This window comes from Talaromyces atroroseus (assembly GCF_001907595.1).
Source record: "Talaromyces atroroseus strain IBT 11181 chromosome Unknown scaffold_2, whole genome shotgun sequence".
NCBI lineage: Eukaryota > Fungi > Ascomycota > Eurotiomycetes > Eurotiales > Trichocomaceae > Talaromyces > Talaromyces atroroseus.
In genome coordinates, this window is record NW_017971434.1 from 307,356 (window position 1) to 577,815 (window position 270,460).

Genomic DNA, 270,460 nt, shown 5'->3' on the forward strand with positions numbered 1-270,460 from the left:
CTGCATAATAATATGCGACCTGTCTGGGTTTACTTCCTTTCACACTTGCAGGGATTCTCGAGACGAGCATGATTCCGGTTCGAGAGCCAATTATACATACGCAATCTATCTCCCCAGCCGATAATTGACACCCAGCGCTGATGATCTCTTGCCCAAGGCGCAGTAGGTATGATAGAGTATCTACGCAGTCTCGATACAATTTTCTCGAGACACTCACCTCGGTTTCGCCTTTCTAGTAACGTTTTTGGCTTGTCTTTGGTGGATCGAAGCAGCTTTGGCACTGGTCCCACAACCATTCCAAAGTCTGTTTGTTTGCCTTATCAACACGGTACTCAAACTCAATAGAATGCATGAGAAATGGTGCGACTCAAGGTCATGTTCCCGTGGCGGTGAGGTTGGCTAATGTGAAACTCTGTTTGACATTCGTTCTCGATCGCGCCATCAATCACCCGGCTGATTTTGATCCGTGCTAATGCGTACTGGGCCATCATCTGTCTGCTCAATATTCGCGGGTTTTGTAGTATGACCGACGGTTGAAAAAGCTGCAGTAATTAATTATGCAGCCAACGCCCGACAAAAGCGCCAACGCTACTAGCGAAACAGCCTTTCGTTCGTTTTCGAATCATAGCAACTAGACCACACACACATCCACACCAAAAATAGGTCTTTGGCTGTCAATTGATGACTGTAACTGACTGCATCCGACATGCGCGGGGCTCACGGAGAGCATCATTTCCTATGCGCATTGAAAAAAGAGCAAGCCTACCCCGGGGGTTCCAAAATTCCAAACAAGGTACTAAAAAGACTATCCCTTTAGCCTGAAGTTAAATTTCGTTCTTTTTTTGGGTCTTTTTCCAGCAAAAGCATTTTTGAGCGAGTTCCACGACTAGTGTATTGCAATCTTATGCTCTCGATAACGCTGCCTTCGGCTCAATCATTTAATTGCGTCCGTTATGCAGCAACGACAGGGATATCGCCACCAGTCGTAGAATACCTTCGACGCCATGTTCTGACGCTGGCTAATATCGTTATCTGCATTGTTAGGAGCTAGGGGCCTGGCACAGGAATCCGCTCGCTTGATTTGTCTGACGGGACGATAACGAAGTCGCTGAAAGCCTGTGTCACAGGAATTGGGATTATCATATCAAAAGACCACTAGTTACTTTGTGGCCACCGGATCTAGCACGCGCCGGCATCGTTTGAAGTTGCAAGGGTTCTGACGATTCACAATTTACCCGCTTTTTGGTCCCCAACTGCCAGTCACGAAAACTTTCAATGAGCTTTATCGAAACCAAGGGCTTGACCGCCATTCTCCTGGAGCGTTATCGGAATCCATTAGTCCATTCTTTCACATGTGATATCATTGTCGTCCATTGATGGTGCCGGTGGCGGATGGAGCCCGCGAAAAACGACGCCTGGTTCAGCAGACCGTCTTATTTTCTTCGAATTCGACGCAAGCTGCAGTGGCCTTAGTACAATGAACCAACTTGATGCAAGCTCAACACCCTTTGCTTACGCTGAACGTTTTCATTGGCCGCGGGGAGATGCTCGCTGGTAATCGTAAAGGAACTTGGGAGTTTCACAGATCCATGGCCATGGGTCCCATCGAGGGGGATTTATAGTCCCATGGGGACGTCACAAGACTTGTCCCAACTTTCATTTTCTTTTTTAAATTTTTATTTTTGCGCGGTAACCTCGCCAACTCTTTTTATTCAGAAAAGAAGTCCCGCACTGCCATACCTCCCTTTCGGGCAGACTACTTCTAAAGCAGCCAATAACATTTTCATACCATGTCTCAAACAGCCACGCTTACCAAGGCTGAAAAGCCCATAAGCTACGATATCAACATTCCTTACGTCAGTGTCTCTGATCACTCCAAGCGAAACGTCAAATATCCCGAGTATTTGCCCACCTGGGACAAGGTGTGGTTCGACCCGCTGCCTCCATTCGAGTATCAAGACCCCGCTCTCCGCGTGCAGGACAAGTCTAAGCCCAACTTGCTGTCGTCCGCCACGAAAGTATCGCATATTCAGCCCAGCATCGGCAGCATTGTTGAAGGCGTGCAACTAAACAAGCTTTCTGACACTGCCAAGGATGAGCTCGCGCTGCTCATATCCGAGCGCAAAGTGCTTGCGTTTCCCGATCAGGACCTTATTGATGCTGGACCGGAGGAACAGTATGCCTTCATGCGCCACTTCGGCAAGCCGAATTACCAGCCCATCTCCGGCTCGATGAAAGGATATCCAGGGTTTCATATCATTCACCGCGATGGCAATGTGGATGAGATCAACCGTTTCCTCGAGCAGCGAACCACCACAACGCTATGGCACCAAGATGTGAGCTACGAGATCCAGCCCCCAGCCTATGTCATGCTGGGCCTTCTCCAGGGCCCAGATGTGGGTGGAGACACTGTCTTTGCCGCCACAGACGCTGCGTATAAGTATGTTTGCTTGTTTGCTTTTTTCTCTTTTTTGCGGGGCATGATCGCCCCGAAGCCTGCAGACCAATCGAGCTAACAGGTATGAAACCTGACTAGGAGACTGTCTCCCACTTTCCAAGCCTTTATCGACGGTCTCAAGGCTGTGCATTCCTCCGCTAAAATGATTGCCCACGCCAGACTAACGGGTAGCTTGGTGCGTAAGGATCCGGTGGAGACTGTGCACCCGCTTGTGCGCGTGCATCCTGTGACGGGTGAAAAGTGCTTGTTCATCAATGGCGAATTCATCACCAGAATCCAGGGACTTAAGGAAGCTGAGTTCCGGGTGCTCCAGGACTTCCTCATGCAGCATCTTATCACAGGCCATGACTTCCAGGCCCGGGTGCGGTGGCAGCCCCGTACTATCGTTCTATTTGACAATCGGTCGACCATACGTGAGTTCCTCTGCCACATTACTCATTCCTTTTGCCTCTGCTAATGATGAATTTCCCAGACTCTGCCATTGTCGATTACATCGATGAGGAGCTTGGCGCAAAACCACGTCATATCTTCCGGCTTTGCGCGCTCGGTGAGAAGCCTTCCCCAGTAAGCCCTCAAACTGCGTCGACAGAATAAACGATAGGGTAGGAAAGAGAAGCAAAAACTCCTGTTCGAAAACTTTGCTTTGATTATAGACTGTAAAAATGGTGTTCGGCCCGTTGTTTTATTTGCGCTCCTCTCCACGGAATTTTTCTTTGCTTGACCTTGTGGAGTTGGCTGGATTCGGGTTATGGATATTCGTGGACCGTTATAGACTGGCTACTAGATGAGGTACTACTAGATTTGCTTGGCTACTGACCGTTCTTGGCTCTTTTTGTTTTTGCTTTTGTTTTCTACTTTCTCCTCCTTCCATTTTCATCCTTGACAAATCGTCGGACTCTCTCGTCGGACATGTGCGAAACCCTAATGTTTTGCAGCGACTTGTTATATCTCGATTCACTTCGATTATCTTTAATACGTATAATTATGTGACTCTTTCGGATATCCTTCTGTTTCTTCATCCTTATTTTTTGAGAATGCCGTACATTTTCACACCACTCAAATACAGGATAATGCCAGAAAACTAAATCCTAATACCTGACAAGTGTTCATATATATACTTATACTGATCCTGTCGAAAATCATCCGTGATAGTTGTGGCTTTGTGGGCGGCAAAATTCAACATCTCATTCGCAGTGCTCCATTGCGGCCATTCAGGGTAGCTTGAGTTTGCGTTGGGATCTAGATCATAAATGAATGAAATATAGTACGACTGAATAGCTGCAGAGGCATAATTTGGTAGAATGCCATAGAATACTTGCAGAATATCTGTCCCATGGCCTGTGCCGATGATAGGGGTACCGTAGTCGTAGGACGCAAGATAGGACCAACTCGGTATATCTGGATTCACGCTACTTGCAAGATCCAAGAATGCGCGCCGTGTCAGGGTAAATGTGGCGTCCCCAAGTATTGCGGCTAGTCGCTTGAATTGAGGATACCAATTGTTCAGAATGCCGGTGTTGAATGGCGAGCCGAATGTGATATCGTCTGGATAGACATTGACGAGACCTTCTGTAATGCTTTTGTTTGTACTGTATGGGAAGAAAACAGTCTCAAGGTACTCAATAACGTCTGCAGTAGTGCTGAGGTTAGATTGAAAGAGGGCAAACAGAGTTCCTTCGTCCTCTTGATCGCCTACAATGAAGGGAACCGGGGCATATTTCCCTTCTTGTATCAACACTTCCGGGCTATCTGATAGAACAGTGCCATCGGGTCTCGGCAAATATGATAAAGCAACCGAAGTATAACTAAGAATTCCCGGGACGGAGTTGGCGGCGTTGAGGTAGTCAGTGTAATCAAGTTCTCGAAGACATTCCAGAGTATCGGCAGCGGATGAGCATCCTGCGGCCTCGACGACCGAATCATAGATTGCTTGGCCAGCATCACCGTCAACTGGATTAGTTGGTATCACACTGCCGGAATCCATAATCGCGCCCCGAAACAAGGGCTGGCCGTTGTATGTATAGTTCCCATCGTACAGGATCATTTGATCTAGAACTGAGATAGACCCTGCCGATTCGCCCCATATAGTGACCTTTGAGGGATCTCCACCGAATTCCGCAATGTTATCAGCGACCCATTCGAGAGCAAGTCTCTGATCTAGCAGCCCCAAGTTGCTAGCGCCATCTGCTAGGATTTCTTTGCCGGCTAGAAACCCGAATCCGCCGACACGGTAGTTGACTTCAACGAAAATAAAAGGTTTCCCCATCGCAACACCATTTTTTACAAGGCTAGCACCGTTGTACATTGAAGTTCCACCAAGCTCAAATCCACCCCCAAAGATCCAGAAAAGAACAGGTAGATTAGATGTTGAGTCAGTTCCTGTTGGTCGAACAATGTTTAAGTTCAAGCAGTCCTCACCGGCATTTGTGATTTCCTGCAACAGTGGTGTGTTCAGTAGAGTTCCAAGGATTCCGGTCAAACTGCTCCAAGAATCTTGAAAATACATCTGAGGACACGACATAGCCGTGCCCGTGGCAGTCACAGTTCCCAAGTTAGTAGCCAAAGCCTGTGGAGGCTTGAGTCGAAGTGAGCCAGTAGGAGACTGGGCAAAGGGAATCCCATTGAAGATATCAAGGTTGCCAGAAGAAGATCCAACGACTGTAGCAGTCGGAGATGCAATGACGACTGTAGGCGAGCTGCTACGTTTTACCCTGTCCACTGGACCTGCCTCAGTGACAGCAGCCAGAAAAGCCAGAGGTAAAAGAGAAAACATCCTCATCATGAAAATTAAAGTGAAATGATATACTGTGCTCTAGTATTTGCGGAGGAGGATCGTCTGTGAAGTCCTGTGTAATATCGAAAACGGCTCAGGTTAGGCAACCACGGTGGTCTTCAGCTCGTTCCTGCTGGTGTTAGGGGATCCTGGATTCATCTACTTCATATAAACATCAAGTCCTCTATGTTCTTTACGCTGGTACTCCTGCTTGACACGTGTATCCTCGGTAGGTGGAATTTCTAATGTGGCTCATCCAGCTGACTCCGAGTCATTACTTGGTTCAATAATCTGGCTTGCAGTAGCAGGGTAAATGAAAGGGGTGGTACAGGTAATTAATTACAATCTTCTGCCCGAGGCAAGCAAGTGATGTATATAAGAGAGTGATAGGATAATTATTAGGCTCATACCATACGAAAATGTACGAAGCATGTACGATTGTGAGGAATGATTGGCGGGAGTGACGAGTCGTGACATTACTCAGTGCACCAATTGCAATGGAGAATAGCTATAAACATGTTTTCTTGCATATCTTACTTTCTGCGCTCGACCGGAATTTTTAGGGTCTGATAGAACTCTTAGCATAGCAATAGGTTGAAAAAAGACTATGCACCGGGGAACTCAAGGAATCGACAAAACGAACTACAAAAAGATGAGGTCAATACATAGACCAGTCGTAAACATTAATTACATTATCTTAATTTCCGAAATTTTGAAGAAACAAAACTGAAGCTGTATATTAAAGATGGTCCTAGAAAGTATATAGAGCTGCAAAATCAGGGCTGTTACCCGATAAGGCAGTCATAGTTCATGCACCGAAGAGGGGCACAGAGAGGCAATAAATGAGCAAGAAAAGCCTTAACTTGGACATTATAAGAAGGTTCATCATACAGTCTTGATGAAAAACAGAAATAAAGTACGGATAAACCCCGAATGAGCCTCGGAAGGGACTGGGGACAATGCGGGGTACATAGCATATGCTGTATATTAAAGTCATAGATACCTGAAATATGGTCCTATTGATTACCAATATCAAATCTAGATGAGACTGGTGCCTAGCTAATACTTCTTTTTCTTGCCCAGCCATCATGCCGAGAAGCTGATTGCAGCAGATGACCCTTTCTGGCTTGTCAGATGATTCGATGTTACATACCTAGCTACTATAGGGAGGTGGGATCATTCAACACTTCAAGGTTAACGATAGAAAAACATTAATCTCCGGATTATTCCATATTTTTCTTCTATACGGGTTTGCTCCACATTCTCCAAGTTTTGACTCAGATCGTACAAGACTAGGACAAAAGATAACAGAATCATGCTTTGTATTTGTAGATAAACAGATAGCCAATCGATGCATAACTGGTGGGTAGGTATGATTCATCAAAACGTTCCAACCTTTGTTCCCGGCGTTCTTATGGTTGAAGAATTTTGTTCCTGTGTCCTTCATTATATAGAACATGGTGCCAAGTACAATGCCTATACTCCTTATATCACTGCACAAATCTCACAAAGGACTTGAGATAAAGAGGTACTATTTCAACATGCATTGTGTTTGGCATAAATGACAACGCCATTAGGAAGCGAGTAGATTCGGCTGTTTAATGTGCCCTACATGTTTTTCTGGTACATTCCCAGCATATAATTCTTGTTAGCTGGCCATTATATCATAGAAAGATCCAATGGAATTCCCTCGTCAATAGGTGAAAAAGATATCTACACAAATCTATGGTTAACGGTTAACTTACATTGCGCGTCTTATTATATTGAATCTTCGAAGATTAGCGAAACAAATAATTTTATACTTATATCACCTCCTGCTTTGTTTACTACCGCCGAAAGTTACAAGCAGTTTTTATAGCTATCATATACCTGTGAACAATGAGACAGCGTGGCTAGTACTTGATCATATTCAAGTGAAACGTTTCAAGCCTTTCAGACCTAAAAAGAAAGGAACTTCAATGCCCTTGTTCTCCAACGATGTCACAAACAGAAAAAGGGTATTACCTGCCTGCTATTTGACCACGATTATTGCCTCTTAATCATATATAAACCTACCAGTATTCTTCGTTTCTAGAATCTAGAAACATCAGTATCCATCCAACGTCCAAGTTAGAGAATCATCTACTCCAACATTTCATTCTTCTTTTGCTTCCACCACTATACACGTCACAATGCGTATCTATACTAGGATGCTAGGAACAGATGACGGTCAATGGGCCAACCCAGCATTGCCCTGTTGCATATTATGTGGTACACGGATAGAATGTGACGAAAATGCTCGCGATTTCTTCTCGCAAGTCCCCGGTTTAGAACCAAACAGTGTGCGATACAAAATACTCCCGGAGGGTGAGCTTCATTCTATGCTTGCTGAAGGCAAATGTCAGTGGAAGTCCGCGTACAGAGCCAGTGAGTGTGCTACGAACCTGTGTTTTCTCCCCTTTATATACCATGTCTATCCTTTGATAATTCAAGATTCGAATTAACAAATAATAGTTGTGAAACCTTTGGATGGACCTCCAATCATATCGGGTGCCAGCTATCGTCACCGTAGCTTCGGAGTACGTGGAGGATACACCATGGCTGTCCCCCGCCGTCAAGACACAGTTATCCTTGCCAAGGGGATAATCCACCCCAGAGGAGAGTTTCTCTGGTTTAAAGAGCCAGAACAAGATCCAAGTCTTGTGGAAGGGGCGCAGATAGGCTGGCCCATACATGAGTCCTGTTGGATGATGGCCGATAAATGCTTTAGGCGCGAATTCATTGAGAATAACATCGAGTTGTTTATGCATGCACTCGATGAAGAACACCGTCGCAAACGCGCTGATCGTGGAATAAACGGTCCAATAGACAGAGAATCTGGAAATTGGGGCTTCCTCCAGAGAGACCCCATGTATATACCAGAACTCCGACAGCTCGCGCAAATGGGACTTGAAAAATATCAGTCCAGCACTGTCGCGCAAATGAACCAGTCCACCTACAAAGGTGCCATGACTGCTAGTGCATTCAGAATCTCACCGGGCAGTTTCAGCCGACTACCGCTTGACATTGCCATGGAAATTGCCGGCTATCTCAGTGGACCAGACCTGCGCCGTCTGATAATAGCAGCCCAATGGAAATTTCCAAGTATATACTGGAAGCGAAGAATTCCGGCAGTTATTTTTGAGCTTTATGAAGTGCTAGCACGCAGAGATATCGATTGGCAGCACGTTGGACTGGAATATGACAGGTTGATGGAACGAACGAATGGAATCCATCATCGCCTTCGCCTAGCAGACTATTTGTCGCGGATACATGCGTCCTGTCACAACAATCTAGGAGAGGTTTTTCTCGAAGAAGGTCAGTTTATTACCTATGTGGATCTTTAGAGCAGCCAACAGGCCTTGGGAGGCTACCGGCAAGGGTCCATAAGACGATTTGTATTAAGAGTTTGAATTCGATGCTTACTTGTAATCCTGTGTTCATAAAGGCCATCTAATAATTATAGCAATATGGTTTCCATTCAAAAGGAAATACACTCAACAATCGTTCTGTTTCATTGGACCTCAACTGATTGAATCAACTAACTAGCGCATGTCTTAGACACGACTAGCCACGCCACATCAGCCATTTCCGCTGACTAGTCTGATGTTTAATTGTGCATCGTGTTATGCAGCGAATACTACTCAATGGTTCCAGCTCAGAGTACGATTTACGAGTTCCTTTGACTGTACGGAGTGCATGTGTAGGATGCACCAACCGAAGTATACCATCCACTGGGATCGAGTCTGTAGACTTATATTCTTCGGTCAACATCAAGTATCGAGGTGGAAGCTAACAAACATTTTCACGTCTTAGGTAATGCATCTAATGCATCCAACTTTGAAGCTGGCTTGTCTCAGTCTTGCTCTCCTTATCAAGTAAGATCGACACCATCTGTCACCCCGCAAGCCGACATCCGATGGCTTAGAGTATAGAGTCATTAGATTCAATAGTTAGTTGTTAATTAACAGGTACTATGCAGTATGCACTCTCGCCTAAGCACTAGCAGGCCGACAGAGTTCCAACTATCCATGTATTTTCGTGCTGATCGTCAAATGATTCTTGCTGCTCCGAGTCATGACTTAATAGGTCTCAGCTCGTCTTGGCGGACTCGTGCTTTTCTCCTCCAGATATTCCCATCTAACGTGTCCATCAAATACGAGACCTCAGCCCAACGTCTATAAATAAACTAATACGGTTCTGTTTTTCTCCGTATCTTCAACCGGAAGAGGTAATGATGACGAAGATGGCCTTTCTTTCCGACTTTCAACTAAACTCATACTGGACATAGTGTGAATCATTCCAATGAGCGGTGGGCGTCAGGCCTTGATCTTGCGATGTATTTCTTTTTTGTCAATGCCTTTGGTTCGTCATGTCTTAGCATGATGGCAGTTAGCAATTAAGAGAAAGGCATACACGTCACGATGGTTTTCAGCTTCTTTTCGAGGCTGAGATGGTTCAGCTATCCACTCAAATGTCTCACAGTTCGAGGCCATAGAGACGAAGCAATCATGCAGTAGCTTTCGTAAAGTCTAGTGAGTACCTTTACGTACTTCCAAAATGCTAGTCGTGGCATTGTCACGGCTGGGTATAAAAAGGACGACCTTCCTCATCGACAGTTACTTCTATCAGTATCAAGCACATCAGCAAAAAGCATCAAAATTCGTTGACAAACTTAACACATCTCACATCTGAGACTATTATATCAAGATTATATCAAAGTTCAATAACTCTCTCAATCAAAATGCGTACCTCTATCGCCACCCTCGCTGCTATCAGCGGCCTCTCCTCTCTGGCCTCTGCAGTCGGCAACGCAGTCGTCCTCAACAACTGCCCATTTCCCGTTTACGCGTGGTCTGTTGACTCCACTGTCAGTCAAGAATACACCATCAATCAAGGACAAACATACTCGGAAGTACTCCATGGCGATTCCACAACTGGCGGTGTGGCAATTAAAATCACTACCGTTGAGGGTGGACTCTACAACTCTTCTCCCGAGACCATCTATGCCTACTCCTTGACAAACGGCGAGGTCTGGTACGACCTGTCCGACGTTTTCGGCGACCCTTTCTCCGGCAGTCCGCTCACAGTGACAGCCTCGGATGCTTCTTGTGGCTCAATCAGCTGGCCCGATGGAGTGTCGCCCACTGGCAGTCAAGTTAATGTGTGCGAAGATACCGCTGATATCACTTTGACCCTGTGTTAAAACGGTATCTTTTTCCTTTTGCTTCTCTTCTCTCAGGATTCTCGGTTATAATTTTGTTTCGCATTTGGAATTTTGGAAATCGTGTAGATGAGCTGGATGAGGGTTTGTTTTCTCACGTGCAAGGAATGAACGATGACGCGTCCATCGAGGCTGCTCTTAACGGATTTCCAATATGTCTTTGATTTTATGTATTTGAACTTAATCTGTTGTGTCAACATTGGTTAGTTCAATGCGCGATAAATAAGTTGTTTTTCAAAATATAGTTGTATATTCACAGACGCTAGTTTCTAAAACGAATGCACTTATTGCGCATTCAATCATAAGCCGCTAGCTCTCATTGCAAACTGCTAGGTGATATCCACCCCGATGTCCTGGAGACGAATTAGATTTAGATCAAGAAATCCACTCTCTGTTGTCTTTATTTCGATATAAACACTTCATTTGTCGAGAGGAAATGAACCGACAAAATTGAACCTGACGGGTATTCAGTACAAAACCTCCAAAAAATTTTCGCATCATGCGTATGCTACCAGGATCCTCATGGACTCACCAGTCAATTACGTAGCTAGAACTCAAGGAGAAAGCCCAGCATGGAGAGACAAACCACGGATGTGATTGTAAACTGCGATGTCAGTTTGAATTCCAATTTGTGTGTTTCCAAGGGCAATGATCATTGACAGATACAGGTACGTATATCGGCTCTGCAGTCACCTTCTCTAAATATTCTACAGAACCATACAACTATACAAAATCCTAACAGCACGCATACTACTATATATATGACAAGCCCGAATCAGTTCATTATATCAGAGTTGTAAAACAGCTAGCCTATCACAAAATGTCAATATAACAAAAGTGCGTGAATAGAAGAAAGAGCAAATCCCATTCTCCGTCACAAACAACCCCCTTTAAGTACGGCGGCTCTCCAAGTTTGATTAGCAATGTAGATGCGAAAGGAAAAAGGGAGCACCAGGAACGCAACGCCGATCGGTGAAAATGTTATTCTCCGAAGACCTGCGTGCGCTACTTCATTTTTTGATTGGCGTTCTCTACGACAGCCTATTCAGGAAGCCAGGTGTGTACTCCGTTTCTGGGGCGTTTTCGTATAGCCATCAGGCTTTCAGCCAATAGTTATATTGACTAGTTATTCAGCCATCAGCAAGCAATGCAATGCAATCTTTGAGATGTGACTTGTATCTACTAACTGCTGGAGATTCAAGAATAAGAAATTACGTAGACGTATTTATAGAAGCACTCTTTGATGTGTCCTACACCGCATGGGAGTTTAAACAAAGAAAATAGCACGCACTAGTGAAATATCGGAGTGCAGCATTGGCCAGGGAGACATGAAGGGCCAACTCGGATCATATCCGGTAGGGTTATTGCTTTTCTGGGGGCATAGTAGGCTCCCAGCCATCTCCCGGGGTGTTGGCGCTGTCGGGTAATTAGGATAATGTCAGTGTTATTCGTCGTATTTGCTCTGGATCCGGAGTAATCTTACCGTCAATAACTCTGCAATTTTCGGAGAATGTTATTTTAAATGTGCTATGGACTCCGTAGTACAAATTTTTGGAAAAGGGATTTTCAACACAGTTCCATTGGACCAGTCGTGCTTCTTATCGCTTGATCCTTGCGCAGACCATTTGCGCCTAATTCAAATCAAGCTGCAAACATGCAACCAGTCAACTTGGCAATCTTCGGCATTTGATTCGATGGTAGTGCCAAGGGCTCTCGTTCTACTTGTTTTTTCTCGAAGGAATATGGATCCGTTTCTGAATACCAAACGTTTACTCGTTTGAAGAGGCCGCGAGCGGACTGACTGCTTGCAGGAGAGAATCCGTGCAGATCTCTCGACTCAAATATCTGATAGTTTGAGAGATTGTCCGGCTAGCTACTGTACGTCCGTGTGGATCTACAGTATGCTTCTCCACAAGGCACAAGGCCAATGCATCAGCTAGCTCAAGCTCCAAGCCCTAAGGGGGCTGTCAGCCACCGCCGGACTGCTAAGTATCTCTCGTTATCTGCGTCGGAGCCACCAAAACAGTAATTACAATTACGGCCATTGTGCCTGTCGATCATAACCTATGAGTAAGTACGTAAAGTAAACATATCTGACGATTCGAGACTCAACGACCTACCCTTTTTCTTCCTCAATCCATTCAGCCTCGCTTGTAAGGTTGGCCAAATGGGCCGAGACACCTTTAGATACTTTGTTCATCCAGTGTCCTCGGTACGTGCGTAGTTGTCACTGTCTAAGCCCGCAAATCATGTCCGAAATCGATAGAAGAAAAAAGAAACAAAAAGCACATCATGCCGGAAGCCCGATTTGCTCGTGTGTAAATGAGTGCAACGAGAAAATGCATAGACCAGGGTATGCCAGCAGAGTGCTGCTGTCCGCTCGGAGTAACAGAAAAGCTTTCTGCGGTGCGTTGCCGATAATGGAAGCCCTCCTTCCAATAGTAGCTAATGAGGCTTAATAAATAATTGTGATCAGTCCGTCCGCTCACAACGGCGACCTGCAGTGTGTACCTGATCGTCCAAGTCACAGCTTGAATCTGCCCAGGCGTGGCGTGTCCACACAGGCAAGTCCAGACCATGCGCAGCAGATACGTGCGTGTCTCTTTTCTTTATCTGTCCAATCATTTAAATGCCATCGGTGAGGAAGCTGAAGATGTACTCCGTAATTTGGTTAACTAGGCAAACATACTAAAAACAAGGCATGGTCGAGTTCTTATCCAGCCCATTTAGCGTAACTTCTGACTCTTTGAGCCGAACACGCCAGCCCTAACCAAATAGTCTCTCCTTTACCGTTCCAGGGGCGCCGAGGCCTTTGCTTTGAAGATCCATTCTACTACAAAATACGATTCATTCCCTCGCCTTCTGTCAAGACTTCTTTCTTTTCCTTCCTCATCCAGATCTCTCTTAAGTCCAGTCACTCTTTTGGCCAAACAACGCCCCCTCGTTGGTACTAGCAATCACTCTTTTTGCGATATCCAACATCCACTCTCTAAATCTTGGATTAACCCCGAACAATAACTATATCCATATAATTAATCTTTATTTGTTAATATATCCGTTCACACGTTCACAATGAAGACTTCAGTTGTTCTATCCGGCCTTGCCCTTGCAGCCTCTGCTACTGCTCAACTCGACAGTCTGATCAGCATTCCTGTCGGCCTCTGTGCAGGAGTTTTGGGTAAAGCCAACTGCAATCAGACCGAATCAGCCGCTGGAGGTTTGATCAACGTTCCTCTGAACGCCTGCGTTGCTGCTCTCGGCGACACCAAGTGCCAGCAGGCTTCCACTGCCTCCGGCAACCAGGGTGCTTTGATTAGTGTGCCTCTCAACGTCTGCCTTGCGGTTCTCGGTGAGACCGAATGCAACCAGAAGGCCACTGCCCCCGGAGGTCTCATTGATATTCCCATCAACCTCTGCCTTGCCGTCTTGGGAGAGGCCCAATGCAAACAAAACAGCGGCAGCGGCGCTTCTGGCACCGCTTCCGCCACCCTTCCAGCTATCACTAGCATCATCGGATCCGTTACCCTTCCGGCCGTCCCCAGCATTGTCGAGCCTGTTACTTCCTCCGTCGTTGCTGCTTGGACTTCCGTTGTTGGTATTATCCCCTCTGCTTCAGTCGTTCCTGGCCCCCTCGGTGCCAGCTCCGTCAGCGCTGTTGCTCCAGCTCCTTCAGCTTCAGCTTCAGCTTCTTGGCCTGCAGTTTCTGCCGCCAGCCTTTCATCTACCGTGTACGCTGAACAGACCAGCACATCTACCTACTGCCCAGGCAATACCCCCTCCACCCTGGTGCCTGTTCCCAGCGGTCCTGTCATTGCCCCTACTGGCGTCGTTCCCAGCCCTTCCACCAAGTCATCCACGGGTGTGACACCTGCCTACACTGGCGCTGCTGGTCACTTGGAGATGTCTGGATTGACCGTTGCTCTCGGCGCCATGGCTATCATTGGTTTCCAGCTTTAATTTGATGATCTCGCTGGTCATTTTGTTATCATTGTATCAATACCCAGGCGTTTACATGTTTTGACGACTAGACGTCTTAATTGTTAATTGAAAACAATGTTTGGTGGACTCTTCTCTTTTCTCCACGGCTCGGATAGCCAAAGTAATGTCTTCTTCGTGGATATTTTTAATAATTTGTTTTTCTCTTTGCTATACCCTTTCCACGGCGCTGTCTCTGGCACTGAGCAAGGTATACATAATTGTTATTCTTTATGACAGTTAATTTCCACATCCAAAAGGAACATGCAGGTTTGTCATTCGTCCTGTATTGGCTGCATATTAGTGTCTCCAGTCTACCTTTTTTGGTTGTTGAACTGTGCTCCCACAATCAGACTTCTTTCCTTTCATGTCTTGATTCGTTATGTTTGAGCTAGCTAGTATTCTAAATGTCTTTGTCGATTAACGTGATGGCAGCACTTACGAATGATTCCGTTTTCCTTTCTTCTCCAGTCTTTCTACAATAATAATCTAAAACCATATGAGGGGAAAATGAGGTAGTTTTCTTTTTTTTTTCTTTGGGGAAGAAAAAAAATAATCCCTGGCTTAAAGGGACATAGTAATCTATAAGGGGGGAACCTCCAATATCATCGCCTGGTTCAAAGCACTTAATTTTCGCAAGCTCACAGTGCTGAATGGCTCTGATATAAAACACATCAATTGCCTAGTTACAACTTGGGGCCTAAAAATGCCTAGAATTATCAAGATGCAGATCACACCTAAGACAATATTCTACATTCAAGTGTCTTCTCGAGAGTCTGGCCCTGCAAGGTTACGAAGGTATACGAACTCATCCGCGCGATATATATAATTCTAATCACTGGACCTAGGTAGCCATTCGTCCAGCTTGCAACCCTGGAACCAGATAATCTAAGGTGCCAACCAGAAAACTGGGATCTCCAATAAATACCTTGACGATACTGCATTCAATCCAGGTCCTAGGCAGTAGTTTAGCTTTGAATCGCTTCATAAGAGAGAAGCCATGAGCACAGTCGCCTATACCGAATGTGGTTCAAGAACCGACTATACTAGCGGCATCCCCATCTGGCCCGTTGGCCCAATGGTAAGGCGTCCGCCTACGGAGCGGAAGATTGCAGTTTCGAGTACTGCACGGGTCACTCTCTTTTTGCAGCTTTTTGATATATTCGAGGTCTTTACTTTTTCCTCGTTGATTTTTTTTTTTCTTTGGCTAGCTACTATTCTATTATGTCTCCAGATTATAGTGAAACCACGTAAGCCGTCTACCACTTTCTATCTCTGATCATTCTAACGGCAGTAACTACGGATGTCCGGAGACTATAGTATGAGGCGCACAGGGCAGATCCACAGCACCACCTATCTCAAAAGGGGATTATACTCCAACGATTAATGCTAAAAAGAACATCCCAATTGAGTGAAATATTTCATATCAGGTGACTATCTTCTTTCCACCTGCAGACGCCTGTTCGGTGTGTTAACCTATTGATCCAATATGAGGCGTTTCCCTTGCAGGAATGTCTTAGGGCTAGTTTCCCAATCGGGTATGTTGTGTCAGGTACAGATCTTAGCGTACGTGATCAATCAGATATGAACCACCGCACTATCACAGGGATGGTGGTACCCACGTCCTTTTTTCTTTGGCATCTCATTGACCTGTCTGTTAAATAAGTTTAACCAAAAATAAAAGAAAATAAACAAAAAAAAAAAAAAAAAAAAAAAAAAAAAAAAAAAAAAAATACGGTAATCGAAGGGTCAAAAGGCGGAGTAAATGTGGAATTACAACTACCACACGAGTAATCAGTCACATAGACACAAAAAGAATAATGATGATTACTGCTGCAGTAAGTCACTAGTATCAGTATCTAACATTTAAATTTGATACTGTATGAGGCGTAAGGAAGGAAATCCTTCCAGGCTTACACAATTACCCACCTACAGAAAAAAGACTCTTCCATGCATCCAATTTTACGATGGTCCACAGCATCAAAAGTCATATGCCAGTCCAGCACACAGGAGTGTACTCCTTACTGCTACTTCCTGTAACCTTGATCGTACACATCTTGCATGTGGCGTCTACTACTGGATTCCCATTCTGAGCGCCTACCCCTGTCCTTGTCAGAGTGGTAGTAGTCTTGGTTTGCAAGGACATCTCTCCTTCGTCGAGAATTTGTATATAAGTGTGCCTCTTGCCGACCTCTAATCGACTTCTTTTTCTCCATTATCAACAATCCCAAAAATCAGAAAGCGAACTTCTCTCTTCTTCTTAGTTAATATTCACTCGTTGACCAACTCGAAACACTCGTTCAGTTACCATACATCAATTAATAATTCCAAACTACCCCAGTCAAAATGCATTTCAACTTTGCCTGTGCTACTGCCTGCATCTTTGCAGTTGCTGCTCTTGCAGTCCCCGTCGAGGTTGAGAGAAAGGTCGTTGTTGTCCGCGCTGAAGTTTGCCCTGCACCTGCACCTGAACCTACTGCTACCACAGCTCCCGCTCCTGTTCCCGCTCCTGAAGTTACATCTACGCCTGAATACCAACCTCCTCCACCCTCACCTGCACCTCCTGCTGCACCATCTGTCTCTAACGCTCCGGAGCCGCAGACCACTACTGTTGTCGACAACAACAAGCAATGCTCAGCTGGCACTTCGGTCCACTGCTGTGACACTGTTGACAGCACCGACAACTCCAATGTCCTGAACCAGCTCACCGCTGCCGGAATTGACCATCAGACTGCTCAGCAGAAGGGCCAGGTTGGCCTGACTTGTAAGCATTCTCCGTTCTGAAAACCTTAGTACTTGACTTCGTTGAACAATGTTAACTGAACATCTTATAGGCACTCCCATCACGACTTCCCTCGTTGATGCTCTTAACGGCAATGTCTGCCAGGGAGCCGTCACCGCCTGCTGCGAGAACACCAACCAGGTAAAGCTCACAGTCATCGATGCACAATAACGAATGCTAACATGCCGTCCTAGGTCGGCCTTGTCAACCTCAACCTTGGTTGCACCATCATTCCCGTCACTCTCTAAGGAGCGCTGATGGAGCCCGAGACACCAAAACACGAACGAACGTAACGATTCCAAGGATTCAGCTATAATTTTAACGTGTTTTCGTTTGTCTTCAACAAGCACAGGAGCTTTCAAAAATTGGACCGTGCATATGTTCTTTTTCTCTCTATCTTTCAAGTTTATTATACGGGCTCTGCATAGCGATATGTCAACCACTTTTTGCCTTCGATTCTGAGTTGTGTTCTACGACTTTTTTTGTACTCCATCGTACTTTATACCGTGACTAGTCCTTCTTGTTGTAACTAGTCAGACAGTTTCTTCAAACCATTTCCTTGTGACTCTTTGTGTATTCATTTGGTGGCGAGTAGTATTATTCCGTCAATACAGTCATTGCTATTGTCTACAATCATAATCTCAAAAATTTTAGGAATGTATAGCTATTTGCTTCTTAGTCATAGAACCATAGTGTCACAGTTTGTGCGAAATTGGCCGTAGCATCCTATTGCATCAGTATTTCTTTTGTACATCTGATATCAACAGCACCCCTCCTGCAGTTTTACTACATGCTATCTTTGCCGGACCGTCGCTGGCTCCCTGAAAGAGCGAGGAGCGTTGGACGAGACAGGCATTTCCACCGGTTTAGCCTATAGCTTGGCCAATTGCTTAGAGGGGGGTATTTACTGGACAGTAATTTGCAAAATTCTTGTGTGGTATTTCGAAGTTTTATTCAGTCTACGTGCTTGTGAGCGTCATCTTTGCTTATGCTTCGCTGGATAGTTATCCAACTACCTCACCATTCCACTATACAAATTAATTTATAATGATCCGAGATCTTCTTTAGCCAATCAAGGGAGCTGGGTCATTAAGAAAGTCTTGGGAAAGAGTTGGAAATAACCAGGACACTTTTAAATACAAAAGGAATACCCTGCAAGCGGAAGGATCTTACAATCGAAATGTGGATACATTTGCATATTATGGCACCAAAAGACCGCCAAGGACATCTTTCTTCATCGTAAGATACCGATCATAAACCGAACAGTCCAATTCTAGTGATTTGCAATCAGATTGGAATGATTGGTGCTTTGTGCCAGTTTAGCGTATCAAAAGGTTCTGTCGTGTCTCTGACGTGCGAATGACATCCGGACGAATGTGGTAACCTTACAATAATGGCTTCGCAGGTTGATAACGCCACTGGCTCGAATATAATGATTGCTTCTTAATTCATAAATACTTGGGCCAAATATTCTCCTCATTATCTCTGCTAACCAGTAACGAAAAGTAACATGCTTCTTCTGTCTCGCCTCATCCAGAGAGAAACATTTCAAGTATCAATAATATTTCGAACGCAACAACAGTATCGCTCCTTCAGCGCCACTATTCCAGCCATGACACTCATCTCGCAGGCTATCAAGCACGACCACCGCGAGCTCGAGGATGCGTACAACAAGATTCTTAGCGCCAGCTCGCCTGACGAGCAACGTCGATGGCAGAATCAGTTTACCTGGGAACTAGCCCGCCACTCTATCGGTGAAGAGTTGCTCGTCTATCCCGCATTCGAGAAGAATCTGCCCGATGGAAAGCAGATGGCCGATAAAGATCGTGCTGAACACCGGAAGGTTAGCCACGATACCGTATAAAAAATAGGTTGTACCACATTACTGAATAGGGGATAGGTCAAACAACTTCTTCACAAATTTCAAGGCCTCAAACCTAACGATCACGAATTCACCCCAACCCTTCAGTCCCTCTGGTCCGACCTGTCACAACACATAAAAGAAGAAGAAGAGCAAGACCTCGTGAAACTCGAAAAAGCCTTGCAGCAATCGGACTCAGAGTCACTGACCACAAAGTTCAATCGCACTAAGAAATTCATCCCAACTCGTAGTCATCCCAATGCACCAGATAAGCCGCCTTTTGAGACTGTGGCGGGTTTGTTGGCAGCCCCGATAGATCATCTGTCGGATATTTTCAGGAAGTTTCCGGCTGAGTCGAAGAGTGAAATGCCTCCTTGACCAATCGATCATACTCTTCATGCAGCCTGTATATTTACAGTCTGAAAGAACTGTTTGATTGCTTCGATACGGTTGACGGTGGTCGGGGGCGAATCTGAGGCTTAATCAAAGTCTTCTGTAGTACTCAGAAAACTGGAATTGGCGTGACGACTAAATAGTTATACCTATTACATTTCCGAGTATATATTGTTCACAAAAATTGCACAAATTAACACATCTTTCATTTGATCAGGCCGTATTGCTTTTGTATTATCGATGCCATCGATACTGATATCAAATGAGAACAACCATTCGTTTTGATATTTTGTATGATGTACATTGCATTATACACATAGTAGATAGAAACTATTTTAGCCTGAGAAGTTCGGTTCGTCAATACTAGGTTGGAGGTCGTAACAATCGAGAATTCCCCCTGTCAATCTGACCGATAGACCACTACTTTCCACTGGCTTTCCGCTTCTTACTTGCAGGTTTTTTTTCAAAACTCTCCGCATAGACCTTAAAAAATCCTGGGGGTTCCTGCGGGTGTACACCAGTAACATCGTGGAATGCGGTTGTGGAAATGTAGTTGGTTTTACCTTCTCGGACTAGAGAATAGTACTCGAGTAAATACTCTAGTTCCGCTTCGTCACTATCAGATTGTGCTTTGAGAACTTTTTTGGCTTGAAATCTGTGGCCCATCATTGTTTGTCAATAAGAATCAAGTATTGATATATTGATTATGGGGTTTACGGCCGGCACTTACGGCGAGATATCCTCAAACTTGAGTTTGGTATCGAGTGCTTGACTCGCTGCCGTTGCAAGTTCGTCACCGGTAGTGAGCATCGGTCCTTTACAAATCTCCGGGTTAGATATAGCACCTTACGATATGGCCAGGCAGACATACCGGTCACCACCATGAGCTGTCCTCGATGCTTATCAGCGAAACCGTGTTTTCCGGTCCCAGTCATGACATGGGCAGCAACTTGTGCGACATCCTTGCATAAGAGTTCAGCCATGGTACGTGAAAAACAGAAACCAAAAAAAAGAAAAGAAAAAACAGAGGAGCTAGATCGACATACTCCAAGAGCCACCGGGGCGAATTTATGATTCGTTCCGATCGGAAGGGGTAGTACGCCTTCCTCCTGGGCTTGCCTGGAGTAGAGGAGGAGATTTTCGGCGTAAAATCCGGCTCTGCAGGGACAACCTACATTAGTGGCACAAGAGACCAAGCTGGAAAAGAAAATTCACCGAATAATAACAGGCGAATGTCCCGTAGACGTAGATGGATCCCCTTTCGTCGCCATTACCTGCGCCTCAATATCTATAAACTCCCTCAAACGAGGTTGCTTGTCTCGTTCTGAAATATCACATCCAGCCGATGACAATAGACAGACATTCGGTACATTAGCCTGTTTCGCAACCTCAATTAATTCCAGTGATATATCAAGCTTATCCTTGTGAGCAGGCGGGATAAGGCAGATTGCGTCGATCTGAGCATCTTTCAAGGCTTTAACAGCTTGCTTGAAACCTTTACCGGGGTTGTAAGGGACTATCTTAACACCCAAATCCCTAAGATCATGGCAGTGCTGCGAATCTGTGTCGAGTGCTAGCCCGGTCACGGATGAGACTTTTCGTTTGAATGTGCCATCAGTTAAGATCAACTCGGCGATCAGGGAGCCTGTATGGCCGTCGACGGCGGTGATCGCGACGTTACGACTCATAATACACACCTTTTAACAAATAGCTGAGAGGTAAATGTAATGGTGCTGTGAAAAATTCGACTGGGACACGTAAGACTGAGAGACTACATATGTCTTTTTGTAGTGGCGAGTAGCATACGGAAGCATTACAGCATCAATCCCATCCTTGGTTTTAAAAGCCAATACTACCAAGATCTCCTTTGGTGGCGGCAGGGAACATTATGTCTGAGTTGCGTCAAAGTCACTTAATATTCCTGGACTAGATCATAGGCGACGATGATCTAAATACTTGGAAACAACATTCACTACAAGGCCTCTTGCGTTTTGGTTGCGGACATGCAGCTCCCCAATGTGCTATTAGAAGTGAAGCGCAGGTACCCAATTTCGCATAACAAATTTGTACGCTTTTTCCAGTAGAATAGAAATCCAAGTCTTGTCAGACATTACATGTATCTCTGGTTTCCTTTTTCCGTACCTTGCGGTTCGCATTCAGGGTGGTTTCCGACAAGGAAACACCCTTTCAACTTCAGAGAATATCTCAAGATAGCTCTCTGCTCTTTTGAGAATCTCCTATTGATTCTAGACAACATTCAAGGCTCAACTCAACTTTAATTAAACTTGAACTCCCTGACTCTGGGCGGTTCAATTTGTCATATAGTATAAACTAAATTCGATCAGCCGCTAGTAGTAAGCAAGATGTGAAACACCGTTGCTACAGTCAATCCCAGGTTCTCCAGTCATATACTCGTCGTGAACCGTCATTATCCCTGGATGCATAATTCTATCAGCAGGAAACTCAAATGTATGCAACGGCTGAGAGCCCTGTGTATCCTGCGCGTCGTATGATGAAGGATCCCTATGCGAAAACATAGCTACTCTTGCTGTGGACTCTGGCATGGATATAAGACACGTTAATTGGCAAAACGGGCGTTATCATGAGAACCCGAGCGTGAAGGTCTTTGCAGGTGGCCAGAGCTCTTTGCGCTGCCAAATCATTCAAAGATAAGGCGACTAGCCAGTCGAGTCCTTTAGAAATATGAAGCTCAATGCGGTTCAAATCAAGGAACTCGCGCTTGCGACAAAACTCCAATTCTATCAATAGAACGGCTAGGGCTTGTACGAGATAGTGTAGGATACACCACCAGGGCGAGACCTCAATCAGCCACAGGGCTTTCGGACTATCCGTAGAAGACCGAGCATCCCACAAGCGGAGTTTATACATATCTCCGCTATGCCCTGTGAGCCTGTGCCAGAGTCTCGTGCACGATCTGTAGGTCGATCGATCCGACAGGGCTCTCAGAGGGTCGACTTATGGTGATTCTGGTGCTGTAAAAGCGGAAAGCAAGACTCCAACGCTGCCGCACAAATGGCTGAGAAGCATTCTGCTAGAACTGAAATAACTCTGGGAGGGTTTCTAGCCACACATCAGTTTTAGCTAACAGGTCTGCCATCGTGATAGTAAGATAAGATCAAGTCTTCGCTGCACTTCCTGGAGAGTATAATAAATCAATACTTTGCCGCATGATTGACGTCAAGTTCACAAAAGATAAAAAATACGATGAAATATTAGGAGTACGCTTGAATACTGAAGTGCTTGTCTGTTTCTTTGCGAGCACATTACCTATGTCGTAAATGTCGGACTTTCTGCTCATGAAATCTTGCATATAGCTACTACGAGATTTGAAGCCAGATAGTATAGCCGAGGCCGGTAATAATTGAAATTGCTCCTCATCAGATCGGATAGGAAGTGGTGTGGCGGAAGATCCGCTTGCAGCGTTTGAAGGACGTCCGGTCATTATTGCTAATGTGTCTTCCAACGTGTGGAGAGACCACCAGACCCGGTATAGAATCTCTTTAGATGAATCAAGCCTATCTTTGCTCTCACTCCGCAGATTGATCCCCATCGCCACAGCAGAGCTTAAAGCCATACCACATGCTCTCCACGCTCTGTATACTGTCAGTCAGATATGCTAGGAGAGATAGCTTACTTTCCGTGAGACAGTGACATGAGGAAGAAAGAGGTGAGACCTTCTATCTGCACTTGCTGCAGGTCCGGGTGATCGAACAACAGCGTTTTCTTAAGACTGAATCTAACAGCCTGCAAGAAGAAATCTTCCGGTATATTTATGTTGGAGGCCCAAGGTTGCCTCGTAAGGCGAGCATATCTAGCCGCTATAGCGAAGACTAGATTCGGGATTGCGAGCCACTTATTGCCGGGCTGAACTCAATTCTTAGGGTAGTATACTTTGCATTGTTGCATGAACGGTTATTCTCCAATTGTGGGAAAAGTAGCATACACAACGTGAAAGTACACCTCTAGCAATTTGGCCGCGGTGGCAGCCAACGGCTGGCAATACCCTTGGCCGTCATGTAGCGTAAGATTTTGGTCATCCAGGAAGTAACATACTGACCGGAGAGTTGACGAGTTCTGCGCCGATACAGTCGGCGCTTATGCTTCTGGCGAAAGGGCATTAACCTCCATCTCCGTCATCAGATCACATATCCATGCTATCTCAGAATGCCCGCCAACGAAGCCGATAGGTTGCAACTTTTGGTCGTTATGAAAGTCTTCTTCAATACTATCTGTATGCCACGAGGGGTTTGACGTAGAAGTGATTGGGTGCGTATAACTCGCGAGCTCGGATGGAGAGACAGCAGCATTATTGTACTACGAAAGAAACAGTCAGCGACGTTGGATATTTCATGAGATTATGGAGTGCTTGCATCAACTAACAATCGTTCAGGCAATTTTCTTTCTGGTGAATGTACTGTGGACTGCAGATGCTGTAGTAAATCTCTATATGCAGCTTTTTGTTGTTCTGAATCCGCCAGTCGCCTTATTCGCCATACTCACAGTACTTATTAGTCCTTCCGCTCTGTCGCTTCGAATGATGTGCTACTACTGACTTTTGCATTGCCTCTCGTTTGGCATCGCCCGCCCAATTGTTGTCTATTATTCTATTCGCTATGAATCATGTACAAAATATTAACTAGTATTGGCGCCATCCTCTGAGTCAAAATTGCCAGAGTCATTCTTCGTTAGCGCCAAGTTCTTATTACGAAGTGAATCGTGAATGTGGACGTCAATCCAACCCAGACTTTATCATGAGTAGCCACGAACAGTGGACCCAGCTATGATGCCAATACGAGTCTTCTGGGGATTACCCATCTCCAGAACACAGAAGAGCTTGCTGTCAGGTACCTTGTCGTTGGTATTCCGACTCTTATTTTGGCATTGTGCGATTGATGGACTTTGCACTCTTTCCCTCCTTTTCAGAATCACGGCTGTTGAAAAGGAACGTAATCTAGAGTCGACCCATCCCTTGCATATAGTTAAAGATTTCCGTATTAGGTAATTCTGGCTAATCCGTACGACGCCAAACTATTCCAAATGAGGAAAGTGTACGTGCGGCTGGCGCCATTTATCTTTACTCCTTTTTGCTTTTTTGAAAAAAATACCTTAATGATGCGTCAGGTCAGCGAGTGTGATCGTTTCGGATAACTTATTAATCGACCGCCTTATGTATTTCGACGTCGTCGCAATAGATCTGTATACATATGTTTTTCGTCTCTCATGCTAGAAAGTACAATGTCTGCAACGTTATGGAAGTGACAAATATATATGTGTGTCTATGAAGAGGAAAAAAAGAATCAGTATGCATACATTGAATTCGGCAAGGTAATCTCAAACCTCAATGCCTCTACATCCATCCCCTCCAGCAAGTCGGGATACCTGTCAATAAACTCAGCCGTCAACCCCCAGCCACCCTCACTCATAAAAACCGTTTGAAAATCACTTCTCAGTTGTAACTTATCATCCGCATCACGCTCTAACATATCTTTACCCCATGGCCAGCGCACCTTTACACAACAACTTAGGTAATCAACCAACTCAATGAGGTCATATGTCTGCCATTTCAGTATGATATTCGACCTCAACTGCGGCCAGATAATCAGGTCTAATCCCGCCATATGGTCCTCTTCGAGTTGGACCTTATTTGGATGTTGAAAACTGGCTAAGCGCGCAAAGGTGGCTGGAGTCGGCGATGCGCGCCACTTGCTATAATTATATACGAGACAACCCAACGCAAGGCATTCGGCATCACGCATTGCACGCCCTCGGACTGATTTGTTAATCTTATTGGCCAGATAGTTGCGCCGTGTACCGTAAAGAAGGTCGAGCGGAGATGGTTGCACGGGGGAAGCAGCTATTAACTCTGGGTGATCAAACCACGCCTGCGCATTTTGCAGAGGGAAAACAAGGTTATTATTTTTGTCGAACTTGTTGAGAGGCACGCGACACCAAGCTGGCGCCCCAGGTTGCAATCCCACTGCCGAGGAGGGTAGATTAACAACTGCATGGGCAATGGGACAGACTTTAGGCGTTATAGTGCCCGTAGTGGTGGTGGGAAAAGGTGAGGGTGACAGTGCTCCACGAAATGGCATCTCGGTTGGTGTTGGTGTTGTGTGAATGCCATTCGTAACTATCACCATCTCGGAAGTTGCAGGTGAAGTAGTACTACATGTTTCCTGTTGTGTGTCTCTATTTGGCTCGCTATCCTTCTCCTCAGTCGCGTCCCATGAGACCACCATCTGGCGCAACCGCTGCTGGCGCTCACGTAACCGGTTATTCTCTATTCGCAGTCTCTCCAGAGTAGCGAGAAGCTCCTGAACGTATGCAGATTGAGCGCTGGCTTCAGAGCCATGGTTTCTCTCGCAAAACGCAACGCGGTCTTCCAGTGCCTGCATCCGATTTTGTCGCTTTTCTCTGAGAGTTGCCTGGGCTTTTCGGTCCCTCAGCCGCTTCTTCTCCGATGAAGAAAGGATAGCTGTGCTACGTTTGGCTGACATTTCTCTCTCTTCTTCCAGCTGTCGACAGATCTCTTCCTGGTTCAAGCATTCTCCAGGCCCTGGAATGTGGCTTTCCGCTTTATTCGCTGTCGGTTTTGCACTTTGCAAGCATTCAGTTATGAATAGACTGGCACTAGGCTGTACACGGTTAGGCGTTTCTGCAGCTGGCAAATCACATGTGCTAACTGTGCTTAGTCATCTGTGCATAAATAACAAACTAAGTTAGTTAACTGCATAAATGCCTTACTGGATATCGCCGTTCCGAAGCTTTGATGAAAGGGAAATTTCTGTGTATTAAATGAATGTTCGCCACTGAGAGGCTTACTATAACTACAAAAGGAATCTATGTGTCTAGTATATATCTATTACGTTCCCGCCACTCCGGAGCTTGAGTGCGTCCTTCCTCCTTAGTCCAGATTGACCGTGAATTTGGTCCTAATAGCCTTGCCATATCGGTTGAAAAAGATGGGAACCGGTACAAATGCCAATGCTATGAACCCAAGCAATGAGTTCCCCCATCCTAGTCCCAGAGTAGCAAACATCCGAGGTCCCGCCAGCGGCAACAGAGCACCAACTAGCGAGCGCGTCGCGGTCATGACGGCCACCGCGGAGGCCGCATAGGCCGGATAGCAATCAATGACATACGTCTGCGAAGGCAGGAAGAGGCCCATCATGCCAACACCAAAAGGGAACATGCCAATAATGGGCACTATCCATTGTACTTTCTTATCGGCCGACCAGCCGTACCAGAAGAAACTGATAGGTGTGATACAGGAGAAGATGATCATCATGACCAGCCGCATTTCAGGCTCAAACTTCCCCCCATTTCGGGCCGTCAGTCTCATGACAGTTCTGTCGTTTGTCAACGCAATGACAATGAGGCCGACAAAGAAGCCAACTCCAATTCCCAAGTAGGCAAGGCCCGCCAGACCAGTGGAGAAGCCGTATTGCGCTTGAAAGACATCGGTGATAGTCGTGAAGAAGAGGTATAGCATGCCATAAACCAATGACATGTATAAAGAGAGGAGAGCCACAATGGGCGACTTGAAGAGCAAAATCATGGGCCGCTTCAGTCCCTGTCTGAGGACCTGGCCTGTTGACACGTTGGCCTGCTGCCCGGCAGGATCATATCCACTGCGCAAATCATTCCGACCTAGCTCCTTTGCCAGACGGGCTGTCTTCCATCGAATGATAACGCGGGCATAGGTCTCGCGGTTCAGAACTTCAATCAATAGAGCCAAGGCGCCGCCCACAATCAGCAATATCCAAAACACCCAACGCCAGCCAATTGTTTCGCCAATGAAGCCACCTGCTATAGGGCCAGCAACTGGGCCGATCAATGGACCCATGCTCCAAATTGAAGTTGCCATTGCACGCTTCTCCACGGGAAACAGGTCGGCAATAACTCCGGCTCCGAGCGTGACGCAGCCAACACCGCCCATACCGGCAAACAAACGAAATACGATAAAGGATTGAACGTTCGGGGCGAGGGCACACCCAATCTGCCACACAATAAAGAACCAGTTGGCGCCGCTGAGCACAATTCGGCGGCCGTAGATTTCGCTGAGGGGTGCTAACACCAAAGGGCCAACCTAATCATGAGTGTTGTAAGTAATTATACCCCCTAGGAGCAGTTATCTCAAGTGCACTCACCGTATATCCCAGAAGGTAGATAGAGACAGAGAATGAAAGCAGAGTTTCATTTGTCACATTGAATTCCTCAGCCATGTATCCCACTGCGGGTGCAAACATACTCGAAGCGAGAGGCGATATGAACGTCATGGAACTCAGAAGCGCCAACAGGCCCCATTTCCGAGCTGGAAGGAAGTTTAGTGGATTAGCTGGGTCGTCCTTTCCATCCCAGCCGACAATGCCATTGTCAAGGTCTGTTTCCGGGTAGAGGGGAGGGGAGTCCTGCGCGCGGTCATCCTTGAGGCCGTCTTCACTCGTAGTTTCTCCTCGAGGAGGTAAAGGGTTTGATAGTTCCGCCGTCTTTTCTACCTCTGCGGCGGAGGAAGCTTGGCTCTCGAGATCAGTCATGGCTGAGAAATTGGCAATGTCTTTTGTCTCTCCCACGTTGACTGCAATGCCGTCGAGCACAACACAAGGAGTTTTACACGGAAAAGGTATAAAATTTGAGACTCGAGGCTGAATATATAGGGTAGCTCCAGTTTCCCCACAGAAGGAGCCATCTTCACGAGCCACATCAATGATTCAGCGCCGGGGATAAGTAACCAATCTCCACGTCCAAAAATATTTTTACTCATGACTCCACTGATGGGCTCTCTTCGTTCATTGGGGAGAATTCGATGAGTCTTCTCGTGTGCTGCGCAGGGCAGTTCGGGCCTGTATGCAATAAGGCGGAGGTCGAAACAAACAGCCAATCAGTGTTAAGCAGCTCGTCGGGAGCTGAATCAGTGTTTTAGAAGGCTCTGATTGGTGTCTATTATCGGCAAGACAGGTTGAAGACGCTGAATCATCGACATAGTCCAGGTGCTAGGTATCAACAACTGTCGTTCTAGATCTGCAATACACGTTTTATGCACACAGAGACGGGCCTGGCTGGTTCCGAGGCTGGAGTTGATCTTGATTGTAAATTATGCATAATTCGCCTGGGCTGGTGTGTAACTACACAGTGTACCCTCACTACCTAACTAATCAGAGGGCCGGCAGAAGCAGACCAAGATGACTATATATCTATATCTCACTGCCCCCTCGTTATAGAACGTAGAGTAGAGGGGTTCGGCAAAACCTCCGACCTCGCCGAGGCTCTCCGCAACGAATTCCCGAGATAAGAGACCTAAGAAAATCGGAGTCGCAGTATCTCCAACGCATTCTCTAGTCCAATTGATACGGCAATTTACAGATATTTCCGGAAGGATAAGCTGATATAAAAAAGCATATTTAGTTTGATTCATTTCTGATCTTGTTGTATTAGACAGAGAAACAAATTCATATCTTTTGTACCAGTTATATAAACTTAACCAAGAATAATTCTTCTATTTCATTCTTCTTATTATTTTCTCTGCAAAATAAAAGAAGATAAGCATGTCTCCAACGCGTGAGGAAATCGCAAAACTCGCCTCATCCCCCGCCCACGAGGCTCGTCTACTATGCCGTCACAACCTCGTAGACACAACATCAGGTCTGGCCGGCGACTACGTGCAAGCAAACCTGGTGATTCTACCATCCGCATACGCAGACGATTTCCGCATGCTCTGTGCCCGCAATCCGGTGCCATGTCCCATTCTTGGCGCGACGCCAGTCGGAAACCCTAAAAGGATCATACCAGACGCATGCATTTCATCAGACAAGGACGATTTCGATATTCGTACTGATTTTCCCTGCTACCATGTCTTTAGCACAATAGAGAGCGATGGCAAGAAAAAGGTCATTATTGAAAAGAAGACGAATCTTCTCAATGACTGGACAGACGACCACATAGGATTTCTGATTGGGTGTTCATTCTCGTTTGAGCAGGCGCTCAGCCAGCGAGGTCTGCGACTGTGTCATCAGGAAGACAACAAAGTGGTGGCTATGTACCAGACAAAAATTCCGCTACTCCCCGCTGGCATCTTTCATGGCAGCGGGTTTGTCGTCAGTATGCGCACGTTTCAGCCCGAGGAGGTCGAATTAGTTAGAGACATAACCAGGCCGTATCTAGCAGCTCACGGAGAGCCGGTGGCTTGGGGATGGGATGGAGCGCAAAGTATTGGTGTTGAAGATATTAACAAGGTGAACTATGGTGATGCGCAAACCATTCGAGAAGGAGAAATTCCGGTCTTTTGGGTACGTGCTAGATATTCTCCCGCCTCTAGGTCAAGTGTTAATTGTCTGTCTAACGGGAAAAACACGAGCAGGGCTGTGGAGTCACACCTCAATTTGCAGTCGAGAAAGCGCTTGAACGAGATGCGATCAAAGGTACAGTAATGTCGCATCAGCCGGGGCGTATGCTGGTCACGGATTGGAAGATTGTTGATTTTTTAAAGTACACTCAAGAGCAACTGGGGTTGAGTAGGTGAAAATCTGGAGAATGCATCGTATTCTGTGGGTTCGAAATTCAAGCGTCAATATGTATTTTGCGTGCATACAGTGGTTAAATTTGATCGGAACATGCATCGAAGTCCGTACTTCATGAAGAATAAATAATACATGCGTCCGTATCGGTACATACAGAAGCCACTGAACCATGGGCCGCTTCCGTGTGTGACCACATATTCTCACGCCATGAGTGGCCTGTCTGCCACCCTCCAAGCCTCAGGGGCCCACCCATTCCACATGCTGAAACACGCTGTTGCTCGACTAGATTTGCCTGATTGGGCTAGAGCCATACTCTAAGTCTCCAACATTCTCCGTAGAGCTGCGTGTAATAAATTACCGTATCAAACCTCGATTTCACGTGGCCTCGGATAGGCCCGCCAATCATCTCCTGCACCAATTGGATATATAATGTTGGACGATAGATACGGCGTCTTTACGTGCAGAGATCTCGGCGACTAAGCCAAACGTGGCTGCAGGTTATACTTTGTATCACCAACTATTGAAGTATGTACGATTGCGCATCATCAGAGGAGAGGATAGGAAGATAGAGACATGGGCAAACTAGGTTCAGCCGAGTCCCTAACTAAGGGTATTACTCACTGACTACGTGACTTAAGTGGTCCTAGTAGCAATTAGCAGGACTAGTTGCATGCAACGGAATTGGAAGTTTTTGGCCCCCGAGCCTTTTTTCTTTCCCTGCAGGGAGGATCACCCAAATTTTCAGTCACTGGATATTACCAGTCGTTCTATTGGGCTGGGCCTTCGTTCGATTCCTTCTTTAATAATCCTTTTCCCCATTGATGGCCCAATGCAGCATTGCATTGCATTGCATTGCGTGGTGTGAGAGAATTTTCTTCTTTTTTTTTTTTTGCTTTATATTGCCGTGCACGTAGCAATATGAAGTAGAGTAACTACTTTGAAGATCAGCAAGGAGTGCCTCCGTAGCCTATAAAATTGAGGGATTAGTACAGAGCTTAATACACGGAGCCAGGAGCAGTAGTTACCCGTGCTATATTATAATAATTATTACAACGCTATCCCATTCATGCCGAACCGTGGCAAATGCGAATAATACTTACTGAACGGCGAGTGTCAAAAGCATGGTTTTTGTTTGATTATCTAGCGATCGCCAGGAGGACGTTGAGTGGATCAATAGCGTATGTTGTATAACTATAAACTATACTAACAATAAGGCATGCTCCGTACTCCGAAAGCAACAGATTGGTAGCGAATACCTCGTCCAACTAGTTTCTGAAGTTCGTACGCCAAATCCTGCGGAGCCGATCTCCTACTACTTCGTATCCGAGGTGTGATGACTGATCAATCCGTTGGTCTTGTTATGATAGATAGTATGCAGCGCTCGCTGCCTATTCCAAATCTGAACGTGGCACAACACATTCCCGTGCGACAGCCATCTTCAGCGGGTTTTTCTTCCCAGTCTCCAGTTCAGAACAGAAAAAAAGAATAAAATACAACTCAATACGTTACTATTGCCTCGTGGACGGCCGCCAGGTGGATGCTTTTGCCGCGTGGTGGAGAGTCCGTGCAGAACAAGATACTAAACAGCAAACACCGAATAGTATCGTATCATTTGCTGGGAACGGACACTCCGTAGTGAAAAAGTCAAATACAGCGAGAGGGCATATTAATATACTATTACTATTATTAATGCTTATAATAATGCAACCCGCTCAACTACTATCCAGAAGGCTTGTCTTACGCGTGGATAATCATTAATGCTGCATTTTTGTCAGGTCCCACAGCAGCAGAAGCTAATACTAAACAATACTAAAAGAAAATAAAATACTTGTCCACCCCAGGCTGGGTGTTTCTTCTTGCTGCTGCACACTCCAACCACAGTCGCTACTGCTTGTCTACGATCCAGCCACAGGAGGACGGAAAGGAAAGGGGGAAAAAAAGGAAGAAACAAGGTAAGGAGAATCCAATCCGTCTTGCTGTCCTCTTTTTCTCCTCAAGGGGGCCGTTCCGGCGCACCCAATCAGCTGCTGCGCCTCTCGAGGAATGCCCTTTTTTTTAAGGGCCATATACCCTGCACGCTGGATGCATTGCTGCTGCATGGAAGGGGGAAGAGAATGTTAGAATGGAAAGACTTGCATATTAATGTAGTAGTATAATGGTGTACCATGGCTGGCTTCCCATCCCTTCCGTCCCATCTTCCGTGTTCAACCATTCAAATACTACGTATTACCAAAGTACATTGTCCCGAGCCGATGCTAATGTGAGGTCAACGACTCTGCAGGTTTCTTTCCACGCCTTCACACGGAAAGCTTCTTGAAGCGCATGCCCTAGTCGGTCGGGTTATATACTGTCCAACACACCTCCACGGAGTTGCCAATTATACACGCGACAGCTCCAACACATGTGTCGGAATTGGTTATACCGAAGATCCATCCATCCAACTCGGCCGGTGGCCAAGCCAGCAATCAATCGTCTTTGAGGTTGGTTTCCGTCTCGCTCTCCTGCCTCGTTCTGTCGACGCAAAACAAAACCGGAGCTGTCAGCCATGCGAAGTGCGTCTCTACATCTCTCTACAACAGACAGGCTGCTGCTTGGCTCAAAAGGCTTTTGCCGAAACTATCCGGGGGGGAAATCACATAAAGTGCAAGCGAAAATCGTCTAACATCACCAGCAGGAAGTCTCGCGTCAAAAATCGCCATCATGGGTTGTATGAGTTCCAAGGTCGAGCCGGAGGACAAGGAGGCCGCCAGGGTCACGGCCACAATCGACAAGCAGATTCGTTCCGACAAAAAGACTTATGATCGCACAGTCAAGATTCTCCTACTGGGTGTGTACTTGCTTCTGTCTTCCTAACGAACTTGGTACATTTTGCTCACGACGTGCCATGCCATGCTAGGAGCCGGAGAGTCGGGGAAGTCCACTATCATCAAGCAAATGCGTATAATCCACTCCGGCGGCTTTCCGGAAGACGAGCGTCGGCAAAATCGCGCTGTTATCTACTCCAACTTGGTGGTGGCATTCAAGGTTTTGCTGGAGATTATGCAGACACAGAAAATCGACTATGAAAAGGAGGAGAGCAAGGTAGGTAGCTCTCGTTAGGAGAGGAGAATACACATCAATAACTAATCCTGTGCCAGGCGCTTGGAGAAACGCTCTTGAAAACCGAACCCGACGTCGATACCGACGAGGCATTCTCCGACATCACTGTTCGAGACGCTATGCGAGATATATGGGGCGATGCTGGTGTTCAGCAAGCGGTTGCCCGAGGTCATGAATTCGCACTTCACGATAATTTGCATTAGTGAGGCTCAACCACGACCATCATTTCTCTGTAGGATGTCAGACAGCGACTAACCCAACCCGTTTTCAGTTTCTTTAACTCGCTCGACCGTCTATTTACACCGGGTTGGTTACCGGACAACCAAGACATGCTCCATTCTCGTCTTCGCACAACCGGTATCACCGAGACGCTCTTCGAATTAGGACAGCTTAACTTTCGCATGATGGACGTCGGTGGGCAGCGCTCTGAACGAAAGAAATGGATACACTGTTTTGAAGGAGTCCAATGTCTTCTCTTTATGGTCGCGCTGTCTGGGTATGATCAAAGTCTGCTCGAAGATCAAAACGCGGTATGCTTGAGGCTTTCCTCTGTAATTTCCATGCCAACATCTAACTTTTTTTTGGTGATATTAGAATCAAATGCACGAAGCCATGATGCTCTTCGAATCCCTAGCGAATGGCGAATGGTTCAAGAGAAAACCGATCATCCTCTTCCTAAATAAAATGGACCTTTTCAAGACCAAACTCCCACTATCGCCCATCATTAAGCACTTCCCCGACTATAGCGGATCTTCCACGGATTTTGACACGGCCGCCAAGTATTTCTCTGATCGATTCCGCAGCATCAACCGAATGCCGGATCGAGAAATCTACATTCACTACACCAATGCGACGGACACCACTCTCCTGAAAGCCACCATGGATTCGGTGCAAGATATGATTATTCAGAAAAATTTGCATACTTTGATACTATAACTTTGAGCGTTTTTACAAGCAAGCAAGTCAGCCACATCCGAAGCGTCCGTCCGTCCCTTTTGCCTAGCCCACTCTTTGCTATGAACGAATCTCGTCTCTTGGCTTCGCCAGCAGTTTCTTTTTTTCTTTTTCTCAACACTATAGACATGCATCATCGACAGCCTGTTATAAAAAAAGGCGATGCAAAATCAGTGACGTTCTCGCTCGTCTCTTGTTTCTTCTTCTTCCAAAACATTCCGTTGTGGAATTCTATGAGATACCTTGTCATGATTATCACGCCACTTATGCTCATCATAGCATGCGACTATTATCTCGTTATATGTTCTTTTTCACATCTACTTATTGACCAGGAGGTTCAGGCGTCAGATTCTTTGTCAAAATATTGTATATTTAATTACCAGTCCACACGGATGTCTTTTATCATTATTCAATATCTACCTATCATAATGTATTTGCACACAGTCTGGGATGGATACATGCAAGCTATATAGTTGTAACTAGAAAAAAGAATCATTGACATTAACCACTTGGCACTAGAACAAATGTATATAGGGTTAGGGTTAGAATAGGGTTATGTATCCATACTGCACCGCCTCACCGCCTTGTTCGGTCACACGCTCTCTGACTTCGCCTTCCGAACTCCTCCAAATCTCCTCATCCATTCCCCTCGACCAGAAGAGTGAACAGCCGGACACGCCTAGCAAGCCCGGTTGACTTCACCATGTTATCCTCCTCCATCCGACGTGCTGTCCGCACCACCTCGTCCACTGTTCCCTTCCCCAACGTCCTTCTGCCCACCACCGCGAACGTCGCTGGAGTCAAAAGCGGCCTTTTGCTGGGAGAGCACAACCGGCGAGCGCAACACCAACGCCGGTATTCGTCTTCTTCAAAGCCACCAGTGCCTCCAAACGATGGTTCGCGTCCAATCGATACTTCTTCTTCTTCTTCCCAAGCTCCCGCCAAAAATGGTGTGAGCAACAAATCTGCGGCACAGAAGCGTGAGGGTGGCAAGAATAGTAACAAAGAACATGGCCGAAAAGCCCCTTCAAAATCAAGACGAGCCTATTCCACTTTCTTGAATTTGCCCAGTGTGCCTTCAACTCAAGACATGCCCATGCAAGGTATGACTGCGCTGCTTGAAGAAAAAAAAAACTTTTTTTTTGTCTCATCAGCACCATCGCTAACAAAAACGCTTTTAGATGTACATCTTGCCTCGTTCTTCTCATTCCATCGGCCCATATCCGTCAGCAATTCAATTCCTCCGACAACAAATGATGACGCTTTCAATGCTATCTTCGAATCGAAATCCATGTCTAAAAAGGGACGAACCGACGTGATCAATACATTAGCTTCGGCGGTGCAGTCCATGGAGCATGCCTACCACGGCCAGGATGACTTGCGGCATGCGGTGACGCATGCATCGGTCAGCAATGCAGACCCAAGGATCATACACCTTGACGACGTCTCTGAAGAGGAGCTCCACACCTCCATTGCCGAGTTCGCCCGACGCCTCACCCCCTTCAACCCCCCAGCGGCACCCAAACCATACAACGCAGAAGAAATAGCCGCCGCGGAGGAGGGTCCTGTTGATGTTGTCGCTGAAGAAAATCCAAACGTTCGAACGTATTCCACCGTCCTCACCATCCGCGAAACAGCCTACGCAGATGGTCAACGGACCTTCCAGACGTACGTTGCACCATTAGTCCCGGAGGAACAACACGGAGATATAGAAGCACCAAGCGCCAACGAAACGGCACTCGACGAACCAAACAGACCAAACTCATCCTATATCGAGCGCACCGTTAACAATACCATGTACGCCATCTCCGTTCGACGACAACGGAAATTGAAGATGAAGAAGCACAAATTCAAGAAATTGCTACGAAAGACGCGAACCCTTCGTCGAAAGCTTGACAAAGCTTAATCTCTTGTTCTCTCTTTTTTGGTTTTCCCTATCATCTCCTTTTCCTTCCTCTTAGGCATATATCTCCTCCATATCTGTTGGCGTTAGCTCTTTTTTTCTTTTTTCTTTTTTTCCCCCCTATTTTCATTTATTTACCCATTACACACATGTTCAGAAATGTGTGTATGTTATTGTTATCATTTCTCCTTTCTATCTAGAATATAAACAATCATAACAATAACACTGGATATATACATACATATACACTTGTCTATCTGTGTCCTTCTACTCAATCCTATATCCGGAGGTTTTATTAAACAGATATTTGGATTCCTATCTATTCATAACATTCCAGGTTCAAAATTCTCTGGTCTGCTTAATATCCAGGCACCAAGACGAAGCAAAACAGCAAGCACACTTTAATATCATTCGGATCAGTATAGTACTCTACATAGTCCGTCGCCCATCTTTCCGCTAGAAAGCTACCTACCTACTCATCCTGTCCTATCCTTTCCTTGCTTCCTCCACTCGTTAAAACAAAAAGAGAACTCATGATGGTTGATGTATTCAAATATATAACATGCACGAATAACGGGGAGGAGCCCGGAAAAAGTAAGGAGAAAAGAGATCATGCTTTACATTTGAGATACACAAAAAAAAATAAAAAAGGGAAATTGTTGAGAATGGTACCAGACCGGATCATGTTAAGATCAGGCTAGACCATGAATGTGAGAAACGAATCGAATGATCAGAATCTGAATCAAGCAGACGCATGCATCTACCTTTTTTAATCGATCAGTTGATCATTCGATGCGAGCTTGTCTTGTTCGTTGGTGATGTTTGCGGGTACCTCGAATAGACCGATCGAGACATGTAAAGAGTTAAGAGAAGAATATCCCTATCACATGCACGTGACCCATCCATCACCATCACCGGCGTGTATTATTATGAGCTTAGGTAGCATTCGCCGCGTGAACGCGAGTTCATGAGAAGGGCGACGATAAGACCGTAGAGACCTGTATCACGGTAACAGTTAGTAAAGATAAAACGAATCGACCAAACAAGACAGAAAACAAACTTACCCAAGACTTCCGCAAAAATGAGAATAAGAATCATTCCGACATAGAGTCTGGGCTGTTGGGCAGATCCACGAACACCGGCATCACCGACAATACCAATAGCAAAACTATGTTCTTTGAGTCAGCACGATCGTAGACATGGCGATCTAGAAGAAAATAAACATACCCAGCGGCCAGACCAGCAAGACCGACAGCCAAACCGGCACCAAGTTGAATAAATCCAGTGTAGAGTGGCAGACGTTGATTCAAGTCATTGGCAATCAAGACCGACACGACCAATCCGTAAATAGCAATGATACCAGCCATGACAATGGGAACGATGTCTAGGGAGAAAAAAGACAGGAATTAGTACGAAGGCTCTGCATACCGAACACGCGGTGCAATTCCAAGGTGTATACATACTCCTAACAATCAGGTCAGGCCGAAGAACGGCCATACCACAAACACCAACACCAGCCTTGGCGGTTCCATAAGCAGCACCAAAACAGGTGAATACGATGGCCGAGGTGCAACCCAGGGCGCCAAAGAAGGGCTAAAAATGGTTATGTTAGCTGCCTGTTACCAAGATACAGAAGCCGTGACGCTTCAGCTGGACGATCCGAAAGTGGAACGCGATATTTGATTGGTACTCACCGCATAAACCGGACTAGAAGATTGAAAGAATTAGTACCGAGATGAAGCTATTCTTCCAACCACTTATATGGACAAGAGACGAATGGTCGAGATAACCCAGGCGGAATGAAAGCTGGAGGACAACTTACCAAAGATCGGTAGACATCTTGTTATAAAGAGCGACAGCTGGCTTCTTTCTCAACAAAAAAGCTAGTTGGAGCTTGGAGAGTACGGCCACCCGAGGTCGGAGAAGGTGTTGTCCTAAGGTGGTAAGGGTAAGTCGTAGGGGGAGACGTTGATGAGGCGGGCGAGGAATGAAGTTCTTGGTCCGAGTAAGCTCGCCCATCCGTGTCACGTGGAGGCTCTTGGCATGCCAGCTCCAACTTCTTTGCATATACACATTTCCTCTCTCTTTTGTAAGCAGATGTTTATGTTTACTTTTGACATGCAAGCGTATTTATGCAGTAGTGAGATATTCTACGAATATTCGACTGACTTTTCTGGCTGATCTGTATAGTAAGACCATTATAGAGATCTATACGGAGACAAGGACTGGGAATTGCACCGCTCCGGGGTACGGGCTATGAATTAGACCGCTGCTAGATATATATACACCCAAGACAGGGATATTTATATGTATTATGATGAAAACCAGTGAATACCGTGAATACCGTGGATACCGTGGATATCTCCAAATATGCCATCTAGAACAGTCCTGATAACCGGTTGCAGCGCAGGAGGCATTGGCTCTGCCCTTGCTGAAGAGTTCCACGCCAAAGGCTTCCGTGTCTTTGCTACTGCACGTGACCTGTCAAAAGTTGCACACTTGAAGGCCATGGGCATGGATGTTTTGGATCTCGACATTGAAAAATCCGCGTCCATCAAGACTGCGGTGGGCGCAATTACTGCCTTAACCGGAGGAACGCTCGATATTTTGGTCAATAACTCGGGTCTTGGTTCGTGATCCCAAGAATTTCATCGCTATCTAATAGCTCTTCAGCCTAACTGACTTTGCAATGTTTATAAAGGTCAAGCTGGGCCCATTATCGATTCTGATATAGAGTATTCCCGCAAGATGTTCGAAGTTAATTTCTTTGGCCGCATGGCTGTAACTCAAGCCTTTATGCCGCTCATTATCAAGTCTAAAGGGATAGTTCTCAATATTGGAAGCATTGCTGGAGTCTGCCCACAGCCATGGAAAGGCATGTACAATGCCAGTTGTGCTGCCGTGCACCACTGGAGCGATACCCTGCGGATTGAGATGGAGCCATTCGGTGTGCGGGTTATTTTGGTTCGTTGCCTTCCCCGGAATTTACTTTCTGCTGCAGCTCTGGCTAAAGCAGTTGATACTCTAGGTTGTCACTGGTGCGGTACGCACTAATTTTATAACCAATCAGCCAAGCGTTAAGCTTGTCGAGAATTCAATCTATTCGCCAGCGAGAGAAAGTATTGAGGCTGTCATGACTACCAAAGCGGTAGAAAAGAACTTTGTGGATGCAGATATATATGCGCAGCAGGTGGTGGCAAATGTGCTTCGATCGAGTCCAGAAAAGAGGCAGTGGGCAGGCGGAGTTGCAAAGTTGATTTGGCTTACTTCTGCTATTTTTTGGACTACTGCTTGGGTGAGTTAGATCATTGTTGGAAATACATGATATCTATTGACCTTGTCTACTAGGATTTTCTGCTAGCAGGCCAGTTTGCCATAAATGATCTGAGACGGAATTTAGTCTCGGTCTAAGCATACTTTGGTGGCTGAATGGCTCGGTTCCTTGTTTATTATGCTACTTTTTTGTGCCAGCCTATTTCTTTTTCATGCAGGGCAGTAGAATGTTAAAGAGAAAATTTAGTGTCTTATAAGATTAATGGCATTGCTTAATGCCTATCCTCCGAGTTTTTCTCTACAAAATGAACTTTCAATTGATATCACGATACATGAACAATCGCTTGCCCATGGAGTTGCCGGAAATAGTTTCAGTGTATCTACCTAGTAAGGGGCCAAAAGGCAACGGGTTTTGTTTGTTACTGTGACAAGCAGGGTAAAACATATCAGCAAGCCTAGCTTGAGTCCAGTTACCATATATAAGCAGGCTTGTAGCCTAGGGACTACCTATTCCTCCGCATATTGCCATGCCCATACCCTGTCTGCATATTCCTCCCAGTCACCCCCAGGAAAGTTGATATCCTGTTCTAGAGGTTCCTGTGGATCGCGGAGTAAGAGATCGTTGAATCCAATAATCAAAGGATTCTGATTTGTAGCTTTGGCTCCGTTTACGTCTTTCACTACCATGGTATGGTATTCTCGAGTTGGCCCCTGATCAAATATCCATTTCTCAATCGTCATTTCATTTTTTTTCGGATTTTTCGAAATGATAATCATGGTCCGTACATCACCGTTCGACTCGGACAACCACCATCGAGCATCCGTTTGCAATTTCCGTAAATCCTGACTAAATCCGACTTCTACTACCAAGGTAGGCCACTTTCGATTGGGATACCGAATCGGGAGATATGACGTGTCTGGTCGCTTTGTCCGGCCTTCTCCCTCTACATCGGCTTCACCTATTCTAAGGATCGCTTTATGAAGACGGCCCATGTGCATCAGCTTCTCATCCAGCATTGTGGCGAATTCCCGTTGGATTGCTTCATGTGTCCGAGTCGGCATTTTATATAGGATGATCTCGAGATTTGGAATGAAGGAATCGATGCCTAACTCTTCGTCGAGATCGTGATAGTAGATGTCCTTGGTAACGCCAGAAAAGACGATGTATTGGCTCTGATTCTTCTTCGACTTGAAGAGAAGTGTTGCCTCGTCTCGCACAGCAAGGAAGGTGCGTTTGTTCTTGTACGCATATTGAGGGATATTGGGGCTAAGCCCAAAGAGGTGGTCGACGTCGACTGCCATTTGGAGGATATCAATACTGAAGACTGTGATACTGTGATATTGTTGAGAATGAGATGCGTGGAGAGTGATATAAATGCTTATTGTAAATGACCAACGCATGGTGACGTTAGACTTCCACAACCCAGCCTGTGATTTTTGACTTGGTACAAATAACCCTTTTTACCAATATGTCAAACCCAATAGCGTCGATCAACAGTCAGTAGCTCCTTGTTTATTCCATCCTGTTTGGTACCATGCTTATCTCCTAACGGCTCTAGTACCCTTTAATCTAGCTTGTTGAATACTTCTACTACGTGAGCATATAAATATATCTACTGAAGATTAAAAGCAGTTGATAGATATATTAATTCAATTATTCCCTATCACGATGAAGAGTAAAATGCTGGTTTATAATAAACGTAGAGGTAACGTTACACAGGATATTAGTATTAAGATCTAAATATAGCAACGCGTTCTGGCCGCCCAAAAAGAGAAAGTAAACCAGTTCCAATATTCTGCATATATCACGTGATTCTGCTGACTTGGCAGTCTTGATTTGTTGTTTTAATCCTACATCAACTTTTATTTCTCGGAGAAATTGCCAGTAAATTAATGAGATCATGCGTCTTGTTCTCTAATTTTAGAGTGCTCTTCTCTTATGTTACCTAGGTACAGTGTTGTGTGTAGTAATGAACTGGGACCTTCACAACGCTTCATCCGTGAATGAACGAGGGCTTTTACGTATATCCACCGAGGTACTTCCTGGGCTAGAGTTGAGATGTACGATTATTTATAAGAGCGGCTATACCTTTGTACGGTTTTGGTGCAGTGTCGTCAAAGCTTTGGGATGACAAGGATATTCTAGGTTTCCTTCCGGAAATACGGTCCGATATATATATATATATCAGCGATATTTGCATACGCTCACCTATCCATGGATAACTTCAGTGGCGCTCTCCTAGCCGAGTACTGAACAAAACTTCATGTTTATCCTTGACAGTACCCGACTCGTTCTACGTGGGTGTATAACTAAGAACACAGCTTCCACGAGCCCAATGAAGCGCATGCACGGGCGTCCTTTGCACGGCGGACGAATTGAGTATTCTTCAGCGAGGGCGTCAATATCCATGCATATAAAATGCCTCTCCTCTCAGTCGCCAGTCTAGTACAAGGTTAGCAGAACAAAACCTGGCACGTAGTCCTTACAATGAGTCCTGCGCACCAATATCAACACCCGCTTCTTCCGCGCGGCTGAGCTGCTGTACTAGATGCTGCACGTTGCTCGGCCAGAGCAGATGTGGAAGGAGGTTGAATAATTACATGAACATATCGTGCAACAAAAATAAAAGAGAAAGCGACAAAAATATTGGACTTGCTGGGAATCGAACCCAGGACCACTCCCATGCTAAGGGAGTATTATACCACTAAACCACAAGCCCACTTGTTGCTGATGTGGCGGTGAATTCGATTTATCCACTCCGAGTTAAAGAGGCCGAGGATGATTCGTGATTGGCCGAGGACTCCCATATGAACAGAATTATTATGTATTAGATGTAGCATTTGTTATATATGACCTTGGCCAATAAATTATGATAAATCATGTTATACACACACACGTTATAAGTTGATTTTGTAGGTAGAACAAGTTATTCCTATCACTCAACTAGCAACTCTACACGCGATCCCGGTACCGATATCTTGGTCGAGATATTCTCGTGTGAATAGCTTATTGCTGACTCGGAAATGGCGCCAAAGTGATTGGGAATTATGGTTACATCCTCGCCCCTAGACGCAGCAGCACTCGATCCCACAGTCTCTGTTTCAAGGGGAGCTTCAACACCAAAAGAGTATGAAAGATTAGCCGCTGCTTGGTTCACAACCTCCGCACTGCCGAGCGAGTCCGAAGCCACAAAGAATTGAATATAATCCCCCGGCGATGCCACCTGCGATAGTGACGCCATGTTTTCCTCGAGTCCTTTGCCCTCAGAGGCATCACGATAAGCACTCATTTCTGCTAGACTAGCATTTGTAGTCTGAGCTTGGAATAGCTCACCCAATGAAACACTACGGGGTCTGCGGTGTTGACCCTCGAAAGTAATCTCCGGATCCAGTGATAGCAAGCCTTGCTTCTTGCCCCAGCCCCCGCCTCCACTGACTACACGATGGATCTTGCTTCCGGATAGAATCGATTCCTGAAAGTCGCGCCGAGTGCGGGCCTTTGTAGTTAAATCTGTTTTGGACGGTTCCACAAGTGCCCATACGGCTACTCGTTGATGCGGGATACCTAGTTCACTGACATAGCGGGGGAGCTCTTTCTCCAGTTCAGACGAGGCAGGAATACCCGTGTTCATGTCGTCTTCACCAATCGCGGACTTTGATACTTGTCGGAGTATATTGCCCATGCTTGAGACAACCCGTCGGCGCTGAGTCACAGGATATAAGGGAGTCTTGATGGAGCAGTGTGCTTTGGTAGCTAGAGGTGTGACAAAGCAAGTCGATAATTCTCGACACTCGTCAAGACTGTACGTGTTTGAGGATCTATCCCGAGTCCATCGCATGCCCAACAAAGTCTTATCCCTCCCATTGCGAAAGACGGTTTGGGCAAGGCGTAAACCGACCTCGTGAGACAGTTGCGAGTCAGTTCCATTCTTGAAAGCACTTTTTGCTTCCACGAAAAAAGATGGCTCCTCGGCAATGCTGCTTCGCAGACGTGTAGGCGGCGCAATCGAGGCAGTTACGCACGAGCTATCAGCGAGCAGCAGCGATATGCCTTCGGCGCCTAATAAAGTATTGTTCTTGCCCCGCGGTGTCGAGATTCTGTCGACCACCGCCGCAACTGTATGGACGACGTCGGGAGCATTGCTGGGATAGATCTTATTGAACAATGGAGTCGCCCATTCTGCAAGCAGCGGGCTTGCTGGCTCGATCCATGGCGTGAATTCAGGTGACGCGAAGAGGATAGGTACAACGGCTGACTGTTCTGATGGGGGACGAAGATGCGCGTAGGCTGCAATGATATCCTTAGGAGTCTATTACCATCAGACAACTAGCCAGCTAGAGTAACAAGAAGAGAGGGGATAAGTCTTTGCATACCACGCTATGAGGATCCCGGGCAACCCAAGTCAGCGCCTGGCATTGCTTGGCTCCATTGCGAGAGCTGAAATCGCGGACAGCCCGCCTCGGTAGGCACCGCAATGAACCGAATCCCACCACAGAGCCTGGGACACACCCGAGTGATTTGGTCATGGAAGCATTGGTGCCTGCGGCGCGGTCAAAGAAGGATTCGAGGCAGTGTCAAAGATCATAATTATCAGATGCGCGGCTGCCAAGCCGGTGGTGCTATGGGGGTGGGTCGGCCAGAGACTTATTAATAGCAGCAGCAGCAGCAGCAGCTTAGTTAAGGTAACAAAAGACACTGCAATTCACCGTCGTTGCAGAGTCTGAGGGTAGTTACATACTCTCATAAGCGCTAAATAGGTGGTCGCTCGCCAAGTAGAATGCTGGTCGAGCCACGATATCTGCACTGCTGTGACTGCACAGCCTGGAGATCAGGAATCAGCGCATTCAGCCAAGCCATGATAGTTACCTGTCATCTTCTGTAGCAAGATTCCAGCACGTGTTGCCAGGAAAACGTCGTCTTGACGCAAAAGGAAAGCAGCAGCAGCAGCAGCAAAAAGGGTTGGCCGGCCTTGGCAGCCAATCATGGCGCAGTTAGCTCGCGCCTCAAGTGTGGCGCCGATGACGTCTGGCCGTGACTTCCGCTACTACTTAAGCCAGCCTTCCTCGCTCCGTCTTCCCGTCCGTCGTCATACTACTTGCTTGCTTCGTTGATTCCTCCTGCACAGCTGCCACAGCTCAAGAAACACCCCAAAACAGGCCAAGTCGAGCACTGCTGAGATTTCTCCTACCTTCACCTTGCCAAAATGCCTTTCACTGCATCGTAAGTCCAGCCAATCCATCGATTTCGCTGCCGAGTTCCGGCAGGAGTACCCCCTTTTACATCACCACCACCGTCTCCATCAGCTGCGCCTGTGCCAGCGTCATCGCCATCGCCGTGACCATGCTAACCACAGCTCGCCTGTCGCAGTGATATCTGCAAGATCATCCTTGCCATCATCCTACCGCCTCTGGGTGTCTTCCTCGAGCGCGGATGCGGTGCTGACCTGCTCATCAACATCTGCTTGACAATCCTGGGTTACATTCCTGGTATCATCCACGCTCTGTATGTCGTCCCCACTCCGCTGCCACAAAAAACGTGGGGCTCTCGTGCTGACTCGCTGCGCTTTCCAGGTATATCATCTTCAAGTATTAAACGACCGAATGGCCCAAAAAAACAGTCCTGACTCCTGCCCAGGCGGGGGCGCCGCTCGCTGGCTGCCTGCCGCTGATTAATCAAAAATTAATGCGGGTGCAGGGCTCTCTCAACAAATTATTCAGTTCATAATTTACCACCACATCTGCCTAGCCGCCTCCGGCTAGCCTGACTCCCCGGGTCGTCTTGGCGTGATTTCGCGGCGATAAACCTGCTTTTCTTTTGTGTCTCTTCTCTTCTAGTCTTGATGATACCAGTTTTGTTTCATGTTCGCAATGAGCCTTCTGCCTCACGCTATTACTAGTGGATTTTGTTTTGTGGGTAGCCTTCTTGAGCCTCGGAGCTGGCCGTCTCTGGACTACATGGCCTTCAGCTATTGTTAGATTCCTATTTTTCCTCGAAAAGACTACAACAACTAGAACTGTCTGCAAGATTCTCTTCCACAATTCCGAAACGTCCTACGTATGTTCGAGTACGCAGCAGTAGATCCGTTTACATCATGTCGCAGATCATCCTTCTTCCATGCGCTTTCTCTGGTGTGTTTCGGATTGGCGCTGTGATCGGGCAGCTCCGGCTTTGCCATGCAATGGATACGGCAAATCTGATTCTGCGACTACCTCGTAGTAGTAGGCTTTTGGAAAAGCACAACGTAGTACGTTCACAGCGTCTAGAGACGCGAGCAAACCGCGGGCTGTGGTTGGCCAACGTTTGCATTTGGCGCTAGCCCCGCAGTCACATGACTATCCATCTCGCGCCTCCTATTGGGTCTCACGAAGCGCCGAGGGAGCGCCTGCCTTAGACCTCGTCGACGCTCTCTTTGCCTCACAACCAACCATCTCCTACGCGCCCGCCTCGCTGCGTGCCTGTATGGCTGCATCATGTCATACCGTTTCATGATGGAAGGCCTCGCTGTGTTTGACTCGCTCGGGTCACGGCCCCTGGCGCGTACCACTGGTCGCCGGGTATGTGCCCAATGGCAGCGACAACGGCAGTTTCTGATGAGAAGAAATCAAGGAGTCACATAGGTCATGCTGTTTCACGTCTCATGTTTGCTTTGGGGATTCCTTCTTTATCTTGCGCTTCATCCCGCTCATTTACTACTTCTCATTCTCTCATTTCATAGAGCTACAATATTAATACATGCATTTTTGTTTCTCACTGCTTTGACCTGGCTTTGTTTATCCTCCAGCGAGCTGTCGAGCGCAAGAGAGAATCCGATCTTTCTCTCCAACAGCTAGGGCTATACTACTATGTCTCATTCTATACTAATCTATTCCCTCGGGTAGCAGCTACTCCTCACCAGACCGAGCAGTGTGAGTCATTTCGAGTGTTTTCTTTCAGCTGGACAAGTTGATATTGACTTGCACCCGCCCATGTTTTATATTCCAGCAGTATGCTAGAATCATGCCAACAATGGAGAAGCAGTGTCTTCATCGTTGCTTCAATCTTCCTCGGACTCGCCCGATTCTCAGTTGCCGAGTGCGACTCGTCTTCAAGCGCTCGAAGCGTCAACGGTTCCGTTCCATCGTGTGCGCTGGATTGCGTTTGGCACTTCATCGACACGCAGTATACTAGCGGAGCTTGCTGTGATGGGACCAGTCTCAGTTGTCTGTGCCAAACAAACACCACCAGTGGACTGACTCTTGGTGAAGGGTCGTTAGGCTGCACCGTGGGGTCCTGCTCGTCTTCGATAATTACAGAAACTAGCACCGACGTGTACCAGATATGCAGTGGCATCTCCGGGGCACTCCCTGAAACGCACACGGCAATTACAGCCACGAGATTGTCAGTGGTTACGGAGACGTCCTACCCAGCTTCTGCTACGGCGTCTGTATCCAGTACCGTGGTGTCCATACTACCATCTAGTAATACTATTGGTGCTTCGCCGATCAGCAGTGCTACGCTCACCACCAGCACGGATGGTACAATTCTGTCTTCTACCGCAACGACTACAATCCCAGCAATCACTAGCATCCCCGCTACCATCACGACCTCTGCTGCTTCGACGGCGACCACATCTGCCGCATCGTCTTCGCATACCTCAGCTTCACTCAGCTCCTCCGACGTGATTGGCGTGTCTGTGGCTTCTGGTGTATCGGCCATATTCTTGGTTGGGGTTTCAATATTTTTCTGCACAAGGAGACTCAGACGTAGAAGACAGAATAAGGAAAGCAAGGAAATTTTCGAGATTGGAGGCCAGATGAGCGAACCTCCGGATTTCACTGCCGCAGCTTTACGTGGATCACTAGCAGGTGGGCCGAATGTCCCAGGCATCGGCTCTACCTTTAACCAATTCCCATCGCAACCAATGCCTCGTCAAGGGTCCACGGCAATTCTCACGCAGCCCGGGAAAATTGCCAAAACTCAAGAAATTGGACCATCACCGAAGACAGAATATGGTGGCTCTCCACAGAGTCAGGTCTCGCAGCATACGGTATCTCATCTGCTCCCCGCGGGCACAGCCAGCGGAATCGTCCCTGAACCATTAAGACTTAACCGTCAACCTCTTATACGCCCACAAAGTGAAGCGACAGTATTCGATGAAGAAGAGCAGCGCCCAGGGAGTATTTTTGGACCACCACTTGTCAAAGCACAGTCTCTTGATGCACGCAGCACGCCAGATAGTAAGCAGGATCAGGGAGGTCCTGTGCGAGGCATGGGGCTTCCGCCTGATCCTCGCCCTCGCCGACAAGATCAAATGTCATTTGGACCGTCAGGCTACCCATACAAGTGGGAAAAGAGCGCTGCTTCGATACCGACTGCATCTCAAAATGATAATTCAAATAATGGGCACCCTGCTCTTAGTAAGAGGCTGTCGCCTCAAGGAGCTTCCCGCACGTCGCCCGTGCAACCTGGCAATGGAAATACCACGTTGCAGAGAAATTTCTCCCGACTTGGAAGACAGACTAACACACCTCGCTCCGCTGAAGCATCAACGGATACCAGCCACAAAACCATCGAAGCAGAGGATGAGTGGACAGAAAAGAACAAACTTTCAATCCCACCACAGCTGACGACGGTTCAGGACAGGACGCCAGCGAATGAAGTTTCTGTGGCATCGCAATCATCACCCGTGCGATACCCGGCCATGCCTCGCTCTGCGGCGATTGTGCCGGCTTCAAAAGTTACACGCAGATCTCAAAAAGCCGAGCTCTATACTGAAAACACGCAGATCGACACGTCTATGGACGGACAAGCCGGTGTTTTGAACCGTACTGCTGCTGCCGCCGATGAGTCGCGCGTAGCGGAAACTCATGGCCGGAACACAACCTTCTTCATCGACTCGTCATCTAGGTCTCGGTCGAGCAGCCCAAGCAGTCTCCTAGCGAAGAGACGCGGCGAGACGGTGGCTGACGAGATGGAAAACCAGTTCCGCAGCGGAGTGCATCCAAAATACCCAGCAGTTTCTGGTGCAGACAAAGGACGAGAGAGAAGGAAGCCCGTTAGAGGTGCAGAAAGCTCTGAAGCCCTTGGCAAAACGCCTCGATCTGGGATTCCGTCCTCCCCGCACGCGCATAGCATTACGCCGACAAGACGAGGTGAAGATCTTTATTTGAGAGTTGATTAATAACCTGCCAGACAGCGCACCCCTTTTGTGTCTCTCTTTTTCTTTTCCTTTGCCATTCTTGTATAAATAGTAACTTTATCCCATCCCTGATCTGATTATGAATGATTGTACACAACAAGATTAACTATACGATATATGTATCTAGATTGTCGATCCTTTTGTTTTTTTCTTTCCTTTCCCCTGTCTGTACCAACAGTGGATGGTGTGATTGATACTGGAGTTTGGTTATACTGTACCTTTTCTTTTCTTTACTTGTTTTTTCTTTTCGCTCTATATTTCCCAGCTGTCTTATCAACAACTCTTATATATCAACCTGTCTATGGCAATAAACTCCTTTGATAATGTAAGTTATACCATAATTTGATCAAAAACTTCATCAGGACAGGAATCAAAGTAACACAGCTTGTTGTTAGTGGCCAGGCGCTCATCCGATACGTTTAGGATACGGACGCAACGCGGTCGAAAGCGCGGCATTGTACCGTGATACGAATTTTCACTACGCTTGACAGCTGATAAGGGAGATGTCATTGTACAATTGCAATTATTTCCCCCTCTGGAGGAGGCACGGAAAAATCTATATATACTTTTCTAATGCTCCGGAGTGAGAAGTTTCGCAAGAATCTTTTCACAGAAAGATGTCAACGAGGCAGCGTTCATGATGTCTAGAGTCGTTACAAGGCAGCCTAGCTCGGTCCTCACCCAGTTGCGGACTTCGACAGCGGCCAGCGAGTCGGTTCCGTACACACTAATCGGCCGCCCTGGATCCATGGGCTCAGAAAGGCGCAGTACACGCATGAAGCACCCATTAACCACGTCCACAGTTGCCTTCAGCCTGGCGGCTGGATCCGCAGATTCGGTGCGCAGCAAGAGGAAAAGAGCCTGCACGTCGGTGTTCGCATTGTCATCGCCGGCTGAACTAGACGCGAGTTCTTGGGATTCACGCTGGCCGGTGAACAGAGGCGAGAAGCGCGCATCCGTCTTCAGAACCGAGTCGTCAGGTTGCGGGGCGGTTAGACCTGTGATCATGGGGGAATGCTTGAGCTCGCGTGCGGCTGCAAGGCCCAATGTATTCTGCTTCTTTCGCTGCTGCAGTAGCGCGAAGTACAGAATCTTGCGTAACTGGCCCTCGTTCAGTCCCTTATACATGCGCGAATCGGTTGAATTCTGGAGTTTGGCGCTCTCGGCGATGACACCGGCGTCCTCGCTGATACCCAGGTCGATGGAACAAGCCGGCTGGCCACGAGACTGACGCCAGGCGGCAAAAGCGTCCAGGAAGACGTTACCGGCGGCGTAGTTGGCCTGAGCAACGTGGCCGATAATACCAGAGAGCGAAGACAAGAGTGTGAATGAATCGAGGTTTAGACCGAGAGACTCGGCGGCCTCGTGCAAGTTCCATGTTCCCCGAATCTTACATTGGAGAGCCTCATGGTACTCGGCAAGGGTCATCGATTCAAAGGGTCGATCCTACGAATACTTGCTCAGCAAGTTTATTCCACTGGAGGATGGCAGCGATTCTTTTCTGTGGTGATGGCAGTGGAAAAGGAAGGGAGAAACGATCCAAACTTACCCGAAGAACCATGGCACCCTGGATGATGCCAACTATGGGCACCGCTGTCTGTTGCATATCCTTTTTGACATCTGTCGCAATTGTCACATCCGCCGTAAGAAGGTCGATGTGAGCCCCGAGTGCGTTAATCTGCTTGATCACATACCTGGACTTTTCGTCCGCGTACCCACTGCGTGACATGACGGCGAGATGCTTCGCTCCTTGCTGGGCCAAGTAGATGGCCAGAGATCCGCAGAGACCACGGAGACTGCTGACTATGAGATAGCAGCCATCAGCGCGGAGACCGAGATTTTCCGGCGCTCGTCGAATCTACGAAGTCAGCCAAAAAAAAAGGAAAAATACTATATCGGGGTTTGTGGCAGGGCGAACTTACCGGCACCTCAACTTTTGGTTTCGGCCCATCTTGTGATAGCACAACCTTTCCAATGTGTGTTCCTGGCCGCAGGAAACGGAAAGCGGCAGGTATATCGGTCCACGAAAACTTGTGAATGGGCGTGATTGGTTTGATGAAACCGCCATTGATGAGCTCAAACAGCTTAGACATGAGGCGAGAAACAAGGGCATCGGACGCCTTCTCAGGAGATAGATCGACCGCTCTGAATGAGCTGTTGCGGTCAAATGGAGCCATTGGTAGATTGTTCCGGTCCAGGACGTCCCTTTTACCAAGCTCGACCATGATGCCACCATCGGCCAAGATGCGGAAAGACTCGTCAAGCATATCCCCAACCAGCGAATTGAGAACCACGTCCATGCCCTTGCCATTGGTAGCTGCCAAGACCTGGTCGCCAAATTCCGTGTTGCGTGAGTTGAAGATGCGGTCATCCGCAAGGCCAAAGGCTGATTTGAGGAACTCTCTCTTCTCGGGCGTTCCCACCGTGACAAACACTTCTGCACCGACATACTGGGCGAGCTGGATAGCGGCGATTCCCACGCCACCGGCGGCCGAGTGTATGAGGACGCTCTTTCCAGCCGACAAGTTGCCGTGGTCGAGAAGGGAGTGGATGCCTGTGAGGTAGACAATTGGCAGAGTGGCCGCTTCCTCGAAAGTCATGTCATCCGGGATGCGGTGTACACGTGCAGGCGTCGTCTGGGTTCGGTTTGCGAATGATCCTTTTCCAAATACAACGACACGCTCTCCAACCGATAGCCCCGATACACCTGGCGAAACCTTGGTGACCACCCCTGCCGCTTCGTGACCCAGTGCAGTCTCATCACCGGGAATGATGCCCACTATAGTATACGATATTAGACTTCTTCTACTTGAAAGAAACAAAAAAGAATGGAGCTGAACCTACTGGTAACGACTACATCCTTGTAGTTCAGTCCGGCTGCATAGATCTCAACCTCTACCATGCCATCAGACAGAGGGATAGGCTCTGCGTCCACCTCGCCAAAGTGCACGGCATCCAAGTTTCCCAACCGTTCGCAACGCAACTGCACGAGGGTCTCGCATGCATGCAAATCTGCCATCTCGGTCCTCCTGGCGCTTGGCTCATCATTTTGCCGCGTTGTCAAGTCCGAGTCAGTGTATACACGGCTGATGGAAATGACACCGCCACGCTCTACAAAGTCATAATCGGTGGCAGCGCGCGAATCAACGGCCTTTTTGGATATTATGTCCTGCACCTTTTTGAGGCAGGCCGAAATGGCGTCAATGGTGGCGTTTCCACTGGTGTTCTCAACGTCAAGCGTGAAAAGAGGGATCTGCTCCTCAGAGCGAATCGTGCTGAGGAATCCCACAATGGCGGCTCGTGTAGGATCAGATGTTCTGCTGGTGATCCAGAGGAGTGGGCATTGAGCCTTGATGAGATGCTTCAGAAGCTCCCATTGTCTGTCATTGAGACCGTCCATGATGGAGGAGAAGAGCTCGTCCAGGACAACTACGACTGATGCATTTGAGGAGATTTCTTGGAGGGGGTTGGGGTGAGCCTTGATGGGCCATTGCTTGGCTGCGAGAGCATCTAGAACCTCAGTCATCTCCTTAGAGCAGGATTCCTGAGAGGCCGTGTCAAGAAGACTGATGTGGGCGACGGGTGCTTGCGGTGTTCCATTGACTGCCTTGGTCTCCTTTTCCACTCGGCAGATGCACACATCACCGTTCAGTGCTATCATTTTTCCAAGTTGGCTTAGCGCAGTCTCAGAAAGCCCGCTGGCTACGATGAATCCACCCTCCTTCACCGAGGTAACGATGCTCTGAAGCGTAGCGTCTACTTCGACTGTTTCTTCCTTTCCGGCATTGACGATTGCGAGATCGATACTGTCGGGTTCGGCGACTACCGCTGGTTTAGATATATCCATGACTAGGTGGAACTGCGGACGGGGAACGCGCGAGCTCAGAAGTTCCTGGGCGCTGAGCAATGTTTTGGGATCACGGACGGCAAAGTGGTACTTTGAGCATCCGCTCCGGACGGGGTTTTCGACCTCACCCCCGCCCTGCGCCATCCAGAGATTTGAGCCATCGAGTGGGCTCAGGTTCATTTCCAAGACACTAAGTCCAGGCTTCTTGTGTGCTATTAGATCGATAACCTGCTGTGTGGTCTTGGAAGCCAACCAGCTGTTAACCAACGACGGTTCAGCCTGCATGAGCATATCCACATCGGCGTCCCAAGCAACGCGCATGAATTGATGAGGCCTTTTCTCCTCATCGCTCGTCTCCATTTCGGCCGATGCTAGGCCCTTCATCTGGAACAGCAAGGCGCCATCCTCAGGATCATATAGCTCCACATTTGTGGCATAATTGCGTGCGTTTTCGGCACTTCCAACACCTATGAAGTTTGCAGATGCATAGGCGATGCCCTCGGTAGGAACCCGCTTTTTTCGGACACTCCCAGACTCGATGACGATGCTGTCTATGGTCTTGGGCACCAGGACTGGATCCCCAGACTGCGGCAGATGACCCTTCCACAAGGATGGCGTTGCTGCTTGGAAGCATCCATCTATGACCGCGGGGTGCAATGGGTAGGAGGATTGGCCCTTGGGGTGGGACGGAGGAGGCTCGAGGTTGATGGCTGATCGACTCTGGCGTTGACCCATTGTAGACTCGACCATCAGGTGTTTCTGGAAGGATGGGCCGAAATTGTATCCCATCTCGGCCAAGGTCTTGTACCAGATGCGAGCGCTCGTGGCAAGTTCCAAGGGCGCCACGGTTTTGAACGTGTCTTGATAATCCGTCTCAACGCACACCAGCCCCGTGCTATGTACGAAGTCGACATCCACCCCGTCTTGAACCGAGCACATCTGGTACTCATACCAGGACCGGGTTGATCCTCCTTTGACCGGCGTGAGTGCTAACGTGACCCTAGTTTCCTTGTCTTCTGCCAGGACCAGGGCACGAAGCAGTCTCACATCGCGTAGTCGGAAGCGGTAGTGACTAGGCGCCTGTTTTTTCCATTTGGTAATCATGGCCGTCTGATATACGGCCTCTACAGCCATGGCCACATAACCAGCAGCCTTACCAAAGAACGTAGAGTTAGCAATTTCTTCCTTCGTATAAAAACAATATAGGAAAAGTCTCGTAGAAACCTACTGGGAATACCACATCGCTGCCCAGCTTGTGGTCTCGCAGCCACGGCAAATTGGCCAGCTTGAGGACGCTCTTGAAAATAGGGGCATGCCATCCTACGGAGCTCATCTTGGAACCGATCAGATCGTGGTTGATGAACTCTTTAAATCGCCAGTCCCTACTCGCGCGCGTCTCATGCCAGTAGCGTGTTGAATGGTTCCATGCATAGTTGGGCAGGTCGATTACGACCTTAGCACTCTGGCGATCTACGCGATTGACTCGTTCCAGACTGACCTGTTGATCGCCTGCTAGGAACAGTCGGCCTGCTGCTTCGTACATCGAGAGTGTTGGTTCGAGATTGCGTTTGAGTGCCGAAACATACTGGCTATCCTTCCCCAGGCTCTTCTGGATCTGTGCAATGGGACCAGACAGAGCATTGCTGGGGCCGAGCTCAATCAAAAACGTGGCCTTGGTGTGAGTAAGTACTTCTGATGTGGCAGATGCAAATTGTACTGGTGAGACCATGTTCTTTTTCCAGTACGCCGCGTCGAGACCTACATCTGGGTCTACGACTTTGCTCGTCACAGAGCTGAACATGCGCACTGCCTTTGTTTTCTCGGACTGGTTTGACTTGTTGGCCATGATGCCATCGCGCAGCAACATGTCCTCGTATATGTCACCAATCTCTGCCATGTAATCGGAGTGGTACGCAAGGTCTACAAGAAGCATTCTGGCGAAATGGCCGTCTTGCTTCAGCCGGACACACAGCTTCTCGAGCGCCGATACAGTGCCTGACATGGTCAAGCTGTCTGGACTATTGTAGCAGGCAATCTGAATCTTGCCCTCTTCATGTCTGAGATACTTGTCGATGGTCTGCGCACCGACACCCACAGCAAGCATGCCCAAGGGCTCGGCCGGTGCGGCCGCCTTTTGGGAAGCCTGGCCACGATAATAAGCTATCCTGATAGCATCAGACGAGGTGATGAGACCGGCAGCAAAAGCAGCCGCGATTTCACCCGATGAGTGGCCGACGACTGCCTCCGGACGGATACCCCAATCATCCAAGACCTGAAGGAGCGCAATCTGCAGAGCCGTCACTAGAGGCTGGGAGAATTCAGGCTGGCGCAGCGCCTCGGCACTGCGAGTAGCAGTCAATTCCTCCAGGAGGGACCACTTAGGTGGATCGTCTAGGCCCTGAAGGACACTGTCCAGATCTTGAATGGTGCTTTTGGCTAGCGGGAAGGTCTTGACCAAATCGGCGCCCATGGTAGACCACTGTGCACCCTGGCCGGTGAAGACGAAGGCGATGCGAGGAGCAGATGATGCCCGTTTGCCATGGATGAGTGTTTCCTGGTTGATAGTCTGGGAGCTCGAGCGCACCATGGCAAAGGCTCCGTAATAGTGCCTGCTCCTCCTTTCCGAGAGCGTGTAAGCCAGGTCACCGAGATCGATAGATACCATGGGATTCTGCAAGTGTGCGTTCAAGGCCTTGACGTAGTTCTGCAGTGAAGATTGATCGTTGGCCGAGAAAACTAGCAATGTCGGCGGAGTGTCTGCCTTTGTCTCTCCATTTTGATTATAATCTCCTTCTTCGTCGTCGTCCTCGTCGTCAAAAAAGTCCGTCGTCAACTGCTTGTAGGAAGAAACATGGCGTGATAGAGAACGAGCGTCGTTTTCCACTACAGCATGGGCATTGGCACCGCCAAACCCAAACGAATTCACACTCGCTCTTCGAACGTTGTCTGTGCCTGTCACCGGCCAGGGTAAGGAGATCCTGCTGGCTTTGACATTCAAGTTCTTCCAGTCGATGTTTGGGTTCGGGACAAAGAAGGTTGGTGTTCCGGGGATGACAGCCTTCTCTAGGGCCATGGTGGCTTTCAGGAGACCCGAGAGACCCGCCGCAGGCTCCGAATGCCCAATGTTGCTCTTGATAGATCCAATGATGAGTTCCTGGCCTGGCTTGCGGCCCTTGCCGAAGACAGACGCTGCGCCCTTGACCTCGATCGGGTCGCCGGCGAGCGTGCCTGTGCCGTGGCATTCGAGATACTGCGTCTTGACAAAGTCCTCTTCACCGATGCCTGCGTTCTTGAAAGCTTGCCTGGTAACGGCAGCCTGTGCGTCCTGACTGGGATTCGCGATACCGTTTGTGCGTCCTGACGCGTTGACGGCCGTGCCACGGATGATGGCACGAATTGGGTCGCCGTTGCGCACGGCATCGTCAAGCCTCTTGAGAAAGAAGCAGTTGACTCCTTCGGCCTTGACATATCCATCTGCCGATGCGTCAAAGCTCTTGGATTTCCCCGAGCCGGACTGCGTGACATGCATCATGCCCACCTCCTCGTTATGCTCTGGCGTAAGCCACAGGTTCGCTCCTCCAACGAGCATGGAGTCGGCTTGGAAGGTGTCGAGATAGCGGCAAGCTACGTCGAGCGAGACAAGGCCGGCCGAACATGCCGTGTCGACTGTCATACTCGGTCCATGCACGTTGAGGAAGTGACTGACTCGGTTGCTCAGCAGCGCGGTAGCCAGGCCGATGGTGATGGACTCGGCAGTGTCTTCTGGATCACGATGTTGTATGGCACCATAATCTGGAGTTGAAAATTAGCAACTGTAGTATAGTCTCTATTACGATGACTTTCGCCTACCTATGAAGTTTGTGCCGACGATGACGCCCGTGTTAGTGCCACTGAGGGCCTCAATGGGTATGCCGGCGTTTTCGAGACACTCGTAGGCCACCTCGAGCATCTGCCGCTGCTGCGGATCCATGGCGATACATTCAACGCGGCTGATATTGAAGAATTGACCGTCAAAGAGGGCCGGGTCCGTGTCTTCAATGAACATGCCACCGGGCGACTTCATGGTCCTTGGACGCCCCGGGTTTGCTTTGTCGTAGTGGCCGTCAAGAGAGAAGCGCGAGGGCGGCGGCTCGTTCCTGGCTACACCTCCTCGTTCGAGGAGATCCCAAAGCGCAGTGGGCGAGCTGCTGTGGCCTGGAAGCCGGCATCCCATGCCTACAACTGCGATGGGTGTCTGCTGGGGACGAAGAGGCTCGGGCTCGAATCTCTCATCACTAGAGCATTTTTCGCTGATGCTCGTCTCGAGAGGACTTGTATAGCTTCCCGACGAGGGGCTCGAACTGGAAAACATTGTTCGTCTAGGGGTCTATGTAAAAAGCCGGTCTCTGCTTGTATCAGATGGTGCGTACGTACGTGATACTCCTTGCCGTCTGTGGTTTGTCTATGGAAATTAGGTATTTAACAATGAAGCCGTGCATAAAGGTGCGTTCTTGCTGAAAAATAGGACTTCGCTGCCTTCCAGACTTGCCATAATATCGACATGTTTTATCTCGATATGCTTGAAGCTCAGCATATCCAAGCTGCGGCTTACGTGCATACGCATCGTACAGCTTACCTGCATAGCTGCATATTGACTTATGACTGACCGGCATCGCCCACTTGGTAACGACTTGATTACATGCATTCGGAGGGTCTATCATTTCGTGCTAATGGACATGCAAATAAGCCACAGGTTGGGGTCCTTCGTCCTGTGATTCAGTTGTACATCTACTAGGCATTCCGTCCAAGATGTGCTCACATACCCTACACCTACACCTACACGTACCAGAGCGGAGGGCACACCGGCAACAACCATGGCGAACAAGCAAGATGTCGAGTTCAAGACGATCGATGGGCTCACGCTCCGCGGATGGCTCTTCCCAGCGGCACAACGCGGTCCCGCCATCATCATGACCCCTGGGTTCAACCTCACCAAAGATATGATCATATTCGAGGCCGGACAGTACCTGAACGCAGCGGGCTTCACCGTCATGGGCTACGATCCAAGATGCGTTGGGACGAGCGACGGCACGCCGCGCAACGACATTCAGCCCATGAAGAACGTCGAGGACTACCACGATGCGCTCACCTTTCTCAAGGTGCACAAGGCAGACCTCGTCGACCCGACCCGTATCGCGTACTGGGGCTACTCATTCAGCGGCGCAGTGGCCCTTTGCGCGGCGGCGCTCGACAAGCGCGCCAAAGCCGTCGTGGCCGTGTCAACTCTCACCACCTGGGAGTTCTCCAAGTGGCGCCAGGTGCTGGCCAAGGCCATGAAAGACCGCGAGTCGCAGCTGGCGGGCAACCAGGGCATTTACCTGCCCATGCTGACCGAGGCTGGTGAGCAGCCCGCTGGCTTCGGCACTGGCTACGAGAAGGAGGACGTCCTCGGCATTATCAAGCGCCATGCCTCGATCGAGCCCAGCTTCGTGACGCGCACTACGCTGCAGACCTACTATAACATGGCCGCCTTCCGCCCGATGGCGCTCATGCCATTTGTGAATCCCACGCCGGCTTTGGTCATGACGGGCGAGAACGATGAAATCTCGCCGCCGGAGCTGCAGAAGAAGCTGATCTACGACGTGTTCCAGGGGCCCAAGGAGTTTGTGACCATACCCAATAGAGCGCATATGGACGTATTGACTGGAGATGGGTCGATGGAGACTTTCAGTATCCAGGCCGACTTTCTGCACCGCGCCATGGGTACAGCAGGGAAAGTAATTGCTACGTAGAGCGTCTCCATCTTCTTGAAAAGAATCTCACACAGTTGCCTGTTATTCTACTTTGATAATGTCTCAATCTAGTGCACTCCTCCTCGTGAGGCCTTATGGATGTAGATTAATGGCAACGTTGAGGGAAATCAAGTACCTGCGTACTATGGATGAACTTGAATTTTAAGATACATGTTCTCTATTTCGACCTCAGCACCTTACGAAATGCCTAGCCAAATTGTAACAACCTCTCTTCAGACACTTCGATCAGGATGATTCCCTCGTATTCTTCTTGCCTTCTTTTTGTGCGCGTTCCCAATCACTCTCGGTGCAACTTGTCGTAGTCGGATTTCTTGAGTGCGATTGCAGATTTAGGGTATTGAGCGTCCGGAAGTGACTGTTTCCACAGATGAATAGCATCCTTGCAAGTTTTCTTCATTTGGTCGGCGATTTCCTTACGCTGCCGACTGTGGTAACGACATCGAAGAGTCAAGTCGCCTAACTTGTTCGCAGATCCGATCACTTCCTGTGGCGCCTTGTGGACCAGAGACTTCCATTCGCTGGAACTCACGCCATATATGGCCTCAAATCCTTCTCTTGCAGCGCTGAGCATGTCGCTGTACCTGTCGTGGCGTCGTATCCAGTCCAGGGCCTTTAGATCCACCTTGATGTCTGCGCCGTGAATACGAGCATTTCTCTCCTCTCGCTTATCGTCGTGCTTAGAGGATTGTGGGCTTTCTTTCACGAGCTCATTGATGCGGTTTAGGAACCGTTCTCCCCCAAGACTTTCCACTCTGTGTTTCATGTCGTTCAACATCTGTAAGAGGATGATGCCTTCTTCGTTGCCGATCATTTTGTCATCCGCTGATACGTTCAAGTGTTGTTTTTCAACGATTCTCTTTGCTTGCTTTCTCATCTGATTTGTTGTTTGACCCTTCGGGCGATCCATGGCCGTAGCGTTGGTATTTATACCCGTTAATCAAGCTGTCCAAGTGTCCAAAATGCTTCAGGAATCTCCCTGTCTCGGAACATAAAACGTACCCTTGCCATCATTTCCTTGGTGTGCCGCACTCTGTTGGGCGAATGTCGTCGTCGTCAGACTCATCTCTTTCAAGCGTTGCGCTTTCTGCTTGTTTCTCTCCTTGATTTGGGTTGTGACGAGAATAGCCCTAAAGAATTAATCGATTTTAGGCCTGACAATTTGTTTCCGAAGCGCTCCAGGGGCAATGATGACCGGTTGAAGGTATTCAGATGTGTCTTGAGTGGCTTTATACACATAGCTCCCATACATAGGTACTCAGTAGCATTATGCAACACAAAGGTGATCTCTAAGAAAGCTCTTTCTTTCTGCAGAAGCCTTTCAGACTCTCTTGGTCCGCATCCATTGACTGCCTGAAACAGAAAGATGTTTGAGCCCTGGTTCTCTTTCGTCTCCGCATTTGTAGATGCATTGCTGGCCACGGCCCAATCCAAGTTGCAACCACACCAAAAGCATCTTCCAATAGTTCGACTCAACCCTGGACCAAGATATCTTCCAGCTCTGTACATTGCCGTAAGGCGTTATTGTGGTAAGAATGAGCCATCAAGGACCATATAGACGTCATGATGGGACACAGGAGATGGCAAAGGATGTCCGTATAGGCGAGGCCATTGACAATTCGCCCTAGTACATAGACAGTAGACATATTTGTTCAAGCTAGGATTTGAGGATTGGGAGCCCTGTCATTGCTATCCTGCCTGGTAGACGAGTGTACGTTTAGTTGAGTGACGAGGCGTTACAGTTCTTCTCCGCAAAATAGTCTTTTGTCTGCGACTACACTAAAGCTTTCTACGTCCTAGCGGTTGAAATTTGCAGTAAACCTTGAAGAATTGTAATTATAGCGCGATTCTTGAGGCTATTCTCACCGCCTTGTGCGGAGATATTACGCGGTCTAACTGCTGGTCAAACTCTACCAGAGATACTCTTCGCCGGTGATAATGTCAAGAAGCTTTCCAGACGTCTTCTCTCGAGTTGCCGAGTCAATGACCTCTAGGAGCTTGGTGGCGCTCTCCTCCGGCGTGGTGGGAGGCATATCCAACCCTATAGCATTTGCTGCCGCGATACCCATGTCTGTCGCAACAAAGCTATCGAGGGATTAGTATTCGCTGCGCTCGGACTGTACATCGTGAAAAAAAAAAAAAAAAAGAAAAATATTGACGTACCCCGGGTGAACGGCAAAGGCAACGAGAGACTCTACCGAGGTGTGGATAGCCCTAAAGATGCCCAGTCAGTCAAAGCGGCTTTCCTCCCCCATTTGAGTCATTCAATGGTCTTGACTTACGCCGTGAACCAGTTTTGAGCAGCTTTGGACATGCCATAGGGGCTGATGTTGTAGTAGAAATCGGCAGCCTGGCCAACGGAACCGGCGCGGCTTGTGACCGAAATCCACTTGGGCGTGCTCGACTTGCGAAGCAACGCGTTCACTGCCTGGAAGAGCACGACAGAGGCGACGGCGTTGACGCTGTAGGTATCAACCAGGACCTTGGGGTCGACAGCCTCGAAGGGCACGGGAGTTGGCGAAACGCCGGCACAGGAGATGACAATATCAATGTGGTCGATGCCCGCGGCTTCGATGTCCTCGACGGCCTTCTTCGGATCGGTCCAGGACGTGTTCTCGATGGTGACCAGCAGCAGTTGCGTGCCTTCTGCCGTGGGCAAGGCTTTCAGCGCCTGGGCCTGTGGAGCGCTGACATCGCGAACACTGCCGATAATGGTGTGGTTGGGCCGCGAGAGGTACGCAGCAGCTGCCGCATATCCAATGCCTGGCTGGAGCTGTCAGAATCTGCAATGAGCAAGCGCTTCGCACAAGGACGCACCTCTGCCAACGCCGGTGATGAGCACAACGGTCGACGACGCCATTGCACGTTGCGTGGTCTCTCTGTGTGTGAGTGTGTGAGTGTGAGTGTGAGTTTGTGTGGCTGGCTGACTGTGAGTATGCTGAGTATGGCTGAGTATGACGGGGCGTATGTAACTGCGAGGTTATACAAGTTTATAGCACGAGCGCAGTCACATGTCTGCCGCTGGATTTATAAGCAGCGTGGACAAAGAAAGAGCCAGCGTTGATGCCGCAGAATGCAGGCTGCACACCCGCCAATGAGTGTCTGCGCTGCACATAATCGTGCGCTGCTTACCTGCATGCGTCTGTGGCCAGTCGGTGATATGGAACTATCGCTCTCGGTGATCATCGCGACGCTGCCAGTCATGCATCTGCCAGTGAATCGAATTGTGGAACGAGGCAGGGCAGAGAAATACTCGGTCGTTCCCTGCCCTCGACAGCGCCGCACGGCGTGTTTGTTGTTCGCCTGCCACCTCATTGAGAGCAGATTTACAATACTACTAATTATAAATCCATTAAAACTCAGCCACAAGCCTACCTAGGTAGCATGGGTTCGATCTCTGCCACCCTGTGGGCGGCGGCGGTGCTGGCCGCGTCCATCTTATACGCCCTGGGCCTCGTTCTTCATCGCCTCTACCTCAGCCCCCTCGCCAAATTCCCAGGCCCCAAGCTGGCAGCTGCTACGCACTGGTATCAGAGGTATTTCGACCTTGTGGCCAAGCGGCACGGCGGCCAGTTTCTGTGGGAGATCAAGCGTATGCACGCGAAGTACGGCCCGATTGTGCGCATCACCCCTGACGAGCTGCACATCGACGACCCGGAGTACTGGCACGAGGTGTATTGCAACAGCACCTCGGCCGCGCCCATAGACAAGCAGGAAAAGCTGAGGTACCGCTTTGGCGTCCCCGATGCCATCTTCAGCACCCCGGCGGGCGAGCAGCACCGCCAGCGACGCCAGGCCATGGCCGTCTTCTTCTCCAAGCAACGCCTGCGCGCGGCCAACAGCCGGCTCAGCAGTCTCGTCGAGCACATCTCCCAGCGCCTGTCGACCGAATATGCCGGCACCGGCCGTGTGCTCAACGTTGGCGACATGTTCTCGTGCCTGGCCGTGGACATCGTCACGGAACTGGCCTTTCACCGTTGCACCAACTGCTCGGTCGCCCCCGATTTCAAGGCTCCCCTGGTAGGCGTCACTGCCAATACGCTCTGGGTGAGTCACTGGAATGTGCACTTTAGATTCTTGTTCCAGTGGATAGACTGGCTGCCAACCGGCGTAGTCACGGCCCTGATCCCGCTGTACAAGCCCATCTTGGAGCTCCGAGACAGCATCACTCAGCAGGTTGGCGAGATTCTCTCGGGTCTGGACAAGAGCGTGAAAGGTGCCGACTCCGTCATCTTCAACGACATCCTGTCATCGAATCTGCCACCCCACGAGCTCTCTTTCGATCGTCTGACCCAAGAAGCCATCGCCTTGACTACTGCGGGAATGGAGACTGTGAAATCCACCATGACGCTGGCTGTGTTCCACGTCCTGAATCAACCAGCGCTGCAAGCCCGTCTTGAAACCGAGCTCGCCGAGGCCATGCCGGACCCTAACGTGATACTCCCCTGGGTTGAGCTAGAAAAGCTTCCGTACCTGACAGCCGTGATTTACGAAAGTGAGTACTGCCTACACTGCAAGAGAGTCTATGTATGTATTTATGCTGACGAAACAGGCCTGCGACTTGCCTACGGGTCAGTCCAACGCAGCCCACGAATTAACCGCCTCCACGCCTGGCAATACGGCGACTGGGTGATCCCGCCCGGCACCGCAGTTGGCATGGACTCGTACCATATGCACTCCAACGCAGACATCTTCCCCGAACCATTCTCCTTCCGGCCGGAGCGGTGGCTCAACGATCCCAAGGGGCCAGACGGGCGTCAGCCTCTGACGAACTACCTTACTGCTTTTGGCGCGGGCTCGCGCATTTGCATCGCCATGCACCTGGCCTATATGGAGCTGTATGTAACTCTGGCTACCGTGTTTCGTCGCCACCGCTTTCAGTTGTTCGAGACGGATCAGAGCGATGTTGAGTTTGCGCTTGAGATGCTGGCGCCGATGCCGCACTGGGAGAGCAGGGGTGTCAGGGTGACGGTTGACAAGTGATACTACGTGTGAACTTGTAGATCAGTTCTCCGGGACTATCGATCTGAGAGTAATTATATCAGGTTAAAAAGGAACATAGTTGATTTTATTGCTTTCCTGCTCTGTCCTTGGACTTTATTGTGTTTTTACTGGATTCTGTTAAGGTAGTTGTCTCGATATCAAAGTATAGACGCCGACTGCGTGCAGGGGTGATATCGGCATATGTTTTTTGTCAAGAGATAGTGCTCCTCGATATGCTGTGATGGTATTTTGAGAGTTTGCAACATGTTGCAGGCCGAGAAGGGAATATAGCACTGTAGACCCACTTTCCAATCTGGGAAGAGTTTGCCCTAATTACCCCATGCAGGGCTTTTTAGCTATATATATTCCAGGCCCCATACTTGGGCGTGTATTTACATATACACTAAAATCCTAATTTTCCAGATCGCCGCTCATCGTATCTGGGAATATCAAGATCGTCCAGCTGAATGCTGGTCTTACCTTGGGGTGGCTTAACACGCTTGCTTGGAAATGTTACACCATAGCCGGCAACTCTTCAACCATATGCGCTGCAAAGATAAGCATCGCCCGGAGTGATGGACTGGCTGGGCTCGTAGGTAGGCAGTCGTCTAACAGAGTATGCACATCGTTGCAGAAACCCCCGCATATACATATTTCTTTTTTCTTTTTTTTTCCCACGACATCCGTGCCAATGATTTACCGGATCCTCAATAGCATCACACAATGCGGTGGGCCAATGAAGCAATTTCCGTGTTGATCGATAGAAGATGGAACTGAGAACAAAGGCGAGGGGGGCTTGTGTTGGGGGCTAGGATTTTGGTTCTTTTTTTGTCTTACTGTTGCCGGGGTCTTGCCCTATGATCGTTTGTTGGTATGTATGTATTATTATTAATCAATGCTCAACGACTGTAGGCATCTCGTTTATACACCGAGCATAAACCGGCACTTCCAAGGTTGTTCTTGCATAAGGGGCGAGAAAGCTATATATATCCAGTTCGTGTACGTATAGTTGCGAGATTAAGGGGAAAACACAAAGCCTCGTACCTAGGTAGCCTAGACCACTTTTTTCCTCGCTGATGGATTCCGAGCCGAGTTATCAAATGCAACCGGTACTTTCAACGCGCCGGAGGTTGCAAAACAGGGAGGCTCAGCGTAGATATCGAGGTGAGTACGAAGCTTCTACTTGACAGTTTATCTAAGTAAATGTGCTCACCATGTATCGTCTTTAGAGAAGGCTGCAAAGAAGAGGAAAAGCAGGGAAAACACGATGGATTGGACGTCCATGTCGCCTTGGGACCTGGGCTGGGATGATACAGTCATTGCGCCAGATTTGAACTGGGAGCAAGCTTGGACTATTGAGTCTTCTTCTCCTCATTCTTCCTCCTCTTCTTCTTTCTCTCCTCCAGATGCAACCCTGTCCAACAAAGATGCTCTGTTGATGCTGGATCTCGATATGATGAGCCCCCATGGTAGCACCACTGTACACACCCACACGCAGAACCAGCAGCACCTGGACATGCAGAATTCACCACCCTCTTCCTCACTCGTGGCTCTGTATCAGCCTTCCCTTACGAGGAACTTCTCCTATCATCATCACTCTGCGACTTCTGAGCAAGAACAACAAGCACCCTTAGAGCTAGCACAGACGCTGGAGCCATTGTTACATGTGGCCGTACGATCACGCAAAAGTACCATGGTATCCATGCTTCTCCAACACGGGGCGGCCGCAGTAGGTGATCAGAACAGCGACGGCGCCACCGCATTGCACGTTGCCACTGAGCTGGGAGACGAGGCTATTGTCTCCTTGTTACTGAGCTATGGGGCTGACAGCAGCGTACGCGATGTACGTGGCCAGGATGCTCTGCACCTTGCTGTTTCGGCTGGACATACGGCCATTGTCAAGCTAATGTTGGACAATTGTAAGATGACACACGAAGGGTCGTGTTGAACTATGTCTATATCTATATGAAGAGTAAATGTTATGTTGGTCAATGGTGTAATATTTACTTTCCTTTTTTTTTTTTTTTTTTTTTTTTTTTTTAATAAATCAAACACGGTACTATAAAGTGCTCTGTTTCTGTTAAATCAACCCTCGTTTCATTCACGGAGGATCTTTGATTATGCAACCGGTCGTGTTGTGCGACAAGTTTGTGCAGAAATTATACTCGATATATGACAGTAAAGATGTTCATGTAGTATCCCATTCTCGGCCTCGGAGGAGAAGATTCACCGAGAGACGATTTTGATCGCTCTGTAAGCCATATTGCGTATTCTGCGACCCTCGTGTGTGAATTCCATGACCAATGCATACCGTATACATACTCGCATGTGTTTGAAATCGAACGCATTTCGCCCCACGGAGTTTTTCTCGTGGGAAACTCGCATTATTTAGCGCTGGTGGCCTTGCAGCTGAGCCTGCTGGGGGCTGGACGTGGTTTACAAATCTTACAAATGGTAAAGCATATTTGTTTTCTGACAAGAGAATGAATAATAGCCGGCCTTCCGCATATATAAGTAGAATAAAACCATCAATTTTTGAGTAGACAAGTTCCAGGAAGGAATTAGAAGCAACAAATATTCTCTCCAATACAGCTCTGGATCGTCATCCACCAGAATGAGGGTTTCCAAATTCACGCTTGTCCTCGGCCTGGGAGGGCTCGTATTGACAGTTGAAGGCACTTACCAAAGTAGTACGGTATGTGTGTCCCAGCATATCGTCCCACCCCAAAGGTACCTACCTAATCGTTCATTAACATGCTGCATTCCAGTGTGCTGCTCTCGCAGCAGCCTTTCCAGGAGATGTGTTCTACCCCAACAGCACGGCCTACATCCAGGCCAACGACTACTGGTCGGTGCAACAAGAGGATGTGCATCCGCATTGCTTCGTGGCCCCCAGAGACACAGAAGGGGTATCAACAGCCATGAAGCTCCTGACATCGCGAAACGCATCCTTCACAGTCAAAAGCGGCGGCCACACTCCCTTTGCCGGTGGCTCCAACATTGCCAACGGCGTGACCATCGACCTAGTGCACCTGAACGGCATCAATATCTCGGATGATCGTCAGACCGTCTCCCTCGGCCCGGGCAACCGTTGGATAAACGTGACCGAAGTCCTCGACCCTCTCAATCTGGCCGTGGTGGGAGGACGCTCCGGCGCAGTTGGTGCAGCCGGGCTAATCCTCGGCGGTGGCATCTCATACTTCTCCGGTGAGAGGGGATGGGCCTGTGACAACGTGCGCAATTTCGAGGTCGTCGTCGCGTCGGGCGAGGTCGTCAATGCCTCACCCGAAGTAAACCCGGATTTGTACTGGGCACTGCGCGGTGGCGGCGGCTCGAATTTCGGCATCGTGACCCGTTTCGACCTGGAATCCTTCGAGCAGGGAGACCTCTGGTCGAATGAGTTGACCTTCCCAGGCGCGTTGAACGCGACCCTGCTCTCGCTTTTCCAGAATCTCACCATCAATGGCATGCCCAGCGATCCGGCAGCGCACTCGTACCTTTCCATATACTACGAAGCATCGCTGGGGGAATACATCGTGAATACGAGTTTCTATCATGCCGGGCCCCCTCCGCCAGCGGCAAGCATGCCTGCAGTCTTCGAGCCCTTCCAGTCCGTCCCAGATGCGATTTCCAACACGACGTTGGTAGCCAACATCTCGACGCATTTGGGCGATGTGCCCATCCCCTACGGCTTTCGGCAGACGTGGTGGAACACCGCCATCTCGGCTACGTCGCTGGATCTACTTACTGAAATCGTGTCTCTCTTCGAAGCCCGCAATGCGCCGTTGCTGGCAGCATCGAACGGGAGCTCGACTACCCCGTTCCTGCTCTTCCAGGCTCTGCCACTGAACATACTCACGCAGATGCAGAAGAATGGCGGGAACGCGCTGGGACTGAAGCCTTCGGATGGGCCGTTGCTGGTAGTGTCGATCCCCACGACATGGGAGGATCCGCGGCTGGATGCGCGTATCGAGAGTAGTTCGCGAGAGCTGATTGCTCAGATCGAGCGTCTGGCGAAACAGAGCAACCTGGATAATGGGTATGTGTACATGAACTATGCGAGTAGCACGCAGCAGGTGCAGAAGCAGTACGGCGAGGATAACCTGCGCAGACTGGAGGAGATTGCCAGGAAATGGGATCCGCAGGGAAAGCTGGCGCGGTTGTGGCCGGGCTATTTTAAGCTTGACGTGTAGAATTATATCTACTCAGGGTGTAGGATACGACGACGAGAGTAGGGGATGTTTTGATTTACACTGGAGCTAAGAAAGAGATGGTATAGCTATAGCATAGAGAATAGAGTCTTGTTCGTCTTAGTAACTGTTAGTTGTAGTATAACCTCATCCAACCAAGGACGAGCACTCCCAATCTTGGAAGCGCAGTGAGTTGGAGTACGTTTTCGTTTTCGTACTTCGGTGTATGGCCATGCAAGCTTCTGATTTGTATGTGATGGTGGACCTCGGGGCAGTGGAATATCCTAAACAATGACATCATAAGGGGCCTTGACTGGATTTATAAAATTAAGAATTGACTACCGCATAGATGTAAGACATACAACTAAGCCGCAAGCCACCTGCAACCACGGCCCTATTTACGATTTGTTTATCGAACTTCAAGCGTGTCTGTTTTGGTCAGTTAGGGCTAGACTGCCTATTTGGGCTGACCTCGACGGGTGGATGGCGGATGGCCATGCGAGCCTACTACCTAGGAACTCGGAACGACGGAGTCAAATACAATGACGTGTCTAATCAGAAGCAACTGCTGCTGCTAGGTTAATAGCTCAATAGTTCCGAATTAATAATGTGGGATAAGCACTAGTTAACTAACTAGGCATGCTTCCCTATGGCAGGCGTGAATGATGTCGATTCGAAACGTGTCCGGATATCCCGGTGGAGACGCATCGAGGACGGGACGGAGCATGGGATGCAACCGGGGAAGTGGAGCGGTGCATTGCGTACTTTTTGCCAGGAGAGGAGCACGTTTCGTTCCGTTTCGTTGAGTTAGGGTGGCGGTACAGTTCTAAGACTCGATGTCATAGAAAAAAGCGTGCCATCCCTGATTGGGCCCTGATTGCTGCCTGAGGCGGTGACGTCAGGCCTCCCGAGATGGCCCGAGCACTAGGCCCAGAACGGCGTAGCGCGCATGTGCCCTTCACAAAGTTCACATGCGCGGGCTGACATAAGCCGGCGCTCATTGGGCAGAGAAATACGGGGCTGAAGCATGCGGCGGGAATACCAAACGGAGTACACCGACGGTATATTATATTCACTATATTATTATACTGTTATCCTATTATAATATGTCTCTCTTGGTACTAAGCCGGTAGCATTTGCTATTCGATGTACGCATCTTATAGTGAGGGCATGTCTAGGTTGCTACCGTCGAGCACAGACACTCAGGTCCGTTCCATGTCTCCACAGGAGACTCCATACAACACGACCTAATCATCGACTACACCACACACAACTAGTATAGTATAGCATAGACAAAGACCCTTGGATGCATGCCTGTAAGAGCTCCACTCCGTCTGAGCGAAATGCATCATCCAGCCCACCGCGAGTGGAACCGTGCCATAGGATCCCCTCATTCCGGGGCAGCGACGTCGCCATATAAGATATCACCCTCTCGCTCGCGTTTGATCGGTATACCTGCATATCCCCCCCTTACCTAGGTAAAAGATCTCCACCTCTGCTCCCGACCAGACAAACAACCATGGCTGCTACCGGCAATCTCCTCGCGCCCGAGTCCCAGCAGACCGGGCCTCCTGCCAACACGGCAGACCTCTTCACAGGGCCAACCGTCGGGGTGCCGCCACACCATCTGATGGCGCGAAGCATTTCGTTCGAAACCGCTCGCTCGTTCCAGCTCGCCAAGGAGCACCTCGAAGAGCCTTCGTCGTCATCCTCGGAAGACACCAGTCCGGCCTCTGCATCTCCTGTGCTCAAGGCCATCCCCCACGACAAGACCGGGCGCGCCATCACGGACAGATATGCCTTTGCTTTTGATATCGACGGTGTCCTCATCCGTGGAGGCAGGGTCATTCCAGAAGCCATCGAGGCGATGAAGGTGCTCAATGGCGAGAATGAGCTTGGCATGAAAGTGTATGTTTACTTCCAATATGAAAAAAAAAAAAAAAAAAGAAAAAAAGAGAGAAAAGAAAAACAAAAACTGACTTCGTCCAGACCGTACATCTTCGTCACAAACGGAGGCGGCAAAACCGAAGAAGAACGCTGCAACGATCTCAGTCGCCAGCTAGAACTCCAAGTCTCCCCCGGACAGTTCATCTGCGGCCACACTCCCATGCGAGAAATGGCCGAGAAGTACAACACGGTGCTCGTGGTCGGCGGCGTCGGCGAGAAATGCCGCCAAGTCGCCGAGGGCTACGGATTCAAGGACGTCGTGACACCGGGCGACATCATCAAGACGAACAAGGATACCACGCCGTTCCGCAAGCTGACCGACGAGGAATGGGCCAACTCGCGCGTGCGCGACTTCAACACGCTCAAGATCGAAGCCATCTTCGTCTTCGCCGACAGCCGCGACTGGGCCGGCGACCAGCAAATTATCCTTGACCTGCTCATGTCCAAGAACGGGCTGATTGGCACGCGCTCCGCGACCTTCGACGAGGGGCCCCCCGTGTACTTCTCGCACAACGACATTGTCTGGTCCACCGCCCACGACCACACTCGCATCGGCATGGGCGCTCTGCGCGCGTCGCTCGAGGCGCTCTACAAAGCCGTCACGGGCAAGGAACTGACCACCATCGCCTTTGGCAAGCCTCAACGCGGCACCTTCGAATTCGCCACCCGTCTGCTTCGCCAGTGGCGTGAGGAGACTCACGGCATCAACAAAGCCTTGGACACCGTGTACTTTGTTGGCGACACCCCCGAGTCTGATATCCGCGGCACCAATGAATTCAATGACCACGCGGCGTCGGGCAGCGCTGAATGGTTCTCCATTCTCGTCAAGACAGGCGTGTTCCAAGAGGGCACGATCCCACGTTTCCCGCCCAAGAAAATCACGGCCAACGTGCTGGAGGCCGTCAAGTTTGGCATGCAGCGTGAACTCGCCAAGACGATTGAGTCCCCCTCGGATTCGGATCGAGTGACACTTGAGTAACCTTTTTTTTTTTCCCTTTTTTTTTTTTTTTTTTTTCCTAAATATTCGTCTTTAATGATTCCCTCAACCTTGATCAAACCCGCGGTCTCTAGCGACCTTGCAGGAATATTTTTCCCCCCCATCATATGCTCGGTTCATGGATATAGGCGTTTGGCTTTCTTCGATTAGTGGTTTATATGGCTAGTTTCTTAATCGTCTTCACATTGATTCATGATTTATGACCTACACATACATCTTCTTCCCTTCTATCTACCGTCATCTTCTGACCACGCCTTTGTCCGTCATGTATTTCCTGTCGATGAACGTTGCTTGCATCGATTTTGATTCTCTATACATATATCCCTGGAAACGGGATGTATACAAGGTAGAACAAAAAATAATGAAAGAACATTATGCTTCAAAAAATATCGCTAGATGATTTGTAAAGACATCGCCGCCCGCTCTATATACAACAAAAAACAGATCTATACACTGGTCGGAAGAGTAATTACAGATGAAACTCATTATCCAACCAATGCTTCACCACAATCTTGCCCTCCGAAAACGACGCCCGCGCCATCCGCACAATGATCGCCGCATGGCTGTGTCGCGCCTTGTGGATATAAACAGGATACTTGCGGAAGCCAATGGCATTGAGCGAATCGATAATCTCGAACTGAGCTGGCGTGAGCGCGAGAATGGGGAACTCGGACTCGGTCTGACCGGCGTCGAATTCAGTTTGCTGCAGGAGTGGTCTTTGCTCTTCTTCTACTTCTTCATTGTGTTTATCTTCAGTCGGTATTGATTTCCGTTGACTCATCCGTTTTTGGAGTTTGACCTGTTTGTGATACTCTGCGTCTTGCTCGGAGAGGTATTCGTTGGCCTGGGATGAGTTGAGATTCTCAAATACATCTTCTACCGCACCCCGCACGTCCTGCATGATCAAGGGAACTCTGTAACGGCCGGGCAGCAAGTCCGTCTTCCCCTGCTCGTAGAGCTTAATTCGCTGCTGGCTGAGGAAGTTCTGAACGACCGAATTCAGGAGAAAGAGCACAGAGCCGACGGGGATGAAAACCGAGAGAATCAGGGCAAACGACACCTTGTCGAAGAGCGTGTATAATCTGGTTAGAACGCTTTCCTTGTCTGCTTGAACCTGTTCCCGTGGCAGAACGTGCATGTCCGGGTCGATGATGACCGGCTCGTATCCTTTGACATAGTTGAAATGCGTGCCCTCCGGGTTTGGGAACGGGTCGACTTTCGAGATGGCCGTCGTGTAGAAGACGGTGGATTTATCATTGACAATGTTCGAGTAGACGGAACGGTTCTTGAACCTGGCCAGCCCCCGCATGAAAATGCTGTTTGGATCAGCCAGGATGCTAAGCAGTGGCTTGCCGGTGTCGCGGAAGTCGTCAATCATGAACAGCTGTCTCCCAGACATGGATATAGTCCGCGCACCCAGCACATTCCACATATGACTATGCAGGCCCTTGATAGGCGTACGCACGCCGACATGCGGAGACGCAAAAGTGGTGAAATTCACTGGCTCGACCTTGTCCAAATACCCGCTTGCCTCCAGCAGGCCAATGGCATACCTCGCAACCAGACCGCCGAGCGAGTAGCCCACTACACTCAGTTTCTTGATCTGGTAGCCCTGGCCGGCCAGTTGCTCCAGGGTATCTTCAATCTCGTGCGCGACTCGTTCGCCGCCCAACTCAATGCCGTCGTAGGTATACATCCCGGAGTTGCGCTGCGCCGCGAGGATATAGAGTCGGTCTTGACCATGGCGTTCCTTGAGCGCGGATATGAGGTAGTCTAGATGCGAGGGGTTACCCCAGAGGCTGTTTGTTTGTCTACTGGTTAGCTAGCTTTACTTTTTGACTTTTTGTTTTTTAACATTAGCTGGCTAACTATTCTTGCTGGTAGAAGCGCACTCGACTTACCCGTGAACGAGCACGCAAAGATGGTCGGCTTTGCCGTCGGTATCTGAGTTGTCGTTCATGTTGAGCTATCTGAATAATCGTGGAGGTCGAAGTGAGGATGAGATGAGGTAGAGTAGGCAGCCTCATTAATTATGAATGCGCCGGCGTACTACTCTTATCGGACCAATCAGAAAGCGGCGCTGTGTATGACATAATCTGGAAGTGCTTTCGCCGCCACAAAGAGAGAACAATGAATATCTGTTTAATATATTTATATATTCATATTGATGTGTATATACATACTTATAAATTATCACGACTTGCGGTCTAAGAGACAGAGTGAAAGATTAAAGTGATCTGGCGCGTGACTGCACGTGACGCGATAGCCCGGCGAATCAGGACAACATAAACTGAGGACGGCGCAAGGAATCAACTACTACAATATATACCTAGGGATAGTATACCTCCTCCCACTTAGGTTGATGGGCGAAGTGCAGCAGAGGCGAATGTGAAGAGCACGATTTTCGTGTCTTATCAACCTCTTATCTCGTACACCTACACGCTACGACTTGGATAGCGCCATCAATATGCATCATGTTTGCTCCGCTGGGACTATTCAAAAGCGTGGCCTGTCCTGAGGGACCGCACTGCAGACAATTGAACTGCATCTTTCTGCATTCAGAGACAGAAAATGAAGAGCAAAAGCCAGAAGCTCCGGGCTTGGATGTCGCGAAGGATGCTGTCAGGGAATCCGAACCAGCCAGCAAAAGGAGAAAGCTCGCACATGATGACCATCACACCGGCCAACCTGAGCAAAAGACAAAGCTGACACGTCACGATGCTAAGCCCACAGCACCTCGCGACATAAATGACCTTCCATCAGCACGTAGAAAGGTGTCTCCGCCACCACCTTCAAAGACACAGGAGACAGCGAAAGAAGATGCAAAGCAGAAACTACCAGCAGATCCTGCTGTATCGGCATCTGCAGCAGCAGCAGCAGGAGCAACAGCAAAGTCGGTCCCAGATGCTATGCCAGGCTCGACAAGGAGAAAAGCCCTGCCGAAGCAATACCTGAACCCGAGAATGCTCAAGAAAGCGCCTGCAACTCACGCAGTGCGAACATCCATCTTACTCAAACTCCACGGCGCAATGAAGGCTCTGAACGAGAAGGCGGCGAAACTCAGAAGCCCCGAAAGGCCATCACTCGTGCTCTCGCCCGACGAACTGATTGTAATGGCACTAGACGAAGAGCAGAAAACGGCGATTGACAACCCTCGGGTTTATGGGAATGTGATCAAGCTTCGAATTGTCCAACTTCAAAAAATGACTCTGGAAGTATGGGAAAAGGAAGTTACAGCATACCTCAACTCGCGGTACTACAAAATCAAACCGCCGCCCACCACAAAACCAACCCCCAAGGCCCAAAGGTTCACGACGGATCTGAAAGAAGATGAAGAAATCATTATTGCTCGCATGCTTCGGACAGAGCTCAAGGGCAAAGAGCAATTCGGTTATATCACCAGGGTCCCTACAGATACAGAAATTGCGGAAGCGAGGAAAGGCATGGAGGCTGCGCAGGGTTGGGAAAAGTGCGAACGATGCGCTGGGCGGTTTCAGGTATTTCCTGGCCGTCGAGAAGACGGGTCTCTCGCCTCGGGAGGCCGTTGTACCTATCATCCCGGCAAGATCGTGAGGCCAGCGAGGAAGGCTACGGATCATATAACGGGTCAGGCGGAGGCGTATTATCCCTGCTGCAATGAGACACTGGGGACATCAGCAGGATGCACAAAGGCAGAACATCATGCATTCAAAGTATCAGATCCCAAGCGATTAGCCGCTGTGCTACAATTCGAAGAAACCCCGACCCGAGAAAAGCCAACAACAGAGCCTCGGAAACCAGTGACTTTTGATTGTGAGATGGCCTATACAACTCTCGGTTTGGAACTGGTGCGATTGACGGCGCTGAGCTGGCCTCAGGGGGAATTACTACTTGATGTGTTGGTCAAGCCCATCGGGGAGATTTTGGATTTGAACTCGAGGTTTTCCGGCGTCTTTCCAGAGCATTTTGCGACTGCAGTGCCATATGGGACAATACCAAAAACTGCAATCACTGCCACTGCCGCTGCCGCTGACCTGGAGAATGGCGAAATCAAGCCTTCTTCTCCCATGCAAGTTGTGGACTCTCCTGCTGTCGCGCGGACACTGCTTTTTGAATTTCTCGACCCCGAAACGCCGCTCATTGGACATGCGATTGACAATGACCTGAACGCGGTGCGCATCATCCACCCGACTATTATTGATACTGTTCTGCTGTACCCGCATCCAAGGGGCCTACCGCTGCGATATGGTCTGAAGCATCTTGCCAAGTTATACCTTGACAGAGACATTCAAATGGGCGGAAACAGAGGGCACGACTCGAAGGAAGATGCTCTGGCGACCGGTGACCTGGTCCGGTTCAAGGTGGCTGAGAAAGCCAAGATTCTCAAAAGGGCTGGATGGACAATGAAGGCAGGAGGAGTCTTATAATTCAGACCTTTGGCCTTCTATAACATTTGTATGTTACGAATATCATACTGCATACAGCGTTTACTGAGGTGTAGAAAATTGGCATCAACGCGGAGCGTCATTTCCCATTTTTTGGACTTTTATTCTGTTTTATTTTGTTTTGTGCCATACTCATCACGTCATGAATAGGCATGATACCTAAACCCCACAAACCGGGGTATATGTGTATCGTAGCATTGTATCAGAACCGACCGAATCCGTCCATCGTGCCCGTATCATAAGACAAAAAGGTTTGAACCCGACCAACCCATCGCATCACAGAAGAAGAAGACATTTAGTCCTCGTCCTCATCAGCCTCCTCGTTGACAACGTTGTAGAAGCGGAGTTCGTAGACGCCCTTGGAGGTGGAAACGACGCGGAGCCAGTCACGGAGCTGCTGCTTTTTGAGGAACTTCTTGGTCCTGTGGATTGTGAGTAACATGATACACTTTTAACTGCCAGGATAATTTGTTGCCAACGTACAAGTACTTGAGGTAGCGACCAGAGAAAGGAATGTGAGTGACGACCTCGATCTTGCCATCGCCAGACTGGGAGATCTGGACGTTGTCGCCAAGGTTACCGACGCGGCCCTCGACCTTGATGCGGTCGTGCAGGAACTTCTCAAAAGCAGAGACGTCGAAGATCTTGTCGCTGGCGGGTTGAGAAGCGTTGATCACGAACTATTATTATTCGTCAATGACTTATACAAGATAATGAAAAAGAGGTCAGATAATTGAATTAGAACATACCTTCTTCGTGACCTTTTGAGGCTTCTTGGTACGAGCCTAATAGAAAAAAAAACCCCCCCAGAATCCATGATTAGCCTACTGTTCCAGTTCCTTCACGAAAAAAAAAAAAAGATAATGAATAATTTTTACTCCCCGGGGGAAATGCCCCGGGGATGGAACAGCAAAGCGATTCAACGTACAGCGGGAGCCATTGTGAATTGATAGTTTTTTTGGTCGTTTTTGTTCTGACGCAAAGAAGTGAATATCCTGCGCCTGGCGGAGATGGTCTGGATGGAGAAAGATCAAATTCTCGGGATGCACGCAAATTGCCCGTTGGTGCGGTAGGATAATTTCCCAATTGGGGGAAGGCTTAGGGCTAGGGCTGCGGGTATGTTTTTGTTTGCCTCGTTTGCCTGATTTGTAGCGTTTGCCCTGTTTGTCTCGATGTGGCTGCTGCTTGTCTACTCCGTAGAAGGGTGCTGCACGCTGATTGGCTCGCTTAGGCAGCATCTCTGCGCACGGACCACCGTCTTTTGTCTATAAAAGGCGCGGTTTCCCTCGTCTGCTTTGCTTGTTTTCTTTCCTTCTTTTCTTCAGCTCTCTTTGCCTTTTGGCTTAGATCAAGTGTAGTATCTGTTCTTTTCAGTTTAATCTCTGAAAGTGTTCTAAGGAACACAACATTGATTAATCTCATTTTTGGATCTCGCATGGGAGTCTCTGTGCTTGCACATGCTCCTGCGCACAGTGTCCTCGGTCTTACACTACCACCGAGCGATGCGAATCACTTTTTTCATCATTTCGTCGGCTTGCCGGCGGGCTGGAGAAGAGGTTTCACGTAGCATAGGTACTGTCATCTTGTCCGAGCTAGTTCTCTAGGTAGAATCATTGCTGTGCCGCGGCCCTATAGTCCTAGGTCATGGAGGACCCAGTGCCCTCAAGCGTAGAACCCTGCCAGTTCGAAATGCTATTAGCGGTACACGATTTTTGCAGCTCAGGACAACTTAAAAAGTAGTATCCTAGGCCCTGTTACTAGTAATCGAGTGAAAAATTAGCTGAACAGTGAGTGGCTCGTAGAGCAAGGCAGGCTTAGCGCATACAAGGTAGTTAAACTCTACGTGAGTTGGATCCCAAACCTCGTAACTTGTTCTTACTTCTGGCTTGCTTAAGCCTAAAATAGAGGTGTGAGTTCGGCACCACCTTACTCTTTGGGACGTTCGTTCGGCTTCACAACTTGGGCACCGGAAGGCAGTTTGACCCCTTGCTGAACACCTCTAATAATAGCTAGATATTCATTCAAAATCCCCCTCTAGCCACTCTTAGCTTCCCCCGCAGTCACTGAGGAGATAAACATCCGTTTCTGCCCAAGCTAGACTTACAAGTCAGCTTATAACCTCCATACGGGGCCGTTTCAGCGTTTGGAGGTACTCTCATTGTGACTTCTACAAGGTAACGTCTCCGATCTAGTACAATATTTTCTAAACATTTCGGTTAAATGGATCAATCGCAGTTTGAGAAATTCGATGACCACGAATTCGCACCTAGAATTCAACATGCATTTCCTGATCATGTAAATACCGAGTACGAGTATCAGCCAAGGCCGATGGACAACATTCCCCCGATTTCCGAACATGAATTCGAGAAACGTTTCTACGCTTGTCGCAAACCACGACCACTACTTCATCTACACCACAAGTGTAAAAGACTAGGAGCTCATTCTTCTGACATTCTGAATTTTCTCCCTAAGAAAAAGACCGTACTGGAAGAAGCAGGTGACAAACGAGAAGATTTCTGGGGGATATATGCTCGCGAAAGGGTCAGCCTAAGTGGGATCATCATCTACAATTTGGTCTGTGTCTTGCCTTTGTTAGTATTCTTCGTGGCATGGGTTACACCACGAGGGCATGTTACGGACTTGCAAGATCCATCGATCCCAGTCGGCATTATGGTTTCGATGCTTTCTCTTTTTTGGAGCGTATTTATCGGCAGCTTACAGTTCGCAAGGCCGCATTAAAGTAAGCACGTTGTAATTTCACGTAAGTTTAGATACACTGAAATGCTTATCGCCTCTTAGCATATGATATATCAAGTAAAATCTAGATAGATGGATAATACAAGACTTAATACCTAGTACCAGTATATAATGATATGTTTCAATAATCATACGCCTCGTCTCGAGCCGCATAAATAAGAGTAACAAAAACTCTACGCGAAACGGATGGTCATAGTAAACAGCAGGGTTACATGTAATTTACATAGGTATTAATGCCGCGACTGCGCAGTACCACTAGGGTTAGTCTGGATCTAGCTAGACATGTACCGGAAAATCTTCGCACTATTTTAATTTCAAGGGAGGAGATTTTCGAGTTGTTACTCTGATTTTGCAAACTAACTACTGTAGATATATCTCCAATTCCTTCGTCATGCGGCAAAGCTCTCCCCACCAATCCGCGGCTCTCCTTCCCCGCATAGAAAAATAATCACCACCGTCACCACCGACCGCATCGTACTTATTCAATTTTTGTCCACAACATAAGTGCCAGATCCTGACATTCGAAATGATCGACCCAGCCATTTTCGAGAACCTGCAGACCAAGATTGACGAGGAGACCTTTGTGCGTGATGTAAGCGTTATTCCTCACCTGCTTCTTGACAGCTTCACTCACCTTGTTATCACGACAGGAACTGCACGAAATAGTGCAGACACTTGCTAGAAAAGGTATATTCTCCCATCTATCACTACCACAGCATCGCACAGCTTTCCCTTTTAACTGGTGTACGTGTAGGACGAACGACACAAGCAATCCTCTCCCGAGCCCATTCAACCCCGACCAGAGACTGTAAGTCTCGCTCCCCTCTGAAGCCTTGAATCGTCGAACAAAACAAAATCCTCATTTTTCAAACAGTGAAATCCGTCCTAGACGACGCCGCAAACCAAATCCTCGCGCAAAAAGAAGACATTTCGCGATTGGCACAGTTGGCGAACAAGCACCCATTTTACAAATATAATGGCGTCTGGTCGCGCGAGTTACAGAACTTGGTATGCACAAAATAACGAAAGTGGAACCCCTTTCATTGATTGACTCGGTTGAAAGGTATACTACATCGAACTGTGTGCGTGGCTAGGCGGGTTATCCGAGTATAAGACTTCGTCCAAGGCTTCGTTCTTGACGATTGAAGAGATTGGAAGTTTCCTTGAAGGTTTGTCTATTTATTTCTAACTCATAAGAAGACAGAAGGAACACTGACTGTATCGAAATGTAGTCCCCGTCAATCTCAAAGACGAAGACAAATTCCACCTCACCATCGAAGAATACCTGCTCGCCCTGATTTCGATGGTTGAAGAGCTTTCGCGTCTGGCCGTGAACTCGGTCACCTTGGGCGATTATCATCGTCCTCTTGAGATTAATAATTTCATCAAGGATTTGTTCGCGGGCTTTCAGTTGCTCAACTTGAAGAATGATATACTGCGGAAGAGGAGCGATGGGATAAAGTACTCGGTATGTTCAGACAATGAAAATGAAAGGAAAGGGAAAAAAAAATAAAATAAAATAAATAAAGCTAATGTCACTGAAATATACAGGTTAAAAAGGTGGAGGATGTCGTGTACGATCTGTCGCTGAGAAATCTAATTCCAAAGGCGTGATGAAACTATTTATTATGCGTACTGAAAGACTGAACACGGTAATAATCATTATCAATAACAATAGAACCATCAATCAACTCATTCTTCTGAACGTACAAACTGCAATCTGGTATCAGAAAACTACTATGGCTACAAGAAAACGAAAAAAAGAAAAAGGTCGAATCAACTAAGTTGACTTGGGCTCGTCCTCGGCCTTTGCAGGGACAGCACTTGTCGTTTCAGTAGCAGCAGGGGCAGGAGCCTCCTTCTTAGCGTTCTCAATCTCCTGCACAATCGTCGACTCCAAACTCTCCGGCTTGGTTAAACTCCTCCATCTCCCGACCACTTCTCCCTTACTATTAATCAAAGCCTTCTCAAAGTTCCACAACACCCTTTTCACGCCAAACAGACCAGGCTTCTCACCCTTGATCCATTCAAACAAAGGGTCGGCCTTGCTCCCATTGACATCGATCTTTCCGAGCATAGGGAAAGTGACGCCGTAGTTCACCTGGCAAAAGCTCTGGATTTCATCGTTGCTTCCGGGATCCTGATTGCCGAATTGATTGCAGGGAAAGCCGAGAATGGTGAATGCGCCGGGGTGCTTTTCTTCGATGGTCTTGTACAGCTTTTCCAGCCCGGCAAACTGCGGGGTGAAGCCGCACTTGGACGCGGTGTTGACGACGAGCACGACTTTGCCGCGGTACGAGTCGAGCGGGTATGGGTTTCCCTTTTCTGGTGTGCGAAAGATATATCGTTAGTAGGTGCGTGCTTTGTTATATGCACGTTATAGCTGGGATGGAGAAACGTACTGTCGGGAGGAGAGAAGTCGTAGAAGGTGGTTGCGGATGCCATGGTGCTGTAGTTGATGCGACTGCGCAGGAGGGCAGTGGTCGGCTAGTTACTGATTAGTCTTTCGCTCTCTCTCTCTCGCTCTCTCTCTCTCTCTCTCACTCTCTAGGATAGCAAAACACACCGTCAAGCGCAGGTGGCAATAGCGTAAGAGCGCAATGATGGCGATGTCAGTTACCTTGGGGATTGAAGATGGCAAGAGGACGAGAAAGGAAGTTGACCATGGGATCTTATCGCGCCAAGGATCTAACTAGATCCGTGGATGGCGGGGTGCAATTTGTAAGCAAACCATGGTAACCTAGTTAACTAACTTAACTAAGTTAGTCACTTAAGGCCAAGCTACGTCGTTAAGTATCTGACTGAATCTGAAAGTTGGCCTTGTTACTACCACTAGGGAACGCAATGATGAGACGAATAAAATAAACTATCCAGACGTAGGCACCTTAGAAGTACTTCAGCAGAGTCCTTGGTTGTCTGCTGCAGCCGCTCTGAGCCAAAAGGCGGTGGCAGAATTACTGTGATAACCACGCCCAGGCGGCGGCCCAGCCAATCATATGCTTCATCCTCCATACCCAGCAGATAAGACTTCATGTCTAGAGATCCATCTTGGCTTCCTCACCATGGGCCGCCTAGGCCTACAGAGCAATGGCTGTACCAAGACGACGTCAGAATGGTGTACCACAAGCCTGCGAGCCATGTCGCAAGTCCAAAGTTCGCTGTGACCATGAGAGTCCCAGGTGTTCGCGCTGTACCATGCGCAACCTGAATTGTGTCTATCATCCTGCACCCATGACCAAGCGCCGCTCTCCTTTCACTTTTCATACTCCTCTGCGCTTCGATACTCCCATCGCTACCCGTGCTTCTTCCTTGTCCTCTGCTGCAGATCCGGACAGCGGGGGCTTCGACGTCGTAGAGCGGAACACACTGTTCCAGAAGGAAGTTGGCCGACACCAGACGACTCGGTTCTCCGCAGTCTTCTTCGAGAACCAAGAGAGTTTTGTCCCGGTCATCAATGATGCGACCAACTCCCATCGCGAGACAGGCCGGGAGCTTGATGTCAAGGACGGGCCTCGCATGGAATTGGCCATCAATACCCTCATGAATTTCCCCACACGTCGCACTTGTGACATGCTGGTGGCGGATCTCCATCACATTTACGATGTCTGGTTGTCCCCGACCATGATCCAGAAGTGCCTAGAGCAGGTATGGAGGGACTACGGTGATTGTCTGGGCGACCATCGGACACGCGAGTCAGTGTCTAGAATGGCAAATGATCTCTTCCATAATGACAAAAAGCTTCATCCGATGCCCCAGAGTGATTCCGACACCAGCTTCGATTGCTCCACTTGGGTGAATTGGTTTTCTGGAGCCTATCTGCGGTGGGAGATGCTGGGGATTCTGTTTGGCTGGGCTGGGATTGCTTTCAAACACAAGCAAGAATGGGACTCGGTGTTTGATCTGCCCGAACAGCAGAGGCGGGATCGCAACACTGCCGCAGACAAGATGAGAGAGTGCGCTAATGCCTGTGTGAGGCTCTGCGAAGACCATTTTGAAGTCAGTGATATCATGGTCATTTGCATGAAGAACAGTAGCAAACTGCAGAGTGTGATCATTAGCGACGAGAGCGATCGCATACGAGTAGACTTTGGCACTGTGTGCAGCGCTTTCATAACAGCAGGATTGCATCGCCAGCCGTCTCTTGACAAGGTCACGCCGTTTTCCCAATACCGAGCATCCATTGCGGCGTCCATATACTATCTCGATAAATGTGAGAGTTTGTTTAATGCGCGACCACCTATGCTAAGTCGTCGTTACTGTCAATACCCACTTCCCCTCGACCTGTGTGAGAAAGATGTCTACGGTGGCAGGGAAAGACTGGCAGCTGCCTTGGCGAGGCTCGACTCAAATGGCTGGAATACAGATGGTCGAATCTACACGACAACCTGGCTCCGAGCACTCGCCATGCTCAGCCCCATTAGAGAGGGAATATTGGAACTGTCCTTAAGCGTGAATCTGCAATTCACAAAATTAGAGGTAGAGTGAGTCAGTCTTCTAGGAGGGTACATTTTTATTCTCCCTTCTGACTTTGGACTATCTTTTTGCAGGAATCTCATTGTCCAGTTGAGGCAGATAGTTGCTTCCTATCCTCCACACATTCAGTATCGTCGTAGCTCGGAATGGCCGTCAGAGCCAGGCTCAGGCTTCTATTCGCAAAGCGCTCACGACATGTACATCATTACTCGTATACACCTCGATATATTACAATGTCACTTCCTCCTGCAGCGTCTTCTGGTCTCGCGGGAATTCTGCGGTGGTCAGGACTTGTTTGATATAGCCCAGGATATGATATCTATCATTCTCTCCCTTTGGCACAATCGAGATCAGTTACAGGACCTCAATTATGCTTTTGACTGGATTGTATGTCTAGCCATAGGTCTATGGATGCAACATTTACTTACGTCTGTATAGTCTGTATCATACGGAATGCCCAGCGCAGGGATTCTGTGTATTGAACTGCTCCGAGCTTGCAAACTTGCACCACCCTCACCAGCTGTTCACTCGTCTGTTCAGCTGTCGCGGTCCTCGGTCGTTCAAAACCTAACCATGTTCGGAGCCCTACTTGACTGGATACGGCCTACGGATAATAATGCACAGCTCAGTAGAAAGTTTAAGAAAGTTCTGCAGAGGATTATTGACGCTGTATTCGACTCTCTGGGACCGTTGCATGATAACACCGATGTCCGCCCAAGACCTAATAATGAGCATCAGCCTCGAAGACAGTATGGCCTACAAGATGAGCTGGAGCAGTCGCGAGGATATTCGTCTACCGCCATTGACAGCGAGCATGATTTCGATCTTGCGCAGGCCACCATCATTGATATGGATTGGCTGAACACTGTAGATTGGACACAGGGAGCTTGGCTTGAACAGAGTAACCAGCCTTTTTAGACCTAATATATGCTCAATTGGTCGATATTGAGTCCATCGGGGTGACTCTTGAGGAGAATTTAGCCAAGGTGACTCCTGTGCGTGGTATAAAAATGTCTACCCTGAACACCTTGGTAAGATGGAATCATTTAACGTCGTAGTTTACGGTGCCTAACTGGAATTCCATCTAATTATTTAGCCGAGACCAAGCCTACATGCGCAAGGACCCTCAAAAGACTGAAGATTGAGGATACAACCTTCTCGTCTTCGTGCTTGTGCAAATCAAAATCATGCAAGTCAGTAGACCCGTTCAACATCGACCTCAGGTTCGCGGAAGCATATCTGTCGTTCATATCACACGTCAGCTTCAGACTCCTTCCCCCTCTTATTTAGTGCTGCCTTCTGCCGATGATAGTTGGTTGAAGATAAGAATAGTCGGTTCCCCCGGAGCGTCGGAGTGGATCCGGAGTCCGAAGTTATACATGCTGTACAGAACTACGCTATACTATCTCCAACTCGCCAGACGACAACCTTAATCAAATACCGACTGTCCCTTATATTGTGCTCATGATGCTCAGAAATGCCCTCCAACCTCACATGAACACGGCAGTTGAACAGACCCAGTACCGGCAATGGATCCCGCTCGTTGCTTACCAGTTGAAAATCCGACGGTGCCATTTTGGCATAGAGACATTCATGAGCTGCATGATTACCGGACAACAGAAGACCTTCCGGCCTCCAGCGATGTGGTCATAATAGGCGCTGGCTACGCCGGAATCAGCACAGCTTACCATTTAGTCAAAGAAGAGGCCGGTGACAGCAAGACCAAGCTATCGGTCACCATCTTGGAGGCACGAGGCGTCTGCTCAGGCGCAACAGGACGCAATGGCGGCCACCTGCGACCCGACATGTACAGCCCCATGCCCAAATTCATCGATCGAGCTGGCATCGAACGCGCTGTCGAGGTGTCAGAATTCGAAGTCGCACACATTAAAGCCATAAAATCCTTGGTCGAAAGAGAAAAGATCGACTGCGACTTCACCCTTACCAGGTCCATTGATGTATGGTGTAACGAAGAAGATGCCCTCAAGGCCAAGGAAAAATACGACATGCTGGTCTCCCACAATCTGGAGTACATTAAAGATGTATTCTTCGTGCTTGGCAAGGATGCAGAGGGCATCTCCGGGGTCAAGGGAACTAGAGCTTGCGCCTCTTTCACTGCAGCTACTCTCTGGCCGTACAAGCTGATCCTGCACCTCACCAAGTCGATTCTTGAGACTGGTATGGTCAACCTACAGACTCATACGCCAGTGAAGGCGGTCACACGGCAGACCTCTGGCGGGTTTATCATTTCCACTGCACGTGGCGCAACCTTTGCTCGAAAAGTGGTTTACGCAAACAACGCTTACGTCTCGGGGCTTCTTCCACAATACAGCCAAGCCATTGTCCCCTGCAAGGGGTTTTGCACTCATATTTCGGTCCAAGGGGGAACAAGACCACCGTTACTGAACAACTCTTACATCGTGCGTGACACGGACGGGGTAGTGTCTTATCTCATCCCTCGTGCTGACGGTAGCATTGTTGTTGGAGGAGCGAACCTGAAATATCGCCCCTTTTTAAAGCAGTGGTACAATAACGTGGACGATTCTATACTCATTGACGAAGTTAAAGATTATTATGATGGTTATATGCAGAGGACTTTCCATGGCTGGGAAGACAGTGGCGCCAAAGTAGATAAATCCTGGACTGGGGTCATGGGGTACAGCTGGGATTCTCTCCCTCATGTTGGTGCTCTACCAGGGGAGGATGATCAGTATGTCCTTGCAGGCTTTAATGGGCATGGGATGCCTGTGGTGTTTCTGTCGGCATTGGGTGTTGCAAAGATGGTTAGAGATGGTGTTGCGTTTGAAGATATCGGCGTTCCGAGACTGTTCCAAACGACGCGGGAGAGACTCGAGAAGGTCAAGAACGGCCCTGCAGGAGGGGATATAATCGTCAAGGATGCATGATTGTTTTTATGCTTAGTGCTGCAGGGATAGCCCACAATGTATAGAATCTAAGATACCAAGAAGCACTTCCAATAACATTCCTTCTGGCTAGGTATTGATGAAGGTTCTGTCGAAGATGCCTACGGTCTATGCCTTCTATACAAACGAATTAAAGATCTAGTACATCCATGGACGTAGATAAGTGTTTTTCGATTGGTAAGTATCTACTGCTTCTAATCCACATCTGTGCTCAAGCTGAGCTTCTCGTACTTGATGAAATTCTGTCGCTCTGCCTCCAGCCTCGCCAGGATGGCCGGGTACGCATCTGAGCCGAGCAAGATCCTCAAGGGCGGGTTTTCCATGACGGCCAGTTCGTAAAAGACCTTTGCGGCCTTCTTTGGATCACCAGGCTGGGTTCCATTCCGGGCCATCATCATGGCTTTGGCATCGAGATGATCGTAGTCCGGATAACGGTCGGCAAATGTCATTGAACGACCAGCCCACTCGGTCCTGCAATTCGCCAGAAATGAGACATTATACACAGCATCTCTCAGTGCGAACTTACCGGAAACCACCGGGCTCAATGCAGGTAAATTTAATGCCCCATTCCGGCTTGACCTCCTTGGAAAGTGACTCTGTGAAACCTTCAACTGCCCATTTGCTTGCGGCATACATGCTGAAGCACGCGGCTCCCCGTTGGCCACCGACGCTCGTCACTTGTTGAATGACACCGCCGCTAGGCTTCTGCTTTCTCATGGCGGCAATGGCTTCCCTTGAGACGTTGATGACACCGAAGAAGTTGACTTCCATCTGCGTCCGGATTTGCTCGTCGGTGTATTCTTCGAAGCATCCCGTGAGGCCGTAGCCGGCATTGTTCACGACCACATCGATGCGTCCAAAGCGCTCCACAGCCTTGGCGAATGCTGCTTTGATGCTTTTTGGTTCTGTTACGTCGAGTTCCAAGGCTAGGTAGCTGTCCTCTGAGGTCTTGTCGAAGTGGAGAGCCGCCGGTCTGCGCGCGGTCGCCACGGCAATGTCGCCTCGGTTTAGTATCTCTTGGACCAGGTCATGGCCAAAACCGGTCGAGGTGCCGGTAACCAGGAAGACTCTGGGCATGATATGGTGATGAGTCTTGATGAAGGCGGCTTGAGGAGGTTGTGCAATAGCCATGATGGCTTCGCGGGCAGAGACTTTATGTGTCACTGTGTGCACCTACATTTGTTAGAGCCGATTCATATGCTCCTCGACAATTTACATCGCACGCTCCCCGAATTGGTCGAATTGCCCCTTATCTAACGGAGTGGACTCCTGGTCATCCCGCTTCGGACTCCATTTTCCCTGTTTTGGAACTGCTTATCTTGCCCCTTCAAGATAGTCAGTCATGTCGAATATCGGCGTCTATGTGACCTTTTCCTTCAGCGATACTCGACCCTCATTCTCGACCGGTGATGAACGCTACCTACCACATGGCTTATCTGCATGGCTATAATCTAGGCATAGATACCTAATCACCTGGCAAGGTCCGGGCGCTTTACAGCAAGCACTCTTAACAAAGTAGGGGACCTATAAGCCGAAGAAATCGCCTTGTGAGGTTTGCCATAACTCTAGAATACAGTATCTGTCTGGAAAGCTCTATCTTTGAACTTTGTTTTCTACGGATCACTTTACGATTTCCACAATGGATACGCACGTCGACGCAATCCACATATCGACCAAAGACGAGAAATCTACTTCTCCCGACGTGGAGGCGCCTCTACAAATGGCTGAGCAGAGCAATGGTGAGTTCGAAGAAGTTAAGGCGTTAAGGCAGGGCCTTCATCAGAGACACATCCAAATGATCGCCCTGGCTGGCACCATTGGAACGGGTCTCTTCCTCAGCTCAGGCCGAGAAATTGCTCGCTCTGGCCCGTTAGGGGCGTTCCTAGGGTATCTTGTCATGGGCAGTGTGGCTGGTACCGTCACGCTCGCAGTAGGTGAAATGGGAACACTTGTTCCTCTGAACGGGGGCATCGTGCGCTATGCTGAATTCTTTGTTGATCCAGCATTGGCATTTGCCAATGGCTATAACCTGGTTTACTCCTACCTCGTGTCCATTCCCGCTGAGATCGTAGCCGCATCTGTGCTGGTGCAGTTCTGGTCGGACTTGAACAGTGCCATCTGGATCACCATCTTCGGCTTGATCATGTTGTGCACTGCTCTGGTCTTTGTTCGTGTGTATGGAGAGCTCGAGTTCTTTTTCTCCACGCTGAAGATCTTGCTGATCATTGGAGCCAACATCATGGTAAGTGATAGCCCAATCTAGAGGAATCGCTCGACCTAAGAAGTTTTGTATCAGGCTCTCGTCATTACTTGTGGTGGCGGTCCCAATCATGAATCCATCGGGTTTAGATATTGGCGCGATCCCGGTCCGTTGGTTCAGTACCTTGGGATCAGCGGCTCCCTTGGCCGTTTCTTGGGTGTCTGGACATCCTTGAATAACGCTCTTTACGCCTTTTCAGGCATTGAAACAATCACAGTTGCAGCTGGAGAGACCAAGTCTCCGAGGCGAGCTATTCCCCAGGCCACCAAGCGCATTTTCATTCGAATCTCTGTATTCTACAGTATGTTGCTTCACACAAACACGCACACACGCAAAAAGCTGAACAAAGAAAATGAAGTTATGTTTGTTCGCGGATCTGACTTCTTTCATCTAGTCATATCAATCTTCATGATTGGCCTCGTCGTACCGTCTAATGACCCCAGTCTCGATCATTCCAGTGGCACGGCATCCACATCACCGTTTGTTATTGCAGCCACTCGAGCAGGGATCAAGGTTGTCCCGTCAATCATCAATGCCGTCGTCATCAGCTCTGCCTGGTCTTCGGGAAACTCAAACTTACTCGGAGGATCGAGGGTATTAGTTGGACTGGCTGTGCACGGCCGAGCTCCCAAGTTCTTCACTCGGCTCAACAGATTCTCAGTACCCTGGGTGGCAATTTCTCTGTACGGCTTGTTTATGTGCCTAGGATACATGACGCTATCTTCAACCGCAAGCACGGTGTTTGACTGGCTGCAAGACCTTGTCTCCATCACCACCCTAACCAACTGGTTGACCATCCTGGTCACATACCTCCGTTTCTTCTATGGCTGCAAAAAGCAAGGCATTTCTCGAAAGTCTCTACCGTGGGCAACCCCATTCCAGCCGTATATCACGTGGGCTGCGCTGGTCGTGCTCACCGTCTTTCTTATCACTGGCGGCTACTCAACCTTTATCAGGGGCCACTGGGACAACGAGACGTTCGTCTCCTCTTATATTAACATCCCTCTTTTCCTAATCCTGTATTTTGGATATAAGTATATTTGCAAAACAAAAATTGTGGCCTTGGACGATATTCCTATCCAGCCGTTCATTGACATTGCTAATCGCAACGTCGAGCCTCCACAAAAGCCTAAGAAAGGCCTGCACAAGCTCAACATTTTGTGGGGCTGAATGATCACAGAAAAGCAAAGCTTTTTATTATTCACCGTACAGCCTTTTGATGCAGGTTCCAAGATGTTGTTTCTGTGGTAGTGTGGTGATAAACAGGCTACAACAGTGTTCTAGGGCAAGAAATGTGTTTGTTTATCTTTACTTAGTTCAATAAGTTCGTTGTAAAGCACATAATAACAGTCGTCAGACTTCTTCTGTTAGAAGCAAGAATCTAGATGCGCCATGTATGTCGTCGCCATTGGCATCGGGAGTGTAGATGAGAAATCCAACCAACATCCGCACTGATCCTAGAATTCGAGATACCAGCACAATTGATCCAACTTCGAAAGTTGCAATGGAGCGCAAGACATGAACACATGTTATTGCCTAATTGGCCAAAAAGATTCAAAATAGTCCGCGCTGTCGGAGTCCCTCCGGAGTCCCTTCGGAGTGGAGATGATAGATAAGGCGTTGGCTCCGGACGTTTGATTTACGGGGGTCTATAGACTAGAGAAGTATTCTATTTCTATTTTTCACACACAGAGGATTTAAGACTTGTTGTTGAGCATCCAGTGACTAATATACGGCATTCCTCCTGCTTTTCATCTACAATTCCCAACAATCGCTCCATATAGTTCGTTGCGCGCAACATGGCCTCCCCCAAGAAGCACGTTGTCTTCGACGTCGTCGGCACCTGTGTGTCATTTGACGCCTTTTTTGATAGCATCGAACAGGCTATTGGGCCGAGACTCCTGGCGCAAAATGTGACGGCCAAACTTTTTGGGTTCGCGTGGATGCAAGCTGCTGAGCTCGAACACACGATGCTCCGCATGTCCAAGCGAGAGAAGCCGTACGCAGAAGTGTTCAAGGCGCTTTTCTACCGCATCCTGTTTATGGCTGGAATTGACGACCCGAGGTCCTTCGCAACCGACGAGGAAAGAGATATGTGTCACGCCGGCTATTCCAAGCTGGAATTGCGCCCAGGTTGCCGAGAGATGATGGAGAAGCTAAGAGAAAACGGATTTACTGTCTGGTGTTTGACCACGGGCGATGCGCAAAGGGTTGGCGGCTACTTCAAGCGCGCCGGTTTTGACATGCCTGCTGAAAACCTGGTCTCATGTCATGATTTCTTAAAGCCTGGGTCGTCAATCTCGGAATCCGCAGATACCTCTTCTATAGAGTTTATAAAACCTTCCATGGGCTCGTATCAGCCCATGCTAGACAAATTCGCTCCCGCAGATCAAAAGTGGTTCGCCGCTGCACATATGTGGGATGTCAGCGCTGCTGTCAAGGCCGGGTAAGTTGCATTCTTGTTACGGAGGGAGAGCATTAGAATATTTGAAGGTTAACTTTATACGTGTCGTAAAAAGCTTCCGCGGCGCCTATTGTTCGATCTATGAGAAAGAGTCTTGCATTGAGATATTCGACACCAAGATGGATGTCATGGCCGACAGTCTGTCCGAAATGACGGACAAGATCATTGCTGCAGCCTCGGAGGTTTAGATGATAATGTACAATTGTGAGATTAGATAACAAGACTAAGATAGAAATGACAATAGCAACTACTTAGAAGAAGTTTAGAAATGTTTCTAATATCCTCCAAAGCATCCAATAGCCGTGGTTACGATTCTCTGTCTATATGCGCAAGTACTTTGAAATGTAACCGTCGAGCATCAGATTCCGATGCTACTATGAAAGAATCAGCTTAATTATAGGTAGAGACACCTTGACAAGGCAAAATCATATTTGTTCTTTCCCCTTTATCTATATACAGACTGTGCCTCTTGAATCACCCCATTTCGCTTCTCCTTGACTGACAACACGCGATCAAAAACCTTCTCTAACCTAGCCATAGCCTCGTCGACAATTTGATAGTGGACGACAATCCTTCCACCCATCAATTTTACCCCTTCCTCCTTACCCGCGCGGATAAACTCGTCCACTGTGATGCCGCTATATGGCAGATCCAACAGGACCATGTTGGTTTCGACGGGTCGACTGACTGTTCCGCCACGACTGAGCCACATACCCTCGATGATCTTGGCCTTCTTGTGCGTCTCTCGCAATTGACCACCTTCACCACTGGGGCCTTTGCCGAAATTCTCCTCGACCGCTACGCGGGCCGCGGCGCAAATGATCCCGGCTTGTCGAATACCTCCACCAATGCTTTTTCTGACCCATCTACAGTGCTCTAGTATTCTTTTTGGACCGACGATGATGCTTCCGATGGGAGCGGCCAGGCCCTTGGAGAAACACATTTGGGCGGTATCGAAACACTCTAGAAAGTCGGTCAAGGAGCCAGCTCCAGCAGCTACCGCCTCCCAAAGCCTTGCACCGTCTAGGTGCATCTTGATGCCGTTGGAGCGAGCAAACACAGATATCCGACGAATTTCCTCCAGGGGAGTGATGACACCGGCCAGAGTGTTCTCTAGCGAGATGACACGGGTTGGAGAGACATGGATATTGTTGCTGATGACCGCGGTTTGCTTGATATCCTCGAGCGTCAGGTACTGTCCGTTAGCCGGGATACACGGCTGCATGTGCGCCTGGGATAGAGATGAGCAGCCGCCTGCCTCCGATTGAAGAATGTGAGATCGATGATGGCAGAGAATGGCGTGTGGCGGTTGCGTCAAGAGCGAGCGGAGGGCGATCTGGTTTCCCATCGTGCCCGACATGACCAGGAGACTGTCCTCCTTGCCCGTCAGCTGAGCCATGTACTTCTCAAATTCCGTCGTGGTCGGGTCCTCCTGGTACACATCGTCCATCAGCGTCGTCTGGGCAATTGCTTGCAGCATGGACAAGGTTGGAGTTGTGATGGTGTCTGTTCGGAAGTCGTAGGTTGCAGGCCCAGGACCGCACCAGGTGCTCGCGACTTTGATTTGCTCGGCCATTTGGCCATTTTCCTCTTTGGCGAGGGACATTTCCACGCTACCTATGACGAAAGAACAATGAATTGTGTTGCCGTTGACTTTAGGGTTTCTGCTTCGAGTTGAGTATCAGGAAGCCGAGGAGAGAAGCCCGGAGACGCAGTGAAGCATAATTATACGTCTTGCCCTGCCAGAATAGATAGATTTGTCTTCGTACCTCTGCTTTATGATTTGCTCCATTCCGTCTGCTTATCTATGTTCATCCGGGACAAGTTTCGGGGTGGATACTCCGTACTGAGCATAGTACTCCACTCCGTCGTACTAAAACGTAGCCTTTGTAAAGACAAACAAGATTAGCCTAATAGGGTAGAGCGTGTATGGAGTTGTGACAATTAGAGCGTAAGAAGTGATAGCGATGCTAATTCCAAACATTTCAGGTATTCCGAGAGTTCAGACTATGTCTAGGGGTCATTCCGAAGCAGCTTGCTAGACAGCGAGTCGGCAGCTCAAAGCAGTGCTAAACTCGCCGTTAATTTGACAAATATATATTCTGCGAACATGATAGAAACAGCATGCGTTGTGCTTATATGTCGGCCCGGTGGCACTACTGGAGGGCCTCTGGGAGTAGTCTTATTGAGTACCCCTAGGGCTCAATTTAGTGAAGATCTAGAACGAGCATCAAACTAGTCCAAAATGGGCTTCCTCTTCGGATCAGATCCACTTTGCGGCAGCAACGTGTGGCCGAGCGGGAAGCCTAGCCTGATAGGGCAAGCATAGCGGAGCCATGACGATGATCATCCCAAGATTTCGATCAGATTACTGCATACGGAGTATGGAGTATACGAGATCCACCACAGCTGTCCAGACTTCTGCTCAATGAGGATCCTTTTTTACAATCTCCATAGAAGAAAGTGTATCCTGAGTCGTGCCCTATGAAAGTTCTATATGAGCTTACTGCTGGATTGACAGGAGAGTATGGGTCTTCCATGTGGAAAGAGCATCGACAGGATGAGTTCTTAATCAGGAATGCTTTACAGTCTCGAAAGTGCTAGTCAGAACCACCAAGGCACCTTCATTGGTTATAACAAGGCTTTTTTTGCTAACAGGTGTCAGCCCTGAGCCCCAACCTTCCTTGAGGGAGGCATATCCACACCGCCAAAGAGGTTGTAGTTTGATGTATTTACGGCCGTAAACGTATTCAAAAAGGTGAGAACATTGCCTCAGTTTGAGGCGAAGTATCTAGAGTATTCATATAAGGCTAAGCATCCCAGAAGTGCATCTACTTTCAAAAGATCATAACTTCATCGACGTTCTTTCTTGAGTACATCATGAAAGCTACTATGTTACTCAGCCCTATTGCTTTAGGCCTCTTGTCCTATAAGTACTTGATACACCATGGAGTCCCGTCTTCCTTATTTTATAAGTCAGACACTAATGATCCAGGTCCAGCGACAATTGCCAGTCCAGCGGCAAACGGCGTGTCGAGAGCTGTGGTTGTCAACCCTCGCGCGCTGCCAGACGCCCCCAATGGCTATGCTCCAGTAAATATTACCTGCCCATTCAACCGGCCTAGTATCAGGAACGCGTCGACACTATCTCCTCAAGGCCTTTGATAACCGCACGGATGGTGCAACTGGTAAAGGCCAGATGGGTGGTCTGCAGTCGGCCACTTATGTTGCCGCCCTCAGCGGAGGTTCCTGGGCGCTGGGCTCGATCTTTGTTAACAACTTTACGTCGGTTGCTGAGTTGCAAGCTAACTTCTGGAACTTTTCCTCCGAGTCCATTTTCGTAGGCCCAGGTACTATGGATCCTGTACAGTACTGGGGTGACATCACAGCCCAAGTCAAAATGAAAAGGGCCGCTGGTTTTGTGACTAGTAGCCCAGATTTTTGGTAATCCCTCAACGCCTTTCCTTGCCGGGTATGAAGTTTCTTATCTAATCTTTACAGGGGTCGCATGCAAGGCTACTATTTTTTCAATGCTAGTGACGGTGGAGTTGACCTCACTTGGTCCTCTATCGCAAAGACTCAGGCCTTCCAAGAGGGTGTTATGCCCTTGCCTCTGGTGGTTGTTGATGGCCAGTATTTCAACCAGTCTGATGAATTGCCAACCCCTAAACAGCCCGTATATGAGATTTCTCCTTGGGAGTTCGGGACTTTTGATGAATCAATCTATGGATTCGCGCCACTGGAGTACCTGGGCTCTCGGTTTGTGAATGGCGTGGTACCAGAGAATGAGACCTGCGTGCGTGGCTTCGATAACGCTGGTTTCATCACTGGCACGTCGAGTGACATATACAATGAGAATGGCAGGGACATCGCGGTTACCTTGAATGATAGCATATCTTTGCTCTCGAGTAATACTTCTGAAGGCTCGGCCATGGTAGAATTGCTTTCTAATGATATACAACAATACCTCAGCGCCGTCAGCTCGAATAGCTCGAGGACGAATGGTCCTGCAGCCTACGATCCCAACCCTTTCTACCAGTACAACCAGGACTCATCACCATTTGCACATGACACGAGACTAACTGTAGTTGATGGTGGCGAGGACGAACAAAACATACCGCTCAACCCGCTCATTCAGAGGAAGCGCAACGTCGATATTATCTTTGCTGTTGATTCCAGCGCCAACGCCCATGTCATTTGGCCCAACGGCACCGCAATGATTGCCACTTATGAGCGTACTCTTGCCGGATATGCCAACGATACATCCTTTCCATCAATTCCGGACGCAAACACCTTTGTCAACCTAGGCCTGAACAACCACCCGACCTTCTTCGGCTGCAACAGTTCAAACATGACACGCCCGCACCCTTGATCGTATATTTGCCCAACCATCCAGTCACCTACATATCGAACGTTTCCGAGTATGTCACCAGTTACAACACCACAGCGCGCGACGACATGATCTTGAATGGCTATAACATTGTCACCCAGGCCAATGGCACCCTAGATTCCAACTAGACCACCTGCGTAGGCTGTGCCATTCTCAGCCGCTCATTTGACAGAACCAACACTACTGTTCCAGAGGCTTGCAGTCAGTGTTTCCAGAATTACTGCTGGAACGGAACAATTGATAATCAGACCCCATCGATCTATGCACCGACAGAGGCCGTACCTTCTTCGGCATCTGGATCGCCCCCAACATCTACATCTGCGTCTAGCATGGGTTCCTTGCTTGCTCCGGCTTCGTGGTCGGCTGTAGCAATGGTTGGCATCGTCCTCTTCGCGTATATCTAAGCGAGTAGCGCAAGATTTTGTCTGAGTTTTGAGGCTGAACGGAATTTCATTGTGCACTAAAATCTTGGATGCTGTAGTGCAATGCAATGCAATCAATTTAATTAGGTTATACCTTGCTGTGTCCGCCGGTGGTCTCCATGCTCAAGTGTATGCCTAAATATGCCGGCATCACGCGACTGACGGGTGTCGTATAAACCGTCATCCCACTCTGCCTTGCCAACACACAACGTTGGAAAAAATGGTAAAAAATATAAATAAAGCGCATCTCGCGCACGTCGCCGCACGGCATGTTCTATTTAAGAGAGCAATCGTGGTGCTATGCTGCGTAGTATGTTCGAAGACAACTATCGATGGAAGTTAGAAGTGAAAACAAAGCACTGCCAATCAAGATATGCCCTTGATCATCCGGAAGACGGTGCATGCTGATGGTGCCGGCTTCGACAATCATACAACTGCTATGCGCGATCTTGTTAAAGATGCCCCTGAAGTAGTTTATACATGTCAGAAGGTGTTCTCAAGTATATGTATAATCATGCAAACATTAGTCAATCGACGAGCACCTACGTAATTCCCATCATGTAAATCGCCATATGCTCGCCGTATAAGGCCGTTCATTGATTGGTAACCTTGTTATGTAGTATGGTATGTACATTATATCATTTCAACGGCGCGACACCGTTTTCATGGAGAGCCTACAGCTCGCTTGAAGCCGAACTGGCTCAGGAGGATGCATATACTATTCCCCAGGCCTTCAAGGTTCTTTTGTTCATCAGTCCATATACAGTCCTCTGTCCGATGAGAAACACAATCATCTTGCCGGCATATCCGAATAGTCAAGGTCGTTTTGTAGGAAGTTTGTTTCTAGGAACAAGCCTCGTCGATAGTTCCAACGCATGGGGAAAGACAAAGTTCACTTTCCCAATTCTTCCTTAAGAACGTCAACATCTAGTTCCTCCACGACTCCCAAAACAACGCCGACGGTGTCCAAAAAGCTATTCACAGATACCCGTAGCATGCGGTTCGTTGTCGCTCTGTAGGTGGTCTGGAGCACGGTCTTGCTTTCATCGTGAGCTCCGTCGTCTGCTGAGTCGGGCGATACGAGCGCAAAACTGCGATGGACAAAAGGAGACCGCTCCTTGTCGACTTGCAGGGCTCGAAGGGCAGCGGAAGCGATGCGGTTGGTGGGGAGAGGGATGCCGATGACCCTGGGAAGAGAGAGGGAAAAATTGCCCGTTAGTACTGACAGGGGACTGGAACTGGAATCAGGGCGCGACCAAGCTTACATGGAATAGGGAAATTCCACCTCTAACGGAGTGCCTGACGCCATGTTGCGTTGCGTATTGGCGAGGAGGTGCCGTGGTCGATGGTTGAAGTTGGTGAATTCTCGACTTCCAAGCTTGGAAGGCTGGCGGTGCGGGGCAGGCGGGAGTGTCGTCATTCGCCAGAAATGTTTCCTCACTGGGTATTTCCTATTTAGTATTCACTACTATTAGTTAGGTAGTACGTATATATAGACAGATTGAACGTATTATGCCTACGTAGTGCTGAAGGCCTGAGGTATCATTGGGTTTCTCACATTCTTACCTCTATCCGGGATGTATATATATATATATATAGAAATGTCGATACCTATATATATCCTTCCACCTTACTACTTCCTAGATGGTGGCTTAACAGCAGGCTGTATCGCTCTGTCCTGGATCATCTGACACGTACTTAGTGATAGAACATGTTTACATGCCTCCAACAACCACGCATTCTGTGGCAAATGACTGCTCACAGGACGCGGTTGGCGGGCAGCCTGAGGCAGCCGCCGTTGCCCTGTCAACAGACACGCGCTAAGCCGCATCGGGGCCATCACAACACCGCAGCCAATCAGCGGCGGCGCAGCGGTGGGCGGCCGCTTCATATTATGATTTGATATTTATGAGACTTGCAATACTTAACAACCTCATCCTCAACAATTATTATCCTCGCTCATTCCCGCTCACTTCCTCTCCTCTCATCTCCTTCTCGCTTCTTCCCCCAGCAAGATTCATCTGTTGCATCGCCTACTCTCAAGTCATCTATCCTTATCCTCGATTGCACGTGAAGCCAAGCGGTACCTGCCCGGGTCATGCAAGTGCGGTAGTTTGCTTCTCGCTTACCTCCAAACCTATCTACCGGCTCGCCAAGTATAACCAAAGGACCAGAACGAGCTGTGCTTGAGATTTCCAGAGACGCTCTCATCATGCCGTCGCACGCTGCCACTGCTCACGGGCAGGTGATCGAGTACATTCAGGGTATGAAGCTGCTTGTTTCCGCTCTCTCTCTCTCTCTCTTTCCCTCCTAGAATATGCAGACACTCATCCTGCGACTTTCACAGACCGTCTTTATCTCGCCTCGTACTCCTCCGCGCCAGATCCCTATGGCCCCCCTCCGTTCCCTTCCCAACAGTCGTCATCGCCATCAAAGCGTTCCAAGGCTTCACAGAGTCCCGTGAGGGCACCGAAACGGAAGCTACCCGTGTACTTTACTGTGGACGATACTCTGCTGTACAACGCATTCCATGCCGATTTTGGCCCCCTCCATATCGGCCACCTATATAGATTTGCCGTGCATTTCCACGAGATCCTCGGCGATCCCGCCAATACCGACAGAGCTGTTGTTTTCTATAGCAAACCAGACGGCCGAAGTCGCGCGAATGCCGCGTGCTTGGTCGCATGCTACATGGTTTTGATTCAGTCATGGCCGCCACACCTGGCACTGGCCCCCATCGCTCAGGCGGATCCCCCATACATGCCTTTCCGAGATGCGGGATACAGCCAAGCGGACTTTATTCTCAACATTCAAGATGTTGTGTATGGCGTGTGGAAAGCCAAGGAAGAGGCTCTGTGTGCATTGAAAGACTTTAGTCTCGAGGAGTAAGCCTTGCTTTTCTCAAGACATGGATCCCGTTTGGCATACTGACAGTGTGACAGATACGAGAGGTACGAACGCGTAGATATGGGCGATTTCAACTGGGTAACACCACATTTTATTGCATTCGCTTCCCCCCAACATCAACCAGTGGCGCCAATTCCTGCCAACACCCCCGAATACGCAGCTTTGCCTTCAACTCTCTCGCAAGTCCAAGCGTCGAAACTGCCGGTCTCGTTTAAAAACGTGCTTTCACATTTCTCATCAAGAAACGTCGGACTGATAGTGCGGCTAAACTCGGAGCTTTACTGTCCGTCTTACTTCACCGCACTTGGGATCAACCATATTGATATGATTTTCGAGGACGGCACATGCCCTCCGTTGCCATTGGTTCGACGATTCATCAAGATGGCACATGACATGATCACAGTGCAGAAGAAGAACATCGCGGTTCATTGCAAGGCAGGATTAGGACGCACCGGTTGCCTGATTGGTGCCTATCTGATCTACCGACATGGATTTACTGCAAATGAGATTATCGCCTATATGAGATTCATGCGTCCTGGCATGGTCGTGGGACCCCAGCAGCACTGGTTGCATCTCAACCAAGGTGCTTTCCGTGAGTGGTGGTTTGAAGATACCATGCGAGAGCGCTTGGCGTTGGCGGCACCGGTTACCCCTGGTCGACAAGTCACCAAGCAACGATCGAGTAACGGACAGACAGTCACTCCCCCGAACGGCGGCAATTCACGGCGGGCGGCGCTCGGCGAGATTGATAACAATGAAGCTGCCAACTACCACAACGATGAAAATCTGCCTGCACCGACGCCCGGTCAGCCGCGCAAGTCCCATCGTAAGGACTCACGCCATCACCCGTATGCCCGCAACGTATCCGGAACGCTGGCAGTCAATAGTGAATCCGAGAAGGATCGGTCGTCCCCCAAGCGGACTCAGCGAGCAGGCACTGAGCAAAGCGAAAGTGAAGAAGAAATCCAGATGCGCATGCTTGCCAAACGGGCATCCCGATCACCGAGTGCTTCGCCCAAGGCACGATCGATCAGCTATTCTACCACGGTCACTACCAGTTATGAAGTTCACGAAGACCGGGAAAACTGGGTCGAGTCAGCGGTCGTGACGCAGAAAACGCCAACAAGCAGTAGGAGTCCTATTGCCGTGGGAAAAGTGCGCGCAAGCCCGCGCCGCGTCACAGATAGCAAAAGCGATGCTAAAGGTGTCCGTAAAATCAGTGGCCGAGTGGGTAGCATTGGGACTTCATCTCCGACTAGAGTGAAGTAAACAGCTGCACTGGTTGTTTGATTCACGAGCTATGAATATGGACCCTATATATGCCATTGCCGCTTTAATATGCATTCGGGGTATTGGCTCTTCTATTCTCTTTGCTAATCTATAGATATCTTGAGAGTCTTGAGAGAAGCACCAAAACACGAAATACTTGGTTTCTCTCTGTATTGTTCAGCAGGCGCACTTGCCTGGATTTATTCTTTTTTCCCGTCTTTTGGATTTGGCTTGCGCGCAAACGGTTTGATTATGGGATTGGGAAATCTGCGGCGTTGTGGAATGTTATTTTTCTTTGATTTCCCTTTTTCTTTTTTTGACTTTCATCATCGATGACTGGGTATTTCTTCTGAGAAATGGTCATCGTGTTGTTTCTTTCTTGTATTCTTTTTTTCTTCTTCTATCCTTTGCTGATGACCTATTTGATCTTTTCTTGTTGCATGGAGTCTGCCCTTCATCCTCATCATACCTGTACTGTATACAACTGGACGTTATGCACTGGCGATGATTAACGAATGTTTACACGTGAGGTCAAATTCAATGATATCATCTGAAATAAAAACACTTGTAGTATGGTTCATATGAAAATCAAGATGCACATCTTGACTGGCCATACTACGCCCGAATGGGTAGATAGATAGATACATGAAGCTGCATTTGAAATCATTGAATATAGCCTCAAGAGTCCTGAATCAGCGACACACAATTGCCCTACATTCTGAGCATTAGAACATGAAGAAAAGGAAAAATAAAAGATTAACTCACCATCAACTTGCAATCCCTCATCATCTCGCCCCCAGCAACACCACGACAAACACTCGACCTGAAATACCGCATAAATTCCAACACCGACTCATAAAATTCCTCCTGCCACGCTCCATCCTTCCCGCAATCCATCCCATTCTCACCCAAATGCTTTAACGCCGAGGTAACCTTGCGCATCGCTTTGTCGCGGCATTTCATCGTGTTCTTGTCCATATCCAGACACAAATCGCGCCGACCGCTGCACTCAAATATCTCGCGCAGGTATGTCTGATGCGCCAATTTTGCGCTGCACGTGGGCTTGTATTGGATCGAGATTAGTTCGGGAACTACGTATTCGGATATGTATCTGCTGTCGCTGGGCCATGTGCCCGGTTGGCAGCCCATGTCGCAGATTTGCTTCCATTCGAGAGAGATGGCGTCGAGAGAGGGTTGAAAGGGGTTGTCGTCCTCAAAGATGTTGTTGTCATTGCCGCTGATGGGTCCTTCTGTGTTGTTTATTGTCTTGGAAGAGGAAATTGTAGAAGTTGATGCTGTCGTGCTGGCATGAATAGCTGTCGTGTAGAAAGTAAGGGCCGCGAGAAGAACGGTGTAGAGCTTCATTTTTGACTATAATCAAAACCTCTCGGAAGTCAAGCTGTTGCAGACCGTAAACTTTTCTTCCCTCCTCTTCTTGAGAGAAAGAAAATAAAAGTATATGTGGCTTCATGCCTTCGCTGCCCTTGGTAAGGCGTGCCCTTCTTTTTTTTTTTGGAATGCGGGCTTCTCCAGGGAGTTTGACGTAGCCCTAAGAATTAATCTGCAATCAGTAGCCTACAGATTTGACAGGGTGTGATATCCGTGAAATTGCCCTTTTTGAGGTGCTTAGTACATAATAATATTGATTTTCTATGGTATCGTAATAAGGCAATACCAGCTCGGTCCTTGCGTTATGAGGTTCTTTAAGGGGGATGGAGTGGTGAACGCCTGGCAAGGGCGTGTACCTTGATAGAAAAGGCCTTCCGTAGTTTATTTTTGTTTTAATCAACGTAATTAGTACTGCCTGCGAATCAAGGAAAAACACTGTAAAAACTTCCTAACCCTAACCTTATGTGAAGAGTGGCGATTCATCCCATGCCACCATGACATCAGCCCTCAATCATTTCAAAACACGAGTATATGATGAAAATGAATTTAAACATGTAGTACTAATGTTCATCCTCAACATACTGCAAAAGATCTTCTGACTTGACCTTTCGTTGTTTTGTTGACAGAATCATGGCAAAATACAAGCCTGGCCAATGGGTCGAGTACAGTCCTATTGATAGTACGCACCTTGCCATAGATTTTGATGCGTCATCTTTTTGAGTGTACCCGAGACTAAACAAATGAACGCCATTCTAGATCCCTACAGACACACCGGAGTCATTTCGTCACTGGTCAAAGATGACGAGGGAAATGTTACGGGACAATATTTGGTATCTACCTTGATTGCTATGACCCCAATGTGATTTATGGACTGACTTTGAGGCGACTAGGTTAGGGAACAAGACTTCGAGGACCGTATTCATACCGTGAACGAGAGATTTATTTACAGGGTGCTAGAGAAATAGATATAGGGAAGGTGACACTAGTTACACAAGTATAGTTACTTTCCCGTACTCATGTCTCTAGTTCAAACTACTGTATTCTGAGTGTCTGGTCTGGACCCCTACGTGCTATATTATGGAGCTTTAGTGGAAGATAGAAAATTGATGTGACGAAGAAATGAAGTTTGAAATACGGCGTAGGATTGTTTCCCAACCTGATTAGATATAGCTCAGCTGGTGAAGGATACATTTTACTGGTTACCTTAGTATAGGTATGGTTTATTGAAATTCATCATCAGGCCCATGGGCTAAGACAAAAATTCAACCTATACGAGTTCACGATAATACAGTTGAATTTCCCGAGCCTTGAGTAAGGCTACTGTATAAAGCCATATCGACGCCTTGCAATGTCAAATCATCTACATCTGCCGATAGCCCGGGCACAAGGAGATAGCTTTCTTGCGCTGTGTTGGCATCGAGAGAAGATGTACCTCGGTCTGAATTCCCCGTCCCGGATATATTAAGCGAGTCTGGCAGGTTGAAACATGAAGGTGTGCGTTGCCAGTCGGAAGTCACTGGCTGGGTAATGCTGATTTCATAGCCAGCTGGGTTGGCTAATTCCTCTTCATCTCAATTGAGTGAAGAGACTAATGGGTCACGAAGAACAATAAAGTTGGTATCAATTACTGATGATACAGAATCCAAAGGCTGTTCATCAGAGAGTATGTGGTCCGAATTGGAAGTGTTAGGAAGTTTAGGACGACTTTCGACTTGAATTGTCCCGAAGTACGGGATTTGTATACAGAGCACACGGAAAGCTTCACTCGTATTTCCGAGACATTGAGAATCATGTCTAGAGGCCCCTGCAGAAGCGCATATATGGTAACAGTCACCCCTGAAGGAATTATTCTCAATAGCGAGGAGTGGACGAATGATGTTTGAGATCTTCTGTGCAACGACATCACGACTTTGCGCCATTTTTTCCATGATCTCGAGTGTCTGTTCGAGTAGTGCGCGATCGCTCACCCGTTGATGTTGGATTGATTGAAAGCCAGTGAATCGTTCGTTTTCTTCTGATTCGTGCTGGTGGCGAGCCTGAATATGCGCGAGACACAAAGTTGTGCTTGCAATAAAGGCAACGAAGTCGATACCACGGCAATACGCAGTAGCTAAACCGAAGTTACGAAAAGAAACGAATTGTGCAATGATTGTGCGACTAGCGTTCGCGGCAGTCATCTTAGTGTAATCGTAACTTGGGTGAAGAGACGATGGGAGCATCATGTACGGCAGATGTAACTGGACCAGAAGGTGATGATATGCGAATTGATTCATGAGGCGTATCGATTCCTCCAATGCCTTTGCATGGTTTCCGGAGCATGCAGTAAGATCAGGGGCCATCAACCACCACTGTGACGGCATAGAAGCTGCAGCTTCCTGCAGCATCTTGTCAATTTTGTACGTTGCTGCAAGGTCAGTCCGTTCAGTACCGTTGCGCTGGATAATGAGACCGGCAGCAACGGCCACCATACGTTCCAGGCGCTCCACAGCCATGCAGCAGTCTATTGCCTCTGGACTAGCAAAGACGTTTTCGAATGAACCTTGTGGAAGGCCTAGCATTAATGACAGATAACGATCTGACAGAACTAAGCGGAACCACATGCAATCAGGATCAATACGATTCCGTGTTTCGTTCTCGAGAATCACCGGCGAGCTGGTGCCTGTATGAAGCCTCATCATCTGTGCTATCACCATAGCCCTACGGTTTGCTAGCCAGGCGCGACGCAGATTCCCAGCATTGTTGAAGTACATGCTCTCGATCATAATGCACTCGATGCCCTCGAGTGAGTGGACAAGATCATCATCGCTTGTCACGAGCCTAGTAGCAGTATCGAAAACGCGAGACATCATAGCGCGGTAGTCCAAACTCTGACCAAGGAGGTCGCTGGCAGAGCATGAAGGAATACCTTGCAGAAAAGAGCTTAGCAGCAGTAGCCTTCGTGCTATGAGAGTTGGATGTGATCCTTTTGGAGGCAGCTGGAGCATGCTTCGCGGAGATGGAATTTCCCTGGAGAAAAAAAAAAAAAAAAAGAATATGGCTGGCACACTATGCCGTGAAATAATATTGAAATATCGATGGGGAGACTCAATATTAGATCGAGGTCATTCTGCCTAGGCCACACACATAGGAGGGCACTGGATATGTCATCAAAATTGCTGGTTAGTAGGCTATTTATGTCGGGAATACGACCAGGTATTGTCGAAGGAGGAGGCTCGTAATCGGTGTCACATGGACCGACGGCTTCTCCTGACTGTATGTTCTCATTTTGATCCGGTCGAACTTGGTGCAGCAAGCCCGGCGTATGGACACTACTTCGGTTGACCAATTCTTCAACCAGAGATTCCATACGGCTAAGCCTATCCACCTTTCTAGTGGCTTGGGCTGCCTCATCATGAAACTTTTGGCTGATGCATTTTGTGCGCCGACTCCGACATCCATCGCAAATTGTCTCTGTAGGCGTCGCAAAAGTGCATCGGATCTTGCGCCGCTTGCATTCCCAGCAACTTTGGGTACCTTTGCGAACCTTGCGCCGTTTGGGCACAGCCGACGCCTCTTCCGTTGCGGTAGAGTTGCTGCATGAGTATGCGTCTGGCATCACAGTGTCCGTGCTTTTTCTCCCGGCTTCCTGTTAGACCAAAGTGGAATTATCAGTAAATTTTATGGACAACAAAGAAGTATAGAAATGACTGAAGAGTTGGTTGTTACTTTCAGCCGTGGAGATATCTCCGCCGCGGCGGAGAGAATCGCAGGTGGGGCGCGCGTATATGGGCATGCACTGCAAACCGTCTTCGATTTTGAGAATAGGCGTGCGATGGTAGTGGATGGCCACGAGAATTCCATCATGACTTTGACAACGGTTGAGGACCTTGCTGCGGTTGTTTCCCGGGCAGTTGATTACGAAGGCAGCTGGCCTACAACGGGTGGTATTAGAGGTAACAGAGTCACCTTTTCACAGATTCTCGAAATTGGCCGGAGAATTAGAGGTAAAAAACTACTTTTATGACTACGTAAAATGAAGACTTTGCTGACATATATTATACAGGACGCTCTTTTGCCATCGACAAGGTCCAAATAAAAGATCTGGAAAACGGAAGATTGGAAAACATCATGGGGTCTGCAGGCGGTCCATCGAGCAGTCTCTGAAGATCAGGGATTGGCCCTTCTCAAGATGGTATCCATTGGAATCTTACTGAGCAGTTCAAAAGGTGCATGGGAAGTATCTGATGAGATGAACCAGCTTTTCCCAGATTACGAGTTTACTCTCATTGAAGATTTTCTCGCAAAGGTATGGAAGGGAAAGCCATAGTCAACTAGGTCTTGCCATTGATTGAGCAGTACTTTCGTTGGCTTAGTCTATATATCTGACCGGTGTTATTGCAATGCTTTATTTCAATATACATTTTATTAGCAATCAAAACACAAACCTCGGATATAGAATGGAATCGACTGAATCAAAACTTATACAGACGAAATACGATAGCTAGTGAACAACGTTGGTACATTCCCAGGTTTCATTGTCGATGAACTTCTTCAAGTCGCTCAACTATCGGCGATTATAGCGTATTTTTATTAAAATTGATATAAGACATTCAGAAGAAGTAGACTTTTGTCTTTGACCGGCAGCCGAATGTTTGTGAATGATAGATACTATGTGTAGTAACGCGACATGTGGGTGCCTGAGGCGTCGAAACCTGTGCGACCCGCGGGGAACTGCGGGGAACTATGGTGGGGCGCGCGGCTCGTCCCGTATTCGACTCTTATCGATCGATCTGCCCGTTGTTTGCATTGCGTGGTATGGCATTATTTTCAACCACAGTTAGCTAAATTAACATGGAACATCATAGATTCACTAGAATCTTTGCGCACCTGAAGAAAGATAATGAAGGATCTGGCAAACATGGCAGCGAACGCAATACCCAACAAAAGCCAGCTAACATTCCCAATCATCAAGAGTTTACCGTTTCCAACAACAATCATTCCCTCTTGGGCGGTGAGCATTTAGCTAGTTATCTAGAAGATTAATGAGGCTGACTGAGCCTTGTTGGTTTCTAGGACTTGAAGCGACTGGATTAGACACCGATGAAGATACAATTCCAGCCCCAAACCCCGATCCATCAAAACCAGATTCCACTCCGACTAAATTCACTCATAATCATCTTTGGAACGAGGCATACGAGGCACTGAAGAGAGAAAAAGAAAGTGAAAAGTTTGTTGAAACATATGAAATATTACTACGGAAGGTTTTCCTCCAGCCGGCTGCTACGAACCAGGCGACTCAAAGTGAACTGGATGATGAGGCCTTGAAGACTCTCGCACATGACGTATACAGTAGAGAGGAACAGTTAAGATCGATTGTAAGAATTGGTCTAGAGAAAGTCCAAAAAGCCAAGGGAGCGACAGAAGGCTACGGGAAGTTCTTTGATCTTGTGGAACCCTTCAAAAGCGTAATTGGAGCTGGATTGTCGAGTGTTCCGCAAGCTGCACTTCCTTGGGCAATAGTATCTGCAAGCTTGGATGTAAGTGTTTCAAGACAAGTGTACAATTTGCTTATGATAAGGGATATCTAACTGTGGGGTTGAGTGTCTAGGTGCTTGCAAAGCCAGCAAGAACAAATAAAGTTCTATACACTGGAGTGAGCCAGGTGGTATCAAGAATGGACTGGTATGCAGGCCTCACAGAAAGCATTCTCGAACCGGAAAACATCAATGACAGTCATCCACTTGAGAGAGCTCGTCGGGAGCTTAAGAATCGAATTGCAAGTCTTTACCAAGCATTACTGCTGTATCAAATCAAAAGCACTTGTTATTACTACAGGAATCAGCTCTGGGTCTTTTTATCCGGTTTCTTAGATATTGATGATTGGAGTGGCGATTTACAGGCATTAAAGGATGCAGAGGATGCAGTTCGGAAAGACTGCGAACAGTACAATAAGCAGCATATCAAATCTGTTCTCGACCGGGTGCTTGTATTCGAGGAAGCTCAGATTGCGCTTAAGCGAGACATGGAGCGCGAGAAGGAAGATAGAAATTGTCTGCGAGACTTACATTGGATCGATCCACGTGACGAGATTCAAGATATTAAGGCGCGAAAGGACGATCTTGTTGATGATTCATACAGGTGGATAATGGATACAGTTGAATTCAAAAATTTTATTGATTGGGAAGATCGGGATGCACCTAATCTACTGTGGATTACTGGACAAGCAGGGATGGGGAAAACTATGCTGCTCGTTGGTATCATCCAAGAACTCACAAAAGAGCGCCTATCAAATTCAGATGCTCCAAATATATCTTACTTTTTCTGTCAGGGATCAAGCGGCGAGTTAAATAGTGGATTGGGGGTTTTGAGAAGTCTGCTATGGCTACTACTTGTGCAACAACCGCATCTCATTTCGCACGTGAGAGAGGCTTACAAGACCGCAGGAAAGAAAACATTCACAGGCGCGGTTGCATTTGAAAAGTTGTCGGGGATTTTGAAGAGTGCGCTAGAGGACAGAGAATTGGAACCCATAATTCTCGTCCTTGATGCTCTGGATGAATGTGACCAGGCGGACCGACCATCGTTGATTCGATTCCTCAACACTGTGCTATCTTCACCAAAGACAAAAGCAAGAGTTAAATGGATTATATCAACCCGTCCTCTTCCAGAAATTCAGATGGATATGAATAGCGCCGGTAGGTACCTCAACAGTATGCTTAGCCTTGACAACCGAGATCTTGAAGGGCCCATTAGCGCTTTCATTGATCACAAAATCCAGCAGCTTCGTGAGAAAGGACACGAAGAAGAAGATTTGAAAATGGTGTCGGATAGATTGCGAGAAAGGTCTGGCAATACTTTCTTATGGGTCTGGTTAGTATGCAAAGAATTGATGATTTCCCGGGTTCGTGCCTGGTCCGAAATTCTCGACAGTGTGCCAGACAAGTTGGCAGAGCTATACAAGTATCTGCTTGAGAGAATCAATTCATTCAAGCTCAAGGTGGATTCAGAAGACTGCAAAAATGTTCTTGCTGCGACCACGCTTGCATACCAAAATCTGTCTTTATCTGAGCTCGCAGTTCTGGCAAGCCTGCCAACCGAGAAGGATGCAAGACAGGCAGTGGACTTGTGCGGTTCTTTTCTAACGATTCGCGATAAAACCGTGTATATGATTCATCAATCTGCAAAGGAACACCTGAAAGACCACTTCGAGGAGATACATGGCATTGATCAAGATTCGGGCCATTTGCGAATATTTCAGCGCTGCTTGACAAAATTGGACACTACCTTACGGAGAAATATATATCAACTTTCAAATATAGGAGTTCTTTCCACTGATATTCAGACGCCAAATCCAGATCCTTTATGTTCAGTCCGATATGCGTGTCGTTATTGGGTCCATCACCTAAAGAATAGCGGAATAACCATGCAAGACGAAAAAGATGTTCACAAATTCCTTCTTAAGCACTTTCTCCACTGGCTCGAAGCACTAAGCTTGATGAAAATAATATTTGAATGCCGTCCTGTGATTAAGATGCTGCAGGGCCTTGTTGAAGTAGGTGAACTCAATTATACTTACTTGCCGGTTTCTTCTCACATGCATTTATTCCTCTTTTAGCCGGCGAAGGGTTCTAATTTGGCGCTCTTCCTTGACGATGCGGCCTGGTTTGCCATGAAGAGTCACGGCATCATCGAGACTGCACCACTTCAGGCATACGCGTCTGCGGTCATCTTTGCTCCAGAATCCAGTGTCGTGAAGAGTGTATTCGAAAAGGACGCTCCAAAATGGATTAGTAAATGGCCGCAAATGCCACCTTTGTGGAGCACTGAGATAGCCCGGCTAGTTGGCCATTGGCACTGGGTGAAAGCAATCTCATTCTCCCATGATGGCAAACTACTGGCGTCAGCTTCTGAAGACGACACCTTAAAACTTTGGAATCCCTTGACAGGAAGGTGTTTGCAAACTATTCTCCTTCAAAGCAAAGCTAGAGCAGTCGCATTCTCTCATGATGGGAGACTGTTAGCCTCAGCGTCCGAAGATGGAACAGTTAAGTTATGGGATCTGCCGTTGATGGTGGATGGCACGATGGAAAAGCAGACAGAAATAGTAAGCTTGAAATGTCATGCTGACTGGATTAATGCTCTTGTTTTCTCCAACGATGATAAAGTGCTGGTATCAGCTTCGAATGACTCAACTATCCGCCTTTGGGATTGGTCTATGGGACAAGAAATATCCAAACTTGATGGACACACCGGCGAGGTCACATCCGTTGCTTATTCAAATGATGGTATGCTCCTAGCTTCCAGTTCATATGATGGAACTGCTAGAATCTGGGATCCAAGGGAAGGTAAGATTATAAGAGAGTTTACTGGCCATACTGGCCCCGTGACAGCTGTTTCATTCTCTTATAATGGGCAAATGCTAGCAACAGCTTCAGCAGATACCACGGTCAGGGTATGGAATAATGTAACTGGAAAAGAGCGGTATATATTCAAAGACCATACAGAACGAGTTAACTCAGTTTCATTCTGTCAAGGCCATCATTTGTTAGCAACAGGATCAGATGATGGAACAGTCAGACTTTGGAACCCTGCCGAAGGGGACAGTCTCCAAATACTGGGATCGCATTCCCGGAGAGTCAGAGCAGTTTCTTTGGCACCAGATGGTGAATACTTAGCATCAGCATCATATGATGGCGACATTAGGGTATGGGACCCAGCTGGAAATAGAGAAATGGGAGCATGGGCAGAAGGGCATGAAGATGTGAAACAAATCACATTTTCTCCGGATGGAAATTACCTTGCGTCAGTGGCATATGATAAAATAATCGATATATGGGATCCAAAAACAGGCAAAAAGCTGTGGAGCTTGGAAGGCCACACTGGCATTGTCACAGCGGTGACATATTCTGGCAACAGTGACTTGCTGGCATCCTGTTCATGGGATCGAATGATCAGAATATGGGAGTTGAGAACGGGCCAACAATTACATGCCTTGGAAGGACATAGTGACATTGTCTCAACGGTGACATTCTCTCGGCATAATGACTTCTTGGTATCTAGTTCATGCGATAATACGATCCGAATATGGGATACATGTACGGGTATACAGCTACGTATCCTGGAAGGTCATACTAATACCATCTCAGCCGTTATATATTCTCCCAACAATTTATTAGTATCTACTTCTTGGGACGACACAGTGAGAGTATGGGATCCAGACACGGGAATGCAATTACGGGTTTTGGAAGACCATACCGACGCTGTTCTAACAGAAGCAATTTCTCGCGATGATCAGATGTTGGCAACGGGTTCCATCGACAAGACAGTCAGGATTTGGGACTTAGAATCTGGCAAGCCACTGTGGACCTTAAAAGGTCACGATGGCCCTGTTGAAGATGTGAGATACTCTTACGACAACCAGGTACTAGTATCTATCTCAAATGCCGGGGAAATCATAATCTGGAACCCAATGAACGGAAAAAAAATTCAAAAGACAAATCTTCACCATCCAGCCCGTGGATTTTGTTTTCAAGAGAAAAGAGGAGCACTCCTAGTATGGAATGCGTTCTTTCTAAGCTATGACATTCCCTCAATGCCAAACTCTCCAAGAGAGGATAAAGATTCGATCTGGGACCAAGAAAATGCTCTATGGTTCCCCCAAGAATATTCACCAACGAGTATTGCTTGTCATGGCGATGTTGTGGCGGTAGGATGCAAACATGGCAGGGTCTTATTCATGGAAATTCATTAGTTTATGCTACATAACGAATCAAAGCTGTAGGTAGTTATACAAAGGACGTACTCCTCTAGATATCCACAACATGATATTCTCACCGAAACTTCTTTTGGAAATTAAAGGAGACCGGCCCATTGCTGAACTGGCCTAAAAGAAACGTCATCTTTCTTTTCTTTCTTCCAAACTCGACTAGTTCGAGAATATCACGAAAAACGAAAACAAAATTCTGGGCACTGCCAGAGCATCACATTGCTAGTAGTAACTACTCCCTAGTTTTCCAGGTGCAAACCCGAAGGTATTGGAACTAGAGCGAAATGTCGACAGCGGGGAAAATACCAGCCAGAGAAACAGGGATGCAGCGTTGTAACCTTTCAGGTCACACGAAGACAAGATCGACACACAGTTCCTCCTCGATTCCCCGCGCTGGCCAAGAGACTACTTACTTGTTCTCCGCTGTACCCGCCTGATGCTCGCTTGCGAATAGTAATAACCACAGAAATGATATGTTTCGTCATAAGATCAGCATCCCCCTCTTTCAATTCTTCTCAACATGGGGACAAAATGTATATGCTTGTACCATGGTTTCATCCAGAATTTGGCATAACCTTGGAAATTGACTGTTCTCTTCTGAAGCGATGAATGTGCCACCGCAATAATTAGTAACTAGAGCAAGAAAGTTGAAGAAGTAGGCAGGATAGCCAGTGTTGATATTTAACTAATTATAAGCCTTCATAAAAATGTGGGTTGGGTACAATTACCCCAGATGGTAAGCAACTCGAGTGTTAGGGCTAACCGTGACTCCTCTTGTTTTTGCTACCCACTTTCATCGCACGCTGGCTAGCACTGCAACCACAAGAAAATTATTGATTCTGAATCGCAAATAAGCCATCAATGGGTGTCGTGAGTCTAACAGTCAGATCCTCCTTTTCAGCCTATTGTCTTGTGTCTTGTATCATGCGGACATGCTGCACGTATGTCATGAGACCCCTGAGTCCTCTTATTTATATGATTTTTTGTTAACAATATGTTAGTGTCTATCAATGATTAGGTGAAAATTTGCCGGTGTTCACGAGACTTTCGCTCTAATGGGTATGCCAGGGAAATTCTGCTTCCCCTCATCCCTTGCATTAAAGTATTCCAACCGAGGTGCATACTGCATGGTATATTAGGGTAACGGTTGCCTGCAGTAGAGAAGGAATGCGAGTGATCGTCGTATTTGTTCATTTTTGTGTTTACTTCCAATAGCATTCTATGTTCATACTGGCCTTCCACCCCGTGTCTTTAAAAACTTCCGAGGTTGACATCCACGCATGTCGCGATGATGCGCATGTCAATTGTTTTATTGCCTATTCTAGGCATCACAGCCACAGCTGTATCAACTAATAGTTGTCCAGGCTATACTCTGAGAAATATAGTCCAGACGGATGCTTCACTGACGGCAGATTTGTCCCTTGCTGGGGATGCATGCAATGCCTACGGACAGGACATTGATGATCTCAAATTGTTGGTGGAATATCAGACAGGTAGGCTTTAGTAGACCTTTGCCCTTTCCGTGCATGAACACATGTTTTGTTGCCTTTATACTTATAAAAGCATTCATCGGTATGCACGTGCTTACGAGATATCAGATTCCCGTTTGCACGTCAAGATTTACGATGCCCAAGAAGAAGTCTACCAAATTCCAAAATCTATACTAGATCCTCCCACCGGTGCACAAGGCTCATCTCGAGATTCAGATTTAATATTTTCGTACACGGAAAGTCCATTTTCATTTGCAATCCAGCGCAGCTCTAGCAAGGAGACTCTGTTCAACACATCTGGCTCAAATCTGATTTTTGAGAGTCAATATGTACGGCTTCGCACCTCACTTCCTGAGGACCCAAACCTCTATGGACTGGGTGAAAACTCAGATCCATTTAGACTGGAGACAGTAGACTATACGCGGACTCTTTGGAATGCTGGTCAGGCGTTTCTACCTCAATATACAAACCTCTACAGCAGTCATCCGATTTATCTTGAAATGCGGAATGGCCAGGCTCATGGTGTATTCTTGTCGAACAGCAATGGCATGGATATAAAAATCAACCGGACGAAGGAGGCTGGCCAGTATCTAGAGTATAACATCATTGGCGGTGTGCTTGACTTCTATTTTCTATCTGGACCTGCGCCGGCCGACGTTGCACGTCAATATGCAGGTGTTGTTGGCACGGTAGGCACTTTCTCTTTCGCTTAAACATCTATTTATATCCAATATTGCATACACTGTTCCGTTCAAGAGACTGACTACGTCAATAATCTAGCCCACTCAGCAGTCCTATTGGACCTACGGCTTTCATCAATGCAAATACGGTTACAGAGATGTTATGTGGGTGGCCGACGTTGTGTACAACTACTCCCAGGCGAGTATTCCACTAGAAACCATGTGGACCGATATCGACTACATGAACCTTCGACGAACGTGGACTCTTGACCCAGAACGGTTTCCGTTAGATATGATGCAAGAGTTAGTTACTTACCTTCACGACCACGGGCAGCAGTACATTGTCATGGTAGATCCACCAATATCATTGAACGACAGCAAGTCATACGACACCGCAGTGGACTCGGGGGCTCTGCTCAAATATGACAATGGCACATACTTCGTAGCGACGATGTGGCCGGGAGCCGTTTCGTATATCGATTGGTTTCATCCAAATGCGCAATCATTTTGGAGTGGACAGATTGGTTCATTCTTCAATGACGAGTCAGGAATAGACGTCGATGGCATGTGGATTGATATGAACGAGGTATATACCATATACTTTGAAAGCTATTGATTGAGAGCCGTTGAAACTAACAATTTCAGTAGCCAGCTAATTTCTGTGGATATCCATGTACAAACCCCGTTGAAATAGCCATCGAGGAGGATGATCCTCCAGCTCCGCCACCAGTTCGCACAACATGGCCTCCTATCCCCGGATTCCCGGCTGACTTCCAGCCTCCCACGGCTACTTCATCCCCAAACTCCCAAAAGGTAAAAGTGAAGAGAGATAATTCACCATCGGCAACAGGTAATATGACTGGGTTGCCGGGGCGAAACTTTGACAATCCACCCTATGCTATTGATAATGGTGTTGGTCCGCTGAGCGTTGGTACCATCTGGCCCGAACTTCAAGAATATGGTGGCTATGTGCAATATGACACACATAATCTGTACGCATCTGCTATGATTGCAATGTCTAGAGAGGGTCTCCTAGAGCGTCGGCCAAAGCAACGCCCATTCATCATCTCACGAAGCACTTTTTCCGGGGATGGGAGAAACTCCGGTCACTGGACTGGAGATAATGCCTCAACGTGGGCACATTACCTGCTTTCAATTGTGCAGAACATGGAATTCGCCTCGATTTTCCAAATCCCAATGGTGGGAGCTGATGTATGTGGTTTTAACGATAATACTACCGAGACGCTTTGCGCCCGATGGGCCATGCTGGGCGCCTGGTACCCGTTCTACCGTAATCATGCAGACATTTCTGCCAACTCTCAAGAGTTCTATCGCTGGCCCTTGGTCACGGCAGCAGCTCAGAAGGCAATAACGGCGCGCTTCTCACTATTGGATTATTTCTATACGGCGTTTTACCAGCAAACTGTTGACGGTTCACCAAAGACCATCATGCCCTTATTCTTTGAGTATCCGAATGACCCTAAAACTCTGAATATCAGTTACCAGTTTTTCTTCGGCCCATCAGTTCTCGTGTCACCTGTAACTGTCGAAGACTCATTGAGCGTAACGCTTTACCTACCTCCCGAGGACATCTTCTACGATTTCTGGACCGGCGAAAGTGTCACGACCACCGACAGCTCCGACATGCTCACACTTGACAATGTTACATATACTGACATTCCGGCACACATACGGGGAGGAACCATCCTTCCTCTACGCTCAGACGCCAAAAGTGCCAACACCACTGCTGAGCTGCGTACACACGATTTCGAGTTACTTATTGCCCCGGACGCCAATGGGAAAGCCTCGGGCAGTCTGTACCTCGACGATGGGATAACACTTGACCCACAACAGTTTAGTAACATCGAATTCAGTTATGAGAATGGACATTTGGTGGTCAATGGCTCCTTCGGGTATGATTCAGGTGTGCAGGTGAAGAGTCTCACGGTGTTGGTAAACGGTGCTGCTAGTACTAGCAATAGCAGCAGCAGTACAGACAGTTATGGCAGAAATGGCATTATTCAACAACTGAATCAGGGACTTGATGCGGGGTGGGAGGCAGACATTTAGGTATCTGTGTGACATGCCATGGCTTCAACATCGAAGCTGGTGGTGAATGCTAAAATCATTGATTATGCCAAGCACCCCTTTTTGACTGGAGCCAAAACAACAGAAATCTAATAGTGTAACTATTGCAAAGATCTTGTGAAAAGACAGCAATTATAATGACCAAATGCTAACGGGTGCTCAACTTCAATATCGGTTTCATTCCAGAGTCGTAAATGGCCCTATCTGCGTTAGATTATTGATACGACCAAGCAGAAATTCCAATTGACGGTACGCAGCGCCGGGGACATTGTGGAATCTCTGTTGAAAAAGAGAAGATTAATTAGTGAACATAGCACAGAAGAGAGAAGGGAAAAAAGACTACATACCGTGTCCAGATCCATACACAGAAGTGAATGTCAAACCACGCTCTGTATGCGCCTTGCCCAATATCCCTGCTCCTCCATCCCAGATAACGGGGTCCACGGAACTGCCAGCTGTATACGGAACAAACAAATCTTCGATGGGAGGTTTCTGGAAACCCTGTGCTCCATTCCAAGTCATGTTCTGGATAGTGGCAAGGGTGCCGTTCATGAACAACAAGTAGTCATACCAACCATTCCAGATTATCACGTTATTCGTGGCTTCAGTGACCTTCGGTAGTGGACCCAATGCACTGGGCACGGATGAGTCTCCAAAAGGAAGGATATTGCTTTCATCACACACGTCATAGTTAGTTGGCGGAACATGTAGAGCCTGCTGAACGTCACTTTGATTGAAATAGTTATTGGGACCGTCACCAAGCGAAGGGAAGCCAATTTCATCCCATAAATAGGGACAGAAATCAGTGAGATGGTAGATGTTGAAGCATGGATTGATGAGTGTGGCGGCCTCGACGATTTCATCCCAAACAAGGCAATCTGGGTGGCGATATGCATCGATAACGGTTGGCAAATTACTTGGGGGTGGATAAGTGAGGGCTTTGTTGAGAAAGTCGGTGTAGCCACATTTATTGCCGGTGGCGTGGATGTGTTTAGTAAAACTGTCGTTTAAGGAGAAGACGCTGGGAAAATGGTCTAGCGCGGCGACAGCAGAAGCTGGTGGCATATGTCATTAGAATAGCGAGTAGAAGAAGAAACATCTGCTTTGATAAGATTACCCACATACAGTATATCCTTGCAGCATCTTCGTTGATTGACGGATCGTTGATCTGAATTCCCTTCAAGTTGAAGTAGGTTATTTCATTCTGATTGATGAAACCCTCCTCGATATACGGAATATATTGGCCAACGTAACTTTCGCCAGTGAGGTATACCTTATAACCCTGCATGTCAAAAGTGTCAATGAAACGGCGCCAGAAGTCATTGAATTGATTGGACACATCGATTTCGTTATTCACTGACGGCGGGCCGGGCGAGTAGCCGGTACCTGCTGGCTGATCGATGTAGACAATGTTGGTCAAGTTGTTCCATGAGTAAGGGTTTCACACGGGCTGGTAAGTCCCTGACTGCCATAGAAACGGCCCATTTTCCTGTATGAGACCATCGAGGGAGCTGCAACCGGGGCCTCCATTCAGCCAAATGGTGATTTCATTTTGAGACGCTGGATTCTCCGAGGGAAAGAACCAGAAGAATAGACTGCTGTTAACATGCGGAGTGTTTTCAACGAGACCGGCATAGGACTCGCCAATGTCGAATGGGACTTGCGGGAAGTTGGTTCCATCGACGAGAAATTCTAACGCGAATACCGGGTTAGTGTTAGCAATAACTTTCGAGTGAATATGTGATTCTCACTTTGCGTGGTGTGTGTCAGAAATTGTAAATCGCTGGTATTGTCGACCTCGGTATTTTGTTTATTTAGCGCTGGGATCAAGGGCTTAGTTTTTCTTGACTTTGCTGTGATGATTACTCTATAGAGCCGCGGCTGCTATTGCGAGCGTCAGGCACACTGCAATAGTGCGCCTCGTGATTTGTCAATCACCAGTCGGAGCATATATTGCCGTATCAAACCGAAGGAGAGGAGAGTTGCGGTGGATTTGAATGCGACAAGTACGTGTCTTGGGTACCTATTCTTATCATCGACCCAGCCGGAGGCGGATTATCCCAGGCCCTCGCTCAAATTGAAAGAGGAGAAAATACGAAGTGCAAGGTAAATCATGCATACGACTAGGAATTCTTTTCATCAGAAGACGCAATCATGATATGCTCAGCCAGTGGAGCGACCGATCATGGCATTATAGCGGAACAGCTGCTGCATATCGACTGCGGTGGAATGTTGCATTGAGGGTCAGGGGCTTGCATAATGAGAGCCACAATCCCGGTGAGACACCCATTCGCATGGATAAGTAGATCAACTACGGGCTATGTAGAGTTATGCAGGTTGTTTAGGTTGGAGATCCTCGCAGGTCGCATCTCCCACCTCGCAGGCGGCGATCATAAGGATTTTTGAGAGCATTAAGCCGATTTCGAGGATCTGCAACTCAGATACGATGGGAAAACCGTGCATAGAATATCCACTCAATGAATAACTCTTGAAAACAAACGAAAACTAGCAAATTGTAGCCTGTGCTGCTGATGCATTGCAATCGCTGAAGTCCCCGAGCCGCTTACAATCGGAAAAGGGCCCGGAGGTTACCTGAAAGTCACACAAGCACTACTCCATTGAAAGGTTTGTAATCACCGCTTGATCCAAGCTCATTGCTGTTCTACTACCTACGTAGACTGATCAATAACTCATCTAGTTGTATACCTAGGTAATGCTCATAATTAGACATTGCCGGGGATTCCCGTACCAGCTAGTATATATATCCATAGATATCGAACGGTGACTACACTTTACACAGTCCAATCCCTGCGCCATTAGTACCTCATAAATACTTATCCGGCGCCCTGCAGACATATCTAGTATTTTTTGTACGACGCACGACAGATAGCGCCTTGTACTTCAACTCATAGGCCGAGGACTACCAAACCCTACCCTCGCAAGGCGGCGGTAGAATGATAGGATTTGTTGATCTAGCACTAGAAAAGCCCGAGTTCTTGCTGGATAACAGCAGCAACTACTTCATTCGGTCTAAGCCGCAGTACAAAACCATCAGCCCCAGCAGTGTAATTGTGGCCACGGATAACGGTGTTTCCAATCATGGCACGGGAGATCAATCGGACGCCATAAACTCCTTGCTGTCTAGCAATCTCTGATCTCTAATCTTCTTTCCTACCGGTATGTACATGGTGGAGGACACCGTCAAGATTCCGGTAGGGAGCCTGATTGTTGGCTCTATATGGAGCCAAATTATGGGCACAGGATCCCACTGCGAGGACGACACCAACCCCAACGTTATAGTTCAATCCCAAATAATGTAGAAACCGACATTTCGGTTTACGCTGGCCGGGGCTTTCTAATTGAGTCTCAGAGCTCAACTTGGCTAAACGGGACTGCCACCGAGCATGCACAGATGTACCAGTACCAGCTGTACAACGCTTCAAATGTTTATTTAGGCCACTGCAAACCGTGACTCCCTACTACCAACCGAACCCTCCTTCTACCGAGCCCTATACGGCAGGCGGCTTTCCAGGTAACGCGACGTTTAAGGATTGCTATACTGACCAGTGTGAGCACGCATGGCCTCTGCGTATTATCAACTCTACCGATGTCTACTTTTCTAACACGACGAAAACTGAATTTCTTTCTCAATGCCATGTCTTCTTCCAATGGGGGCATAAGGATGTTAGAATATTGGGGTTTCGGAACGATATTTCTTGAACTCCGAAAACGCATCTCCAATTGATATCACTCCCTACGACTTCCAAGCCGCCGTTAGCATGTCAGCATAACAAGTACAACTATTTTCTAATACATTCTCCACAGCTCGGTATTCCGTAGCTTGGCCCACAAATCTACGGTTGTCTATGTCATCTCACGCAGCAATCCTGGATAACATGACAGGTAGGTATATAACAGCCTACAATACATTTTAACGGAGCCATCTAGTTGCCATGAGTTCCAATGTTTTCAAAACTAAACACGAGATTCGAAGGACTGTTCCAGTAACTTCTTATTTACCTCCGCCAGCTCCTGCTGATCCGGCCCAAGCCCTTCTGGCGGATCAATGCCGTTGATACGCCACAACGCAGCCGGAGATTCTGCAACACAAAACTCCAAGTGAACACCCCTGTCAAGCGTGAACGGTTTCAGGATTTGATCGAAGCTAGACTTTATTCTAACAGCTGCCGCGGCATTGGTTGGATCCCACTGACGGGCGATGTGAAGGATCTCTATGGAGACTTTCTTGTGCTCGGGTTTCCCGCCAGTGTAGAAATTGGATGGAGGCAGAGGGAGGAAGAAGACATTGACGTAGAAGTCGGGTAGTCCGCCGGCCACATACCACTTAGTGACTGCTTGGGAGATGGCACTTTTGTCTTCCGGTGTCAGGGTGTCGACACTGTAGTAGACCTTCCAGAATGGCATGATGATTGATCAGGACGTGTTTCGCTGGGCTGAAGGCTAGAGCCTTAATATATGATGGAGGTGGAATATTTTATCTGAATGGTCTTTCGACTGGTGTTCCGATGGGCTTCTTCAGATAAATTCTGCCACTCCGCAATTTCCAGTTGGCGTAGTGCACGTTCTTAAATAACGACAACGTGCGATTGATTAATAAAACGTCGTCCGAAGAGATCTTCTCCTACGCTGAAAAAAGGCCGGATGCTTCATGCGATATCGACGGCGTCCATGTAAGTCGATTACTAATCACCCGCTGATAAGATACCGACAGCCAACCGATATCAAGTGACAGATAATCCGAGGTACTTTTGCGTCACGGTCAGGCATAATGGCTTATTCTTTCGCTATTATGTGTAAAAAAAGTTTTTGATGACATGGACATAGGCATAGACATAAACGCCACATCACGTCAGTACTCAAGCTCGTCTTCGGTTGTGCACTCCGATTGGCCCTGACCATGTTGTTCACTAATCCATCTCTTGCATTATTATTGCACCATGTAATAATTGATATGAAGAATTCCGCTACTTTTACAGCCGAGGCTACGTCTTTTTTAAAATTCTAATCGGTGCTTCATGTATGTTGTTCGTTGTGCTATAAACCTGGGTGTCCTGAATACGGATCTATAATTTCAGATGAGTGATCCCCGTCCTAGAGAATCTTCGAAAATAATGGATCTTCTAATCATTGTAATTGTAGTCACCTATAAATGAGTCCTCCAAATTCCGACAAAAACGTGTCAGCTGTAGCTGCACATAGGACATAGTAATAGTCTTGAGAAGGTTTCACGACAGGCATTGGCAGTGATATTCCGAAACATTCAAGTCAACCATGACAGCAAATAACGAAATAGTCTTGGTGACCGGCATCAATGGCTACATAGGAGCACATGTCGCCCTGAGTCTGCTCCAGGCTGGATACCAAGTTCGCGGTGCCGTTCGTTCTGCAGCCAAAGGCGAACGTCTCCGTCAGCAACCGCATTTCAAGGGATATGCTGACCAGCTGACATTTGTTGAGGTGACTGACATATCAAAGCCAGGGGCATATGACGATGCAGTGAAAGGGTAAGTAATTTTTTTATTATCAGTACCATACTAAGTGACCACGGAACTTGATGGGTAGAAACTAACAGGGGATTTCACAATTTAGTGTTGCAGTGATTGTCCACCTAGCAAGTCCCATATTTATGGGAGGGGACTATGAGTCTGTTGTTGCTCCGGCTAAAAATGGGACTCTAAGTCTCTTGAACTCCATACTAGACCATTCATCGCCCACCCATTTCCGACAATTGGTATATTTTTCCTCTATTGCAGCTCTGGTACGTCGCGATGTGGCGGGAAACCACATGTTCACGGAAAAGGACTGGAATCCATCGACTGAGGAGGGCCTCCGGGACATGGAGCCAGGCGAGCTGGGCAAGATATCCTATTTTGCATCCAAGGCCATTGCTGAACGTGCGGTTTGGGATTTTCTCGGCAATCACCAGGTTTGTCAGATCCTGTTATATCTCGGCATCTCGCTCTTGCAGTTGCGTTCTTGTTGTTATCTAACAGAATTTCTATTAGACCACCTGGACCACATGCATCCTAAACCCGGCCGTAGTATACGGCCCAATAATCCACCCAGTACCCTCACCAGAAGAACTGAACATGACCACAAAGCCTGTCTGGGATTTGCTTACAGGAAATGTCAAACAAGTCCCCGAAGCCCTTGCGGCAGGTGCTTACGTGGACGTGCGTGATATAGCCAGCATTGTCACATATGCAGTTGAGCATCCCAGCGAGGTAGCAGGTGGACGATTCCCACTTGTAGCTGGTTCAGGCCCACCGCAGGCAATTGCAGATATTCTACGTGACGTGCTCCCTGAAAGGCATCACTTAATCCCTGAAGGACAGAAGGGAAAAGGTTATAAGCCAGGAACATGGGGATTTGGATCGGATACGGTTTCTTTTTCGTCGAAACTTATTGAGAATGTGACCAAGATTGACTGGATTCCATTTGATAGGAGCATCAAGGATACAGTCAAGTCTTTTCAAGATGTGTTTGATGTGTGAATTGATTATCAGCACGCTTGCAGGAGTATGTCGTTGTGTTTCTATTTTTGCACATAGATTCCAGGTGGACCACCTAGATGTATATGCAGCTTCGAAGTAGGCTGTGCGGTGATATATTTTCCATAATGGTTCTATTATTATTTGATAATTCCCGTATCATACAAACAAAAGAAAATGGGTACTAGAGAAGCATGCTCAACCTCTACATTCAGACACTCCAATGCAATGCAATGCAAGAAAAATGGTATGAATCAATCAACGCGTATCCAACCATGCCAGATAAAGAAAAGCACGAAAAGATTAAACAGCCTCGGGTTTTCCGAGTTCAGACGATAGTTCCTCCTCAAGAGACCCCGCTGAATAAGTTCCCTTGCTGCCATTCGGAATCCAAAACCGCTTATCAATCCTCGTGAACAGAAAAGTGTACACGACGATAATTTCAACCGTGAAGTAGAAAATGTAGAAGCATGCTCTGTCCTCAAAAGAATAGGGATCAGAAGCCAGCCTCTCAGGCATAAAGTTCACGGCTGTCCTGAAGACCTCCCCTAGACACAAAAGGAAGGACGAGATTCCAACAATCCAGAGCTTAGCAGCCCAAGAACCGGTGCCGAAGTTCTCGCTATTAGAGGCTCTTGGTAGCACGGCAAGGGTGATGGTTATGGCTAGCGGAAGAAAGCTGAAGAAGGACAAGTAGGTCAACCCAACGAGAAGAGCATCGCGAGACGCGTCTAATGAACTCGTGCTCAGGGTGTAGTGCATATAGATGCTGGGTACTATGAGCATTACCAGCATGCAGGGCACGAGAATGTAAGCGCCTATAAAGATGTAGTGTACAAGTCGACTCCAGCCAAGCTTTGGAAAGGCGGCTCGAAGACAGCGCTGGGCGAAAATGAGCAGAAGGACAAACAGCACGAGCACACCGGCGTTGGCGAAGATGGCCGCAGCAATGGCAAGCTGTACATTGTCCAAGTTATATGCCCAGGAAATTCGCAGTGCACATGTCAGGCTTCGAGCCATACAAAATCCGAATGTTGCCGCATTAGGGATGAATTTGTGTTTTCGAATACGATTGATTTGAAATATGGTCATGTGACTGGCAGCGGCGATGAGATAGAGAACCAAGAACACACAGCAGATAGGGACGTCAACGCTTGTGTTGGGTGTAAGGCCTAGCGCAGCTGTAACACTGGGGTATGGTGGGCCGTTCTAAAGCAAGTCAGTAAACATAGGTGGTGCTTTCAGGGGGAACTTGCGCAAACGGACCTGTACCATTGCTGCGTCCATACTATATTAGTTATTGTTGTTGTTATTGCTGCTAGAAACAAATCTCAAAGATAGGTGTGAAGCTAAATCTGATATTGGTTGATTTAGATTCTCTATTGATGCAAGTACTGCTGCTCTGGATGGTCACGTACGCAATTATGCTTCCAATACCAAGTCCAGAGCAGCTCCATCAGATAGATATATACAGCAAGCATCTCGTATAATGCAAAAATTGCGCTCCGTGATTGTCCGTCGTCGCGCACGGTCTCAAATAAGACGACGCCCGACTGAATCGAGCGATATACCGAAACGTCAATATTGACGCTATTCCCGCCGTTGCACTTTTGCACTAAGATATGATAAGATGCGCTGGGTGTCATTCATTGGCTGATTGGTAATGTCCAGTGGGGCCTATACTTCTTGGCGCGGGCGGCTTCTATTCTCGCCGACCGCCGATGAGCCCGACCCGACCGAGCGCTGCTTTAGCCGCCCGATTGGGGGATTAGTTAGGGCAAGCCCTAAGCTGCCCTGTGTTGCATGATCACATCCCGTCCTTCTTCCAAACCGTGCATGTCCTATTAATGAATCCGCTTGGTTTCTGTTCCTTGCCAACTATCACCCAGACTATTGATAATCATTATTGATACCATGACAAATCAGCCCGCAGACAAAGAGCGACACAAAAGGCGGGCAAGTCTATGCTCGTTTCTACCATGTCCTCAAGACAGCAAAACCAAAGCAGGACACGGCTCGCCCAACGAGGAAACCCGGCGGCCCATCACGTGACACAGCGGGTTGTCTCGCACGTGACTCCACCCAGTACGCTCTGGAAGAAGGGCCGCGTATACTGTGGATATACATTTAGCCCCGCCCCGTGGGGGGCAGGTCAACTCCCCGCAGTCCCGTTGCTGCTCTTCCACGGCTAGCCAACAACAATAAGCGCAATCAACAGACGATCGATACTGGCTGATGACACCATGTCGTGCGGGGGTGGGCCCAGACGCTGGTTTTTTAATTTTATATTTGCAGAGCGATTATTCACACGCTGCTTGGCCCTTGCTCTGTGCTGCTCGCCGACTCTGGTTAGCAGCGCTCGCACGTGATCGTGGAGGAGCTCGCGAAAAACGCGACTTGCCACTTTCCACCGCCTCCACGCGGCCCCAGAATAATCCCCCGGTGAATCAATCCCTCTTGTTTGCTTGGAGGAAAGGACGCTACTTCCAGATGCGACCCAATAATCTAGATGCGACGCACGCTGCCAACAGCGAGCGATGCGTGCCCTTCCGCGCGACCTATATCCGTTCTGCCTACTCCGGAGCCCGCGCCATTTCGTCCTTCCGCTCCCCTCTATGTTATCGTCCTCCTTCGCACTACCTAATTACTGGCGACACCTTGCTTTTTTCCCCCGTAAGCTGAAAATCGCTAGGGCGCGAGCTAACTCCCCGCGAGCACCCTAGTCCTGTCAACCACAACAAACGGATATAATTTCTTTTCTTTTCCTTCTCCTTTTTCCCTTTCCCTCTCGCACCCATGGAGAAAACCAAGGAGGGTAGAATGGAGGACTTGAGCAACCAAAAGGTCATTGACGAGGAGGCGGCTTCTCCTGCTCTAGAACTTGCGTCTCGGCACCGGGAGTATCTTCTACAGAGGCATGGAACACTCGACCTCGACCCCGTCCCGGCTATGGATGACGCTGATCCATACAACTGGCCAACATGGAAGGTACGCCTTTTCGCCTGATTGCAGCCTACTCTTCTGGAACTGTCAATGCTGACGAGTTGTCGATTGCACACAGAAAAACATGAACCTCATCCTGGTGGCTTTCCATGCCATGATGGGCACTTTCACCGCTGCGTCCATTATCCCTGCCTATTCCGACATTGCAGCAGACCTAGGTATCAGCATGACTACGACTGCCTATCTAACTTCACTTCAGATTGCCATCCTTGGAGGCGCCCCTCTATTCTGGAAGCCGCTATCAAACCGATATGGTCGCCGTCCCATTTTCTTGATCTCCTTGATCGGAAGTCTGGTATGCAACATCGGCTGTGCCAAAAGTCCGTCGTATGGTTCAATGGCCGCATGTCGTGCCTTGGTGGCCTTCTTCATTAGCCCTGCTGGCTCTTTGGGCAGTGCTGTCGTGACTGAATGTTTTTTCAAAAGAGATCGCGCAAGGTATATGGGTGTCTGGACATTGCTGGTTACCTTGGGTGTCCCTCTCTCTCCTTTCGTCTTCGGATTTGTTGCTCAACGAGTCAACTACCGATGGATTTACTGGATCCTTGCCATTGTAAGCCTTCTTTTGTTCCCATTCTTCTTGCTTGTTGATTGTTTGCTAACCATGTTTTCTTACATCCATCGTAGGTCAATGGAGTCCAATTTCTTCTGTACACTTTTCTCGGACCGGAAACTCGCTATATCGGAGGGCCAGATGGTGAACCGGCACTTTCGGGATTCCGCCAGGAGTATTTGAGCTTCCGCCGCATCGACCCTACTCCACTGAAACCATATGAATTCATCAGACCCTTGACCTTTGTTACTCGACCAACCGTCATTATTCCTGCCGCAGCGTACGCCATGGTCTTCCTCTTTGGAAGTGTCATTTGCACAGTGGAGATTCCTCAGCTTTTACAAGTCAAGTTTGACCTGAATGCCCAACAACTTGGTCTGCAATTTTTGGGTGTCATCATTGGGTCAGTGTTGGGCGAGCAACTGGGCGGCCCACTTTCTGATACATGGATGCGATGGAGAGCTCGCCGTCAAAATGGACAATCTCCCGCTCCGGAGTTTCGCCTTTGGTTGAGCTACATTGGATTTTTGCTCACCATTGCTGGGACCGTTGTATTTTTGGTGCAGACCGAGAGATCGCCTGCCGGCAAGTGGAACGTGACGCCGATTGTGGGCGTCGCCATCTCTGGTTTTGGAAATCAGGTAGTCACAACGGTTCTGATCACATACGCCGTCGATAGCAACCCTGGCGAGCCCGCCACCGTTGGAGTCTTCATTACATTTGTCCGGCAAATGTGGGGGTTTATCGGACCATTCTGGTAAGAATATTCTCCCTCTTACACGAGTCTATAACACTTCACTAGACGGACACTGATTTATCCACTTAGGTTTCCAAGCATGTTCGATAATGTCGGTGTTGCTGATAGTGCTGGCGTCGCTGCTGCCCTACTAGTAGGAGTTAGTCTGTTCCCTACCATAATTCTTCAATATTGTGGAAGCGATTGGCGGCGCAACAGAAAGCCATCAACCACCTAAATTTACGCCTACAACTTCTATGATAATGCAACTTTTTTTACGTTCATGGCACCAGTGGCTATCTGGTCCCAAGTCCTATGCCTGTTACAATATCTCTCCTCTGTCGGGCACAGGATTATCCGCGATCGATGACTTTCACTGTATATAAACTTCGTGTACATAACGATAGAAATTACGACTATATCTACACAATAAACATGCCCGAGTCGTCAATATACCTGGTATCACACTTAACACAAAAACAAAAAACCATACCTTGGAACGCTCCTGTAATGCACTTTCACCTGCAAACCCTTCCTTCCTAAGGATAATTATAATTAACATCACTGGATGGCGGTGGTTGATCACCTTGAATGTTCCATTCTGCGGCCAGACTTCGCGCTTGAGCCATCTCTTCCTCTGTCGGCATATTAACGACCATCAAGTACAGTACTTTCTTTGTGCAAAAGTCAGTATCAATCCATCAACTATTGAACAGTCCGTCGTGAAATTGTTCCTACCTGACTGAGAAGCCTTTTCAAGCTTAACCCTCCAGGACCGCCACCGAGACCACCTCTCTGAGCCCGTGATGCTTGCATTTGAGGCTGGAATTCGGAGCCACCGTGGGAAGCTGGTGGATTGTTATTCTCGTAGCGATCTTGCTGATATGATGATCGTGATGAATACCCAGAGCTCCCATAGGCAGCAGGTGGATTCGCATTTTGGCCACGATCACGAACGGCCTGTGCAGCAGTGCCAACCAGTCCGATGAGCGCGCCGACTGGTCCTCCGCCGCCGAAACCAAGTTGTTGTTGTTGCTGCATTCGTTCTCCAAGTCGTGCGTTTAGTCTATCATTAAGACCCCCCATACCTATGCCTCGGCTACGCCCTTGCCATTGACCACCACCCATATTGTAATTGTTGCTAGATGGATTATAGCGACCCATGCTGACTAGTGAGTACAACGAGCCGCTATGTATAGGGTGCGTTGGATCAGCGTATTTTGAGTTAAAAGTCGGTTTCCCTCCCTGGGCAAGAAGACTCTCTGGATTCCCATCGACAAATTTGGCCTGTGCCCTTTTATCCATGTACTCGTCAACAAAGAGTTTGCCGCGTTTGAGCTTGTTCTTAAAACCCGCTTCCTTGGGAGCCGCGGCCAGATAATCTAGGCCTGGGTATACCAGTTCTGCGGTTTGCATAAATTCGAATTCGCTTGTAATTCCGTTGGAGGAACTGAATTTGTGCGAGGCTCTCCCTTGGGAGTTCATGGTGTCTTGGATGGTGGTGTTTAGATCCACGTTTGCGCGAAGACTGGTTGATGTGGCATCGTATGTCATTACAAGGCAGTAAAGTCCGCGAGGACGAAAGAATTCACTGTTGAGTTTATCCAACGCCTTGTTTTGTCTGTTAATGAATCTATTAGCTTGTTTCCGGCCTGGAATTCAAAGTCATGCATCTCGTATGAATTAGTCTTACCTATATCGACCTTGGGCCTCCATTGCGACGTTTGTTGCAACCATCACCGCCACAGAAATCGCAGTCGAGATAGCAAAGGGAAGAGGCTGTAATGCAATTGACGCAAGATTAATAGCGTTAATCCACGGATTGGCAAGACTCGCTTCGTTTAGCGTCTCAATAAAGTCCAGCCAGGCAGCCTGATCAATGCCGGCGTTCTGTAGGTCTGGCGCATAGGCGCGAACGAAGCCGCGTTTCTTGTTCTTGGGACGACGCTGTGGGATAACAACAGGATACTCTAGTTTTTGTACGGGGCGCGTCGCCATATCTGCTGAGTAAGGGGGGGGCTGGCGTTGTAAAAAGGCTGCAATGACTTTATCAGGGTTGGCCACCCCTCCTTTACTCTTCCGAGGTTCAGATCCTTCGACCACGGCGTCTTGGGCATCATCCAATTGCCACGCTCGCTCATCTTCGGTCTGAGCTACCGAATTAAATGCTTCTCGGGATGCACTCTCATACTCTCTTGGGGGAGATGGATATGGTGTCTGCGTTGTGTCTGGTGTTGTGCTATTTTCTTGCTGCTCTGTCTCTCTCTGTTTGCTGGCAGCCTTTTTGGCTTTGTTGTATTGGCGCACCTCAGACGCAAACCCAATGCTTGTAGTCACTGCTTGTGATAATTTGCCAAGGGGTCCACCGCTCTCCATTGTCAGTCTGTTGTGGTTTTATAGTATTCTTCAATATGATTTGGCCGAGGATTGGAAAGCGAAAAATGCGCGAAAAGCGAAGATTGATGGCAATGTCTCATTCAATAAAATCTGAAGGATGGAATGACAAAATAATACGCAAACTCCTGGATCCAACAGCCTTTTTATATCCCAGTCAGCAAGATGATATCTTATCTCTTAAGGGTTCAGTCAAGCTCCGAACTAGTTACCGCTTTCGGCTAGCATTGCGAATTGAAGTGGGGCCCAGCGGCCATGCATCGCGCTGCCATTGGCTGCACTTGCTTAGATCACTTTGTATATCCAATAGGAACGCAGTTTACAACGAATCGCCGCAGTTTACTTTTTTCTTAAAACTTTAGATTGAAGTAAGATGGAAAACTCAGCCTCCATTCAAGGTGCGAGAATAACATGGATGCCTAAAGAATTAGCCCCTGTGGATACATTCATTCATATTCAATTGACGTAGAACTCTTCAAACGCATTGATTTTCGACCAGTCAAAGCAATGAATTGAGAGTCTCTGGTTGCTGCCTTAAATCGGATTCACAAAACCCTATGTAACTGGGTATTGGGGCCGTTATTGAAACGAAATTTTCATCTGAATTCTCAGCCGCAGGAACCACGACCATAATTATATACGAAGGAGACACGAATTCTATACTTGATTGCCCGATTTCACGGTGGTCGACCAAGGTACGTGAAATTGTTACCGGAAACCATCACTGATTGGCCTCTGATTGTAGGAGATTCCTCAACCAAGCTTTGATTAAAATATCCATTACAAGCTTGCCTATATACATGATAAATATCAGTCACATGCGTGTATGAAAAATGATTCCAACAGTTCACACAGAGTCTATCAAAACGAGGTATGCCCCAATCACCAACATAAGCCAAGAAAACGCAGCGTCGTAATGCAGGAACAGGCTCGTACGCTACTGGGGTGAAATGCACTTTTAAACAGCTTAATTGGTGGGAGTTACTATTAAATATGAACGCTTTCTTCAAAGGAATTCTGTACTACGTATATACAAATTTTCTCGAGGAACGGCGTTTGCCTAAGTATCGTCAACCTATAGGTTTAGCTGTGAGTATACGTGTCTTTGCGCAGAACAAGATAACCTTATGTACGCTGGATATTCACAACATGTTCAAGCGAGACAATTTTGCTTCCTATAGCACTAAGAAAAAATTTGTCATGATAGGAGAAAGAAACTATGATTAAATCTCTTTGTCATGCTGTACTGAGCTCTCAAGGTTGACCTCCGTCTCCTTGAATTTTCGGGCACTGACTCTTCTTTCAAACAATAAATCCAGCTCTTCATACGTTCTCCCCTTCGGCTCTGGCAAACGAAAGTACGCCCAAACCGTGCATAAGAAACACAAACCGGCCCAGAAAAATCCAGCTTTTCCCTTCCAGTTCCATGCGGACGGATTAAGCATATATGGAGTTATCACTCCATTAATAATTCCAATCACATTGTAAAGATTTCGTCCGAGCACGATCGTCTTAGTGCGCAGACGACTAGAAGGCATTTCTGCAACGATAGAGTAAGCCACAGTGCCAACGGTAATGTCGTAGAAAAGCGTGTAGACTAGTAGCAGAGACCCTATCACCCAACCGCTGCTTTTAGACGAGTCAGTTGCAGCGACGATACCGATCACTAGGAGGATAATGAAAAGCGCCGTGAGGCCTCCAAGGTATAAAGTTCGCCGTCCGAAACGGGACATGAAAAACCAAGACGCAAAAACACCGACTATGGCAACAGCATACAAAGCCATTGACATGTCAAATGAATAGGAAACAGAGAGTCCCGCCTGTTGAAAAAAATATGAAGAGTAACCCATGAAAGCTGCGCCACACAGATTTTGAATTGCCCATGTGACACAGACAATCTCAGTGCGCCGAAGATCAATGCCACGAAAGCAGTCATAGTAAGATGTGCCTTTGGTAAGCTTTCGATCCAAATTATCGGTATGAACCATCATGGCAAGTGTCTGGTCAACGTCAAAGTCCGAGTCTGCTGACGAAGTCGTAAGTCGCAGCAGAGCTTCTCTTGCGCTTTCAACTCTGCCTTTTCTCACCAGCCACCACGGGGACTCTGGAGCAAAGAAAATGCCAACTAATAACGGAACTGGCCACATCCATTGCAAGGCGAAAGGAATACGATACGCCCACTGATCGGAACGACTGAGCAACCCGCGTAGCACGCCAGTCGCTAGCAACTGCCCAACGCCCCAGCAGACGTTTACATACGTGGTCAAGTAGCCTCTCAACACAACCGGACAAACTTCAGATGCATATGCTGTTGTGAGGGTCTGGAAAACCCCCCACGGTATTCCCATTAAGATTTCTCCAGCTTCCAAGCTCTCAATGTTCTCCGCAAAGAAAGGGATGAAAACAAACCCAATCAGTGCAGTAAGCGACGCAATCATGGTAACCCTATATCCATACCGTTCAGACACGATTCCATTGATGAATAAGCCTAAAATTTCCCCAACATTCGCCCCATTCGACAAGCCAGATTGCCATGCCGCCGTGATTTGGTAACTACCGTCTGACATTCGCTGTCCGTAGCGCTCTGCAAATGCCGGAAATGCATAGAAGCTTTGCATTAAAACGACATCGTAGCCTTCCATCACTATTGCAGTAGAGAGTAAAACGGACCAGCCAATTGCTTTTGGGTACAGGTGAACAGCCTGCAGCAGCGTCATTCTGTGCTCCTGTGCGGTTGCTTCGAGAACATCACTAACGAGTTTGTCGTCACGCAAATCTACATGGGTCTTCTCAGTTGTGTCAGCCATGACTTCGCTATCGCTTGCCGCTATCGTATGGTCGTGTGCTTGATTCAATTCAGTGCTGTGCAGTCAGCTTTGTCCGGGAGGGAGAAAGTTTTTATAAATGCCACCCTCGAAGTCGTGAGCTTCTTTCCCCGGCGCCAAAAACTGGGCAGGTCACATGAGCTCTCGCGTGGCTTCCCCGGATTTACGAACAAACCAAAAATGCGGGGTAAAATAGTCACTAGTCGATCACTTATACACACTCATTGTATCTCTAGTGCTAGAGAAAGGGACAATGAAGCCCATATTCTTGTTGGCGATTGAAGGTATGAGTTGAATGCGGACGCATCCATTTGAATAGCCATCAACTTAGCGTCGAAGAGTGATATCGCTTATACTAAGGTATAGTTTTAGGGGTAAGGAATTGCTATTATTCATTTTCTCCAAATTAGGCACAATACCCAGGACTTCGTCATGATAAAGACCAACATTTCTTTTCGTGTGGTGTGTTCCGTAGGTGAAAAATGACTAAGAACTAGACTTTTCCACAACTCGCTGATGTCTCTCCCAAAGCAAGAAACACGAAAGCAATGCAACACTGGAAAACGCTGTCAAAACAATATTCTGTCGATTGAATCCCTCGCTAAATGCAACAAGGACATCATGCTGCTGTCCCGGCGACAATGACTCAATGGCTGAAAATGAATTTGATATAGCCTGCATTTCATCCGGACTGATAACCGTCGCCAATTTGCTTTTCACATGGCCGTTGACAACCGTGGAACTGCATGATTGTTAACTTTATGCCGCTTACTATTATTTTAAATATGGGATGCTGGTTAACTCATTGCAAGACCAAATGTGCCTCCAAGGACGCGAATTTGCGTTATGGCACCCATAACCACAGCTACAGAGACGCACATCGAGATCAGTTCAAACCTTCGTTTAAGAGTATGTACGTATAGTAAAGCAAGGAGAAAACCAACGGCGATCATCTTCATGGGCACGAGCTACGCAAGGGTTAAAATTGTGCTTAGCGTTAGTCCAAAACCAAGGCCCATTACTGCCTCGAAGCCATATTGTTGAAACGGAAATTTCAGAGTGGCTGTGGACAGTGAGCAGGTCAATCCAATGCCAATGACCTGAGTCACAGGGCCTGAAATGATGATATAAAACGGAGGTACTCTCCAGATGGAGGTTAGCTATCTCGAGATAAGCGTGGCAATTGCAGATGTCAATAAAAGAGGCACCAGCGTGATACCAGCGTGATACCAGCGTGCTGTGAGCTAAATGCGTAAACCGCCTGGGCTCTTTGTGGATTATTGACAACCACCGAGGTGAATGGAAAACTTAAGAATGACGCGCTATTAAATGTCAGATACTAGAGAGAAAAGTAATATGATAATGGTAATGAGAAAGTTTTCGTACATACGCAAACATAGACGCCATAACACGACTTCTCAGAATCCGAGGTGGGAAAATAGGTTCAGCGTTTTTATGCTGTCTTCGTTCTAAGCAGTGCTCCCAAAGAACAAAAGCAGCAAAAAAACCTGTCCCGATGATGATAGTGGCGATTATGCTCACACTATCCCATGCGCCATTATTACCTGCACTTTCAAAGGCATAAACAAGCAACGTAGATGAAGCAAGAAGCATGGCTACACCGAGACCATCTATCCGCTGGAGATTTGACCAGGACAGCTTCCGTCGGACAATCACTCTGATTGACACTTTTGGGTGATTATTTCATGTTGCAGGCAGCATTAGGCCAACGACTGAAATTGCAAGAACCCCTGCTGGCGCACTTTGAAACTCGGGTTAAAAGTCGGAAAGCATTTCAACGTATCATAGTTCAAGAGAATTATTTTCAACCCACTTAAATAAGAAATCCCACCTCTATTGTCCATTCTCACTGATTACACCTCCCATCAAGGGACCAACCACACTTGCGGAAGCAAAAACCGTAGATACGACCGCAATATACTTTGGAAGCTCACTCGTGGGGACAAGAGTAGGTCCAATCACGAGTGTCATGGAGTATATTCCAGAAGCACCAAATCCCTGAAAAGCGCGAAATACCATGCTGATTCGATAAAATGTATTGATTATTCTTCCCATACCTCTTGAAGATAGTTTTTTAACTCACAGTTCAGTGATGTTTTCAGGCATTCCACAAAGTATAGAGAACAGCGTGAAGCTGCCGATTGCAGTCATAAACACTGTCTTTCGACCGATTATATCACCAAGCTTGGCATATATTGTGAGAAAACCTGATTGTATCTCGTTTCGTGAATCTTCATGTCGTCTAACCAATGCTCAAAATTGTCATACATACCCGTATAGATCAGTAGATACGTCGTCACAACCCATTCCCGCATAGCAAAGCCACCCAGTGAGTTAGTGACTGAGACCAATGCTGTACTAACGATAGTTGTCTCTATCGTAGAAAGGAAAAGCGCCAGCCAGAGTCTAGGTATGTATTAGACAGGTGTCTTTTGTTGGCCTCCTTACCCGACAATTACCAGATGACGCCGCCATCCTGTCAGATATGTTCTTGTTGATTTATCATCTGTGTTTTCGTTTACTATAATACTCTGAGGTGTCTTTGAAGTAGTTAGATCTTGCGATTCGTGATTTAGCCCAACTGATTCTGATATGTGCTGGTCGTGTTGCATATTTGCCGAAATATAACTTGAGGCTGCACAATGGGAAGCAGCTGAGTGTATTTCGAAGACAAAGATATAAATTGGGCATTGAGCAGAAGAAGCAGAACATCTCACACTTAATATAAGAAGGTAAATGGTTGTTAGCCCTAACTATTCTATCTATCTCGCATGAAAGCCCTAAGACAGTAATCCATGCGATCACCTGAATCACACGCAACATTTTGATCAATACTTTAGTTTTTGGTGTAACTAGTCTCTTACCGTAGTTGCTAGATAACAGGGCAATTTATAGGCTAGCTAAAAAAGGGAGCTCCATCCTCGGTGAGTCTTCCATGCTCGACGGATGACTGCCAAGTTGCCAACTAGTTACAATAAACCAACTTTAAAACTGAGGTGATTCGCACGCCATTTATGAGAGTGCGATGGGTGCTAGGACGCTTCTCTTGCCCTGAGGCGCCTATATGCGCGGGGCGCTTGGGGCATCCTTGAACGTTTTCTGGGCCCGAGCCGAGCCGGGCCGCTCGTCCTCCCGCCGGGCTAAACTTCTTTCAACATCAAGATATCAGAACAATGTTCGCTGACAAAGTCTTTCGGGTTTTGACAGCTTTTGTACCTTGCCTTATGATATAGTTAACTAGTTGCTTTGAATAATACATACATTTCCACAGTCCTCGATCTTTTAAATTAGTCCCAGACAGGTAGTGGTGACACTCGTAGACAATGGATGAAGAGTCAAGAGTCAAGACACACAACCACCTATCACTAAAGAACTCGTACCTAGTGCTCTGCCATCTTAAGAATATACATACCACACAAGCCAGTGCATCGCACTGAATTTAGAGAACTGGAGATGTCAAAAATTATGCTCAACCAGGGACGAGCCTCGTGGGCGTTATTTATGGAACTTGCCCCGATGATCCACTTGGGTCCCAGCACAGCCTCCTAGAATGCAGCACTGCCATCGACGCTTGAACTCTAAATATCCGTAAATTATTGCGGCAGGGTGCCGTCACTGCCGTGCTGGGTTTGGCCCCCACTAGCCGTTGTTGGTGAATTGGTCACAATGCATCTATAGTCACTTTTCAGCCTCAGCCTCGTCTATATATGTGTATAATTCCGACTGTGGCTACATTATCAGAGATTAATTAGACTATTAATAAACGAGGTTGCATTGGTAACTAGAATTCCAGTTCAAGTTACATAACCCTCTCATGTTTTCTAGTCCGTACCTAGGTAGTAACTTGTATTTATTTGCATCCTCTATTCATCGATTCCTTACCAACATGACACCCAGCCTCAGGGACGTAGGTTAGAGATCAGAAGAAACGCGAACACAAGGTTTCCAGGAACGAGAAAAGACAGAAAGTGAGGTAAAAAAGAAATCCAATGGCCGAGTTTGTGTCAGCCATCGGCACCATCGCTGCGATGGCACAGATGGCCGAATACGCGGCAAAGGCCTCACTCGAATTCTATGATTTCCTTTTAACGATTAAAAACGCCCCTCGCGAGGTTATGGACATAACCCGTGATATTCAAACATTCAACAAACTGGTCTGCAATCTTCAAAGCTCGTTGAACTCGCCAGCCGTGCAGGAAGTCGTTGACCGAGATGTCGAGATCAGTAATTCGCTCCAGTCGCTGGAGGAACCGATCACGAACTGTTGCGATGTTTTCAACAATTTAATGGCAAAAATGCGTCCGCATCTGAAGGAAGAGGAGCCGCTGTCGGAGAAGCAGCAGCAATCTGTCGCAGACAATGTCGCTTCGGCGATAAAACCGAGTCGGAGAATTAGTCGAGGATCCGTGAAATGGTATTTCAAAAGGAGGGAGGTGTACCAACTGGTAGGCCAGTTGGAGCGCACCAAGTCCACTTTTGCAGATGCTATGGGGAGCATTACCTTGTAGGGACTTTTCTCCTTACTCTTGAATGTCCTAGGCTTGACTCTAACAATAGAACTGGAAGGCTCCTAACGTTGAAATCATCTGCGCTCAAGTCAGAACCATCTAGCTTTGCCCTTTCTTCTGCAAGCACTCTTGTTGCAAATGATGGAACACCATTTGACAGTGATGCAGGCACCGCGCTTCTACATTTCGCCGAAACAGCATCCGTTTCGAACTACTCAGTCTCTCTAAAACACGGGCCAGATGCAACGGAACCCAAACAACCAGAGCTTCATCGCAACAACACTGCTTTGACCAAACTACTCATGCAATCAGTCCAGGAAGGGTCCATATCCGACACACGCGACGCCTTAAAAGTCGTACATGTCGACAGCCAGGATGCCGATGGACGAACCGCGCTGTCCTTTGCAGCAGAATTGGGGCGTCTTGAAATTGCAGAGTTGCTGATTAGTCAACACGCCTCTGTGTCGATTCGGCAGTACACCAACAAACGGAGGGCCAAGGAAAGACCGCATTTCTTGCAGTACGGTGGACGAACGCCTTTACACTGGGCTGCAGATTGTGGCAGGCCAAATATTGTCCGTCTTTTGTTGCGCAATGGCGCCAACCCTAATGCTCGGTCAACTAGCGGTCGATCTCCATTGCAGGAGGCAGCCATGCGTAATCGAGTGGAGGTCATAAAGATTTTGTTAGAGAATGGGGCGGACATCAATAGCAGAAGTTTTAATCATGTATGATAACTGACCCTTCCCACCCCATGTTACTACAACCCTCACTTCATACTTGCCCGATTATCAAATATATCTTACGCTAATATTGGCTATAGGGCTGGACACCGATGCACGAAGCGGGACTGCATGGACACAAAGACGTTGCTCAACTGCTCTCTGAAAATGGCGCGTGGCTTGATCCCCTAACGCAAGGACAGATGAAGACGCCGCTGCATTGCGCAATGATAGGAAAGCAAGCAGTCGTGGCAAAGATGCTACTAGAGTGGGGATCTTCTCCCAACGCTCAGATGTTCCATGATATCGTGCCCCTTCACATAGCAGCTGCTGGGGGTTGGGTGGTAGGGATAGAAATGCTGCTAAAATCCGGCGCATTGGTCAATTCGAGGGATGCTCTTCTGCATGAAACCCCTTTGCACAAGGCAGCACGTAATTTAGAAACGAAAGCCATCGACACGTTGCGCAAGCATGGCGCCAACGAGGAGGCAAGGAATGTGGATGGCCAGACTTACCGGGATATATTGGCTTGTGCGCGTGAAGCACCTGAATTCTGGAGTATTCCTGTTGACGATCCATCCTTTTATCGTTGAGCTGTCAATCATAATGAGTAACGAAGAATTGCATATTTAGATAATCAGATAATACCTAGAGATGGTTCGCTTGAAATGATATTGGCGATGTTTTCCGACGTTAAGACGTGAGTTAAAGCTTCTAAGCGCCTATAGTCTAGGTAACATGCATAAAAAAATGGACAAGCTATTTGTTTTCCTAAGAAATGAAAAAGAAAAAAAAGATTTATAAAAGAGAAATACAATCTGAATCAAGCATGCAATTAGCACCCCGACATTGGCCGAGCTGAGCGTCATCCAGGTTGGGGCTACCAGATCCACAGAGTGTTACGTGCGTAGCCGCATTTACAGCGTTCCGACAACCCGAGATATAGCTATTTATTGCTCTGCACACCCTTGCATAGCTGCTCGTCAACTTCATCATATTTTATTGTAAGCGACAATGTCTGAAAACATCATCACAATCCTGCAACGCCATCCCTTAGCGACGGCCTCCGCAGCCATAGCCCTGGCAGCGGCCATCCCTGCATATCGGGACTACCGGCTTTACAAGTCCTACGGCGCCGGTGGCCCGCCTCACAATGTCGTGGGCTGGTATGTCTCTAGGTTCATTATCACTCCGTTCCGTCAGGAGTCGATCAGCACCCAGATGTACGAGGAAGCAATCGATAAGGGCAAGAGCAAGTCCTACATTAGTTTTATGGATGGCCGACTTCCGCGCCGTAAGGGAGGCAGACCTGCTATAGGATCTCACGCCGCGCCAAATAGGCAAACTAGCCAGATTCCCTCTGACGAAATGAAAGAGGTATGTCCGTCTACGACGCATACAATATGTCTATCTCCATTGAAGGAGGCAGTGAATCGATCTCTGTTAGGGGGTGCATTCTAATTCGCGTAGGATCTCTTAACGGCCTTCAACGACTTTGCCGCCAAAAACTCGCATCTAGTCAGGCTGGCTCCATCACGCCTGGAAGGAGGACACTCAGAAGCCATGTGGCTCATTGATGGCATTCCAAAATCCCCCGAGGCGGGCTTTACCAAAGGCGAACTATCTCACATCCACACAACAGGCGACCATTCCCTTCATTTAATACTCTCCGAAGCTGACGCAAAGGAGGTTATTGACGCTGGCTGGGGCCAGCGCCACCCGATTGCTGGATACACCATTTTGGGGCACAACGTCGCTAATCTGCCGTCGACGTTTCTCCATGTCTATGCCCCCAGAAACCAGGAAGAGCTCGATGTTGTGATGGAAATCATCCGGGCGAGCGTGCGCAATGCGTCTTTGGGCGGCGACCCGATTCCGTAGCCACGTCCGTACATAATTATTCCTTCTGGCCCGGCGATTTTGTCAATATTGATATCCCAAACATGTAAAATAGAATATGATATAATGACTCCACTCAATCTAAGCGACTTGCTCTTCAGAATAGGATTAGACAAGAAAAGTGGGCGTCGGACATGTCGCCGATCAAGCATGTTGCGGGGAATGTGATGAGGCCTTGCAGATCTCGACGCCAGCTGGCAGTATGTTTCGTTGGCTAACAAGAAATCGACGAGATATAACCGAGTATCGAACGGAACATAGCGTTGAAAAGGATAACAGATATAATAATGGCTTTTGCGCGGAGACTGGCTATTCTACCGGGTGGCCTAGGTAGGGTAGAATACCGCCCAACTACGCATACATAGAGCATACCTAGGAAAGAGCGAGTGTTTTTAACTAAATCAATGCTTGCTACATCCAGGTGGCATAGGATCGATTACCGGCAAAAAATTGATCCAACAAGGGTCCAGGCTTGCCATTCTCTACGCACCGTTCGAAGTCAGACACCGCGATGAGCTGCTCGAAACGAGATACAAAGGGGCCGGAAACATCGACAACATCCGCATGTACGAGTGCGACATTACGTCGCCCGAGTCTGTATCAACAACGTTTGATTCTCTGAAGAAAGACACAACAGCTTTCCCCAGTATCTTGATCAACACCGCCGGCTATGTCTCCCTCAGTGACATGGAGTCCACGCCTCCAGAGGAAACCCTGAAACACCTTCACACCAACGTGCTCGGTCCGATGCTGTGCTCGCAAGCATTTGCGCGACTTTATTTCTCGACTTCAAAGGCGGCTTCGTCACCACCGCCGCCAGGCCGAATAGTCAACATATCCTCGCAAGCAGCGCACGTCGCGCTCCATCGACACGGAGCATATTGTGCTTCCAAGGCCGCACTGCTGGGGTTGACACGCTGTATGGCATCGGAATGGGCCGGTCGAGGCATCACATGCAACAGCGTGTCACCAACCGTGGCATGGACGGCCCTTGGACAGAAAGCTTGGGGAGAGGACAGTGTGAGAGACGCATTCCTGAAACTGATACCAACCGGGAAATTTGCGCTTCCGGAAGAAGTTGCCGATTCGATTTTGTTTCTCTGTCAGGCAAGTGATGGTCGATTTATTAGGTGTGGCGTATTTTCTCATACGACTGAATAACTGATTGTTGATTGCGGCAAATAGGATTCAAGCGGTATGATAAATGGTGCGGATATCCGGGTCGATGGGGGATATACAATTAGATAGACGAAAATCCCTGCTATCTGCTTGTACAATCGGTCAAGTGTTCCATTTAATTTGCATCTTTTCCATGGATACCTCGTGGCAGTCGATTTGACCAGGTGCATATATACAAATGATGTATATAGCAGGCCTCGTTCATTCATTACATAGTAAATGATCCTTATTATTGAATAACTACACAGTTAGTTAGATGTTCACTAATTAGTCAAGTCCTTGGTTAAATGTTAATACGTCCGTCCCCATAAGCATTCACCAATCAATGCGGCTCCCGAATGACCAGGAGGGGTAATCACCGAGCAGAATAAACAGATATAGATACTCCTCGCTTTTTACCTACTTTTGTTGTTTCTACGAGAGCCAATATCTCATCGGCTGATTTGTTCGTCCTTCCGCAAGAGAGATGGCGATAAACCGAACATCCATCCAAATGGCCAACAAAGCCGTGCCGCAAATTCTTCAGATCGGATCTCTCAGGCTCAATGGCTTCCTCTCAAAGCACGGCGTGGCCAACTTCCTTAACATCCCCTATGCGCAAATTCCCGCTCGTTTCAAGACGGCGGTCCTGTATGATCCGGCGTCTTTGACTGGCGATCTGGATGCAAGTGACTATGGCCCGCGATGCCCCCAGCCCGCAGACCCCATTCATGGTGTCATGCAGAATATGTTCGAGAGGCTGTCAAGCGAGCAGTACCCTAGCGAGTTTGACTGTTTGCACTTGAATATATACGTACCGCCGGACTTTGAGCACCTTAGAGAGAGACTGCCGGTTTTTGCGTACATTCATGGCGGGGCTTTCAATTGCGGTGACAACACCACCGAATTTGGTCAGTTTCCTTGCAATGTCATACGAAATCAATTTACTCATCGAGGACTTTGTGTGTTCTTCATAAACAGACGGAAACCACCTTGTCAAACGATCTATGGAGCTCAACAGTCCGATCATCATTGTCACAATCAATTATCGCCTCAACGTCTTAGGCTTCATGTCATCCCGAGAACTCGCCGCTGAAGCGCAAGCAACGGGGGACGTGGTGATCCGAAACCAGGGTCTCAATGACCAGCGGCTGGCGTTGCAATGGATTCAGTCACATATCCATCACTTTGGTGGGGATCAGTCTCGTGTTACTCTCTCTGGGGAGTCAGCCGGCGCAGCCTCAGTGATTTACCATCTCAAAGGCGCCGATGCCCTTTTCCGCCAGGCAATCATCCAATCAACGCCGTGTCCTCAGCTAAGGTCGCTAGATGAATCACAAGCAGTATTCGATAAACTCGTTCGCTCCGCAGGCGTTGAGCCTTCTGCTCCGGCCGCCGTCAAGCTAGCGGCCTTGCGAAGCTTGCCGGTGGACAGCCTCATCGCTGCAGCGGATATTCCGGGGCCTTCATTCCCTATCGAAGACCCCAACTGGTTTGCTGATAATGAACAGAGCATTGAGAATCCAGCGCAATACTGGGGCTCGGTGGCTCCCTGGTGCTCTCGCGTGATTATCGGTCACACTAAAGATGAAGCAGCTTTGTTCTATTTGCCTTCGGTGAAATCCCTTACCGAGACGGAGCTCACTCAGACACTTGGAGAGCTATTCAAGGATGATCGAATAGTCTCATCTCTCCTGAATACGCAGCTTTTCCGATCAGCCCCATCACCGTTACGTGCCCTGATTGCGTACTGCACTCGCCAGGTCTTCCAATGGCCAACTCAGAGTATAGCTCAGACTATGTCCGGTCAGGGACAAAAAGTATATGTCTACTCAATCGATGTGGAGGATCCCTTTCCTGGACTACTGCAAGGGTTTGTCTGGCATTCATTTGGGGTCCCAGTGATGTTCTATCAGCCCTCGTGCCAGAAACACCAACAGCTGAAAATCACCACCGACATGATGAGTGAGAAGCATATTGATTTCATCTACGGCAAAGAGCCCTGGGAGGAATTCGGCGTTGCTGGAAGAAAGTGGAGCTGGAATGGTCAGGATTCAGGTTTAATCGATGTAGAGAGTATGACTGACGACGTTCTTGCTCAACTGGAAGAAAAGTCCCTAAGGGAATGTTATCTGCAGAGGAGCCAACTATTACTCGAACATAGCGTGCATATGCAGTTTACAGCTCAGTGAATCTAATGCTGTTCGGGATGAACCTGCAGAAATAGACGAGCGGCTATTGGAATAGAGGACGATTTAAATGGGGGCTTGTATGTTCATCTGGCATTTTTCAGCTACTTGACCGTTTGGTGCGGCGGTGGCAATGATTGCAAAGGCAAAGATGAATGTTGTCTCAAGTACGTAGCATTACTGAGTCAATACGAAGAGACGCTGCATTATGATACTACTTTTCAGATGCACATTATCATGATAATTCTAGGATATTCTAGGATATCCATAACCCAAGCGCAACCCATCCATATACTCATCTCTCTGTTACATATCAAACAGCCCAATCAATCCAATTTACCTACACTTTGGGAATCCCTCAAGGCACTAGCAGAGCCAGCAAAAAAAGAAGAGCAAAAAAGTAAATGTTTGTGTGAATGCATCATCCGTGAATCGAACACGGGCCTCGTCGATGGCAACGACGAATTCTACCACTAGACCAATAATGCTTCTTGTTGACGAGGCTTCCAATAATCATACAAGTTCGCATCACTAAAGAGCCGATAATAATCGACTTCCAACGGCCGTTGTAGTCCATCGTAAGGAGTCAAAGAGAAAGCGCGAGCCACCAGCCGTAACGAGGAAAAGCACGGACTCAATCGTTCAAAAGCAATGGACCGTATGTGCTGGTGCGGTCGATTTGAGCAAAGACTTTGGCAGCGTAGTAGACAATGAGGTTTATACCAGTAAATTGCTGCATGGATTGCAGACGTATGCTCAATGCTTTGCGGCGACGGTATGGCTTACCAAAGAGCAGGGAGAAATAAGAAGGCGTAGCCATCATTCCGCGTTCATACTCGGCCAAGACATTGATTTCCATATTTTCAAACTGGGCAACAGAGGCATTCTGAGCACCTTTCCCTTACGGGATGGCAAGAACCTGCCAGGCTTCCTCGTTGTGGCCGTGATGCATAGCCAACCTGAGACGGGGGGGTTCAGGAAGAGAAAGGATCAAGAAGCCGACTGTTGCGCCGAGGATCAATTATAGGCCGAAGCTCATGCACCAACCGGATCTCAAAGATATCCAGCGCTCCGTACTCAACCCAAGTTGTTGAGTTTTCCACTCCGAGTCTGGGGATGGTTTGGCAGGCCGCAGATCATAGATGCGCACCCCTGCGACACACGCTAGGCTAATATTGGAATAGCCGCACGCTGGCCGTCTTCTGCGAAATAAGGCGTTATGATTGGCCTATCCCGATCACGTAGCTCCCACAGACCACGTGCCGCAGTGTCGGAACATGCCAAGGTGTAGTCTGGATGTTTTTAATTCCGGCTACTCAGGCCTGAGGCAGTCAACAACGTTGCGGACATGATATACACAATAGAGCTCCTGCCGACTGCCAGACCAGCAAACTACAAACAGAATACTAGTTCTATCTGTCAGTACACGGAGTTGTACTAGATATATTGGTATTTAGTTACACCTTCGCCATGCCTTCGTCAACGACTACATTAATAGTTGTTTACATATATATTGCGGCGGAGTGCCCCACGGTGTCTTCCAACGTATAGTAACTTCCAACCTTGAGACAATAACTGGCTGCATGGCCATTGGTTTTGTGGGAGAATAATGACAAAGGAATTGATAAGCTGATTTTTTGCTGTTTGAAAGAAAGGGCAGAAATTATACAACTTATGCCTTGGCACTATCTAGGTAATCAAGCGGTCCAGCCTAAACATGTGCGAATGTAACCATGTCGAACGAAACACCATGCAAGTTGGCTCTGTGATAAAATACTGAGGCATCATTGGCTCACTCATCTCGATCTATATTTGACGCGCTCGTGGAAGCCATGCAAAACTCGCGCAACACCATCGCGGGGTTTAATGGCGTGATACCAGGTTGATTATATCGTGATATGTCAGCGGCACGTGTGCCTGTCTAACTAGGATACAAAACACTCAAAACAATGATACACTTTCCATGTTTGAACGACATCTGTATTCATCAATAGAATATAAATTCAAAACCATGGCAAGTTATCCCGACGGTAATCTGCGCATTGCAATTATTGGCGGCGGGCCAGGCGGTCTTGCAACGGCCATTGCACTCTCTGCCCTACCCAACGTTGAGGTAAACCTGTACGAAAAAGCTCATGAGCTGCGCGAGATTGGTGCCGGTCTCAACATTGGATACAATTCCTGGCGGGTGTTGGAGATACTGGGTGCAGATAGCAATATCAACGGACATCTGATTACTGAAGTTCAGCAGCGGTATGAACTCTCTGACAACGAGCCGCAGTATTTCATTTTCATTACTGACTGTACTCGTTATATCGTGAGTTAGCAATGGGCTAGATGGCACTCTTGTCGCCAAGCGTGGCCCATCTACATTGCCACTGAAATATCAGTCACGCCGAGCCCGCAGAACTCGGTTGCAAAGAGCGCTTCTCGATCAGGTTCCAGTTGATATTATCCACCTGCGCAAGGAGCTCACCTCGATAGAAAACGTGCCTGAAGGGGGAGCGCATTTGGGGTTTTCTGACGGATCAGAAGCATTTGCCGACCTGGTTGTTGGCGCGGATGGAATTCGCTCGGTTGGTGATACCAACTTTCTATAAAGGACTCATAATTTTAACTCTATCTTGCATTATCGACAGGTCGTAAGACAAACAGCATTTCCGGAGCACAATATCAAATTCAGCGGAATCACCATTTGGCGTACTCTAGTGCCTCGATCGCTGCTAGCACATATTCCGGATATCCCTACTTGTACGTCATGGTGGCATGGTCCATCGGGTCATGCATATTTCTCGCCAGTCGACGACCCATCAAGGACAGAGCCAGAGGACGAGATGATTGAGATTTCCTCGCGTACTATTGTTGATCCCGAGACGGATAAAACGAGACGATGGAGTTGGGGCGTTCCCACTACGAACGAGCACGTGGAATCGCATTTTACTGTTGGTCAAGTCTCTTTTCTCTAATTACTCAAACCTAACATTCTGTTTCTAAAGCAGCATTACTAACCGGTTGAGGACCCCATTTATAGAATTTTGACCCTAGAGTAAGGGAAGCTTTAGCAAAAGTCCCGAAAGGCAACTGGAAGGAATTCTCTGCTTTCTCTGGGCCAAGACTCCAAGAGTTAACCGCCTGGGACAAACTTGTTCTAATCGGAGATGCAAGCCATCCGTTGACTGGTATGTCAGTTCCTATTCCCAAGAAATTTAAGAATAGAATAAACTTCAAGTACAAGGACATAGTCTAATGCCCACTGGTCTAGGTGCATTTGGTTCAGGAGCGGCATTCGCGATGGAGGACGGATGGATCCTTGCGCGAAGTCTCGAATTTATCTTCCCCAGTTTGCAGGGGGAGAAGGGATCATCGATCTCAACGCATGATGGAATCAAAAAAGCATTGGCGATATTTGATTCCATTAGATCACCATACTATGCTCGCATGTGAGTCGGTTTTTACACTTCAAATTGAATATGTAGTCAGAACTGACGTGGAGCATTTAGGTACGAGTATCTGGACAACGTGAGCGCCAAGGCGAAGGCCAGAGGGAGTACCTTTGAAGCCAGACTGAAGTCAAGAGTAGAGGCTTTCAGCGAAGGTGGCCTTGATTGGATTTATCTAAACGATATTGAGCGCGTGTGGAACGATTGGCTGGAAAACATGGACTCAACGAGACGAGAGAAAACTAACAATGTCCGCATCGAATCTAATCTCTAATCGAGAGATTTGGTAGATTTGGTTTAAAGACAAGTTATGATCGTATAGACTAGAGAATTAACTGAATTAGACTGACAGTGGATACCTTAGGTTGAGATCGTGTATGTAGCGCAGAACCGTCCCTGGGGTTCCTGTTTAGCTTTAGCGAATTCATCCTCGTGATGTCTTCCTAGAGTAGGATATGCACACATCCTTTGCCCTCATTCTCCCCCGCCCTCCCTTCAAGACCCTATATCAAGTTGTTAACTGCCTAGGCAGCATCCCAATAAAGTATGAAGTATATGTATCTGTAAAGGAGGATGTTCCTGCTTCGGTGCAACCTCTTCAGTCGAGAAGCCAATATCATTGAGTGTGAATGGAAGCATAGCAGTTATTCGCAGCTTGGCTACTTAGTCTAGTATGATTAAACCGGCATCTACAACTATCTTCTAAAGCGCTAAATTAGCACAGCTAAATGCCGGCGTAATAGAACCGGAGTAATCGGCAATAATAGCCTCAACAGCTGCATAAAGACCCGGTCCAAGCAGGAACAAGCCACACAACAAGATGAACAAATGCATAAGCGTCTTCACAGACCTGGCAGCACCAGCGAACAATTTCGTTCTGTAAAGATTCCAGTATGCAACAGCATAGAAGATGAAGCCGAAGAAAGAGTCGAAGGCGGCGCCAAGAAGAGACAAGAAATCGCCCATGCTAGGAACGACCTCGGAAAAGATGAATGCAATGATCCAGATGATCGCCATAAGGCCAATCCAAACACCCCAACCGACAACGGTGTTGCTGTGAGCATGTTTTGAGTTTCCCATGACCTTGAAAAAGACGAATTTCGCAGAGACATTTGCGTAGATAGCACCAATAATGAGCGTAGGCACAATGACAAAGGCAAACGAGGCCTTCTTGTATGATACGACACCGAGACTGCCAAAAGCTGGGGCGGTCGAATATTGCCCTAGATACCTGAACCCGATTGCAGGTGGGACGATGAATAGCACTACCGAGATACCGGTCAAAACGGCAAGCGCCTTGGGGAAGTCTTGTGGCTTCTCCATCTCGGAGATGAATGTGGGGAAGAGGATTTGTGGAACCCAGAGGAATGTGATATTCAAGACGGCGTTCATGCAGTTGACCCACGTGGTTCCCGGGAGTGGGAAAGCGTAAGTTCGCACAGGTCCGTCGGTGGGATAGTCTCCATTGTAGCCGACGAGCGGCGCTGCCTCGATACCGGCGAAAATCAGGAAGAGAAGAATGGAAATCGCCATGCAGAAAGCTGTGATACGGAAATCAGCACATGCGAATAAAGAATAAAGCTAGCCATCTCCTACATGAGAACATCGACATGAATGAGACATGGTGGAGGGTTCTCGGTAACGACAGCACAATGCCCATGATCATCACGATGACCGAAAAGACAACTGTGCAGAGTGAGTGATCCGAAAGTGTGTTAAGAACCTTGGCACCGGTCAGGATGTGAAAGCCGATGAGCAGAATGTTGTTGGCGAGCAGCATGAACGCAGAGAATGCGTATGCAATTTTGCTTTTTCCGAAGGCGTAGTAACCAAAGTCACCTGGCCGGGGAATTTCCATTAACTATGATGATCAATTACTGCGTGAATACTGTGATTAGAGCTTACAAATATCCTTGATCTGCGGGTATTTCATGATGAACTTGTGGAGAGTCATGGAAGTGGTCCAGAAGAGCACCCCCGATACAACCATCGTGATAATTCCGGGCACCCATCCTAGAACACTGTTCATTCAAACATTAGTCTTACAAAAGGTCTGACTTGGCAGCAGGTTTGGACTTACGAGAGCGACCACGATTGGGACATAATAGCCAGACAGACCTGCTCGCCGGCAAGCAACCAAGCGGCCTTTTGCCAGGACATGGTCCGCAGCTTGATGTCATGTTTGCGGTCTCCAACAACAGTCAGCAAAAGTCATAAATATGGATATTAGGGGACCATATTGTACCTTCAACGATCAGCGCATTGATTGTATCAAGCGTGCTAGTTCCGTCAGACTCAAGCCCCTCGTCATAATTTGGCCTCTTTTTGTCGTCGGACTGAGGTTGAGACATGGCTGCGATGAATACAGTTCCGTATAGTGTACGACTATGGATGCGAACTTGTAACCTCTATAAAAAATGCCAAAAAGAGAAATCCTGGGAGAGATAAGCACCCTTTTAAAAATCTATTTTTCCATGCATCATCCCGTCAGCCTCAGGCCATGCTCATATAAAAGGCGCGCTGCGATTGGCTCGTCCGGGTCTGGGCGGATGGCGTGATAATGCCCCAAATGGTGCCTATCAAACCCTGGAGCATTGGCCAATCAGCTTGCGATTATAGAGCAGCAAGCCGCTCCGTGATTGGCCCAGTGGATAAGGTTATCTTATCGTCTGTTCAGGCACAAATAGGCTGCGGTGCCTGATTAATGTGGCATAAGCATGTGCCTGAAGGAATATATTAACTCCGGACTCCGGCCATTCTCTACGTCTGACAATCAGAAGCATCTACTCGACTTGAATGATCACCTTGCCAAAGTGCGATCCCGAATACAAATACTGCAATGCCTCTCGCGCTTCATCAAACGCAAAGACACGGTCAATCACGGCATGCAGCTGCTGCGGCTGGTAGACCTCACGTATCATTTCCTCCATCCTGTCTCGTGGGCCAACATTGATGCCCTTAATTGCTGCGTTTTTCCGAATCAGGTTCAGGCCATTCGCCTGGCCCTGCTGCACATCGTCTGTGACGCCAGATAGGACGCCAATTGCACAGATGTTGCCGCCTGCTGCGACGCATTGTATACTCTGGGCCATCGTGGCAGGGCCACCCGTCTCGAAGATGATGTCGGCCCCCTTTCCAGCGGTAATGCGCAGTGCTTCGGTTGCCCAATCCGTGATGGTTTTGTAGTTGATCGTGTAATCGGCACCGAGCTGACGGGCACGTTCCAACTTTGCGTCAGAAGACGACGTGATGATGACTAGGAAATCATCGAAAGTTAAAATAACGTAATTTCTTATGACCACTCAGAAATCCCCAAGAGAGAAACAGTGGCAAAGGAGTATATCACCCACCTGTTAACCCTAACGATTTGGCCTGCTGCAGACCTGCGATTGCTACACCGCCTGTACCCAATATCAAAACGACAGTATCTTTCCCCCTCCGCGGACTTCCAATGCCCCGATCCCAATTCAGTGCCATCCACGCCGTGGTAGCCGCGGTAGGAAGGGTGCTGGCATCTTCAAAAGACATATAATCCGGGATAGCGACTAGTCCGGACGACTGGAATACCCGATACTTAGTGAGCACCCCTGGCTGCGGAATCCCAATTCCAGCGGCTTGTGCCTCGGTGGTGGCTGGTCCCGTCAAATGTGTTGGTCGCATGAGACTGAGTACTCTGTCATTTTTGCGCCATTTCGCTGCCGCTGCTGCACCGCCAACCCGCACGATTGTGCCGCTAGCATCTGAGGCTGGGACTATGCGGTTTGATGGTGCTTTGTATGATCCACCGAAGTCGCCGTTTATTACTAGGATACTTTCATTTAGTCCGGTGTCTTATCATATGGACATAAGTTTCGATGTGATCTGATATGGAAGGGAGTGATGGCATGGGTCTCACTTTTCGCATCACGATGATTTAAAGCGACTCGACTAATTTTTACCAGGACTTCATCATCTTTTAATTCAATTCCGCTCGGCTCGGGTATCGTGCGCAGCTGGAGCTGTTTGATACCATCCAGTAATGTTGTCCATTCCTTCATTTTGGCTTGGTTTGCTTATGGCCGTTGCTAAATCGTCGGGAGTCTTAGGGAGATCACCGATAGTGAAAAAATAAATTCGTTTTGAACACAAACTCAGTGAGGCTAATGGTGAGAGTCTCTATACTCACCAATATATTTATATTCCAGCGTTATCTGAACTCTGGGGTATGATTACTAATTGATATGATGAAAGCAGTGGAGCGTCTCCGGGTGGGAGTGAAGTCTAATTTTGATGTTGGATGTTAGCTTGTCCAAGGTGATGAAATGTAACACTCCTACACAAGTATTTCCCGCCGAGTATACTATTGAATGGAATCGCTGACAAACTACAGAAGTAAGGAAACCCCATTATAATATCCAGAACTTCATCGATGGTATCCAAATGTTCAGTCCTAGCGGTTCTCCTTGACTACATCATCAGCAGTAGTCCAAGCAGCCTCACCAGCTTCCAAATTTTTATTAAGGGCTACTGGCATCTGATAGAAGATCCAGCAAGAGATGTAGTTACAAATATCACGACTTGAACGGAATCCGTTCGCCGATAAATCCCCGATCTATTCACTAGCGACATTACCTAGCTGGCACAGCGAGTTGATCATGGCAATAGCAACAGTGCGCTCGGCAGGCGGGCGTGGGATAGATGAACTGATTTACGAGTACAGAAAAATGTATCTTGCATACATGCTGGTCTGGAGGAAAAGTGCTACTTTGCAAGCTGCGACATTGTATGTCGACATGTAGATGATAAAACCGTCCATGCCTCTAGTGATTGGGATTATGATATCACCACGTGGCATACTTTGGCCTATTTCCATCGACTCCTCTCCAATTGCCCGATTACCAGATCGATTCATTGCCATACTAAACGCTCTGTCTTAGCTATTTTGCCGACGAGGCCACATGTCTCCCATCTAAATGACGTGGAATTTTAAAAATACTGACTGCTACTTTGTGACAGGTAGAGATATGAGTAGGCTGTAATTATATGTACTATTTTCCTATCCAATATCATTTATTTAGCTAGATTGCCAGCTTGCGAATCAGTCGGAGTTCTTCCCGATAAGACCCAAAGCTTGTCAACTATCTCATTTCCGACGTGCTGGCAATTCCACCTGGTTGAATGAGAAAGATGATAACGATATACGAACCATTCTGCCACGTCTGTATAACCATGCAACTTTGATGCCATAAGTGCCATTATAAAGGTGGTTTCAATAGTTAACCATGCAAATCGCATCTCTCGATGACTAAAGTTGCCCCGCCTCGTCGGCGCTTGCGGGGAAATTGCCGGTGAAAACGAACTACTCTATATATGAATACTTCACGCTCGTTCTGTTCTGCTCACAACTCGGATTTCATGTCGAAGTAGTCAACTCTTGAATACTCACAATGAAGCTCCTCTATCCTACCTCCCTTGTTCTCGACATCCAAAACCTCAAGGGATTTTCGGTCACCCTCCATCCCTATGATGTCAAAATCCCCATTCCGGAGGAGCTGATTGATGCCGAAATTATGGTAACATGGACCAACACTCCGGAAAACCTCAAGGACGCTGCGAAACGCATGAAGAACCTTCGCTGGATTCAATCTCTTGCTGCCGGACCCAATGATGTCCTGGCAGGTGGTTTCGACCCTCACAAGACTACAATTACCACCGGCTCGGGTCTACATGATATCCCCGTCGCCGAGCACACACTCGGCTTACTTTTGACTGCTGCTCGTCGGTTTGACCAAATGCGTGATTATCAACTCCAGAACAAATGGCCGGGACACCTGGGCGGCTCGTTCCCGCGCAACGATTTCACCACGTTGCGCGATGCTCGTGTGCTTATCTGGGGGTTTGGCAATATTGCGAAAACGCTCGCACCGTACCTGATTGCTCTCGGGTCTCAAGTACGTGGTGTCGCTCGACAGCCCGGTGTGCGCAATGGCATTGAGGTTTATGGCGAGGATAAACTTGCCGAGCTTCTTCCACAAACCGATGCCCTGGTTATGATTCTCCCGGGGTCTGAGACGACGCGCGACGCGCTGAATGCCGAGAGACTCAAATTGCTGCCAAAGCATGCATGGGTGGTGAATGTAGGACGGGGGCTTTCTGTCGATGAGGATGCGCTGGTGGATGCGCTAGAGAAGGGTGAAATCGGTGGCGCGGCGCTGGATGTTTTCAAGACAGAACCACTTCCTGAGTCGAGCAGGCTGTGGAAAGCACCAAATATGATTATTTCACCTCATGCAGCTGGTGGAAGACCTCTAGGCTGCACTGATTTGATCGCAGAAAATTTGCGACGATTTCTCGCTGAACAGCCTCTTAAGAATACGATCTCAAACTGATAGTAACCGGTATATCATAATAACCTTTAGATATATGACTAGCTAGGAATATAGAATTTATATATGGGTGATCACTCCTCCTGGAAGTGGGCTTATACTTCGCGTAAACCCTATGTTTAGGCACGTAAGGTAAAGACAGACACACGTCGAAGAAATCAAGATCATTATGGTACATTCACAAGAATATTTCTCATATATTTTACTAAGGACACCAGTCAAACAGTTATAGATTCCATATACTAGATTCTTCCGCTTAAGATTGATCTAATTCGCTTCCGGCCCAACACTTCTCACCGGCTTCCTCTTCTTTTGTTCACTCTGCTCTCTCTGGGGCTACTGAATACGATGAATACCATACACTCCATGCATGGAACCCACGGGATATTGAATTTATGGAGAACGCACTACATTGGGCTAACAGCCCTAATGAATCCACAGGTAACGATAATGTTCAGAGTATCCATTGCACAAACTTGACATCAGAACAGAGCCAAGCATTAGATACAAGCGCTCTCTGATTCTTGTTTGGTGGAATGTCGTTTGCGTGGCATATAAAGGATGTCTGTTTTCCAACATTGCAGCGAACGGGGAATTGGCAATTGTCATTCGCAATGCAACAAACATGGATGCCGATGCATTGATGGGTAGATGGGTGGATACAACTATTGTACTGTCCGAGGCCTCGATAAAAACCCCGTCGCCCTGGATGATATGATGGATGCAATGTTTACTCACATCGATGTTCTTCAGGGAAGGCCTTTAACGTTATGACCCATCGGCTTAATCAAGCCGTCGCTGGCTGTCTCCATTATTCTTTCTTGTGTGAGAAACCTGCAAGCTTTGGCGCAAAGGATGAATCATTTGTAAACCTTCACCTACATCCTTTGAGTGCATGGACTAGGCTAATTGAAATTGACACGGAATTAGGATTTTCTTTAAGGTCCCTGATAATCAAATTCGAAAGAGGACAGTTAAGGCCAGCAAATTTCAACACGCTTCGTTGGACATCGGTGTCTACATCGTCGATAATGTAGGATTCTACATATCAAGACAAGATAAACCGATCATCAAATGCGCGAAAAATGGATTGTACACGGAAACCCAAGGTCTGTCAGAGTCCTTTTGGCCTGGTGAACTTGGTTATAAATACACCACATTAGACACAGAACACCATGCAGCCATATGTAAGATATAGGGAGATGATCCTAAACAAGGCATCAATGAGATTATGGAGAGCATAGAAATAAATTATTACAAATAGCTTAATACCGCTAGCATTATTCCGTAGTTAGTTATGAATACACGCTTAACTTAGTTAATCGATCTCTTGCTGAGTCTGACGCAGCACTACGCATGGAATTCCTGAAAAGGTTAGCTCGGACGTTTTTTTTTTTTTTTTTTTTTAGTATAGCTTCGAACTTTCCAAGGTTCTAAGAGTCGTAACAAATTTCACCATAGGAGTATAGGTCCGCCGTGCTAAGTTAAAATTCCAATTGACCATTCGTTATAGACAGACATGACTCCATACGAAGGTTCGTTTAGCGCTTACCTCGAACCAACTTGCGAGTTCCATTCAATTTCATTGTGATGGGATTCCGTCCGGCTCCTACTTAAATAATTCAGTATTGACCCATCTTTCAGACAAGGTAAGACACTCTCGTTCCTTTGGCTAAGTACTGCAATGCAATGGAGGTGATACCAGCTGCCCTCACAGACCAGCAAAAACCCATCGATAACATCCGTACTCGCACCTTCTTCATCGTCGACAATTGCCTAGACGAAACCACGCTCAAAAATGCCCTTGATTCCCTGATCCGCCACCATTGGCGCAAACTAGGGGCACGCCTGGTAAACCGGTCCTCAGATGGACTGCTGGAATATCGTCTTCCACACAAATTCGACGATGACTACCTCTTGTTTAAGTGGTCGTCCACCGAATTCAATCATCCCATAGACGAATGCCCCGAGTTGAAACTATTTCATCACCCTCCTCCGGCCGAAGATGGAGTTGCGATCTTGGATCCCGTCAGTGAAATAGAGAAGGTAGTTAGGCCGGATTCGTGGCCCCTGGAGCGAAAAGATGAACCTCCAGATGCGCCCATGCTCTACATACACCTGTCTCTTTTCACCGACGCAACAGTTATCGCGACTAGTGTTCCACATCCGCTTTGCGATCAGTTCGGCCTCTCAAATATCATGCGAGCCTGGCTGGGTCTCACCAGGGGCGAAACGCCCACACCAATGGTCGGCTATAACCAGGACGTACTGGCTACTGGGAAGGAATACAACGATTATCCGAGCGCCGAAACGGCCAGAAAGGGAAAAGTCAGGTTATTCTTGCCACTGGAGTACTGGCTTGTGGTGTTGTACTTCATTCCCGAAGTCATTATCCATCCTAAGGAAGAATCAAGCATTATCTTTTTTCCACGTCCCTGTTTACAGCGGCTACGTGAGCGGTACACTGCAGACCTAACCGAGAAGTACGATCTCAATCCAGGCCTAAGCAACAATGATATTATTTTCGGTGTTCTTACAAAGGTAGCTTCCAAATCTTACTATTCTTGTGGCAATATATTGGATTAACTGTATCATCTCTAGCTGGCTCGCATGCACGATCCATGGGCTCGGACAATGACATTGACACAAAATATGAATCGTAAATTCCCCCTCCTTATTCTCCTTATTCTCGTTCTCTGTGAGAAAACAAGGAGAGGAAAGAACTGTTGCTAATTGTGTCAATTACGAATTAAAGTACGAGGCCGCGTTCCCCAGCTATCAAGCGATGAGCAGAAGCTTGGATTTCTTCACAACGCCTTATACCCTGGAACCGCACGCATACGTGTCAATTCATCCACTCCAGCTAGTGATATCGCTTACCTCAGTCGTCAAATTATAAATGAAGCGACCGAACCAGATTCTAAAGGAATTGAGATCGGCATGGCTGTAACTCGCGAAAAGGTTCGACGGGGACAGCCAACGCATGTCTGTGAGCCATTTGATCGATCCTACGGTACGACCAACTGGTGTGCTGCCTGGAGAGGATTAGACTTGAGCTGTGGTACTGGAACTGCTCGTAGTAGTACCGGCAGCATAGCGGATGGAGGAAGCTCGAAGATGTTGATTCTCGGACAGAGTAAGGAGACAAAAGCTCCTGGACGATGTTAGTTTCCCCTGCTATCTATTACTTACCATTGTTTCTCAATTCCTCATTACTATTTTTAAACTGCTACAATAAATGGAAGCTAATCACAACAACCGGGACAGTTTTCGCGACCATTAATTGCCAAACGGAGGAGGGATTCTGGTGCGAATTTTGTGCTCCGCCAGCAGCTATGGCATTGATCAGAAAGCATCTAAAAAATGATCCGATGTTGGAGTATTTTTAATTCAATTAGTGTATGAACATTGATTATGTGATTAGGAGTTGTGTTAGTTTGAATATAGAATTTGAAACGTGGTGTTTAACATTGGGATGCAATAGACACAGATTGTTGTTTTGTCTTACATAGTAGTAGGATTAAAACAAGTGTTCCACCTATATTAATCTTCCCTTTTCTGATAACAAGGCTGTTGATTCAAAAGTCATTGGAGCGTATGCGACTTTTTGGTGAGAGGTTCATCAGATGACACTACTCTTCTATCAAGATTACTTATTCAATAAAGGCTCACATTGATTGGGCCTGCCTGAAGATAAACTTGTTGTTCTCCTCAGAATGGTACGATGAAAAATAATCGTTGTAATATAAATCCTCGCGAGGCTTGCGGTCCGTTGATAAATTGTCGAAATGCCGAAACAGCCTACCAAGAGTAACATACAATTCGCAATATGCTAGACTGTAACAAAACACACAATAATGTCAGCATCTTCATGTCCAAAGAGAGCTAAGTAGGCAAATAGACGTGGTCAGTCAACTTACGGCATACCGACACACTGCCTTGAACCCTTTCCAAAAGCGACAAGGTTGTGTTCGGCCTTTCTCACTGCAGCGGACTGACCCAGCCATCTCGAAGGATCAAAATTTCCAGAGTCGGGGAAGATATCTTCATTATGATGCATTGTCCAGGAACTCATGCTGACCAGTGTCTTCAAGAAGTTAGTGCCATACGAAATGCGCGGATTAACAAGACAACAACATACTCCACTAGGTATATGATACCCGTGAAATTCGGCTGCAGAATCGGGAACGACCCTTGGAAGACGTCCAATGACTCCATAGGATAGCCTAAAGGGATCCGTCAGCAACTAATAACACTCATATTCAGGCTTCGGATAACAAACCTAAGCGCCTCCTTGATAACGGCAGTCTTCCAAAGCGTCAACTGAAAAGAAGCTCATGGTCTGTCTTGGAATATTTACTTACAAGATACGGCAGTTTCTCAAGCGTAATAAAATCTAGATGAGCACTCGCGTCTGGAAACGCCTCTCTAAGCTCCGCGGTCAATGTACTATAGATTTCCGGGTTCAGAACAGTATTGTAGGTAGCTACGGTCATTGCATTGCCTGTCGTATCGGCAGCAGCGGCAAGAATGATATATGCTTCATCTTTAAGTTCATCTACCGTGGGCACAACATAATTCTGAGCAGCATCCGGGCTAAGCAGCTGGTGAAAGATCGTTGGTCGTTCTTTTGCCCTTTGGGATCTTTTGTCCACGTCGATATCACTCTTGACGCGGAGAATCTGCCGACGACTGCTCTACATAGGCAGACAAAAGAGTCAGTAATTGAACAAGCAATGATTGTACTGCATCCCTTGAAATGTATGTTCTCACATTGTGTAGCATCATCATTCTTTTCAACGGTCCATCGATCATCTTCACGAGCCAGAATGGAAGACCAAAAGCTAAGGGCTGCAGAACAGGAAACTGCTGGAAAAACCAGAACCCGGGACCAAAGTCACGGATCATATTGAAGAAGTCGACACCGAAGTCAGATTGATCCAAAAAACTGTAACAATTATCAAAAGCATAGTCGGTAATTACGTCGACCGATATCGCTCGAAAACCATGATGTAGGTCAATATAGCCCTGCTCGCTCAGTGCAGACCGAATGCGAGCTTCTAATTTGGTTGCTTTTTGCTGAACCACTTCTTCCAGCTCAAGAACCCTCTTGCGCGAGAAGAACGGGTTTAGTGCCGCGCGTTTCACACGGTGTGCTGCATTGCTCGCCATGGTAAAAGTTGCCTTATCGGTTCCGAAGGCGTGATAAAAAGGTGGACTTTTCGAGTACTTAGAACCAATGCGATAGATCTCATCGTAATTCTCCGGATCACTGAGGTGGATTTCATCGGGGGTAATGCGGATAATGGGTCCTATAAGGAGAACAATGAGGTTAATTGGCTCTATGAAAGTAGATGATATGCATAGTTTTGCATTGGCAGTAATGATTGATGCATGGCAATGCACTCATCCATCGATTGTCGATACTTGCTCTTACCATATATGTTGTGTAATTCTTCTATCTTGATGTAGAACTTGCCTCTGCACCAGAAGTTATAGAAGAATGAGTATAGGTGAGTGACTTTGGCGTAAAAAGGGCCTGGGATCTTCGCCAATGGGTGAAGATATAGGCGATAAAAACAAATTGCTATAGAGTAGATAATCGATACCACGAGCACGGTACTAAACAGCAAAACTACCTGCCGTACTGGCAGGTAGCTGTTAGAAAAGTCATCAACGGAAGTCGTAGTCATAGTCACAGTCATCTTGCTGTGTGAGCTTTTCTTATTTGACCCGACTCGCCACATGGAGTTGCAGACTAGTTAATGTACAGGTCAGCGTCGCTGTACCTTTTATGCTAGCTACTTCTACACACGACCTAAGAGCCTATATTAGGCTGATTTCGAACCAAGGGACTAGTTGAAGCTAACTGCATACTGAATACGAGATGTCACAGATTGGTGGTAAGACTACAGCAGGCTCTGTTTTCCAGAGTGTCATGTCCGAGCAAGTAGTTTTGCACGTTTTAGATGAAAGTGGATCAACTTCGGGATGCCATGTGGGGTGTGCCGAGGAGGTTAAACTAAACCAGGTCTAGCTAGTCGGACGGGGCCGCCATTCGTGCTTAAAGCTAATGCTTGTCTCCCGGTGTCACATTTCGTCATGTATTTGAAGAACGGAGTACATATCGGTTAGTCTTCCAATCTGTAGAATGTATATGCAGCAGCCAATCATTACTCTCAATAGGCTGTCAACTGTGTAACGTCGATGCACTCTGATCAGCGAAATGAATGGTCTACGCCTTGGTACTCTGGCCTGTGCGAAAGTCTTTTTTCTGAAGAAAAAGCCTGAGGGGGCCGAGTGGAATGCCTTCCAATACTCATTGTGACAATACCTATAACAGGCTGCAAGGATCATCAAAATAATTTACCTAGCTACAGTACGCGATATGTTGTAATTAAGTAATTAAATCATATTTTGTTCTCTTTGATTTTGTTTGACTAAAGAAAAGAATTAGGTAACTAATAGCGGCCCAATTTTCAAACGGGGGTCGTTCTGTCACCGGATAAACCTCTCCCATTGGCGAGAAGAACATGGGATTACAGCTTACTCCTCGTTATTATTTAAAGTACGATATAAGCCAACATGATGAATATGGAACAGAATGTTTACTGAATCGTGTATATTCATAATTGGTGATCCGGGAAATAGTCTCAGGTACTTCTCAGTGGCCGCACTTCAAAGCCGAGGTCCTCGTTGCGTTACTTGACACGAACATATGTGGAATGAGGCGCCCTTGCACGTATTTTAATGGGCTTATCGCTGAAAAATTCCGTCACTTGACCCTTGAAGATTATCAGAATAACGATAATAAGAGGGGTCGTGTCGGAAAAATGCTACCTTTGGGTTCATAGCTAAACTACCGAACGAATAAGACGATATGAAATTGCCTAGGTGGAGTAGGGAGGGGAAGGTGTGCTTAATACACCCCTCAGACGACATTTTATCCCAATATAGCCTGGAAACAATACCACAATCCCCAGTCAATTAGCATACATAGTTAGTTCATACAGCAGGGGTTTAACTTATCTTAGCTAAGGATTGGCTGACTACTTATTATTCTGGTTTGTTCTCGTCTGAAAGCCCTGCCTTTGCACGCAAGATGAGTGGGCTAGTCACTCTTGTACCTCCACCTCCCAAGTTCGACATCTCGGCAAAGGACTTGGAAGAAGATGCAAATGACCTGGTTAATCATATTCAGAGAACGACCGTTAGCCTGATTAGCTCCTGCGCAGACAAAATCCCTGACTTTGAGACGGTTATCTTGCCGTTGGCTGGCATCGACAATGAGATCAAGGCACGAGTACAATACATGGCTCTATTCCAAGCCATTTCTTCGAGTGCAGATGTCAGGAAGGCATCCTCCGTGGCGATAGATCTCGTGGACAAGGCTTATATGAGCTTATTTCAGGATGAAAACCTGTTCGCTTTGGTGAATCGCGTACGAGGTAATGAGTCGATGCGCATCAGGGATGAAGAGGACAATCGGTTGCTTGACAAATTCCACTGGATGTTCTTGGAAAACGGGATGAATCTAACAGGCAAGAGCCGTGATAGGCTTACCTGGATATCTCGTCGTTTGATAGAGCTTCGGGTCAACTTCATGGAAACCCTTGGAACAGATCAGGGCTGTCTATGGAAGAGTGAACAACAACTAGCTGGCGTGCCTTTGGATAGACTGTCGACTGGAGTGGATGAAGACGGCCGAGGGGAGTTGTATCGAATTCCTCTCACCAAACCAATTACCACCCTTATACTGTCTGAGTGCCAGATCTCGGAAACACGCAAGGATGTTTTCTTGGAGAGCAGTTCCAGATATCAGGCCAATGTGGATATATTTCGTGAGATTATTGTTTTGCGAGATAAAGCATCGCGTTTGTTGGGTTTTCCCTCCTTTGCAGCCCGTAAGCTGGCGCGGCAAATTCTTGGCCCGCCTAGCCGCGTAGATGAGTTCTTCCAGCATCTTCAGGATGCGCTGAAGCCATTGGCAGAGGCAGAAATTCTGAAGCTGCAAGAGCTAGCGAATACCCGTAACCCTATTCACCTCTGGGATTTTGACTTCTACCACACAAGGATGCTACAGGAGCAAAACCACGTGGATCACGAACTTATATCACAATGGTTTCCTGCGAAGATGACGATTCAGCGTATGCTCGCTATATATGAGCAATTGTTTGGCTTGCAATTCAAAAAAGTCGATGTTTCTGAAAGCTCTCACACCTGGCACCCAGACGTAGATCTATTCTCCGCTTGGGACGAACAGAATACCTCTTTTATCGGATATCTATACATCGATATCTTTTCTCGTGCCGGTAAATACAACCACGCGGCCAATTTCAACATTTACCCAGTATGTTCAGAGTGGCTGACAAGTAAAATTCGTCATGGATGTTTCTAACGCCGTGCATAGAGCTTTCTAGACTCCGATGGAAAATGGGCTCCAGTAGTGACGGCACTCGTGTGTAATGTTTCTCAGGCAGAACCAGCCCTGTTGAGGCACGCCGAAGTCATTACAATATTTCATGAACTGGGACATGGTTAGTACATCTCGTATCTGTCAAGTGCGTGGGTGAGTTTAACAAGGCAGTGCATACAGGGATACATGACCTGGTAGGCAAATCAAAATACGCCACCTTCCATGGGCATTGCGCGGTAGCGGATTTCACTGAAGCACCAAGTCAATTGTTGGAATACTGGTGCTGGGTTCCGGAGTGCCTCCGAAGACTCACATGTCACTACTCATATGTCTCCCAGAAGTACTACAGGCATTGGTTGGGCCGCCAGAAAGAGAAGAATGTAGCACAACCACCCATGGAAATAGACCCGGCGCTGGCTCGAGACCTTGGGGCCACTAAGCAGCTCAACCAGGGCATCCTGACTCTCCGACAGGTCGCATTCAGCAAATTCGACATGCAGATACATCATCCGGCTTCGCATGAGGATGTGCAGACAATGCATATTTCAGAAGCTTACAATTATTTACTGGAAGATACAACCGGTCTTGGTGGACCCGGAGAGAGCTATGATTGGGGTAACGGCTATGCGACTACGTCGCATTATGTATGGGGCCAAGAGGCTAGCTACTACTCATACCTGTTGTGAGTTACATTCTATCCTCCGATGTCGATTTCAAGTGCTGACATGGCAAGAAGTACCCGTACACTAGCAGCCGACATATGGTCAACGTGCTTCAAGGAGAATCCTATGAGTAAGGAGGCAGGCCTAGAGTATCGGCGGCAGATCTTGAATCACGGTGGTAGCAAGGATGAGCGTAAAGCGGTGGAGAACTTCCTGGGGAGGGTTTCCACGCCGGAGGCATATTTGCGGGACATTGGTATTGGCTGCGAGAAATGACGAGTCTCAACAAGAGAAAAGCTGCTGTTGCGAGAAGGCACTATTCCGTTTTGGTCAGTGACGCTAGACCAGAATAAATCTAGCCTGACGGACGGGCCGCCGGAATGTTGCTTAATTCTTTATCACTGTATGTATGCATGTGCGCGGAGAACGGAGTTTGTTTCCGTTCTGCAGCCGTGTGCACTGGCAGCCAGTCATTGCTCAATCGACTGTTGACTGTGTAACACTAATGCGCTGTGATCAAGTAATTTACGCCTTGGTTCTTCGGTCTGTGCGTTCTTTCAGCAGAATAGCCTTGCAGAGATGATTGAGACAAGACTTGTAAGTACAAAGCGCCCAATTATTTTCCAAGCCAAGTTCTGAACAGTCGATAAGCAAGAAAGGAAGCAGGGGAGAGAAAAAAAAAGAAAGGAAAATATGGCCATTGTCCGAGGCCATGAGAGAAGCCAAAGTCGAACATAGTTTAACTTAGCTCATCTGCGGGCTTTTGGGCATAAACGCAGACCCTGTAGCATGCGTACATCATTCAATTAGTGAAAGACCAAGCTGAAGAGTTATGCATTGACGTACACATCAAAATATGCATGAGTCTCGGGGTCGCGGAGACCTTTTCTCATCTGAGCTAGAAATACTTGGACTTCTGTGTAGGACCACTGTTGAAAATATCCGAGTCGTAGAGCGAAGGTAAAATCGTCAGCAATGTGGATCAAGCTGAAAAGCTATGTAGATCAGGGTTGAAACGACTTTTGACTCACCCCCATTACCCTAGTTAGAAGAGCCATTGCCCAGCCCTCAATGCCTTCCTCACAGTGGAGTTGATTCCATCTGCCGAGCTTTCGTAAATGCGCACTAGAACTCCAAGTCCCAATAGGTAATTCGTATCTCGTCTCCACGACATTCGTAAATCCTGCATCTTGGAGGTAGCCCTTGGCGAGGTCTGCAATACGAAATGTCTTCCCGAAACGTTCACCGGCATCTATGAATATTTTTGACCACACGGCAAGCACATGATCGTCGGTGACACTTCCATCGTGCGATCGAAATTGGATGGACATTTCCAGCTGGTCAAACCAGCCGCCCGGCCTAAGATGTCTGAGAACCGATGCGTAAAATGCCGGCCAGTCGGATAATGCTCCGTACAGTGACCGTACATGTATCAGGTCAAAAAGATCTTCTGCGAAAGTCCAGCTATCGCTAGCATCGTCTATCTCGAAACGCACATTTGGCGGGATGAATTCCGGCTGGATCGGTGAGAGGTCTGTTCCGATGACTTCGGCAGAGGGAAATTCATCGGCAAAATCACTAATTGCCAAAAAAAGAAAGGGAACCGGGTCAAATTTGGACTTATTAAATGACCAGAAAATCAATAGGTTAGACATACATAGCCCATATACCCGTTCCTGTCCCGACGTCAAGCACTTTCTATAGCTTGTTAGCACGCAATTCAGTCCTTTGACTTCTCTGTCGCTGTTATGAAGGTGCTATACCTGTACACTCTTATCAATTGGAGCAAGCATGAGCTTGCCGTCTAGCAATAATGTGAACATATGATGGCTGTATTCCGACGTCGGTTAGTTAGACCTGCATGGGATATGGTCGACCATATACGCACGCAATATCAAGTTGTTCGTTTTGCTTGTCGTCATTGGGCCCCCTGAAAATTAGAGCAAAGGTTATGTTTGTCTAGTGAAGTGTCATTCGGTACATGAGATGGACATACCAGTATTGTCCTTCTCGGTAAGAGTGATAACGTCTTCCGTTCTCAAACCGATACGAAGTAATCTCGCTTTTCAGGGATGTAGTATCACTAGCACTGTATACATAACCGACTCATGTTATTAGTATCATATTAAAGCAAATGAAGGTGGAAGTCTCTCACAAATCTTCTTCATAATCCGAACCAGGCTCGTCTGTGTCATCCTGTGCAAATTTAATTCAACGCATTGTTGAAAATAGGAAATAATCTTACCACTAGAGCTACATGTTGCTCAGGGACACCTATTGGACCGGCTGTTGTTGCCGTTGTAGGAGCTGTTGTAGTAGCAGAAGTAGTTGTCGTTTGCAGCAGAGCAATGCCACCTAGTTCGCTTCCAGAAGGTGGAACAGGATCGGTCTGCACACCCACATCTTGCATCACCATTGTAATGTGTACAGATCCAGGGTTCTCAAGAAATGGAAGGGATATAATTTTTTTCCTGTCACTAGTGACGGTCTGGTGCAGTCACGACATTCTATAAAAGAAGGAAGAGGAATTCTGGGAGAAAATGCCACGGCAATAAAGACATGGGCGAAGATCGACCATATTCTTATCTAATGCCAAAATAGGCACTCCGAAAGTCCGGAAATATATGGAGTACGAGCGTGGTGGCTTCGATTAGTGCTTCGGCACTGACTGCAGTGCTAGCGGCACGACTGGACCCATTGGCACTCGCAGACTGATGTCTTGAGAAATTGGTTCAAAAGCCAAATGTGATAGATCAGGTGTGCATGGGGAAGTATTCGCAATAGGCAATATGTCCTTGCCCCTCTTTGCTCGCCTTTTTATTCATTAAGGTCTATTGGCGTCAATGGATTTGTCGGTACCTAGTAGCCAGGTCTTCTACCATTTCCTTGTATGTGGAGGCATAGGCAAATTGGCTTTGTGCTCTTAGTGCCGAATCAGTCCCATCATTGCCCAATAGCATTCATTAGAGTAAAACTCGGCTAAAAATATTGGACATGGAAAAAATCAAACTATTTTTTTTAATTTGTATTCTTTGATCTTCATATTTTAGGTCATCGTTCGCGCTATTTCAATCCCCTAGATCTGTAATCGTCGGCCTATGAGCTACTGGCATAGAAGCTTTGGTTCTGCCTAAGAACTGCGGAGAAACAATGATCATTTTGAGAACTATTGAATACGAAATGTCCGGGTGGGTTTGACATTTGAGATGAATATGGTCCTAAGCCTGCATATGCTTGCCTAACTTCCGTATATCGATCCTGATTCACCCGATCAATCCTGACAGACTCCTAATATGCAGAGATAGCACTGGCAAAGGATGAGTCAATACCTGTTGCGGCAGTCTTGACGGTAGTTGCGTCGGTTGAAGTAACCTTTGCCTCCAGAGCGATTAGGAGATCATTAGCGAGGCTCTCCAGGGTCTTCAGGTTAGACTGCACGGTGCTTGTGAACCCAATGGCCGCAACCTCGGACTCCTAGATCAGTTCTCAGCATATGAAAGCACACCACACCTCCTCATTACCCTACTAGATAAGATGAGTCACCGTGCAATGGATACGAACGTACCTTGTCGACCAGATCACTGAGAGTGGTGGCAATGAGAGTTTGCAAAGACTCTACTTCGCTCGTGACGCTTGCGCTGTCACTGTCATCAAATGCAGATGAAGCTTCCGTGTCGGTTGTAGCGGTCTTTATGTCAGATTCAAGTGTGCTGACATCACTCAGTAGTGGGAGGGCTGTAAGCAGAGACCCGTCCCAACCAGTAATGTCCGAGTCCAATTTTGAAATGTCGTTACTGACAGTCTCCAAGTCCGTCAATACTGATCGCTTCACTATCGGACCACAATCGCAGAATCACGGGCGTCTTATCACTTTTTCATTGGGGGAATTATCTGCAAGATCCTGCATCGTTACAGTCAACTTCCTTGGTCGTGGAGTCATCTGAACAAAACATCGTTTTAGACATTTCTTCTCCATGAGGGGTAGGTTTATAGACGTTCCTAGTGACGACTCAGAAGGATCTCTCTATAGATCTGAATAGGTGGAACACATGTCGATCCATTAGCACTAGGCTGAGCTAAAATGAGCTAGATTGAAGACGCGCCTTCACTTGAGACCCCAGCAGAATAGGATCGTGCTGCTCGTGGATAATCGATGAAGGATGGCCTGTAGATGAGACGTCCTCGGTAGTCGTTTTGACATTTGATAAATCCTACCGTTCCAAGGTTGTATTTTGCACGTTGGTGACAAGGTACCCCGCCAACTAGATTTACCCTGTTTCCACATCCAACGAGATCATGGCTTGGATTGACTTTCACGTTTCTTCTTGACTCAAATGCGGGGCATGTTATGTTGTCTCGGTACTCCATGGATTGAACAGAGCGAGTGCATTTCCGGCAGGGGGCTTCTGAGCAAAATTGACCTCAATGCATCTATGATTAGGGCTAGGATTTATTGTCGGCAATTTTGGTTCTCATCCAAGGTTTTCTCCAATTGCGCAACTTCCATCAAAATTGGACAATAGCATAACAAGCCTTCGCCAGGATTACTGTTGTTACGGAACTGCTTACCTAGATAAAAAAAAACAAAAGAAAACTCCCGCCGACTTATATTCATTAAGTATAAATCTGTTGGTTTTTCTGTAAACTATGCGCTTGGTTGCACTGATACGGTATCGTCGGGAGCAGGACCATGATTCCAAAGTGAGTGAGTGTATAGCTTCATATCGAGCCATGTAGGTGATCATGTTGCTTTGCGAGCTAGTCTGAAGTTAGTGCGACTCGCGCGAAAATTGAACATAGCCTGTAAGATTTGGGACTTGAGCCCAACGTTCGCGGCTTTCATATTTATCTTCAATTCGCTGTTCTCGGCAACGCCTTGGGCCTTCAGATGAAAGATAGTGAGCACTAAACCGGCTGGAAGTGGGTTTCGCTAATTTAAATTATCACAAAAGCGACGCGATTGGGACATGGGAATCTTCCATTGAGCGCAGCCCACAATCTCAGCAGCAAGATATTTTCCGAAGGACTTTCATCACCCATAATGGCACCAACAATTCTCCTCGTCCCGGGTCTTTGGGAAGGCCCATCTGTATTCGACAGTCTTTCATCACTCCTGGCCGCCGATGGATTCAACACCGAGGCCGCGTCTCTCCCCAGTACGGGGTCCACTTCTCCAGGCAATCCGACCATGAAAGATGATATCGATGCCATTCGTCAACATATTGTCTCATTGGTCTCCCGAGGCGACGATGTTTTGTTGGTATTGCATTCTGCCAGTGGCTTTCTTGGAAGTGAAGCAATGCAAGGATTGGATATGAAACGACGCCAAGAACGAGGAGAATCAGGCGGCGTGGTGGGAATAGTTTTCTTGACAGCGGGCCTGATTCCGGAGGGACTTGCACACCAGACACCACCCTTTTTCGTTGTTGAGGTCAGTTTCGTCTTCCCCGGTGATTTCATCTTCAGTTTTCGACATTTATTTTCAGGTTACAACCGAGTCACTGACGCTTTCCGTTTTTCTGCTAATTTAGGGTGGGGCTGCTCACTGCATAACGCCAGAAACGTCTTTATTTGGAGATCTACCAGAGGACGAGAAAAAGAAATGGCTGACATTGCTCAAGCCCCAACCCTCTCAGGGATGGGATGATACAGTTACATACACAGGCTGGAAAGATGTACCAAGTGTATACCTTATTTGCGAACAGGACGCATTGCTGCCCGTGTTCCTACAAGAGCAATTCGCCGGTTTAGCCAACAGCAAAATAGTGCGATGCAGTGCTGGCCATATGCCTCAACTCAGTCAGCCGGAGAGGGTTGCGGAAGTCATCAAGACAGCCATTGCTGATTTCTCAAATTAAGAGTTAGGGCGTTTATAGACTCCAGCTAGCATGGAGTGAGCCTCGTTGAGGGCTTTCCGATTAGTGAATTGAACCTATATCATTACAGGCTTGACAGATACAATTCTCTCTGGTCTAAAGACACACGTATCAAGAATTTGAGCACCCTAACATTAGCCGACTCGCTGACTCTTAGACACTACTGCTGCAAGTCTCGCAGTAGCGCGCCTGCTAAGTCCCAAGGAACCAATCTTTTGTAACATGTAGTGGCTTTCCGAATTTCGATTTGTTTAATTTGCAGTAGTTACTACTACCTCGGAAATTGTTCATGGTTTTCCCATGGGCCCCATCACCCAGAGACCTGCTAGGCTGTGAATAGCATAATTCAAATTTGAGCCTTATTAGCTGTGGCCCAGGTGTGCAATCCACCGCATGGAGAATACGGCTACGCCTACAATGTAGGCGATCAATCGGCATTAAATCAGTTGGCACAAGAATGTACGGTAGTCAACGGGGCCATAGTGATCACAGACAGATACACCGGACCCTTCTACCTACCCAGCATTCAAAATATCACAGGTTTGATTCGATCGCAAGCAGACCTTTCTCTCCTTGAAGCTACGCCGACGTCTATCGATCTTCCGGACCTCGAACTTTTATTTGGCAGAAGGACTTTTAATTTGAACCATCTCGCTAATCGATGCTGCTGCCTTGTTTATGTTTTTAGCATAACTCTCAGTCTCCACTCACGACGTGTAGGCAGAACCTCACAGCTGGATCACGGAGCTACCGGCGATAACATAATGTATCCGAACATTCCCTGGTTGAACAAACGAAATGTTTGCTTTCTAAGCAAGAAAGTCGCCACAATGATATAAATGTCCTAGTAATCTTTGGATTCACTGTCCACAACGAAAAATCTTCGCGTGTTCCAAAGTTTCAAGACACTCTTCTTCTGTATCTAGGTAGATTTTCAATCGCCCACAATGCCACCACCAAAAGGAACCCCGAACCCCCTTGAAGGCCCTGGTAAGTAGTATCTGGTATGCGGGAGATGGATAAGTAAAGCTTACTATTGTAATGGAATGCAGGAGACTATGATGTTACACCCACTGTCCACAGTGACACCTATCCGGAAATCGACCCTGCAAAGACTGACCTCTCTGGGAAGGCTGTGCTTGTCACAGGTGGATCACGAGGCATTGGCCGTGCTATAGTTCTTGCATATGCACGAGCTGGTGCTTCTTTCATCGCTGCAGCAGCACGCTCTGGTACTTCAGAACTAGCAGCGGAAATTGAGACGGCTGCTCTGTCCGCTAATCGGAACCCCCCAAAGTACCTTTTCATCACGCTTGATGTCTCTAGTGTTGAGAGTGTGGAGGCAGCAGCGGCGGCCTTGGAGAAAGAGTTCGGCAGATGCGATGTCATCGTCAACAATGCTGGAACATTCGGTGACTTTAGTCTCCTTGGTGACTATGACCCCAAAGCCTGGTCGAATGTCTTCGATGTGAATGTGCGAGGTCCATATCTCGTCACTCACGCGCTTTTACCATTAATGATCAAAACCGGTGATGCATATGTTGTCAATATCTCGAGTGTTGGGGCCATCCTGACTTCACCTACAATCAGTGCATATCAGATTTCAAAGACGGCACTTTTCAGGCTTTCCGAGTTCATCAATAAGGAATATTCGGAAAAAGGGGTCATTTCTTTCGCAGTTCATCCTGGTAACTGTGTTACGGATATGACTGTCGCCGTCGGTGCAGACCAGGATCCCCTCTATAAAGAAGGTTTGTGTTTTCTTTTATTATCTAGCTAGCCCTGTAATTAGTCTTTTGTACTAACCTACATTCTCTAGTGTTTGTTGATACCCCCGAGCTCTGTGCAAATACACTCGTGTTTCTCACATCCGAGAAGAGAGCCTGGGTTGGGGGGAGGTATATCAATGTCACCTGGGACATGCCCCAATTGGAGGCCAAACAGCAAGAAATAGTCAACGAGGATAAGCTCAAACTCACTTTGAAGTACTAGCTCTAGCACCTAGTTCGGATATATAGATTACTTTCCATCGGAGCTTGGAGTATTTTGGCTTGCAACCATTCTTGGATCCAATGATTTTGAGATCACATAGGTAAAGCAGACACTTCAAATATACTATCCAAATCATCTCACGGGCTCAAGCAAATACAGAAAACATCAGACTAGTATGATAATATACCAAGTTAAAAATCTAGTGATTCTTAGGGTTAGGGCTAGTGTTAATCACGGGTTGGCAGTCTTCCGCTTAGTCAGCGGAATTATTCTTTCCGTCACTCGCATTGATCAGAATTGATTCAATGAAATTACGGAAGATCACATTCCGAACACTCAAATAAGTATACTGTATCAAAATGTGTATATAAACCTCGCAAAATGTCGGTAGCGGAGTATTGATATTTTAAAAACAATCATATTTATTCCATCAAAGAATTACATATGTGTCTTCTCAGAGGTCATTTGCTACTAGCTTCTTGTCATTACTACATATAAGATATCCAAATACATACATCATGGCAACTTCCGCTATCGACAGCATTCTTCAGAATGCATATGAAAACGGTATTATCCCTGGTGCAGTTGTTCTTGCGGCGACCAAAGACAAGGGGGTGGTCTATTCCAAATCCTTGGGACTACGGTCTTTCGAAAAAGGCTCGAAATCAGAACCCTTGCAAATCGACGACATAATGGGACTATACAGCGCGTCTAAGCTGATTACTGGAATTGCTGCGCTTCAAATTTCTGAAAGGGGTCTCGTGGATCTGGACGAAGATGTCGCCAAAATCCTTCCTGAACTTGCATGTCTCAAAGTGCTGACAGGAATGGATGATCACGGAAAGCCGATTATGGAAGAACGATCGGCGAAGATCACTTTAAGGTAGGTCAAAACGATAGTTGCAGCATATATAAACCTAATGGGTGTGAAAATACGACAGACAATTGATTTCACATTCTGGTGGTGTTACTTATGACTTCTTGACACCTCTCCTTATGAGATACAATGAGTCTCAAGGCCTAGATCCGATCCGTGCATGGACAACCACAGTTGAAAGCTTCTCCTGCCCACTTGTCGCCCAACCAGGTACAGCGTGGAAGTACGGTACAGGTTTTGAATGGGCTGGGTATCTGGTTTCGCATTTAACGGGAATGAGCCTTGAAGAGTACACTAAGCAGAATATTGCCGCACCTCTTGGAATCGACGATATGACATATTTTCCAAGGAAGAATGAAAGTTTGAGATCCCGAATGGTTTCAGTGACACGCCGAGATCCAAACGTCGAAGACGGTAAGGGAAAAGTAATTCTCGATACACATCCAGATATACTGGGCGCTGTGCAGGAGGAGCTTGGGGGCGTGGGACTATACACATCGATGAATTCATACATGAAGGTCTTGTGCAGCCTACTCGCCGATGATGAGAAGCTCCTGAAAAAGGAAACAACTGCCAAGATGTTCCAACCTCAACTCACACCGGCTGCACAGAGATCCTTGCAAAGTAACTTCGATCACATTGCCAAGGGAGAGGAAGTAGGTGTGCCACCGTATGTAGGCACATTTCCGCAAGTCAGGTATGACTTTGGGCTGGGAGGCATGCTCAGCATGGAAGATATCGATTCCGGATCCTTGAAATGGAGGAGGAAGGGATACTTCTTCTGGAGTGGGATGCCAAACATTTTTTGGGTAAGCCTTGAAGTTATGACGCCATGTGGATATGACTATTCCATGATACTAACTTGTATCTTAAGTTCGTCGACCGCGCGGCCGGTGTTTGTGCCATTTTTGGGACTCAAGTTATGCCGAATGCCGATGAACAGATCCGCAAGGTGATCAATATGGTTGAAAAAGAAGTGTACGCCAAATTTGCTTTACAAGCGTGAGTTTGAAGTCGTCGGTTCTTTGATAGATCCCACATATCCAAACATCGTTTTCAATTGCTTTGAACGTAGAATGCCTGGAGAATGGGTCACTCGAAACACTGCCGGTTATGTGTGTAGGATAATTTGTACATATAAATAGCCAGCCGTTCGTATCTGCTTTTATTCGTCTTTTTATATGGCTTTCATTCGATAAATGGTAAAAGGCTTTTGAACGAATAAATTATTCATTTCCGCATAATGGACTACCCAGCGTCCGGCTTCTAGAAAATCAAGGTGTCATCCATAAGAAAAGAGTCATAACCAAACAATGGGTCCTGATATGACCAGTAATTGTCAGTGTTAGCCTCGCCGGCTGATGGCAGATTATCTTGAATGTTTAAATTAATATTACTGTCCGCCTTGGATACAGAACCAGCTGCAAGCTGATCCACCTGTTCGGCATTGATTGTCTGCTCAAAATCGAAGCTTTGGATAATGGCATCAATATCCAGTTCAGACATCATAAGATCGAAATCGCTTTGAGAAGTAGCAATTATATGGTCAAGGTCCTGCGTAGCGCTGATCGGCGTGTTAATACCCGCCCCTGGACCTGTTGTTATAGTAGATACGTCGCTTCCATTGTTTTCGGTTTCATTTTGCTTGGCTCCTCCGGCAGTAGAAGCAACACCGACCTTCTCACTTATGCTAACGTTTAATCGTCGAGCCAAGCGAAGAAGAATCTGTCTTGCCCTGCGGGGTGCACGACACACGCCTTGTTGTTCAGATAAAACATTTAGACAATTTTGAAGACTCTGATGTGCCTCGGAGCCTTGTCCATTCTGCGCGGCAATTCGGACATGGATAGTCCCGCTCACGTAGGTTGCATAAGACATGAAATAAGGCACCGTGGTGATGCAAAACTGTTGCAAAAAGACACGCAGTATGCCGTCAATTGCCGAAGCAGCAGCGGCGCATGTGGTGAAAGCATCGCGAATTACAGACGCCGAGGTACCGCGTATATGTCCGTCAGATACAAATGGACGGTGTAATAATATCACAAGGGAATGAAACATGGACCTGTAACATGATTGATATATCTTTAGCGTAAGTCCCAGAGCATTCATTAAGGGGTGCTTTGATGGGTAAGCATACATTAAAGATAGAGCATGAGGTGTCAAAGAAGACGACACCTTGGAATTGCTCATGTTCATGTCGAGATGTTCTGGGAGCCCCTTGCGCCAATGCTCGAGCTCACTATGGAGAGACTGTGCTATACTGAGAAGAGTAGTAACATTTTTCTCCCCGAAATTCTCTCCGTATATACTGGAGAGTATCTTATCCATTATAATCGACAATTTGCATAGTTGCTCGAATATAGAGACGCTTCGCGTGGAGAAACCTGTCGGGACATCAACTGCTGAGTAGGAGAGCGCACTAAATTGTTCCAGTTCTTCATAATCATCCAAGAAAGAAATGGGTACATTGACATCGGACCAGCGCAAACGAGCAGGGCGGCCTTGGTAAAGTGCCTGGACCTTATCTTGGACTAAAAATATGCGTTAACCAATGATACTATGGATTAAATACATAGATTATACGTACCAAATGCAGCCCAAAATAACCTGCGGCGAACCTCTAAATGCTCCGGGGGGAAATCCTTTTTCATAGCGGAAGTCTGTCTATCCGTGTGAATACCGAGATCGACAATCATGTTGATGGCAAGCCCAGAATAGAGCCAGGAAAGGCTGCGTTCATCGCACCACGTAAAGAGGGCATCTGACATGACCAACAGGGCTTGGATTGTCGTGATTTCACTTTTCATCGATACTGGAACTGGCACCCCAGCACGAACCGGTGATGCCAACAATTCTTCAGCTCTGCGTCTAAAAGGGGATACTACGGCGGGAAGCTCAAGATTGTCATCATCGTTGGTAACGGCGATCCTTGCACAACGAAATTCAGCTCGAGTCGAATTTTTAGCAGCGGCAAAATATATAGCGTTCAGTAGTATCTTTGAGAAATAAGGTCCATTACAAGCCATGTCACGCATGAATGCCGGCCGATAAACTAGTGATCCCATAGCATGCTGTCTATTCCAGAAGACCGATAAAAGATGCATTCCTAAATCGGGGTCTACGCCGTCAAAATCGAGTCGGTTCGCAGCTAGATCGATGGGCTCCATTTGACCTAGTAGACTGACTTTAGTGACAAAGGACATTTACAAGAGGGTGGTAAAATGTAGCGTACGCTGTTTGATACAGGCACCAAGCAGTTGGAAACTCTTTGAACGGTCAGCAGTTGCCCCCGGGTTTGAACTATTGGTGATCTGATGGTATGACTCGTCAAACATAGCACTAGAAGGGCCGTGAAAATGGACTTCACGGTCACCAGTCGACAAATAGGGCGGCTGTTGATTTGCCGAGGCAGATACCGGAGTATCGGGCAGATGCTGTACACCCTCGATGCCATCATCAGTCATGGTTTCCTCCTGATAATTCCGAGCATTTTGCATTTGGTCCGCAGTGGGTTTCACTTGCGAACTGAGCTTTGATAGGGATATCTTAAGCTCCTCATTCTCTTCTTCCAACTGCCGGATTTGCACATTGGTCGGCCTAGAAAGGCAAGGTAGATATATTAATAACTTTCACCGACGCAAATAGCTCGAAAATTGTGTCTTGTCTGAGACGGGTACTCACCTAACCTTCTTCACGCGTTCCGAATAAGTACAGGTTTTGCCGTGGAATCTACAGTTCTCGCACGCTGGTTTTACATTATCGCATCCCAACTACCAATAACGAGTAAGAGATTAGTACCTCACTACCCAATCTTGGTGGAAAAAGACGAGAACAATACCTTTCTCTGGCGGCAGAAGTCACACGCAATTCCTGCACGTTTCCGCTTGCCGGTGGAAACTGGCGAGGATCCAGCGGGCATTTTGTAGCTATTATGTTGGGCACTAGGCTAAGGCAATCACCTTGATGATTGGATTTGATGGAGCCAGTGCGTAGCAGTCAACCCAGATGAGGCGAAGAATAAATTCGAAAGAGCAATGTTGGGAAGTGGACAGCGGAAGGCCGCAAGGATTTCCCGCCTCAGCCTCAACCGCGCGGGATCCACACATCATTTCGCTCGTATCCGCAACGTTGGACATACAACTATCCTGCTGGCACAGCTCTGTCCCTAAATCAGATCTCTACGGTCTCCTGCATAAGCCGAGAAAAAGAGAACCTAAAAGCGAGTTTCTTTTATTGTCGATTCTAGCGAATAGCTAGATACAACCAAAAAAAAGACAGTATAAACAGGTCATCAACGCGTTCGAAGAGAATTTTTAGGAGAAATACAGCCTACGATAGTATTCTACCTGATATTTTATCTTTTCATTTAGGTCGAGAGACACACGGTACCTAAATACTTATAGCATAAGCCCACGAACCAAAGCAAAAATATCCGATATACATTTGACTCATCGCACCATCATCTTTCGTTTCGCCAATTCAGATTTAGCAAGCGTCTATTATGGTCTTCCCCCCCGCTGGCTATAAGATATCCGAGCTGTATGCTGATCGTGGGCATCAGCAACTATCTTCGTGGGAATATCTTTGAAGCTATTATCATCTCATGGATCTGAAGCTTGGGTGTTCCTTCTCATCTCCTTTCTGCAATCCAGGTTTATTTGTTGGTGACTGTCCTAGTAGCGGCCGAAATACCATCGGTACATTAAGTACATTCATTCGTAGATAGCGTTAGATAAAGCCTGGTTGCAATTCATTGACCAAACCGAGTTGATCCAGTGGGTGACTCAGCAGAATACTTGCGAAGACCTAGGTCCCAAACCGCAGGTTCTTTCTTTTCAAAACTGTAAAGTCTGGATTGTCGAATAACTAGTTCCTCATTATTCATACAAGCATAGTAAATTCTGGCATGTTGAGGAGCGACACAAGAGATCATTAAAACCTGGTTGAGGCAGACCGCATTAGTTCACAGGAAATTGTGGAATTTTATGAACACATACCGGGAATCTGGCTTCCGAACTGAAAATGAGCTCGGATTCTTTGCTCGCCTCCTCGGGCTCCTCTTCCTCCTGTCGCTGCTCCTCCTCGTGTTTCACGGTCTGAATAGCCCGGTTTCTCATGGCAGTGAGAATTACTGCCAGTTCACCTCGTAGCATTGACCCATTGTAATCCTTGTTACCCTGAGAAGTCAACAGTATTACATGAAGCAAGATGGCATCAAAGTGCTCCTTGTCGTACTCATAGATCATTGTGTCCCAGCCATCGCGCCAGAGGTCATAAAATCCAGAGTCTGCCAACAGACCTTGATACTTACTGTTTCAAGTTAGAATCTTCAACGCCATTGACACTCATTTTGAATAACACTTACTGAACTGGGGTTATACCACGGAACTCAGTAAGATTTAGGTCTCCCGGGGGTATTTGTCGTCGAATTTGTGCGCCTTCAGCCCAGTTCTGAATGCGATGAGAAAAATACCCGGGACAACTGTATGGCGATGTATTCGCATAACCGGAGAGGTCAGGCGAGCCATATTCGACGAATGTCGTAGCAGCTTGTCTTGATATAGGGTCCATAGCGTCTAAGTCGATAGGATGATCTCCGAGGCTCTTGAAAGGGGAGAACAAAACTGGGGGGAGAGCCATATTGGGAGTTAGAGACTCAACAGAGCAACGCCAATTGAAATCGTGAACGTCCTCGAATACGTGAGGGACCAGAAGTATGGCCTTGTCATCTAAAAGCTGTTGAGGGACAACGTTGTCCTTTAACAGCTCCTGTTTCATCTTGTTGCTGACAACATAGCTCCATAGGGATTCAAGCTTCTCGCGCTGGAAGGAATTTGGGATCCCCATTTTTGATTTGCGGATGCATAGAGATTCAGGTGGATTGAGTCGGTACGAAAATCAGCGGATGCCTCCCAGGCAGCCATACACAGAACAAGATGAAGTTAGGTGATCTTAGTCGCACTGTTTTGGGCTATATGTATTTTATGACGGGAAAATAAATATCTTGTAGAGATAGCGCCGTAGTGTTAGAATGACAAACAGGCAAACGCTATGGGGGCGGATTGTATGGAGTTGACCAAACAAATACTTAGGAAACCACATATAACAATATCAGGTGCATTCTAGTGTTCCAAAACTGCAACGAGATTTACGTCACATTCGCCAAGTTCAATGATGACCGGTTGGAATATCTCGATTCCAATATCGTGAAACCTGAAAGTTTTATGGATATGTACCAATATGGGCCGTACCATATTGATAAAGCGGAAGAAATGAAGCAGGTTGCACCAATACTTCTAGCGCCCCTTCTATAGGGAATACCCTTTTGATCGCATTGGTCACATTGATATGGTTGAGGGAGATTACACTGCATGGGAAATTTTCACCATCCCGATCCGATAATTCAAGCTATGCACGTATGTTGAGGATTGATTCAAATAGTTGGATGGGCCAGCTGAGTTAAGTAAACTGTGTAATTAGCCATGCAATTATAAAAGCCTAAGATTAGCGGATCTCATTCATTCAATTTATCCACTATCTATCCAGGATCAGGGAAAGGGCTAGTCTCTTTGCTCATAACGAGCTATCGAATAATTTATATCTTCAAGAAATCTAAATCGTATACCTATTCAGTAAAGGGCCGAAGAGTTTCCATAGATCGTTTCATTAGATATGTGTAGTATTCGTCGGAAAGCAACGCCGAGTCATGGTCAATAATGAACTGCAGGCGATCTGGGGTCACATCTACATCTTTCATGTCGGTCACCGTTTGGTTCAGTGAATAATTGCGGCATGAACTATACCGAGAGAGCCTTGTTATATCCAGTCTGTTTGAGTGTAGCCCTCATTTCAGCCCAGTTGAAAGCCCCATCTCCAGCTGCTAGACGATTGTGGTCTGCAGCATGAAAATCGACGATGCGCGAATCACATTTCCGCATGGCAGCAAGCATATCTTTTTCCTCCAGAGCCAAATGAAAAGGGTCAAAGGCCACTCCACAGTCATAGCCGACCTCGTCTGCAAGGGCCAGTGCTTGGTCTGTTAGATTTAAGAAATACGTCTCAAATCTGTTGAGGGGCTCCAAGCCAAGTCGGATATTCTTTGTCTGGGCGAATTGGGCGACTTCGCGCAGTCCTTCAACAACCCATTGCCACCCGATATGGTAACCACGTCCTTCATGTATTGTACGGTTTCCTGGCGTTGCTTCGGGTCACTCGTTGTGAGATCACGAGTCCCCTGCATGATCGTGACGGCGCCCCAGCATTCGATGTTGTACTTTGCTAACAGACTTCCCTTCGATTTCAACGCCGGAGTATCCGAGGCTGCTCAGACGTTTTAACGATGTCTCGAGAGACTCTGGACGCATCCAAGTGTGTGCTGCTAAATGCATGGTGTGGATATTTTCGGCAACTAATATAGCTATAATGCTTGTGTATGTTGTGGCTTGTCCACCTAATAGAACAAGAGAGATTATCTGGAATACCTCGCGGGTAGATTGAGCGTTGGGGATTTGAACGAAAACAAGTTGCAGGAACAGATGCAATAAATACCTGACGACGAAATAGAACATTTATGCCAGAAACCCCACCAAGGGGCCTCATTTTAGTGGTATGATACTCGAGAATTCCTGTTTGATAACTATCACGGATTATTAATGCCGCTTTCTAAGCGGAAAGTAACGTTTCCGATCAAGTCCTAATGTCCACCTTCACCTCCAATAACAAAACTGAGAGGAACGAAACATTCCGTTCCCTCGTCACTGAACCGGAAGCTTTTTCCTGTTCTAGTAGCGTACGCGACCGGGCGAGTAACAGCAGACATGCCAGTCAAGTTTGCTATGGTTACATGCCACGCGATTGGAAGCACTGCTATTCCAGAACCGTCTGGATAAGATTTAGCACATGTATACGAAGTAGTTTCTATCGGTCGTGATAAAAGTTGAACGTACCCAAGTGCAGTTCTGCGAAGAAGTACTATTGGACTCTCGGTGCTGCCTTTTTCCACCTCAATATTGCCTGAACTTGCATTCCCTGTCTCTAGTGAGTTCCATCAATCGACAATAAAAAAAGGGCAATAGTAAAACTTACCATCCACGTATACAGCTCGCCTGGCAGCAGTGTCAAGTGATCACCATCCATATCCAAAAGACGAGTTTGGTTGGTACCCAGCCAGTTGGGGAAAAGGGAAGTTTCCACTGTGTGGTTGATATATGGCACCAAATCCCTCGTAAATCCCACATCGTAAGTACCAGCGTATGCAAGATTATGTTTCGCCGCGTTGGCCATTTCTTTGTCGGATCCGAACTGATATGCCACTTTATCGAACATCTCAGGCCCGGGCCGCATTAGATGTGCCGACATGTATCCATCAGGACTATACGTGAGTAAACCTGTTGCCTCTGGGCCCAACGGATATCGTGTGATAGTCATAGGCCCGTAGATTTTGAGTTCATATGATTCAAGGCGCCAGGTTCCTGAAAGCTTCTTGCGAAGGGCCAAGATGTTGGGATGTCCCTCTGTGTTGTATTCATGCCCATGAAATATGTGAGTTTGAGTGTTGTGGAAACGATTCGCGATGTTGACCGATGTAAATACTAGGCCAAGCAACAACGTCACCAGCCATCTCCAACTCAATCCGGTGACCGCCATTGAGGTATGAACGAGACGCAATTTCGTGGTGAAATCGATATATCAATGTTTACTGTATGACTTGGCCGGTAGGCTAGTCTTAACGTAAGAGAAGACTACCTACGCGACTATTGAGCGGATGTTATCGGGGACCTATAACATACCTAGGTACATTTAGGCCTAGGTGCGTAGTGGTATATGTATTGAAGGGAGACTCGCTGGCGTTGTAAATCGGAAGTCCTGCCGATGGTCGCCTCAATTCTTCTTATATCCCAAGTACCTAGGTACTATGATTACTCATAGCGGTGAAGGATTGATTCGTGTTCATCCATAACTCTGGAATTGGTTACCCAATTATCTTCACCAGATTGCAATAATGCTTAACCTGATCCACTATCTCAACAATTCATTCAATCAAAATCCAGTGGATGGCTATCTAGGAAAGCATTATAGGTTACAGCTGGTGCGGCTATTTAGGGGATTTGGAAATCATTTGCACTGATTCAATTTCGTTCGTTAACAATTATAGCTACTATCTGTTGCTCTAAGCAACCTTTCGAGCAAAAATAGCCACCTTGTTGGTTCTTGAAAAGCCCAGTCCTCGGCGACACCTTCTCGATACTAATTGTAAATCTCGCCGCGAGTTGCCGCAGCTTCAATGTGACTCCGATCCAGAGCACATCAACTTCGGATCTAATGTAGGCATGCATGTTGTGCGTAATCAATTCATACGGCCGTATTATTTTTTATTTAGTAACGGGAGACTTTTGCGAACCAATCCTGGCTGAGTATTCATACGGGGTATGCACATTGCTAATGTGGCCGACATTGTCTCGGACTAAGTAAGTGGCCTGAAATGAAATCTCTACGGCCGTTAGTTCTACTACGCACGAAGCATGCTGATCTCTGAGAATGTTGAATCAGGTGGCTGGCGTGAGTTCAACGATATCCTTGCGTTTGCCTAGCCGAGTAAAATGGATGAGAGTGTGGGGATTTTGCTTTTTCTTTTTTCTTGATGTATTTGCTTTGTACCTAGGTGGCCATTTGTGCATAGATATATGTGAATCTTGCTTAATCCGGTCTTCCAGCATCTAACCTTGGATATCAAACCTTCTAATTGACAATATAGGTAAAAAAATCCTGGAAATGTCAGATTTGTGAACAATATACGTCGTACTGGAGAGTTTCCTTCAGGTAAGCTTACAGTATAACTAGGTGCATGTTCCTGCGCCAGTTTGCGTTACTTATCTAGGTAGATATGGCAAAATAGGAAATGAAAAGGAAGCAGGAACGATTGTATATTAACCTGAGTAATCAACCCAACACAAGAACTGTTTACATACTATGGGCGACTACGGCACACTGCACTCGAAGGGCTACTTGTATCAGTCTGGCTGCATGCTGGCATTGACCTCACTAATCCCTATGAGTTCTCGGAAAAGGACTTTTATCTTCCAGCAGTTATTATAAAAAATATGACCGCATATTATCTCTTATCTACTGTTTCCCTGGGCTTCTGACTTGGTGGAGGGCGTCCCAAGAATATCGCACTTGATTACACGCGGTCCTATACCTGTGTAGTCGACGATGCGGTCAAAAGTTTGTAGGGCGTCGAACAAGCGTATAGCCCATTTCCATTAACAGCGAAAATCTGTCCGATCCAGATCTGCGGGCCACCACTAAATGGGATCAATTGCTAGTTCTTCGGATTCCAATTGCCCTAGCGTTCTGGAGCCCACACTAGGGGATCAAGGAACGACTCCGATCTGCCAGAAAAAGAAAGACCTTGACGATGGTACATGACAAGAGCAAAGTATATGACGGATGTACCAGCACGATCCCTGACAGTATCAAGGCCGTCGGATCCTCCGCCACGAGGAAGTACAGTATCCAGAACAGCTTGTCTGGTAGCAAACGGCATTGTAGCGTACAGAGGCTGTGTCTCATTGATGATGAACTTGAATTACTCCATACCTTTGACCTCTTGGCACGTTGGGTGGTGAGTTCTCCCTATTTTCTCCGAGATGATGTTACGGAGCTTTGTCACCACTGTTGGGTTACGAGCGAGCTCGAAAAATATACAGGCCAAAGAGTACGTACCCAGTGTCGCTTCCGGCAGAAAACACATTTGTCAACTCATACCTAGCTATCTTCCAGTCCGAAGACTGCACAAAACATACGGATAAAGTCTCATAACCAGTAGGAAGGCTTTTTAGCCATTTAGGCCAGTCTAGGTACTATTATTGTATCACACATCCACTGCGTTGCGGTTTAATACTGTTCTGTTTTCCTTACCAAGGATATGCAATCACCCCCATGTCGCGCGCTACTAGGCGATGCGGCATAGCCTAGTGAGTTAAACTGGACAACGCTGAATTCAACAGTCAGTCAAAGGCTTATTGCGACTGTACCTCTTGCATGTTCCTGTCATATCCTAAATTGCAGCAACAAAGAATGTGACATCACGTTCGCTGCTGGTGTTGCCTCGGAAGATGTGAGAAAGGGCTAGCAAAACCAGCTGAGCTAAGTGACTAACATCAGTGCCGGTGCTGACTCGGTAGCTGCGACGCTGGGGTCTAAACTCGCGAAGCAAATGATGGTGGCCGCAGACGATATCAATCTGTCGAAAACCCTCAGTACTACGGTGTTGAAAGTTTGGCGGTGGTTGGAATTCGTGCCTCTGTATTTTCCGTGATCTTCAGTAGAAACTACATCTTCGGTAGCATGAGCAACATCCGAATCTCGGGGCTTGGTCGAACAATTATGCAGGCTAGTAATAAATGCTGATAATTAGATTGTAGCTGATTGTCTAAAATTTTGCTTTACTGATTCAGTATTCCATACTTCTCTTACTCTATGAAACCAGTCTCTCTCCAACACTTCGAGGACTATCTCAGAATTCACGAAGCTATAAACTACCATAATCATGTCACGTACTTCTTCCTAGACCTACTAACCTGTCCCATGACTATCTCTATTGCATTACTAGGGAAAGACGCAATTCCAAGAAAGTAGTAGTGACTTCAGACCCCCCTTAGACATTCCCTAGAGTTTTGTTTTCCGGCTCGGACTTCATTCCAGATATATGATTCACTTCTGTGGCAGGAATTATTGGCATGCACAAGACCACCATTTATTTCTCTTGCACAGCGAGAACTCCCCACCTTGCCTTTCCATAAATTTTCTTCCCAGTATGATCGAACAGTGACCACCGCTTGTCTCTCCAAAGGCGAAGTCCTGGAATTCTTGGGTCGACTGGGCTGTCCGAACGCCTTTGCGGTCAAAGAAATTCTGCAAATAAGTGGTGCCCGCCTGGCCGGTCCAATATGACTATAGGAGCTGCAGTGTCAGGTGCGGTAGCCGGCCTAACTTAGGCTGACCGTACGAGTGTAACATAAAGTACACAGAAAAGAGCTAGATTAAACACGTGAAAGAGGCTTGAAGTCCATGCGAGGCGCGCGTTATCTTCAAGAAGGTAGTTGACAATCGCACACTTAATCAGGGCAAAGAACAGCCACGCGCCGTACAGGCCAAGGACAATGGGTGCAGTCTAATTTATTAGTGCCTTTGGTGCCTAACGTCTCACAAGAAAATATTCCGGCGTCACTCGCAGCTACTACTGCCCTACCTAGCACTGCGATGAGATGCTGGCTTTTAATGTGTACCTGCGTAGCTCGGACTGTACATTGAGCCCATGTCAGGTTCCATGGCTTGGGATGTTGATCACTCTGCTCGTTGGGGGGACTTATTAAAAGACTACCCAGAATCGAGACGTATATCTGGGATTGCAACTGGGAGTCGAGATATTTACCCACACACTAGGGGCGTGAATAAGTCATGAATCATGCCACTATTTAGGGCGTTTATAGTTGATTGCTGACCGCCGTATGATGCGAATCAACCTAGAGCGAGCCTGAGCGGCGAATCAAGTCAGCCGCGGCATTCTTTATGTCATTGCGCTGCACCCCCCTCCCCTATTAGCCACAACATGCTTTCAATAAGTACTTCCATCGTTTTTTTCCCAGCGTTTTTATCTCTGAATAAAGTTCTCAGACTTATTACTTGTCTTTACAGGCCACAAAAGCAACGCAAGTCTTTCTTCACCATGTCGCCGGCCCAACAAACTACAAACGGAAAGGCAAAAATCTCCCATTTCAATGACTGGCCAAATACTCAAGGGGTGAGTTGTTATGACCTTAGTATTGTACTTCGAGGAGTAACTGGTGACGTAGTTTGATGTCCGGTATCAAGAACTCGAGCCCACCGAATTGGAAATTGTAGGCACCATTCCTACATATTGCGCGGGCGTTCTATTTCGCAACGGCCTGGGCCCACGCGAGATCGAAACAGACAACAATGGCGTATACAAAGTCAGTCACTGGTTCGACTATTTCTCACAGGTGCATCGGTTTCAAATCCACGCGCCAACTGCAGAACATCCCGATGTGCGAGTGACACATAACTCGCGCTTAACTTGCGACGGCCTAGTAAAGCGTATCAAGAAAACAGGTTATCGAGGTGAAATAACATTCGGGGCTAAATATGATCCTTGCATGTCTGTGTTCCAGAAGGTACAGTCCTTCTTCCATCCGACACCCAAAATAACCCCCGACGGGGTCGACGTCTGCGTAACACTGTCGGCCAACTATCCCGGGCTTTCACCTACGGGCACCAAGCATGAGCAGCCACTGCATGAAAATGGTGTGCAGACATTGTGTAATAAGTCCGATAATTCGACCATCCAAATGCTTGACCCTGAGACATTGGAACCAATCGGTATTGCGCTTCAGACGGTTTTGCATCCTTCCCTCAAGGGCCCCTTAAGTGCTGCACATGCCAAAACAGATCCAGTTTCCGGGGAGGTGTATAACTACAACTTAGACTTAGGCCGTATGGGAACATTCCGTGTATTCATGGTCTCGCCATTGACGGGAAACACGAGCATACTTGCAACTATCAGTCACCCCGCGACATATGTTCACTCTTTCTTTCTGACGCAGAACTATGTCATCCTCTGTTTGTGGAATGCCACCTTTCGCAAGGGAGGAATACCGATGCTGTTCAACCACAACTTTGTCGACTCGCTGGCCGACTACGATAGTACAAAACCAGCCACGTGGTTCGTCATCGATCGTAACCCTGGTGGCCGCGGAGTTGTCGCGATCTACGAGTCTGAAGCATTCTTCAGTTTTCATACAATCAACGCTTACGAGGAGGCCTCGCCTCGTGATCATAGCAAAACTGATATAGTGGCGGACCTGTGTGCTTATGATAGCCTAGACGTTCTCAAACGATTCTACATTAACAACCTTCTCTCCGACTCCCCGACGGCCAAGTCATTCAGCGACCCATTTAATAAAAATGCTCGTGCAGCCTTCCGTCGCTTCCGTCTTCCACAGCTTCCTGCAACCCCCAACAAGACTCCCCTAAGCGCCACTAAAGAGTTTTCTCACGAGAAGGGCATATGTCCCGAACTGCCCAGTATGAATCCTCGAATGCGACAACACAAGCACCGTTACGTTTACGGAGTGACTGACAGCGGGAAAAGTACATTCTTGGACGGCCTTGTCAAGTTTGATGTTGAGACGAAAGCATCCCTATTCTGGAGCGAACATGCTCAGACTGCCGGCGAGCCCATATTTATTGCCGACCCAAATTCGAATGAAGAAGACGCGGGAGTACTGTTGAGCGTTGTCCTAGATGGAGTGACAGGAAAGAGCTATCTACTTGTTCTTGACGCAACAACTATGACTGAGATTGGCCGCGCGAAAGTGAACGGCGTCGTTGGCATGGGATTTCATGGGACACACTTTCCCAGCATCAACTTATGAAATTATTGCGTTGTGGCATCTTATTTGTCTTCATGTACCTGCCATGAAAAGTATATGATATATATCTAAGCCTTGACATGGTTATATCACTGTATTTCGATTGAAAATATATCTATATTATTGCCTATCGACACGGTATCTATGGTCGGCGCGCTTCTCACAAATCTTAACCCTAAACCACCTGTGCAATTATCGAAGAATACTATGAATGTTTTTTTGATGAAAAATATACGCGTACACGTGTACACAGACAGAGAGGCAAACAAAATATACTTCAATGTTGCAAATTGTTCACAGCTCTATCTTTAAAATTGAATGTTATAACCAAATACTGCTTGTTACTATGTAGAGATAGAGACTTAAGACCTTGACCAATCGACTTTCCATCCTAGACGACCACCTCCTATGTTTCTCAGCATGGTTGTGGACCTGCATGATATCCTAAATATACTCTATGTTACGTACAAGAAAACTATTTTGTAGATGATAGCTGAGTGACAGCAGATTATAACCGCTACTTCGGATTCAGTCTGCAATCCACCACCGGCCCGAAATCTCACCTAATTGGGCGAATAAAAGCCTCGGAATACGTGGCCTAGTTGAGCCCTCCTGGAGAAGCATAAGTATGGCCTCAAATGGCCCCTTGAACATTCTTTTTAGTTAGATATGCAATTATATAGTATTTCCAATACTAGCTTATACAGCGTTCCGAATCCGTCGTTACTAAGATAAAGGGAAAAATAGTTCGTCCGCGGTTGCCAGATCGATCCGCACGATCTTGTCCCGGCCCCACTGACTAACGGCCGTACGAGTGGGGCACCGTTCGGCCACTTTACCTCAACTAAACCATACCCACCCAGATAGTACACTCGAATGTGGCCGTTACAGGGTTTGTCTGTGCTCTACTATATTAATCTTAGTTCGGAAACTCATGGCTAGTACGCATCAAATGATTGAAATAGTATTCAAAGTAAGACTCGCAATTCTTGAAGTTATGGATGGCTCTTTCAAATCGCTACCGGATTACGTCGTTGGAACTACGAAACTATGACAAATTGCAAAAAATTATGTTTATGGTATGGGGTATACTTATTGTCTATCTTCTGTATCAATCTTGTCCCTCCAATGTATACATGTGCGACAAAAAAGTAATTATGCGTACATAGTTGTAACAAAACCATGGAAACGACACATTTACTGAACGACAGGAGACAGGCTTTGGAGAAAACCGGGTCTTGGCATCTATTAATACCACGCTGTATCGCCATCTCTTTTCACCTAGGATGCCGCAAACTTGCTTCGTGCTCGGAGGTTGGCACCATAGTGGCAGAGAAAAACCATTCCGATGATCCCGAGTACGGACAACCCAGCCAGAACTGTAACACCTTTCCCAATACCCAAATGAACAAACATATATCGCGAAAACATGACAAAGCCGGCAGCTGTTATGCCACGCGTGAAGTCGCTTGCGGCAAACAGGGATGCCACATACGTAGGATAAGACAGTGGGATGTAGCAAATGACTGTTTGGAAAACAACGAACGATGACCCTGCATAGAGGACAATGCCAATAGTTGGGACAACCCAGTTGATAGAACTTCGGACTGTCCACGCGAATAAGAAGAGGCCGATAGTAAGTGTTATCGAGGCAGGGATTGCGGCGATGAGGCGAGATTCCTGTGTTGGAGGGTGGCTCCTATAGTACGGGAACCACGAGTACTTGAGATAAGAACCATAGAGACAGGCTCCTATCACGCATCCAATAATGATAGCAAGGAATAGAAGACTTATAGCTTGCTGCGACATGTTGTATGCCTCACTGTAAGCAATTGGGAAAGCCTCAAAAAACGAGTAGTAGATAGCGTAGACCATAGAGGTATAGACACAGATATACGCCACTGCAGGGTCTTTGATGGCAATCTCGGTGGGTTTGATTAGTGCGTCGATAAGAATGGTTTTAAAATTTAGATTCTTCATTTCACTCGGGGCATATATGCCTGAGTTGCCAGTAATTCGACGCAAGCGCTGGGCACGATGAAGCAGAATAGTTGCATGAGACGTTTCGGGCAACAGCGAAATTAAAATAAACAGGAATGGGGCCGACATAATGAGAATTTCCCATAATGGCCAGCGCCAATTGGTGGCAACGGCGTACGCTGCTAGGAGTGGCCCGACTGCTGGGCCACAGTAGAAACCACCGACCCAGTATATGAACCCGTAGGGGGCCGCAGACCAAGAAAAAATATCTTGAATGGAAGCTCCACCACTAGCTAGACACGGACTGCCAAAGAATCCTTGAAAAAATCGTAGGATAACTATAGCTGGAAAGTTGTCAATGAAGGGGAGAATAATAGAGACAATAACGAAGAGCAGAAAAGAGAAGACATAAGGAGGGTTGCGACCAATAATTGCAATCTCACTCAAAGGTGAAAAGCCCATTGGACCAGTAGCATCTATAGAGCATGTTTCAGTTGATGTTATCAAGTAGTATCTGCGTGAGGGAGAAAATACCCACATCCTACGACGTATACTGCCAAGGTAAGCGAAACAACTTCCTCTGAAACTCCGTATCTGAACATCATAAACTCATAACTGGGGACAAAGACAGAGGAGCCACAGTATACGATAAACGAATAAACACTATATCGAACGTTAACGACATGTCCAGTAGTCAAATTCTTCGGGTTCCATAAGTACGAGACAGTCAGGCTTACGATATCAACAAAGTCACCCATGTCTTTTTAACAGACGACCAATTGAGAGGATTTTCAGGATCATCTGATCCATACCAGCCAACAATAATATCGTAGCCATCGTTTGATGCATCTGATTCGGATAGCCCTTGATCATCTTCTGGGGAGACGAGGATTCCTTTTTCTAAGTCGGCTTGTAGCTTTGTTTTCTCAGCATCACCTGAGGTCTGGAATTGCTCAGGGCGGAGTTCAAAGCCATCTAATTCTTCGGGGTATATCAGGAATCGATTCCTAGTTACCATTCGTATGATGTTTCCCAATGTTGAGTCGCGAACAAGGCTTGCCATGGCTGGCTAGGATCTCAAATGGGTGAAAAAGGTAGATGGGTTGCCGGAGGCAATTGAAGGGCACACAACTGCAAGAGCTTGTAAAACGATGAGACCCTATATAGTATTTTGGGTATTATAGCTGGCGATGGCGTCGTCTTCTTTGTTCTCCAATTTTTGACGTATGAAGCTCCTATTTTCTGTTTCCTGTACGGGATTCGTGCAACCAAAGACATGAAAGGCATATTAGGACACCCATATTACGGCCGTTATAAGACAGAGCCCCCTTTGAGCGGGATGTACTTTGTCCGATAGCGCCGCAAGGGGCATAAATTGATAGATTGCGTTAACCTAATAGGGTTAATGCTCGAGATCGTGGGGTCGTAGTGGGGCCGGCTTGGAAGGCCGGGTAAAGCCTAAAGAACCCGATCCTCGGCCCGATGGGTCTTCAATGTTGTCCGATATGTCCAGATACAGGCTCGTCGTTTGAAATAGTTTACCAAGTTATTCAAGGTTTATCCTTCAATGAAATTGTCTATCTTAAAAGTTCCAAGGATATTAACGCCGATTTGTGAAAGTCTTTGATTGCTTATTGAGCTTCAAGCTCCTCGAACATCATCCCATGTGAGATGAACCGTTGTGTGTAGCTAGCTTATCAGTCATACTCTAGCCATGTGGTCTGCGCTGGTACTAGTGTGTTAATACTTGAGGCACAACTATCTATGATTTAGGGTTAACTAGGCTGCAAACATGAACTTGTATTCCTTCAAGGCGAATAAGGTCACTATAGTGAGCCAGTCCCAGGTAAGCTAGTCTTTCTAATCTCTACGTTTTAAGTGGTAAATCATACCTTGTATCAAAATCTATTGCTAGCGGTGTTGAAAATCAAGTCATTCTACCCCGGACCGTACCATTTCCTATAGTCATGTGCTCACAGCGCCACAGGAACGAGCTGCGCTCGAGTCACTTTATTAGTTATCCAGGACGAAGGGCCATTCAACGGCATCATACGCTTCATGCTAGAAGCTGCGCCGGCGGCATATTATTTGTTGCAAGACTCAAAATATCGCATCCTCAAGATACATTATATTTCCAGTTGATTCTATTAAACATGGTAGACCAATGAAATCGCTGGCTGATGCATTTATCTTGAGCCGTAGTCAGAAATAGATAATCTTGAATTTACCTTGACCCTTAGTCCCATAATTACGCCGTAGGGGAGTGCCTTTGTCAAAGCTTGGTAGAAAGATGTTGTCCTGATTTCTTAGCGAGGTTGAATACTGGGCCAATTGCATTGAGTATTGTCTTATATAGTTTGGCATCTGCTAGGTGAATGACCGGCCCGGAGAGGCAAATTATACCGCGTGAATATATACGTTGTGACGAAATAACTCATAGCTTTAGCTTCGTTCAAAGAAGACAGTGGAATTGAATACGAGACATATACCTAATTACGTTGCGCCAATTGTGTAGAACAGCGCCACGCAGTACGTTTGTCTCAAAGAGAATCATATTGGCGTGCCTGAATTGCGGTTAAAGTATTCTCCTACCGCACTAAAACTGTATGCAGCATATTTTGGATGCACTGGACCATCTTCTTAGTTGTGACGATCGCGGGGAATATAATCTCCACTGCGATGCTCCAACTTTTTCAAGTTCTGTGGGATACAAAGGTCACGTACGCACCGAGATTTTTGATAGTACCTTTGATTAGACGCATATATATGGGTTGTAGGAGTAATAATACGCGCGTTGGTGTCTTTTCTATAGCTCCAAAAGATGGGTTGTTGAGTTCCATAGGCTCGAATACCCCGCGCTGCTGGCTTCAGAAATCATACCTAGGTAAAGCTTATGTCGGTGAACGGGATGATCTCCGATGTGACAGCACATTGGCAGATTTTATTTTATCCGGTCCAACTGTAAAGGCTGCGTCCAATAAAAAGGCGTCGAGGCACAATCGAACACTGTACACTTTATCTGGACGAGTACTGATGGTATGTGGCTCATTAGATGCCCACCTTAATAGTGTTTTTTCGGCAAGGTACGACAGTTATAGTACCTTGTAAATAAATTTTACTGTTCCTAGAGATTGTGCAAGCCATTCAGAAATGATAATTACGTGTTAGGGCTTGTTCAGCCAGTGAGCATCAGGAAGGAGGCAGGGGCTGACCTTTAATCTGGAGATAGGCCTGACGACACTCCCGAGTTCTTCTTTCTTAGTATGATTGTATGCGGTTTTTTTTTAGAAGCCGAACCTTAGGTATTCATCTTGACAAGCGGCAAGGTGGAAATGCCTCAGGATAATAACCGTTTTCTCCTCTCTTGTTTTCCCTTTCTGTTCTTTTCTTTATTCCTCTTTGTCCCTATCTATTCCTAGCTAAGTGTTATTTACATTGTATATTTTTACAGCTTCCGAATCGAGCCCTGGTTCTCCCAATTCTCATCTTATCAATATTTGAAACAGAACATGATAATAGAGCTATACAAATACTACAAGAATCCTATGCATTAACGTATCCTTGTAGAGCCTGCAAAGCCCGTAAAAGGATAGAGCTCGAATCCTGCGCCCCAGCATCTGGGTGGCACTCGTCCAACTCCAGCTCAAAGACATGATCGGCCCCAGGAACGGGATAATACTGAACCGCAGCACTCCCTTCCTTTAACTTCGCGACCAGTTTCTCGCTTTCCTGACAGGAAATCTCCCTATCAGCAGTTCCATGCACGACGACAGTTGCCGGGAAAGAAGGCCCAAATGAGCCAAAGTCGAGCGGGAAGAGTCCCTTCGCGCGTTCATCCACCGCATTTTCCAAGCCTACACTCATTACTTGCCGCCCAAAACCAGATAGTCCAGTCAAATAATCCAGGAATATCCCTCTTTCTAGGATTGCATAGAGCAGTGGCAATCGTTTCCTTGTCAACAGCTCTGCTTCTGACTTGGGAAAGTCCTCTCCGAGACTAGTATCCCCTTGTGCAATCCTCCTGGGTATCTCATCTAGTAATTTTTGCGCCATAGCTTGATCAACCGTAGTATCGGGGAGTGACAGGCTCTGTGCCCATTTCTCACTCCCTGGATCGGTGAACGGGTAGAGCAGGAAAAGCGCCTTGGGTCTCGGGATGCCGTTCTGCGATGATTTTGAAAGGCTCAGGGCACTGACTAAGGTGCACCAGCCTCCAGCGCTTGCACCGGCGACGATTATACGTCTAGGGTCTGCATGACACTCCGGGTGTAGGCCAATGAGCGAAGTTGCAACCCATTCATAGGCGGCAATGGCATCTTCGGTTGTCGCGAAACCGGTGGATTCGGGTAAGACCCTGTAATCCGCCGATACTAGTGTCCATTCATGGGCAATGGCATAGTTGAGAAACCAGCTGGGTATGGCAGCGCGGCTGCCTGTGACCTAGTCATGATGACACTTGAGCTTGGGGGTGAGCCTCTGGGTATCAGGGTGAGGAACGTACAAGATAGCCGCCGTGGAACCACAGGATTACGGGCTTGGGAGACTCTGAGCTTCCAGTGTTTGCGGCAAGGTATACGTCAAGATGGATATCTGTGGCTTTGTCCGATTTATAGACGTGGGTATGCTTGACATGCGGTCTAATCGCCATGGTGTAGAAAGGACGCCAGATCTTGATCCGAGAAGGCCTTGTCAAGACAGAATATATCGAGAGAATGAAAGTACGTTCCTGGTCCAAACCTTTGTCTTATATAGTCAAAATTTTCTGCAGCCAAGTTGGTTGCTATAAAACTAGCCAAAAGTTTAAATAGATAGACCTACGCTAGGCACGCACCCACCTGCAAATGACTCATGATGAGTATTTAGGACAAGCTTTGCCCGTTTTCATTCAAAGGTCAGCGCTCGAAAGCCCGAAATAGTTTTGTTGCTCCATACGCAATGTTATGTTATATAAGGTTCTTCGACTGGTGGGTTACTAACGTGCGCGCAGGGACCTTGGCAATTTCATTGAGGCACCATTACTATATATCTAGGTACCTATTTTTACCTACATATGTATATATATGCGCACATCAATGGATAGCTGTAAAAAATTCGTATATAGAAGACATCGCATTGTGTGGATGGCGGGGTGGGTGACGTCATGGATAGTGTGCTATATACATTCAGCGCTTCCAAGTTTCTTCCTCCAAGTTCAAACATCATCACATTCCCTTAATCCAACATGACGTCTAGCATTATTTGGCCCAAGCAATATCTACCCGGAACAACTGACAACTACGTCTCTAACGAGATCTTCGTGCCTGGCATCACCGCCGAGGAGGTGTGGGCAAATCTTTCCGACATCACAAAGTGGGAGTCCTACTACGAGAATGTCGGCCAAATCACCCCTCCGGCTACTGGCCCGAATTTGAAGAAGGGGGACAGCTTCAAATTTTCCACTTTTGGATTTCCTCCGCTGCAGTCTGAGGTATGGGAGTCTGTAGCTCCCACCGCGACTACGCCGGGCCGTCTCGCATGGCGTTCTCACCAAGAAGGTGACGAGGACAGTGCGCTGGAGGTGTATCATGCGTGGATTATCGAAAATACTGAATGGGACGTTGTGCGTATCTTGACTCAGGAATCGCAGATTGGAAAGCCCGCGGCCCAGCTGACCACCAAGAGGCCAAATCCGATGCTGCTGGGACATCAAGACTGGGTCACCGGTCTTGCCCAAATCACCAAGAGGGGAAATTGAATGTGTCGCAAGGGATCAATTGTCATATAGTGGCTGCTACTGCGGCATGTTTGTTCAAATACTATTCGTAAACAAACAAGTCTTTTTTCTGTCTACTATGTAGCTGCTTGGTGCTGTAACCTTGCATTCTAAATGTATTCCCAGTCCGAACAACACAACAACATAGTGGCGGTCTTCAATCGACGTAGGACAATGAAGAGATCCAATATAGAGCAGGGGTTGTATATTTGCTTGCCTCTGGTACACTGTCCCAATATCCTTAATACCTTTTCTAGCCTAACTGACCTTCTCCCGAACCCCGCTGGCCAGCCATAGATGATACTCTAAAACCCCTTGTGCTCTTGAATTTCAATGGTACGTCATATGTCCTATTACTTTAGAAACATTCCGTATTACAACTTTGACATCTAGTATGATAAACTCTCTTTGAACCCCTGTTCAAACACGATATCAAGTATCTTCTTGATTCCAACCTCGGGGGGTTCCCTTTCCAGCCACAGCAGCGCCTGGGCTGCAACAATGCGGACAACTACATCCATTCCTGAGATCACTTTCCATTTTTGTTCTCTCCCAGAAACAAGAAGCTTAGTCGATACACTTGGGATATAACACATGTCCAAAAGAACGCCCTTTTTCTGTCGAGCTAGGAAATGATTATATACCTTAAGGCACTCAATCTCACCTGATTCTGTAGCTGGATAGTCCGGGATTGTGCCCACCATAAGATATGGCGTAGGGAGCTTCTCTGCCGCCTCAACACTGCCGATGTACCGCAATTGAATCCCTAGCATGTTTTCTCGAGATGACGAAATGAGCTCTTCGGCTTCGGCCTGTAGTCGGTTCGCGATGTAGATTTCTGATGGTTTCATCCACCGCCACAGTGCATAAACAGCACTGCGAGCCGCACCTCCCGCTCCGACGACAATTGCTGGAATATTGTGAGCACTTTCCGTGATTCCTTCGACATGCTGGACTAGGACGTCACGGATGCCGACGCAGTCAGTGTTCGTGCCAATATGTTTGTGCCGACCATCACTGTGGTCCAGCCGTACAAATGTGGTGTTGACAGCACCAATCACGCGAGCCTCCTCCGTCAATTCGTCCAAAAGCGGCTTATACGAGAGCTTGTTGGGCATAGTGATGGATGACCCCAGAAAGTCTGGCTGGCCGCGCTTGTGGATGAAATCCGCTGTAAGATCGGTGTCGACTGGAGAAAACTTCCATTGCGAGGGCACAGATTGGAAAATGATGGGCACCAGGACTGGAGACAGTGACTTTGCGTTTGGCGTACCAAAGAAACAGACCTGCAGAGGCTCATTTAGCGAATCTGGCGTCAGCGGCGATCTACCATGTCGGTAGGAGGTTCTAAGGAAATTATCCATCTTGGTTTGTGTTGTGCTTTTCTTTTGCTTCAGGGCATAATTGACAAAAGCAAATATTTCTTGCTACTTAATCCCCGCATTTTCTTTCTAACGAGCGGCGCCCAAATAGGTTCAGTCGGGGTTCTCTCCATGGTCCGGCAGCATAATTTGGCGGCCCGGTTAGGACAATAAACATTAAACATACTAATTATGCTAACTACGGTTATTGATTTGTCAATTCATGCTATAAGTCGTGGCCTTGCTAATATAGTGGCTAATAATAAGATATAAGTCTGATATTTTAGCTCACACGATTGCCATCATGCTAGATTCTAAATTCTCTGTGGCTCTCGTCGGAGGAGGCACAATTGCGCCTTTCCATGCACAGCACCTGCAAAGCTCGCTAGTTCTCGAGCTGATCGTGATTATTGACCCGTTTTCACTGGGGGAGAGGTTAGCGCAAAAGCTTGGCACATCGTACTTCAAGTCAGTGTCGGTTTTACTGCAGGGCCTCCCTGACCGTCAACCAGATGCGCACATCGTCTGTGTCTCATCAAGCTTGCACACCTCCGTCACCCAGGAACTTCTTGAATGCGCTGCTCCCAAGGAAGTATTGGTTGAGAAGCCCTTTTCAACCGACTCCAAGTCTGGTTCAAATGTGGTTGAACTGGCTCGTCAAAGTAACTATACCATCCTGGTGGGACATCACCGACGCTTCCACCCATCCACATCGACAAGAAATTAAATCATTGCCTCTGGGCGGATTGGCAGCGTGACGGCAGTTTCGGGGCTGTGGACTACGAAGAAAAATAATGGCTACTATTCAGAGGCTTCCTGATGCTGTACCCGCTCTGGCGGTGGCGGCCCTATCTGGACCAACTTTGTGCATGATTATTGACATCTAACAATATTTGATCGGATCGAGGATTGTGCGTATCTTGGCTATAGCTACCCATAGCCACCGAGAGCATGCAGCTGTAGACAAGGATGACTTGATGGAGGAGGGGGCAACGATCATGCTCCAGTTTGCTAATGGGGTCGTTGGCACATTTATTGTCAGCGACAATGTCGCAAGTCCACGTGGCTGGGAATCTGCGACCGGTGACAACCCAATGTTCGCAAAGGCCGGTGTTCCAGCTGATTCTTATCGCATTCTTAGAACCAAAGGCACACTAAGCGAGCCCGACAACATTCTTTAGACTTATCGGCCTGAAGACGCGCGGACACGGGATTGGAGGCTGGCTGGCATATACCAATGATTCGCGAAGAGATCCAAGTCAATGACTATATTCCGTTCGAGCTACAGGTGCACCATTTCGGGCGTGTTCTGCAGGGCGTAGAGGAGCCACGCTGCTCGGGAGATGACGGTCTTGCTGCAGTCAAGGTGTGCGAAGCTATCACTGAGGCTCTCAAGAAAGGTGATGGGATACCGGTTATAGTTCAGTAGATATCCTGTTTTTGCTACGCTATCTGAGTTACTACTAGATGTCATAACTAGTACTCTTTGATTAACTAAATACGAGTCTTTCTTTTTTTTAACAGATGATGTCAATTGCAGGAAGTTCGCGGATAAAGAAATGACCGGCGGGTGAGCGTTCTTCCTCCCCGGTCTCCAAAAATAGGCACCGGTCCGGTCGACGCCTAGTATACCATATACAAAAATATATGCCTAATTTGTGCGTCATAGTACGGCTCGAAAATAAAGGCAGTATCCAAGATATTTATTGCATATTTATATCGGTGCGGTCTCATATGGCCATTACCAAATGTGGGAAAGGGGAAAGCTTGGTCAATAAACTGAGGTTGACGTCTAGGATTACCGATAAATGACAACATAACGGAATCTACTTATTGCTTAAAGACTGCCCGGACTCCAGGGGAAACTAAACAAACGAAGGAAACAATGGGAAATTAATAAAATGCAAAAGAAGGACATGTCTGCCAGAAACGAGTTCGGCATCGCCACACTGTCCCTCGGCAACTGGCGGGAGCATAAACTAACCCCACGACTCGAAGCAGCAGCCAATGCTGGATTCAAATGGATCGAGCTCTTTGACGAATGCTGGGCTGCTTACTTGGAAGAGCATGGCCTCTCGGGCAACCAACGCTGGGAGCCTACAGAGGACAATCTTAGACTAGCCCGGAAGCTGGGCGAACTGGTGAAATCATTAGGGATGAAAGTCGCATGTACACAGCCTGCGCGTCAAGTGGAAGGTATCAAGGACCCAGTGGAGCGGCGACAGAGCCTTGATATCGTAGCCAAGCGATTTCCATTCATGCGGGCCTTTGATACGGATCTCGTGCTCATGTGTGCCAATATTAGGACTGACAGTGGTGTCACCACCGATCCCAAGACTGCTGCCAAGGATCTAGCTGAGCTTGGGGATATGGCCACCGAATTTTCAAAGGCTGACGGTGGCCCAATGCTGAGAATTGGATATGAAGGGCTGGCATGGGCAACGAGAAACAACACTTGGTCATCGTCATGGGAAGTGGTGCGATTCGCCAATAGACCCAATGTCGGCTTGATTCTGGACGCCTTTAATATCTTGGCCGTGGAGTTTGCAGATCCCTATAATCCGGCAGGCCATGGCAGAATATACCCAACTATTGAGCAGTCGATTGAGGTTCTCACTGCATCCCTTGCCAGCCTTGTTGCTACAGTGCCGGGTGACCGGATCTATTTATTCCAGTGTGGCGATGCCGAACTAATTGATCCACAGCGACTGAAACAGCAACTTGAAGAAAATTCAACGATGCCTGCACTCCTGCCATGGTCGAGAGCACATCGATTGTTTCCGTGTGAAGCATCAAAAGGGGGTTATATGCCTGTCGAACTAGTTGTTGCGGCCATTGTCGCTACCGGCTATACCGGACCTATCTCTCTGGAGGTTTTCAATCATTCTTTGAATCTACCAGGCGACGATATTCCTATAACCCATGCACAGCGTGGGATTATGGGGCTTGAGAAACTTATAGAGATTGTGCGAACAATGCCGCGGTTTTGGCACACACCAGCTAGTATTTCAAGGGAGACAGTGAGGTCAGTCCTCAATAGGCTTGTTGAAATACAGAATCAATCATAGATCAGATCAATATTGAGACTCTTGAATGCCAGTACTTCCGAGAATATACCTGTGACTGTACGGAATCAAAAAGAACTCCAGCTTTCAAGGACTTTCGTCAAAGCTAGACTTCCTAAGACCACACCGTTCATATCGGTTCTCGTCATAACAAGTTCAAACGAATTGGTCGTCCAGATAGTATTCCGCTATTACCTTTCTCCAGGATTCCATACCTCGGCTAGCTCATTCAGCTGGGACTCTGCACATAGATGCATATTAGTATTTCAGTTTCGGGCATCCAATATGTGATCATAATGTTACGAGCGCATAGATTCAAAAAGGAAAATGAAAAAGACATAAAAATAAAAAATGAAAAGAAAGAAAAGAGAAGAAAATACAGGAAAGGGGGGAAATAAGACTGGAGCAATGTTTACGATGGCCGCGGGTTCCACAAATCGACATTTGAAAACCTCCATGGATCCCCAGCCTGTATACCCCAGACCAATCACAGCTTTTGCCACATCCAAAGCTGGAAGCACACCGCAAATTCCGTAGGTTCACGGGGAAATGAGGCAATTTTGAGGCTGTGTCATCAAGGCTAGCTGGGCCATGTCAACGACTGGATAGCCAATTTGCTCAATGTCTGCTGGCGTGGCATCACTAAGCTGGAAATAACCAATTTGTGCTGGCGAAACTGTATCTCTGAGCTCTTGTAAACTGGACACGAGATTAGATAGACCACCTGATGTCAATGGCGTGATCAAATTAAAAGGGTCATCAGCAACGCGTGCAGAGATATGGTATGTGTCTAGACAAGGCTACGTTCGGAAGGTCTACAAGGGTTATGATCTCGTGGATTTGTTGCCACGTATTGATATGGATCCCCGACGCCATTGCCTCGTAGGCAAGTACAAGATCGTACTCTTGAGCAAGGAGTCTAGTCTCCGAATATTTTGGGCAATCATGTTGGGTTCTGGGGTTATCGTTGCTTGGTCCATAGGATAAACGCAAGAAGGGATCTAATGGAGGAAAGAAGAAATTCGGAAGTGGTTGTATATGACAATTTTATAGTGCTTCACCTGGAGAATAGGAATGTGCATTATTTTGCACAACTGACACCAAAGTTCCGACTCCTGTAACCCTTTGTCGACTTTTGTCGGGTCCGCAAGTCCGTCGAAGAATCCAAACACATTAAGGGCAATCAAAGGGAGTGACAACGAAGAGGCTTTGTCGTAGATTGACTGCTGCTACACGGAGCCGCTTTTGACGGCGCATGTCCTGTTGGATGGAGATGATTCTTGACTGTACTTCAAGGTATTCAAATGCCAACTCCATTCGAAGCCATGAGCTTTAGCTGCTTCTATCTTGTGATATATTCCATGGCCAGCATGGGACTTTCCCAGCGAATTGGAAGCAATTGCTACCTTGGGCCGTGGCATTGAGATATTGACGAAGTAGTGAATTCTGAGGTTTATCCCGAGGAAGATTGACGTTGATAAACCAGAAAGCAGTTGTGTCCACCGGCGGTCAAATCAAATGTACGGAGCATGGCATCACATGCTCTATATTCCTTTCCACTTTGCTTTTCAATATGTAATTCGATATCATTATCAGACAAGTCGAACCAAGATGCTCTGTAGCGAAGGCTTTTTGCATCGCTTCCACAACAGGCATGTCGTCCTACATATTGGCTCGCTGAGACTGCCGCGAAAAGACGCCCGGACTTGCCCTCGGCAAATAAACTAAGACAACAATGGATGATGAACGCAGCAAAGCACCGTGGCCATGACTGATCGCTCTAAGACTGCAACCAAGTAACACCAAGAGAGGCCAACTTCGGGCCATGAGACAACGCGCATACCGAGCCGGGCAGCTTGCGAAGCCTGTCGAAAGCTGAAAGCATGTATGAGCCCTGCTGGTATATTCACGTGCATAGGTAGGAAAACTCATGCTAGTAAACGCAGATGCGATGTATCCGACAACCAGGACAAAAGAGTGCCTTAATAGATCCATGTGAGAGGTGTAAACGCAGTAACCGGCCATGCACAACCCCCGGACGCAAGCTCCAAGGCCGAAAGCCAGGAGCTTTCGGCTGGTATCATAGTATCTAAAAACCTGTACGGAAGACGCAATCAGAGCTACGCAAGGCAAGAGCATCAGTCGATGGCCCCAACCGTATCCGGGAGATTACTAGTTCTGCGGACGCGGAGGAAGAGATGGATACCCTCCAAATGCTTCTTAGTGATGAGCCGGAGGTTCCGATGCAGCTTGTGCTAATCAAAAATTTCAAAGACGAAATATTCATTAACAGCAATAAATTGGATGCTCGTCAACCGTCATCATCACCACCATCGGAGATCCGGTCCACATTGCAGTCCCAAGCAGCTGTGGATGAAAGTCGAGAGCTGACCAATAATCCTCTTGCATCATTGGCAGATCCGCTGGAGCTGCACAGGCACTGAATCTACGGAAAAGTGCAATTCACCTCATCGCCGATATCCCATGAAGGATCTTCCCGATGCCAGTCATCGGCCTTTGCAGGTTCAGAGATGGCACATCGATTCTTATCACGTCCCAGCTATGTCTCACTTGGCTTGCAGCTCAGTCGAAACTCATTAGAGCAAGGACTGGAAAAGATCTTTGCTGCTCCCAGTTAGTTAGAAAATCGACATTTAGATTATTTTAAACCCTTTCCTACTGGGGCTCCTCGGGATGTAGGGCCTGATTTTAATCCGGTTGATTTGGGACTGGTTACGATGGAGGAAGTGTACTATCTTTTTCCAATATAAGTTTTACTTAGACAATGTTGTGAACTAAACGAATAATCTTCGACTAATACACAAGTAGATACTTTGCTCGATTACATCCAGTCTATGGAAGCCTCGATCCCATTCTACATACGCCGGAGTATGTAAGAAGCCTATCTGCTCTTTTATTTATCTGGATGCTAGCACTCACTTGACACTTCGAACAGTCATGCGATGTACTGTCTAAGAAACATCGCCTGCTCGGCGATAAACTGTCTAAACACATACACACTTCCGGTCTCAAATTAGTCGAGATTGTGCAAGGATATTATATCTTACTTCAATTGGCAACTCCTGCAAAGACTAGAGCAGAGGAGATTATGGTTGTACACCGATTATCCATTCAGTATTGCAGCGGAGCTGAGGTTAGATCAACGAGCTCGGAGGCGCACTAGAATCGCATCTCCTTCACCACATGGCCCCTTGGCTAGTTCGGTTGGCGACGAGCTTCTAAATGAGGATTCGACCTATTCTATGGCCAGCGTCTAGCTCGCAATCGTGAACGTACCTGGTTACGCATACTCTTCTGGGAACGTGCTAAGGGCGCCGCTTATAGTCGCATTACAGTATTTCCTGAGCTCACTCAGAATATCGAGAGTTTGTGGCTCCATTCACTTGCAGATTCTTCCGATAAATCTACATGCGCGTTCATAATTCTTTGTCGAGAGCTAGCGGGGCTTTATAGTGGTCTTGAAAAACAGTTATCCCTGCCTCAGCCGTCCAATCCACGCTGGCATGTAGAATTGGTCAATATTGCCCTTCAGCCGTGGGCGCACAGATAGCCATCACGCTCACCATATCGTCTATTGTGACAGCACCTACAACTGACCTCTCGGCGGTTTGTCTATATTATGCTTACATCTCCGGGAGGCTGTGGACCTTATGCTACGTCTTCTATTTCGTCTCCAAGAAGACCGCCTATGAAGAGCAAGACCTCAACTCCTTTCGTGATGACTGCTTTAATGCCGGTGTTAAGCTCTGCGAAAGAGCGGTGGGGAATTTACGAAGAATGGGAGAGCCGGTGTACACCATGGTGGCTCCAACATGGACCATGATTCCATACGCAGCCGTTCTCGCTATTCATGATAAATCCCTATTTTAACTGGTTGCCAGTGAGTTCGTTAAAATTCAAAGGCTCACTGAGCACCTGGGCAGCTTAGGAAGTGCCGGTCTGGATTGTAATATACCGAGGAGGCTTCACTATAAGCAGCACAAAAATGACAGCAAGCGGGAAATCAAAACCGTACCTGGCAAAGGAAATATCACGAGTGCGTAAAATGCATGCCATCAACAGGATTCGTATTGGTTACTTCTAGGATGCTGACAAGAGGTTGACACTCCTTTTAAGTCTTATATATAGGAGAAAATATGGATTGGGTGGCTTATGCAGACTAACTCGGATAATGCGTATAGCTAGCTACCTAGTCATTCTGCATATTAACAGTGGATACTATTTTCTCTTTGTTGTCGACCTTCTCTGCCTGGGAAAAATCTCCCTCCTCGATACATTCCTCGGATGTCACCAGCATCCTGGGAACGAGCGTCTCCCGCGCCGGTACCAGCAAACTCAGAACAGAGTATACACCAAACGAACTCAAAAATCCATAATAAAAGTTGAGATCGGTGATATAAACCCCACCTCCAATCGATATATCAGAGTTCACTGCATTGATCAACCCGGGAAGGGTAGGCCCAACAGCAGCCACAAGTCCAGCAACTGCGCGCCAGTTGATTCCGTACCAATAAGCGTATCGGCCACGAGGCTGATATAGGGCCGGGATATCGATTGCCTGACGTTTTACAACGAAGAAATCTGCGATTAGAATGCCCTATATGCTAAATGTTAGGAATAACAGGTCGGCCGCATGGAGAATAGCATGGAAAACAAACGTACGATAATAGGGGCTAGGAAGATGCCCATTGAGTTCATGAAGCTGAGCAGCGACGATGCAGAGTATAGAATTTTCCATGGAACCATAGCCCAGCCTCCGATTATCGTGAGGATAATAGCGCCTCGCTTGATATTGATCCATTCCGGCCATAAACTTGCCATATCGTTTGCGCCGCTGATGACAGTTGCGGAGATGTTGACGCAGACTTGTGCCAAACACCAGCTAAGGCCGGCAAAGAATGCAGCTGCCCTACCAGCAGGACCTTCCCAGGTATCTATAATCGAGATTGGGTCCCATAGATAATCCCCGTAGACCGTGTATGATGCGGATGTAACAACGATGCCTATAATAGAGACCCAGCTGCAAACGACAGGGAACCATATACCTTGTGAGAGCGATGTGGTCGGTGCTCTAACATATCGAGTAAAATCAGGTATGTTCGTTCCGACAGTCGACCTTTAAGCAACAATATTAGCACTTGCTTTTGGTGTTGCTAGTAGGCAAAACATTACCAGCTAGCTGTGCAGCTGTTGATTGACCACATAATCAACCACGACTTTGTTGGTCCGGACACAGTTGCTTTCTCGTTCCAAATACTGCCTGAACCGCCGGCTCGAGAGCAGATCCAGATCACCATGCCCAACATAGTGGCCATTATCATCACACACTTGATCACAAAAAGCCCCTTCATTCTGTGTGGTGGAATCGTCAGGAGTGGAAATTGTATAGTCCAAATTATAAAATACGATACCATCTCCTGCGTCGTGATTCCAACGGATTCCGGGATATGGTTCGGTACATCCCGGTATGATGGCCATATTGAGCGAATGACTTGCGTTGTTGGCGCTATTGCGAGATAGTTGGTAATGGCATGCCAGAAAAGACAAGTTATGAGGCGTACGACAACAGCAAATTTTGCGAAATGATAACCAAACGAGCTTCGCGCAAGGACGGCGAACGGCACATGTGTCTTCGAACCCGCGTACCCATTGAGAGTCATCGGCACAGCCATGACGCTGGAGCCGAGAATAATACCCAAAATTGCCTCGCGCCTTTGTGTTTTTGTTATTCGACGGTTGTAAGTCGCGTGAAGTGGCACGGGCAAGAGACATTCAATGTTAACTCACCATGTCAGTCCAACTGCAAGAATTGTGCTCCCTGTTTCCCAGCTCTGAACACTAATCACATCACTGATCCAATAGCCTAAGATTGCCCAGCTCGTCCAAGTGCGACGCTCTGGCGGAGTTACATCAAGATCGATGTTTGTCCATGTTCCGGGAGGAGCCCAGCTAGACTCCTGCTTGGGCAACCTCCAGCCCTCCAGGGTTGTCTTGCTCCTTATGATAGATCCCAATGCAAAACTCCGTGTTTGAGCTCTGCGACGCATTGTGGAGGTAATATACATTTCCGTGAGGTAGACAGGTCGGAATGTTACTCGGCGACAGACCTTTCATAAAGAGCACCATGCTGGCGCAAAGCCGGAATTTGCGTCCAATATATCGTTAAAGACCCATCCTGGGTGACACGATAACGCCTTCAACATATTTCTAGGCTCTATCTTGGCGGCCAAAGCTAACTATATCCAATGTGTTGGTAGAGATAGCGTCCTTAGATATCTGCCGGTTTTCGGATATCCCCGACCTCAGCGGGGCTTAACTAGTGAGCTAAGTAGTTTGTCTGCAGAGTTGGAGTAGATAAGTATACCACAGCCTATCTCTATGTATTCCATCCCCGACCTGGTTTAGTTGCAAACAAACTTCGGTTTTTCGAAGATACCGGAGATAGTCTTCGTTCAGCCTTCGCTAGCTTTCGTCCATCATTGCTCCATTGCTTTGACACTGTCTGGGATTTAGTTTATGAGACATACAGAGGCACACGGTCTAAAAAATACGTTCAATAAAGCGAAAACGTGATTCTGTTGACAAGCTTTCAAGGATTGGGCTGGGAGGCCGTCCTTAAAATTGGAGTGATAGCGATATCTTTTTGTATCCCACTGTGATCGGGATCCTGTCTGTAGCTGACTTTGATTTGCTACTCCAACATTGCATGAAAGCACAGCGCGATAACAGATTTCCCACAATGTCATCCAGACCGCTCACAATTCCCGTGATTGATATCGCGGGATATTTAGCAGGAGACAAAATTGCAACGGCTTCCATCGCCTCTGCAATCTCGTCTGCTGCCAAATCACCCGGCTTCCTTCAGATCACTGGCCATGGCGTTTCTCCGCAATTGACCTCTAAGATGCTTGAGCGGCTGGCCGCCTTCTTTACCCTTCCGATGGAGAAGAAATTTGCACTCCATAGAAACAATTCCGCAGCTCTACGAGGATTCGAGGCCGTTGGTGAACAACAGCTGGAAAAGGACTTTTTGGACAGCAAAGAGGGATTTATGATCGGCCCCGAAAGCCTTGCTGAGGACGCAAAGTTTCTACAGGGCCCAAATCAATGGCCGTCAGAATCAGAAGTTCCGGATTTGAGGGAGAGCTTGATGGAATACTTTAGCCAAATGCAAAAGTTGAGCAAAAATATGTTCCGGCTCATCGCTCTGGGGTTAGAGCTCGATGAGCAATATTTCGACAGGTTCGTTGATAGTAAGGATTGTATGTGCCCCTTGAGAGACAGGAAATGCAACGAGCTTGTAATTCCTTTGCTAAATTACAGTAGCGATTGCTATGTGTCGAGCGCATAGATATCCACCCACAACGGAGGAAATCTCCAAGAAATCGAGGGGCATAGGGGCACATACAGACTTTGGTGCATTGACCCTATTATTACAAGACAAAGGTAACCCAGCCCATTTGCTGTTCGGGGGCTTGCGAGAACTTCGCTGACTAGATCTTAGTTGGTGGACTAGAGGTTTTCTATCGACCAACTGAGACCTGGCACCCTGTTGAGCCTATCGAGGGTGCCTTTGTTGTGAATATTGGTGATATGCTAGGTGAAATTCTGCTCTCTCTCAAGATAGGCTGCCCTGCTAATAATGTTAATTTCATCTAGAGCGATGGACGAACAATAATTACACGTCGACACTACACAGAGTCATCTCTCCCGTGAGCAACCAATATCGATACAGCGTCGCCTTCTTCAATGAGGGGCTCCTCGATCAGATGATTAAATGTATTCCCACATGTTTAAAGCCAGGTGAGAAGCCACTTTATGAGCCAATACGGGCGGAAGATCATTTGCGGCAGCGGTATGGCAACAGTTACAACTAGCGGGTTTGTCACGAAGAACAAATGTATGTCGTCCGTGACCAACTATGGTACAGAGGCACATGACTATAATCAAATTGTGATGTATGAGTTAAAATAAGAGGAAGTGGACATCGAAGCTCTCTATAGCCTACTACACAGCACTGGTAACGCACAAATAGTTGCCTATCTAGGAATAGACCTAACCCAAACGGGGAATATCAAAGTATCGGTTTTATACTCTATATCTTTCCCAAGATAACATCTCCTGTTTGACTGCGAACAACATCTCTTAATTCTTGTGCATTGCCGCTCATTCTGGGAGCGTTGCCACCGTCTGAGCCGTGTCTACCCCAAGCCCATTTACGGACCAACTCAGCATCTAGCTTTCCCTCAATTGAGTCAAGCACCAAATCTCCAATGATAGGCAGAAATTTCCACGCGTGAGCAGAGCCACCAGTTGCTATGTGCAAGTTCTTGGTGTGTGGATGAGGTGAAATGATGAAATCTGCGGTGGGGGTCTGTGAGATCCTACATCTTGTGTTAGAATTTAGGCATATTTCTGTTCTGACCTCAATTATAAAAACCATGCCAACTCACCAACACAGTTTTGTTCGGTCAAACTTTCGTCCTGCAATACTGGGCATCAATTCCCTCAGATTGTCTCGCAACGCATTCTCCGCATCTTGCGGGATCACGTCAGTAGGGTTCGTTACCACAGTTCGTGGAACAGACACTTTGATATTGTGGCCTCCCTCTGGGTTTTCAGGGTCAGGGATTGTGACCGTGTTGCAGTAACCTGGAGATCGGCGCAGACATTTCATCTCACTATTGTAAGGTGGGAAAAGATTAAAACCTGTACTTAAATTCGTTGTGATAGACATATTCTTCCACCTTTCGCATTCGTCTGGAGTGAGTGGTATCCATGCCACCTCGATCGCAGATGAGTATGCTAGTTCTTCGATATTAACCAGCGTGTTTGACCATGCACCAGCAGCAAGCAAGACCAGCGATGCTTTTAACTGCCGTCTATCTTCAAGCATAACTCCGGTCGCAGTCTGACTTTGTGGGTCTTTGATTATATTTCTGACTGGAGTGCCGCAAACAAAAACTATATTCTTCCGTGCTAGACACCGTTCGTAGTATACCCGAACTGATGCTTCCGCATCGATGAAGGCATCTTCTAAGTTCGTGTACCCCCTAATCCACTTCCTCTCTCTCTCAAGCTGGTCGTCAGGCACTGGATTAGAAGCGACTCCATGAATGCGTCGAAAGACCTCTTCGGCAGAGTTCATCTCAATAATTGAGTCAGCAGCATGTTGTTTTCGGACGTTGTCCAATCCACGCTGCCAAAAATCAAACATTTTACCCGGTTTCCCATCACAAGCAAATGTCATGCCTTGCTTGAAGTAGTATGGAGCAAGATCGGGATCAGCTTCTATTTTCTTTTGTGCCTCTGAGGCCAGGCGAGCATAAATTGGGTCGGGGTAATCTGGTCAGTTAGTAAGGCCCCATCCGACCGGAATCACATCACTGACGGGGACTGTCATACCAGCTCGGATGCACCGGGTTGTGTCGACACTTGTACCGTCAATAACAGGTGGAGTGAGTCTGTCTATCACGGTAATTTGATAGTGAGGGTGGCGTTTGGAGATGGCGAGAGCTGTTGAGAGGCCGAATATGCCAGCACCGATGATGATAACATCAGATGGAACTTTGGTCAGATCCATTTTCTTACATGCAATAGACTTCTTTGATGTTGTATTACCGTTCTTTTTGTGGTTTTATGTCTTGTTGCGTGCAAACGGTGCGTTGCTGTTAGGTTCAAATACCCCAAAGTATTTATGCAATAAAAGAATCGGGCAGTAGGCCGATTGGGTCGGAGAATGCCTATCAACATCAAGTGACTAAACAAGGTGCACGTCATTCGCAGGCAAAAAGCTTCAGTAAGAAAGACGTACTTAGACAAAATTAGCTTGTTCCTGGCTACTTAGAAAATGTTTCCTGAATGCATCATTCTACAATGGCATGTCTTTTATGAAATTTCAAAAAGATTACATACTAGTGGGGGCCTATATACAGAATCATGCCCGCTTATTCATCCCACCATATGCTCCCTAGGCACCGGTCTTTGATGGATTCCTCTAGGTAATATATCTGAAACTATGATTCTGCTTGTCTGTCAAATCAAGGAAATCGTCCACATGTTCGTCCTCAGCCATCTCGAGTTGGCTGGCATCTTGGGCCTTGTCACGCTGTGCATTCTCCCATTTGCACACCAAGCCATATATACCAGCCAAGACAATACAAACGCAGTAGCACAGAAGCATGGCAATAACTGCGCCGGTATATTTCGGAGCTTGGTCGGAAATAAAAGTCTGTGGGCCTATAAGTTGTTATTAGGAGCTTGATTCTAGAATTGCGGGTTTTTGGAGTTCAAGCATACCAACGATGTTACCAACAGCATATGCCACATAGTCCATAGCGTTGACGGTGGTCTTTTTCGATCGACCAGCTGTATTTGCTTGGAAAAGCGCAAGGCCGCAAACGTAGGGAGCCCAGTACCCGTAGAGCATATAAATGCCTACCAATTGAGCAGCCGTGTTTGAACGGGGATAGACTGTCCACGTCGTTAAATGCAATCCTTTTTTTTTTTTATTTTTGTGCATTCCCAGATAACTAACCATATACTAGAATTGTTCCGATTAATGGCATGATTAGACTTGCCATAGTGACCAAGGATCGGTACTTGGTCGTCCTTCCAGCCAGCCAGCTGAAGAAGATGCCAGAAAGGGTAGAAACGACACCTGAGTATAAAATCGTTAACACTAAGAAGCCCATCATACAATTTCCTCAAGATTTCAATATTCATACCAGTGGGAATGGTCATCAAAGACGAATCTTCCGACGAAAACCCAAGCGAATCAATGATAATAGTAGAGAACGAGATCAGACCACCGTTTGGAATATTCACCGCGATGAAGAAAATCCACAAGATCCAGTTCTTCCAGTCAAGGACTGCTTCCCAAGACTGCTCCCACTTCCAGGTTTTATTCTCGATACCTAGTTTCTCGCCTCGCAGCCGCTCGATGGCGACGACTTTCTCTCGTTCGGACAAAAAGAAAGCCTCGGCCGGTCCATTGGGGAGTATGAAGAACATCAACGCACCGTAGAGTACGGTGAAGCCACCTACAGCCAAGAAGATATACTTCCATTTTGGAAGAGTCGGGTGCGTCAAGTGTCCGAATGCAAACGAGATGAGACCGTTGCCAATGGATGAAGTGACTGCACAAATCATTGCGTTGCGTACTGGTTGCTCTTCTTTTTTCCACCACATCGTGGCTATGATTATCATCGCCGGTAAATCACAGCATTGGAAAAGGCCCAGAAGAAAACGACAAACGAGGATGGATGCTGGATTCGTGCATGCGGCATGACACATTTCTACTACCCCCCAGAGGAAGATATTGGCAGCCAGGTACTTCCCAGTAGGGAGTCTCTGTAGAAGCCACAGAGTTGGAAAGATTGCAATCAAAAAAGCTACAAGTATAGACACGGACCGGTCTATTAGAAACATCATCATGAATTTCTTTGATTTTCGACTTACCAAAATACATAATCGAACCAACCCAGCTGTACTGGTATCCAGTGAGTCCGAGATCCTTCTCCAGTCCGTATATAGCTGCTGTTCCAATGCTGATAGACAAAGTTTTGTAAATTGTGGTCAGCAAAATGCATAACACGAACTTCAACATGACTTGACTTACACAACCTTGTCCCATCCAGACAACTGCAGGCAGACAAAAAGCATTGGCACCATGTACCAATCAATCTTTCGCCTGACAGCGTCCATCTCTTCTTGCGTGATAGGTGCCTCATCATGCGCATGTGCCAGCACTTTTGCAGCAAGGTCGATATTCTTGTCATCAACATCGACAAGAGCTTGAACATAGGCCGGATCGGGGTTGATGGCAGCATCTTCCATGTCGGCGCCGACGGAGAACGTGGACTTGGTATTCTTCTCCAAGGAGCCCATACTTCTCCAAGCTTCGTTCTCTCCTAGAAATAGAGTATATTCCTTGCACAATCGTATTCTTCGCCGTTTGTTGGGACACCAGGGTCTGACTCCGTTAATTCACTCATCCGATGCTGATGCTCCGAAATTCTTATATACATAACACTCTAATTGAAAACAAAATATCGGCAAAGACCGACCTTCAAGGCGTGGTATAGAGAGCAACTCCCGAAGACTTGATGCTTAGTGTAGTAGCTAAGGGATACGAGCTATGGCCTTTCGGTGTTGTCCGAAATAAACAAGTCCTATCTATCAGTGGTCTCCACCACTGTCCACTACCCACTTGAGCGGTTTTCTAATCTCTACAACGCCTGTTTTGATTCCTTGTTTCGCATTGTAGCCATGCCCAATGCTTTGTCGTACCCCACAGTAGTACGGTACTTGCGTGCCATCCCCCTAAATGTGATTCCGATTAAGCTGTATGCGGGGTGACTTTGATCAGAATCACTTTCGGACAATGGCGACACGTCGCATGGGTAGTGATGCCTTCCCCTCCAAAAGCTTACCGACTGCATTTCACATATAAGACTCATAGGATGGCATGTGTTGCGATCAAGATAGAGCTTAAATCAAATCCATTGGTGTCTGTTTAGAAGAATAGCAAGATATTGGCAAGATGCCGTTCATATCAGACGAGCACGCAGATAAGAAGATCAAGGTTTATATTGGTACGAGTATTCTGCAGCTTTTACGTTGCTATTCTACATTTTTTCTAATGATTGGATATTCTAGATCGCGGCGGTACATTCTGCGACTGTATAGGTATAGTTCCTGGGCGAGAGGATATTGTTATCAAACTTCTATCTGTCGACCCGACGAACTACGATGATGCTCCAACTGAAGGAATCAGACGGCTCTTGGAGATCGCGACAGGAGAAGCAATCCCAAGAGGGCAGAAACTCGACACGTCAAAAATAGGTGAGATATCTTGTTTGGAGAGTTATCTCTTCGAAACTAATTATGATCATCCAAAATTAGAGTCTATCCGCATGGGAACGACGGTGGCTACCAATGCTCTCCTTGAGCGTAAAGGAGAGAGGAGCGCCCTGCTGATAACCAAGGGATTGGGCGAGCTGATGAAAATCGGGCACCAGACTCGTCCTCATCTTTTTGACTTAGATATCAAAAAGGCCGACGTGCTTTACACCGAGTCTGTCGAGGTGGATGAGCGTGTTACTGTGGACGTGGAATTGGCTGAGAATAAGCATATCGGAACAACAGTGAAGGGCCTCAGCGGTGATACAATCCGTATTTTGAAACCTCTTGGTAAGATTTATGTTCCTTGGATTCAGGTGTAGCCTTTCCTGGGCAGAGATAGTTAACATCAAACAGATGAGAAAGAAGTCACAGACGCCCTCCTGAACCTCTATAACAAGGACTTTCGATCAATAGCTGTGTGTTTGGCACACTCTTATACCTATCCGGACCATGAACTTCGCATTGCAGAAATAGCAAGAGAAATTGGCTTCACACATATATCGCTATCCTCCCAGTTGACGCCGATGATCAAACTGGTCCCGCGAGGCATGTCAGCAACGGCAGATGCATACTTGACACCCACAGTGAAAAGTTATATCAGTAGCTTCAGTGAGGGATTCGAGGGCGGCTTGGCTTCCACAAAAGATCTCCAATGCCAATTTATGCAGTCTGATGGTGGCCTTGTCGCATTCGATCGTTTCTCTGGTCTCCGTGCCATTCTGTCTGGCCCTGCAGGTGGTGTTGTTGGGTACGCCAGAACAAGTTTTGATCGAGAGCAGAGCACCCCGGTCATCGGATTTGACATGGGTGGCACAAGTACCGATGTCTCGCGATATGCAGGCCGATACGAACATGTGTTTGAAACTACGACTGCCGGTGTCACCATCCAGTCGCCACAGCTGGATATCAACACTGTGGCTGCGGGTGGTGGTTCCATCCTGTTTTGGAAAAATGGTCTCTTCAAAGTCGGACCAGAGAGTGCTGGTGCTCACCCCGGTCCTGCATGCTATCGTAAGGGAGGCCCATTAACTATCACGGACGCAAACCTCTTTTTAGGCAGACTATTGCCAAGTTACTTTCCCAAGATATTTGGTCCGACCGAAGACCAGCCTCTGGATACGGAAATTGTAGCATCCAAATTTGCTGAGCTAACCGAGCAGGTCAATAAAGAGTCTGGGAATAGCTTTTCGCCCGAGGAAGTTGCTATAGGGTAAGATTGGCAACCTGCTGTCTTCCATATCAAATGCTAATTGATCGTTAGCTTTCTTAACGTTGCCAACGAAGGCATGTGTCGACCCATCCGTTCTTTGACTGAAGGCCGTGGCTTTGACACTCGAAACCACCATCTTGCAGTCTTTGGTGGCGCTGGTGGTCAACATGCCTGCTCTATAGCGCGGAATCTACGAATCAACACCGTGATTATCCACAAATACTCTTCAATTCTCTCCGCATATGGCATGGCGCTAGCCGAAGTTGTACATGAAGCACAGGAGCCCAGTTCGAGTGTTTTCACAGCGGAGTCTCTTCCACTCCTTAGAGAGCGACTATCACACCTCAAGGAGAAGGTCAAGGAGGAACTGCTTGAACAACAATTCAAAGAGCACAACCTGCGGTATGAGCGCTACCTTAACATGCGCTACCAAGGCACAGATACTTCATTGATGATTATGGAACCTGACGATGGCGATTTCGAAGCTGCATTCCTGGCTCACCATTTGCGAGAGTTTACTTTCACAGTCCCCGGTCGTCCCATTCTGGTAGATGACATACGCGTCCGGGGAATAGCAACGGATGACAGGAATATCGCTGAATTAAAGCTTATGAGTCAGCTAAAAGAGGCCAAAGAGCAAGCAATCACACAGGATAATTTCAAGCCCAAAGACTGGGAGGAAGTTTATTTTGAAGAGACCAAGAGAGTCAAAACCCCAATCTATCTATTGAATGAGCTTCCCAAAAAGTCTGTCGTCCAGGTAAGGAAACTTATTGGCTATTGTCTGCGACTCGATAACGAACTTTACTAATGCTGAACGTAGGGCCCAGCTATTATCTTAGACCAAACACAAACGATTGTAATTCTGCCAAACTCTGTTGCAACGATCCTCGACCAACATGTCATTATTGAGATTGGGAGTACAGTCACCCAAGAAGTCCAAACTGACATTATCGACCCCGTGCAACTATCCGTCTTTGGACATCGGTTTATGAGCATCGCGGAGCAAATGGGTCGTACTTTGCAAAAGACAAGTGTCAGCTTGAACATCAAAGAGCGCCTTGACTTTAGCTGTGCCATTTTTGGCCCAGATGGTGGACTTGTTGCTAATGCACCGCATGTACCTGTTCATCTTGGCTCGATGCAGAACTGTGTACGGTACTTGCATGAAGTGAACTTTGGTAAGCTGAAGCCTGGAGATGTATTGGTGTCTAATCATCCCGGTGAGTAGTTTGTTTCATCATGCATGTTATATGCGTTTGTATATTTCTTTTATTAATGTATCAATAGAGGCTGGCGGAACACATTTACCTGATATTACTGTCGTCACGCCCGTTTTTGATGATGAAGGAAAAGAAATTATTTTCTACACTGCCTCTCGTGGCCATCATCGCGATATCGGTGGCCTAGGTGGAATTTCCGGAAACCCCAATGCTACCTATCTTGAGCAGGAGGGTGCCTTATTCAAGTCCTTCCTATTAGCATCTGGTGGCCGGTTTGATGAGGAGGGTATGTCTTCAGCCTTGAAGCTCTGTACTGGTTTTTCTTCGTCTCCTGTTTCTAACTTCTTAAAAAAGGCATCACGAAAATCTTAGTCCATGACCCAGCTCAATACCCTGACTGCGTCGGCTCCAACAGTATCAGTGACAACCTCTCTGACCTGAAAGCTCAAATTGCTGCTAATCATAAAGGCTCAACTCTCATCCAAGAGCTATTTGTCGAATATGGCACACATGTGGTACAACGGTACATGGCCGCCATTCAATATACCGCAGAAGTTGCAGTGCGCACATATTTGAAAAAAGTCGCCAAAGAACGCCCGGAACCTCTCAAGGCGATCGAGTATCTCGACGATGGAACCGAGATTCATCTCGAGATCCGCATCGATGGAGAAACTGGAAGTGCGGACTTTGACTTCACAGGCACACACCCTGAAACATACGGAAACCGAAATGCGCCTGCAAGTCTAGTCTACTCAGCTATCATATACGCCTTGCGCGCAATGATAAGAGAGGAGATACCCCTAAATCAGGGATGCTTGGCCCCGATTAATATCATTATTCCCAAAAACACTGTCCTGTCGCCTTCCTGCGGCGCTGCAGTTTACACTGGCAACTCTTTGACCAGCCAGCGGGTAACGGATATTGTTTTCAAGGCATTCCAAACTTGCGCTGCAAGCCAAGGTTGTATGAATAGCGTTCAAATGTACGGTGGTGAAAAGGCTAAGCCCGGTGAACCCTTTGCTGGCTTCACTTTTATGTATGGAGAAACGATATGTGGTGGAAGCGGAGCTGGGCCGACCTGGAATGGTGTTTCAGCAGTACACACAGTATGTTCCTTTCCCTTTCACCCGAATTCATGATCCAAGGGCATGTGTAATGCTGACGATGAGAATTCCTAGAACATGACGAATACCCGTGTGTCAGATCTCGAAATCCTCGAAAAACGATACCCCATTCTGGTTAAGCAATTCTCTATTCGTCATGGCTCAGGCGGTACTGGCCTTCACCCTGGAGGAAATGGTGCTATTCGAGCTTTTGAGGCACGAGCCGCTATGACATTTTCTCTCAGTTCTGAACGTCGAGTTCACAGACCATATGGCATGGCTGGTGGTGGACCAGGCATGAGTGGACGCAACCTCGCGTTGCTAAAGCTGCCAGATGGAAGTGATCGATGGGTGAATGTCGGTGGAAAGGGAATAGTGCAGTTGAAATGTGGTGAGCAGCTGTGGGTGAATACGCCTGGTGGTGGTGCCTGGGGTGCCGTTTCAGAAGATGAAGCGCAGAACAAGAATGGTGTCAGTCAACAATTGCCTCAGTACTGGAGAGGAACAGGAAGTTTGCATCAGTATGCTGCCACACAAAATGAGGGTTGATCATTTTTTGTGTTGTCTCTCGTGTTGTGTATTTCAATTCTAGGGCTTTGGATTTGAATAGATTGTTTGTCTTATAGCTCTCGACGCTTCGCTATAAATCTGGTGATTGTCATGAATAAGTACACTAGGTTCCAAGATGTAGCGCATACCCAAGTAGTCCAAGACTAGATATCTACCTACTCAAAATTAGCTCAATGTTATTAAAGAAATTGGAGATGTTGCAATTAACAGTATCGATACAAGGAAATTTGAGGTTTTCAACATAAGTTAGTAGGAAGCACGCATCAATAAGTAGAACCTAGGTTAAATTTCATAGCCTAGAAGCTTCACTATTTACTCTCCAGTCCCTAGGAGAAGCCATATCCTGCTTGGCCAGAACTCTGGGTCCCCCTTCTCCTTCTTGCAGCCCGTTCCTTTTGTTTCCCAGTGTTAGAGCCTTGTCTTCTCTCCAACGCCACATTTTGCCGTAGACTGTATCCTGCCCTCTACCTTCTAAGATAGGGACAATTTCTCGGCCCAAAATGGGAAGAAATTTGAATCCGTGTCCACTACCACCAGAGCAAACAAACATCCCGGGTTTGTTGGGAACATGATCAATCACGAATGAGTTGTCGATACTGTCCGTATACCAGCACAACTTTGTGGCGGAAAATTCGAGGGGGAGGAGATCGGGTGTATTTATGCTGATGAACTCTGTTTTAACAGCAGATTAGTATAATTCAGTACCTTTTTAGGGCTAACAGATACATTACCCTTGATTGAGTTCAGAGATTTCTTTGGGATGTTGCTTTCCTTTTTGTCCGTAACGTGCGCTGTCTTGGGAACCGAGATTCGCTGGCCATCCCCCACTGTATCGTAGTTGGTCCATCTATACATTTGATTGTCAGATAAATTTAGTGTTCTCAAAGATAGACAGCGCCGAAACGAGGTATACTTAAGCTCACTTCGTTGCTCTGTATCCGAATTTAATAACGCCCTCCTTGGTCCTCGGTAACATATAGACACCTTTCCCTTCCTTCATACCCCAAGTGAGGACGGGCATGTTTTCCGGTGCATACTTTTGCCACAAATGCGGCATAGTAACTTCGTCAATATGAATGGTCGCAACTGAGCCAGCCGTTGTTTCAAGTAGACTTCTGACCTCAGGGATTAATGTCGGCGTCCATCCTCCACAAGCAACAATGACCATGTCGGAGTGATGCTCAAGACCATCTGCCGTTTTAATACCGATAACTTTGTCGCCGTCATCTACTATCTGAGTTACTTTGCCTCTGGTGGGATCTTGAACAAAGTGCACGCCTGCCCTTTGGCATAAATGCCACACCCAGTGACATGCTTTATCGGCAGCCACAAAGCCAGCAGTCGAGTCTAGCACAGCTGTATTATAACCAAGTCTCTTCTTCTTGTCCAGTGGATCAAGCTTTTGTCCCCATCCACGGGACCTTGCTCTCAGAATGTCTGCACGTATGCGTTAGATCAGGAATTTTCTTTTTTTAAGATATCAATTCAGTCCCTGGAAAGAGAATGGAGTCACACCTTCTGGGTTGTCACACATATATTGCATTTCTCTCAACCCCTCCTTCTGCATATTTTCCAACGTCCTCAATTCAAATTCGCCGTAATCCTCCGTAGCACTCATTCTAAGCATACCGGTTGAATACCACAGCTTGTCCTCTTTTTCGAGCCCAGCTGGCAAATTGTTGGTTCCTAATTCAATTTGCTTATTCCAAGATTTCCAAATCTCCCCAGCTTCATAGGCTAGTCGCTGATAGTCAATTTCTGTGCCGTAGCTTAAACGCATTATTTTGTTTATATCAGCAGAGGCACTGTCCAAGCCCGCAGCTGGATTGAATGAGTTTTTAGCAAGAGGCTGCATGTCGAACACAGTTATGTCGGTGTACTTGGATCTGGCAAGCCATAATGCTCTGTCCTCGCTCGTCTTAGTCAGGGTGTCTCGAGATTCGAAACGAAGAGCAAGGAAGGACTGGAAAGGATCTTACGTGGATAGACCAAATACTCCTGATCCGACAATGATAATTTTGGAGGAATGGGATATCCCTGGCTTGCTTGATTGCGCCATGGTGAAAATGCCGTTTATCTGGTGAAACTCTTGAAACTCTTGTTGGCTTTCTGCCTGGTGTGTGGCTCCAATATATCTGCAAATGGAAGAATCAAAACGCAGCATATATCAAGCATCTAGATGCTTGAGGAAGTAATACCCATGCAACTAGTCACATCGTACACGTCTCCTCAATAAGTCATGCAAATCGACCAATCGCATGATGCATATGTAGAGCCAATCGGACTCCATCCGATCGTTCTTCTTGGTCGTTTCGGCGTCGTCCGACACTAAGATAGCTCGAAGTCCAGACCATGCGTCATTAGCATCATATAGATATCCGTTGTCCTATCTTGTTTCCTAGCGCGCTCTGTTATCGATACATTATCTCTGAGACTGGAGTCATAGAGATAACCATCAAATATCTATTGTCTGGTTCGTGATTGGCAGGAGGCAGGATATATAACCCTAATAACCCTATTTGCCCTAGAGAACGGGACCACTCATCCCTAATGATAGCATGCTCCGTAGAGGAAAGAAGGTTACCTAGCCCTTCAACTATGTGCTACTCATAAGTATGTCAAAGATATAACTCTAGTATTTAGCTTGAGACATAGGGAGTGATAGATAGCATATAGTTCCACTAAACCCATGTAGACAGTGACAGATTACCGGGATCTCGGATAATACTCAAATCAACAAACGACAAGTCATCTCCTGCAGGAGCCCAGGGAAGATCTACAGTCATTTCATTGATTTCATCATCACTACTCCGACTGCCACTAATATTAGTCTGGTCGAACAATATCGGAGGGGGTAGGCCAGTTTCAGTTTCGGAAGGGAGAGACCCCATGAAATTATCCCGTCTTGAAGGATGAGTGGTATTTCTTGTTTCGTGTATAGCTGGCACTACACGTCTTCTTTCTAGCGTCTCATTATTTATTGAAGGCGGAGAGGCAGATACAGAGCTCGAAGAGCCATCATGACGAGGAAGAGAATCACCGGCAGCATTGCTAACCGCTTCAAGTGCAGCTGACGAAATGACATCAAATGCATCTCGTTTGCCCTTCGCCGCAGGAAATCTTTCAACCATGGCCCAAAGCGCAGCTGAGCAGGAGTGTACGCTTTTTTCCACCGCTCTGAGGGTTAGCCTTTGCCGCACTAGAGGCGAATGTGAATAGCAATATAGTAACGCTGTACCAGCAGCGAAAAGGTTGTAAACGGCCTGCCAGAAGAGTCGAAGTTTATTTTCTCGGTGAAGTTGGCGATAAAGCCTAATAAAGACAGAAGCTGACTCTGCAAGTTGCACCATCGCATATTCAGACGGCTGGGGTATGATAGGTGACGATCGGTAGAGAGTTATAACGGCTTGATGGTAGGCTAGATTGAGGACCTCGGGAGGAGCAATGTTGCTTGGGGGCGCACTGCTATGAGGGCGGGGACTTGAGGACTTCCATTCTTGTAATCGTCTATGCATGTCTTGTTGCCACATGGTATAATTAATTGAAGGATATGCTGCAGGTCTGTGTTCGTGGAGAGTAATTTGAATCTCGGACTGAAGTTGACGGTATCGGAAGTAGTGAAGGCTAAACGCTTTCTTTCCGATTGCGCCAGTTTCTTGGTCGTGTATACCCTCAACCGTAATCAGATCGTCTTGAACTGGGCTCGGAAACTGAAGCAAGACGGTATTAGATTGGATGCCTTGAACTCAACAATGATTGATGAGAGTGCTCTTACCTGGGTGGTAATTGCCCCGTCTGAAAGACAAAACGGTCGATTCAATATCGAACCAACAGTTCTATCCATGGAGTATACAACCCAGAATACCCTTCTCCTAGTATCTAAGGTTAATGGGTCAAACTTCCCAGCAGGGGCTTCCTGATGAAGACCCAATTCAACAGCTAACCGAACAGCCATTCCGATTGTTTTCCAGGTAGAGAAAACGCTCGGGTGAAGGGAAGAATATTGAGCAATTAGTAAGAGTATTTGAATCCCTTCGATGTCAGCTGGAAGTCCGATGTCGTCCAGCGAACGCAATGCTGTTGCATAGTATCGCTCGCACAGAGAGGTCGGAACACCAGTGGCATCGTGCTTTTGTAGCGTTAGCAGCGCCACAGCGAACACTAAGAAGGAGTAGGCAACCGCAAGCCTTTCTTTGCGGTCATTCTTTTCAACGCCGAGATCATCGACAGGCTCCCGTCCCAAATATGTATAAGATAGTTCCAGGTTTGTGCGAAATGTTGGTTCATGAAGAGCGGGTGAGCTAAAGTTTGCAAATTCAAAATATACAACAGTCAAGTGTTCAGCGACTCGCTTTTCTGGCAGGGACACCGGTGCAGCATCGAGGTTGTGAGGCACGTGAAACTCCACGTATTTTGTCGATGGTAATAATGGCGTGGGTTCGCTCTGTCCCTCCAGCGCCTGCACTATATCAAGAGTTACTTCGGTCCTGTGTAGCTCCGCGAAGAGTAGTTTATTGAAGTGTTCGTCAGTGCGAGTCTCGAAACGGAGCATTCTTGACAAAGATTGCGACTGATCTTTGAACTTTGCGTCTAATACTGGTTGTATCACGCTTTCAGGGGCTGGGATAGTTTGCACGGGTCCTTCATGCGTGATGCTCTCATGTTGCTCGTTTTGATCGGAGTCGCTGTCAATGCCGTATCTTTGCAGCTTAAGTTCGAGAAAAGCTATTCGCTCTTCCAGGCTGTGAACGTAACTATTTTGGTGTTTCGGCATAATGAGCGTCAATTACCCTGATACTAGCAGGCATTGTAGCCGATGCTATTACTGACCTCCGCGGCACATGTCTCTTTGCTACCGCATCGTAGCCGACGCACTCAACACCCGCTTTTGCACAATTGCCACATATCTGTGGTAACAATCAGCATCAAACCGTGGCAATGTTCCATTTTTAATGGAGACTGATTCCGCACCGGAAGATTCTGATCGCATCTCTGCTTCCGTTGGCGACAGCGGACGCAGGCAGTGATGTTGGATCGGGTTAAAGTCCGAGGATTGCTTATCGGTCTGGCCCGGGCGGCAGGCATATTCGGGAGCAGCACTCTGCGTGGTGAAATGTTTGTTGCATCAGTTGAGCTCAGATGCCACTCAATATGAAGCAAAAACTTACAGAATCTCAACGGCAGCTGTGGTGGAAGAGAACGAATAATCCAAAACTTAGCTGCGATAGTAACGGGGTTTGAGAGACGGCGATTGGCTGCGAGCTTCCCCGCACAAGAGGGGACGAGATAAGAGATAACCGGCAAATTGCAGTGAAGTATACAGAGAATAGAATATTTTGATCAGCCATACCGTAGTGTATTGATTTAATATATGTTTCCTTCGTTGAAGGCTGTAAAAATATCATCTAATTCGAGGCCATTGCCGTGCCAAAACAGCGAAGTGCCAGTGGGTGATAGCCAATTCCCGTCAGCATTATAGCCGGAATGCAAATCATCTTCCCGCAGTCCAATCACTGAGGTAGAAGGCTGTGTCTTATGTGAAAGTAGCTGGCTTACGGCCTCATCGGGTTGAGGGTTCGAGTCAATCATTGGTCTTGGGTCGATGATAGTGTTTTCAATAGCGGAGGGATGAGGCCACATGCCGTTGCCATCGTTTCTGCTGGGCTGCAGCACATGGAGAACTTCTTCTACTGTCGGCGATTCTTCTGCAATGGGTGGCTGTAGGCTATGAAGTGCGGATACCTGCTGGCCAACTTGTTGATACGAGACTGAACGTCTCTCTTGGTCGTCCCGAACATTCAAATCACAACCACCTAGAAGATACCGTCTGATAGATAATACTTGACGAGCAACAGCCTCGTCATTCGACGATTCCATGTTGACGGTCTCTCCGGCAACAAATTGATCTAGACGGCGTAGCGCGGGATTGAACAGTCTTTCTAGCTCAAGTATCATCTGCTTGACCTGTGGCCATCGATGTAACATTTTATTCAAGACCATAGGGATGGCGTGCATGAGCCTGAGGATCTGCACAGCGATTGTTGGATCCAGGAAGGATTCTTGATGTCGCCATATCAAATCAAGACCAGTATGCGTCCCCTCAACAAGAACAATTCCTATTTCGAAGAAATGCCAGCAGCAGAAATGCCAGTAAAAGAAACTCCCCTGCTGTGAAAAGCGACAATATTCAGAAGCATTGAATATTCCCGCAACCATGCATTCGCGACGCATTGCATTAGATGGGTTGGGCAATCTTGGAGAGAGACGATTCAGCCGCATTCGCTGATAGTTATACATGAGATATCGAAACTCTATTCTACATGCAAATTGGTGACAGTCTAGCATCTCTCGCCAGGATTCTGCTCGGGCTCGAGCGTCATTAAGCCACTCCGGTGCAGCGATTCGCGAATCCCCGCAGTTTTCCGCGTGTAGCATCCCCAACGTTATCTCTGCCTCTAACTGTCTGAAGGCATACAGATAGTTTGCGAGGGCAGCTTTGACCCCATGTTCGGTCTCGATGTTTTTCAAGGTGGGATAACGAACGGAGATGTTGACATTGAAAACACTAGACGGTTTACCAGTCAACATGTTGTTCTGAGCATCTAGAACATAGCACGTCCAAAATATCCTTCGTTGGCTTTCCAGATTAATGAATCGACGAAGGTTTACCGCGGAGGGTTCCTGATGTAGACCAAGTTGCACACAGAGCGCCATGGCTGCTCGAGAACACAGACCAGAGTTGACAACGGATGGGTTAGCGAAGCCATAATGACAAAGCAACATGATTGCCTGTAGCTGCACCAGAGGTCCCTGTTCCAAGACGGAGTCGAGACTCGTAATTGCCGTCTCCCAGAACTCATCTGCGGCTTTCGTTGCTCTTTCCTGATCATGTCGGATCAAGGTGTGTGCCTGTTGATAGCCGGTCGGTTAAGACAACCAGTGCAGAAGTGAGAGACAAGTTCCGAGACGTAACTCACACTGATAGAGAGAGCCATGCACACAACATACAAGTCGAATTGAGTCGCAGTTCTGTCGTATACTCTGTTGCATTGCTCTACAAGTTCCGATTCATCAACAATCGGGTACTGCGCCAAGTAGAAATCGGCGTAGTGTTTCAGCATAATGTCAACCACATTGCGAGGAATTGACGCTATATCCCTTCTCTGGGCTACAGCCCGAGCTCTAAGTGTAGGTACATCCACCGCCGCCGGATCGCGCACGGGGTCTAACGTGGGAAGCAGCGACGGTGAAATATATGGAACTGACCGCCACGACTCCGTATTGTAGCCAGCATCGTACGCACGGTCACAGCCATTTCTCAAACTTATCGATGCTAGCAATTGGCTCCTGTACTGTGACAGAACTCCCGGTATGAGTGCTTGCTCAACACTCTGGTCGCCCGCAGCGTGACATTGTAGCTTGGCCAATTCGATCTCCAAGTGGGCTACTTTGTTCTCCAGGAAAGCCACAAGGCTCCGCGGCTGCTCTTCTCCCTTGGTCGCATCAAACCCCATACAGTCGACGCCGACTGCAGCACATGTTCCACAAGTAGGGTACGCCAAGTCGCACCTGATCTTGCGCTTGCGACATCGTGCACAAGCGCGAGTAGCCCGGGGATTGCGCCCGGATGCCCTCACGTCCAACATGGATGGCTTTGGGGCGATGTATGCGAGCGAGTGAGTCTCCAGTGCATCGTCACCTTGCACGACGTTGGTTGAGAGCCAATCAGAGGCTGAGTATTGTCACTAGGGTCACGTGATTCGGAGCGCGGTCCGATATTGAGGCCGTGGCAGCCTCAGGCAGCGCGATCAATCCAGCTGAGTCCACAAATCGTCATCGACGCCTTCCTGGTCTGCATCCAGGCTTTGCGTCTGCTTTACCTTGCTCCTCGCAGCTCGAATATGTCTGCCCCTGCACAGACATGCGTGCGATGCCGAAGTCGGAGGACGAAGTGCGATTTACGACTGCCAAAATGCGGTTCTTGTCGTAGGGCGGGCGTGGAATGCCTCACCGTGGACCTTGGTCTGGGTGAAAAGGTTCCTCGAAGGTAGGCTCCTGTTGAATGGCCCTAGGCTCTTGGGCAAGACTAATGATGCTCGAGCTGCTAGCTATATACATTCGCTCCAGCAGCGAGTGCAAGAGCTGGAGGAACGAATTCGTCTTCAGCAGGACACTACGCAGTCTTCGCAAGTTTCCTCCGCACAGGAAGATGAAGCATCCATACAGGAGTATGACTACATGGGCTTGGGGACGTCTTTAACGTTGTTTGACCAGCTCAGTCGATTGCCTGCCCTCTTTCCGCCAGCGACTGCGGTCCTTTCTGCAGAGCCTTCAGGAAGATGGAAAAACCGAAAGTCAAAGCCTCTAGCTCTCCCTTCGTTACCCATTGAATTGGACAACCTATTGCCTCCTACAGTACAGAGACACTTGTTGAATTTCTTCTTTGACGCAATATCAACTGAATTTCCACCTGTCTTTTCACAGCAACAACGATCCATGTTCTTGCTGGAAACAAATACCCTTCTAGTGTCTCCAACTGCACCTAACACGTGGCTGCGCATTATCTTGCTCTCTATATATTCTATCTCCGCTCGCGTCTTGTCCAGAGACTTCTACACAGACTACTCTTATCTTGAGAATATCTGCTTGCAAGAAGTCAATCGAGCGTTTCCGATCCCACAAAACAGTCATATTTTCGTCTATGACAAGCATGCCCTGGATCGGGTGACGATTCTTTGTCTATGCATAATTCACGAACTAGTAGGTGCATCCAGAAACAAAGTCTCTTCGGATGTGTTGAATGCAGCCCAGACACTTTTGGCTATCGTACCATATATCACCAAAAGTGATGAGGATGATCAACAATCGGCATCGCGGCTTGCATTTTTCCTGTCTCAGGTGGAAGCGTGGGTTGCCCTCGTGTTTTTATTTTTTTTTTCCCTTGCAGAGAAAAAACACTAAATATCTTCTTTTAGCTTGCTTTGTCTACACTTCAAGCGCCCGTCTGCTCAATACACTGCGCTTCGCAGTCATTCAAATCATGCGATTACGTGGCTAGACGTATCCATGGAAATTGTACAATTATTTCAAGGTGATTTTGAAAGCCGTAATGAGAGTAGCATCGAATCTGTCTCTTCTCTGTGGGACAAGATCTCACGGACAAAATTCCTATTTGAAGAATCAACGTTGCTGCTGAAGCTCTACCTACATCCTGCCTTTTCCAGCAACCTGGCTTGGCTCACGAGTAATAGTCCGTCTGATGCTTGTCCCTGCTCTATTACACTGCTTAATCGGGTTGCTCAAGCAGCTCGGTCGTATCTGGAATACATAGCAGCAAAACAAGAATCACAACAGCCTATTATCTGTATATCTCTGGCATTGGAGCGCGCCCTCCAAGCGGGTTTTGTTTGGGTTATTTACATACTTTACAGCGTTAATCATTCCAGAGATGTCGACCAGAAGGGCAGTAAAACTCACGCAATACACGGCATGAGTGGTTCGGGTTTGTTGGAGCCACTGATCTGCTGCCAGTCTATTCTACTCTCTCTATCAGAGATGTGGAAGCCTGGCAGGCCTTACTATTTGGTGTGGAACATGGTTCATAACAAGGCAGTTAATGCATTTATGCAAAGCGCATGCAATTGTGGACCTGAGAAATGAAGATTGGGTGAAAATATTTTTGCGAGCAAAGTCTCACACAATATAAGTATTAGTGAAGAGATGATTGCTCCCACTAGCCCTACCGACCGCTGCTGCTAGAACGTTTCAACGACTACGGGCATAATATTTGGTACTTTTCACTCATACAATCCGCGCGTTGCCTTTCGTGAGCGTTCTATACACATTTCAAGAGACGTAACATATCTTCGCCGTTCAAGCTTTATTTTGAACCGTTTCGACAGGGCAGATTGGACCGATCGGTCCTCATTGAAGTGGATGTAATCGACATTTGGAAGGGCATCAATGGACGCCTTGATATGAAAATGAACGATCAGACGAACGTATGTTGCGTAAAGGAGTCGATTAGAAATTGCAACAGCCGGACACATGCGGGACCCAGCTCCATAGGAATACTGATATGGAGGGCCAGGTTGTTTCACAGTATGGATCCCGTCCTCCAGCCATCGTTCTGGTCGAAATAGATGAGCATCAGGACCATAGCAAACGGCGTCATGATTAACGCTTTGTGTGTTGATATGTACCGTGAGTCCCTTGGGAATTTCAATACCGCGCCAGGTGAATGGCTTCATGGTCTGTCGTGGTGGAAGGAGTGGAATGGGACAATAGTAACGAAGGCCTTCGCGTACCAGAGCGATAACATAAGGAGACTTCTCTTCAAGAACGCATTCATCCCAAGCTGCCTCAGTGCTGCCATGGTGTTTCAGGATGTCCTGGAATGCTTTTTCCTGCATAAGCTGGCCTTCATCTGTAGAAAGCCAACTGATGCAGGCGTTGGCAGAAGTGGCTAGCGTCTCGAAGCCACCTGATACGAAAGAAACGTTTATAGATTTTATTTCCGCCTCTGTCAGTTTGGTGCCACTCGTGTCCTTCAACAGGCCTGCAGAGATGCAATCTGATTTCCGCCCGGCCGAGACAGCGTCCACGACTTTCTGAAACAACTCGTTCAGCCAGTCATCGCGGACAGTCCGGTCATTCAAGGCTATCTTCGTCCTTGCGCTATTTGGTAAATAGCGGTAGAAAGGGACGTAGTCTTGTATGTTATTATTGGTGGATCGGAATCTGATAAACCCCAATGAGCACAACACCCAAACGGCATAGAAGATCCAGACACGGGAGAATAATGACTTACGATGAGACCGATCTTGCTACTCATAGGATCTTGTGCAATAAAGGATCTTCAACGCTGGCAATTCGAGTACCATAGCACCACATCAAAGTCAGATTCAACGCCTGACGCTGGAAAAATATTCGAGGATCCACCTCAGAAGCGCCGTGGGCCGCACAAGCAAAGATGTCGTTGACCAGAGCCGAAGTTTCGATATCTAACATGGGAGCTGATCGTTGGATGGCCGGGCGAGTCATCAAGGCACCAATAGCGGTGCGCATACGTTTCGTTGATTCATTCCACGGCGCTGTACCAACCGTTCCCCCTTGGGTCTTGCTTACAACACTGTGAAAAGTATAGAAAAGTGGACGGTCAATTGTTGCCGATGCATTCCTCACAAAGAAATCCTGCGCCGCTTCGTAGGAGTTGACAACCAGGATTCGCCGATTCCCAAGCTTCGCTTGTAGCACTTCATACTTGTTCTCTCTATAGAATTCTTGAAATGCAGATGGGTGGTCAGAGCCAAGGAACTTCAGATGACCGTAGAAAGGGATTGCCTTAGGTAGCTCTGGGATTCCTTTGATTTTAGGCACATCAGTGCCATAGGCGACCTTGAAGAGCCAGGATGCGAAAAGTGAGAGGCTCGCCACAACACAGAAAACCTGCCAGGTTGCCAACTCCGCTAAGTCTGTACTGTATGTGTTGACCATCGCTGTATCACTTCTCTCAACACAGCAATACTTAAATCACACCTTTAGTGTCTCTCTCCGGTATCGCTAGTCTGATCTCCGCATGGCTTGTATGGAATTAGCTTTACTAAATATTTCAGAAAACTACAACTCAACAGACATTATCCTGCAATATGCTAGATAAGCCATACCATAGCCCTTCCAGCTTCTTTTGGCCCGCTCTCCACAACTTGCAGGCACTAGGGCTGTTGCTTATCGACGACGGAGAAAGCCGATGCCATCAACGGAAGAAAAAAGCCCTTTTCCATGATTGGCAACCTGAAAGAGCTGCCAAGTTTGAAGTCTAATCAAGATAACACCAAATATACGAGCACCAATAGTTGAATTGCTTGCTTCTGGCCGGAAACGAAGGCGGGAAATTCTTTCTTACACAGCTTGACCGCAGTGTTGTCCGTCTTTGATAAATGAATAGGTTGCATCTTTACCCTCCAATATTGCAGGCTGGGATTATCGTCATTGGTAAAAAATGTCTCATTTAAAGGCTGAAAGCCTGTTTTCGATTCCTGGCAGAACCGCTGTCATAACCGGTGGAGGTTCGTTACATCGCCGTTAAGCATCACCGACGTTAGTTACATATAAGATGGGAAGACAAAACAATCTAACGCAACAACAGGAAGCGGCCTTGGTCGCATCTGTGCCAAAACATTTCTATCGAATGGTGCATCTGTGACAATCATCGATCGCGATGCCTCCAGGCTTGAAAGTGTAAAGACAGAGCTTCAACAGATCAAAGAACAGCTGTCACTCAACGGTGAAATCAAAACCATCCATGGTGAACTGGGTAACAAATCCTCTCTACAAAAGGTTGTTGCCACAGTCCGTGAGATGCACAGTGAAATTGATATCTTAGTCCACTGTGCTGGGATCAGGAAGCAGAACAAAATATCTTACGAGGTCGGCGAACCGCTTGAAAAGTTGTTCCAAGCCACAGAGTCATTGGCATATGAGGATATCGAGATGTCATTTCGAGTCAATGTTCTGCCACAGTATTTCCTGACTTCCGGTTTGATCGACTACTTAGGTGCAGCCGCAAGGAAAGGAGGTGGGAGGGGCTGCGTGATATGTTTCAGCAGCGTAGCTAGCAAGCACAACGGACAATTTGTTCCAGCATACCAAACCACCAAGGCATCAGTCGACCACCTAGTGAAAATCATGGCGGCAGAATTTGCAGACTTTTATAGTAAGAGGACGCTTCTGGATCTTCAAAGTTTGTCAGAATCTAACTTCCTTTTCCACCGTCAGTCCGAGTCAATGCAATCTCACCGGGCCTTTTTCTCTCGGCTATGAACCCGTCTGACCCCAATCATCCAGAGTCGAATATGCGGTATGCCAAGGAGATGCCTGCGCGTCGGGCGGGCTATGAAGAGGAGATGGCGGGCACAGCTTTGTATCTGGCTTCTCCGGCTGGAGGTTATACGACGGGCGATAACATGCACGTTGATGGAGGCCGATTGCTAGTAGCTGCAGCCAAGATATCATCACGATTGTAGATACCTATGTTGGTATTGATTATGGACGAGACTCTGTGAGGGGCATCCATTGATTTATATCCATTATTCTCGTGAGACTTCCAGATATACCTAGATATACGATCACATAGGATATCTGCAACCTAATAGTGCGCTGCCTAGGAATTTGAGGATTTCGTAGATGAGAAGAATGATCATTACTTGTGCTTACATTACCTATCTTGGATATGTATCCCTATATGTACTTACTACTGATGATCTACCTACCTATCCTGATCTACTTGATGCTGTTATCGCTATACGGTGCAGTATATAAGTAGCTAAAATATGTTAATAGCTAGATATAAATAATCATTAAAAATAATCAGATATTAGGTTTATTTAGAATTTTAGATGAATAGAAGCTGTTCCCCAGTAAGGCGTCAACCTCGACACCAAAGAGATAACATGGAGTACCTGTTAAAACCTCTCCGCCCCAAAGGCGTGGCCAAGTGTTACGACATGCGTGTATATACGATTAGAGGAGCCAATACAAAAGAAAGGTATCAAGGCTTACTAAACATATACCGGTAGTTATTACAGCGAGATACTGGTACATAACACTTGCCGAAGATAATATGGTACATATAGAGCTAGATCACCCCCAATTCCACGGTACACAGGGAGATTGGGGATGCCCAAGCAGATATATATTCACCTTATAGGTATTAATCCATGTCCATTAGACCATAGCAACAGCTTCACCGTTCAGCTTCCAGACTCTGGAGTCTTTCATAACAAATTGTACATTTCTCAAAGCCTTGATGTCTTGCAGAGGATTTCCGCCCAAAGCAATAATGTCTGCCCGGCAGCCTTCCTCAAACCATCCAAACTTCACTCCACACTGTTGTTTACCACAGCTTTCCCATCCCCCTACCGTGCAACTTTCAAGCACATCCTCAATGGGAATTCCGGCCTCAATCATTAATTCCAGCTCTCGCACATTATCTCCATGGGGGTAAGTACCAGTATCACCACCGCAAGCGAGACGAACGCCGATAGTATGGGCAAGTTTCACTTGCTTCAGGATTTCCGGGAAACGCTTCTTGTGCAGGTTTTCGCACACAGCTAGCGTGGGTACAAAGATAGTGCCTTTTTCCTTCATCAACTGGAAAAGCTCCTCATCTGCAAAATAGCCATGCTCAATCGTGTTAACGCCCGCTTTAACAGCGCCAAGCGCACCTTCGATTGTACCGGCGTGGCAAGCAACAGGACATTTTGCCAGTTTGGCTTCTTTGACTATCATGTCCATCTCTTCTTGGTGAAATAGCAGTACATCAGGGTTGGGCTCCTCTGGTGGATGCGTCACGCTGTGGACGTATGGATGTTGTTGAGCCGGGGGCCATCGCATGATACGTCGGCGATAATCCGCAAAGAATTTGATGATATCGGCGCCCTCAGCGATCCGTCTGCGAACGGCTTTCTGAGCTTCGCTGGGTCCATCAACCGGTTCACTTCCTTGGGGCAAGCAAACCCCGTTACAGGCGTTCTCGGTACGGGACTCATACGAACCCGTGCTTGCTAGCACTTTGGTGGCCACAAATAGTCGAGGCCCGGGTATCAAGCCACGAGAAATGGCGTCGCGCATGTTTGCATCCATCGAGCCAAGGGATTCACTGCCCAAGTCGCGATACGTTGTGTAACCGGCCAGAAGTGCGACACGGCAGTGGTTCACCGCGCGGACAATTCGCTCAACGACGCTCTCATCTCGCTTCTGTTGCAAAGAAGGTCTCTCGTCGTAGGAATGGAGAAATATATGCGTGTGGGCATCTACGAACCCGGGCATAACAAACTGCCCTCGCAGGTCGAGGACATCCTCGGATGGTGACGAAGCGATTCCTTCGTCGGAGGAGCGCTGAAAGACTTGAACGATGTTTCCGGTCTGTCTATCGACAATAATGCTTGTATCCTGCAGAACCCTTTTCTGTTTAGGATCAAATAATTGACTCGTGTGGATTGTATACTGAGCCATTTTTTGAGCGAACCCTGCAGATGTGTAGTGACGAATGTGGAAAGCACTGCTTGATAACTTCGAGCAGCTCAACAATTTTTGTCACGACAGGCCCCCCTCATCAGCCACGTGAAACTGGTTCACTCAACAAACAGAAGTGGAGCTACATACGGCGATAAGAGAAAAGGCCAAAGAGCTTCTGTGGAGAAATGTCTGATGCATATCCCGACAAGTCCGCCGACTCGGAGACATGGCCGGCCCAGTTAGGGTTTGCTCCATTTCGACGGAGAAAGCCTTCGCGTATCTCCGCTTATCAGGAACAGCTCATGCCTGTACGAACGAGAAAGACTCAAGATTGGGGAGGGGTTGAGGTTACCAACAGGTTATCAACAGGTTATCTCCTCGACATGTAGCGCGTTTGTATGTCTATCTAGGCTTTTTGTCTGGATAACCCCCGTAAGAACGTTCCCCCCTGCGACAACTTCCAAATCTCCACCCGGGCTCTAATTGGCGATAAGGGTATTGCTATTAGTAGGGTTTTTCGTATCCTGCGTATAAATTATCATGAAAATACAAATCATCAGGCCCAGTCTGTCGACTTTTCGTCGACCCGTCTAAACCAGCCATCACCCAAGAAAGTCACCGGGTTACTCGCATTTCCATAGTCTTAGAAGCACGGCATCGCATTCATTAACTACGTTGGTTGTTAGAAAGTATCTGAAAAGAGAACACTATGACAGGCCCTGATCCACAAGCCTTTGAAAAGCCCGACGAAAATATGGAAAAAGTGGCCCCTGTCATCTCTCGAGACCGCTCGGAGATGGAAGGCCAGCTCAAATATGACAAGGGCACCGATGAAGCCTTGAAATTCATAGGCGGCCATGCAGTGGAGGTTACGGAGGAAGCAGACAGAAGAGTTCGTCGCAAAATTGATTCTCGTCTTTTGCCATGGTAAGTGAGAATTGTGGCAAACTTGAAAACGTTAAACGAGGGGATCCGCTGGCTAATTAGCAGTGTTTTCAGGATGTGTGGATTATACCTCTTGCAATACCTTGACAAGACCGCTCTGTCATATGCTTCCTCGATGGGTATGAAAGCCGATACACACATGAGTACCAGCGAGTACTCGTGGACTGGATCAATTTTCTATGTTGGATACCTGGTGTTCGAATATCCACACAACCGCTTAATGCAGAAATTCCCTCTGGGAAAATATCTATCCATCTGTGTCATTCTCTGGGGTATGGTTTTGTCCGCGACAGCGGGGACTCAAAATGCTGCTGGTGTTTTGGCCGTTCGCTTCTTTCTTGGTGCCTTGGAGGGTGCAGTTACTGCCGGTAAGGCCTCATGCCCCATTGCATTCACTCTCCTAAAGAACTTCAATTAAAATTTGCTGCCTTTCGCTTCTCGATAGGATTCGTACTAGTAACCTCACAATGGTACCCATTGAAGGACCAAGGCACCCGGTGTGCTATTTGGTTTTCATTCAACGGCGTGTCCCAGATCATCGGCGGTGTTCTAGCGTATGGCGTTTATACGGGCTTCGAGAAGGCGCACTACACTTTTCCCTCATGGAAGGCAATATTCCTTATTCCAGGTCTTCTAACGGCTGTGTGTGGTATGTTCATGTACTACTTTATGCCCGACTCGCCCGTCACTGCTCGTTGGTTGACGGAGGAGGAAAAGCACATTGCCGTGGAACGGATTCGTGGAAACCAGCAAGGAATTGGAAGCAAGGTTTTCAAATGGAGTCAGATTCGTGAGGTGTTTACGGATATTCGAGTAAGTTATTCTTGCATGCTTTTTACCAACGGATAGGTTTAAGGTGTGGCTTACATTCTGTGGCTTACAGACATATCTGATATTTTTCTTCATGGTGACCGTCGACATTCCCAACGGTGGCATCACTGTGTTCTTCACAGAGCTCATCGAAAGCTTTGGTTTTGATACTGAAAAGACGTTTCTCCTCGCCATGCCCGGCGGTTTGGTTGAGGTCATCTCCCTCATCGGGCTCTCGTACCTAGCTAACAAAATAAATAATCGCATGTTCTGCGCAGTGATTGGGCAGCTTTTCGGACTACTGGGAATGGCGCTGATGATGGGCCTTTCACGAAGTGGTGTCACAGCTTATCCCATCGGCCAGCTCGTTGGATATTATCTTATGATGGGCAATACTGCCACAGCGTTGACGCTGGTTCTTTCGGTTATCTCTTCCAATACAGCCGGATACACCAAGAAGACCACTGTCAACGCCATTGCCTTGGTTGGGTACTGTGTTGGTTTCCTAATAGGACCCCAGACCTACCGTCAGTCACCCGCTTATCCTGATGCCAAGTGGACGACTATTGCTATGTGGACCTTTGCACTGCTCTGTTGTTTGGCTTTGTATTTTGTCAACAAGAGGGAGAACGATAGAAGGGACAAGTTAGCAGCTGAGCTGCCGCCGCAGCCCGAAGGGCAGGAATTTTTGGACTTGACAGACAAGGAGAATTTGTACTTTAGATACAGTCTTTAAGGATTTCATTTCGAGTCCAGGAAAAACGCCATCCCGGCGTCACCTCACCACTGATTGGACAAATATCATGGTTATATATTACATATTATTTCATACTTTTATGTTTGTTGTGCACTTGACAGCGGATTAGTAAATTGCCGCTACCGAACGCTGACGCGGCGCCAAGTTGCTAGCGGTAACAACTTCATCTATTTAATTGAAAAGGTAGAGTAACTTAGTTTGATTGAGCTTGCATACTTCCATATACTAACCTCGGGTATTCTGCCATTCGAATGACTGGGTGCAATGGATAGATCGCTCGATGGCCGTTGACAATAGGCCACGCTGCAGCGCTTGAAAAGTCCCCGTGAAAAGCTTCATTTGAACGATGCTTCCTGTTTTCGCGGCCAGGAAATGGCCCTGGGAGCCAAATCACTCGTCGCGCAGGGGCCTCCTCCCAGTGGCATCTGGTCTCTTCGTCTTCTTGACGGCCATCGCGTCGGTTTCCTTTTTGCTTGCGCCAGTTCTGCGACGCCTACACTTGCAGTTCGGGCTCACCCTCTTCGACTACGGGTTTTACGGCCTTTATCCGACACGCCACTATGTCAGTTTCGATCTCGCCTCGCCTGACGTGGAATTGGCCCGCTGGGATTCCCGGTGTAGTGATGATTACGTTTTTATGGCTCCGCACGGTAAACCGATTGAGGGATCCTGGCCGCTAATTCTCGATGCCAGGGGCAATCTGGTCTGGACGATGCCCACGGTCGACACAACACAGGATTTCCATGTGCAGGAATACCTTGGCGAGAAATATCTCACGTATTGGCACGGGGAGAACCTAAATGGACACGGATTAGGTTCATGGTCTATGGTTTGTAATCGCTGATTGAGAAACCTCTTCTAGTGCTAACTTGAACAGCTGGATTCTTCCTATGTCCACCGATTCGAAGTGGTGACGATAGGCGATTTCGACGGCGATCTGCACGACTTCCAAATAACATCGAATGGCACGGCGCTCGCTGTCATCTATGACCTCCAGGCCGCCAACCTGATGGGTCAAGGCGGCCCGCAGTCTGGCTTCATCTACGACGGGGTCTTCCAGGAGATCGATATCGCCACCGGCAATCTGCTCTTTGAGTGGCGCACTTCACAGCACGTCCCGCTAGATTCGTCGTACAAAACTCTCGGGGTTGGGGGCAAGGACCGTTCCCTGCCATGGGACCCATACCACATTAACAGCATCGATAAAGATGAGGCCGGTAACTATCTCGTCTCTATGCGCCACACGCACGCTCTATATAGCATCGACGGCACGACCGGCGAAATTCTGTGGACGTTGGGCGGGAAAGCGAACCAATTCATAGATGTTTCTGACGGCCAGGCCACCAACTTCGCCTGGCAGCATGATGCGCGTTGGCGTGACAATCGCACCATTACTCTGTTTAACAACAACGCTAAGGATTTCCTCGGTCCTGTAACTCAGAGCCGCGGTATGATACTCGATATCGACGTGTCGAACCGCGTTGTCGGCCTACGCGCCTCGTATTTCCACCCGGAGGGCCTTCGCGCAGCTTCTCAGGGCAACGTGCAAATCTTACCAGACTCGGGCAATGTGTTTATCGGCTGGGGTCACTGTGCCGCATACACAGAGTTTGCACCGGACGGCGAGGTGCTGTGCGACACGCACTATGCCCCCTCAAACTGGTTTCAGCTGAGCATCTTGTTCTCGTACCGGGTCTACAAGAGCAGTTGGGTTGGCCGCCCGCTGACTATCCCCGCGGCAGCTGTTATTGGGGATTCGGTTTATGTGAGCTGGAATGGCGCCACGGAAATCGTCGCCTGGCGATTAGAGCTATGGGACGGTTCAGATTTGAATGACATGAACTTCTTGCCCTCCACCATTGTAGAGAAGAACGGCTTTGAGACTAAGATTGAGCTTCCAAAAGCCCTTCCCAACATATATTTTCGCGTTGTTGCGCTAGACGATCAGCACGACGTCTTGGGGAGGACAGAGGTCCTTGCGAAGCATCGCAAGACTACCTTTGCGGAGGCGCTGTGGAATATTTGGAATATGATGTCCCGCGCTGTTCTCATAACGGTCTTAATGCTTGTATGCTGTGTGATACTGGCCATCTTCTGGATATGGACGCTATGGCCGAGTCGATTTCGTTGTCATTTGGGACGACGATTCCGCTTTCAGCCAGTTTCGACCGACGAGCATACGGCTATACCACTAATGAACAATAATCATGACCATGCGGATTAATGCCTTGTGTACATACATCTATACCCAAGTATATATAATTTTATTTGCGTTGTATTTAAAATAGAGACGTATGGAACACCTCGGTAGGGAGCTTTGCATTGTTTGGCTTCCACCTCCTCACTTAGGTATGCACCTATGACAGAGTCTAGATAGACTCGTGGAATTAGCGTGACTGATAATGATTTTCCATGATTGAGTTTCGCCAGTAAAACGAGAGTGTCGGTGGACTTGGTAACCCCCGCTCTCAGTAAGCAGCACCGGATTTTCGCGTTTCTCCGCCGCTATTCTGCGTTTCTCCGCATACAAAAGCGTCTGCTTAAATTGACCGGATTATTAACCATCGACCTTCTCCGATGTAGGTTCTTTCAGTGCTTTGCTGTTCTTGCGCGATTATTAAAAAGTGCCCGGCAGTCTAACACATCATGACTAGAACAGACGGTAGACCCTACGTCGCCACTCTTCGCCTTCGGGGCTCATCCCCATATGAAATCGGCCTTCAACATGGGCAGCAGGCCAAGGAACAAATCTACAATAACATCAGTACTTACGGTGCGTTTTTTGACGAAACCGCGGGCTTGCATAGTTGGGAAGACGTGAAGAAGCGCGCAACGATCTTTATTCCGACACTCGAGAGGTTATACCCGGAGATTTTGAAGGAAATCCAAGGCATTGCAGACGGGGCACAGCTCGACCGAGAAGATATCCTTGCCTTGAACGTGAGAAGTGAAATTGCCTTGACGAACTATGACAACTCACCTAAAGAAGAAGGAGAGAAAGAAAAATTACCCCCAGCAATAACGGATGGGTGTACCGCAATCGCGCAACGCTCGCAGGATGGGCCAACCCTGGTTCTGGCGCAAAACTGGGATTGGATAGAAGAATTACAAAATGGAATGGTCATTTTGGATATCATCACACCGGATGGGAAAACGCGTCTGCAGTTCCTCAATGAGGCCGGCTTAGTGGGTAAAATCGGCCTCAACTCACATGGAGTTGGTATTTGTATGAACGCGATTCGCTGTGGTGCACTTGCCACTAATCGTTTACCAACGCATATTATGGCTCGACGTGTCTTGCAGTATGCGAAAACTTTTGATGAAGCCGTGAAAATGCTTGACGAGTTCGGCGGAGCTTGTACCTTCAATTTGGTCGTGGCGGATGTGCAGGGCAAATTTGGCAGTGTCGAGATTTCGCCGAATGGAGTTTCTATTATCAGTCCCCCGGAAGATAACGATACTAGCAAGGTCCCTGGAAAGGGACCTCTCTTTGTAGCACATACAAACCATATCATAACACCACCTACCGACTTCTCTCGCGGACCTATATACGACCGACCGGCACCAAACTCGTTCACCCGTCTTGAGCGAATGTCCGAGCTCACTTGGATTGATCTTCAGGGGGGTAGCAGTGTCACGCTGGAGTCAGTCAATGAACGACTAAAAGATCAGCAGGGCACACCATATAGTATCTGCCGTGACAGACCTCCCGGTGCAAAGGGAATGGAGAAAATGACAACGCTGGCCACTGTGTTGATGGAGTTTAATACCGCGACGAGAAAAATTATGCAAAGTCACATTACGGTTGGTCGGCCATGTGAGGAGGGCATACAGAAGATAGATATGGATTTTTAGACCAGCCATGTTGCAACTTATTGGTGTTAGCTTGGTCGAGAGAGCTACAGCAATGGAATATACATCAAGGATTGCCACATATCCGACACTTTTCAATGAACAAAATCTTTTCTAAGCCATTCAAGATTAAGCCAGCAACCCGTAACATCCTTCCGTTGGTTAACAGAAAGGTCATCATTATTACTTCGACCCTCTTTGATCATAGTTGGCAAGATTAGGGCTAGGGCTAGGGCTGAGGGCGGCGGCAGATTAAAGCCGCTAGCCAAACACGGTATGGTTGCCCCGCTGTCGCAGAATTCTCGAACTTCGCTGCAACCCGCATTTTTTCTTTAGCTTCAATCACGATGAGAGTTTGTGATAGTCACTATTCCAAATATGGATTGCATCTGGGGATGGTTGTTGTTGTTGTGTACCTCTCGACATAGACCTGCATGGACCGAAAATTTGTTACGCTGTCTCGCTTCAGCTCGCTGTTATTCTCATACTGTAAGATAAGATGTTTTGGCCCTATCTTGGCGGCAACAACAATCAAAGTAAATTGGCTTATCATTCACCTCGTGGGACGTAGCATTGGCTGTGCTGGTGGAGCGTAGCGTAGCGCTTCATTGGCAGTCGAGCGTCCATGGTGTATTCTGGAGATAAGGAAGCTGGCCCACTTGAAATCTCCGCCGCGAAAAAGGCCGACCCTTTAAAAAAACCGCTTTCTCTCTCTCTCTTCCTCTCTGCTTTTGTCACGTTAACGCTGTGCTATCCGACCATGGCGTCTCTTGTGCGGCGAGCGAGAGCAGCAGTCAAGCTGGACATTGACGAGGTTGATGCAGAGAGATCGCGATGGATCAATGAAGGTACATCTGTCGCTTAGGCACGCGACCGTTGGAAAATGCTGATCTTTGCTGCCAGACCTGCTTCCAACGCCTCCAGAACAGCAGAGTAAGCACACGCTCACTCGCTACTTAATGGAGTCTTTGCTCATGAAATAATAAATAGCCTGGCGCTGGTGGAATTATCTGACTTTCTACTGGTCTATCTCCTTCACCAACTGGACCTTGGGATCTGTAAGTGCAGGCAGACATGTGGAAAAACCGCGTTTCCTCGTTGCTAATTTGCTAATCAATCAATCAGACAATGATCGGCGTCGGTCTTAACTGGTGGCAGGCCATAATCGTCATCTTTGTCTCCCAGCTCATCTCGTCCATTGCCATGGCCTTCAACTCACGCTGCGCAAGTGTATACCATATCGGTTTTCCTTGTGTAGGACGCAGTGTCTTTGGCATGTGGGGAAGCTATTACTTTGTCGGTGCAAGAGCGATTCTGGCTATCATTTGGTACGCAGTTCAAAGTATGTCTACCTTTTCTCTGTCTTGCTCTGACAGTTCTGGCTAACGCCTTGTCTCCAGTGTACTCCGCCGCTAATTACATGTACAATATGCTTCGTGCCATTTTTGGCCATAACTTTACCGATATTCCGAATCACCTGCCAGAAAGCGCTGGCATCACCACTGCCCTAATGATGTGCTTTCTCCTCGCCTGGCTGATTCATTTGCCCTTCTGCTATTTCCGCCCCTACCAATTGCGCAAGTTTTTCTGGTTCAAGACCATCGTTTCGGTTCCCGCCATTTTTGGACTGTTCATTTGGGCCATGGCAAATACCAGAGGTCGTTTGGGTGGAGGTCTTTACTCATCCTCCTCGTCTAGTTCCAGCGCCGTGGCATGGATGATCTTGTCAGCAATTAACAGTGGCATGGGGTAAGCTAACCCTTTTTTTTAATCTCTCCTCAAATTTTAGAACTCCGAGTTTGACTTGTCGGGCTTAGGAACACGGCAACTTTAATCACAAACCAGCCCGACTATGCAAGGTGGGCTCGTAGCAGAGGCGCACCTCTTTGGACGCAACTTGTAAGATATCTTCTTTCTGATTTTGAGCCATTCACTTCTTGTTTCCCCTGTTCTAATAGCTTTAGTTCTCCAACCCATTTTCCGTGACTCTCTCTGCCAGTCTGGGAATTCTTTCAACTGCGGCTGTAAATCTGAAATTCGGCACGGATGTTTGGTGCGTCTGCTTGTCAGGAATATAGTTGGCAGTTACATGCTGAACTAACGCTTGCTCAAACAGGAATCAATGGGACATGATGAATCTTATTATGGACCACTACTGGACTTCCGCCGCTCGCTTTGCCGTTTTCCTATGCGCCTTTGCCTGGATGGTCCAGATTGTGGGTGTCAACATTGCGGCCAACATGATCGCCTTTGGTGCCGACTCTTCCATGTTGTTTCCTTCTTACGTCAACATGCGTCGCGGCCAATTTCTTATCGAGATTCTCGCTTGGGTTGTTTGTCCTTGGGAAATCCTTGCCTCGGCTACCAAATTCACAACCTTCCTCAGTGGATATGGTTTGTTCATGGTAAGAATTCGCAGCTCACTGCCATTCCCACTGACTATTATGTTTGTAAAAATCTTACTAACTTTTTTATTCTAGGCTAGTGTTGTAGCGATTATGGTATGCGACTGTAAGTATCTTTTATTTTTAGGCTCATGTGTTTTTACAATCACTTGCTAATATTTCAATTAGACTTCTTGCTCTCAAAAGGCAACGTCTTCATACCTTCACTTTATAATGGTACCTCGGCCAACAAGAACTATTATTACACCAAAGGCGTGAATTTGCAAGCCGTGTTAGCTTACATCATCGGCATTGCATTGCCTTTCCCCGGTTTCTGCGGTGAACTAGGCGCGAGTGTTTCCACAGCAGCGATACACTTGGTCGATCTAGGCTGGATTTTATCCTTTGCCACATCCTTTGTGTCCTACTATGTCATTTGCAGCATCTGGCCGACTGACAATATCAAATACGTGAGGGAACAAGGGTACAAGTTTGAGCAGATGGCTTCCGAGGCTCAGGTAATAGAGTCCGCTGATTATGGCATGTATAACGATAACGTTGTGCGGGATGATGTGTATATCGAAAAGAATCTGTCTTAGGTGACGGTTAATTTTAGGCATATGTGACTAGTCAATATCAATATGCACGTGTATACAGCTAGTTGCCCAAGTCAAAACCAATGCCATGGATTCTTATGAATTCTATGTTGATAATGTTCTGCAAAACTAAGTCGTCGACATAAAACCAGCCATACCTAGCTTCAACCTTAAGCATTGAAAGAAAAGGTTCGGCCCGGGAATCGAGATCCAGGGATCCACCCGTCCCGAAAGCCCACTCGAGCATTGTTTAGCTACTCTATGCGTAGTAATACTTCCTTTCACCAACTTCAGTATTTGAAATGACAAGTTTTTATTCAAAAGGATATTTCTAGGCATGTGACTATGAGAACCTATCCTCTAACGGAGAATAATGAAGGCGCCTCGTCAGCCTTGGATTTCTTGAGGAATAGCCACTCCCTCCAATCAAGCTGGCGGTGTGGGCTCCTGTGCATGGATGATGCATGCATGAATATTGCCTCAGCGAGTTATCTGCAGTTGCGTCAGCGAAATAGTACATTGATCGCCACCAAAGCATGATACGGGTTCCGTACGGAACGAGACTCGCCCATCTGTAGTATTGGGAACCTATAACCACACTTCTATCGACGACATCGAATTGTCGTATTTATCCCTGACCACCCATACTAAATATGACGTATTCTTCGAGAGGTATTACATGAAACACTTGAGAAATCGTTGTCCTGCATTAGAGTAGCTGCACAAACTCTTAATCTTGTGGATTCTTTTCCGAGATTTTTTTTTCCTGATCAGCAAGGGTTAGCGAAAGATATACATACGGTGTCCGAAGATCCATAGAACTATTACTAGTCACATTCTAGAAGAGGCCAATGTTGTAAGCCAATGTCAAACCGAGGGCCTTAGTGTAACAAGACTACGACTTCTCAGTCATCCAGTGTCACACCGCAGAAGTGGTACATGCGTAATGATTGTATATTTAATGACAACCCGATATCCATACAGATCCACATGATTTTCGACTACTACAAAGCTCATATAAGCTCACTAATTTGCTTTATTGAATGTTTTATGGAAGTATCTTACTGACATCAGTGATACAACGAGAAAGTCAGGATGAGGCAGCAAGTCGGTGATTCGTTACCCCCGGGAGATTTTTATGTAAGTGACAGATCAATTGCTACAATGAGACCCAAGCTGAAAAGAGACTGGCAACTAGGGCATCAGTGTGTATCTCCCAACATGGAGAGACACGTTGTCATGGGCTGAGCGACGTCCAGAGTTCTTGGCTAGACTGAAAACCGGATACCCTCGATTCTTTATTTCGTACGTGGTATTAGAATTGGCTTCACAGCTGCTGGAATACAAAAAAGCCACGGCATGTAACTCTGGGAGGAAGGATTTGTCTACGTCTTCGGGACCTTTACCATCACACTTGCAGCTGGGGCTTCTTCTGCCAACTTATCGAACTGCAATCGCTTGCCTGACGTATTTTCACGGTGTTGGCAGTACTGACAGTGAGATTATTCTTTACACATTCACTGGTGACATTGTCAACGTGAAAGAAGAATACATTCCATCTGAGGAAGCGCCCGACAGGCAGCTGTACGCTGTCACATATCCCGAGACCTTTGCTTCTCAAGGAAAAGCCTTCTGGCAACACACCGGAGCTGGTATTTCAAGTCGTTGTGCTGTATACTGGCTAGAACATGCGCCTTTTCTTAAGAACAAGAAATTTGCACAAGGAACACCCGCAGAGCTGCCACTCGAAGACGGTAATCGATCGGCGATCATGATTCGTGAACGGATTGCAAATTCCTTGTCGTCCCAGGTAGAAGACGTGACTTTGTATCCGACCGGTATGTCAGCCATTAGCAACACATCACTTGCCGTACGCAGTTTGCACAGCGGGGAGAATGGCCTGCACCGAGTGGCCATATTTGGGTACGTACTCAGTGATACTTGTGGGATCGCTCTTTTCTGACAGATCTAACCATCTAACCCTGTCACTAAAACAGGTTCCTATACGTTGATACCTTCAAGGTATTGAGTAAGATTCACGGCATGAAATGTTGTTTATACGGTCATGGCTCACCTGAGGACTTGGATAAGCTTGAGACAGACCTGAATGGCGGCTTGTTTGTTGATGCGCTTTATACGGAATTCCCTGGGAACCCTCTACTGCGATCACCCGACTTGGAAAGACTGCACAAACTCTCCCGAAAGCACGGATTTGTTTTAGTAGTTGATGACACAGTCTGTACAGCGGTTAACGTAGCCCTCTTTCCTTACTGCGACATCATCTGTACAAGCCTTACAAAGATGTTCAGCGGCGGCTGCAACGTTATGGGCGGGTCCTCTACCTTAAATCAACAGTCACCATGGTATGCAAGGTTGAAATCTGCTTTCTCAAAACAAACCCGTGAGCCTTACTTTCCTCTCGACGCTATGGTTATGGAAAAGAACAGCCGAGATTTTAGGGAGCGTGTTCTAAAAGCGAGTACGAACACAGAGATGGTTGTCGACATTCTCAAAGACCATCAATGCGTGGAACAAGTTTTCTATCCAAAAGGAAGCTCGTCAGAGCATATTTACAATAAATTTCGTCGGAGCGAGGGCGGATACGGGTTTCTGGTTTCCATTCGATTCGTGGCACCCGAAGCTGCAATTGCATTCCACGATGCGTTGGATGTGGCAAAGGGGCCGAGTCTTGGTACGAATTTTACACTCTGCTGTGCGTATACATTATTGGCCCACTATTCAGAGCTAGATTGGGCTGCCCAATATGGAGTTGTTGAGCATCTAGTGAGAATAAGTGTCGGGGTCGAGAGCCAAAGTCACCTCAGGGACGTTGTAAATAAGGCTTTGACCGCTGCTGAGAAAGCTATTGCTACCTGAAAACCGAAAGGGTGCCTCAGATTGGCTAAAAATAAATTATTTTACATTAGCAGATTTCTCTTTCATATATTCTGCTCAATTTGGTTATACATTCGTAAGGCAGCAACCGCAATCGGAGCTAGTATGCAAACCTTCAGACAACATGAAAGATCCGAGACATCCACTTAGGAAGCATAGATGACTTTCCATTTCCGCCAGTCTTTGAAGAGCGCGACTGATACTGTTCATCATCCCGGATGGACTGGAATCCACTCTCAAAATCTAATTGGGACAGCGGGATCACCTTGGATTTCATAAAGACCTTGAAAAAGGCATATAAAGCTAGAAGGAGTGTGTCAGAGTGCCACTTGAATCAAACCCCACGATTTCGGTATTATACTGACCGATGAATATGAAAATATTGAGATAGCATGTCAGAAATCCAGAGGCCGTGAAGTTCCCTTGGACGAAAACATCGAAGCCTGTGAGATATCAGCAGCGGTATCAACGGATAGGTTCATCAGGTGGGAACAAAAACGTACCAGAAAAGAATACAATCAGCGTAACCATGATTAGAGTTGCCCAGGCGTTGTATGGTTGTAGCGGGCCGTAATATGGAAGTTCTAGCTATGCAGTTAGTGATTTGTCGTGAAGGGACCCGAGTATGATGCTGCTCATAAAACATACGCTTGCGTGAGATGTCCTGGGTCTTCAAACCGTAATAGAACCTCAAGTACGTGATCTCAATCACAATCCAGCCAATAAGTCCAGCTACAGTCGTGATATTGACAAACCAGCCAAAGACAACGGAGCTATTGCTGCCCACATTCAGATACACGAGCGGAAGCAAGAGGCATGTCAAGCCAACGGCATAGTGTGGGACACCGAAACGATTGCACCGTTGAAAGATTTTGGGTGCGTGGCCATCCTGGCTTAGGCCGTATAGAGTCCTCGAGGCAATGAAGACACAAGCTGAGCCGCTGCTGAATGCTGACGTACAAACAACGGCATTGATAATGGACGGTACAACCGAAACTCCGGAACGTTGGAAAGCTATCACAAATGGTGACTGTTGTGCAGTCCCCGTGGAGATTTGCAGTTGCGAATCATTATAAGGACTAGTGACAAACGTGAGGTGAGCTGAGTGGTCGTCTGATATTTGATGAAAGCTGGAAATTGGACCTACACGATCATCCCGACTATGAATATACTGAGCACATAAAAAAAGAAAACGCGGAAAAACGTCTTGCGCGTCGCGGCGGGGATAATCTTTCGCGGATTCTGAGTCTCCGAACCGGAAATGGCGACGACCTGAATGTTTCCATAGCTGAAAGCAGCTGAAATCAGCACATCCCATATTGCTAGGAACCGACCCGTTGAACCTTGGTCAATGTATGTGTTAAAAGCCCCTGGAACTTTCCAGTATCGAAAGCCTATACGATCATGATTCGGGGCCCCGCCCAAGTCAATAACGAGTCCGCCGATAATGAGTCCGATGATCAACATGATTTTGAGTGATGCAAAGACAACTTCAGACTGGTCGACGTTAGAGGAATCCAACATCACAGATCTGGTCATGACGTACCTCTCCATAGAATCGAACTCCGCATAAGTTGAGCGATATGATCAGAACAAGGAACACAGAAATCCAAACCGCGGAGTTGATAGAAGCATTCCAGAATTGTATGACTGTAGCAGCGGCACTTATCTCTGCCGGCACCGAGATGGCCATTGTGTACCCTAACGAGACACAGGTAAGCCCAGTCGGACACTCCGGGGCGATGATGTTATGACTCACAAAAATTCCAACCGGTAGCTGCACCTAGCGCAGGCTCGACAAATTTCGTTGCATGGCGAACAAATCCACCTGTTGATGGCATAAACGAACTAATCTCTCCGGTAGTGTAGGAGACACCGGCAGTGACGAAGCCCATTATAATGTAAGCAATTAAGGCACCTGCCGGTCCTGCTTTCGCAATCACTGATCCGGAGCTCAAGAACAGGCCCGTTCCCTGGAGCAGAAGCAGTCAGTGATTCGGTGCTTGGCTGCGCAAGAAGGGATATGAAGGACAAACAATCATCCCTGCAATTGCAATCATATTAATATGGCGTGACTTCATGTCACGTCGGATCTCTTCCATAATTCCTGCCGATGATTCAACGCCAGACTCTATGTCGGGTGCATCATCATCGCTGGAGCCGGAGGTGTTGAAGCCCTTAGTCTGCTCCATTTGCATAGCCTTAGTGGTTGACATAGTGGTAATGGAAAATGTGTCTGGACATATAGGACCTCATGAAAGTAGTTATACTGTCGAATCTTTCCCCTAGGGTGTAAGGAGTAATCAGTTCCACATGGACACTGATAACGGCCAGTGCTCTGCGCCTTTCAGCTGATTGTTGATTGGGCGTTACCCAGGGGAACTCGACCGCGAAATCGGAGTGTGCGAGAAATTATTATTGCTTTTTCCCTCCGGCGTCTTGACCGATGTTCTCCGCCGGTAATATTAAGATAAGATAATTCTTAGTTGCCGGCGCTGAACTAAGTGAGACGCCGGTGGTGAACAAACTTTCTATACTCCGTGTTCACCACAAGGAATCATAAGCTCGAGTGATGCTCCAAAATATCCGCCAGTCAAAGAGCAATGCCGCAAGACGACTCCTTCCAGCTCTATGACCTCCGTGTCGAAGTTGTTTGCCAACCTGGCAAGAGAATATTATGCGGGGCGAAGCCCGGGGACTATTTTACTCTTCAAGGGGAAATGATGCATTTGCCACCAAATCAGGGCATTAGTATCTACAGCTTGTGTGAGTCTAAGATTCTGAAAGCAGAACCATGGCTTTGAAATCGGTGCTAACAGTCCATGCTCGAATCAGCGGCAGTGCTCCCCCTTCTACCAGCCAAGCAACGCGTCACTCATAATAACGATTGGATGACAACAGATTCATTGATTGCTTGTCCTGATCCAAACTGCCCTTCGCAGCTGAAGATTACAAGACAGGGTATTCGAACTTTCAGCCATGCCGAGACGACAGTCGTGCCGCTTCATCAGAAGACAAACCCATCAGAGAATCTATAGTATTCCTGTTGGGAGGATGAATCAGTCATTGAACGGAAACCCGTCCTGGACAGTGAAACCAGCAGCGGTGAAGACATCGGCCCATGCATTCTCAACCAGGTTACGATCCATTCTTTCCGAAAACCCTAAAAATTGTGCATTGTCATCCGCGGAGTTTGAAAATTGCAAGGAGCTTGATATTCCAGGCATGTCAATCAACGATGAAGGCGTATTATGGTCATACTGGGCAGCTGAACCATCGGAGTAATTGTTGTTCCTATTACTATTCCTAGAGTCCCCTGAATCTGGCATTGCCGCGTCTTCCATTTGATTGCTTTTAAGATTCGTCCGTCGTTTTACGATTTCGTCGTAATTAGATAGCACCTTGCTCAAGAATCTGCGTTGCAGAGAACAGCTAGATCCCACAGGAGCCGACTGCTGAGAAAGTGTTGCGCTGGCAGTGCGAATCGTCTCAACCACAGTAGGCTCAAAATCGCGAGTTATATGCGCTGGGGCTGATAGTAGTACCTTTGATTTTTCATGATCAATACATCATTATTTGAGGGAATGGAGCATCTAGGGCGAGATTTTCTACCTTTATCAGAAAAGCAGCCGAATATGCTGTCATGACGTGTACAGAGTCCTGAGCGAAATATAGACGAGAGGCATACTGTGAGACTAATTTAAGCATGCTGACGGCGCTTGATAGGCTGGCCCATAATGTTTCTAGATGATATGTTATGTTGTGCTCATCATTCGAATTCAAGACTTCCTGAAGTGGTAGGGCATAAAGTTGGAGACGCAGATGGGCACCGTAGAACCGAACAAGAAAGTAATGACAGCTATCGCTTTCTATTCGATTATGAGACGGGTTTATTACAGAGGAGAGATAAAACATACCATGGCACAATGGTAGCCATTTGTCTTCCCATTCGTTAATGCGATTGCTTATCATGGTCAAGAACGAAGTCATTCTAGGAGAGTTCATCTGGCGCCTTGATCCCAGAAGCATGAAGACTTCAGACGTTAATAAGCGGAGTGTGACAAACGCGCCAAGCAAAACATCGTTTTTAATCGCCAGAGGATCTCTGCACCAAGGCTGGATTGCCTCGATAAATGTATTCCGTTCTATCATCCAGGGCTTTCCAGTCTGCAAACTTATGCTAGGTTTGTTAGTTTTATCCACCTAAACAGCCATCCAGGTATCGTAGAAAACCTAAACTTACCTACGATCATATACAAAAAGCACGAACCAGGTTCTCTCCTCATTTCTTGCCTTTCTAACCTCGGTTTCCGAGGGCCTGGCTACTGAATATCTAGGCCGCAACCCAAGTCTATGCCAACCGAGATCCATCCCCATCCTAATGACATATCCCAGATTGAGCCAAGTCCGAGTATCATCTGGCTCTTTCCAGTATGTGAGGATGAGAATTGCTTGCGCAATTTCCGTAGATTTCGCACCACGGCGGAAGCTTTCCGCGAATAGATCCTCGGCGTGTTTGAGCAAAGGCTTATATAACGCCGGATTAAACATCTTGGCAGACACTGCCAGAACTGAACTTAGTAGAAAAGACGATGTCCGGCGGGTGTATGTGAAGGTATGGAGGATCGGATCCAGTTGGCTGATGTATGGGTTGAGGACGTTGATGAAACTCTCGAACAAAAATATAGCAATGGATTCACCGATAAGTTCCATTTGGATGGGATCTTCGGTTGAGATAACGGGAGTCTCTTGCTCTTGTCCGGGGGTTTTGTCTGAGTCTCCAAGGATGCTGAGGAGGGAAAATTGCCCATTGCGTATGGCATTGCTATTCAGTAGCCCTGAAGGCTGCAGGCTTGTTGGACCAGCCTCACCGCTCTCAGGAGGTGTATTCGTCTCTATTGAAGAATGCTGCATTCTTTTGTCCGAAGTACGATTTCTGGCCAATCTGGCCCCGGGCTTTCGCCCCCGTCGATGTTCTTGAAAGACGCACTCCAGGGTCTTCCGCGTACACCGGTCACATTTTGTTTCTCCCTGTCGAAGGCAACATTTCATCTTCACTCGGCGACAGGCCAAGCACGCGTTCGTTGCGTTCATTATTGGGAGCATTTGTTCACAGAAACGCCATCACGATGCAGTGAGAACTTCGAAGGGGCAAGCAACCACGACTAAACTACGAATGGACTAGTTAGGCAGACTAGTGAACAAGCCTCGGCCAACTTATCTTCTTATCTCCCAACTCTATCAAGTGGTGCCTTAGGCTTTGGGCTTATCACCCAGAGTGACTTTGGTACTCCGCCGGCATTCAACCGGTCGCCGGTTTGATATCGAGACGGAGAGACGCCGGCGTGGATCCCTGATTGGAAACGCAATTTGATGCTTTTGACATTAGATGGCCTTAAAAATCCGTCCTCCTGTCGAGTCCAATAGGCCTATTCTATTACAAGGAATTGAAGCTAGCTTGTCGACAAACATCCAACGCTGTCAACTTGCGCTCGTCTGTTAGCAAAGTGCAACGATGGCGGTCGCTCAACAACCCAGGCAGCCTAAGCTGGCTCATGTCAACATGATGACTGATACAGTCATTGCCAATTTGACGCCAGAAGCTTTACGCTCGATAATGCGATCTTTGCTCGCTGTCCAGCCGGATTTAACTCCGGCTTTTGAGTCATCGACGCGAGACTATCTTCACTCGACGAAACCACCATCACTGCCAAGTAATTCTTCGACATTGACCAGCTGGGACCCGTCTTCGACAAATGCACAGTTCTCTGCTACACAAGCACGAATTCGCTGCATGGTCGGCTGCGGCCTTTGCTATCAAAGTCTACCCCTACTTCGCGATTGTGTCGAATATACAAGGTCCATAAAGTGTGGTACTGGCAAGAAATCTTGTATTGGTGATGGCGAGTTTGACTGGAACAAGATGATAGCAACTCTGGACGCGGATATAGTACAAGCTGCCACTGCTGTTCAGAAGACACTGGCTGCAGAAACAGGGGCTAGGGAACTTTCAGCGGACGAATCCCTCCTAGTGAAAGGGCTTTATGAAAGCATCATATCTTGTCGCCAAAATCACATGCTAAACACCAATAACGGCCATCTTCCATTTGAAAGGGGGCTAATGGCCCTAGCTAGTCTACTCGGCTACCTTCCGGTGGAAAGTCAAAGCAAAAAACAAAAGACACTCCCTGTGCCACTGACAAGTAAAGAAACCTTTCTCATTGGGGTCCGCCAAGTACCTCGCATATTCTCTGGACTATGGCAACTATCCAGCCCGGCATGGGGCTCAGCAACGACACAAAGTATGAATGAACAGTTTGAGAAGACAGTTCGCAACGGCCTGACTGCTTTTGACATGGCGGATCACTATGGCGATGCTGAGATCATTTTTGTAAGTTTTATTCTGTTCTTTGTGTTGAACTTTACCCGACTTACAATACAAAGGGCCGTTTTAGGGCTTCATATCCTCACGCCGATGAATTATTCACAGCCACCAAATACTGCGTATTCCATCCAATCAAGGTATCTCGCGAGGTAATCCAAGCAAACGTCACAGAAAGATGTCAAAGACTTCAAGCAAGCAAAATTGATCTTCTACAATTCCATTGGCAATTTGTGAGTCCCTTTTTCGTTTGCTGCAGAGTATATGCTTGTCGTACTAAGTCTTTCTTTCTGCTATGGTAGTATGATGACCAGAACTACATCAACGCGCTACGATTTCTGCAGGAAGATGACCGCGTAGAAAATCTAGGTCTTTGCAATTTTGATACTGAACATCTTCTACGAGTGCTCAAAAGTGGAGTGTCCATTCAGTCCAACCAAGTTCAGGTAAGATTCATTCTACAATATTGCACGAGTTAGTCATGATGCTGAACGAATAGTTCTCCTTGATTGACTGTCGTCCCACGATCAAAATGGGACAAGTTTGCGAAGAACATGGCATCAAACTGTTGACGTACGGTACTCTGGTATGGAATAGTTTCTACTCTTTATTGCAAGTCATCAGGCTGATATTATGCGAATTCAGTGTGGCGGTTTCCTAGCTGAACGCTGGCTAGGTAAAAGCGAACCAGGTCTCTACGACGACGAAATTACCCCTAGTCAAAGAAAGGTCAGTTCAACCACCTCAACATTATATCGACGACGGGCTGACAGCGTGAAGTACTATTCAATGATCCAATGCTGGGGCAGTTGGGACCTATATCAGGAGCTACTCCGCACGTTGAAAACCATTGCAATCAAACACAATGTATCAATATCCAACGTTGCTACACGATGGGTACTCGATTTTCCTTATGTTGGTGCAGTCATTGTCGGTGCTCGCATGGGAGTTAGCGAGCATGTTGATGAAAATTTGGCTAGCTTTGGATGGTCACTGGACCAGGCTGATCGTCAGGCGATTGAGGCTATTCTTGAGAGAAGTGGTAAATCACAAATGTTTGAAACAATGGGGGACTGCGGTGGAGAATATCGTTAGATTACATGACTAGACAAACTGAAAAAAAAAAAAAAAAAAAAATAAGAAGTATGCGTTTGAGAAGTTAGTCTCTATTTCAATGTCTTGCATAAATTAGTTCAAATCATCACAAACGGCATAAACCTAGGCTAGGCTGCGATTTGGTGCCTAACTAAAAATCTAAGACCCTTCTAAATTGCTATCTATATGGCCGTTGTTCGATTTCCTGTACTCTGGCAATTGCTTCTAATTTCACATGTAGTATGGAGGAACAATGCTGGTGAACACGACTAGGTGGTTGGCTGTATTTACGAATATTTAGTAAAACAGAAACGAATTTAGGCAACAGTTTTCGTCCTGCTTCCATGCGCGTCGAATTTATGCAGATAGGTGCAGCGTAATGCAGGCTGACGTGGCTGGTACTTGTCTTTGAGATTCCATCCCCTTCTACCTCATCAGAAGAAATCAGAGATAAAGCTGAGAGGAATTCCTTGACAAAGTATCCTTCGGGGAAAAATATCTTTCTTTTCTTTTCTTGGTTTGCCTGCGTGGACTCTTTTTGAATTTCTCTCATGACTCACAGCCTAGGTTATTGTTTCAAGGGGGCTGAGGTGTGCGGGTTGATATCAAGGTTGGAGTTGAGTGACAAGAATTGGGGTCAGGGCGGACAGAAAACAACTGAAGTGAAGAATGACTTTGGATTTTCAATCACTTCCTAAGGAGCCACCATCTGCTCCCCGAGCAATGACCTATCCAACGAAGGATGAACTTGAATTTTCCTCGAGTTTTAATCTGCTCAGAGCATTTGGTCTCTTCCATGGTGACGATGGTGACGATGGTGATAACGACATTGGCAGAGCTGAAGACAGCAATTTTACAGAGATAGAACTACTGCAGGGATACTTGATTGGTGTTTCGTATCTTTGCGATATAGAAAAAGGAGGTAACACTGTTACAGCCGCGGCCTTGTCTAACGACCTCGAGCTATACCTTGCTGCCAACAATGATCTGCATCCAAAAATCCAATCTTTTATTAGCCGAGTCGTCCTGGAAGAACTGCGAACTGATAGTGTGGAAAGTCGGCATAAAGTCGCCGAGAGGATACTCCGCGAGGCGGTACAGCGAGCAGGGAAAAGAATGGAATTTTACTTCCGTAAACTTAAGGATATCTGGGGAAAATGCAGGGTTTCTGTTGAGGATCAATTTAGAGGTAAGAAAGCAAAGGCCTACATCGTTTAGGGCAGGGTTACGGAGTGGTACTGACAAACATAGGAACTACGCTCATTTCTAGTATTCAATCGTTGACAGAGGACCAAGATTATTACAATTTGACAGTTAAATGCTATAACGCACGGGGAGAACTGCTTGATGATCTAAACCGTGCGGCAAATGGTAGAGAGGACTGGAAACATCTTATTCACTATATTGGACGACTCGGAGCGCATAAATATCATGTGCTAAAAATCGTTTCAGCATTCTCGAGACTTAAATTCTTGAGGGAAATCAAGCGTGTTGACTTTGTCCAATCATCAAATAGAAGAGCTTTAACGCTCCCTGAGAGTTCACTTGATTTCGCTAGGCTGAGTAAGAAAGTATGTGATGATCTTGAGAAACCTCAAAAAGAACGAGAAGCGTTGTTCTTATCTTTGATGAGAACTTATTTTTGCAATCCAAAACCGGATGAACCCCTCCGCGAAAATCAAACGATTTCTACACACTTTTTTCTTGACAATTGACTCGTGGTATATGTACAATACTAACCTCGTCTAGAGCCTTCATATGGGCATGCGATAAGACAAAAATAAGAAAGCCGTCAGGCCTGATTTGAATCTAATTAAGTAGATTGAATAGGTTTGAAAATAGTGAACAAAGCACTCAATGCTCAAACTGAGTCTGGTCAAAGGAAGATTAATGGCAAGAAGAAGGCATGAATGAACAAACGCTCGTATATTTCAATTACATATGTACCTGTGTAGAGATCTTCATGGTACGTGATTGCTCGTAGCACTCGCTGTTCACCAGTATAGCTTCGCCATCGACTATCTTGCTAAGATTATTGTAGGATATAGTGCGGATTTTACTTTATTTCTTGCTCTGTTGCCGAAGGAATTGGCCGATGTCCGGACCCAAAAAGCTATGGACGTGACTTGTCCTAGGAAGCTGTCAGTATCAATAAGCGGAATTTCTAACTTGCGATGCGAATGACTCACATATGCCCGGTATTGAACCAAAAGTACTCATCAATAGGAATGCAACCGTACTTTTCCGGATTGCTGACTTCATCTGGGTCAGTATAGCCCGGACAGTAACCAGTCGTGTTATTGATCCCATATTCCCTTGGACTGTCTAAAATGCGGTTTAGAAACTTGTTGGCATCGTAAAGAAAGGTATTTGTGTCATCGTATCGAGCGCTAAATGCCTGCGTTTTCTGTTGCAGTGTTTCGTCCCACCACTCTATCATAGTTTTGTTGGGACGAGGGTCAGATTTGACCACATTCAGGGGAGTCCGGTCCAAGGGAGGCAGATTTATAAAAAGGAAGTTCCGATACCCAGCCTCGTATATAGGCTCTGCGCTTTCGGTGAAAACGGTGGAAATAATTTCATCGTAGAAACTAGGAAAAGACACGTTTGTCCACGTGCTGGTGTCTCCGATGTCATTAATTCCAATCCAGATGGCCACTAATGCATTTTCCTGTTGTAAACTGTCGTGTTTCTTAAACTGGGGCTCTATCCATGTTAGGAACTGCTGTGTTTGGTTGACAAGTGGCACTGTCCACTCATGGTGCAACGCGGTGCTAACAGTCAATATGTAAGCTCTTGTACCGTAAGACCTGCTCTTTTGGATAGTTGAAAACTGAAAACTGACAATTGTTCTGAAACATCGGCACCAGCGAATGCAAAGTCCCACAGCTGCCTTTCACAACTTTCAGGTTTCGTCAAGCCCGGACTCAGCCCACATCCTGTCAAGTATTCAATCCAGTTTGGTCCACCCTCTGCCGTCCCATTAAAATTCTGAACAATTTGATCTGACCACAGTTCCGAGGGTGTGATGGAGAACTGGCCCGGTAAGTAACTGCCAATAAAACTGTAGTCGGTGTAACCATTGGTACCCTGCACGTACGTGTAGGAATCGCCGAATGCAATTCTATTCACGGGATTATCAGCTCAAAGGTGTGCCAGATTATTATGAAACGCGCTTACAAATACTTAATGACGTCCCAGTCAAAACCACCACTAGATGTGTTTATCACTGGCCGACCATCTGAAACCTGCGCTGTGATGGATGCCAGAATGGCGATTATCTTCCAAAACGAGGTCATCCCAGAATGCGATTCCCAGTTACATTTTTTGGTGTGTGACATTTGAGTTTATCAACTTCAGAGCTTCAGTTGTCTTCACTTCACATTTGTTGAAATTGAACATAGCCATCTCACTATGGATAAACGATGGAGGTTCCGCATCCTTGTTTTATTGGGGAGGTATTGCTCGTATCTCTTTGCTCACATCGGAGGGAACGTTGTAATTGTGATTGGAAAGTCTGAAAATTTCCACCAACCATGATGCTTTGGGGGTTTGAGGTTGAAATTACGTAGATGTGCACGTCGATCTAGAGAGCATCCCCTCTTTACCCCCGCATTTTCGCTAAGAGATGTCCCGATGACAACAGTTTGTACCTATATTATCAGTCATTGAAAGATGGTAGTTAACGTTGCCAATGATTATATAAAGGCCTCAAGTAGGTATTACATGTGTAGAGATTTCTTTACTAGGCTGATTTATCTCGAGTGCCTAGGTACTGTTATCGCAAACAGAATGGTTATATGCGAGCTTTGGTCCCACTCGTATCGAGGGTCAATCTCAATAGAAATAAAACCTGCATCATATACATATTAGAAGGACATATTTTTCCCTCTTTGACGGTAATAACCTTGGAATGCAGCCTAGCCTTGTCTAGGTAGTATTGACGGTCTGGAAATTAAATTTTAAGCAGCCTACAACCACGCAGTTAATAGCACAAGAGCTTCGTATCATTAGATGTGCAGAGCCTGTTTAACATATTCTACAAACTACACGCGTAGGGAAGTGCATGCATAACTGGGGTAACCCTAAATCATTGCCCTAGCTATATGACAGCGGATTATGACCGCTATTCCGAATACAGCATGTAATCCACAACCAACACCGTATTTCACAGAGGTGCACCTAATTGGCCAGAATAGGCATCGGATACGTGTCTTAGTTGACCTTTATTCTGATCATAAATATAGCTTCAAGTAACCCCCTGAATATTCTCTTTAGTTAGATATGCAGATTATATAGTATTCTTAATACTAGCTAATACAGCGTTCCGAATCCGTTGTTATGGTAGTATGTCTTAATGGTATTGGATTTTACTGATTTAGAAAAGGAACTGGTTAATAGGATATAAGAGCTTATAAATGGCTGAATCCTGATTATTAAAGTTATTCCTGATCTATGCATCTGAGAATCATATTTCTGCTAATTTATAGTTTTTATTGGAAATGGACACTGGTAATCTCATTAAAATATTATAAATTTGGTGTTGAAATAATGGTAATAATTTGGAAGAAGGTCAACTTGATTGAACAATTATATTAGTATGATTGATTTGAACCAATTTAAATTAAAATAAGATAAGGAAAGATTTAGGAATATATTAATCTTAATTTTAAGAATTTTAAATTAAATGAATATCCTCCTACTCTTAATGATCTTAAGAATAAGATTAAGAAGGCTAATTATAAGTGGAAAGTAAAAGAGTATAAGAAAAAGAAATAGATTTTTGAAGTTATTTTTTTTTATATAAATAAGTTAATTAATATAATGGTTTAATCCTTAATCTTTGATAAGAAAGAGATCTATAATATATTAAAAATACTATTAATTTATTTTAAATTATTAGATTAAGAGATATAGTGTAGGATTATTAATAAGTAGATTAAATTAAAATTAGGACTATTAAAAAGCAAAGATCTTGCTATTTAGATATTAGATTAAATAAAAATATATAGTAAGGCAAGAAAATTTAATATTAGTGATTTCTTAGATTTAATAAAGTAATTTTTATATAACTTTCTTAACTTTATTAAATTTAATTTTGATAGCTTTTATTAAATTTATTTAATATAAGTTAAGATTATTAAAAATATTATTTTTAAGATATTAATCTTTTGATTCAATAAGAAGGTTGTTAATTAGATTAAAAAAAGCTTAAATTTAAAGATATATATAATTTAAAGAAGTGAGAAACCCTCTAGTAAAAAAAATTTAAGGGATTTTATATCTACTAGTCAGAATTAATTAAAAGAGAATAGAAGTAATAAAAAGAGTAATTAAAAAAATAATTAATCTTGCTTGTGTACTTTTTCTAAAAATCTTTATTCTAGATAGAAAGATTACTTATACTATAATAAATAGATTTAAGAAAAAAGCTAGGTTTTTAATTTAAAGAAGGCTAGAGTAGTAATTAAGAATGTTATTAGATATTTTTTTCTAACTAAATTTATTGAAGAGTATAAAGTATAATCTTTAATAGAGTTAAGAATATATAAATTAGTATATTTTTAACTAGGCTAATCACTTACTCTAAGAGAAAATTTCTTTTATTAGATTAATAAGGATATGCTTATAGAAAGTTTTATTTATAATAATAACTTAAAGAATTATATTTACAATATTAGAAATTGATTTATTATTTTTAAAGATTTTAACTTAATTACTAACTTTATTAATATATTAGAAGACTAAATATTAATATATAGTATTAATATGATTAAGGTCCTCTTTATTATATTAGATAGAATAGAATTTAGATAGCTGATAGTTTTTTATAATATATTATACTATCTAGAGATGTTAGTTAGCTTTATTTCTATTAATAAATATAAGGAAGAGGGTCTTTATTGGGATAATTGTAATAATATTCTATATTTTTTAAGGGAAGATTTAGAAAGGGTATAAATTATAAGAATCTCTAAGTACTATAGTTAAATTATTATTAAATATAATAAATTATTAATAAGCATGACATATATAATTAAAAGGCTAATTCCACACTTAAAGTAGATTACTGAATTAATTGCTTTCTATTAATATTAGTATAATTATCTAGGGCACCTTAATAAAAAGGTTCTCACTTATTTTAAGAAGAATGTGCAAGAAGTATATATTTCTAGTAATTTTAATATATTTTTTTATAAATACTGCAAGTCAGTAAGAGTATTAATCTAAATCTTATAATAATTTTAAAGGATTAGAAGCTTATTTTAGGAGATTGTTCACTTTAATCTTATTTCTATTAAAAGATTATATAATAGTATAAAGTATATGATTTACTTCTATTATCTTTATTCACAATATTATAAAATTATTTTTATATAAGATAAAAAGGTTTAAGGACTAATTTATGATTTCTTAAAAAATCTTATAAGAAGAGATTTTAATATTAGATTTACTTATATTGATAATAAGTAAGTACTAGAAAATAAATATATCTTATTCTATAAAAAAATAGATATTAAATAAGAATATACTATAGATTATATATATAAGTAAAATAGTCTAGCAGAGAGATTTAAAGTATTTCTAATTACTCTTATAAGAGTCCTTATATATAGAGTGAATCTTTTATATTTACTCTAGTTAGAAGGACTGCAGTATATAGTTTAATTAGTAAATTAATAACTAAACTAGTAACTTGATTAAAGAATACTTTATAAGATTATTTAGAATTTTTATAATTAGAATAATATTCTATATTTAAAAATATTAAAAATCTTTAATTATAAAGTATATTAAAAGATTCCTGATATTTTATATCTCTAAAAGATGGTAGAATATACAGAGATAAAATATCTTATAGAAATTAAATCTTTTAATATTTTCTAGGTTTAGATTCTAGGTTAATAGGCTATTATTAGAACTTATGATGTTATATTTAATAAAGATACATTTTTTAATCTATTCTAGCTAGTCTGATGATATAGTTTATAAGAATTTATTAAGTTTAAAGAAGTATTTGATATTATTCTAAACTTAGGGGGTAATCTAATGAAAGAATTAAAATTAGATAAAAAGATTACTAAAGAATTGGAAAATGTATAGAAATCTACTAAATAGACTGCTTTAAAAGTATAAAAAGAGGCTTTTAAGAAATTATACTTAATATATCTTCTAATATTATTAATAATTAATTCTAGATATAAGTAATTTTTAAATTTACTATTAAATTAATCTATTTAAAATGAGGAATTTTAAATACCTATATATAATTAAGAAAATGCTTGCTTATTTACTCTAAAATCTCTATCTCCTATAAAAAAGGCTATTAGTATATTATATAATTATGATACTAAGGCTAATATATAACTCTAAGCTAAAACTTAATTATATAATAATTATGAGTATGTACTTAAATATAATGAGATTTTTATTATATTTAATACTTCTAATATTATAAAAGATAAGAGAAGTTATAGACTAAAGATTAAGTTAAATATAAGGTTTTATTTTATTATTTTTAATACTGTATTAAATATTTAGAAAAAACTAAAAAATAATTCTCTATATTTATATTAAGATGAGCTTTTTAAAGTTCTAAACTATTAAAAAGATCTCTTTAAACTATCTCAAACCTATTATAAAAGATTTATAAAGGCTATAAGAAAGAAATATTATATTTTATTAGAAAGAGGAATATTTAAAGAGATAAGAAAATTAAATATTAATCTAAATCTTAAATATATTAAGATTTTGCTTTTATGTTACATATTTATATATAAATTAAATAATAATAGTTATTTGATATATTATAAGGCATATCTTTATATTAGAGGTAATATATAGCTTAACTAAGATAATATTTATACTGTTATAATAAGTATAAGGATAATCTATTACTTACTATGTCTTATAATTATTTTTAGATATAGAATAGGTTAGTATAATATAGTTAATGTCTTCCTAAATACTTTAATTAATAAGAAATGCTTTTTTATATACTTTCCTAAAGGTATTAAAGGGAAGAATAGATATATACTAAAGCTATTAAGAGTATTTTATAGCCTTAAATAATTCTCTTAACTATAGTAGAAAGAATTGATAAAAATATTTTAGAAATTTAGCATAAGATAGTGCTTAGATAAGATATATCTTTATTTAAATAAATACCTTATTATATTCTTTTTTATTAATAATATTATAATACTTTATAAATTAGGAAATAAATATTATTATATCTTATTCTGGGAAAAGGTTATAAGCAAATATAAAGTTAAGAAGTTTAGAGATATTAAATAGTTCTTAAGTATAAGAATTATTTAGAAAAAAAATATAAGGGCTATTTATCTATACTAGGATTTCTATATTAAGAAGATTATAAAATACTATAATCTATCTACTAATAAACTGCTTATAATACTAATGATTACTATTAAATTAATATTCTATAAAGATAAAATAATATTTTCTTAGATTATACTTTATTAAGGAAAAATAGGATCTATGTTATATGTAGCAATTATGATAAGATCTGATATTGCTTATATAACTTCCTATTTGAGTATGTTTATGCAAAATCTAGTACTGGCTTATATGAAGGTTATTAATTATATATTTCTATATCTTTACTGTATAAGATTCTATGTAATATGTTTTATAGGATTATTTAGAACTGATCTGATTTATATAATAAGCAATATAGCGTTTGCTAATTATCTAGATTAATATAGTACTAGGGCCTTTCTTTTTAAGCTATTTAGAGGTCTAATTAACTGGATTTCAAAGAAATAAAGAACTATTATTACATTTATTACTAAGATTAAGCTTCTTGCCTTATTTAATATAGAAAAATAGCTTCTTTAGTAAGAATAATTCTTTAAAATTATTAAATTTAATGCTAAACAGGATTCTTTTATTATTAAATGTAATAACTGTCAAATAGTATACTTAATAATTAAAAATAAAGTAATTTAAATATGCTTTTATTATATTAATATTTATAACTACTAGCTATATGAAAAAGTGTAAGATTAATAGATTAATATGCGCTGGATTAATACTAATAATATAACTACTAATGGCCTTATTAAATCTCTTTTAATTAAAAAATATAAAGTCTTTATTAAGTATTTAGAATTAATTAATATAAATTATTATATTAAACTCCAGCTTAATTAAGAGCTTTATTAATATTAATAAGATATCTAATATAGGGAATCTTTACTAGGTCTAAAAAGATAGCTTACTTAGTAAAATGACTAGCTAGTATAACTTTTTATGTCTTTTCTTCTCTTTTTATTAGTTCTTAGTTTGATTTTTAAACTTATTACTCTTTTTATTACTTCTTAATACCATATTTCTATATAGACTGTTAGATATTGTTTTTTTTTTTTACTTTATTCTTTCCTATTTTAGATTACACACTAGAGGGATATAATAGCAGATTATGACTACTATTCTGAATATAGCATGTAATCTATAACTAACACTGTATTTTATAGAGATGCATCTAATTGGCTAGAATAGGCATCGGATACATGTCTTAGTTGACCCTTATTCTGATCATAAATATGGCTTCAAGTAACCCCCTGAATATTCTCTTTAGTTAGATATGCAGATTATATAGTATTCTCAATACTAGCTAATACAGCGTTCCGAATCCGTTGTTACTATACGAAAAAGGAATAGCGGCTCATCAACCAACGAGCGGGAAGTTTCAACCAAACAAAAGCAACAGCTGGATCACGTGGTGCTACTCAAATACTCTGTATTACTGTGACTACGCTTTTCCTTGTAAGGTTATCTCAAGCCAATCAGAGAGCGCAGAAGTACATTTTCTGCCCCATTTTGTATTAACTACTCGAACAGTTTTTGTATTGAACAGAAACGAATCATTCCATAACCGGATTAGCCTCCATTGAGCTGCAGACCCCATTGGCTAGATTGATTGAGCTAAGTCTAGAAAGGGAAGGTTGATGTCCGATTGGGAATATCAGCAACACCAGCTAATCAGAATTCGATACAGCAGTGTAGCGTGCCATGTGCTGGCTTATCATGGTAGCTCTCGACATGCGAGGAGTAGTAGTAGCACAGACTGCTCAGTATTGCTTCTGCGGAGTCTTCGCGACTCGAGAAAATTCTTCTTCTGTTGCTGCTCTTTCCCCCTGGCCAAGCGAATAAACTTCAACTTTTATCGTGTACGGTTTTGCTGTCACCATGGAGAGGTCTATTGGCACCATGAGCACTGAGCAGCCATTTACCAGCAAAAAAGAGGGAGAACTTACCGAGGTGCGCTTGCTTCACCATGGCGAGAATGATCTGCTGCAAGGCGAGATAGTCGACCAGGTTCTGGCGTCAAAGATGAATCTTATCAACGATGTGAGTAAGAAAGGCATAGTCGGGCTTGGGACGAGATTCAAGCAGCAAAAGGCGGTATGATTTATTCAAAGCGATTAATGAATACTTGCAGGCGATTGACGAGATTGGTTTTACGCCTCATCATTGGAAGCTGTTTTGTCTAAATGGATTTGGGTATCGATGCAGACCATTTTTGTCGCATGTTCACAGCTAATCCTATCGCAGATATGCCGTTGATTCCTTGATTTTGCTCATCCAGTCGATTATTTCAGGAAAGGCTGAACTCGAGTTTCAGCCATCTTATAGTACCGGCCTGACAATTGCAGTGTATGTGGGTATGCTCGTGGGCGCGTTGTTCTGGGGTTTATCAGCAGATGTCATCGGTCGTCGATTCGCTTTCAATGTTTCCCTCTTCATATCATCAGTCTTTACTATCGTGGCCGGCGCGTCGCCTAATTGGGTTGTGTTGGGATTATTCACCTGTCTCAGCGCCTTCGGTGCTGGAGGAAATCTGGTCTTGGATACTGCTGTCTTTTTGGAATATCTTCCTAGTAAGGAGCAATGGCTGATCACGTTGATGGCAGCTTGGTGGGGTGAGTATCTCGGATCAAGAGTGCCCCAAGTTGTAAAAGGGGGAGCCAGAAGAAAGATACTGATATCTGTTTTCAGGTTGTGGTCAGCTCATTGCCGGTTTATTTGCCTGGGCCTTTCTACCAAACTACTCTTGCGCATCAGCTGCTACCTGCACTTATGACAATAATAAAGGATGGCGGTACGTCTGGTATACCTCCGGTGCCTTTGTTTTCGTTCTTTCTGTGCTTCGTGTTACCATCATTCGCTTGCAAGAGACTCCGAAGTTTCTAATAACCGATGGTCGTGACGAACAAGCTGTCAAGGTGCTGCAAGACATTGCCAAAAGTTACAACCGACCATGTAGTCTCACCGTTGGGATGTTGCAACAACTTGGGACTTTACAACGCCCAAACCAGGGTGCCAAGAGGCAGCGCTTTTCCTTTTCCGAGTTGATTTTCCATTTCCAAGGCCTTTTCTCTACGCGCAAAATAGGTCTATCGACGGTCCTGGTCTGGTTCTCATGGCTTCTGATTGGACTGGCATATCCACTGTACAACGTTTTCCTTCCCACTTATCTGGAATCGCGTGGTGCACAATTCGGAGTCAACAGCGCGTATCTCACATGGAGGAACTATACACTGGTCAATTTTTCCGGCATATGGGGTCCCGTACTGGCAGGCTTCATGTGTCGGTCACGGTGGTTTTGGGGTCGGCGCGGTACCATGATTGTCGGTGCTCTCGTCACGATGGTCTTTTTCTTTGCCTATACCCAGGTGCGGACTGAAAGCGAAAATATTGGATTCTCGTGCACCGTCAATTTCTGTTTGAACATTTACTACGGTACCTTGTATGCGTATACGCCCGAGGTCTTCCCATCCGCTCATCGCGGAACGGGTAATGGAGTGGCTATTGGATTGAATCGAATCATGGGCATTATTAGTGCCGTTGTGGGAGAGGCCGCCAACGTAAGTCCTTTTCTCTTTTTTTTTATTTGCGGCCGTGTGCTGTTGAGGTATATACTTATCTCTTTTTGCAGTTGGATACCGCCGTGCCGATCTACATCTGCGCAGCACTTTACGCAGTCATGGCCATTGTAGCAGGTCTTTTTCCATTCGAACCCTATGGTCGACGTAGTTCCTGATTATCCATGGGGTGTATATATTTGCCAGTACGGTGTACCTCGGTAGAAGCAGTGCCAACTCCCAGGACAAGAGCGCCCACCCCATCACCGCTCGAATATATAGATATTGTCAGGATATTCAAGCTTCGACATGACTAGTACTGACTGTATTACCCTTTATTTGTCTAACACTACGTACCTAGGTAGGTAATCCATTCTATTGGTTCGCGGGGGGGGCTAGCCCTAGTCTATTGCCCTAGTCTGCTTACTAAATCGGAAAAGCGGCAGGGGCAGATAACGCACGTGACACAATTTCCCGCAATTGGCCAATCGGCGCACATCGAGCCTGCAGTAATATATCAAACTTCAATGCGTGATATAACTTATCAACTTCAAAGTTCAGACATGCTTTACCGTGGGACAAACCCAAATCATCGACGCCGGCCGTTGGTCCAGCTGGGTTGGAACTGGGAACAGCTTCCTACACCGGCTAGAAGCTCAGCTAAGCTTCGTAGGCTTCTTACTCCGCGTGCATTGCTCCACTGAGCTCCATTTAGCGTGCTTTAGGGTATCATCGTGCTAGGCCTGGCGAGGAAGGAGCTAGTCAAATCAGCTCCGATAGCTGCGAGGCTGTGATCGCGATATCACCTAACTCTGTGAGTGGATGGTCAATGGCACGGAACCGCCGCAGAATGGCTGTATGCAAGCCTGGGTTTGTCGCTTTTTTTTCGCTAGTTCCGAGCCCAAGTTATCGTTTGCCTCCGGGCAAAAGCCGTAGTTGCAATTCAAAATGAATAATAAATAGTGACCAGCTCCATCGGCGAGACAGGGGGTTTTGGTTGTACACTTCTTCTTTTGACTCATCTCGTGTATCATATTCGTTGACAGAGAAGAGCCATGTTGTGGCAACACACCCTTGTCCACCTTTCGGTGCTTACGGGTGCCGCTTTCTCTGCGTCGCTTAGCCATGTACTTCATGAGAAGAGAGACGTCCCTTTGCCACACTCCCGACAGCGTGTGCACGGCGACGCCATTGTCCCCGTCCGAATTGGTCTGAAGCAAAGCAATTTGCATACTGGCTATGACCGTCTAATGGACGTTTCCCATCCCGCGTCCGAGAACTACGGAAAGCACCTGACCAAAGAGGAAGTCAATGCGCTCTTTGCCCCCGCCGACGAGACTGTCCAAACCGTCAAGAGCTGGCTGCTCAGCTCTGGCCTTGTTGGCGACGACGAGGTTCTTCATTACGAGAACAAAGGATGGCTAGCCATTGACATGCCTGCCAAGCATGCCGAGAGCTTGCTGGGAACCACGTTTTACGAGTTGGAAAGCCCTAATGGAGAAATCCGAATTGGTTGTGACGAATACTATCTTCCTGTCCATGTTTCTAACCATGTGGACTATGTCAAGCCCGGTGTAAAGCTTTCTGCACCACTAAAGAAGAGACAGTCATTTGAGAAACGCAGCAGCCCAGGACCTGCAGCACGCGGAGGTCACCATGTGCCACATGTGCAACCACATTCCCCCGGTTGGACACTTCCACCTGCTGCTCAGGGTCTGCCTCCCGATCTCCAGAACTGCGGTGTCAACATTACCCCAAGCTGCATCAAGGCCTTGTACGATATCCCGGATGCTATTTTCAGTCAGCCCGAGAATGCCATGGGTCTATTCGAGACTTATGACACGTTCGCCCAGGAGGACATTTCCCTCTTCTTCGAGCATTATGCCACCAATGTCCCCTCCGATACGAAACCCAATGTCATCTCTGTTGACGGGGGTACCGCACCGGTTGCACCTAGTAGTGAGCTGAACGGTGGAGAATCCGACATCGACCTTGATTTATCAATCTCACTCATCTACCCCCAGTCGGTGACCGTCTACCAAGTCGATGACCTGCCAAACTCCTCGGGTGAGACAAACACGACTGGCTTCCTCAACACTTTCTTGGACAGCATCGACGGCAGTTATTGCAGTTACTCTGCCTTTGGCATCACAGGAGATAGCCCAGGTATTGACGCTTCTTACCCTGATGACCTTTCCGGAGGCTACAAGGGCCAGTTGGAATGTGGTACATACGAGCTCACTCGCGTGGTCTCCATATCCTACGGCGAGGCAGAGACTTACTTGCCGAAGGCATACGTTGAGCGTCAGTGCAATGAAATCTTGAAGCTCGGCCTACAGGGCCACACCATCCTTGTTGCTAGTGGAGACTATGGAGTAGCTAGCTTCCCTGGAAGCAACGGTGACGAAGAAGGATGTCTCAGTTCTGATACACAGAACGGAACCATCTACAACCCTGACTACCCGTCTGGATGTCCTTACATCACAGCAGTCGGTGCCACCAGATTGTACCCCAATGACACTGTTTATGACGCTGAATCCGCCATGCAAGTCAACCTGACTGCATTCAACATTGCCACTGGTGTTACTGGTTCCGTCGGGACTCCCTATGATTTCTTTGCCACTGGCGGTGGTTTCTCCAACTATTTCACCCCTGCGCCTTTCCAGGCTGCCGCTGTCGCCGAGTACCTCCAGAAAGACTTGCCATTCCAAAGCTTGCCCTACTATGAGATCAACTCAGATGCAAGCAATATTGGTGAAAACGGAGGTGTCTATAACCGCATTGGCCGCGGTTATCCAGATGTATCTGCAAACGGTGCTTACTTGCTCACTTTTGTGAATGAAACGGCAGGGACCTACTTTGGTACCTCTTTGGCATCGCCTATCTTCGGCTCCGTTGTCACCTTGATCAACGAAGAGCGTACTGCAATTGGCAAAGGACCTATTGGATTCATTAACCCTGCATTATATGAAAGTAAGTTGGCTCTTCTCATTCTAAGTCTCTTAGTAAAAAGCAGCAATACTGATCTCAAACCCCTTTTAGATCCATGGGTCTTGAATGATATTACCAACGGCTCGAGTAAGTACTCTCTAAGATATCTTTTGTTGCTCTTATAAAACCAAATCATGCTAACCAAATTTTCTTTTCTTTCTCTAGACCCCAACTGCGGTTCTCAAGGTTTCCAGGCTTCGACTGGCTGGGATCCTGTCACAGGACTAGGAACCCCAAACTATCCTCGCATGTTGGCATATTTCCTAAGCCTACCATAAATTTCTAGAAGAGGATATTTTATTGGATTCTACTCATCAGCTAAACATAGTCACAATCAAATAGATAATCAGTTTCGGTACTTAGAATAAGAAAGAATGGCTTTTGAGAACAGGAGTCACATGTAGCGTTATTTCCATGTAGTCAATCCCTAAACTTCATAGATACCGAGTCCCATCTTTCAACGCCAATAAAAATATATTGCAGTAGTTGCATCAGATTAAACATGACACAACCTTCCATTGTTGTTCCACGAGTTTGGCAACGGATCAGTAACTTGGATCTCCCAATCCTCAGCCCCGACAGCGGTCAGAGCAAAGAAAAGGCCCGTGGGATCATACCGTTGCTTCAATTCATACAGACGAGGATAGTTCGTTCCGTAGAAGGCTTCCTGCAGATTAGGCTCTAAAAGATCGGCTTCGCTCATATAAGCCCCCGAGTTGGGTGCAATGTCACGTAGAAGATCCATCCAGTCAGTGACATATAGAGACGAGTTATAAACCACCTCCCAGCTGGATGCTGGGTTCCATTCTATGCCAACAAGTATATGTGCAAGAGCATTGCGCCATGCTGGAAGAACAGCGTTATCTGTCGGTGGTTCAATTGCGATGCCTTTTCCGCTGACTTGGAATCCCAAAATGTAGAGGCCCTGTACCAATCGTCAAGCTAGAGTTAGAAATACGAGCTCAGCACGGCCATGACTTGGGGGGTGAGTATACATTGTCAATTGCATTCTCATGAGCAATAAATAGCTCTCGGCGCAGTTCTTCGTCTTGGAAAACATTCCGGGGAATGAGCCGTGAGCCAAACTTGGTTGCATCTGTGCCTACGTACTCTTGAGGAAAGGCGACGACCCAGACATCGTGACTGCAAGGGGGAAAAGAAATTAGCTGAATGTACATTGAGTAATCAAATAACAATATAGTTATACAGAGGAGCAGGGCCATTTGGACGGACAAATTATCAGCATGGTTATACCACGGATTGTATGTCACGTTCAACTCATCAAGCACGTTGAACCAAGGAGCAAGTAATTCCCGAGTCTCTGTTACTGTCATATTTGGTGCAACGAAGGACTCCATTCGAAAATAATAATCCGTATTTCCCGCGTAGTCAGTGCCGACTTCCACTGCTGATGCCCCGAGATAGTAATAGCCATATGTGCCGGCGTCCACGAAGGTTTCAATATTGTCGATGTAGGCCTGTACTGCACCCCAAAAGGCATCGGGGCCAGCGGTATCATCAATAGTAAAATTGAAAGTGACTGTAGTAGTAGGCAATTTTGGGTACGCTCTCACTGTCATCGAGACTACAACTCCAATTGTGCTGCCACCGCCACCGCGAAGCATCCAGTAGACGTCTGGATTTTCGCTTGCAGTAGCAGTGACAAAACTGCCGTCCGCCAAAACCACTAGACAGAGAAAACGATCAGCCTTTGTGCAGTTCGTGTCATTCTCTGAGAGCAAAGAAAGCTACCTTCCAAAGCCAGTACTTGATCCGCGGCCATCCCATACAGACTGCTCAAGGGAGAATGGCCACCTCCAGCCGTATAACCTCCAGCCAAACCAACGGTAATAGCCTCGCCTCCAACAACAGTCACACCTAGGTCCTTTGCAAACTCATAGGCCTCAAAGACTTGTATACCGGCACCAACCTTGATAGCCGGGCCGTTGTAGCCATTGGCAGCCTGAAAACTAGGATAGTAGGCTTTGTCTTTCAACCAATGGGTCCAGATTGAAAGAGCACCTTTCCCAGATGCCTTTCCATTGAAGTCGTGGCCAGTATTTTTAACAACGAGGCGAATATTGGAATTCCGCGCGAAGTTCACCGCTAGTTGGATTTGTGCAACTGTCGATGCATTTACCACATACGTCGGGTAAGCTCCCTGGAGGCATGAACCGGTGTAAATATATCCTAATGGCATGCAGGAGCGTCCTTCGTACAGGGGCGACATTATTGAGGTCGGGTCGATCATGCTAGAATTTGATTCAGTAATTTTGAGGTTTGTACATTGGCAAGCTCTTGAAACAAAACTTACTGCAGATCCGAGTTCATCCATTGTGCAGTGATGGTGGCGCAGGTCTCGACATTGTAGTCAGACCATTCGGGGTAGCATGCAGCAGCCAAGGGTTCTGGTTGAATCAAGCTACCTTCCAGAAGATCATTGAATGTTTTCCAGACTGTATCAGATGGCCAAAGCGCGTCACCTGGTAACAGTTTGCAGCTATGCGGGAGTTTCTGGGCGTCTGACAGGTTCTTGAAGCTGGGCCCAAATGAAAACAGATCGGATATAGTTTTGTTTTGGATAGATAGAGCTGCCCGTGAGAGGGTTTCGTCCGTCAACTGAATAGTCTCACAGAGGAAAAGAGGCGGCGCATAAGAACCCCTAGAAGCTATAGGCGTCGCGACTGCACCGAGTGGTAGCAAAATGAAGTAGAATGACTTGGTTTCCAAATACATTGACGCCAATATGGCGAAGAGGAAAGAAGCGAGCTTCTTCATATTGTCCTGTGTGCGCGGCATAAGAATGGGTGTTACTAGATGGTGGAAACTGAACAAGCAGCCTGGTTTTTATATGGAATGACGCTGGGATTTGTGCTACACACTGGCGTAAAACTTGTTTACAATCACTAAGTTCGTATGCTCAACTATAATATCATATGCCAAGGTAGGCATCTTTGCCCCGATCCTCCTAGATGAGTGGTGGATAATTTCGGCCCCTATTCCCTCTGTGAGCCAGTCCGAGTCAGGCGTGAACCTCATGAAAATCAAGTAAGACAGCCTTAAAGAGCCAGAAGATCCACTGTGATGTGCAGTAATGCAACAGTCATTCCCGGTCGATACCTAGGTAGACAGAGGTGTATTGCCCAAATAGGTAACCTTGGGCGGTAGTATAAAAATGTCAATCTCATCAAACAACGCAACTCCGAAGTTTTATCTAAATCTACTTCAGGTTTAGTAGATGCATCAGTTGACTTGAGTAATCCAAGGGTTTCGAGCAAAAGATAGTCTGAGAAACAGAAGCGAAACATGCTTTTTCCCTTGCGTTTGTTCAAAAGCCGAATCAGCCAGGCAAGGCACAGAGTTTTGTTTCTATTTTCGAGGCTCTGTATTTTTACACGACTATTATATAATCGACACCTGTTACTTATATTGTTTTCCGAATTTCGTCTAGACGTATAATGAGGAGAAATACTCGATATATATTCTGGCAAGGTTGGGTGCACTTCAAGTTCTCACGTGTACACTGAGGGATGTAACCCATCACAAGCTTTTCGAGAACAAACTAGATGCATACTGCATGTATTCAGACCGGAAATAAAAAACACAACTGTCCTACCACGAGCATGGCATGCTCGTCTGGATGCAAACGAACAAGGCTCAGCTGCGGGCAATTCTGATTTCACCGACGCCAGCCCTGGTTCCCGACGACCCATCCAACCAGGCACTGCATGGGAAGTCTCAGTAGCTTTTTCTTTTCTTTTTTTTTGCTTTTTCCGTCCTGCTCTTTTCTTTTTCTGCTGCGCATGAATAGGTTAGTTAGTCACACGGACATCACCGCTACTCTTTTGGGGTATCATTCTGGATAGTCAGAGTCCAACTGGGTCTGGCATGCAGTCATCTTTAAGCGATGAAAGGATCGAAACTCTCGCATAGCTAGCTAGTCTTGTGAATTAAACATGGGTATGAATATGATGCATCGATCTTTTGCAAACGTGAGAGAATATGCAAGGGTGGAGAAATGCGAGATCTGTCTAGTTGCCTAATTTAGCAGTGTTAGGGTTCTGCGATCAGGGACCATGAAGCCTTCTTAACATCTCGAAGGTATGAATATTATAAGACAATTACGATTGCAGTCTGAATGTTTTTGTTGATTTCACTTCGTCAAGCAATGTCTTGACTGTCACTTTGTCAATTGTAATGGATTCGATTAACCTCTATGCTGCTTTGACAGAATAGAATACACCAATACCACTTGACTCATCAATAGTAAATCATTCAATCCTCTTCCTTGAAGGGGAAAATGAGAAACAGAAAAACCAAAGGAACAAAGAAGAAACAGTTGTACAGTAGCACGTGAGACGCCAGCCAATGCCCCTTCCTATATTGCCCATATTTCCCTATTAACCAGCCATCTTCCAGTGTCATCTATGGAAGAAAAGCAGATTTCTCTTTAAAGAAAAGAAGAGGATGAAAAAAAAAGCATGTCAAAATAAACCATACTCCTGCGACTATCACCGCCACGATCATAGATCGTCCTCTAAGAACTTGTAGATAAACTTGAAATCCGCTTTTCGTCGATTCATCCTGGACAAGGATAACAAAGAAAAGTCAGAGGTCGAGATTCAGGCGGAAGACGTAGAATGATGGGAAAGAAACTTACCATGTGCTCTCATAGTCGAAGAATCGATATGTACCTTGTTCAAACTCTTCCGTGATCATTTTTGGTTCTTCGTGACGTTGAAACCATGTTTGATATTGTTTATGGAATCGCCAGCTTTGGTTCTTCAACGACTTTGCGGCAAGATATTGCTGGTAAGTGCCTTGCTGGTAGTAGAAGATGTAGAACAAGGTGTCGGTATCGATGCGTCCGGTGTCGTATAGTCGGTGATCGTCGAAAATCGGGAGAGGCTCTTGCGGATAATAAAGCGGCGTGTTGTAAGGATTTTGGGGTTTATAGTGACGCGGTTTCTCCGCATCTCCCGGTTCCGGACACGAATTTAGCGAGGCTGCGAGGAGTCGTTGTACAGACGCCGATGAGGAATTCGCTTCGCCCCGGGTCTTTGTCGCTTCGAATGATTGTATTAAGTCCTGAAGCCCTGGCGGTAGATGATAAACCGAGTGCTCCTGAGAAGCTGCTGCAGTCCCCTCCTTAGGCGCAGCATTACTACTCGGCGCCTCTTGCTTCGAGGTCCCCATTTCACGCTTTTCTACAGCAGGGGTTGATGACGCAGCTTTGTTGGTGGCTACGTGCGTAGGTGCTGGCGATTCGTGTCGAGAAGTTTTCTCCGTTGGCTCTGGTGTTGATACAATGCGAGAGGCCAACTGTACTGATGTAACACCTGGAGAATACGTTGAACCAGCTTTGGATACTGGGAGCACTGATGATGATGCAGGGCTAGATCCTGGCGGAGGAGGAAGTGGTGCAATACCAACGCCACTCCGATCACTCGCTGCCGCTGCCGCTGCAGCAGATGCATATTTCAATGTCTCACCGGGCAACCGAGTCGGTAGAGGCGCTGGTTTCATGGTATTCGACGTCGCTGCTGGTGTCGTTGCCGGATGAAGGGTCGCAAGTACCGGAAGAGGGGATTTCATTTGTGTGGAAGGTCGTCGTCCTGACACGGAGTCTGCTTTAGGTTTCGCTCGCGGTTCTGTATCTTCGTCTGGTATAGATTGTGTATCTTGCGAAGATACTCGGTCATTGTCAGGAGCAGCGCCGAACTGGCCTTCCTCATCGCCGAGATTCAAGTCATCGTAGAGTGTCTCGTCTTCACCTGAGTAGTCGATATTGTGCCCATCCTCTACGTAGTACTTAATACTGTCCTTCAAGTCAACTACCTGGGCTGTCTCCACACCACCATTCTGCAGCGACCGCAGTAAAAGTTCCAATTTATTCACATGCCACCTATGTCGTTCTGAGACTCGAGATATTTCTTCCATCCGATTCGTCTTTGTGGGGTCCTTTTTGCCCTTCTTGAGTGACGCATGAAGCGTTTCCTCTTCAGCCTCCATAGCCTCGATTTTCTGTTGGAGTTCGTCAACCATGCTCGAAAGAAAATCGCAGGCGTCGGCTTTTTCTTTCTCTTTTGGATCCAGTCGGGAGGCGGCTGATAGTCCTTCTTTCGAGTACGCCTTTGTCTTCATTTCCTTTTCGACGGCTTTGAACTGCTCCATACACTGCTAATAGTTAGTGTCCTTTCTCTCATAGGTAACTTCTTATAGACAAGCGCACTGTTTCGATGGCTTTCCTCTGCTCTAGCAGAGGCGTTTTGTCCTTGACTTCGTTGCCAGCGGCCCATGATTTGATCTGGTCTCGGAATCGCTGAAGCTTCTTGATCTCTCGTTTCAAATTCTCTTCAAGCTTATCTCGTTGCGTAATATTCGTTGTCGATTTGATCTTTTCATAGATGCCTTCGAAGGTGGCGATACCTTCAGCGACCTTCTTGAAGGTCTTGTCGATTTCCTGTTGTGTCTTGCGAGATGCCATGGTGAAAGCATTCAATTATGATGGGCTTGACGCAAAGCCGGAAATGCAGCACGTGAACCAGGTGCCGGCGTAGATGGCAGGGTGACTGTATGGCCTAGAGTAGATTGGGTGGCGTACAGGGACAAAGAAGTCAGGGTCGTCTCTGACTGTGATGGCATGCAAAAGAGATCTTTTGGCTTGTGCCGTGTTGCTCGGAGGAAGCCGTTCAATGAAGGTGCATGCTGTGCTGTGAGCGCGGGCCAATAGGATTCATTCTGCCATCCAGACCGCTTTCGCTGACATCAGTATCAGAAAATCCAGAGGATAGTAACTATAGTTAACTATACATATTATGTATAACTAGTTTGCGTCGGTCATACACACAGATTCAAGTCATTGCAAGAAGTAGCACACCCGATGCCTGGTGCGGAGTACAAGCTGTCTGGACTGAGAGATCTGTTCGGATAGTGCTCACTTGTATGTGTATTATCTAGGGCTTGGTGCGGTGTCCATGAAACTCTGCGCGTCATGGAATTCCTGATGCTATTTGATGTGGATCAAAAATTGTATAAATGGTTGCTTTGGGTACTGTTCATATACAAGCACCTACATAATTTAGTATCTAATCCTCTGCTACCAGGGTACCGATGACAGCCTTATGATTCAGAACCGAAGGTGGTGATGAATTCCCGCGGCACCTTTCCAGGAACATTCCTTCTCGTTTCCAGATAAAAAGGCACAGCTAGACGATATTTGCATGCATCAGATTTCCGACACTGTTCAAGAGAATAGCATGGATGCCATGCAGCTGAGCATTCGGATACGCCTTAGGTTTACGGTCTGGTCTCATGGCAAAGGCCGCGATCCATTAAACAAGTAATGTACCGTTACGTTGTCACGCAGATTAATATGTAGCCATCTTGTTTACTATCCTAAAGAAAATCAGGGTTCGAAGAAGAAAACGAGACTCCTAAGTATGAAAATAACGCGACGGCAGTTTCTAGTTTTGTCAATCTTGTAATCGTGGGAATGGGGAACCCCTAAACGGAGACAGAAACACCACCATCTTCAGAATCTGACCACATCTCACTCTCTGAGCCGTCCAAAGAGTTAAAGTCGGACTCGAGCTCTGATAATTCTGAATAGTCTGACTCCATCGAAAAGGCTTGGTGATTCATACTCTGCAAATCTGTGATACCGGTCCTGGAGTCGGGATGCCAGTGGCTGTTTCTCGAGCGTTGCAAAACATGATTGATAACCTGCTCGCGAAGATCTTCAGTAATTTTGCTTAGGATCTTCCTTTGCTGTATGGCCCAGTCATCCAGGATGGGACCGTATTTCACTTTCGGGGGGCTCCATTTCGGCCAGACCTTTTTGTGAGACGACGGAGTCACAAAGTAAGCAGGATGGTGCTTGAAGTACAATTCACAACAGAGGCATGCCGGCTTACTGCAAGCAATGAAACGGTCGTTTCCAGCAAAGCGTAGTTTTGACCGATGAAAATGCTCCAAGACTTTGATCTCGGCATGCACATCGGCATCAACGCCAGACCGCTTGTAACAGCCCACAAATTTGTTAAAGGTTCCGGAGACTTTATCCAAGTATATGAGACCTTCCTCGACCTCTTCTTTTTCGTTGGCATTATCTTCCCTGAACATTCGATTCAGGATGCCCTTGAGATTTGTATGTGTGTCACGTAAAGGTATCTGTACGCCGGGAAGATCAACAATCTCAACCGTGCAGGTTTGTAGTATATGCTCGATATTACGAGAGTCTTGGATAAGCTCTCTCGGTGCTCTTATATGGTGCGCTAGCCTTCCGATGTAATGCTGAACTAAGTAAAAAGACGATCTTTGGCCGTCTAAACTCAGGCCTCGCTCTTCGCTTGAAGCAAGAGATTTGAGTTCGGCAATCATTGTCGACCGTCGATTGTCGTATGCGAAGTAACAGAGTTTGATCGGATCATCCTGACCAAGGATCTGTTGCAGCATCTGAATCAAGTCATTGTATACTTCAGAATTGTCAGCTTCGATTGTAGAATGGGTTAGTCAGGTCATCGAACTTGCCTTCTTTGTTCGTCGCGTCCTGCAGCTTCGAGATACACAACTCAGCCTGAGTCCGTACACGCTTCCATTGCTCATTTATGCGAATTTTGGCAAAATCTGCACAAATCTGAGTGAATTCACGCTCCGTGGCGTCCGGTTCCAATTCGGCAAGGTGGCTGGCAGTAAGACACAAGAACTTTAACGCAGACTTGAGAAAATCTGCTATGTTTGGATGTTTCCCATTCGAAGCGAGCCAGAATACATATTTGTCAACGCGCTCTTCCAGTCCAATAGCGGTACAAGACTCTCCACCCTGGGCAAAGTCACACACAAAACAGAGATTCTCCAAGAACTTCCGTCTCGTTTCTGTGACATCGTTGGAATCGCGCTCCCGGCGCGTGTGTACACCTCTCGTCTGACCAAGTGCTTGTAGAAGAAACAGCGGCTCATAAAAGCGAGCAAGGATTCTTGAAGATTTGTCTAATCGCGGACGGCCAGTACGGCTAGGTGTGAGCTCTAGAGCTTCTCTGGCTGTTTGTTTCATGATGGCAGTTCTTCGCAGGTGGATTATCGTTGAATGTTGGTTATGCGGAGACAAAGAAGTCTGGGTTCTACTGACTGGGATTGGAGCTAATGAAGAGATTTTGGCTGAGACATCAATGCCGCACTCTGTTCT

General features: G+C 46.7%; 101 protein-coding genes across 101 annotated transcripts, besides 5 other annotated features; 55 read left to right on the plus strand and 46 right to left on the minus strand.

Moving 5' to 3' along the window:
• Window positions 1–1,790: 1,790 nt before the first annotated feature.
• UA08_02241 (hypothetical protein) lies at window positions 1,791–3,052 on the plus strand (the record flags this gene model as incomplete). Its single annotated transcript, XM_020264262.1, has 3 exons — window positions 1,791–2,440; window positions 2,537–2,871; window positions 2,931–3,052. 3 exons carry the CDS (start codon window positions 1,791–1,793, stop codon window positions 3,050–3,052), a joined length of 1,107 nt encoding a protein of 368 aa, XP_020122682.1.
• A 487-nt stretch (window positions 3,053–3,539) lies between these two features.
• UA08_02242 (hypothetical protein) lies at window positions 3,540–5,237 on the minus strand (the record flags this gene model as incomplete). The annotated part of the gene is made up of 1 exon (XM_020264263.1): window positions 3,540–5,237. The coding sequence occupies one exon, from the start codon at window positions 5,235–5,237 to the stop codon at window positions 3,540–3,542; it is 1,698 nt and encodes a 565-aa protein (XP_020122229.1).
• Window positions 5,238–7,402: 2,165 nt separating this feature from the next.
• Window positions 7,403–8,596, plus strand: UA08_02243 (hypothetical protein; the record flags this gene model as incomplete). Its single annotated transcript, XM_020264264.1, has 2 exons — window positions 7,403–7,637; window positions 7,725–8,596. The coding sequence occupies 2 exons, from the start codon at window positions 7,403–7,405 to the stop codon at window positions 8,594–8,596; spliced, it is 1,107 nt and encodes a 368-aa protein (XP_020122231.1).
• Window positions 8,597–9,993: 1,397 nt separating this feature from the next.
• Window positions 9,994–10,455, plus strand: UA08_02244 (hypothetical protein; the record flags this gene model as incomplete). The annotated part of the gene is made up of 1 exon (XM_020264265.1): window positions 9,994–10,455. The coding sequence occupies one exon, from the start codon at window positions 9,994–9,996 to the stop codon at window positions 10,453–10,455; it is 462 nt and encodes a 153-aa protein (XP_020122230.1).
• A 3,090-nt stretch (window positions 10,456–13,545) lies between these two features.
• Window positions 13,546–14,430, plus strand: UA08_02245 (hypothetical protein; the record flags this gene model as incomplete). The annotated part of the gene is made up of 1 exon (XM_020264266.1): window positions 13,546–14,430. One exon carries the CDS (start codon window positions 13,546–13,548, stop codon window positions 14,428–14,430), a length of 885 nt encoding a protein of 294 aa, XP_020122671.1.
• Window positions 14,431–16,794: 2,364 nt separating this feature from the next.
• On the plus strand, window positions 16,795–17,478 carry UA08_02246 (hypothetical protein; the record flags this gene model as incomplete). Its single annotated transcript, XM_020264267.1, has 3 exons — window positions 16,795–17,212; window positions 17,283–17,371; window positions 17,425–17,478. The coding sequence occupies 3 exons, from the start codon at window positions 16,795–16,797 to the stop codon at window positions 17,476–17,478; spliced, it is 561 nt and encodes a 186-aa protein (XP_020122670.1).
• A 1,364-nt stretch (window positions 17,479–18,842) lies between these two features.
• Window positions 18,843–19,469, plus strand: UA08_02247 (putative hemerythrin-like protein; the record flags this gene model as incomplete). Its single annotated transcript, XM_020264268.1, has 2 exons — window positions 18,843–19,073; window positions 19,131–19,469. 2 exons carry the CDS (start codon window positions 18,843–18,845, stop codon window positions 19,467–19,469), a joined length of 570 nt encoding a protein of 189 aa, XP_020122228.1.
• A 435-nt stretch (window positions 19,470–19,904) lies between these two features.
• Window positions 19,905–21,172, minus strand: UA08_02248 (hypothetical protein; the record flags this gene model as incomplete). The annotated part of the gene is made up of 5 exons (XM_020264269.1): window positions 19,905–20,139; window positions 20,215–20,299; window positions 20,356–20,446; window positions 20,531–20,642; window positions 20,700–21,172. 5 exons carry the CDS (start codon window positions 21,170–21,172, stop codon window positions 19,905–19,907), a joined length of 996 nt encoding a protein of 331 aa, XP_020122227.1.
• Window positions 21,173–24,802: 3,630 nt separating this feature from the next.
• UA08_02249 (hypothetical protein) lies at window positions 24,803–28,042 on the minus strand (the record flags this gene model as incomplete). Its single annotated transcript, XM_020264270.1, has 3 exons — window positions 24,803–26,140; window positions 26,425–27,594; window positions 27,656–28,042. The coding sequence occupies 3 exons, from the start codon at window positions 28,040–28,042 to the stop codon at window positions 24,803–24,805; spliced, it is 2,895 nt and encodes a 964-aa protein (XP_020122509.1).
• A 1,008-nt stretch (window positions 28,043–29,050) lies between these two features.
• UA08_02250 (hypothetical protein) lies at window positions 29,051–30,024 on the plus strand (the record flags this gene model as incomplete). The annotated part of the gene is made up of 2 exons (XM_020264272.1): window positions 29,051–29,791; window positions 29,863–30,024. 2 exons carry the CDS (start codon window positions 29,051–29,053, stop codon window positions 30,022–30,024), a joined length of 903 nt encoding a protein of 300 aa, XP_020122508.1.
• Window positions 30,025–32,722: 2,698 nt separating this feature from the next.
• Window positions 32,723–34,057, plus strand: UA08_02251 (Guanine nucleotide-binding protein alpha-2 subunit; the record flags this gene model as incomplete). Its single annotated transcript, XM_020264273.1, has 5 exons — window positions 32,723–32,849; window positions 32,919–33,103; window positions 33,160–33,323; window positions 33,393–33,651; window positions 33,716–34,057. 5 exons carry the CDS (start codon window positions 32,723–32,725, stop codon window positions 34,055–34,057), a joined length of 1,077 nt encoding a protein of 358 aa, XP_020122221.1.
• Window positions 34,058–34,778: 721 nt separating this feature from the next.
• Window positions 34,779–35,981, plus strand: UA08_02252 (hypothetical protein; the record flags this gene model as incomplete). Its single annotated transcript, XM_020264274.1, has 2 exons — window positions 34,779–35,178; window positions 35,257–35,981. The coding sequence occupies 2 exons, from the start codon at window positions 34,779–34,781 to the stop codon at window positions 35,979–35,981; spliced, it is 1,125 nt and encodes a 374-aa protein (XP_020122152.1).
• A 924-nt stretch (window positions 35,982–36,905) lies between these two features.
• On the minus strand, window positions 36,906–37,817 carry UA08_02253 (V-type proton ATPase proteolipid subunit; the record flags this gene model as incomplete). Its single annotated transcript, XM_020264275.1, has 6 exons — window positions 36,906–36,976; window positions 37,043–37,146; window positions 37,206–37,362; window positions 37,442–37,571; window positions 37,673–37,685; window positions 37,801–37,817. 6 exons carry the CDS (start codon window positions 37,815–37,817, stop codon window positions 36,906–36,908), a joined length of 492 nt encoding a protein of 163 aa, XP_020122150.1.
• A 531-nt stretch (window positions 37,818–38,348) lies between these two features.
• On the plus strand, window positions 38,349–39,282 carry UA08_02254 (hypothetical protein; the record flags this gene model as incomplete). The annotated part of the gene is made up of 3 exons (XM_020264276.1): window positions 38,349–38,607; window positions 38,680–38,942; window positions 39,007–39,282. The coding sequence occupies 3 exons, from the start codon at window positions 38,349–38,351 to the stop codon at window positions 39,280–39,282; spliced, it is 798 nt and encodes a 265-aa protein (XP_020122151.1).
• A 302-nt stretch (window positions 39,283–39,584) lies between these two features.
• Window positions 39,585–39,717: a repeat region (Identified by RepeatMasker using a combination of RepBase library and repeat library created with RepeatScout).
• Window positions 39,718–39,758: 41 nt separating this feature from the next.
• On the minus strand, window positions 39,759–40,652 carry UA08_02255 (hypothetical protein; the record flags this gene model as incomplete). The annotated part of the gene is made up of 1 exon (XM_020264277.1): window positions 39,759–40,652. The coding sequence occupies one exon, from the start codon at window positions 40,650–40,652 to the stop codon at window positions 39,759–39,761; it is 894 nt and encodes a 297-aa protein (XP_020122148.1).
• Window positions 40,653–42,187: 1,535 nt separating this feature from the next.
• On the minus strand, window positions 42,188–43,778 carry UA08_02256 (hypothetical protein; the record flags this gene model as incomplete). Its single annotated transcript, XM_020264278.1, has 2 exons — window positions 42,188–43,561; window positions 43,626–43,778. 2 exons carry the CDS (start codon window positions 43,776–43,778, stop codon window positions 42,188–42,190), a joined length of 1,527 nt encoding a protein of 508 aa, XP_020122041.1.
• Window positions 43,779–44,455: 677 nt separating this feature from the next.
• Window positions 44,456–44,844, plus strand: UA08_02257 (Plasma membrane proteolipid 3; the record flags this gene model as incomplete). The annotated part of the gene is made up of 3 exons (XM_020264279.1): window positions 44,456–44,472; window positions 44,620–44,754; window positions 44,823–44,844. 3 exons carry the CDS (start codon window positions 44,456–44,458, stop codon window positions 44,842–44,844), a joined length of 174 nt encoding a protein of 57 aa, XP_020122208.1.
• An 878-nt stretch (window positions 44,845–45,722) lies between these two features.
• Window positions 45,723–48,412, plus strand: UA08_02258 (hypothetical protein; the record flags this gene model as incomplete). Its single annotated transcript, XM_020264280.1, has 4 exons — window positions 45,723–45,806; window positions 46,034–46,157; window positions 46,270–46,451; window positions 46,568–48,412. 4 exons carry the CDS (start codon window positions 45,723–45,725, stop codon window positions 48,410–48,412), a joined length of 2,235 nt encoding a protein of 744 aa, XP_020122209.1.
• A 588-nt stretch (window positions 48,413–49,000) lies between these two features.
• On the minus strand, window positions 49,001–56,628 carry UA08_02259 (hypothetical protein; the record flags this gene model as incomplete). The annotated part of the gene is made up of 6 exons (XM_020264281.1): window positions 49,001–49,876; window positions 49,980–50,288; window positions 50,353–51,209; window positions 51,275–53,462; window positions 53,506–56,069; window positions 56,127–56,628. 6 exons carry the CDS (start codon window positions 56,626–56,628, stop codon window positions 49,001–49,003), a joined length of 7,296 nt encoding a protein of 2,431 aa, XP_020122036.1.
• Window positions 56,629–57,130: 502 nt separating this feature from the next.
• On the plus strand, window positions 57,131–58,048 carry UA08_02260 (hypothetical protein; the record flags this gene model as incomplete). Its single annotated transcript, XM_020264283.1, has 1 exon — window positions 57,131–58,048. The coding sequence occupies one exon, from the start codon at window positions 57,131–57,133 to the stop codon at window positions 58,046–58,048; it is 918 nt and encodes a 305-aa protein (XP_020122037.1).
• A 298-nt stretch (window positions 58,049–58,346) lies between these two features.
• Window positions 58,347–58,880, minus strand: UA08_02261 (hypothetical protein; the record flags this gene model as incomplete). The annotated part of the gene is made up of 1 exon (XM_020264284.1): window positions 58,347–58,880. The coding sequence occupies one exon, from the start codon at window positions 58,878–58,880 to the stop codon at window positions 58,347–58,349; it is 534 nt and encodes a 177-aa protein (XP_020122492.1).
• A 1,096-nt stretch (window positions 58,881–59,976) lies between these two features.
• On the minus strand, window positions 59,977–60,926 carry UA08_02262 (hypothetical protein; the record flags this gene model as incomplete). The annotated part of the gene is made up of 4 exons (XM_020264285.1): window positions 59,977–60,151; window positions 60,230–60,280; window positions 60,349–60,829; window positions 60,884–60,926. 4 exons carry the CDS (start codon window positions 60,924–60,926, stop codon window positions 59,977–59,979), a joined length of 750 nt encoding a protein of 249 aa, XP_020122491.1.
• Window positions 60,927–61,450: 524 nt separating this feature from the next.
• On the plus strand, window positions 61,451–63,049 carry UA08_02263 (hypothetical protein; the record flags this gene model as incomplete). The annotated part of the gene is made up of 3 exons (XM_020264286.1): window positions 61,451–62,113; window positions 62,153–62,561; window positions 62,619–63,049. 3 exons carry the CDS (start codon window positions 61,451–61,453, stop codon window positions 63,047–63,049), a joined length of 1,503 nt encoding a protein of 500 aa, XP_020122490.1.
• A 1,267-nt stretch (window positions 63,050–64,316) lies between these two features.
• Window positions 64,317–64,997, plus strand: UA08_02264 (hypothetical protein; the record flags this gene model as incomplete). The annotated part of the gene is made up of 1 exon (XM_020264287.1): window positions 64,317–64,997. One exon carries the CDS (start codon window positions 64,317–64,319, stop codon window positions 64,995–64,997), a length of 681 nt encoding a protein of 226 aa, XP_020122489.1.
• Window positions 64,998–65,663: 666 nt separating this feature from the next.
• UA08_02265 (hypothetical protein) lies at window positions 65,664–67,242 on the plus strand (the record flags this gene model as incomplete). The annotated part of the gene is made up of 2 exons (XM_020264288.1): window positions 65,664–65,744; window positions 65,818–67,242. The coding sequence occupies 2 exons, from the start codon at window positions 65,664–65,666 to the stop codon at window positions 67,240–67,242; spliced, it is 1,506 nt and encodes a 501-aa protein (XP_020122496.1).
• A 1,516-nt stretch (window positions 67,243–68,758) lies between these two features.
• Window positions 68,759–70,165, plus strand: UA08_02266 (hypothetical protein; the record flags this gene model as incomplete). Its single annotated transcript, XM_020264289.1, has 2 exons — window positions 68,759–69,147; window positions 69,229–70,165. 2 exons carry the CDS (start codon window positions 68,759–68,761, stop codon window positions 70,163–70,165), a joined length of 1,326 nt encoding a protein of 441 aa, XP_020122495.1.
• Window positions 70,166–70,652: 487 nt separating this feature from the next.
• Window positions 70,653–72,143, minus strand: UA08_02267 (hypothetical protein; the record flags this gene model as incomplete). The annotated part of the gene is made up of 2 exons (XM_020264290.1): window positions 70,653–71,982; window positions 72,085–72,143. The coding sequence occupies 2 exons, from the start codon at window positions 72,141–72,143 to the stop codon at window positions 70,653–70,655; spliced, it is 1,389 nt and encodes a 462-aa protein (XP_020122494.1).
• A 514-nt stretch (window positions 72,144–72,657) lies between these two features.
• UA08_02268 (RNA exonuclease 3) lies at window positions 72,658–74,589 on the plus strand (the record flags this gene model as incomplete). The annotated part of the gene is made up of 1 exon (XM_020264291.1): window positions 72,658–74,589. The coding sequence occupies one exon, from the start codon at window positions 72,658–72,660 to the stop codon at window positions 74,587–74,589; it is 1,932 nt and encodes a 643-aa protein (XP_020122493.1).
• Window positions 74,590–74,902: 313 nt separating this feature from the next.
• UA08_02269 (60S ribosomal protein L22) lies at window positions 74,903–75,547 on the minus strand (the record flags this gene model as incomplete). Its single annotated transcript, XM_020264292.1, has 4 exons — window positions 74,903–75,029; window positions 75,091–75,287; window positions 75,357–75,392; window positions 75,536–75,547. 4 exons carry the CDS (start codon window positions 75,545–75,547, stop codon window positions 74,903–74,905), a joined length of 372 nt encoding a protein of 123 aa, XP_020122488.1.
• A 2,343-nt stretch (window positions 75,548–77,890) lies between these two features.
• UA08_02270 (hypothetical protein) lies at window positions 77,891–78,978 on the plus strand (the record flags this gene model as incomplete). The annotated part of the gene is made up of 7 exons (XM_020264294.1): window positions 77,891–77,956; window positions 78,015–78,051; window positions 78,119–78,172; window positions 78,239–78,372; window positions 78,428–78,533; window positions 78,597–78,832; window positions 78,916–78,978. 7 exons carry the CDS (start codon window positions 77,891–77,893, stop codon window positions 78,976–78,978), a joined length of 696 nt encoding a protein of 231 aa, XP_020122487.1.
• A 166-nt stretch (window positions 78,979–79,144) lies between these two features.
• UA08_02271 (Glutathione peroxidase) lies at window positions 79,145–79,809 on the minus strand (the record flags this gene model as incomplete). The annotated part of the gene is made up of 2 exons (XM_020264295.1): window positions 79,145–79,689; window positions 79,767–79,809. The coding sequence occupies 2 exons, from the start codon at window positions 79,807–79,809 to the stop codon at window positions 79,145–79,147; spliced, it is 588 nt and encodes a 195-aa protein (XP_020121998.1).
• Window positions 79,810–80,451: 642 nt separating this feature from the next.
• Window positions 80,452–82,755, plus strand: UA08_02272 (hypothetical protein; the record flags this gene model as incomplete). The annotated part of the gene is made up of 3 exons (XM_020264296.1): window positions 80,452–81,845; window positions 81,912–82,224; window positions 82,276–82,755. 3 exons carry the CDS (start codon window positions 80,452–80,454, stop codon window positions 82,753–82,755), a joined length of 2,187 nt encoding a protein of 728 aa, XP_020121999.1.
• A 611-nt stretch (window positions 82,756–83,366) lies between these two features.
• UA08_02273 (hypothetical protein) lies at window positions 83,367–84,743 on the plus strand (the record flags this gene model as incomplete). Its single annotated transcript, XM_020264297.1, has 1 exon — window positions 83,367–84,743. The coding sequence occupies one exon, from the start codon at window positions 83,367–83,369 to the stop codon at window positions 84,741–84,743; it is 1,377 nt and encodes a 458-aa protein (XP_020122000.1).
• A 212-nt stretch (window positions 84,744–84,955) lies between these two features.
• Window positions 84,956–85,892, minus strand: UA08_02274 (hypothetical protein; the record flags this gene model as incomplete). The annotated part of the gene is made up of 2 exons (XM_020264298.1): window positions 84,956–85,232; window positions 85,288–85,892. 2 exons carry the CDS (start codon window positions 85,890–85,892, stop codon window positions 84,956–84,958), a joined length of 882 nt encoding a protein of 293 aa, XP_020122001.1.
• Window positions 85,893–86,400: 508 nt separating this feature from the next.
• UA08_02275 (hypothetical protein) lies at window positions 86,401–88,191 on the plus strand (the record flags this gene model as incomplete). Its single annotated transcript, XM_020264299.1, has 3 exons — window positions 86,401–87,003; window positions 87,058–87,322; window positions 87,416–88,191. The coding sequence occupies 3 exons, from the start codon at window positions 86,401–86,403 to the stop codon at window positions 88,189–88,191; spliced, it is 1,644 nt and encodes a 547-aa protein (XP_020121994.1).
• A 629-nt stretch (window positions 88,192–88,820) lies between these two features.
• UA08_02276 (hypothetical protein) lies at window positions 88,821–89,673 on the plus strand (the record flags this gene model as incomplete). The annotated part of the gene is made up of 2 exons (XM_020264300.1): window positions 88,821–89,467; window positions 89,541–89,673. The coding sequence occupies 2 exons, from the start codon at window positions 88,821–88,823 to the stop codon at window positions 89,671–89,673; spliced, it is 780 nt and encodes a 259-aa protein (XP_020121995.1).
• Window positions 89,674–89,930: 257 nt separating this feature from the next.
• Window positions 89,931–91,091, minus strand: UA08_02277 (hypothetical protein; the record flags this gene model as incomplete). Its single annotated transcript, XM_020264301.1, has 1 exon — window positions 89,931–91,091. The coding sequence occupies one exon, from the start codon at window positions 91,089–91,091 to the stop codon at window positions 89,931–89,933; it is 1,161 nt and encodes a 386-aa protein (XP_020121996.1).
• A 1,274-nt stretch (window positions 91,092–92,365) lies between these two features.
• On the plus strand, window positions 92,366–94,003 carry UA08_02278 (hypothetical protein; the record flags this gene model as incomplete). Its single annotated transcript, XM_020264302.1, has 4 exons — window positions 92,366–92,578; window positions 92,643–92,929; window positions 92,987–93,828; window positions 93,882–94,003. 4 exons carry the CDS (start codon window positions 92,366–92,368, stop codon window positions 94,001–94,003), a joined length of 1,464 nt encoding a protein of 487 aa, XP_020121997.1.
• A 1,186-nt stretch (window positions 94,004–95,189) lies between these two features.
• On the minus strand, window positions 95,190–95,717 carry UA08_02279 (hypothetical protein; the record flags this gene model as incomplete). The annotated part of the gene is made up of 2 exons (XM_020264303.1): window positions 95,190–95,484; window positions 95,563–95,717. The coding sequence occupies 2 exons, from the start codon at window positions 95,715–95,717 to the stop codon at window positions 95,190–95,192; spliced, it is 450 nt and encodes a 149-aa protein (XP_020122002.1).
• A 792-nt stretch (window positions 95,718–96,509) lies between these two features.
• On the plus strand, window positions 96,510–98,473 carry UA08_02280 (Tyrosine-protein phosphatase cdcA; the record flags this gene model as incomplete). The annotated part of the gene is made up of 3 exons (XM_020264305.1): window positions 96,510–96,561; window positions 96,612–97,182; window positions 97,240–98,473. The coding sequence occupies 3 exons, from the start codon at window positions 96,510–96,512 to the stop codon at window positions 98,471–98,473; spliced, it is 1,857 nt and encodes a 618-aa protein (XP_020122003.1).
• A 678-nt stretch (window positions 98,474–99,151) lies between these two features.
• On the minus strand, window positions 99,152–99,838 carry UA08_02281 (hypothetical protein; the record flags this gene model as incomplete). The annotated part of the gene is made up of 2 exons (XM_020264306.1): window positions 99,152–99,184; window positions 99,239–99,838. 2 exons carry the CDS (start codon window positions 99,836–99,838, stop codon window positions 99,152–99,154), a joined length of 633 nt encoding a protein of 210 aa, XP_020122450.1.
• A 1,595-nt stretch (window positions 99,839–101,433) lies between these two features.
• Window positions 101,434–103,457, minus strand: UA08_02282 (hypothetical protein; the record flags this gene model as incomplete). Its single annotated transcript, XM_020264307.1, has 2 exons — window positions 101,434–102,767; window positions 102,986–103,457. 2 exons carry the CDS (start codon window positions 103,455–103,457, stop codon window positions 101,434–101,436), a joined length of 1,806 nt encoding a protein of 601 aa, XP_020122449.1.
• Window positions 103,458–103,703: 246 nt separating this feature from the next.
• On the plus strand, window positions 103,704–109,622 carry UA08_02283 (hypothetical protein; the record flags this gene model as incomplete). The annotated part of the gene is made up of 11 exons (XM_020264308.1): window positions 103,704–103,845; window positions 103,905–103,927; window positions 103,983–104,147; window positions 104,343–104,422; window positions 104,707–104,852; window positions 104,915–105,378; window positions 105,450–107,393; window positions 107,457–108,186; window positions 108,232–108,936; window positions 109,042–109,262; window positions 109,617–109,622. The coding sequence occupies 11 exons, from the start codon at window positions 103,704–103,706 to the stop codon at window positions 109,620–109,622; spliced, it is 4,626 nt and encodes a 1,541-aa protein (XP_020122452.1).
• Window positions 109,623–110,662: 1,040 nt separating this feature from the next.
• Window positions 110,663–113,847, plus strand: UA08_02284 (putative alpha/beta-glucosidase agdC; the record flags this gene model as incomplete). Its single annotated transcript, XM_020264309.1, has 5 exons — window positions 110,663–110,666; window positions 110,993–111,100; window positions 111,206–111,786; window positions 111,878–112,363; window positions 112,426–113,847. The coding sequence occupies 5 exons, from the start codon at window positions 110,663–110,665 to the stop codon at window positions 113,845–113,847; spliced, it is 2,601 nt and encodes an 866-aa protein (XP_020122451.1).
• A 232-nt stretch (window positions 113,848–114,079) lies between these two features.
• UA08_02285 (Carboxypeptidase cpdS) lies at window positions 114,080–115,153 on the minus strand (the record flags this gene model as incomplete). The annotated part of the gene is made up of 3 exons (XM_020264310.1): window positions 114,080–114,144; window positions 114,213–114,920; window positions 114,991–115,153. 3 exons carry the CDS (start codon window positions 115,151–115,153, stop codon window positions 114,080–114,082), a joined length of 936 nt encoding a protein of 311 aa, XP_020122454.1.
• Window positions 115,154–117,840: 2,687 nt separating this feature from the next.
• On the minus strand, window positions 117,841–118,290 carry UA08_02286 (hypothetical protein; the record flags this gene model as incomplete). The annotated part of the gene is made up of 1 exon (XM_020264311.1): window positions 117,841–118,290. The coding sequence occupies one exon, from the start codon at window positions 118,288–118,290 to the stop codon at window positions 117,841–117,843; it is 450 nt and encodes a 149-aa protein (XP_020122453.1).
• Window positions 118,291–119,157: 867 nt separating this feature from the next.
• UA08_02287 (hypothetical protein) lies at window positions 119,158–120,380 on the plus strand (the record flags this gene model as incomplete). The annotated part of the gene is made up of 3 exons (XM_020264312.1): window positions 119,158–119,390; window positions 119,476–119,812; window positions 119,892–120,380. The coding sequence occupies 3 exons, from the start codon at window positions 119,158–119,160 to the stop codon at window positions 120,378–120,380; spliced, it is 1,059 nt and encodes a 352-aa protein (XP_020122456.1).
• Window positions 120,381–120,680: 300 nt separating this feature from the next.
• Window positions 120,681–121,664, minus strand: UA08_02288 (hypothetical protein; the record flags this gene model as incomplete). The annotated part of the gene is made up of 2 exons (XM_020264313.1): window positions 120,681–121,586; window positions 121,644–121,664. 2 exons carry the CDS (start codon window positions 121,662–121,664, stop codon window positions 120,681–120,683), a joined length of 927 nt encoding a protein of 308 aa, XP_020122455.1.
• Window positions 121,665–123,173: 1,509 nt separating this feature from the next.
• On the plus strand, window positions 123,174–124,907 carry UA08_02289 (hypothetical protein; the record flags this gene model as incomplete). The annotated part of the gene is made up of 4 exons (XM_020264314.1): window positions 123,174–123,365; window positions 123,439–123,933; window positions 124,008–124,690; window positions 124,760–124,907. The coding sequence occupies 4 exons, from the start codon at window positions 123,174–123,176 to the stop codon at window positions 124,905–124,907; spliced, it is 1,518 nt and encodes a 505-aa protein (XP_020122458.1).
• Window positions 124,908–125,208: 301 nt separating this feature from the next.
• Window positions 125,209–127,045, minus strand: UA08_02290 (hypothetical protein; the record flags this gene model as incomplete). Its single annotated transcript, XM_020264316.1, has 3 exons — window positions 125,209–125,343; window positions 125,408–126,290; window positions 126,363–127,045. The coding sequence occupies 3 exons, from the start codon at window positions 127,043–127,045 to the stop codon at window positions 125,209–125,211; spliced, it is 1,701 nt and encodes a 566-aa protein (XP_020122457.1).
• A 1,241-nt stretch (window positions 127,046–128,286) lies between these two features.
• Window positions 128,287–129,870, minus strand: UA08_02291 (hypothetical protein; the record flags this gene model as incomplete). The annotated part of the gene is made up of 1 exon (XM_020264317.1): window positions 128,287–129,870. One exon carries the CDS (start codon window positions 129,868–129,870, stop codon window positions 128,287–128,289), a length of 1,584 nt encoding a protein of 527 aa, XP_020121956.1.
• A 4,028-nt stretch (window positions 129,871–133,898) lies between these two features.
• UA08_02292 (hypothetical protein) lies at window positions 133,899–135,732 on the plus strand (the record flags this gene model as incomplete). Its single annotated transcript, XM_020264318.1, has 3 exons — window positions 133,899–134,413; window positions 134,449–135,145; window positions 135,241–135,732. 3 exons carry the CDS (start codon window positions 133,899–133,901, stop codon window positions 135,730–135,732), a joined length of 1,704 nt encoding a protein of 567 aa, XP_020121957.1.
• A 421-nt stretch (window positions 135,733–136,153) lies between these two features.
• UA08_02293 (hypothetical protein) lies at window positions 136,154–137,020 on the plus strand (the record flags this gene model as incomplete). Its single annotated transcript, XM_020264319.1, has 2 exons — window positions 136,154–136,516; window positions 136,610–137,020. The coding sequence occupies 2 exons, from the start codon at window positions 136,154–136,156 to the stop codon at window positions 137,018–137,020; spliced, it is 774 nt and encodes a 257-aa protein (XP_020121954.1).
• A 305-nt stretch (window positions 137,021–137,325) lies between these two features.
• UA08_02294 (hypothetical protein) lies at window positions 137,326–138,199 on the plus strand (the record flags this gene model as incomplete). Its single annotated transcript, XM_020264320.1, has 2 exons — window positions 137,326–137,368; window positions 137,460–138,199. 2 exons carry the CDS (start codon window positions 137,326–137,328, stop codon window positions 138,197–138,199), a joined length of 783 nt encoding a protein of 260 aa, XP_020121955.1.
• A 511-nt stretch (window positions 138,200–138,710) lies between these two features.
• On the plus strand, window positions 138,711–140,388 carry UA08_02295 (hypothetical protein; the record flags this gene model as incomplete). Its single annotated transcript, XM_020264321.1, has 2 exons — window positions 138,711–139,107; window positions 139,178–140,388. 2 exons carry the CDS (start codon window positions 138,711–138,713, stop codon window positions 140,386–140,388), a joined length of 1,608 nt encoding a protein of 535 aa, XP_020121960.1.
• Window positions 140,389–142,396: 2,008 nt separating this feature from the next.
• On the plus strand, window positions 142,397–144,099 carry UA08_02296 (hypothetical protein; the record flags this gene model as incomplete). The annotated part of the gene is made up of 6 exons (XM_020264322.1): window positions 142,397–142,638; window positions 142,712–142,961; window positions 143,025–143,327; window positions 143,417–143,564; window positions 143,648–143,825; window positions 143,886–144,099. The coding sequence occupies 6 exons, from the start codon at window positions 142,397–142,399 to the stop codon at window positions 144,097–144,099; spliced, it is 1,335 nt and encodes a 444-aa protein (XP_020121961.1).
• Window positions 144,100–144,527: 428 nt separating this feature from the next.
• Window positions 144,528–146,176, minus strand: UA08_02297 (hypothetical protein; the record flags this gene model as incomplete). The annotated part of the gene is made up of 5 exons (XM_020264323.1): window positions 144,528–145,366; window positions 145,422–145,664; window positions 145,731–145,846; window positions 145,906–146,014; window positions 146,071–146,176. 5 exons carry the CDS (start codon window positions 146,174–146,176, stop codon window positions 144,528–144,530), a joined length of 1,413 nt encoding a protein of 470 aa, XP_020121958.1.
• A 432-nt stretch (window positions 146,177–146,608) lies between these two features.
• UA08_02298 (hypothetical protein) lies at window positions 146,609–147,862 on the minus strand (the record flags this gene model as incomplete). The annotated part of the gene is made up of 3 exons (XM_020264324.1): window positions 146,609–147,081; window positions 147,176–147,628; window positions 147,721–147,862. The coding sequence occupies 3 exons, from the start codon at window positions 147,860–147,862 to the stop codon at window positions 146,609–146,611; spliced, it is 1,068 nt and encodes a 355-aa protein (XP_020121959.1).
• A 1,043-nt stretch (window positions 147,863–148,905) lies between these two features.
• Window positions 148,906–148,943: a repeat region (Identified by RepeatMasker using a combination of RepBase library and repeat library created with RepeatScout).
• Window positions 148,944–149,251: 308 nt separating this feature from the next.
• UA08_02299 (hypothetical protein) lies at window positions 149,252–150,193 on the plus strand (the record flags this gene model as incomplete). Its single annotated transcript, XM_020264325.1, has 1 exon — window positions 149,252–150,193. The coding sequence occupies one exon, from the start codon at window positions 149,252–149,254 to the stop codon at window positions 150,191–150,193; it is 942 nt and encodes a 313-aa protein (XP_020121962.1).
• Window positions 150,194–151,709: 1,516 nt separating this feature from the next.
• Window positions 151,710–153,358, plus strand: UA08_02300 (hypothetical protein; the record flags this gene model as incomplete). Its single annotated transcript, XM_020264327.1, has 5 exons — window positions 151,710–151,725; window positions 151,817–151,839; window positions 151,886–152,731; window positions 152,792–152,888; window positions 152,946–153,358. 5 exons carry the CDS (start codon window positions 151,710–151,712, stop codon window positions 153,356–153,358), a joined length of 1,395 nt encoding a protein of 464 aa, XP_020121963.1.
• A 410-nt stretch (window positions 153,359–153,768) lies between these two features.
• UA08_02301 (hypothetical protein) lies at window positions 153,769–155,895 on the minus strand (the record flags this gene model as incomplete). The annotated part of the gene is made up of 8 exons (XM_020264328.1): window positions 153,769–153,793; window positions 153,863–154,027; window positions 154,111–154,277; window positions 154,332–154,416; window positions 154,473–154,513; window positions 154,555–154,887; window positions 154,964–155,502; window positions 155,628–155,895. 8 exons carry the CDS (start codon window positions 155,893–155,895, stop codon window positions 153,769–153,771), a joined length of 1,623 nt encoding a protein of 540 aa, XP_020122418.1.
• A 1,397-nt stretch (window positions 155,896–157,292) lies between these two features.
• On the plus strand, window positions 157,293–159,544 carry UA08_02302 (hypothetical protein; the record flags this gene model as incomplete). The annotated part of the gene is made up of 4 exons (XM_020264329.1): window positions 157,293–158,540; window positions 158,601–158,727; window positions 158,805–159,288; window positions 159,343–159,544. 4 exons carry the CDS (start codon window positions 157,293–157,295, stop codon window positions 159,542–159,544), a joined length of 2,061 nt encoding a protein of 686 aa, XP_020122417.1.
• A 463-nt stretch (window positions 159,545–160,007) lies between these two features.
• Window positions 160,008–161,684, minus strand: UA08_02303 (hypothetical protein; the record flags this gene model as incomplete). Its single annotated transcript, XM_020264330.1, has 9 exons — window positions 160,008–160,050; window positions 160,115–160,263; window positions 160,300–160,846; window positions 160,926–160,966; window positions 161,032–161,098; window positions 161,157–161,198; window positions 161,265–161,357; window positions 161,424–161,464; window positions 161,514–161,684. The coding sequence occupies 9 exons, from the start codon at window positions 161,682–161,684 to the stop codon at window positions 160,008–160,010; spliced, it is 1,194 nt and encodes a 397-aa protein (XP_020122416.1).
• Window positions 161,685–162,556: 872 nt separating this feature from the next.
• Window positions 162,557–163,233, minus strand: UA08_02304 (hypothetical protein; the record flags this gene model as incomplete). Its single annotated transcript, XM_020264331.1, has 3 exons — window positions 162,557–162,742; window positions 162,834–163,099; window positions 163,182–163,233. The coding sequence occupies 3 exons, from the start codon at window positions 163,231–163,233 to the stop codon at window positions 162,557–162,559; spliced, it is 504 nt and encodes a 167-aa protein (XP_020122415.1).
• A 1,076-nt stretch (window positions 163,234–164,309) lies between these two features.
• UA08_02305 (hypothetical protein) lies at window positions 164,310–165,126 on the plus strand (the record flags this gene model as incomplete). The annotated part of the gene is made up of 2 exons (XM_020264332.1): window positions 164,310–164,699; window positions 164,800–165,126. The coding sequence occupies 2 exons, from the start codon at window positions 164,310–164,312 to the stop codon at window positions 165,124–165,126; spliced, it is 717 nt and encodes a 238-aa protein (XP_020122414.1).
• A 965-nt stretch (window positions 165,127–166,091) lies between these two features.
• Window positions 166,092–167,136, plus strand: UA08_02306 (hypothetical protein; the record flags this gene model as incomplete). Its single annotated transcript, XM_020264333.1, has 3 exons — window positions 166,092–166,134; window positions 166,197–166,895; window positions 166,964–167,136. 3 exons carry the CDS (start codon window positions 166,092–166,094, stop codon window positions 167,134–167,136), a joined length of 915 nt encoding a protein of 304 aa, XP_020122413.1.
• A 518-nt stretch (window positions 167,137–167,654) lies between these two features.
• On the plus strand, window positions 167,655–169,019 carry UA08_02307 (hypothetical protein; the record flags this gene model as incomplete). The annotated part of the gene is made up of 3 exons (XM_020264334.1): window positions 167,655–168,019; window positions 168,078–168,822; window positions 168,888–169,019. The coding sequence occupies 3 exons, from the start codon at window positions 167,655–167,657 to the stop codon at window positions 169,017–169,019; spliced, it is 1,242 nt and encodes a 413-aa protein (XP_020122412.1).
• Window positions 169,020–169,279: 260 nt separating this feature from the next.
• Window positions 169,280–171,932, minus strand: UA08_02308 (hypothetical protein; the record flags this gene model as incomplete). Its single annotated transcript, XM_020264335.1, has 6 exons — window positions 169,280–170,075; window positions 170,151–170,544; window positions 170,601–171,185; window positions 171,246–171,610; window positions 171,695–171,783; window positions 171,852–171,932. The coding sequence occupies 6 exons, from the start codon at window positions 171,930–171,932 to the stop codon at window positions 169,280–169,282; spliced, it is 2,310 nt and encodes a 769-aa protein (XP_020122411.1).
• An 887-nt stretch (window positions 171,933–172,819) lies between these two features.
• On the minus strand, window positions 172,820–173,860 carry UA08_02309 (hypothetical protein; the record flags this gene model as incomplete). Its single annotated transcript, XM_020264336.1, has 3 exons — window positions 172,820–172,879; window positions 173,011–173,323; window positions 173,379–173,860. 3 exons carry the CDS (start codon window positions 173,858–173,860, stop codon window positions 172,820–172,822), a joined length of 855 nt encoding a protein of 284 aa, XP_020122410.1.
• Window positions 173,861–175,706: 1,846 nt separating this feature from the next.
• On the minus strand, window positions 175,707–176,659 carry UA08_02310 (hypothetical protein; the record flags this gene model as incomplete). Its single annotated transcript, XM_020264338.1, has 3 exons — window positions 175,707–175,894; window positions 175,960–175,984; window positions 176,099–176,659. 3 exons carry the CDS (start codon window positions 176,657–176,659, stop codon window positions 175,707–175,709), a joined length of 774 nt encoding a protein of 257 aa, XP_020122409.1.
• Window positions 176,660–180,743: 4,084 nt separating this feature from the next.
• UA08_02311 (hypothetical protein) lies at window positions 180,744–182,469 on the plus strand (the record flags this gene model as incomplete). Its single annotated transcript, XM_020264339.1, has 2 exons — window positions 180,744–180,818; window positions 180,871–182,469. 2 exons carry the CDS (start codon window positions 180,744–180,746, stop codon window positions 182,467–182,469), a joined length of 1,674 nt encoding a protein of 557 aa, XP_020121916.1.
• A 492-nt stretch (window positions 182,470–182,961) lies between these two features.
• Window positions 182,962–183,192: a repeat region (Identified by RepeatMasker using a combination of RepBase library and repeat library created with RepeatScout).
• Window positions 183,193–183,747: 555 nt separating this feature from the next.
• UA08_02312 (hypothetical protein) lies at window positions 183,748–185,509 on the minus strand (the record flags this gene model as incomplete). Its single annotated transcript, XM_020264340.1, has 3 exons — window positions 183,748–184,922; window positions 184,985–185,109; window positions 185,184–185,509. 3 exons carry the CDS (start codon window positions 185,507–185,509, stop codon window positions 183,748–183,750), a joined length of 1,626 nt encoding a protein of 541 aa, XP_020121917.1.
• Window positions 185,510–187,989: 2,480 nt separating this feature from the next.
• UA08_02313 (hypothetical protein) lies at window positions 187,990–189,094 on the minus strand (the record flags this gene model as incomplete). The annotated part of the gene is made up of 2 exons (XM_020264341.1): window positions 187,990–188,886; window positions 188,948–189,094. The coding sequence occupies 2 exons, from the start codon at window positions 189,092–189,094 to the stop codon at window positions 187,990–187,992; spliced, it is 1,044 nt and encodes a 347-aa protein (XP_020121918.1).
• Window positions 189,095–189,667: 573 nt separating this feature from the next.
• UA08_02314 (hypothetical protein) lies at window positions 189,668–190,180 on the plus strand (the record flags this gene model as incomplete). Its single annotated transcript, XM_020264342.1, has 1 exon — window positions 189,668–190,180. The coding sequence occupies one exon, from the start codon at window positions 189,668–189,670 to the stop codon at window positions 190,178–190,180; it is 513 nt and encodes a 170-aa protein (XP_020121919.1).
• Window positions 190,181–190,587: 407 nt separating this feature from the next.
• Window positions 190,588–191,562, minus strand: UA08_02315 (hypothetical protein; the record flags this gene model as incomplete). The annotated part of the gene is made up of 1 exon (XM_020264343.1): window positions 190,588–191,562. The coding sequence occupies one exon, from the start codon at window positions 191,560–191,562 to the stop codon at window positions 190,588–190,590; it is 975 nt and encodes a 324-aa protein (XP_020121920.1).
• A 301-nt stretch (window positions 191,563–191,863) lies between these two features.
• Window positions 191,864–192,740, plus strand: UA08_02316 (hypothetical protein; the record flags this gene model as incomplete). The annotated part of the gene is made up of 2 exons (XM_020264344.1): window positions 191,864–192,221; window positions 192,490–192,740. 2 exons carry the CDS (start codon window positions 191,864–191,866, stop codon window positions 192,738–192,740), a joined length of 609 nt encoding a protein of 202 aa, XP_020121921.1.
• Window positions 192,741–193,460: 720 nt separating this feature from the next.
• UA08_02317 (hypothetical protein) lies at window positions 193,461–194,734 on the plus strand (the record flags this gene model as incomplete). Its single annotated transcript, XM_020264345.1, has 2 exons — window positions 193,461–194,584; window positions 194,701–194,734. The coding sequence occupies 2 exons, from the start codon at window positions 193,461–193,463 to the stop codon at window positions 194,732–194,734; spliced, it is 1,158 nt and encodes a 385-aa protein (XP_020121922.1).
• A 4,100-nt stretch (window positions 194,735–198,834) lies between these two features.
• On the minus strand, window positions 198,835–200,692 carry UA08_02318 (hypothetical protein; the record flags this gene model as incomplete). Its single annotated transcript, XM_020264346.1, has 4 exons — window positions 198,835–199,242; window positions 199,308–199,761; window positions 199,818–200,357; window positions 200,433–200,692. The coding sequence occupies 4 exons, from the start codon at window positions 200,690–200,692 to the stop codon at window positions 198,835–198,837; spliced, it is 1,662 nt and encodes a 553-aa protein (XP_020121923.1).
• A 692-nt stretch (window positions 200,693–201,384) lies between these two features.
• UA08_02319 (hypothetical protein) lies at window positions 201,385–202,522 on the plus strand (the record flags this gene model as incomplete). The annotated part of the gene is made up of 4 exons (XM_020264347.1): window positions 201,385–201,907; window positions 201,972–202,091; window positions 202,150–202,245; window positions 202,305–202,522. 4 exons carry the CDS (start codon window positions 201,385–201,387, stop codon window positions 202,520–202,522), a joined length of 957 nt encoding a protein of 318 aa, XP_020121914.1.
• Window positions 202,523–202,740: 218 nt separating this feature from the next.
• Window positions 202,741–204,228, minus strand: UA08_02320 (hypothetical protein; the record flags this gene model as incomplete). Its single annotated transcript, XM_020264349.1, has 3 exons — window positions 202,741–203,029; window positions 203,099–203,990; window positions 204,051–204,228. 3 exons carry the CDS (start codon window positions 204,226–204,228, stop codon window positions 202,741–202,743), a joined length of 1,359 nt encoding a protein of 452 aa, XP_020121915.1.
• Window positions 204,229–204,642: 414 nt separating this feature from the next.
• UA08_02321 (hypothetical protein) lies at window positions 204,643–206,534 on the minus strand (the record flags this gene model as incomplete). Its single annotated transcript, XM_020264350.1, has 6 exons — window positions 204,643–204,884; window positions 204,945–205,118; window positions 205,183–205,305; window positions 205,373–206,062; window positions 206,106–206,194; window positions 206,266–206,534. The coding sequence occupies 6 exons, from the start codon at window positions 206,532–206,534 to the stop codon at window positions 204,643–204,645; spliced, it is 1,587 nt and encodes a 528-aa protein (XP_020122319.1).
• A 655-nt stretch (window positions 206,535–207,189) lies between these two features.
• UA08_02322 (hypothetical protein) lies at window positions 207,190–211,636 on the plus strand (the record flags this gene model as incomplete). The annotated part of the gene is made up of 9 exons (XM_020264351.1): window positions 207,190–207,241; window positions 207,306–207,491; window positions 207,552–207,839; window positions 207,906–208,761; window positions 208,813–209,521; window positions 209,585–209,984; window positions 210,052–210,270; window positions 210,339–211,090; window positions 211,163–211,636. The coding sequence occupies 9 exons, from the start codon at window positions 207,190–207,192 to the stop codon at window positions 211,634–211,636; spliced, it is 3,936 nt and encodes a 1,311-aa protein (XP_020122320.1).
• Window positions 211,637–211,946: 310 nt separating this feature from the next.
• UA08_02323 (hypothetical protein) lies at window positions 211,947–213,512 on the minus strand (the record flags this gene model as incomplete). Its single annotated transcript, XM_020264352.1, has 4 exons — window positions 211,947–212,329; window positions 212,389–212,504; window positions 212,581–213,094; window positions 213,173–213,512. The coding sequence occupies 4 exons, from the start codon at window positions 213,510–213,512 to the stop codon at window positions 211,947–211,949; spliced, it is 1,353 nt and encodes a 450-aa protein (XP_020122317.1).
• Window positions 213,513–214,338: 826 nt separating this feature from the next.
• On the minus strand, window positions 214,339–219,580 carry UA08_02324 (hypothetical protein; the record flags this gene model as incomplete). Its single annotated transcript, XM_020264353.1, has 7 exons — window positions 214,339–215,367; window positions 215,433–216,411; window positions 216,488–216,564; window positions 216,618–216,758; window positions 217,214–218,566; window positions 218,635–219,389; window positions 219,538–219,580. The coding sequence occupies 7 exons, from the start codon at window positions 219,578–219,580 to the stop codon at window positions 214,339–214,341; spliced, it is 4,377 nt and encodes a 1,458-aa protein (XP_020122318.1).
• A 1,874-nt stretch (window positions 219,581–221,454) lies between these two features.
• Window positions 221,455–223,153, minus strand: UA08_02325 (hypothetical protein; the record flags this gene model as incomplete). Its single annotated transcript, XM_020264354.1, has 3 exons — window positions 221,455–222,334; window positions 222,468–222,483; window positions 222,538–223,153. 3 exons carry the CDS (start codon window positions 223,151–223,153, stop codon window positions 221,455–221,457), a joined length of 1,512 nt encoding a protein of 503 aa, XP_020122315.1.
• A 505-nt stretch (window positions 223,154–223,658) lies between these two features.
• On the plus strand, window positions 223,659–224,682 carry UA08_02326 (hypothetical protein; the record flags this gene model as incomplete). Its single annotated transcript, XM_020264355.1, has 3 exons — window positions 223,659–223,725; window positions 223,806–224,372; window positions 224,435–224,682. 3 exons carry the CDS (start codon window positions 223,659–223,661, stop codon window positions 224,680–224,682), a joined length of 882 nt encoding a protein of 293 aa, XP_020122316.1.
• A 700-nt stretch (window positions 224,683–225,382) lies between these two features.
• On the minus strand, window positions 225,383–226,672 carry UA08_02327 (hypothetical protein; the record flags this gene model as incomplete). Its single annotated transcript, XM_020264356.1, has 1 exon — window positions 225,383–226,672. One exon carries the CDS (start codon window positions 226,670–226,672, stop codon window positions 225,383–225,385), a length of 1,290 nt encoding a protein of 429 aa, XP_020122313.1.
• Window positions 226,673–227,384: 712 nt separating this feature from the next.
• Window positions 227,385–231,411, plus strand: UA08_02328 (hypothetical protein; the record flags this gene model as incomplete). Its single annotated transcript, XM_020264357.1, has 6 exons — window positions 227,385–227,602; window positions 227,675–227,988; window positions 228,066–228,433; window positions 228,504–229,144; window positions 229,557–230,016; window positions 230,065–231,411. The coding sequence occupies 6 exons, from the start codon at window positions 227,385–227,387 to the stop codon at window positions 231,409–231,411; spliced, it is 3,348 nt and encodes a 1,115-aa protein (XP_020122314.1).
• Window positions 231,412–231,833: 422 nt separating this feature from the next.
• On the plus strand, window positions 231,834–233,042 carry UA08_02329 (hypothetical protein; the record flags this gene model as incomplete). Its single annotated transcript, XM_020264358.1, has 1 exon — window positions 231,834–233,042. One exon carries the CDS (start codon window positions 231,834–231,836, stop codon window positions 233,040–233,042), a length of 1,209 nt encoding a protein of 402 aa, XP_020122311.1.
• A 757-nt stretch (window positions 233,043–233,799) lies between these two features.
• On the plus strand, window positions 233,800–236,022 carry UA08_02330 (hypothetical protein; the record flags this gene model as incomplete). Its single annotated transcript, XM_020264361.1, has 10 exons — window positions 233,800–233,887; window positions 233,943–233,972; window positions 234,030–234,097; window positions 234,165–234,381; window positions 234,440–234,788; window positions 234,857–234,938; window positions 235,004–235,092; window positions 235,156–235,444; window positions 235,520–235,550; window positions 235,613–236,022. 10 exons carry the CDS (start codon window positions 233,800–233,802, stop codon window positions 236,020–236,022), a joined length of 1,653 nt encoding a protein of 550 aa, XP_020122312.1.
• A 1,092-nt stretch (window positions 236,023–237,114) lies between these two features.
• UA08_02331 (hypothetical protein) lies at window positions 237,115–238,896 on the plus strand (the record flags this gene model as incomplete). The annotated part of the gene is made up of 3 exons (XM_020264362.1): window positions 237,115–237,159; window positions 237,353–237,942; window positions 238,017–238,896. 3 exons carry the CDS (start codon window positions 237,115–237,117, stop codon window positions 238,894–238,896), a joined length of 1,515 nt encoding a protein of 504 aa, XP_020121834.1.
• A 133-nt stretch (window positions 238,897–239,029) lies between these two features.
• On the minus strand, window positions 239,030–241,130 carry UA08_02332 (hypothetical protein; the record flags this gene model as incomplete). The annotated part of the gene is made up of 8 exons (XM_020264363.1): window positions 239,030–239,217; window positions 239,280–239,357; window positions 239,418–239,498; window positions 239,563–239,993; window positions 240,062–240,411; window positions 240,461–240,615; window positions 240,674–240,887; window positions 240,951–241,130. 8 exons carry the CDS (start codon window positions 241,128–241,130, stop codon window positions 239,030–239,032), a joined length of 1,677 nt encoding a protein of 558 aa, XP_020121833.1.
• Window positions 241,131–241,973: 843 nt separating this feature from the next.
• On the minus strand, window positions 241,974–243,828 carry UA08_02333 (hypothetical protein; the record flags this gene model as incomplete). The annotated part of the gene is made up of 4 exons (XM_020264364.1): window positions 241,974–242,459; window positions 242,527–242,783; window positions 242,832–243,094; window positions 243,158–243,828. The coding sequence occupies 4 exons, from the start codon at window positions 243,826–243,828 to the stop codon at window positions 241,974–241,976; spliced, it is 1,677 nt and encodes a 558-aa protein (XP_020121836.1).
• Window positions 243,829–244,429: 601 nt separating this feature from the next.
• On the plus strand, window positions 244,430–246,391 carry UA08_02334 (hypothetical protein; the record flags this gene model as incomplete). The annotated part of the gene is made up of 5 exons (XM_020264365.1): window positions 244,430–245,305; window positions 245,359–245,529; window positions 245,599–245,742; window positions 245,796–245,882; window positions 245,942–246,391. 5 exons carry the CDS (start codon window positions 244,430–244,432, stop codon window positions 246,389–246,391), a joined length of 1,728 nt encoding a protein of 575 aa, XP_020121835.1.
• A 669-nt stretch (window positions 246,392–247,060) lies between these two features.
• On the plus strand, window positions 247,061–248,164 carry UA08_02335 (hypothetical protein; the record flags this gene model as incomplete). The annotated part of the gene is made up of 3 exons (XM_020264366.1): window positions 247,061–247,580; window positions 247,844–247,962; window positions 248,141–248,164. The coding sequence occupies 3 exons, from the start codon at window positions 247,061–247,063 to the stop codon at window positions 248,162–248,164; spliced, it is 663 nt and encodes a 220-aa protein (XP_020121830.1).
• A 288-nt stretch (window positions 248,165–248,452) lies between these two features.
• On the minus strand, window positions 248,453–249,732 carry UA08_02336 (hypothetical protein; the record flags this gene model as incomplete). The annotated part of the gene is made up of 4 exons (XM_020264367.1): window positions 248,453–248,522; window positions 248,581–249,201; window positions 249,237–249,515; window positions 249,572–249,732. The coding sequence occupies 4 exons, from the start codon at window positions 249,730–249,732 to the stop codon at window positions 248,453–248,455; spliced, it is 1,131 nt and encodes a 376-aa protein (XP_020121829.1).
• A 766-nt stretch (window positions 249,733–250,498) lies between these two features.
• Window positions 250,499–255,192: a repeat region (Identified by RepeatMasker using a combination of RepBase library and repeat library created with RepeatScout).
• Window positions 255,187–256,059: a repeat region (Identified by RepeatMasker using a combination of RepBase library and repeat library created with RepeatScout).
• A 547-nt stretch (window positions 256,060–256,606) lies between these two features.
• Window positions 256,607–258,461, plus strand: UA08_02337 (hypothetical protein; the record flags this gene model as incomplete). The annotated part of the gene is made up of 5 exons (XM_020264368.1): window positions 256,607–256,768; window positions 256,860–256,921; window positions 256,973–257,340; window positions 257,417–258,285; window positions 258,357–258,461. The coding sequence occupies 5 exons, from the start codon at window positions 256,607–256,609 to the stop codon at window positions 258,459–258,461; spliced, it is 1,566 nt and encodes a 521-aa protein (XP_020121832.1).
• An 876-nt stretch (window positions 258,462–259,337) lies between these two features.
• UA08_02338 (hypothetical protein) lies at window positions 259,338–261,551 on the plus strand (the record flags this gene model as incomplete). Its single annotated transcript, XM_020264369.1, has 3 exons — window positions 259,338–261,255; window positions 261,325–261,360; window positions 261,439–261,551. 3 exons carry the CDS (start codon window positions 259,338–259,340, stop codon window positions 261,549–261,551), a joined length of 2,067 nt encoding a protein of 688 aa, XP_020121831.1.
• A 218-nt stretch (window positions 261,552–261,769) lies between these two features.
• UA08_02339 (hypothetical protein) lies at window positions 261,770–264,051 on the minus strand (the record flags this gene model as incomplete). Its single annotated transcript, XM_020264370.1, has 5 exons — window positions 261,770–262,198; window positions 262,269–262,416; window positions 262,528–262,960; window positions 263,026–263,525; window positions 263,588–264,051. The coding sequence occupies 5 exons, from the start codon at window positions 264,049–264,051 to the stop codon at window positions 261,770–261,772; spliced, it is 1,974 nt and encodes a 657-aa protein (XP_020121828.1).
• A 1,745-nt stretch (window positions 264,052–265,796) lies between these two features.
• UA08_02340 (hypothetical protein) lies at window positions 265,797–267,760 on the minus strand (the record flags this gene model as incomplete). Its single annotated transcript, XM_020264372.1, has 3 exons — window positions 265,797–265,857; window positions 265,934–267,450; window positions 267,506–267,760. 3 exons carry the CDS (start codon window positions 267,758–267,760, stop codon window positions 265,797–265,799), a joined length of 1,833 nt encoding a protein of 610 aa, XP_020121827.1.
• Window positions 267,761–268,779: 1,019 nt separating this feature from the next.
• Window positions 268,780–270,328, minus strand: UA08_02341 (hypothetical protein; the record flags this gene model as incomplete). The annotated part of the gene is made up of 2 exons (XM_020264373.1): window positions 268,780–269,730; window positions 269,864–270,328. 2 exons carry the CDS (start codon window positions 270,326–270,328, stop codon window positions 268,780–268,782), a joined length of 1,416 nt encoding a protein of 471 aa, XP_020122353.1.
• Window positions 270,329–270,460: the final 132 nt, after the last annotated feature.